This window comes from Camelus ferus, chromosome 5, assembly GCF_009834535.1.
Source record: "Camelus ferus isolate YT-003-E chromosome 5, BCGSAC_Cfer_1.0, whole genome shotgun sequence".
NCBI classification, from domain to species: domain Eukaryota; kingdom Metazoa; phylum Chordata; class Mammalia; order Artiodactyla; family Camelidae; genus Camelus; species Camelus ferus.
In genome coordinates, this window is record NC_045700.1 from 71,933,534 (window position 1) to 72,221,891 (window position 288,358).

The following is a 288,358-nucleotide window of genomic DNA, read 5'->3' on the forward strand; positions in this document are numbered from 1 at the left end:
TCATTGTCAAATAAAGTGTCTCATAAATGCCTAAATTCTCCATCCATTCTGCCAAGCATGTCTGTCCTTTAAACAGCCTGAAACATGCTTCTTGTGTTTTCTGTCAGTATTATTCACAGAGAGATACACAGAGAGCTAAGTTCTGTGTCCCCTGTATGAATGCATGGATCTACCTTGAATGAACGAGGTCTCAGAATACACAGCTGCCCTGAGTAGAGAAGCAAAAATACCTTCTAAGGTGCCTTGTGACATTGTCAACACGCTGGGTTCTTTTAATAAGATAGTGAAGTCTTAGAAAGTTTTATCACCAAATAGGCATTAGATTCACAGTCCTTGATGGACATGTTGCCCGACAGGACATAATGCAAATCAGCGTTCACATTCTTTTTCTAAACTCTTGTGCAGAAAGCAGTTATATGAGGCTCTTCAGAGTCAAAGCCTAGAGCATAATAATAGTAAATGCTCACTCTGTATCAGGCACTGTTCTCTGTAATACGTGTATATCAATTACTGAAAGCTCACAGCCTTATCAGATAGGGGTGCTATTAATATCACGATCCTCGTTAGCAGATTAGAAGGAAGTTGAATAGTTTCCCAAAGTCTCATAGCTGAGAAAGGTGGGGTTTGAATCCATGCAGTTTAGCATTAAAGTCTGGGCTCTAAACAACTGTACTTCCTCCCATGCTGTACAGACGTGCCTACTTAAACATCTGGAGATACTGATGATATACAAATGTGAACCCCACCAGGCTCCCAAATTTCATCATTTTAGTTAATCTGGGGATAATTTCAAGGTCCCTAACATCTGTCGTATAAAGCTAAGATGCAAACCACAGCCAAATTTCTTATAAAAATACAAGAAAATAAATGTTCCTCGAATATATCCAGCATTGCTGCATCTAGTACAATGGGAGATAGACAGCTTTGCCATTAGTTTTATTTAATGTAAAAGATCACTGTGCCGTGGTCAAAATAAGTCCCCACTAAGTATTTGCTGGATTTTGTCCATAGTCAGGAAATGTAAGAAATTATCTCAACCTAGAGCAAAATTTATTGTGTCTCACAGAGTGCTCTGTTACCATACACAGAAACTTAGTGGCATTCTCAGCCTTATCATTTGTTTTCTTTGTTTTTTTATTTTTCCTCAAAGCCAGCATGTATTTTCCTTATCTCATATAGTGTCTTGAAATTTATATATTCAATTTTACAGTTTTATTCAGAGTTAAAATACCTTCTTTTAAACTTAAGGTACTCAAACACAAGACTCTTAAATCAATTAAATGTAAAATTTCAGAAAAACAATCACCTGCCTTTCAGTGAATATCTGCAGTAAGAAGCATTCATTAGTGAAAAGAAAGAAGCTACTTAAAATAAGAACACGTGGTATTTAACTTTTATCTCTGACAAAGGATAGTGCCTTTTAATATATGTCAAAATAAATACATTTTCTTCAAATAGGAGGCTGGAGTGAGACGCTGTAAGTGCCCCGAATATTAACTTTGATGGCATTAAGACTATCAGTGATTCAGATGACTTTGTGGAGGCACTAAAACATACTGAAAAAGCAAGTGTTTAGAAATTTAGATCCCTAATCAATTGCTTGTTTTTTTCCTATGAAAAATGAGAATAACAATGCCTACCTGGTGGAAATGCTGTGGGACTGAGGACACTGCAATGTGCTAGGGAGTCACTGAACAAATATGATGATGATGGCGGTGATGATGGTGATGATGATGATGATGATGATGATGATTTTTTCTTCTAATAGAGAGATATTTCCTTTTATTTATAGTATGAAGTCATTAATTGTATTAAATTGTTCACTAAAAATAAGTGTTTGGCAGCCCATTGGAATCATCTAAGAAACTTTAAAACATACTAATGCCGGTGTCCCACACTCAGAAATTCTGAATTACTTCACCTGGCATTTGGGAGTTCTAAAATCTCCTCAGGCGATTTGAATAGCAATCAAGATCGAGAATCAACACTCTAAAATAATTGAACTCAAAATCAAAATACAGAAATCATTTGCATTTCTCTACACTAATAGCAAAATATCTGAAAAAGAAATGAAGAAAACAATCCCATTTACAATAACATCAAAAACAATACTTAGGAATACTTAATATACTTAGGAATAAACTTAATCAACAAGGTGAAAGATTTGTGCACTAAAAACTATAAAACATTGATGAAAGAAATTGAAGAAAACACAAATAAATGCCAGGATAATCTGTATTTGTGGATTGGAAGAATTAATATTGGTAAGATGTCCATACTACTCAAAGCCATCTGAAGACTCAATGCAATTCCTATCAATATTCCATTGGCATTTTTCATAGAAATAGAAATAAATAATCCTGAAATTAGCATGGAATCACAAAAGACCCCAAATAGCCAAAGAAATTCTAAAAAAGGACACACCTGGAAGTATCACACTTCTTGATTTCAAAGTATATTACAAAGCTATAATAATCAGAACAGTATGATCCTGGCATAAAAAACAGAAACATAGACCAATGGAACAGAATCAAGAGCCTAGAAACAAACCTTTGCATATATGGTAACTAATGTTTGACAAGGGAACCAAGAATACTTAATGGGGAAAAAAGATAACCTCTTCAATAAATAATGTTGAGAAAGCTGGATAACCACATGCAGAAAAATGAAATTGAATCCCTATCTTACACTAGTTACAGAAAAGCTTGAAATGGAGTAAAGACTTAAACATAAGATGTTAAGCTGTAGAATTCCTAGAAGAAAACATAGAAAAATCTCCTTGACATTGACCTTGGTAGTGATTTCCTGCATAAAACACCAAAAGCACCAAACAACAAAAGCAAAAATAAATAACTGGAACTACATCAAACTAAAAAGCTTCTGCACAGAAAAGAAATGGTAAGCAAAACTAAAAAACAGCCTATGGACTGAGAGAAAATATTTGTAATTTTAGATAAGAAATTTGTAATATTAGTTCAGAAAATATCTAATAAGGGGTTAATATCCAAAATATATAAAGAATTCATACAACTCAATAGTGCAAACATTTTTTTAATGGGAAGAGGACCTAAATAGATAGTTTTCCAAGAAAGACCTTCAGATGACCAACAGATACATGAAAATGTGCTCAACATCACTACTCATCAGGAAAATGTAAGACAAAGTCACAGTGAAATATCATACACCTCACACCTGCTAGAATGGCTGTTATCAAAAAGGGGAGAGCTAACAAGTGTTGAGGAGGATGTGGAGAAAATGGAAACTTTATGCATTGTTGGTGGAAATGTAAATTGGTAGAAAAAGTAATGAGGTTCCTGAAAATATTAAAAATCATATTATCCAGCAATCCCACTTTTGAGTATATATCCAAAAGAAATGAAATCAAGATCTCAAAGAGATATTTGTACCCCAATGTTCAGTGCAACATTATTCACAATAGCCAGGGTTTGGAAACAACCTGCATGTCCATCCACAGGTGAATGGATAAAGATGTGAGGTATATATAATATTATTCAGCCGCAAGAAAGAAGGAAACCTTGCCATTTGTGACAACACAGATGGACCTTGAGGGCATTATAAGTGAAATAAGTTATAAAGAACAAGACAGATACTTTGTGATCTCAGTTATATGTGGAATCTAAAAAAGCCAGACTTGTAGAAACAGAAAGTAGAATGGTGCTTGCCAGGGGCTTGCGGGTAGGGGAAATGGAGAGATGTGGGTTAAAGGATACAAAATTTCAGTTATGAGATGAGTAAGTTCTGGAAATCTAATGTACAGCATGGTAACTATGGTTGACAATACCATATTATGTATGTGTCAGTTGCTAAGAGAGTTGATTTTAAATATTTTCACCATACACACAGAAAGATAATTGTGGGACATGGTGGAGTTGTTAGCTAACCCTATTGTGGTAATCATTTTACAATATATACATGTATCGAATCTTCACATCGAATATCTTAATCTTACACAATGTTACGTGTCAATTATAGCTCAATAAAACTGAAAAAATACAATAAAATAATTCACTGAGCAATAGACATTCTTGTACACTATCAAATATTGCAATCAATGTTCTAGTGACAGTGGGACTTGTGGTTTAAGATGCTGCCAACCTAAGCAGCCTCTGGTTCACAGTCTACCAACCGTCCACTTAAAATACTTATTAGGACCTCTAAAATTATGAAAACTCATGTTACAAAGGAAAATGAACTCAAAAGTTTACCACATGCTAGAATCTTCATGGAATTTCCACAAGTAAGAGTGCTATAGGGCTGAATTCACAAACACTGTGGTTTTCCCACTCTGTGCCACTTTCGAGTCAGAATAACACCTTTGGCTGTTGAGTAGGTAGAAGAATGCTATTGTTAATCTCTGTTCAGTGAAGCAGAAGCTAGTTCAATCCGAAAATAAGGCAGAAACTATAGTCCCTACGACCAAAATGTTTCCCTTAAAAGACCAAAGATTAAGTTTTACCTTCCCTCCTGCACCAGCACATCACGTTCTAATCCATCCAGAGACTATTACATGTTTTTTTTTTTGTAAAAAAGGGATGAGATTAGGGTGCATTACTCTCTGAGAAGAATGTCCTTCTAGATTAAGTGTACCGACAGGGTCAAGGAATGATATGTGCTCTACGACTACAATGCCTGATATGATGACCTCTAGTCACATGCGACTGATTAGATTTAAATTAGAGTTATACAAAATTAAAACTTTTAGTTCGTCAGTCATACTAGCCATATTTCCAGTACCTCGTAGTCACATGTGACTAGTAGCTACTATGCTCAACAGTGCAGATTATAAACTGTTCCCATCATCAGAGGAAATTCTTTGGACAGTACCACTCTAAGATAAAATTCTTCAACAAAATTTGAAATATGAAAGAGTAGTAATACTAATTTCATAAGGTTTTAAAAGCCTACAAAGCAAGGACCACCAGGAACACACCTGAAGCCAATGCTGGTTTAGCTTAGTGCACAAGGAAGAAGGTACTGCAGAGGAACCCTTGGTATTTCAAGAGGGAGTAGTGAGAGAAGAGTACTTATAGCATCTGGGGGGTTGGATCAGTCAAAAGATGGCCTTGACCCGGTAAGCTGCTGGAACAGCCCATGGTCTTCAAACACATGAGCGTGCAGAGTTGCTGCTAGATCCTTGTGTCCATGATCTTATCTCAGAACATATGGGGCTGAACGAGCTCACGTTAAAAAAGTTTGAACTTCGATACTCTATGATGCACATGATGCTTTGTTGCTGCTTGTCTGTTTTGCAGTTTTAAAAGTTGTGCCTTCTGTCTCCGTTATCAGTATCTCCTCCCTCTACAGCAGCCTAACTACTAGTAAGGACATTTTTCACTTTCTTGGCGATAGATCATTTTCTTTTGTGAATACGTTCAATTTAGTGCTGCACTTCTGTTGAAAGTGTAATACCTGACAAACCCTTAGGTAAAAGATGAATGAGTTTTGAGGATCTAATGTACTGCATGGTGAATATAGCTAATAACACTGTATTGTGTACTTGAAATTTGCTAAGAAAAACAACTATATTTCAAAAAAGGAAGAAGAGAAATTTGCTGAGAGACTAAGAGAATAGACAGATGTTAAGTGTTCTCACCAAAAAATAAAAACAAAACAAAATGACGTAAAGTGATGGGTGCATTAATTAACTTGATTGTGGTAATCATTTCACCATGTATATGTGTATCAAATCATTATGCTGTATACTTTAAATACACACACTTTGGTCAGTTATACTGATTTTTTTTAAAAGAAAGTGTAACAAAAATAATTTTTTAATAAAATAATAAAAAAGAATATGTAGGGTCTGAATCTATTAAAAAGGATTGAACATCAATAATGGTAGTTGCTTTGATAACTAGAGGCATTATGCCTTCTGGCTATTTTTGCTGGATAATTGTTTGTTGAATCATCTGGATGACAGTGACTATGCAGCAATATTCAAGACTCTGGTGATTATGCGCTTGGCAACCATAACAAAGAGAGACATGGACATAAGGGTCATTATTAATGGTTGACGCATGTCCCAAATGGCCTAAAAACTATTTGGATCTTCCTTAGATGGTCAAGTGTTTTTTCCTCTTTAATTTGGAGAAGGGTTGTTTGGCTTTGCCAGTAACTGAAGTGGTAGTCCAGTATCTGGAAGTTATTGAGGGTAAGGGTGTTGGCATGAAGGAGGGACTAGAACCAGCAAGGAAGAATGAGATGACTTAGAGGATAAAGAAAAAATGTGTAAAGAAGCACAAGACGAGTGGTTTCTGGCCCCTGGTTTGGTGGGGAGGGATGGTGTTGAACCAAACCTGTCTCCTTTATGCAGCTATGTGCTTGTTCCAAGGACTCTGAGCTAGCTAGATGTTCCCATGAACCATCTGATTCTGAGAGCCTTCAGCTTCATGTTTCCATTAAGTACAGGTTTCAGATTTTTTTAATGCTGGAGAATGGATGATGCTGTTTTATCTGGAAAACGTGTCATGGAAATCTTACTGCTATGTTAGATGCTAACAGTACATGATAAGTTCTTTCCTGGTGAGGTTTAAGTGGAGTCTTTATTTGATGGTGTTTCTAAAATATCTAATCACCTGGTCTAATATGTTGAAGTTGATTCGGTAGCTGGCAAGGAAAGCTGTTCTTATCTTTTGGTGATAAGAATGAACAGCTTGTGATAATTAATTACACTACAAGACCACGTTTGAAGAAAGGAGAGTAGAATTCTCTTTTGAGGTATCACACAGAATTAACCTATAGAGATGTAGTCTTCCTCAGAAGAAGAACATGTGAACTGTGAGGACAGTTTTAAATATCCAGTATTCTAATTTATCCCAAAATAGGTATTATGAAAGTCATCAATTGACATTTCATATGTAAATCTGACAAAATCTTTGTGTAGGGTGTATACATACATCTACATTGTATCTGTATGTTTTCTTTAATATGAAGAGTACACAATAATCGATGCATTTTTATAACACACTGTACTTATACGTAATTAACACAGAAATGCTGAACTTCTCTTTGAATCTGTCAGCTTAAAAGAAATTTATCCTAACTTTAATAAAGAAAAACATTCTCACAATAATTTTGAGTTAATTAAAATTAAAATTGGCAAGCAAGTGGAATCATTTCTATTGCCTTTTCTTTCATAAAATAAAGGAGAAAATCTTTGTGTTACCTGTATCTATTTACAAAACACAAAGGTATTTTAGGAGTAAAAGCTCTCATAACATTTTTATTATTCTAAATTTGGTGTCTAAATTTGAGAAAGACAAACTCAAAAAGAATTGTCATAGGAGACAAGATACACTTAAGGCAAGAAATAGTCATAGGCAGTTAGTTTAAAATGGCAATTAGTGAAGGTCATCTTTAAGAACTTTAACTTTTCCAAAAGTAAAAAGCTTTTTAAAGTTATTTAAAATATGTCAAAAGTAAAGAGAATAATTTATTCTATTATTTTTATTAAATAAATTTATTATGTAGGTACAATAATTTAAACATTTTTTAACAGAAAGAAAACCCATTCTAGTTTACTCTTTTAAAAAATCATCATCATGAACAATTTGCAGATAAAGATTTGTAAGTCTTTTTTTTTTTTTTTAATAAACCTATCAATTTAAACAGCTTGGTCAAATCTTTTAGCACTTTTCCCCCCAACTCCTTATTTATGGATATTCTAGTCCCAAACTAATAAAGTTTATTCTTCAGGAGAGATATTCTACATTTTAAAAATACGGTAAAATTTGTCTTTTATTATTTTTTTACCCTGATATACCAGATATTTTTTACTTGAAGAAAAAATTATTCCTTCTTTTAAAAAATAGGAAATTGAAATATATCCATTATTCTGCAGAAACATCTTCCATCATGTACTTTTATTTGAAAATGAATACTTATAGTAAAATAAATTGAATGTATTTGTACATCTGTTTAATCTCTTAATTGACCCTAAAATGTATTAAATAATAACATAGATATATTAAAATCTTGTGCTCAAGTATGCAAAGATTATTTCTCAGTTAACTCAAAATAGTACTTTTCAAGATTTTAAACTGAGGGTCTTGACAAATCTTATGGTTTGTAGCTTAATGTAAATTTATCTTTTTTCATAAAGCCATTACCTATTACAGTATAATACACTCAAACATACAATTTTCAATTTTATAATTGTAAAGGATTAACTAGCAAAATCCATAAAGGAAATTTAGGAAACCCAAATTAGACTTTTTTTATGAAAAGTAAAATCTAGCATAAACAAAAATATTTTGCTAACATTGTTTTTAATATGGTGGTAAAATCAAGGGAAAAATATAAAGTAGTTTTTAACCTTAAATTATTAAATCAGCTATTTGTCCAAGGAATTATTTTGATAGGAATATTACATGAAATTTTAAAAAATATAGTTTATAAATGTGTGTACTTATAAACCAAAAATTTAAATACTATAAACCATATTTAAAAGCTCTTGATGGCAGGGAGGGTATATAGCTCAGTGGTAGAGTGCATGCTTAGCATTTAGCATGCACGATGTCCTGGATTCAATCCCCAGTACTGCCATTAAAAATAAAGTAAATAAGTAAATAAACCTAATTACCTTCCCCTGCTCCCCTCTTGGCATTTCACTTTCCTTCTTATCTTGTATAGTTTAGGGGTTTTTTCAAGAGCTAAATTTATCAATGTTGTTTTTAAAAGTCAATTGGAGCAAGAGCTTGTTCTGTTACACCTAATTTCTATTATCTTTCCCTTTTGGTTAGATCTGTCTATCTGAGCTAGATACTCCTAGAGTAACACATAAAAACAACTTTTAGAAGTAATTAATATTTAAAATTTCCAAGGACATGGGGAAAAAATTAAATGGGAGAAAGCCAGCTACAGACAAATATGGAAGGAATTACAGTTACAGATTGGGTGAAAGGGAGAGTCTGAGGGATTTAAAAACCCCATAAGTAAACAGTCTTACAAGTCCAGGGTACAAGTGTAGACGCTGTGGTAGGGCTTCTGGCTGAAAGGGCAGTGCCTTAATCTACTAAAAGGTTTGTTTCTGTCCTATCATTAGAGATGATTCTCCTTACTGGTTTAGAGGCTCATTGGAAATTAGGTGTTAAACTCTTGCTTGAAGCATTTTCATTTTTCCACAGAGGCTTCAAGTTTCTTTTTCTGTCTGGTGGAGTTCAGAGCAGCCTGAAGAACGTGCCCATGATAAGTCTGAACTACTTAATAAACTTTCCTTTTAAAATTCTGGTTATTGGCAAATCTTTTAGGGAGATAATTACATCAATTAAAAAATTAAGACCAATGGACAGTAAAGATTTTGTTTCTTTTTCTGTTCATGTCCAAAGTTCTCCAAAGTGGCCACTGTAATTACAAATTGTCTTTGATTAAATTATGCCATTTTGAAAGATGCACATGAGTTAAAAGTATAATTCAAAAAATATTAAAAAATCAGATGTTTGACCCATAGCGACCAGCGACTTAGATTGAGACCACCCCATGTGCACTGCAAGAGTCAGTAAAAATGGTGTTTCTACAATCTCAGGTTTCTGGAATGTCAACAAAGGCCAGCCATCACTAGTGCTGAGATTGACAAACCCATAGCTCTGGGCAGATGAAACTGAATAAAATAGTTCTAGGGGCACAAAGAAAAGACTGAAGAAACTCTTATAAAAGTTTTGAAGGATGACTCAAGGCAAAGTTTGTCCAAAGGATGCCAATCTGATGATAGCTTCTGAATGCATCAGCCCTCGGCGCCATCTCAAATAGGAATCCATTGGGCCTGAGTCTGTCTTGGCTGCTGGGCCTTATTTGACTGACCCAATTCTAATAAATCAAAGACCTTTCTTCCTAGATAATTAGAAAAGATCCATTCAGAAAAAAGCAGAGACCAGAGATCAAATTTCTGCTCAGGCATATTGACACTGGAGATTTGCCACATAGATTCATTCTGTAAATGTCCAATATTTGAATCACAGTGTGACAACAGAGGAGAAATCCATTTGATCAAGGAGTGAATTATATCTGTAAGTGGATATAAAAATCAGGGTCCCCACATTTTCCTTTTCAGGCTACCTGAATAGCTGTTACTGTGTCCTCTTGTTTTGAATCTGCCTTTTAGTCCCAGATGGTATGGGATTAATTGTGCTTGACATAAGTAGGTGAATGAGTTGGAGTAAATATGAGTATCTCACATTCAAAATTAATTAATAATTAATTAATTTCTCTGATGAAAATTATGTTTTTAGCACTTACTATGATCCATGCACCCTGATGGGCAGTGGAGGTAAAAAAATTTACTAAGCCAGTACCTCGCTTAATGAACTAGGGAGACACAGATGTTGAGACAAATAATTCCAATACAATCCACCAAAGTCTTCTAGGAGCCCAATGAAAAAAATACTTAATTTTGCTTGGAATTTTAGGGAAAAGCTAAATTATTTCTCTTCAGGAGAATTTTATTTTGATATTATTATCCTAAAAATCAGATCTTTATCCTGAAAAATGACTTAACCTCTGAATTATATTCCTAATGTATAAATGAGGACTGATAGCAATACTCTAGTGATTGATATGGGTAGGCCCAGCTTTTCAAATCTCACTTTATTGCTTCACACATTCAAAACTCTCTAACTAATTAATTCCTGTGTTTTATTTCCCATTATTTTTATCAATTCCTTCAAAGATTTCTGCAGCAGAGTCCTTTGCCTTCACTCCTGGGTTAAGGCTCAGGGACAAAACAGAAAGAAAAAGAATTTGTTACAGATTTAGGAGGAAGTGATCCTCACACAGTACAAATATTTGCTCATTTTTATATATTGACTCTCTGGATCAGGGATCAGCAAACTCTTTCAGTAAAGGGCCACATAGTAAATATTTTAGGCTTTGCAAGCCAGATGGTCTCTGTTGCAACTACTCAGCTTTGCTCCAGCTGCGTGAAAGCAGCCAACTATAATACATAAAGGAGCCAGCACAGCTATGTGCTAAGAAAACTTTATTTACAAAAATGCAGCTGGTCAGATTTGACTGTGGACAGACTCCTAACCTAGGTCATTCATTATCACATGAGTATTGTGGACTTACCTGATGTAGAAATATTGAGGGATAAAGAAGGATTTTCTGATGTAATGCAGAAATAGAAGTAGGCTAGAAATTAGGAGGGTGTGGTTGTCAGCTCTCAGTTTTTTGTGCCAAAATGGCATGGGATTCAGTCTACATGAGTGAAAAGAATGACTAAGACAAATGAGCCAAGGCCATCCTTTTGACCCCCTCCACCAAGCTCTGCCCATGTGTTAACACCATGGGAAGCACATGGGAAGACCCTGAGGCTCTGGCTAGGCCTGCAGGAAAGTGAAGGATCTGAGAGCTAAAGCTTGTTGTTGTCATATGAAATATTTTTGGATCTTCTAACCCAAATATGCCCGTAGGAGGGCACATTTGAGGCTGAATCTATACAACATGGGGTAAACAGGTCATTTATTTGGTCACCATAACAAGCCCCATCAGGTGTTTCAACCACTCCTACTTGTTTACCCAATATTCTTCTTCCTCACTTTCTCCTTACCAATGGAGAGTTGATTTTATTGGGGGAAGCAAAGTACTCAACAAAAAGGAAGTTGATTTTCCAAACTACCCTTTCAACTAGTGGTGGCCCACATGAGAAAGTTCCAGCCATTGAGATACAAGCAGAATTCTACTGGCGGAGCTTCTAGGAATGCTGTGTTTTCCTTGTTAAACAAGGGGCAGACTTAGCTGGCATGCACACTGGTCCTATGTATGTCCTTCCTCCAGGTAAGACCTCAGACGTGAGGCTCCATCTACAGATGGGGCGACCATCTTGTCATCATGGAAATCAAACACCATGGAAGATGGAGCAGAAGACTAGAAGGAACCTCAATCTTTGATGACTTCTTTAATGTCTGTAGTGCTTCCTTATGGATGTCTAATTTATTTGAGAAACAAAACTTTATTGCTTAAGCCACTTTTGGTCGTTTTCTGTTAAATTTAGCCAAACATAACCCTAATTGGATTAATTAGCTTCAAAATTTTCAAAGCCATGAAAATTAGTCCATTGTCAGTGTTGAAATACTATTAAGGACAAAGCGTAAAATCTTGACCTTGTTTTGTGTAGAGTAGACAGTGGAGCAAGACAGCACTGGATAGGTCAGTGCTGTGTTTCAGGTCCATTACTCTTCACGAGCTCATTAGCTTCAGGATTCCTAGTGGTTACTGAGGGAGGCATTTATGGTGGTGACATGTGGCCCATTAAGGAGTCTGGTTGGCGAAACACGATCCAGTCTCTACATGTTTAATATAAGCCGTTTCACAAAAACTTGGGGAAAAAGTAGAAAATCTCAGTGTTTGTGAATTAGTACATAGACCCAAGAGTATTCCCACATTTCTTGCTGTTATCTATGAGTTAACCATTTCATATAAAAGGAAAACTTTTTTTAAAAGTTATAATTATCCATTCCTTGTTCTCTACCAGCTTTATAAACAAATTGTATTGAAACCATGTTTATGATGAGCAATTCTTTAAAATTTGTCTCTTAAAAGCCTTTTGCCATTACTATTTCAGTTAATTAAAAATGCATTATGCCTTAATCCTTTGTTAAATGTACAACAGAATAAAACAGCATATAATATTAAAGTTGGAAGTTTCTTTGGAATTGGGTGGTTGGGCTTACAATTGATGGTTTATTAATGTAAACCTAGAGGGGGGGTAAGCCAATGAACATTTCATGTTCTGATGTTTGCAAAAGAGATCAAATTTACAAGGGCATTATTTTTTTCCTACTGAATTTCTAAATGTTACTATTAAAAGACATGGAATATGTGTAATACAAACATGTGTTTCCCAAGGGACAGTTCAAAAAGATTGCTAAACATGGAAAGTTTAGGGAGGAATCCAAAATCAAATTAATATCCCAGAGCTTGGATACTAACTTGGATTTTGGGAATGTTTTCCCAGATTAAAAAGGAGTTTTGGTGTGGGTCCCCATATAGAAAACATGCATGATTTATTTAAAAGACCAAAGCAAAAGTGAATTCACAGTTTGAAATCTGGTGATTATGCTATAATTAAAGGACTAGTTTGTTTTTTGTTTTAAAATTATTGTCTTTGGAGTTTCCACCCACCTACCCCTCCTTGCTGCTATTCAGGGATTCAAAAGTTTAGAAAGCGTGCTCTTCATAGTACCAAAAGTTTTTATCTTTTCACTACAATTCAACAGTGATAATCTTTCTATCCCTTCCCTCATTTTGACTTTCCACTTTATAGATTATATTTAGTCTTTTATTTATTGCTTTTTTTAGTTGAAGTATAGTCTATTTACAATGTGTCAATTTCTGGCGTACAGCATAATGTTTCAGTCATACATATATATATACATATATTCCTTTTCAAATTCTTTTTCATTATAGGTTACTACAAGATATTGATTATAGCTCCCTGTGTTACACAGTAGAAACTTGTTGTTTGTCTATTTCATATATAGTAGTATCTGCAAATATAAATTATATTTAATTAAGGCAACAAAATCAATGACATTGACTGAGTAAGCTGGTTTGGTTGGCTACATGAGTGAATGAATCACTATATAGAATTTTCATTCAAGAAATATATCCTGAACTACTTTTGTATGTTGGGCCCAGGGGCTATGCACTGAGGGTCCAGTCCTTGGCCCCAGGAACTTTATAGCCATAGTTGTATAAACGTTCCAAAATACTTCACCAAACATACAACACATCTTAAGAAGCACAATAGATCTCCAGCAGAGACTAAGCCCTCAGCCTGGGGGATGGGTATAGCTCAGTGGCAGACCACGTGCTTCACTTGCACGAGGTCCTGGGTCCAATCCCCAGTACCTCTGTTAAAAATAAAAAAATAAATTTAAAAAATAAACCCTCAACTTATCTTGTCCCCACATTTTACTAAGTGACAAGCAAACAAAAATTAAGTTATGTGAAAGAGAAATAGGAAAAATTTTTCACAATATCTAAAAATCCTGTGTAATAGAGTCTAGTGATTAAACATATGTTTTAAAATTCTTCCACAACCATAGAGAAACGGAAGTAGTTACATGTTCAAATGTAAAGACTAGGTTTGAGGATAAATATTCAAGACTCAAGAAAGTTTAGGTCATATACAGTTGTGGTAGCAACTGGGTTTTGGTACATTCCTTTCTCTTTTCTTTATACATATATGTGTATAGTGTATAATTACATATACTCAAATCATTTAGTGATTCTTTATCTATGAGAGCAGGTATTCTATTAAATGCCCACGCAAATAAATTGTACCTAGAAGGAGTAGATTTTCTTTTTAATTTTTTTTCCAGAACATTTCCATTTAGAAGCATAATGAAACTTGTTGACTAAGTTATCCACATTATCCAGGGCATGCATTTGACAATTTGGCAAAGGTGATGAAACTGTAGAAGGAATAGTTTATATATTCATTCTTTTGACATAAATCGTAAAAGAGTCTCTTTTCAGAGAACCAAACCAAGAATATAAAATATACTATTCTGTGGTTACTATTCCTGAAATCTATTTGATCTAATGCACAATAGACTATTGTCTCTTCTAATTGTTCAAATTTGAGTACAAAACACACTACATGAGTAAAAAGTCTAATGATTGAGCGTAGGAGAATATAGCTGAGAGATGAAATAAAATATAACGTATAAACAAGGTTAGTTTGGCACGTATTTAATGGTGTGCATAATCATCTTTGTCCTGCATGCTAGTTTGATATAAATGCATAAGCAGTGCATGTAAAGGACAGCACTGAGTCTTTTAAAAAGCCAAACCTAGCATTTTCAGGATCAACTGAGAATAGGGAGGAAGACAGGGAACTAACTGGTGTTGGAAGGTCTTCTGAAGACCTCAGACTTAGTCCCCACGTGGAGTCCACATGCTCCCTTCTCTTGGCTGAGACATCCAGGGAGAAGGTGTTTTCATCGCTGCAAGTTGGAAGGCATCATTCTCTGCACCAGGCTTATTTCATTGGACTGAGGGAGAGGCAACCCCATTCTCTTTTTCCGTGAAACACAGAGAGCTTTGAGCTGCTCAAAGGACTGCGCGGTTATCCTGTACCACCCCTAACAGCTCAGTTCGCAGTGGGCACTAGATACATTTTTGCTAAAGGCCTGAATGAATGCAGAGCTGCTTCTTTTCATGGAGAAGCAGATTACCCTGAGCAGCCTAGCCACAAGTCCCAGACAGGAAGCTAAGCAGAAGAAGTGAACAATGAACCATCCTGTCTCAGCCACAAGACAGAGTCCTGAGTGCTAAAACCCGTGCTTTCCCATCCCTGTTCACAGTACTCATGTGGAGATTGAAAAGCTTGTCTGCCAAACTGCTTCGTCCTCTAATGCCCCAAATCCCTCTCATTAAGGGAACAAACTGCCTGTCTTTATATCCTAACAAGGGAAGTGGATTGCTGGGTGATGGGGTTCCAGGTTCTGAGATAAGAGCCCAGGGTTAGGCAGAGATTGTATGAGGGATCAGGCAAGGATCTGTCTGCCAAAAAGCACCAAGGTTGGAAGGGAGATGCGGGGAAGAGCACGTGAAGAAAAGAGCCAAGGGTAAGGAAGGAAAATTTAAGAAATCAAGAGAGAAGCCAGAGAAACAAGAAAGAAAGTGCAAGGAGAGGCAAAGCAAGGGGTGAAGGAAGGAGTGCAGGGGAGGCACTGTGACAAAGGAGATGAGAACAGGAAAGGGAGGAAGGTAGATACTGAAACAGGCCAGTCCTGGAGTACGAGTAGCAAGAGAAGTGTCCTCAGGGAGAGTCTACACTGTATGGATCTGCAAGAATGAAATGATTATTGCGTTTGACCTTATCCCTTTTATAGGACTCCTGTTTACTAAAATTTTAGAATTCTTTTAATTTTTCCCCTATTCTGACAAGCAAGAAAACTCTCAATACATCTTAATTTGTAATTAAAAATAACTAAAAAAAATTAAAAATAAAAATAGCTAGCAAAATTAAATATTTTTTCATATGTTTTTGTTCATTTGTATTCTTAGTCAACTGCCATTTCACGCCTTTAATTTATTTTTCTTCTGGGATTTTTTTTCTTATTGACTCTTAAATATTTGTATATTAACAAAATTGACCTGTGTTCTAATATTGCAGATATTTTTCTCATTTTATTATTTGTCTTTTAACTTGGCTTATGATGGTGCTGCTGGTGGTGACAGGGGAATTTGGGTTTGCTATTTGCTGTTTGGTTTGGTTTGGTTTTGGCCTTATAGCTTCCATTTTATGGTTTTGTTTTGGAGGTAATACTTAAGAAGAGCAAAAATTCTTCTAATTCAATGATTTATTAAGAGGTAAGGGAAATAGGATACAGGGAGACTAGGGTTAAAAGAAACATTAATCCTATCAAGGCATATCAGGGAAGAAAGTAACCAACCAAACCAAAGGCAACTGTATTTGTAAAACAAATTTTTGATGTTAGAACCTACTTGGAATGTTTAAGATAAACCAAAATAGTGCTTGCTTCAGCAGCATGTATACTAAAATTGGAACGAGATAGAGAAGATTAGCATGGCCCATGTTCAAAGATGATGTGCAAATTCGTGAAGCGTTCCATATTTTGGGGGAAAAAAGTATTTGGACCACAGTAAGAATTCAATAAATGGCAATAGTTGTTGAGGCAAAAAAAGATAAACCGAAATACATCCAGGATGTTGTTTTGATTGTATCTACCGTTTGCTCACCTATACCATATGATAGTCTTCGTTAGGCACTGAAGCCAGGGTAGGTTCCAGCCATGGTGACTTAAATCCTGGGGTCTGTGTCATGCAGTGTCAAGAAAGCAGATGTAGCAGCCTGTCAGTCTCATTGACTGCCTAGCATTAGTGGGAATTTCAGGACACCACACTGATATCTTCTGCAGGGTGTCACATGGTGAAGAAAGCAGTGAATGGTTGTTCTCTGGTCAGCATAACTGCTGAAGAAATAACAGTCATTTCTTTTTCTAGACACATTATTTAGAAATTCAAGCCATGGATTGGAGATTGCTTGCGTGCAAAAATGTAGTGCAAGATAAAAAGAGTAGATGAAGAAATTATGGAAAAGGAAAAATTAGAGTAGGACGAATAAGATAAAACTAGGGATAATTTTATTACACAAAATTCATACTCAAGAATTCAGTACAAGTTGTGAAATAAGGCCAGGAATTTGAGCTGCCTAGCATCAAAAGCAAAAAGAGTAAAACCAGAGGGGAGGGTATAGCTCAAGTGGTGGAGTGTATGCTTAGCATGCATGAGGTCCTGGATTCAATCCCCAGTACCTCCTCTAAAAATAAATACATAAACCTAATTACCTCCTTCCCCCAACATTTTTTTTTTAAAAAAAGAGTGAAACTTTTTTTCAATCACTCCTGATACTGAGTTCTGAGAGAAATTTCTCCACTGAGTAACCATTAAGACAATAATGCCCTATAACCTAGTTGATAAGACCCTCAGCAACATATAAACAGTGAACAATATGAGCCCTCTTTGTAGGCAGCTAAGGGGAGTTATTGATATTTTTATACCCATTGATTCTTGTACAAAAAGCATTGAAAATGTCTTCCATTTCTTGATTAACAAATCCTATTAGATAAGGGAAAATAGATGTTATAAATGTTCATAACATTTGGTTCAAAGTCCATGAGACAAATTTGTGTTCCTTTGAATTCCTGTAGCAAAATTTTCAATGTTGCAGAGCGAGCTTGGACAAGAATTTTATAGCAAAAAAAAAAAAAAAAAAAAAAAAAAGACTTTCACATTAAACTGTGTAATTCCTTGCTGGTTTTTATTATTGCAGTATTTTATTATTTTTTGTCAGTGAGGGGGATACATATTTATGTTTGTTTTTAACGGAGGTACTGGGGATTGAACCCAGGACCTCGTGCATGCTAAGCATGTGCTCTACCACTTGAGCTATATACTCCCCCTACCTTGCTGGCTTTTATTCCTACCCAATTCAAACTATCCTTTTTATAACTCTGCAGGATACTTAATAAACAATATTTTATTGTAATAATGATTTGAACTGCACAGTTGATTTGCTACCCACATGACTACTTTTCCTTCTATTAAAAGTGGTTTTGCATGTGTTTTTCAAATAAGTCGATTGAGCAATAAGAGTGATGAAGAGGGTAGCTCAGAGGAAGAGAGTTAACAAGAATCGAAGGGAGGAGATGGTACCCGTTTTTGTGGCATCTCATTTTTGTCCCTGTGCTCTTATAGACACAGAAATGGAGCAAATGCACACTTTATGGAATACAATCAGCCTGCGTGAAGACTGTCCTGTATTTGGAATTAGTTTTGGAAGCAGAACAGAGGTGTGTTTTTCATTATGCCACATTGGATTTTCGCATTGGAGAGTATAATTACCAAACCCAGCCCTCAAACCACTGCAAAAACATCACATGCTTCTTACACACATTTTTTCCCTTCAAACTAGCACTCAAGCGCCCACCAAGGGCCCTGCCCACAGTAGGGTTCGTTTAAAATTCTTTGCAAACACAGTTTTAACATGGCTCCCATCCACAAAACAAGTATTATCAGAGTTAAATCATAGGATTATTCTTATATTACAGATAACTAGGTACAGTTAATGTATAATCGTTATTATATTAGGGCCCTGGGCCAGAGTCCCCCTGTGTATAAAATTGCCCTCCAGGAGTCAGGCTCTCAGCAATGCACTAGTATCTCTTTCAAGCTTACAATGAACTTGCGCTATAAACTTGAAAGTTTAGAAGGTCAATTCAGTTTGGAGTTTAACTTCTATTTAATTTAAAGTTTGGAAGCAGTGCTAAGGAAAAATGGAGACAGAAAGAGGTAGACATTTTATGCTGCTTTTCCTCCCAAGAGCTCATGTGGGGGTCGGTGAGAAATTCTAGGCACCAAGCTCTCTTATGGTCCCCCTTCCTCGCTGCCCGTTGTGAACCCATTATTCTCCCCACTCACCCCTGCAGGCTTGGGGGATGGCAGTTACTAAGGCTCTTCCTAGGCAGGGGCAGTTTCTAATTGATTTTTGTTCTAGCAGCTTAAAAGATTTAACACAGCTTTTTGAAGAACCTCAGTCAAGGGAAGTAGCATGGGAAAGGGAGTCATTTATCACCTCGGTTAGTTTGGAATATACACTAATATAATGCAAGATGGTTTAGGTGATCTGTTAACAAAGACTTAACATTTTAATAGTTAATTTTTTATAGTAATAATAACTTACATTCAAATAACATTTACTATGGGTTGGACATTATGCCTTATCTCTATTAACTCATTTGGTTCTCAGAACAACTCTTAAGAAGAGGGTAAATAATGTTACTGTCCCCTGTTACAGATGAGGAAACCAAGGCACAGAAAGAGCAAGTGCTTTGTCCCTGGTTTTTTAGGAAGTACAGGTAAAGCCTGGATTTGAACCTATAAAATCTAGCTCCAGTTTCTGTGCAATTAAGCACTTTCCAGCTCTTCTCACCCAGGGTTCACTGAGAGAATCAAACCCTAGTGCTCTAGGACATCCATTGTGCCTAATGAATCACCTTCTCGCCTATGCACCTGGAATAATAATAGCTATGTATATGGTATACATCCTAGTAGCTTCAGAAAAAGTTACTTAAATCATTTTCTGCTTAACTCTCTCATATTGCCCATTTGCTGAAAAAAGCCATTTGATTATACTGTATAGTATGTCCTAGAGAAATGTGTAACTAGTAGTATTAATTACTGCTATGGACTGAATGGTGCTTCCCCCTTCACATATTGAAGCCTAATCCCTAATGTGAAAGTGTTTGGAGATGGGGCTATGGAAGGTATTTAGGATTGGGTGAGATCATGAGGGTGGAGCCCCATGATGGAATTGGTTCCCTTGTAATAAAAGGAAGAGCCCAGAGCACACACACACACACACACACACACACACACACACACACACACACACACAGTCTCTCTCTCTCTCTGCCATGTGAGGACATAGCAAGAAGATGGCCAACAGGGAGTGGCCCTCACCAGATGCCAAATCTGCTGGCACCTTGATCTCAGGAATTCTCAGCCCCCAAAACTGTGAGAAATAAATTTATTGTTTTAGCCATCTTGTCTACAGTATCTTTGTTATAGCCGCCCAAACTAACAAAGACAATTATCTATTATTGTATAAAAGATTACTCCAAAACTTAGTAGCCAAAACAACAAACATTTATTATCTCATAATTTATATGGGTCAGAAATGAAAGCTTATGTTTATACAAAAACCCATGCCCAAATGTTCCAAAAACTGGAAACAATTCAAATGTTCTTCAGCAAGTGAGTGATTAAACCAATTGCGGTAAATTCATACCATTGAATACTGCTCAGCAACAAAAAGGCAAAAAGGAGCAAACTATTGATACATGCAGCAACTCTGGTGTATATCAAGGGAATTATGCTAAATCAAAAAAAAAAAGCCAGTTTCAAACAGTTACATGACTCCATTTATATGACATTCTCAAAATGAGAAAATTATAGATACAGAACAGATTCGTGGTTGTCAAGCTTTCAGGAGAGTGGAGGAGAATGGTGGCTGTGGCTATCAAGGGGTAGCATGCGGGGTCTGTGTGATGAAAGTAGCTTATATACTGTTAGTAATTAGAGCAAGGATATCAATATAATGCAGAAGTTGTGTTCAGTTAAATGTGATTTTTTTCCTATCATTTTAATATTTTGTGCCAACAAGTAACATCAACTGAAAGTAAAACACTTAATATAGCGGAAGACAGCAAAGCTATGGGTGTGGATACAATCCTCCCAAAGTCTTCTCCTTGGCTCCATTTATCTGATTGGCTGCTTCTCCCCATCACTGTGGATTTTGCATTCTTTGCCATAATTCAACAATCACAACTCTTCCTTTCAGCTATGTTTCATTTATCTATTGCTGCAATAACAAACCACCCCAAAACTCAGTGGTTTAAAACAACATAAATATGTAATTTGCCATTGTTCTGGTGATTTTGGTGGGGCTTAGAAGGAACATCTCCTCTCTGCCTCACAGTATCTGGGACCTCAATTCAGATGACTCCAGTGGACTGGGGGCTGGAAGAGCTGAGGACTGGCGGGGTTTCTCTATTTCTCACTCTTTTTGTTTCTCTCTTTTCTGTCCATGTGAATAGCTCAGGCTTCCTCATAGCATGTTAATCTCAAGGTGGTGGAACTTCATACAGAGCAGTTGACGTCTCTCAACTGCTGCATTCCCAAAGTCTGTGGTGGAAGCCCCAAGTTTTCTTATGATCTAACCTCAGAAGTACTAGAACATCCCTTTTGCTGCATTCTGTTGGTCAAGCAAGTTACTAGGGCCAGCTGAGATTCAAGGACAGGGAGCTAGATTCTACTTCTCAATGGGAGGAATAACAAAAAAAACTGTGACCATATTTTATCCAAAGTCCTTTTCATCAAAATAGTTTGACTTGTTTTAATCCCATATTTACTGTAGTCCTTTTATTAGGAATTTGCCATGTCTTTTTTAATTGGGCTAGTTATTTATTTTGGTGGTGCTCTAATTATCAAGGTCTATAGATTTTGAATGGTTTATGCCAACTGTATTTTGTCCACAAACTTTGTTGTTTTGAGTACGAGATTTCACAGAACTCAGCATTTTCAGGAATACATATATCGCATACACCCCATTACAGCAGAAACACCTGTAAATATGTGTGCTTACCATCCTAGGGTTTTAACTGAGTGTTTCGAGCCTCAGCTTAGACTCAGCATTTCTTAAGAAGCCCCAATTTCTTATTTTAACCTTTGATCCCAATGCAGAAGTGCATTGTTACATCAAACAAGACTCATTCTTCAAGCAGAAACTGCCAAGAAGAGGCAGTAATAAAAACTGATCTTCTGTGAAGAAGATGGAGATTGACTTCAAGGTGCAATTGGGAAAATGATTTTTCAGATTATTGTTGTTTCTGTTTTAGTCATTTAGCACTTTGTTATACGTGTGGCATGATGGAGAATCACATGGAAATTTAGCTGAAGTCATGTAAAGCCTTCAGTTGGCATAATGCCCAGAGGAATTTGTGTGTGTGTGCGCGTGTATGTGTGTGTGTCTGTGAGAGAGAGAGAGAGGCTGGCCAATCTGTCATTCAGAAGCTCTGTTGAATTGTTTCTGTGCCTACTTGCCCCCTCATCACCCTTTTGTTAAGTACTTTTCGAAACACAAGAACACTGCAAAGACACCAAATCCCATTTACAACTGAAGCTAAGATATTGACTTTTCCTCCAACCACATCCTCTGTGGAAATAAAACCACACACATGTGCACACACACATGGGCGCGCGCGCGTGCACACACACACACACACACACACACACACACACACACACACACAACTTACCACTCAGAACTCGAGTGCCACTGATGAAGGCTAAGTCCCAGCACCAGATTTCTGACATAAAACTCCATATCAAGATAAAAGCGTTCACAAAAAATGCTCTATAAGATTGCCTGAATTAGTAGCACTATTGAGATGAAAGTCTTAACGTCTTATGAGTCACAGACCAAATTTCAACAAAAATTTCTTGACAAGCTATATATTAAGCACCATATGAGGACATATAAGGAGGATGTATGAAAAGAAAGAAGATAATTCACTTCTTATTACGCAGTTGCTGGGGCCCAAAACCTAAATTCCCGTTTGGCTTCTTTCTTTTCAAAGCCGCAGGTAAGTGCTGTAAAATCGATCATTCCGAATATGTTTAATCCAGATGCATCCGGATGCACCCCACCAACTCCTGAGCTGCCTTCCTGGTCCAGGCCACCACCATCTCTGCCATGGACTAGAGCAGGAGCCTCCTAGCCGTTCTTCCTTCTTCTACCCCACTCCACCCCACCCCACCCCATACTGTCTATTCTCAGCAGCCAGGGTGTCCTTAAAAATGAAATCAGATAGCTCCTCCAGCACTCAGAATGAAGTCCCAACTCCTAACCATGGTCGAGACCTCTGCCTCTCTCCTACCTCACCTCTCCTGCTTTCTGCTAGTTCACTCCAGATCGCTGTACTTTGAACACTCCTAGTTCATGTTCAGTTTGGGTCTTTTGCACTGCTATTTCTTCTGCCTGGAAACTTCCTCCACTTGTCCCGCCCCCAGACATTCACTGGATTTGGATCTCTACTCAGATGTCACTTCCTCAGAGAGACCTTCCCTGACCTAAAATATCATAGCTAAAACAGGAGCAACTCCCATCTCCTCACCCTGTCCTCTTACCCTGAATTTTTTTTTTGTCTTCCTAGCCCTTCACATTAACTCTTTATCTTTGTCTTTGTTTTCCTTCCTCACTGAAATGAAACTCCAAGAGCTTTGTCAATTTTAACTGTAATCATCCCAATGCCTAGAACACTGCCTGCCCCAGAGTAAATATTCAATAAGTGTTTGTTGAGTGAATGCATGCATGAATGAATGAGCACCTATCCTGGCAGAGCTCGGATCTACACTGGAAGACAAACGTGGATACAGCCATGGGCATGCGATGTGATTACTCTGTGACAGTTGCGTGTGCATGGTATTTGTGGAGCAGGGAGGACTGAGTCACTGACTGCTTAGGGAGGGCAGGGCCAGAGTTTTTTCACCTGGATCTTGAAGGATGAGTAAGGGTTCATCAGATGGAGAAGACTGCGGAGGATATTTCAAGCAGAAGAAATAGTGGATGCAAAGGCTTGGATGTGAAAACGTAACATGGGGGGAAGCTAGTGGTTTCATTGTGCCTGGAAAGCAGAATGTGCAAACATGTGGCAGAGGGAAATGTGAAAGGAGAGTGGCAGAGGTGAATTGATCAGCTCAGAGCCAGAAATGACTTTCCAAGGAACTTGGAGGAGCCACTGGAGTTGAAGAAGATGAAATAATCTTCAGTGGTTCACAGTTTCCTGGCCGCTGTGTGGTGGATAGTGTGAGGCAGGAAAGCTTTGCTGTTCTCCTAGCCAGGAATGATGGTTACGGGGGTGCGTTTGGAGAGAGCATGGAGGGGGTCTTGGTGACCTAGATATGGGGGACAAGGGATAGAGGGGAACAAGCTTTTAAATTTGAGCCACTTGGTGACATTTATCCTGGTAAGGAACTTGGAAGGAAACCCAAGTTTGGGGAGTAAGGAAAAGAAATAGTTGTCACCCACGTCTGCCCAGTGTTCCTCCTCTCCAAGCCCCTCAGCAGTCATTTGTTACTTTCCAGCCATCCAGTTAGTGGGGGTGCCCAGCTGCCCCTGTTTTGCAGCAAACTGCACAGGGCTGGCCCCAGCCCTGCTCCTCCCTTCCACCCACTGAGCCTCAGTTGTTAGGTCATACATGTGTGCCTGCCTCTCTCTTCCCTTGAGACAAAACCTCTCCCAGGTGGCTCTTTCTCTGGAAAATAGATTCCAAGCAATCTGCCCCACAAGACGTGCTCAGACATGCCAAATCCCAACGTGGGTAAGACATAAGCTTGAGCTTAGACCCACTCAAAGTACGTGTTTAATATTATTGAACCTCTGTTATTATTTTATGCAATTTTTAAATCATACAAGTAATACATGAATACTTTCCCATTATTAAAAAATGCAGACAATACAGAAGTACACAAAGACTTGAGAGCTCCTTTTCACTGAAAAATTTTAAAAAGTACACTCCCCCTCTTAGGAGTAAGATGTGTCTCTTTTCAGTCCTTTATTACACATACACACACACACACACACACCCCATATATATACACACACATACATACATACATATATACATATAGAAATAATATATGGCTTTGTATGCTATATTTGGGCTCAGATTATATTGCAAACTTTTTCACTTAAATAATGTGTCTTCAAAGGTTTTCACATCAGTAAATATAAATCTGCTTCTTTCTTTTCAAACTACTGAATAGTGTTCCATGGCAGAGATGTATATATTTGTCATTTAATCATTCCCCTTCTCACGGATTCATGGGTTGCTTCCAAGTTTGCAAGATTATAAACAGCGCTACAATGAATATCTTTGTACACTCTATTTTGTGTACATTTGCAAATGTTTCTCTAATGTGGATACCTGGAAGTAGAATTGGTGGGCAGTCCTAAAGGTATTCCATTTTAATTTTGCTGGAGGCTGCCAGTTTTCCTTTTCCATCTTATTAAGTGCTTCCAGAGAAACCTTCCTGAGACTGTAATGTCAGTTATATCCTAACAGGATTCTTGCTGAGGCCGACATCAGTCCGGGGACAAGCCCAACACTCATGCTGCCAGCTGTGCAGGAGCCCAGAAGGCTAGGAACCCTGGGCCCCAGGCACCATTCTTAGGGCTTGATAGCTTTTCTGGGGCTGCCAAAAGGTTTGAGATCTGAGAAAATTGATTGCTTCAAGATATGAAAAGAAAAACAGAATATTGAGTTAAACACAGATTTACTAAATAATTATAAAATGTAGCATGTGTTGACTTCAGTGATAGCGGACTTAGTATTCATAAATGTTTCCTATCGAGCACCCTGCAATTCTCCTGAGTTCTCTCCCTGACCTAGGGGAGGGACCAGAGCCAGCCCTCTTGGCTTGTCCTTCCCACGTTCAGGGAAGAGATTCATTCAGAAATTTCCTTTTTCCCTTCCCTGGCTTTTTGGGGAGGGGGCTTTCCAAGGGGGTTCCTTTCTGCTCCTCTTCAGGAAGGAGGCAAGTTCAACTTGGACAGCACTTTGGGGAGAGAGCTCCCTTCTCCAGGAGGGGGCAGTATTAGGGAAGGGACAGCGTTTGTCAGGTGGCAAACACGGGGGAAAATTCTTCTGCCATCTGGGGGAGGAGACGAAAGGCAGTGAGGGCCTGGAGGGACCCAAGCACTCAGTGGGGCGGGGCCTCCGGGTCACAGACACCCTGCTGTGGAGATGAGGAGGCAGGCGATAGCTGGGCTTTCTCTCTGACCTCAGTTTTATTCTGAATTTCAAGCTTGTCTTCAATTAATTCATTTTCCTCTAGTGTTTGATTTCTAGTTGTGGCAATGACATTGCACCTTACTATTTTTCATCATTAAAGTATCATATTTCAGCAGCACTGTGGGCTAAACAGTCTTTGCAGGGTAGGCTGGGGGCCTAATCAGTTATACTGTTTCTATGAGAAAACACTTTGGGGTTTCCAGCAGTGGATTCACAGATGAACGTCTGGAGTACGATCCATTCTCGACTAAACGCTGTTCACGTGCACCACGTATGAGACGACCAGACGTTTCTGTTTTCCGAGGAAGTTCCAGTTTGTGATTCCCTGGGAAGTGTCCCAGGTCAGAGAGTGTTTTCTTCCAGGTCACTCTGTAGTAAGCTACATCGTTCTGTGGATGTGGGGTGCCTTCTTGATTGGCCTGGCTAAATTATGTTGTTTTGTAAGCTGGTGACTTTGTAGTTTACAAAATGACCCATGAAATTTGGCAGCTTGCAAGGATTGAAAGCTCAACGTGCATTTCTAAGAGTACAGACATTCCCGTTGGCCACTTGGGCTGTAAACCCCCCAGGTTCTCCTGCTGGGCGTTGTTGGTGGTCTTCATTTTCTCCTTTTCTCTTACTCTCCCCTGCAGCCCAGCCTGGAGCTCTGCTTGGGATCTTTAAAGATGTAGTGAACTAAGCTCTGTTGAAATTCTAGCAATTGCCTCACTACTGCCCCCTCCCACCTTCTCCCCAAGAAAATGACCTGATTGTAGAAATCTCTTTATAGGAACATTCCAGATCTGATGACCTCAGTTTGCTCCTTTGTTAGACAATGGAGGTTGAGTTGTGGTCTTCACCCTGGAATTCCCTTCCCCACACACTCAGAAGAGCTCCATATAGGCATGAAGGGTCCACTAATGGATTTCATGTTTCAGAAAGCGTCCCAAATGTTTAGTTATCTGAAATAAAGCTGCGCAGGAAAATGAAAACATCAAACATCTTTTGCTTTTGGCTGAAATTACACAAACTCACCAGTTGAGACGTTGACCATAAGGATATGAGGAAAAGATGGCCCTATTTTCAGAGATTTCACTGTCTAGCAGGATACTTGGTAAATACTTAACACATGCTTGTTGAATTAAACTGAGAGCCAAGAAACACTGGAGGTGATTATATTCCCCAACTCGGCCGTCCTGAAATGCCCAGAACCCTCAGTCCTTGTCGTGGCCACTGCACTCAAAAGAGGTTGGTGGCTGCCCATACCTTTTGTTCTAAGGAGCCCTACAAGGGCTGCCCATACTCCCAGAACATCTCGCCCCAACTTGACCTGAAAGTCTCAGCTAATACCACTTTGAGGGGTTAAGCCACTGTTCCCATTCAAATACATTACTAGGAGGGGTGGGAGGGACATGTGGTTCAAACATGTGGAGGGATGCACGTGTGTGGTGTGTGGTGGTTATTAAGGGAAAGGAAGAGTGGGGAGGCTGGGTGTCTCTAATTCCTTTTATTACCATTGAGCCACAGACTATTTCTGTCAGGTTATCTCATTAGCACTTTGGAAGCCTTGGAAACTTGGCTGTGTGGACATAAAAAAAGCAAATGGCACTGGTGGTGCACTTGAGTCCTGCACTGCCTAACCCGGTAGCCACCAGCCCTTAGAATTCCGGTAGTCCAACTTGAGATGTGCTGTAAATATAAAAAGGATACCAGTTTTCAAAGACTTAGCATGGGGGGAAAAAACATAAAATATCTCATTAGTCATTTTTTATATTGATTACATGCTGAGATGAAAGTACTTTGGCTAGATGGGCTAAATGAAATCTATTATTAAAAGTAATTCTACCTGTTTCTTTTTATTTTCTTAAAGATGGCTACTGGAAATTTTAAAATGATATACGTGGTATTGTATTGCTATGAACAGCACCACTCTAGTGGCTAGAAGGAAAGACCCACTCTAGAGGGCGCTAAAGTCCGGTGCATGGGCAGAGGAGCCAGTGGAATGAGGCCCTGCAAAGGCAGAAATGTCACTAGGGGGAAAGGGTGGCCTCAACGCAGGGGGAGGAACAAAGACTCGCGTGTATCTGGTTGACAGCCTGGCTAAGCACACAGGGACTCTCGCCATCCCTTCCCATCCCAAAGTCGTTAAATCAGTTGGCTGATTTCTCTCCTAAGTCAGGGAATGGAGTAAGGAGGAGGGGCTGATTGCTATGGTTCTAAACAGATTTGGCTTGGGACTAGCCTCTGGGGTGATTACCTTCTGATTCTGGGTTCTACATGTAGGTTACTGAAATGTTAGTTACGAGCTTGATATTTCCATCAGGCTTGGGAAAACCAATAATTCGACTGATTTAAAAATTTCAAATAATATATTTTAATCATAAGGACTTGTTTTTACTGTTTTCCTAAACTGACTTTGCAGATCAGTGCATAGACATTGATATCCAAGCAGGAGTAACTGGATTTTTCATAGTGGTTTACAGTTTTGAATGTCCTTTTCAGCAAATTATCACTTTTTATTGTCACAACATCTTGTGAAGCAGGCAAGGCATGTATAGATTTTTATCCATATGTTATAGCTAAGAAACCAAAAAAAAAAAAAAAGGTTGCCTTGACCAGCATTTGAAAGCTGTTAAATGACAGAGTTAGGAATGGACTATGGGTGACCTCATTGAAAACCTTGGCTTCTGGACTTAAGTGGCTTCTCCTGGTGTACAGAGGACCACTGAGGTGGGCCAGGGCATGAGTAGTAGACAGCTTCCTGAATTCAAGCAATTCTGCCCCCTTAAAGATCAGGAAAGTAATTTACAGAGCCTGCACGTCAAGATTTGGAAAGATGCCATTTGGAATCCAGGGAAGGAGCCTAATTGGAGCGCAGCCTTCCACTCAGCAGGAATGCCTTTGAAGTCAGTGCCTCTGTTTAATTCCCTCAGGCGACCTCCCTGGTAGCACTCCAGAAGGCCTAGCTGGTTCCTCTGCAGAGAGAGGTTCTGAGCTGCAGGCAGAGCCCAGCAGAGGGTGCTGAGAGCTTACTGCTTCAGGGTGAGACAAGGCGCGAGAACTGCCCGCTTTGCAGAGGTGGATGCTGGAAGAGGAGAGAACTTAAGGAAACAATGGGTATAAGAGCTTTTCTATCCAGTAGAGCGATGGTGATAGTAGTGATGATGATGATGATGTAAGTAGTGGCCAGGATTCACCTGGGTGTGGTGTGATTTGAAAATGTTAGGGGGTCTGGAACAAGTACTCAGTTTCTACCATGTGTTCGAGTTAAAGCACTTGGTCCTAGGATGGCAGCCAACAACACCAGGAAATGTGAGGCAGAGAAGTTATGGAATCAGAAAGCTGAGGGGAATAGTAGAAATGATCCCTGTGTCAATGCCTCAGATTATTTCACTGGTCTTGACTGCACCTTTGTGATATTTTTAGAGATCACGATGAGCACTGACATGCTCCATGGTGGGCAAATAGTTTCAGCCACTTATCCAGATCCTCACAAATCATTGCACAATCAAACTTGGAACCACAGTTATTCAACAGAGTGATGGAATCAAAAGGGACCCAAGTGATGTCCATTGCCTTCATTTTATAATTAAGAAAATGAGATCCAGAGATGGGAAATAACTTGCCGAAAGTCGCATAGCTAGTAGTGACCTTGAATGAGAACTAGACACGGTGAAGTATCAACATTACGGTCAGGAATGCAGGCTGTAGAATCAGATCTGGCTTCAAATCTGGGATCTGACAATTATTTGTTCTGTAATTTGGCAAGTTATATAACTTTTCTGATCTTAGTTTCTTCATCTGAACAATAAGGATTTTAAAAAAAGTATCTACCTCAAAGGTATTAAGTGGTATAATAAACGTGAAGTATTTACATAGTATGTGCTCCTTGCAAACATTCAATAAATGGTTATGGATAATATTAATTTAATAATAATCAGTTTTAATGACTTTCAGGCCAGAATTCACTCTTTATTAGGAAGACTCCCAGAATCTTCCTCAAGTCTTTGGAGTGATTATACATGTCTGCTGTGACATCTTCGTAGAAGATTGTATGAATGATATTAAGGAAGTTATTTGACTTCACAGTTTCCTTATATACAAAATAAGAGAAAACCATATGGGCTCAGGTCAGATGATATAACAAAAAGACCCCCAAACTGAGTAGCTTAAGCAGGATAGGAGCTTGTTTCTCCTTCATGTAACACACCAGAGGTAGGCAATACAGGACTGGTAGGATGGTCTGCCATTCTCAACACTTGAATCTCATCTTTAGGTTTAAAGTGATTTCTCCAGTTCTTACATTTTCTCAGGCAAATGGGACCAGAAGGTATTTGCCTGATCCTTTCAAAATTATGACCAGGAGTAGCACCCACCACTTCTCTCATTTATTTTTTTATTGAAATGTAGTTGATTTACAATATTTTATTAGTTTCAGGTGTGCAACATAGTGATTCAGTGTTTTTAAGTTTTTACTGTGTTAAGAATTATTACAAGATAATGGCTATAATTCCCTGTGCTTATATAATACATCCTTGTTGCTTATCTATTTTATACATAGTAGTTTGTATCTGCTAATCCCCTACCCCTATCTTTCCCCTCCCCTCCCCCCTCTCCCCACTGGTAACCACTAGTTTTTTCTCTGTATCTGTGAGTCTGTTTCTGTTTTGCTATATATATTCATTTGTATTATTTTTTAGATTCCACGTATAAGTGACCTCATACAGCATTTGTATTTCTCTGTCTGATTTCACTAAGCATAATATTCTCCAGGTTCACCCATGTTGCTGCAAATAGCAGAATTTCGTTCTTTTTATGGCTGAGTAATATTCCATTGTATGTATATACCACTGTTTTTTAATCTATTTGTCTGTTGATGGACATTTAGGTTGCTTCCACATCTTGGCTATTGTAAACAGTGCTGCTATGAACAGTAGGGTGTGTGTGTCTTTTTGAATTAGGGTTTTCTTTTCTTTTTTTTTTTTTGATATATACTCAGGGAGTGGAAATGCTAGGTCATATGGTAGGTAGTTCTATTTTTAGTTTTTTGAGGAACTTCCATACTGTTTTCTATAGTGGTTGCCCCAAATTTCATTCCTACCAACAGTGCACAAGGGTTCCCTTTTCTCCACATCCTCCCCAACATCTCACTTCTGTCATTTAAATGCCCAAAACTCAGTCACATGATCACACCTAATGGCAAGGGTAGCTGGGAAATAGAGGCTTCTGCTGGGCAATAATGTAATAGAGAAAAAGAACAATATTAGGCTAAAACCTGAAGTTTGTCCCAAGGTCCTTACTGTTGTAGCCAGGGAAATTGCTGCTGAAATAAGGGCTGATATCTCTGAAGATCTATCCACCCTACTTTTCACAGCAGAGCCTAGGAAAGTCTCTTCTCTCAAAATCGTTTGATTCTTGGTTTGTGATCAAAAGGTAATTTAGAAGCAAGGCACTTGCTGGTGGTTCTAGAAAGAGTGATAAAGGATTACTAATGTAAAGGAGAGCTGGAAAAGGAGTGGAAAAGCCATGAAGCAACCAAGAAATGTGTTTTGCTGTTGGAGCAGGAGAGAACAAACAAGAAAGTGATGTGCTGTGTTATGAAATACGGATGCTGCTTTAACCGTTAGAGGATTACGTTCTATTCTGGGAAGGAGGTGCCCATCCAGTGCATGGCCGACCCAGAGCAATTCCCCTTCTACACCTGCTTAGTCTGGAGAAGGCTTCTGGAGGCCAGTCTAGGAGTCTGGATCCAGGAAAATTTTTCTGAAATGCTAGATAATAGTTTCCAATATCTCTCGCAAGCAGATGATTTCTAGAACGTAAACACCCTTTTGACCTGCTTTGGGGCCACCTAACCAGGAACAGAGCAGTTTGTGAGATGCTTGGTGATTCAGGCTCTGGAAGAAAATGATTGAGATGGGAAAATCCAGGCAAGGATTCCAGAGGCTATGCCCTGGGGCTGGGCCTCTAATAGGCTCGGGGGGACTTGCTGTGCCATTTCAGTTATCAGAAGAATGCCTGATGGTGACCTCCTCTGGAAGGTCTCTCAGATTCAGCCTTTCCTCCCCATTCCCTCTGCTGGTGCTCTAGGCTCGGCCCTCGGGATTCTGTGACAGGCTTGTTATCCTGTCTAACTTGTCTCTTTGCTGCTCAGCCTTCATTCCTCAAAGCCAACCTGCATATTGTTGCCATGATAATTCTGTAAAATCCTTTTCGTTATAAGCCTTCTGTAACTTAGAATTTACCAAGTGGAGGAGTTATTAGGGTTGTTTCATCATTCTCTGTCTCTGTTCTTTTGTTGTTGTTGTTGAGCTGGAGTTTTTTTACATGTACTTTTATAATAAACGTATAATTTTTGTAATAATGAAAAGACAAAGTCAGTTTTAAATGCCTCAAAAGTTGGGAAAAGGGGGTAGTGGGTATAGCCTAGTGGTAGAGTGCATGCTTAGCATGTATGAGGTCCTGGGTTTAATCCCCAGTATCTCCATTAAACAAACAAACAAATAAACCTAATTACTCCCCCCCGAAAAAAGGCCTGGGAAAAAAATTGTTTTTAAAGTTGAGAAGAGGGCAGTTGGAAGCTACTGTGGCATTCGTTTCTTATTTATCAAGTCTATATTCTTTGGGGCACCATTTGGGGCCTCCATAAGTGGTCCTACTCTAGCTACTACACATACTCTCTCCCAGTTCTTCAATATAGGCTGTTATTCTTTCCTCATGTTATACTGTCAAACTCTGTCTTCTCAGCCCACTTAAGCTCAGACCACAGAGCTAGTTAAAATCTCACCTTCCTGGACTATTTTAATTCTAAAACTTATCTATCACTTCTTTGCCATTTTATTTGTTCCTGTCCCACACTCTGTAGAAAATTGGAGATGCCCTTTTAATTGTTGCCAACTATTTTACCTGCATTTGTCTCCCATATGAATTCCAAGTTCTGTGAGGACGAGGGTGAGCTCTTGTAAACTCCTTGCTTTCCTCACACCATCTGGCATAGTTCTAAATACATAATAGGTAATCCATTGATAATTATATTTTGAGAACTTTATTCACATCTTAGCTAAATGATTTAACATGTGTCAGACCACTTCCCACAAAATATTTGAAGGAGGATTTCATAGGGACGGTAACCACAAATACAAAAGAATAAAAAGCTAATGGGGGGATTTGGGGTATCAGTAACAGCGTGACTATGTGGCCTTGGAAAACATCACCTTTGCCCTAACTTGCAATCCAATCACTCTCCACGTGACTCTTGGCTGTTCTGACCACTGCCCTGATGAGACAATCTTATGTCCTCAGCAGATTGTGAACTTCACTGTCTACAACAAGTTCCTGCCCCCACCATATGGACGAGTTGGCTCATTTTTCTCAATTCCATCAGCATCTGAAGTGCCCCTTTCTCCAAGAAGCAGGCTTTAAATGCTATCAGTGATCACACCTCCTGTAAGCCTGAATTTCTAAATAAGGTACTCCTCTGCAGTTGTCACTCAAAAGCAGGAACTTGTGTCACTGTACATTTGGCTGTAAAATCTGTTTGCTTACCCAGTTATTTTGTCCATCATCCTCGGGGTCAAGCAGGATGTGGCTCTATTAATTATTGATCTTAGATTGTCAGTTCTTAGAGAGCTCACGTGATGTATTTTTTAACACGCCTGAGGCATTTCCTGGCCTGAAAATACCCTTCCAAATGATTGTTATGTGGTACCTTTAAACAAGGTCACCTGCGTAAAAACTCATGTCTGAATTCTCACTCCTAGGCTGATGACAGAACCAAATAGAAAGTCTAAGTAGCTCAGAGCTGCAAGGTAAACCCCACTGTTAGCAGCGTGACCTTGTACCATTTATTTCACCCCTTTCTTTTGAAAGTGAAATACGGATGATAATAGTACCCATCTCACGGTATTGTTTTAAGGATTAAATGAGATAATGCACGTAAAGTGCCTAATAACATTCATAGCTACTGTTTTTGTAGTCATTTCCATAATTCCTTGAGAGAGAAGACAGCTGAGCAGTAGAATGTCCAAATCCGTAGCTTCTCAGTATATTTGTTGAATTGAAATGGTTCTGAGTCCTGTGTTTTGAAGTCAGCAGAGGCCTGAGCTTTTCAGCCAATGTAGTTTAGTGACTGTATCAAAAGACTGACAGGATTGACAAGAGAAACAATGAAGAAGCAATAAAAACAAATGGCTGTTATGCAGATGGGGAGGGAAAGAGTGAGAGTTGCTACCTCAGGCTCCATAGTTGGGCTTTGGTTTATCATAACTCAACCACTCCAAATAGCCTGAGGGTTTTCATCTTTGGACGAGGGTTCCCAGTGTGTAAGTGGTGTCTTCCTTTAAGCTGCAGTAGAGAATTGACTGGTAAAAAGCAATCCATTTGTGTTTGGTTTGTGGGAGGGATCAACGTCTGGAAGGTCATTGAAATTTTATTGTATGAATGTTTCAAACTGATGTAAATATCTAGACAGAGCTCACAAAGGACAAAACATTAAATCCAAGAGAGAACCAGCCAGAACAGCGTTATGGGTGTTTCCCTTCTGAAAGCCTCTTCCTGCGCTTCACGGCTCTGTCTCTGCATTTTAACACCTACATGCCAAGTCAGTGGTAGACCAGGTGTCTAACCAACCTGTCCTGCCGAAAGCTGACTTGGCCTAGTGTTTGGACTTCAGGAAATCTTCAAGAAAAGAGACATAAAGCCACAGGAGGAAGGAAGTAGGTCTTTGGCAGTAGCTCCTGCAACCTGCTCGGCTTTTGAGAAAGGCCAGAGAGGCAGCTCCTTTGAGGCTTCAAGCATGGTCCCCACGGTTTTGTGCTTGGTCTTTCAGGTAAGTGAGGAGAATGACTTAGCACTGCTGCTCCTGAGTACTCTGCTTTTTCACTGCCCCCTTCTGTGGCTGTCAGTGGTCTCAGCGTAGCAACCTGGAGAAGAATCTGACCACAGTGAGAACAGTATAGGAATTTATAAACTAGATGGAGAATTCTGCCCAACCCAATATGATATAACCATTTTCTTTTATAAAACAAGATGATTGTAATGGAAAGGAAAATGGCAATATTTTCTTTCTTTCTCAACACCAGACAAAACCGTTTTGGTCCCTGGGCAAATTTAATGCAGAAGGATGAAAGAGATGTTTCTCAAGTCTTCTCACCGTTTTGTATGATACCCTGTGTCCCTGTAGCAAGAATCAAAGACATGGTTTCTTGCGTTTCTTTTTCTGTCCCCTGAACCAATACAAAATGTCACATCTCTGGGGCCGTATGATGAAAAGTCCGACCTGTCAGAGCATAGTCCTCTATGGGACACTTTAAAATGACCTCTCGGCAGATGGTCCTGCTATCTCTGCCCATCTTGCCTAGCTGAGGTGCAGCTGGTGTAGCAGAAGAAAGAGTACAAAAACAGCCGAGGAAAAGGATCTAGACAGATGCTCAATAAAATTCAGAAAAAACTGCATTGGTGATGAAGTGGTATAAGGTCTTCTGCATTAGTCTGTCTTTTAAAACAAATCGATCTAAGAGAACAATCTGATTCAACTTTCAACTCCTTGTTCACTCACTTTCAGTGATTTTTCAGTATGAATTGAGAGAAAAAGAGAGGGGATGAATTGGATTAGCAATTTCCATACCATAATAATATAGTGAATATTTTCAGTGTTTACCATGTTTCCAAAACAGTTTTAAACAACTTACATATAATACTTCATTTAATCCTCTCAACTTTATGAGATAGCTATTGATATCATGTCCATTTGATCGATACGAAAATGAGGCTTGGAGCTGAGGTGCAGTGGTAGACTGCATGCTTAGCATGCACTGGGTCCTGGGTTCAAACCCTAGTACCTCCATTAATAAATAAATAAATACACTTAATTACCTCTCCCCCAACAAACAAACAAAAACAAATAAAAAAAAAAACAAACAGTTTAAAAAGCAAGTTTATACTGTGGAGCACAGGGAACTATATTCAGTATCTTGTAGTAACCCATAATGAAAAGGAATATATGTATTATATGTATGACAGAAACATTAGCTGTACCCCAGAAATTGACACAACATTGTAAACTGACTATACTTCAATTAAAAAAAAAAAAAGAAAAATTTTAAAAAATGAGGCTTGGAGAGGTAAGTTAACTTCCCCAGGTTTACATTGCTAGTTAGGTGGCAAAGACAGAATTGATGAACACTGTAGATTTAAGATTCTGAAGCATAGTGCTTCACTCCCCACTCCCAATATTTACATTAATATTAAGAATTTATAATAGTTATTAAGGTTACCATTGCAGGAAGATGGGTACTATTATTTAAGTACATTTAATCTTTTTAAAAAGAATTGCTTCTTGCACTAGCTCCTGGCACACACTGGCTTAACCTCCCTAAGAATGATCTCAGTTCTCCTTTCTTTTCCATCATACTCCCTACCCAACATCTTATTCATCTCCAGTCTTCCAGGTGAGGAGAGGAGTGCAGGAAGTGTTCCAGATCCTTCTTTATCCCCATCCAATTTCCCTTGGAGAAGGCCTAAAATCCAGCCTCAGGAAGGGAGAGAGGGGCCTGACTGGCGTGAAATGAACCACCTGTTCTGGAAGCACACCCCTCTACTAGGGGGCGGGAGAGAGAAACTCTCTTCACCATAGCTTTCTGCCCACTCCCACAGATACAGGTGGAGAAAATTGGACTCAGTGTGTAGGGATTTCCTAGATCATGGTGCTAAACCCAGAGAACTGAGCTAAATGAACAGAAAGCTCTGGAAGGCAGAGTTTCAATTCTTCTTTGCATAAAGGGAGGGAGCAGGCAAAACAAAGTAATATGCAGTTGTGATGAGAATGCATCATAGTAAATCTTCCCTGTTACTCAATGCAGCTCACCCATACGGAGTGCCAAGGGAGAGGAAGTCTGAGGTTTGTTTTTATTCATATATTTTCAGCTTTGCTGTAGATACTGTTGTGTGTGGTAATTCCTAGGCAGATGTTACAATGTAGAGTTTCTCCAGGCGGTTTAGTTGGCATTTTTAACAGGACTTGGATTAAAAGTCTTTCTCCTCAAAAACCGGTTCAGTGATTGAGGTTGAAAGAAGTCTGGCTTTGAAATCCTCTTCTACAAAACCAAAGACAATCAGAGCAGCCTTATTTTCTTTACTGCCATGAGTCTGCTGTGAACCATCAGAGGTTTAGGCCACAGGAAGCTCTCAGACCCCCCAGGTGGGAAGTTACTCCAGCCCACGGACCACGGAGACCCCTTGTGAGAGTCACAGCGAGTGTCAGTCTTCAGAGATCCGGTGGAGCTCACAGGGCCCTGGAGCAGGACTAACCAGAGCAGGGGTTGTGTGTTTGAAAGCAAACATGTCAATTCTGCTTCTTTCCTAGAGAATCTCCTGTTTTTCTCTTGCTCCCATTGTTGTATGTAGGCTGCTCGAAAACTTGGTGCTTTTGGACTTCTAAACGGTTGCCTTCGGGAGGGCAAATAAAATGGCCGGGGGAGGGGGGCGGTGGGGAGAAGCAGGTTGATGAGCTTGAGTAGCCTCAATGTCATTCCATTATGAATTTCTATAAGCAATACTTCTGAATTGTCAATTTTATCAGCCAAATATAATTTTTGTGTATGTATGTGATAGAATAAGTATTGCACATCTCAGCCAACCTATGCTTTTCCTTCTTCTCCCCAATTCCCAAAGGACATTGAAGAAGGGAAATCAATAAATCAATTAGTACCTTGTCCAATACCCATTTCAATGACATCACAGCGCCATTTGCTAAAGATCCGACATTAGTTACGGAAAGAGACCGAGACATTTCCATTTGATAATGCATCTTTTTGCCTTTGTGAACCAGAGACAAAAAGGAATAGTGGCCTGTCCTTGTAAATAATAATTTTTGTAATGACCTTATCAAAAAATAATAAGAGGGTAATCATGGAAAGTGATAAAAATATCATTTATATCTCAGGGTTTATTATAAAAATAGTTGGGAGTGTTTTCTGTAGGCTTATCTGATAATATTTCATTCAAGAAATTTCCCTACTGTGGCTAAAGCAACTTAGAAATTAGATTTTTATTTTCAAATCTGATTTTAGAAATGTGTATATTCTTTCCTCTTGGTCCTTAAAAATGACACCAGAATGTAACATTTAAAAATCTATAAACAAACACTTAAATGCACTAAATTAGCTCTGATTTTTGGAGAAAAACTATACAACTTGAAAGAATGCCTTTATAATACCAACAATCCCATTTTTTTGTTGTTTTATTCATTTAGACATATATTTGAACATATCAAATATTCTTAAATTGGGATAAAACAATACAACTATTTTTGTTTAGTCTTTCCCCAAACGCTTCAAAGCTATGTGTAACTTCATTTCTAAAATTCAGCCTCCTTTTGAGCCAATTCTCTTTTCACACAGAACTTGTAGATTTTGTTACTATTATAATATTATTAAAGGAGTATGCCTTCCTAAGAACCCTAAAATATGTGGGAACATAATAATTACACGGATAATGACAACAGTAAAATGTGTATCTAGTGACTTGTGGTCAAAAGTGTACTGGACTGAGGGTCAGAAGTCACCACTGGGCATTTGGGCTTCCTCACCTGACTTCTGATCCTTTGCCTGTATTCACCAGTATACTACAGCTGTTAGAATAGACAGTCTTTAAGTTTCCTTATTAGTGTGAAATTCTTTGCTATTGTGATTCTCTGAAGAGACTTTGAGGACCTGACATTAGGAGAGCTCTTATGAGTTGTGGGTTCCTGTGGGAAGGATGGATTTTTGTGAAAGAAGAGCTTGCAGGTTTTTATCTGTGGGAGTATTGACCAGGAAGTCTGGCCCCGTAGCACTGGTGTGCAACCACACTGGGCACAGTAGGGTGGTCTGTGGGTTCACAGTCCAGCTAACTGCTTTCTGCTTGCCCCTAGATTAGGATTGTTCTCTAAATATTGGTCGTGTCTTAAAATGAAAGCTTCCAAACCCTTACTTAAGCATGTGGAGTCAGAATGAAAGAGAATCTCTTGTGATATTACTGCAGCAAAACCAGCTGGTCTCCTCTGAGTTCCTAGTTTGTGCGGGGACAGTCTAAAGCTCCTGGAAAGGACTTGGAAACAATGAGAAGGGATTAGATCACATAAAATTTCTAAAATAAGACTCAAAATTTGTGGAACTAAGGGCAGTTCTTAACCACTGGCAGGGGACAGGGGGGTAGTGGTGGTGGAATAAATATATTGGGTGTATTTCTCACCGGATATGGGCAAAGGAGGTGATCTTCTCGCTTACGAAGTTCCTTAACTCTATTTGGACCTAAAGAATATACTTCCGCCTCGCCTATGTTCTTTGCTGTGCAACAACCGGGGATTAGTGGCTCGGCCCCGTGATCCTTTCTCTGCTGGCAGCGCGCACCTGGAGGGCAGGTGAGAAGGCTGCACGCGCTCCGCGTTAGTTTTGCCACTGGCAGCAGGGCCAAGTTGAGGCCTGGACCCGGGCTGGCCTGGCGCCCGCGGCGGCTCCCTCTACCGGGAATCTGGAGCAGCGCCGGTGGCCGGGCCCAGGGTGGCATAACCGCCTCCCTGAAGCCGGCTCCTTCATGCCTTCGCGGGTGGGATCATCGAGCTGCCGCCAGCTGGGTCCGCCCGCGCAGGGCGGAAGCGTTCGGCCCGGGTAACGAGCATTTTCCTGCATCAGCAATTAGCTGCGAATAAACATCTGAAACGATGGCTCTGTAAACCAAGTGACTGCCCTGCGCCTCTCACTGGTGTGGCCGCGGTGGGCGGACGGAGGCGGGGAGGGCGTAGGCCAGCAGAGTGGAGGGAAAGACGCGAGGCCCGGGAAGGAGGTGCGTGCGTGTGTGGGGTGTGTGTGTGTGTGTGTGTGTGTGTGTGTGTTTGTGTGTGTGTGTGTACGCGTGTGCAGGGAGGTACCCCAACACGCGCTCCCTGAGTTCAGAGGCACTTCTTAAATTACTAAGCCAGGGCCATCCCTGGAGAGGTAACCGACTGTTCTCATTACACGGCGCCCTTTTCTCCGGCCTGGGATCCGCGAGCGCTGCAGTTAGTCAGCACCGCCCATCCCGACTCCAGATCCCCTCGGAGACCCGGACCTCGGGATCGAGGGCCTCCGCCGGGGTGCAGACACTTTGCACTCGTCGGCCCTGATACAACCGGTAGTTAACTGGGGCCTTCGAATGTCTCAAGTTCAGGTGAGCAAAGGAGTCCCCGAGCTCCGGCCCTCGCCTTCAGTACTTCTCTTTTGGGTCTTGGGTTCTAGTAGCGCCCAGAAGGCAAAGCCTTTTGGAGTGAAAGACGAGGGGGCGAACTCGTTTCAAAGAGGGAGAATGCTTGCACGTGCTCGGGAAGGCCAGCTGGTTTAGGAGCCGCGCGGTGCGGGAGCTCCGGCGAAGGTGCATTTCGGATGCACAGATTTGAGCGATGCGCCCTCGGCTGGACCAGAACAGCCATCAACTCTGCCAAAATGGGGGCTGCTCTGGGTACCCAAGGGCGAGGTGGGTGGGTAGAGAACAGAATCTAGAAGACTGGTCACCTGGGAAGCCAGATTTGCAAAGCATAGCCCAATCGTTGGGGCATTTTATGTAGGATAATGTGTAAGCCGCTGGAATATAGCAGTCACACACCTATCTAACAAAGATAGGGACATGAAAAAACAACACGAAATACAGTGGTGAAAGTGTCACTCGGCACGGGTCATTTTGCCCTTGTCCCCTCCGCTGGCCTAGCAAGGGTCTCCCTGGAGGCAGCACGAGGTGCAGTGAATGTCCCCAGGACCGCGCCCTGTGGCGCTGAGATTGCGACCCCCCGCCCACCCCCACCCCCCCATCCAGGCAGGAACCCGCCAGTCTCAGGGCAGCCAAGGGTTCCTGTACCCCATCTAGGCATCCCCCTGCCGAAGCGAGGCCCTGGGTGGGTGTCGGCTGCCCGACTCAAACGACAGGCCAAGCTCCAAGGAGTCTGGGGAAAGGAAGCTCAAACTCCAGGCACTGCGGGCTGCCGCTGGGGGAGTCTCAGACAGGGGCTTCAACGCGTGAGCGGTGAGTGGAGAAGTCGCCTCAACCACCTTATCTGCGTGGGGCTTCCACGGGTCAGAGGCGCCACGGGAGACTGTAAAGACCTTCTCCAGCCCCCCCGCGCTTTCTTGCCCACCTGGGGCCGAGCTGGAGCCGGGAGAGCTGACGGCCTTCCCAGGACACACTCGTTTCTCAGCCCAGGGAACCTAGGCTGAGGGCGCTGGGAGGGAGCCCGCGGGGAGGGGGAAGGGATTCGTTTCCCGCCTGTTTCTCTCTTCTCTCTTCCTTCTCAGAATAAGCCAGCGATTTGGCGGTTGGGCTGTTACTGAAGACAGACTTTCTAAACTCCCCTTCCCCTCCCAGTTTTTCTTGAAGGTGTTGCAATACATCCACCACCTCCCCAGGACACACACACACACACACACACACACACACACACACACACACACACACACACACACACACTTTTCTCTAACCTGCTCCTCCTCCCACTTTCGCAGAAAATGTGAGTAATACGTGTGAAAGGCAGCTCAGCCCAGTGTGTGTAGCACAGCCACAAACTTAGTGAGTGGGGAGGGGGCTTCAACGAAAGGTTAGATGGTTCTTTCTAAAGTTGCTGATACATGGCTTGCAAAGGAGTTCCGCTTGTTGGCGAGTAAAACTCGAGCCCCGGGGTGGGTGGGGTGAGGTGGCTGTGTGCACCTCTCCAGGGCACGGTCTGGCCGTCCAGTCCCCGGGCTCGAGGCCCCTAGGCTCAGCCAGGAGCCAGGATCAGGTTCCTAAGGCAGCAGATGAATCAGACAAGTAATCTCGCTTCTTTATCCTCCCCCGCCTCCCCCCGCCCCACCACTTTTCTTTTTTTCTTTTTGTAGACGGGCTGTGCAATAGGCAGGTAGCCCGAAGCTGCGACGTAGGAGTGGTGAGCGATCCCGGGGTTGGCATTGCCCTCTGGATTTAGGAATCGTCTAGGGGCGGAGGAGGGTCAAAGGAACATCCGCTTCTTTTGAACGAGGACGCGGTTTACTTCCCCCAGACGGCGCAGGGAAGAGCTCAGAGAAGAGGGCTCTCTGGGATGGCTCTTTGAGCAGGTAATTCTGCGGCGGGGTCGAGAGCAGGTGACTGACACTCTGGGTGATGGCAACCAGGCCGGGCAGCGCCCTTTCCGGTTATCAAGATGTTTAACCGCCGGGCCTTGCCTCTGGTGGGATCTCCGCTCCCCTGTCAGCTTCCCCCTCACACGGATTAGGGGGCGCTCCTTTCAAACGAGGACCCAAGGGTCGCGAACGGGCCCTTCCTTACCTCCGAGCGGCCTGTCCTCTGAGCGGGGCTGGGAGAGGAGGGGGTGGTGCGCAGGGCCGTCCCTTCTCGTCGCCCACCTCGCGAAGCAGGGTTCACCGGGCCGGTCCCCCGCGGTCCCCCGGGTCACCTCCCCCGCAACCACTTGTCTGAAACTTACCAGATTCCAAACTTTAGGCAGGAAAAAAAGTGTTTCATATACAAACCGATCAGGGTATTTGCAGATAATTGCGAATGTCAAATACTCGGGCGTGATGACAAAGTGCAGAGATTGCCAGGGCCCGAGCTCCGCCTGAGGGGCGGGGGCTGCTGGCGGGGCTCCCGGGCCACCTCACGCCTGCTCGAAGGAGAGGAGGGGGCAGACGACCACAGCTGCCCACAGCCCGTTTAATCGAGAAGGCTGTTCCTCCGACCCCTCCGCTGTGGAGCTGATTCATGAATTCATTCACTGCATTCATACTGGAGCCCCCGCGGGAAGGCGGTGAGAGGCTGGGTACCGCACCAGCCCAGCTTCTCCCCAACACCCACACCAACGTACAAACACCCCAGGCAAGATGCACATGGGAGCAGGGCTACTGGGCCTCAGTTGGACGCCGAGGCCCAATGCCCTGCCAGGCTGCGTGCTCAGAGCTACTGCCAGACTGTCACTCTTTGCTGCCTGACACGCGGGGGAGGGGCGAGTCACAGGGCGCTTTGGGGCCAAGTACTGCACCCTTATAGTTCAGGGATTAGTCCTCCACAGAAATAAAGACAGATTAAAAAAAAAGAGAGCTCCCCTAACTCTATTCTCCAACCCAACCCTCCTACCGCGGTTGCCGGAGGCCACGGAGGGGCGGGGGTGAGGTGGGGACTGGAGAGGCCCCGGAAGCCACAACGCGCACAGTCCTCCAGACCCGAAGCTGTCAGGCCAAGGTGGCTGTCCCAGCAGCTTTCAGAACAACTCCTCTGAGACCTCCTGCAGGCATGCTCAGAATTGTTCAAGCGCCTGAAATCTTAAAATAAAAGATAAGGTTACCCTTGTTAAATTTCAAATCTACTAAAAACCGAGAGAATCGACTATAGATGGTATGATGAAATTACTGGCAGATCTGCAGCTTCCGGGGGTCAGATGAGCAGGGGCGGTGGGGATATGGGCGCTGGCCTTGGGGGCTGGAAGTGGAAGTCTGAGAGGAACAGTAGAGGTGCACACACTGCAGGAGGCGTCGTAAGGAACACCTCAGGCAGCATAGCCCTGGCCCTTGAGTTCTGGGTTTCAGGACAAAGTTGGGGTAAAGGAACAGGCTGAGACACCTTGAGGCGATCAGTCTCTTTCCTCTCTGAGGGCCGAAGAAGTAGCAGGGATGCCTCTGAAGGCCCGGTAGAAGGGAAGAAAGGGTGGACAAGTGCGTGCACGGGTGCAGCTGGGCTACAGAGGGAGGAAAGTCCAGCTGAGAAGGCTGGGATGTCTGTCGTGGGCTTCCCTGTCCCAGACCCTCACCCCCACCCCCACCCCTTCCACTGAGTGTCTGAAGTCAGCGTATCCCTGGAAGCCCTTGAAGTTTTACACTGCAGTTGTCTGAGGTTTCCCATGATGACAAATTAGAAAAACACTTCGGCTGCAGCTCAGCACTTAAGTCTGAGAGTTGGGGGGAGGGATATTACTAGATGCAGAACTGGGAGAAAAAGGAGATACTTGCCCTCTCTGGCTTCTCTATCCCTAAAACTGCAGGGTTGGGGCAAGGGAGGGCAGAGGACTAAGGCCTGGGGCTGGGGAGGCAATTCTGCAGCTGGAAAGCCAGATCCACAGAAGTCAGGCTCCTGGCTCCTTAGCCAAGGGCCACCAGGAGTGCTCTGGGTATTCAGCTTTTCACATCCTTGCCAGGAAGGCCTCAATCTTGTGGGAAAACCCAACTGGAAGTCACAGGGACAAACAGGGTAACAAGCTGTGGGGGACTCATCCAAGTCCTATGAGGCTAGTGTAGACAGACAACAACGTCTGTCTCCAGCCTGGGTGGGGCCCAACCTGGGCCCCAGGAGTGTAAGATGTGATTCTATTTGACTTTCCAAATCAAAATGCATTGATTGGGGCCCAAAGAGTTCATGGCATATAACTATCTTAATTAAACCTGCTATAAACAGACAAATCACTTCTCCTCTTGGACATAGAGCTCTAGGAGGTGGCACAGGGTCTGGCAGGAGCCAGGATTGGGGGATGCTCTTTTAAAAAAAGAGTGTGAATGAGTCAAAGAGAAAAGAAAAAAGCAGAGTTTCCACGACCTCAGAAAACAGCATAACTGAAACCAAAACACAGGCTTGTAGGGAAGTAATGGGACTATGGTAGTTAAAAGCCTAGGGATAACCTAGGTTCACAGAGCAGCTCTGTAGGGGTACTGCAGCTCAGGGTGGGACCTGAGTGCAAGGAAAGGGAGGGTAGGGAAGGAGAGGCCCCAGGCTTTTTGGGGAGGTTGAGTTGCCCATTGCCAAGGCTCTGAGTTTTAACTACATTATTTAGCCCTGCAGTTTCCTTCCCAATCATTACATCTTTCTCTGATACTGTTTTTGACTCCCTGTCACTCAGAGGCTAGCACCAAGAGAACATGTCCTTCCCTAACATGACCAGCTTGGGGGACAATGGGCCACCTGGGTGAGTGCCTTGAAAACTTGGCCGCTGTGGCAGGAGCATCAGGAGCTTGGAGTTAGCAACTTTGGGAAGGGTGGGTGGGAACAGGAGCCTAGCCTGGAGCAGATGGTACGGAAAGTTGACTATAACCCTCTGGGAAAGCAGGAACGGGGTGTATACACCCACAGCTCAAGGTACGCTCCCTTGGCAGCCAAGCGCACACTGGGGTGTAATTTGGAAAAGGGAAAAGAGGGTCGGACGCTCTGATGCCCTCAACCTATGGGTAGGGAGGAGAAGCTGGGGAAGTGGCAGCACTGAGAAGGGTCGGCAAGACACCATCTCTGCTGGGAACATGCAAAGGGCTCTATCTACAAATAACTCTGGGCCTCCGGAAGTTACCTGGCAGAAGCAATCCTCGGCTGACTTAGAGTCTCACAGACTAAAACAAGCCGAGCTAAGGAAAGTGCATCAATTTTTAAACTAAAAGTGGAAAGGAAAAGTTCTCCTCAATATGTAAACACTGAAGATATGAGTGCACAGGTTTAGGTGTGTTCCTGGGAACTTCAGGAGCTGATCCCCCCTCCCCCACCCTCTTGGTTTGCAAACTTGAATTTTCATCGCTTTTCATTGACCAGCTTCTGACCCCAACAATAATCTGATTCAGAAATACTCTTCATTTCGTTAGGCTGACATTGGCAGACACAAGCTATGTTATATCTGGTAGGGAATATAAGTTCAGGTAAATTTTAGCATAACGCTTTTCTTTAAAGTACTTTAAAATATATATGTTTTTTTACTTCCATACAACTGAGATGAAAAACTATATATCACTGTGATTGTAGAGAAACATGCTTAAATTGCCTTTAAATTTCTGAGATTTTGTATAGGTGCCAACAACTGTGGACACGAACGAATGGGCTATTTGCAATTATTCATGAAGGGTCTTTTATATTTTTTAATTGAGGCATAGTTCCCAGGTGCGAAAATTCTTTATGACTAAGAACATGCTTTCAAAAAGATTAGAAAATCAAAACAAAAAATTAGAAGGCATTATAGTATAGAAGTTTTTTTTACTGAAAACAAAAGCTATCACTACAATCTAGGAGTTGAAGTTAAAATATAGTGAGACTTAATTAAAATGCAAACTATTAAGGAAGCACTGCAAATGTCTTTGTCACATCCAAAGGGAAAAATCTTAAGGACCCCCCTTCCCTTATATTACACTTGTATTATGAGACTTGAATTGTTGTTAACATTTTTCTTCTCTGAAATAACAACAGTTCACCCTTCAAAACTCTTCACCACAGAGCGACAATGATTGTTCTCCAGGCGAAGGACTTTTGAAACAACTTTCACACACACACTCCCGGCACAAACGCACCGTGGCACCCGCAGTTGCTGGTTTTTTAAAACGTAGCTTCTGAATGAGAGAGAAGGGGGGGGGAGAAAGAGAGAGAGAGAGAGAGAGAGAGAGAGAGAGAGAGAGAGAGAGAGAGAGAGAGAGAGAGAGAGAGAGAGAAAAGAGGGAGCGAGAGAGAGACTGCGAAACTCGAGCTTAGGTAACCAACAAACCCAATTACTAGGCTTTATTGATACTAAAAGGAAAAGTTCCCCTCATAAAATTTCTCTGAGCTTATTAGTTATTTAAATCAGCCCCAGGGCTGGACGAGCGACGCCGCAGGCACCCGCTGTCGGCTCCTGGAGGAGAGCAGACGGCATCCGCGCCCTGACCCGCCGCCCCTCGCTCGGTCCTTGGCACCGGGGGCAAAGGCAGGCGACGCGAGCAGAGGTGAGCCACTTGGCAGGGTTGCCGGGCCTGGCCCGCTCGGAGACAGCTCCGCGTGGCCTACGGGGATTAGAATTAAGAAATTAGAATTTAGAGCCAGGTCGCAGCCCGTGATAAGGCGTGGATGAGCAGGCCAGACCGACGCCGAGGGCCAGAACTCGGCTGCCCAGCCGCGCCGTTCCCCTCGGGAGCCGCTGGGCACCGGCCGGGCGGGAGAGCGCGAGCAGGCGCGGCTGGCCGGGCGCCCTGAGAAAGTGCGGCTGCTGGCCGCCCGCTGTGCGGCTGCTTGGGCGTTCAGGGCTCTCTCCAGTTCTGTATGGGGCTGGGAGCTTCGTAATTGGGTGGGCACCAGGTGAATTTCCACCTTTCTGCCTCATTGTCCCTTTCCATAGCTGACAGTTCCAAAATACGTGTATGTGTGTGTGCGTGTGCGCGCGACGGGGGACAGTTGAATTTGTTTAAAATAAGACCCAACCTACCCACTGAAGTCCTCTAAGCCGACATGGGGGCTCTCGAGTCCTGATGTGGAGCGGGGGCAGCGCCAGGTGATGCCCAGCTCAGCGGGGCTTGGCCGCTGGGCTCGGAGGCAAGGTACCGCGGGTGGGGAAGAACTTAGCCCCAGGACACTGTGTCAACGCCACCTGAGCCTTAGCTGGGGGTCAAGCCTGGGAGAACTGAGAGGGTGTTAGTTGGGCTTCGTGAGATCAAGAGAACAGGCGAGTCGCCAGTCCAGAAAGCCCTCCAGGTTCCACGCCACTCCGGACGGCTTTGGACCGCCGAATAGAACGACACTCGCTTGGTCCTCGGTCCCAGTAAGTGCCTGGGACCTTGGGTCCCATAGTAGGCGTTCTCGCTTTCTTGGGCGCGGTTTGAGACGGGCGCGGGCCCAGAACCTCAAAAGGCTCAGGGAGCCACTAGTACTAGGGCCGCCTCGGACCCGGCTTCCTGGGATTTCGCGCCCTTGCTACTGGTGGGCGCGGACTTCATGACGCCGGTCGGCCTGCCTGGAGTTTGGGGTGCAGGTGGGGCGCCGTGACCTGGGCTTTCCAGGTTTACTTCTCATTATAAGGGGTTGGGGCAAACTGAGAGGGCCGATGATTTGTCTGCGAGGCGCGCTTTAGTGTTGGGTGGTCCGGTTGTGCCCCGAGCCGGAGACCTGCGCCTCCCCGAAGCATCCTGAACCCCAGGACTTGGGACAACGCGGAAGACCGGCTCCCGAACGCGGCGGTTTGAAGCAGCGCCGCAGGTTCGAGCCGCAGCCCACGAGGTGGCGCTGTCGGGAGAGGACGCCTCAGCTCCGGTCTGGGACACGGGCTGTGACCCGGGCTTGAGGGTGACGGGGCCGTGATAACAAGTCGAGGCCGCGGGGTTCTTAGCCGCCACCTTGGGCCCGGGGTTTGCAGATGAAATCGCCCCCTCTCTTCCTGGTTCGATGTTTCCCAACAGAAAAAGCAGCAGGTCCGGGAGCGCGACTCTCGGCTCCAATCCCCGCCCCCCAGGGTGGGGGCTGGGAGGTAGTGGCGGCTCCTTTGGCGTTTCGTTTTCTTCCCCCTTTGCCTTGTTACCCGTGGCTGAAAGTCGATTTCTATTAAACCAAACAAACAAATAAAAATAAATAGCTTAGCAGGGCAGTCAACCTCTAGCTGCGTGGCTGTAGAAGGAGATCCAGCTATTAAGCTCTTGACTCTGAAAAAGAATGGTGGGATCTGGGAGCCCTGGGGGCGTTGTCTTGTGTCCCTAGAGTAGTGCTCAGAGCCCGCAGGCCTTCCGCCCTCCCAGGCCTCCCAGCCCGCGGCCGCGGCAAAAGCACGCCCAAACCTTTCCACCCAAAGACTTTTCTTGGCTTGGAAACCTATCTCCTCGCTTTCCTCGCTCGGGGCAGCCAGCCTCACCCCCGATGCCCTCTCCCATCCCCTACATTTGGGACCCTGGTGACTAAAGCTCCCCGTCTTCGCCTGAGGCAACTCCTGGGCCGACCTTCCTGAGTCCCCTCCCGCCCTCTGGGGCTCTGCATTGTCCGTTCCCCTGACCCCCAGCCCTCTGGCCTGCTAGGTGGGCTAGTCGCCCACCACCTTTCCCCAGTCAGCCGTCTCCCGGGGCGCATCTCTCTGTCCAGGCCGCAGGGACTCGTTCATTAGAGGGTGGGAACAGGACCTCCACTGCCCCTACCTTAGGTGGCCCGACGGCTTCCTCACCGTTCCGCCCCCGCCCAGGCCCCTGGAGCCAGGAGGAATTTATCTTTGCCTGGCGCGGGTTGGGATTTGTCCGGCTCTGATGCCAACAAGGCGGCGTGCGGATAACTAAGTAAGTGTCCCCCGCCCCTGCACTCCGGCCAGTCCCCAAACGCCCCGGGGCAGTCTGGGAAAAAGGCAGGAGCCCACCCTAGTTGATCGGTCCTTCTAGGCGCGTTCCTCAAGGGGCGTTCTGGCCCCAGGCCCTTGTCCCCTCTGCGCATCCAATTTCCAATCCAAGCCCCGGGCATTTATGCGGTCCGCGAAAATGTTTGTCGCCCAACTCTCCTCGGACAGTCAGCTGCGGAAATTGGCTTCAGAGTTGGTGTGGGCTTCATGTGAAAGGAACGATTCCCTCCCGCCTCCTCTCACCCCCAGCAGAGCAAGCCCCGGGCGGGGGGTGGGGGAGAGGCAGGCCCGCGTGGGTTCCTAGGAGCCGTCGAAGGCTTTAGACGCTGGCAATTCCCTTTGAATTTTCCCTGTGATTGCGGGAGTGGAAGGAAAACGCGGCACAACTTTCTCATGTTCTCTACGAGACAGCGCACGGCCAGGAGGGCCTCTTTGCTTGGGTGACCCGACGGACGTGAAATCCTGGGAGCCTGGCGATAGTTGCTGGGCCTTCAGAGGCCACTGAGGTCGGGCCCAGAGCCAGAATCCCACGCCCCGCACCCGACACCCCAATCCCGGGCAGTGGGGCCTAGGACATCCCGCACGGGCATTGGGGGAGGAAGGTTGGCCAGAGTAGAGACCCAGCACAGAGCAAAACTTGGTGTGAGACGCAGAAATCAAGAAATGTTGTCCTTAAAAAGTGCAGGCCATAAAGAAAGGAGAAGAAAGGCCTGACAAAAGAGAGAAAAAGGGAGAACGTGGAAATAAGAGAAAAACATGCATGTTTAAGCCCAGCGTATAAAGACTCGTTGATTTTTAAAATAACAAATCTCAGTGTGATTATGAAAGACAGGCGACCTTTGACTAAATAACATGAAAAAAAATTGGTTGTAGGGGAGGAAGGGGGGAAAAGTCTGAGAAGATTCCCGACAAAAACGTCAATGAGAAGCAATCTGAAGGATAAAAATGTCCCCCAGTGTGAACTTTATGCTTTGACCACTGGAGCAAACTGTCACGTAATGTGCAAAAATACGTTTTGGATCAAATTATTTTGGAAAAAAGTAATTAAAACCAATTCTTTTCTTGAGTGTGATTTTGTTTTTAAAATGTTTGGAAATAAACCACTTGAGGAATACAAAATAAAACCAAACAAAACTTTCGAATCATAATTTATTTCTTGTTTTAAAGTCGAATATCCTAGCAAAAGGTAAAAATGTTATTTAAACTTTTATTGTCAAAATTAAACATGCTGGAAATAATTGCTCACTTCAGTTGAAATAAGGTCAATACAAAAACTGCACAGTAAAAAGCTTATGTAATTTGAAACAGAAAAGGCCTTTATTAGGGACAAAACGTAAGGAAAAAAACATAACGGGTATATATCACAAAACTTCCTAGAATTCCCTTTTTTTAAATCAAAATAAATGTGTAAAATCTCTAAACACAAATCCACAAGCATTCAAAATACATTTCCGGTAATAACTCACAGATTTGACATTTTCTTCTATGTTAAATGCAATTTAAAATTTCTGCATTCTTTTGCCCAAAATGATATATTTGTTCACTATCAAATATGAACAAGAGTAAACTCCAGTAAAGAGAAAATCAACGAATTTAAAAGTGTGCAAAATCTGAAAACTAGCCATAATGTACATTTAATTGCACTTAATTCTAAACTTTATTTAAATCGCTCTTCTGAGGGGTTTAATAATTTAGAATCAATAGTTCCCTTCAAAACATAATAAAATATTTACACTTTATAAAATATTAACCGATTAACAATACGGCTGTGTTGTTTATAACAGTGTAACTGAAGTCCCGTAATCATGCTGTTGACATAAGCCTGTGAGGTTAGCGAAGTGATCCTTCGCAAAATGTAAATGAAGATCTTCAGACAGTGGTGTTTATAAAATAGCTCATTAATGACTTAAGATTGAATCGCTCCAACCATTCACATCATCAGATATAATAATAGTGACGAATCAGACAGGAAAGATCCTGGCTAAACCATTTGCATTTTTTTCCAGCAGTACTGAAGTCCTAATATCACCAATTCTTCTAAGTTCCTGGACATTGATCCGTAGGAGGATTCTGCAGTTCAACACCAAGGTAAGGAAAGAAACAGCATTATTATCGTTAAGATATTAATAAGAAATGCGCCTTTCCCCATATTGTAAACGGGCTCAAACTTGGACAGTGGTAGTAGTTGGTTTTTTGCAACACTTCCTTCTCATTCCAACTTGATATTACAGATTAAAAAAAAAGTTTGTCGATCGAACTTACAGTTTGTTTCTTTGCAGCCCCAAACCTTTTAGCTATCACCTCGAGTTGGTTTACTTGAATCACTTTGTTCTCACAGACTTCAAGTTGTGCGTTTTCTCTAACTCTTTCATTTGGGGGAGATGGGAGAGGATGGGGTTTGTAAGGGGAGGGAAAAAAAAAAAAACAGGGAAAAGGAAATGCTACCTAAAACTCCCAGGGTGGCTCCCCGAAGGTTTTCTATCCTTCTCGCTTCCTTTCCCGGCTCCGCTTCGACCGCGTCCCGGGTCGCCTAGGGCTCCTTTGGAACTTGGTGGGCGGCGCCTGGGTGCGGGGTTCTCCGGGATCCGGGTTCTGAGATTTAGGCCGGGGACAGGTTTCGCTTCTGGGACCCTTTCTCTTCCACAGCCTCCGTCGCCTCCCAGTCCCCTGCTTTGAGGGGATGGCCTCGCGCACGCCGCCCATCGGTTAGGTGCGGCGCGTGGATGGCGGCCTAGCCGGGGTACACTACTAGGCTGACGCGGCTTCCCACCTGGGGTGCACCAGACCAAGATTTCCATAATTGCCCCCCGAGTGCGTTTCCCGAAACTGAATTTAGTTTGGCCTTCTGGCGCCGCCGTAGAGTCAACGCTTCTTAAGGGGGACCGGCGGCTTAGGCGGCGAGTTGGTGGGGAGTCTTCAGGGTCCGGAGGCTTAGGGAGGAGAACGAGGTGTGCGAGAGGGACAAGAGGTGCCGCTAGCTGAGGGGGACTTCACTGGACTCAAGAGCGGCGTGGACGCGCCTGCATTTTCCCGCCGCAGGTCAAGACCACGAATGTCAGCCCGCTCCCTAGGCGTCTCGCGGGGGCCGCGGCCCCTGCCCACGTGCTTTCTTTAAGGAGGCCCCGCGTCCCAGAGGGATCTTAGGGACAAAAGCGCGGCTAGAACCTGGCCTGCTCCGCTAGTGCCCGCGCCACCTTAAATGAGCACCGCGGCTGGAGCCGGGCTACGGGCGGCTGCAGCCGCGGCCGCGGGAGTCGGCAAAAGTTTGTGGCTCAGTTACGCCTTCGCGGGATCTGCTGGGGACGCCCCCCGCACGGCCTCCCCCGGGACGGGGAGGCCAGGTCCTCACCGCACATTTCTGCCCACGCTCGCAGTCCAGGGCCAGAGCGGCTTGGGGTCCCAGGAGTCCCAGCCACGCAACCAGAGGACAGACAGCCCTACCGCCCTCGCTGCCACCGCGTCACGGCCTGCCGGCAGCCCGGGCTGCGCTGCTCGAGATGTCGCCGGCGCTGCAAGCGCTCCAGGGACGTCGTCCAGGGATGCCCCCCGCCCCTCGCCCCCCCTGCAGTCCCCTCTCCTGTGCCACCCGCAGCCCGGCGGACAGTGCTGGTGCTCCTGCCATTCGGGACGCCCGGCCTATTGTTCTGGACCCACGGCCGTGCCGGCTCTGAGGGAGAAACGGCCTTCCCCGGACTGCTGCGGCGCGGCGGGCCCGGACGGCAGGCTCCGTGCGGAGGGGGAGCTCGCAGGCACCGGGAAAAGTTGTTCGGAGGGGCGGAGGCGGTGGGTGGTGGGCGGAGGCGGTGGGTGGGGGAGGCGATAGCCCTCCTATCTCCAAAGTCGAAAGTACTCCTCACAGTTAGCAGAACCCGGAGCCGAGGCAACCGTGGTTGCCTCCTGCGTATGGGTCTGCACCTTCGCTGGGAGATCAGGCAACCAGCGCCTGCCGTGTCGCCACCGCCACCGCGCCGAGAAGAGTGCGCCTCGGGGCTGGGCGAGGCGGCCGCGCCCTGGACCCGACACTAGGAGGAGGACGAGACCTCGGGTCCCGGCGCCCGCCTGCTCCCGGGCGCACCCATCTGCCAGCCGCAGCCACCGCCTCGCGCGGCACTCGGTTCTTTGCCATCCGTCCTCCGCCGCCCCGCGCGCGCGGTCCTCGCCACACCGATCTCCCACTGCCGACTGTCCTCTTCCTTTTCCTCCCTCCTCCCTGCTTCCCACCCTCCCCTCGCCAGTCCCTCTGCCTCCTCTGCAGCCCTGCCGCTGTTGGGTCGCCGGGCTCACAGCGATTGATTGATTGATGTTTAATTTCCTGCCAGGCGGGGCCCCCCTCCCCCCGCAACCTCCCCAGTCCTCCTCCCCGCCCCCCACTCTCCCCCTTCAATGCGGTGGACCAGTCTGGCTCGGGTTTAGATCTTTCCCCCCCAACCCCCATCCCGAAATAACCCAGAGACTTCCCCTACCCCCACCCCAAATTATTATTTTGAAGGCGCTAGATCTGGGGACAGAAAGGGGGAGGGGGAGAAATCGGAAACCGAGGACAACCCAAAAGGACTCACTTTGCCTGATGACTCAACGCAACTAATAATCATCTCCCTCTCACTGTGTCTCTCTCTGCGGCTTGTCAGTGAGTCCGGCTCGGCTGCTAGCAGCGGCGGCCGAGAGGGGAGAGGCTGGAGGTGACGGCTTGGGCGGCCGACGCTTTCATCCCGCGTGCGGTCCCAGGTCCCTGCGCCTTCTCGACTCTCGGTGGCACCGGCCCTACGGCTCCGGCCGCGCTTCCTCGCGAGCTAGCAGCCCTGCGAAGCTGCAGCCCCGACCCGCCTCTGCCGCCTCCCAGTTCTCAGCCCTTTCTCTCCAGAACCCGTCTCCTTCCCGAAGGTGTGAAAAGGCTTTTCAGCCTCCTTCTCTCTTCTCCCCTCCTCCGCCGCCTCCTCCCCCGCTCGCTCGGGTGCCCCTTTAGAGGAGCCCTCCTTTTCCTCTCCTCCTCCTCCCCCTACCCCCCCCCATCATCATCATAACAACCATCTCCGCACTAAGAAGACACCCTGACCCAGGACCTTAAACGTTAGGACCTGGGGAAGAGGAAAGGGAAAGGAGTAAAGAGAAAGGAAGACTAGGAGAACACTGCAAGGCAAAGCACCAGAAACTTTCCACCCTGGATTCTCTACTTTTGCTCCATGGACAGAGCCCCAGCCAGCCAAGTTACAGAAAAACCGTGAGCAGTAAGTACGCAGGGCGAAGGCGCCCGCGCCAAGCTCGGGAGTTCGGGGAAGCCCCGGGTCCGGCTAAGTTCCCTCCCTGCAGCTCTCGCCCTCTCGGACAGCGCAGCCGAGGGAGTGCGGGCAGAACCTTCACCCGCAGCCCTCCCGCTCCGTCTTTACATCTCTCTACTCACCTCTTCTCTGCCACCCCCACCTTGTCGCCTTGGGCCGTGGCGACGCGGCTTCTCCCACAGCGAGAGCGCCCACGAGGATTCCCAGCGCACTTTGTTGTGCCGGGTTCCTGCTTCTCAGGGATGTCAGTGACAATGTGAGTGCCGTTTCATCAGGTGTTTCCCCCTCCTCTACCCCCCAAAAATCTGCGGGTTCCGTGAGGTGCGCGCTGTCCGCCAAACGACCCAGAGGAAAACTTTTGGAGAGATTTTAAAATTTGGGGTTGACGAAGGCTTCTCCTGCACCTAATAATTTTAAATGCTTTTGCTTTTGTGTTTTGAGATGATGAGCTTTTAAAAAAAATCACTTAAGATTGGATGAAGATAAGAACGTTCCAAAATAATAACGCTTGTAGCCCCCGCCCTTGTGGAAGGTTATTCTGGAGGTTATTCTGATGAATACTTCCAAGTGTTTCTGGATTCTATTTAATGTGGAATTAGGATTGATTTTGTGCAAAGTGTCTGTGTGTCCCAGTGTGTGCTTGGTAAAGGTAAAAAGCGGGGATTCAAGGGGTCTTCTTGCCAGGCCTTTGCCTCCTGCCCCGCGATTCACAGCGCATTTATCACGTGGTTAATTCGATTTCTTACCGAGTTGTGTACATCCCATCTCGAGTGGATGAGATGTCTTCTTACAAAGTTCTCTCTGCCGCAACCCTGACCCCTAGACAGCAAGGCCGTTGTACCCGAGAATGGTTTATGCCAACCCTGTCCCAATGAATGGACTACTTCTGGGCGCCCCGGGCGAGAGGCCGGACGTCGTCACCGAGGGCTCTCTTGGGGAGCAGCGAATGGGCAGAGTCTCAACACCCCAAGTTCTGGGCTTCCTTTGAGCCGCCCAGTGTAAGATTGGGACCGCTTCGCGGTTCGGGCCCCTCGGGCAGCGTGGGAGGAAGTTTGTGTGGCAGTGGTGTAGCGCTCTGCCACTGGCCTGAACGTCTATCACGTGTGTGAGCGGTTTTCCCTCTTTTTTTCCCTCCCCCTTCCCTCCCCCCCGCCCCCTCCCTAGGTCCCTGCGCGTTTTATTGCGACCTGCCGGTGGGAACTTTGTCTCCGAGTCGGAGCAGCATGGAGCGGCGGAGCGAGAGCCCGTGTCTGCGGGACAGCCCCGACCGGCGGAGTGGCAGCCCCGACGTCAAGGGGCCTCCCCCGGTGAAGGTGGCCCGGCTGGAGCAGAACGGCAGCCCCATGGGAGCCCGCGGGAGGCCCAACGGCGCCGTGGCCAAGGCCGTGGGAGGTAACAGCCCGGAGCAGGGAGGCGCGCGCAGCCCGCGGCCGGGTGATAAAGGCCGGGTGTCAGGGTTCAGGTTGATTAGTCGCTGTCGCGGTGTAGGATTACAGGAAGTGAATTCCAGGTTGCCAAATAATGCCCCCGTCGCCTCTCATCTGCAACTGGTAGCTTCATCCCGAGTTAAAACAAGAAAGCGGTTTACCCGGAGGGTGGCATTTTTTGGGCACTTTGCCACTGTGTGCTGAGGTGTTGGCAGGTTTATGTCACAGCCAGCTAACTGTTTTTAGATTTTCCTAGAGAGCTTTTCAGTGATTTAACTATTTTGCCTTGCCTCAGAGTATCTGTTGTAGGGATGAAGTTTAGGTGCGTTCGCTTTTGTGGACTGATGTTTAATGCTCAGCCTAGTACTGGAGCAAAAGAGTGTTGGTGTTACTTTGTAGTTGGGACAGTGCTTCGAGACAAATGATTAACAACTGAGAATATTTCCAGCCACATTTCAAGTGGGAAATTAAGAATCACCACGAATCTGTCAGGGCCTTAGAGGCTTTAAGGCTACCTTTAAAAAAAAAATAAAGCTTAAAGTCATATGCATTCGTAGCTTTGTTTTGGATTATAGCACTACAGGTAAAAGTAGTGTAGTGGTCTTACTGGCTACATGCTGATTCCCTTTCCAGGAATTTAATATTACTTAAAGAAAATCTCTTGTAGTTTTTACTACTTAAAAAATCACTTTCTTTTAAAGTGGCTAGGAAAAGTAATTTTATAAAATAAAGATATGCAAGAAATGTAAACCTTATTAAAATATTTTTGAGGTTTACATGCAATTTGCTTAGTTGTTTTGACATAAAAAATGCACAGTTCTACATGGCATGTAGTTTTTTTGTGTGCTTGAGATAAATTACTAGTTTAATTTTCTTTGACTTCTAAAGGTTTTTTTCCCTAATATTCTCACTAACAGACTATTTAATTTAATTCTTATATTAGCCTGCCTGAGATGAAACAAAGCCCTGGCAAAAGTTAGTGATCAGCTCCAATTCCAGGTTCTAAATAGCCATAGAATGTATTTTGAAGTAAAGTCTTAACTCGAAATATCCACTCCCTTGTAAAAGCATTTTATAAATAGACAGCGGACACTTTACAAAAGAACAGGTTTTTATTTTTACTTACTTTGCTATTACTATTTCTTCATGATAGACACAGAGGATGGTTTGCCTTAGTCCCTTACATTAATCATCTCCCTTGAGAAGCATTCATTCTCGTAGTATTTTAAAGCTTTAACAAAATTATTTAGCTGTAGACTGTGGCTTATATATCTTCCATTTTAGGGACTTGAAGATATACTTTAATAAAGCAAAAGAACTTGGTAGTTCTGTGACCCACTTTTTAGAAATGATGTTTATTAGTATCTTGTCTCAAGACTAAAGCAGTAACCTTGGACTTTTCATATCATTTTTTGGCATATACATATAAGAAAGAAAAATATGTGGTGAATAAGGTGGAACCAAATGTGAGATGATATGATAAGTGCTGGTAATATTGGATTGAAAAACTTTTGGAAATCCTTGGAGAGGACATGTTCTCAAACTGGCCTTATGCATTAAGAACAAAACTGGACTGAAATTTTGGTTTCTTTCTGAGGACCTCATAAAACTCACTAAATTGAAATAAGTCCCTAAATGTTTTAGGATGTAATAGTTAGCAATTGTACTTTCCTAAAACAAGGTTTTTTTCCCCCTATACCGTATAGAATTATGAAAGAAACTGCCTAATTTTCTTGACAAGGGACACTTTCAGTGTAAAACAGTTGCTTTTCATATTTTCTGAGAATATAATTAACACTTGACCACTTACTGTAAATTTGATATAGACAAATATTATTAAGTCTTGGTGAGGAATAATAAATTTGTTTCAACAAGCTGGTTTAGTCATTTTTTCTAAGCTTTAACTTAATTTAGTAATATCAAAGGTCTTATTAGCTGCTTCCCAAACTGGAAATGAAGGTGACATTATTTTGTCTCAGTAAGTACCCTTTATAATGGTTAGTAATAAAGCGGTTAAAATAGTTTACATATGGTGGACTTTTAAAGATTTTTTTTAAAGAAAGGTTTTACTCTATAGAATGTATTAGATTGTTTGGAAAGATTTTAATTTAGAAAGCTTTAAAATATAACAACTAAGAACATAAAATTTCGCTAGTACAAATTTTCATATTGAATGTTAATGATTATTTTGTGGGTTTAAGTTTATATAGTTTCCAAATGTATGTTGAGATGTTAATTTTTTTTTCTTTTAATCATGTGTATAGATTGGAGAAAGGAAAGCCTTTTAAAAATGCACATTCTAAATTTAAAGTATATTTCTATTTAGTGACCCTTTTATAATTGAAAGAAATTTTTTTGTAACATAGAGTAAATATAAAATAGATTATATTTCTATTACCCTAACTCCTTTTGTTTAAATTTTCTTTATGAAGCAATATGATATGCATAGATAACTACAAAAATATTTATAGCTCTGCATCATTTATTACCATTTTCAGATATATCACAGTATTGTCAATGTTGTAAAGATGGCTATTATAATATATATTTTAAAAACAGAGCTCAAAATTTGGGAGGATGTATTTGTCACTCTGTAGTGATTCTCTTTAAGTGCTTTCCCCCTAAAATAGGGGGAATCATTAAGTTAATTGGTTGCCCAATAAAGTGACAATTTATCTTACTGCTTTTGATAAGTAGGTGAATAAATGTTTCTAAATGCATTGGTTGCAGTAGTAATTCTGTTGCTGCCGTTCTGCTTTTTTGGGGAGAGAAAGGTTTTTTTTTTTTCATTAAAAAATATATTATTTTTAGTGTCTGGATTTAACTAGTTGAGGTTGATAGAAACACTATCACAGTCTTCAGGGTTGTGTTTTTAATAGGGGACTTAAAAGTTAGTGTGTTGTTTACAATGTGGTTAGCTTTAGACGATTATTAGAAAGTAGATCAGTTTTGCTTTGTATTTCTAACACTTTCTAGGATATTTTGCTCTTATCTAAGCAGTGTGTTTTAAAGCATGTATGTAATAAAATGTAAGTGCTCAGATGTGTATGACAGTCAGCTTTTATAGAAGGTCGTCAGGAAAAAAAAAAAGGCTAATATCTCTTTAAAAAACATATGAAGGCTGGGAGAGAGTTTAGAGCAAGCAAGAGCACCATGGTGTTGACAGCTTTATATCCCTGCTGGGTAACATTCACTTACTAGAATTGGCATCCCCTCTCAGCTAGTAATTCACTCCATAAGGATTTTGAAAAAGGATGATTAATGGTGGGGAAATTTATATTTGTGAAATTGTTGATTAAAACTTACAGATCTATTTGAAGATTAGAAGAAAAGATTATTAAGGATGATGAAAATAAGAATCAGATGATCCTTTTATCACCATTAGCATAAGTACCTAAAATGTTCTGCTGTATGTAATGCCTCAGCCACGCAACCTACAGCATAAAATGAAAGTGATGCCAATCAAGTTTCCAGAAGAAGCAAGGCGTCCTGCTTTTCTCCTGGACTGCTGAAAGGCGCTGGCCAGTTGTGCTCTAATAGCAATAAATTACTCTGCTTCATTCATTGTTAACATAAGCATTTTCATTTTTTAATGTTTGGCTTAAAGAAGAACTTTTAGACAGCTTTATTTAAACTGAATGAACAGCGCTTGAGTATACCAGATGGTGTATTTGCTGATAGGAAGCATTAAACATCAGAAATCTTTTTGATATTTTTCATTTTCCTATGAATTTTGATTTTTTTTCTTTTTGGTCTTAAATGTTCAAGAGTTCAGGGGAAAACGTTTAAACACTGGGGATGTCTTACTTTTTTTCTGAAAAAAATTTGCCCTTTTTGGAAGAAGAATTAGCCTTTAAAATAACAATTTAATTTTGTTGAAGAATTGTCTGTTGAAGTTTTCTTATAATGAGTTGACCTAAAGTAGACCTAGTCTTCCGGCCACCAGGCAGCCCTTTCAAGAACGTAACTGTCTTATTGCAAGGGGTAAAAAATCATGCAATACACACTGATGTACTCAAATAGGGAAGCAAATGTGATCATAATTGTTCAGGGCCTCATTTAGAGCAGAACATTGTCTACAACAACAGTTAGTTTAATTGTCTGCAAGTAGAACATTTAGATTAAGAGTAAAAGAAATGCAGTTCAGGTCAGGTATTGTCACCGTATTAGCAGTTGTCGAGAGACGTTTTACTTTGTGAAAGAAGTGCAGATAGGAAGGAGTATAAGTGTTGACCTATTGAAATGTATAAAATGTTTAGAAATTTGAAATATATTGTCAACTTGGGCAAAATGGAGAAAACTCATTTAATTCATTTTAGCCAAGGATGAACACCATTATGCTTGTATGGAAGATTCATTATTTCTTTAAAAGAGAAAAGATTGTATTTCCCTCTTCCACTCCACTTTTTTTTTTTTTTTTTTTTAAGGGTTTAAGATCTTTTAAATAGAATGAACTTAGGCTTTAGGGTCATCCAACAATCTAGCGTGTCCTCTGTAGTTTTGCTGAGGTAGAAAAATAGCCCTCTCTAAAGTGTTTTTAGTCCTTGGCCTGTTATTAAAATAAAGATATACTTGGTTAAAAAAAAATATATGCAATGGAACATACACATTAAACAGAACATAGGGTATCCACCCCTCAAAGTCCTGAGCATAATTTGATGTTTTGAGTAATTTTGGAAGCCTTATATTCCATCAGCAGAAACCCACTGACCATTATATATTCAAGATCATCTGCAGTGAAATGTGTGTATGTGTGTGTATTGGAACTACATGGATGTCCCTTAAGGCATCTGTTTTTTAACCCCTGCAGGAAATATCTTTCCCAGTGGGTTGTGACTAACAGTATCTGCCTGTACATCTTCGATATCCTGTGTTAATTCTTCTCTCCTTTTGTGAATATGTGTATGTATTTTGCCCATCTATCTCTGTTGGGAGGGAAACAGACTAATCATCATTTGTTAGATATGTAAGATTATGAATGAGTTATTTTAAGAATATGGGAATCAATTTTATTCCAGGCAAGACACAGTAATTATTTGGTATATCTAGCAAGGTATATCTGATAAGCAGTCAAGTTTGTTGGTTCTACTTTGATAATTTAAAACTCTTATTTTTTTTTAAAGATTCAAATTAGAGACAGTTTATATGGTATATAAAAAAAGACAAATTGATAGGGTTGGACGAATTTCAAATTGTGTTATTTTCTTTGATCTTTTTAGAATTTTTAGCTTTCTGTTGAAATAAAAATGATCTAATTTCTCACCATTAAAAATTTTTTTTATAATTAATAATTTCCCATTAGGTACATAAAATATGCACAGTTTTATTTTAGAAAGCCGAACTTTATCTTGTGTAGCATGTAAGTAAATAAAAAGTTATTGATACTCTTTTTATCTAATAAGTAGCCTTTTTTTTTAAAACCTATATAACTAATGTGTGGCAACACAGTAGTTTTTACTATCTTCCTTACATGAATGCTGAGATACAATGGCATTTTGGAACATATTTAAGGATGGAGCTTTTGACAAAAGTTGTATGTGTAACAGTTTGTCAGTGAAAAGTGACAAGTGGGAAATGACAAATGAAATGTTGGCATCATCACTCTTTATTTTGATAAAAATGTCTCAATTTGCAGTGATATAATACTGTTTCATATTATTTCATGAGTTGTGTGAGATGCATAAGGGGAATTTAGATTTTGTGAACGGAAAATTAGCAGCCCAAACTCTTAAGAAGCTTTGGCAGCAAGTTCCTCCTCCCCACTAACTCCCCAAGAATAAGAACAGCAGTGAAATGTTGGAACTAACCCATACGTTTTAACTCATTATTTTTTTGGAAAAAAAGAAAGAAGAGAAAGAAGAAAGGAAGAAAGAAAGAAAGGGAAAGAACATAAAATGGTTTCAAGTAGGAGACCTTTATGCTTAGCTCAAAAATTGAGAGAGTTTGCCTTTTTGTTTCTATTCTTTTCTTTGTAGCAATTTTAAAATGAGTGATTTCCTTCTACTGACTTTGTATTGGGCCTCGCTCACTTCCAATCACCACTGCTCTCCAGCATTAATTTAGGGTGCCAGTGTGGAGAGACAGAATTCCTTTTCTTTTAAAGTGCAGTAGTGGTTTGGAAATGTCTGTGTGTTAAAAATGGATTTTTATATACAAAGGATTCATCATCCTATTACTTTTGGGTAACGTAATAGATATTTCAAAGTCAAAGTAGACGGTCCTAAGTGGAATTGAGGAATGAGTTAAAGCAAAAGCCAGTTTCGGACTTACAGATTTGAAAAAAAAAAAGTACAGATGAGGCCCTTACAGTGTGTTATTTTCTATATTTCTGAAGTCAGTGACCAACCAAACATTTATTTTCTTCTTTTACATGAAACAACCCCCACAAGCCCTTCATGCTACATAATGTTTATGTAAAAATGTTCTATGGTGGAGTTTTCAAATTCATGGAACTCTTATCTATACATATAATTTTTTTTGTTTTCAATTAACAGAATTGTTTGCTGTTTAATAGCAAGTGATTTAAAAATTGTGGTAGAACCAGTATAATCAAGAGGCAGTGAAAGACTGCATCAGAAATTGTCTTCTACAACTTGTGTCTTTTGCTTCTCATTTGCAAAGTTTTACTTATTCCAGATTTTTTATTAACTAGGTAAAAATAACCTATTATGGAGTAAATGTGCCTTAGATATATAGTATTACGGCAGTTGGGCTTATGGTGTATATTTTTCCCATTTTTAAGTGCTGTGTATATATACCTTTAACATTTTAAAAAATAAACCAATTAATATTATAGTTACTAGTTTGACAAACACTTGAAGAAAAAAGCATTATAAGAATTTGAAACTTGCAATAAAGTTATGAGCAAATTATTATAGTAAGAATATTCTTTATTTGTGTTTACGATGCATTAGGATAGTAAAACTCTCTGGGGAATGTATATTTCAATTTTAATTGCTCCCAGTATTATTACTATTTGCTAGTGTGCGAAGCAGATTTGGTTCTAACCTTAACTAGTTGCCTTATCTTTGGAATGGAGTTTTATCTTAGCTCAGTGGACAGTTAAACTGCAGCATAATATAACAAAAAAGATCAAAAAGTTGCGGGGAAACACTGCAAGCTACCATTTATGAAAAGGGGTGCATTTCACACCAGAGTAACTATTCAGTGCCTGCTGATGGTGACATAGTTACTGAATGTGTACAGCAGCTCAGTGACTTTCTTTGTTTTGTTAAAGACTTGCACCGATATGAGAAAAATTAATAAGAGACTCTAGTTAGAGCAAATGTTTTCCAAAGAATAAGATCCGACAGGGATGATTTACATTTTTTTCGTAGTAACAATTTAAACTTCATACATTAAACACAGATATCTTTTAATTCTTTTAAAAAATATTTTTACTGTTTTTTTTCAATTTGTCTAGAAAGCAAATGCATCTGTTCTTTTATAACTGAATAAGATCGACTTTTAAATTTCCTGATTGTTCCCTGTATTTAAATTGTGTTTCTATTGCATTTATTGCAATTATTTATAAGAAAAGGAAAAATTGATAGCTTATTAGTAAAATGCACTCTTATCAAAGCTCTTCAAATAGCAGTGTTTTCAAAACATTATTTTTTTGGTTAACAGAACAAGAACTTTCTTTAGTCATAACCCAAAGATGCTAACAGAGCAGCATGATAAATGTCTGTTTAAGTGTCGTAGTAAAAGAAAATGACTTGCCTTCTGAGGCAGTGGAGAGTTTATGTTGTTTTGGACCCATTTCCCAAGCAGTGATCGAAAACAGATTACAATAACAATTATACAGTCAGAAGATGCAATATCCATTTCTGCTTTAATTGAGTGAAAGAATAATAAAAACATCATTAAGAAAAATGAGGTGGACCTGTCACACAATGTACAAATTTTTAGTCTTGGAGAAGATGCAGAATGACTGAAGTGCTTTTCACTTACTTTGTCATGTTTATTAGCTAAAATCTGTTTTGGGGAGAGACCATTTGGTTCTTGCTCCTCCCTGGGAAGTTCAAAGAGGAGCCCCTGGGAAGTGGTTGCTCAGGAGATACTAAAAGTGCTCAGTGATTTGTCTTCGTGTATACGGTTTAAGAAGGGAAATCACATTTTCTTATATTCTACCTTCTCTCTCACTCTGTCTCTTTTTTTCACCTGCGTAAATGGAAGTCAAAAGTAATGAATGTTCCTCTTGTTACAAAACCCTACCCAGCAAGGGTTAGGTCTGGCCCCTGGGCCTGGTGTTCTTTCTCTTCTGGCTGAAGGGGAGGGAGAGAGTTGAGGGTGAATAATGAGCACCCTTATTTTTTCTCAGCACATGTGGGGTATGGGGGACCCTGAGGTTCCACATGGACACATCACCTGACGTTCACTTAGGTGACATAGAATGACAGCTGAGACCATAGGCTCTGGCCTCCATCTGTGATCACTGGAACCAATGAATCGATAATCCTCCACACTGCAGAGACTCCAGCCCTCAGTCCCCAGGGCAGAGCTTTCAGCAACTTGGAGCGAGCCGGTTGGCAGCAGCTGAAATCAGTGGCTAGTGTTCTTTCACTCTAGGCTGTGTTTCTTACTCTATTCACAGCATTGTGTGCCCCTGGAAACTTGGGTGATGACAGTACAGTTAGCCCAGACAGTGGAGTTAACCCCTGTTCATTGTGGGGATAGTCAGACCGCGAGTAATGTTGGCTGTCAGAGCAGCTGGAGTCCAAGGGTGGACTCAGTTGACAGAGTTAGAGAATGTTTCTTTGATCGGTAGCTAAGAGTTTTCTTGGGTTCAGTATTTAAAAACCTTTCTGAGAGTGGCAGAATGAAAAGAACAGGAGAGGCAGTAAACCCTTCCTGGCGGAGGTCTCATAATCCCAGAACTGTCCCATGCAGCATCCCTTTCAGAGTGGAATTTATGTCATACAGCTCAAAAGGCTTTTTTAAAAAGTTCAGTTTAGAGAGTCTAGTTAATGGTGCCTTCATTAAAATACTTTTGTCAGCAAAGGGTTTTTCAGTTTTAATATTTACATAACCTAACATCATTGACGAATGCCACAAGCTTTAAGGGTCTGTTAGTGGTTCCGTTTTTTCTGGGCTTTATAATTTAAATCTAAACATTAATTCTGGGTGGAACTTGGCATAATATCTTTTTGCCTCGGAGGGAATTTTTGTTGTACAATAAAAAAAAAAAACAACTTATTTTTTTCATACAGTCACCTTCTCCATGTCTCCCCTCCCCTAAGTAAATAGCAGTTAAATGGTCAAGGTTTTAAAAGAGGTTATTTAATTCAAAAAAAGAAGTGATTATTTTAGGTGAATTTAGCAATTTTCCATTAGTTCACATTGCGAACTAGTGCTTCTGATATTGATAAAAAAAAGATCCATGAGGCTGATAATGCAATGAAAATATTTTTCTCCTTTCTCTCTCTCATACTAAAGTCATGTGGCAACTTTTTTAAAAATAAAATCATACTTGAGGGCCCTTGAAACATATAAATCAGTTACTTTTCTCCTTTATTAGAAACTGAGAGACAAAAAATTCTTTCGTTTATGTCACCTGAAATTTTAACATTGACTAGAAGGAAAGAAGTACAAATCTCACTATTAAAATTAATAAAGGGACTAAATTTCCTGTGTTAGTTACTTTGGAAAATGCACTTAAACTGGAATTCTTAAAATGATCTTTTCTGTATATTAATGCTATGTTAAAGTTGAGCTATTATTGGAATCTGGTTACAAGGCAGCTGTGAAATTAAGAAACAAGTGAGGAAACCCTGTGACGATCAGTTGTCAAGACCTGAAAACCAGAAGGTATTCAGAACGCTAGGGAGAATGCATGCCCAGAGAGACTGCTCGTGGAGGAGATGGGGCTAAGCCAGGGTCATCCTGAGGCTTTGCCGGCTCTCAGCTTCCCAGGCTCTGTGCAGATAAGATTTTGTCCTGTAGATTTGGGCAATACGGTATTAAAGGACCAAAACCCTTCATTATGGAGAGAGTACGAGAGGAGCAAGTTGTTCACTGAAAGGGAAGTTATTATACATTTAGGACCCAAGTAAGGCATTTTACAAGGGTAAACAAGGCGATCCTGATTTTTCCCCTTCTCAAATGAATCTCCAGGTAATGTTCAGCAAAACTCACTCCGTTTACAGGCCCATTCATATAGTAAGTTTGAGCCTTCAGTACATTTTTACAGCTAACTTATAAACCACCCCCAAACTGGAGCTTACCGTGGAAAGCTAGCCAATGCTGTCACAAATGGTCGTTAGTTCCCAAGAGACTTGGAGGAGAAAAAGAACTGGAGGAAAATGCCGTGACTTTAGTAAGAACTATTTTTTTTGCCACCATGGCAAAGCTGTCTGGGGACTGACCTTCCTGTTTCAGGATTGATACCGCACGGTCTCCCGTGGAAATGTATAGAATTCCAATTAGCAAAGGGCCAGGGTATAAATGCACCTCTTTTCACACTGTTCCAAGTGGTTAGTGGAAAACAAGCTGCAAAGTAATTCCCTCAGCCCCCCAATAAAAAGATTTATAGCAAAATAATTCTCAGCCCCATAATGGGACTGTTGTAGGTTTGCGTTTGATATTTATAAGACTGAAATGAAGTCCATGTACCCAAACTAAGCATTTATTGTAAACAAGTTAACTGCCGAGAGCTTATATTCTGTCAAACATAATTATATTGAAGATTGATGTATAGCTTGAAAGCCAGTTTGAGGGAGACAGTTTTTTAACCAAGGAAAGCTTCTGAGATGCAGCTCTTTTCTTCCTCTGATATGACTCAGTGAAGTTGTCTTTCTCACAGCCAGCCTCTCAGCTATATAATAAACACAGGCTTGCTCTCTGAAAACATATCTGCTTGTCGATCCTACTTCTGTTAGCAAAATAAAGAAGTGAACTTATATTCCTGGAAACTGTTAGGTATAGTTTCTTTTATCATCTTCATCTAGATCTGGGCAGTGATGGCGTTTAGATAAAACAGCCGCTGTCAGCGTGGCAGGCAAGTACGGCCTCCTTGGCCACACTGGAGTTCATCCACAAGCCGAAAACTACACCTCTGGGTTAACCCCAAAAGGAGCCCCTTTCTCCTTTAATTCGGGCTTTGACTTGTCTTTCTGTTATCTTGTGTTGAGCTTGTGAGATTAGAACAATTTTGAAGCTGTGGCCTCTTGGGGGACGGGGAGAAACTACACTAATATGCTTCATTTTGTGGCTCAGAAATTATTCTAGAGTTAAAGAACTTAAGAATCTAGGGAGAATGAAATCTTTCTGAGGTGAGATATTTCATATCTGGGATTATCCCAAATTTAAAACGATGTGGTGCTCTTGCAGGGTTTTTGTGCTGTAAGGAAGGTAGAAACATATTTTCTTTAGGATAAAGATGTATCACTTTTTTTTTTCTCGAGAAACAAATCACTTTGGGCTTTAGTGATACTTCTTAAAGACAGAAGTGGAATAACATTCCTCCTTTGGTTGGATGTATCCTTTGGATAATATTAAGAATGTGAATAAGAGTTTCAGTAGATTTGCAGGTCATGGCTGAAATGATCTCTTAGATTTTTTTAATATCAAATTTAATATTATCTTTTGGAAATAATATAAATTATAAAGAGGGTGTCTTAGAATCATAATGTGAAAAATAATATAGTAGTTTTCTCTGTTCTGTTTTTCTTATTTAAGTAATTGCTATAAATTACACAGGTACATATATGCTTAAAATGTCTTGTCTGGAAAGTATTCTATCAGTGGGGACCCAAGTTTCCCCAGTCTGTGTGCTGGGTTTTATTAACTTCATCTCAGTCACAATAATAATATCCTATGTATTGCAATCCAGAGATCTCAGTGTCCCCTCAGGGAACTGCAGAATGCACGGTATGATTTTGACTTTCTTGCTCTTTCCTCCTGTTCTTTTCTTTTTCTCCTCCCAGTGTTAGCCATTTCAAGGACCTGGTTGCTATTACATCTCCGTGGAGGCATTTGTTGGGTACAAGAATGAGAGTGGCTTTTGGTGGTCGGAAAGGAAATAATGGCTGCATGTCTGTTTAAGCGTGGCTTTGTGGAGTCTGCATTCATTTCACAGTGATAATTTTTACACATCTATTATATATCCATGCGTTTTGCTGTTTGAACCCTAAACATAGACAGTAGGATTTCCTCTTGTGAGGGAGAAGCCTTTTATTTTTCACTATAAAAACTTCACCTTTTCAGGTTTTTATTTGATAAAAATCTCTCCACTCTAGTATGATTTCCTTTGGGGCTTTGCACCAGTGTTTGATCTCAATTTTTAATAATTTTGGTGAGTTAAACTCCCCAAAGAAAACATGCTTGTGCTGTGAAATATTCCCACTAGAAATCTGGGTAGTCTTGTCTTATTGAGAGCCGAGTGCTTGATTCCTTTATTAATTCCTTGCTAGAGAACCTCAGTACAGTTAACCTTTCCTTAACACTACACTGGAGAAATTAATCAAGGGTTTTTATTTTAGTTGTTAAATTAGGTAAAATAACATTTAGGCAGAGCTCAAAACCTGAGATGATGAAGCAAATGTTAGTATAAAGATAATTTTCATTGACTCCTTTTTTGACTCCAGGGGCTCTGAGTTGCAAATCACTTTTCCAGAGAGGATAATGAGAATGAAGGGAATTGCAAATACGTCTGTACTTAAATACTACTTTAAAAAGTATCCTCCCAGAAACCTAGAATAAAGTTTTACCTAATGGAGGACAGAAATCCTGATGTTAACGAATTAGGGTGTAGTCATTTTAGCATGCCATTGATTCTCAAGGCTTACCAGCATGTGCATTTCCAACCTACTGTGAAAAGAACCTCAAGAATTCAGTTCTGAGCTGGGGGTTACTTACACAATGTGACATATGTTTGAACTCTTCTGTGATGCACAAACTTGCACATTCTTTTCTTTTTCCTTTAAAAAAAATTTTTTTTGACTCTGGGATCAGTAAACATTTTGTCTCCCTGCAGTTGCTAAATTTGGAAAAGATGCTGCAGTCCTTTAGTGCAGGACGTGGGTAGGACTGCAGATAAGACGCCCAGGGTTCCAGGGTGTGTATAGTCACAGAGCACATCGACTGTGATGCCTTCGTGGAGATAAACCAACAATTTCTGCCAACAGTGATCGTGCAGGGCCCAGTGGTCTGGTGCACTTCCCTCAGAGAACATGGAGTGTGGGCCTGAATCCACTTCTGTGGATCCTTTCCTCGAAAGCTTTCCTTGTCTGCCGACGCTGAATGCCATGCCGTAGGGCCAAAGTGATGCGGACAAGTTAGGCAGCGGGGGAGTCACAGGACTTCCAGAGCTGACACTGCCAATTAATGGTGGTTATTAATGTTTAGGCGTAAAGAGCATTTTATTAAAATAAACGAACATTAGTTTGGGGCCTGCTCTAGGTTAGCCTGGGGGTAGAAAGGGAGTGGGAGAGTGAAAACTTACCTAAGTCCCGTCCCTGTTGGCGAAGGAAAAGACCAGCCTCTCGTTCACTCTAACTGGACATTCCTGACATCTGGGAATTTAGTTCCTTGGGTCAGGCTTGCTATGGCTAAGTTCCCAGGTGTAGCTCTGGCTTTTTTGTTTAGATAAGTAGCCACACTGTGCCTCCTATGTGCCTGTGAAATCCTGTTTTGCAAGCTGCCGGGCCGCCTGGATCCTGCCACTGCATTTCTGTGATTGAAGACTATTGAGAGACCTGGAGTTTATCCTTCAGCCTTCGGATCCAACTTCAGGTTGAATTGTGACCTCTCAGTTTGGGGACAGGCCTGGAATCAGAGGTCTGGAGGACCAGAACCCATCTCCCTTTCCTACCACTTTTAAACCCAGTTTGAGCCTTTGAGGTGATAAGTGAGAGGGGACCAGAGTTTTCCTCGGCCATCTCTACCCCTGGCCCATATTTGTCTTATCTTCCAAAGTTAAGATCTGCCCCAGGGGCTGCAAAGTAGTGTCTGGTTTTAGAATTCTGAAAATAAAACATTTCTTGATAATCTTACCCCCACACACACACCCCCTACACCTCCCTAGAGAGGAAGAGGCATCAAGGAGCTATATTGTTGAAACTTTACCTGGAGGTCTCCTTCCGAGTTCTCAACAACTGGGTCATGGATGAACATGAAATCCGATGTCTGCATATGTGACTTAGTTTGTCCTTACAGTAATTATGAAGTGCATTTTGCCTTTCCCATAATTGTAGGGTTGACTGTTTCTCCACCTGTGAATGACCCAGGACTTTTCAGCTGTCCCACCTCTGTCTCAGCTCCTGCTGCCACTTCAGGAAGAGTTAAAAACAAAACCAACAACAACAACAAAAAACAAAACAAACAGATTAATCCTTTTGAGAATCTGTAGTTCACAAGCAAAGGACAGAAAAGAACTTAAGAAAGTAGAGCAGTTTAGGGGAGCCTGGAGAACCCCTAAACCACCTGTGGGCAGCTCCCTTGCCCCCCGAATCCCCAAATGTTTTTGCTCTCCCTCTGCCCCAAGACTGGTGAAAACCTTTTTTATTCTATTAATTTTTTTTTTTAATTGCAGTACCTGAAATTCTTTCCATTAGAAGTTAATGTGGGATGCAGTGTACTTCTTTTACAATGAGAATATAGCTAAGGAGATTAAGGGACTACCAAACCATTCCAACAGCAAAGTGTAGCATCTTTTTATCTATGAATCTCTTTGGAATTTTTGAGCTCAGCCCCTGGGGGCCCAGGAGGCTGGAGTGGTATGTGCAGCCTGGGGCTACCAGTGCTCCTGAGGTTGGTGCCTGGGAGTGGCCTGCAGGGGCGGAAGAGAGGAGAGTAGAAAGACACGATTGATACATTTTGAAATTTTGCCTGGGACCCCAAGAAGGAGGTGGGGGGCACCCCATCTTTTCTTTCTGTTTCTGGTTGCAATTCTTGGCACACAAACTTCCTTTTATTGTTTTAGGATGGGAGGAAGCATCAAGAGGTTAGGATCGTCTAGTTCCTTCTATTCTTGTCTCTGACTTAGGGTGTGTGTGTGACTGTGTGCTTGTGCATGTGTGAGAGATGAACACAGATGGAGAAGGAGAGAGTATGAGCTTGTAGAGCAAGCACATGGTTTTGTTTTTCTACTAAATTTTCAGTAAGAGAATTGCCACCCCTGACTTCTTTCTCTCCCAGTCCTCTGGAAGACAGTGTATTCACTCAGTTTCCACGGTAGAGTTAGTTTCAGTGTTTCCGGGGTTCTGTAATTTATTGATTGTGGTGGTTGCTTTATTCCAGGTTCAGTTTTATACAAAGAACAGATATGAGAGGCTCTGCCCTCAAGCCTTTGCAATCTTCAATTAGCCCAGGGACCTTCCCAGATAATAGAACCAGATCTACAGCCGGCCCCAGGGATGGGAGTGGACCCGTAGTTGCTTCTTCTGGAAACAGAGGCTTTGAAAGAGGGGAGGGGAAAGGCTGGCCTCCTATCATCTCAGACTGGCTCCTGTCATTCAGGGGGCAGGACCAGGAATGAGGGTGGATCCTGGAGGCAAAAGGGCTGGAAAGGAGGTTGGAGCCAGGCTCACCCACTCCAGGGAAGGACCCGTTATCGAGCCTTTCTTTGTCTGAGTGACTGGAGGGCACGACCTGTGTGTGATTCCTCCTCTGTGCCCAGCACAGTGCCTGACATGTGGTAGGCCGTCCCAAGGTGAATTCGCTGACATGCAACGCAGGACGCACATTGGGTATAGCAAGTGAAGGGCTCTTTACCAAAAGACCACGTCTTTAAGCGTTCTGTGCATGTGGGTTTTGGAGTGTTGTTTTCCTCCCCTAAGAAAGCTGCATGCTTGGGATTTCAAGTTGGCTACCGTGACCTGCTGTCTGTTGCCTCTCTTGGTTTCCTTGAACATCTTATTTTCCTATAGTTTCAGTTTCCTCATTTACTAAATGAGAATAATAACCCTCCCACAGGGTCATTGTGGGGAGAAAACAAAGGTACCCATGTGTTAGAGCACGTGCTGAGTTAGGAGGGGCTGTGCAAATGAGAGGGTTGTGTTGTGTCCCGGCTTTAACAGCAGGTGGTAGAACCCTGTCATCTAGACCCCTGCCTCTGGACCCTCCTTCATCTTTGACAGTTAGACATCCACTGCATTAAAGAGTCCTTGTTCCTTGGGTCACATTCATGCCACTGCTTTGGCATCTCCTGAACACTGTAGTTGTTCTTTAAAATGAAGGGAAAGGGAAAAAAGCCTTTCTTTTATTAAAGAAGTCAGGTTAATATAGTTAGGAATAAAACAATAGCCTACCATTTGCTCCATGATGCAGAGAAGATACCATGTTAAATATTAGAGTTTAACCAAGAGTACATCTGTCCTCAGTACATCCAGATCTCAAGATCTGGAACACAGAGGAAAGATAAGTGAGGCGCATCTGAGAAATGCTCAGGACAATCACACTATTGTCCTGGTTATCAGTTTGTGGTGTATCTATCCTGGGCCAGAAGAACCTGTGTGTATGTTGGTCTTTGGCAGATTGCTTAGAGCTGCTTTGTCTGATAGAAATGTAGTAAGAGTCACGTGTATAATTTAAAATTTTCTTATAGCTGTGTTTAAAAAAGTGAAGAAATAGATAAAATTAATTTTAATAATACATTTTGTTTAAATCAATGTATCCAAAATATTATGTCTACATGCAGTTAATTTTTTTTTCATGTTGTATTTATTTTTATTTACTATTTTTTGGTATTGTTGAAATTGAATGTGTGTGTCATACTCACAGCACATCTCAGTTCAGGACTAGTCAGCATTCAAGTGCTCGGTCACCACATGTAGCTAGTGGCTACTGTGTTGGACAGGCAATTTTATTTTTATTTATTTTTATTTTTATTTTTTAAAATTAAAAAAAAAAATTTTGTCATTTTCCTTTAACAGAGACACTGGGGATTGAACCCAGGACCTCATACATGCCAAAGCACGTGCTCTACCATTGAGCTAACCTTCCCCTCCTGGACAGGCAATTTTAGAATATAAAATGTGGTGCTTTTAACACTTTCACCCTTTTCCTGTGGGGCACACTGAACATTTTAAACCTTTATTATTTGCATCTTAAGTAATTAGACCATTCAATGATTATTAGTATAATTTTTATTCTGAAGTAATGCTTCCTAGTAAGTATCATGAGCATTGATTATGGACCTGTAAAAAAATTATTGGTCTCTCTTTTTTTTCCCCTGTGTAAAATGGTATTAATACTGATTTTGTAAAGAAAAAAAAAAAGAAAACCGATACAAATGGGTTTCATGTTTGAGGGCTGTCAGACAATTTAACGATTACATTGTTTAATCCTCACGACCACTCTAGGATGCAGATGTTATTATTTACATTTTAGCTAGGAGGAATTTGAGCCTCATAGAGGTCAAATAAATTATCCAAGGTCACTCGCACATGTTAGTAATGACAGTGCCAGGACTCCATCTAAGAGTTGCCTATCTCCTGACGGAGAGCTAGTCACCACCACATTTAACCATCTCCCTACACGTGTCTGTCTGCATGGCTGTGGTGGTGAAGATCAGGTTAACTCTTTATAATTATGCACACTTACTCAGAAATAATGTCATAATGAAAATGACAATTTGAGCATCGCAACTAATGACAAGTGGGAAAATGCACTTTTCTAGTAGAGAGAGTCCTATTGCTTATTTTACCTCTCTGACAATAGAATTTACCATTTATCCCAATTGTCAGAACAGCTCTTAATTTTTAGCAAATGGCTGGAGCTGTGTGCCTGTCCTCTAGATTAAACCACTTGCTTACCTCCCGCAATTGTAAAAGGCTTGGTGAGGCTTATAATCAAAAGGTTCAAAGTTCTCTACTTGATCATCTGGAGATGGGTCTGTGTGACAATAAAAGAAAAATACTACCATGAGATCTAGATATAGGGCTAAAACGAGAGTGTCTTTCTTTTTTCTTCTTTATCATTTCCAGATTTTGTTGTGAATGCATTTTAGTTTTATCTTGCTATTCGTTTATTGGAACTTATCTTTTAATTCTTCCAATTCTTAATTTACTTTTTGAGTGCTTTTCAAACACTTTCCCTATCCTTCCATCCATTTTCACTTTTTTCTTTTTCTTTTTTTTCCTCTTTTGCTTGGAGAGAATGTGGGGACCAAAAGGGTAAATATGTTTGAGGTATACCTCTATTTACCATTTTGTAGTTTTCTTTCCCAGGGTTTTGCTGTGTTTAAAGGCTTTAAACTCTGTGCTTTAATTTTCTTCCCTAGACTTGACCTCAATTTTACTAGTTTTCATTTCTCTTGTCATTGTCATTAGTAACTGCATCTATTTTTCCTGCCTTCCCCTTCTTTTGTAAAAATTGCATTTCATTGTAAAAATTTCATAATTGTTTAGATTGATCAAATTCTATTGAAAAGGTACAGTTTTCTGGTGGGTAAATGTAATCTATTTATGACAGTCTTTGGTATCTCATATATATGTTCTTCAGAACAAATTTTATTATCACACACTTCTGATTTATTACTGTTTTATTTTATAAATGACATTAAAGTCCTTTTTTCCCTCTTTTTTTTGAAAGTAGGCGATGCCTATGAGGGATGGGTGCTTGCTTTTTGATTATGAGGAGTAATTGCTGTTATATCAGATAACAATTGCTTCCTTTAATCACTGAACTAAAATGTTTAGGAAATATTTCAGCCATTGGCATTTTTCAAAACATAAATTCCTACATGATACAGACCCTTGTGCTTTAATAATGTATTTCATCTTTAATTCATTGAATTTTTAATATTGTTTTTTTAAAAAAATTACAGGGGTCTTAAGTTTTCTCAGTTAATCATAGACTTGAGGAAGATTTATGGCTCCTAAGTAATGAATACATGATAGCCTGTGGAGCAACTGGATTCATTTAAAGGTCTTATCTGTGATTCCCAGATGTGTGACACTCAGATGTTGACATTAGGAACTGCACATGGGTTTTCAGCATTGAAACTTATGTACACACAGGTATTAGTGGCGAAGGAGCTTATGGCACCACTGACTACCTGGCCCTGTGCGTGCGTACGCTGAAATCATTAAAAACAGACATCAACCTGCTTCCTCGGACAGAGATCACACACCAGTATGTAAGAGTTTAAAGGTCTAAACGGGGTCTATTCCCCACTGGTCAGGACTCTTGTGAACGAGTCTTATAAATGCCGTTATGCTCGCTGAAGAAGGCTTTACAACACTTGTCAACTGTATTGCGGGCAGGAGCAACTTCAGACTTGTTTTCATCTGTATCACTGGAACCATGGGGAATACCAGGCACACAGTAGGTGTTCAGGGAATAAAAGATGGAGAAATGAATGACTACAGAGATAATTTGGAGGAAATCTAGTTTATATTTTTCATTGCATGTCTCACATGCATTTGGCAGTAAACTGGACATAAATAAATCAGGATTTGATATGCCAGTGCTGGTCATAATTTTTTTTTTTTAAAGTATTTTGTATGGTACCATGTGGCCAGGCTCAATTCTCTTCTTTGTCTAAACCAATCAGTCTGCTCCACCCGCATTTCCTATGTTTCATAAATCTCTACTATGGATAGTGTGTGTGATGGACAGTAATGCTGCTTTGTTGCTCTTAAGCGTGAACCTTGAGTTAATAGTTGTCCCGGGTACGGCACGGTGTGACTTGTTAGTCTGTTGTGCAGACTTAATAATAATTATCATGATCTTTAATGATAACAATTCTTAATGAGTATTATTATTGTTAATAATGATTATATTTAATAATTACACCCAATACTTATTATCTTTAATAATAATAATTAGCACATGGGAACCAGTTGCACCATTGTATTATCTTTAGAACAAAAATCTGAATCTGTGACCTGGTAGTTTGTAGGATGTCTGCTCCCACCCTCTGCTTTCCAGATCAGAGTGAGTCAGGAGGCTTCTAGGGTCTGGGCAACAGGGAGGGGCTTGTAGAAAACCTCTGTGCAGCGTGTGTGTCAGAGGCCATACTCCCATATGTCATGTTAAACTGTGAAGTGTCATCATCGCGACCAGCTCATCTTCCACCTCCTCCATCTCTCCACCGGCCCACTCATCCTTTATAACTTTTGATTTTTCTTGCACAAAGAGAAGACCCAGAGCAGATCCTTATTCCATAACATACTAATTTGTGTGAATTACGTAGGGCAGAGTCCATGTTTATTACTTGTATGTTGGTAAAACTTTGATCTTCTTTTGCTGTGGCTATGTTTAGATTTAAATGTCTGTATGACTTTTTTAAAAAATGAAAAACAGTTAGTTTATAAAAAATCTTTGGTGAATTAAACATTTTTTAGCTTTTCACACTTTGAAACAAAGCAGAGAAATATTTCAGTGACAACAGATTTCATCAGATTCTCAACTCAACTAATTTGCTTTGTTTTTTGGGGCAGTTTACTTCTTTTCTTTGAAAACATAAGTAGAGCTACTCCTTTCCAGTGGTAACTGCTGTTAATGCATAAAGTAATAAATTTTTAAAAGACAAAGTTTTGTATTTGTATGTGTATTTTGACATAAACATAAGTTAAGACTTTCATGAGCGGGGCATTTTCAGGTTAATTGATGACCTATTTACCAGGATTTAGAGCAATGAAAGGTATAAGAGGGGCTCCTTTTAAATTCCTACTGATTTTCTTGTACATAGTCACATAATAATCAAATAGGCCTTCCTACTATGTGTCTTACAACATTTCTAGACAAAAGCAGATCTGATCTGAAAATACTAGTCCTGATTAACAGGTAATGATAAAACCATGGACACAAGGATACAAGGGTCTAGAAGGTCACTTTGATCTCACCTCTGTGCTGGCTTTGAACTTGAGGTCTCTCAGTTAGGGCATCCCTGATTGGTGCCCTAACTTTTTGATGACTGGAATCTGAGAGCTTCTGCCACTGCTTGGGGCGATTCTGCTGCAGTCTGATAGTAATCATGGAGGGGAAAAAAAATCCACAGCTTTCCCATTAGGCCCATCCGACTAAGAGGCTTGTTTTATCTAAACCACTGTCGATCACAGATGAATGACTTTTATAACTGTCTCTTCCCTTCTCATCATGGTGACTGAGATTTGCTTTATAATGTTTGTGTTTCGCTCTTGAATTTTGTCCCTCCAGGTTTGATGATTCCTGTCTTTTGTGTGGTGGAGCAGTTGGACGGTTCTCTTGAATATGACAACAGGGAAGAACATGCTGAGTTTGTCCTGGTTCGAAAAGACGTGCTTTTCAGCCAGCTGGTGGAGACCGCGCTTCTGGCCCTGGGGTACTCCCACAGCTCCGCGGCGCAAGCACAAGGTATTCATGCGTCCCCCCCTCTCCTCCCTGTGCCTCTTGAGTGTGTCATGACTTGAGGAAGAATGTGTTCCCCGAAATACTTCTCCAAACAAGGATTGGAGGAGAATGGTCAGATTTAGCATCTTTTCCAAACAGTGAGCAGCAGAATGTTTCGTGGAGAGTCTTGTTTTCTGGTTGCTTTGGGAAGCATTTGACCAGCACCTCTAGAGCCACCAAAATCAACTTACATTTCAAAGTAATCATCACAGGTTTTTTTGCGTTGATAACTCTGTTATTTAAGTCCCCAAATCAGTGTTCTCAGAGTGCTGAGACATTTGACTCCTAACTTACCCAAACTCGAGTGCATGATTCATAAGCTTTCAGTTTTCTAAATTATTTATTGCTTTGGCCCTGTAGCTTCTGCACTTTATGATCAGCTTTTAGTTAAATAGAAAAAAATGTAGACCTCTTAACATACTGTACTTTTGTATCTTTGAAAACTGCTCTGTAGTTTTGATGTAGTCCATTCATTAAAAAAAATGCTCAGTGTCTTTGTGATCAGTTCATTTTACCTGTTTAACTGAATATTAACGTTGCATCATTATTTCAGTCTGTGTGGTACGGCTCTGGGGAACCCACTGTGAGCTTGTGTTGCTTCGCTCTGAAGCACAGCTCATTGTCCTTTCACGCCAAAGAACTGAAAAACAAATAACAAAAATACCCTCAAACCTCAAAGAATGGAAAAATAGATCTTTGACCCAATGGAATGATTACTTTTGTTTTTTAGCTGAAATGATTGGATTGTATATTTTATGATAATGGTTATAACTAAAGGACAGAAAGACGTGGCTTCCAGGTCTTGTGCCATATGTTAATTTCCTATATTAGTCTCCTTGCTTAACATTTGTGTATGTGCCATGGATTTTTGCTACTTTTTTTTAATGAAGTCCTCTTCATATACTTACTAAGAACTATCAGTCAGAGCCTCTATATATTCAGATAAGGAAACTATGAGAGGTTAAGCAGTTTATACAAAGTTACAAATATGCTGATGAAGAACATGGGTATTAAATTCCCAAGCTCTTAATTCTGATCTTATAAGCGGATTATTACTTTTTAAAAGATGTTTTAATTAAGTATTTAAATTATATCTTAGCTCTACCAAGATAGCAACCCATCTGGAACCAGGGGGTCAAGAATGTTTACCCAGAGCCATGGATTATTATGAGCTGTAGTGCAGTCTGAATCAGAGCGCCCAGCCTGCCGGGTGCAGTAATACATACAGCTAAATCGCGTAGAGTCCGCTGCTTTCAAAGCAGCATGATAAAGGATGATTCATTTCCTTTCTCCTACCACTTCCCTTCTGTGCGAGGGATTCAAGATTTGGTCTCTAGCAAATTGCATACTGGGCACCATTGCTTTTATTTCATGCTATGTGCCTAAATGAAATAAAAGAATTCCTCCCCATTCCCCTCCATAAACTTTTCATGCCATTTTAGGGATATTTTCCTCTGAATGTAAAGGTCATTGTATCCCACTGCTTGCATCCTGGTGTGCCAGCTTCCTGTTTGACAGGGCTATCCATCTCAGTTAGCACTGCTGCTCAACGCGCCGTGAGCTCACATGTGGAGCCCAGAGCACTAAGTGGCCAAGATTTGATTCTTGGCACATGCTCAGAGAAGGGGCTCTCAGGAAATGTGCCCGAGGGAGCCACACTTTTCCATTCAGTTGTGTGGACTGAGAGTTCTCACCAAGGTGAGATCCACTAGCAAGAAATGTAGTCTACAGTGGTGGATTGGACAGGAGAAAAGTTGAAAGCGAATATTTTCTTCCCCTAGGTTTTCGAAGACTGTGGTTAAAAATGACTAAGCATTACACTTTTAAAAAGTTGAATCAACATTCTGAAGGTGCTCTAGATCACAGATATATTTTATTTTGTAGATAAACAAAGGTTTTATCACTAGATCCTGTACTGTAATTTCATAGAGGGAGGAAAAAATCAGTTTGTTTGTTTTGTTTTAAATTAGATTGCAGACCTGTTTTGGGTAAGTGGAAAACTTAGAATTGTTTATTTTGAAATGAATGTATTAGATCTTTGTTGTCATTCGGATCATCACACGTGTGCAATTTGCTGCATGTTTATTATAGACCAAACAGAACGCGTGATAAGACAGGTCATTCACGTGTTGGACAGACAGCAGAGCGGGAGAAAGCTAGGAAAGGAAACAGAACACAGTGTGACTGCATATTCGAGGCCTGAGGTTTTATGTGTTTAGTTTTCTTTTTAGTTTTGGTTTTGTTTGTTTGTTTAGATAATTCCCCCAAATGGGGAAATCATTGGGTGACCTCCTAGCAAATGCATTTGCAACAGAGAAACTGAGTGTTTTGGAATCTCTTCTTCCTGTGTTGGAAAAGTTGGGCCAAACTAAACTGAAAGGATAGCTGGTTTCTTGAGCCTATTTTGAAAATCGAGGCTCTTGAAATGTGATTTTTCATTTTGACATGACCAGAAAAGAGCTTCAATAATTGAATTGGAATAGCGTTCAGATTGCCTTTAAAAGAGAAAATACATGAGCAATGTCGTTATTTTGGAGTGGTACTCACGTTCCAATGACAAGGCAGCATACCCATGCTCTCGTGAGCATAGGATAGTCAATTTCCTTTTCTGAGAGGGCATTCCTTCCAGGTGAGCTGAAGAGATTTCAGTAAGAAAGAGGATAGAAATTCCACTAAATTGGAATTTAGGGATTTCCAATCCCCCTCTACCCCCTCCCCTGACATTTTACAGTAACCTTCTTTATTTGAAGCCAGATATTGGGAACCAAGAGAGGATAAAGTGTATAAGATAATGTCATAAATCACGAGCATTATGCTTTTAACTGACCCAAACCCTCCATTTCCCAGAACACATACCATTAACTCTCTGTGATTCTCTCAGATATGAGATGCAGCATTCATCTGACCTGCTGTTTTGCATATGCAAAAAGCCTAAAGATTACAGGCTCTTTGCTTTTCCCAGAATAGTTAGCCTAAGTCTAATGAACAACAAGCATGTTTTACTTTATGTGTTGAACTATGAGTCAGTCTCTCTGGATCACAAGTCTTCTAGTCTTTTTGGAAGAGGAGTGTTAACCTAGGGAACTGCTGTGCAGTAACAGTCCCCACCCCACCTTTACACTCATTTATTCATCTTTCTTCCTTCCTTTTCATCCTTTCAGTTTTGCCCTAGAAAACTTTTGGTAATAGCCATTGGCCCCTCCACACTGTCGAGAGCTCTTTATCCCACTGATTAGGTAGCTGGTTGTACTGGCCAAGGTTGGGGTGGACTTTGGGAGGTGGCAGTGACGGCAATGTGATTCCTCCCTGTGTACATTGGACTTAATTTGGAGGTGGACATCCTGTCTCTCTTCAGCCTCCTATAAAAAATTTATTCTATGGGGGGAGGGTATAGTTCAAGTGGTAGAGTACATGCTTAGCATGCATGAGGTCTGGGTTCAATCCCCAGTACTTCCTCTAAGAATAAATAAATAAACCTAATTACCTCTCCCACCAAAAAAAAAAATTTTTTTTAATTTATATTAAAATTTATTTTTGACCAGAAAATTTTATTTAAAAACAAACATGCTGAACAATAAATAAGCCAAAAGTCATTTCTGGCTGGTTATTTTGGGGGTCATGAGTATGTAGAAATTATGGGTTCAAAACGAGGTGTATTAGTCACCACTTTTTCTTATTTGTATTAGAATAATTAAATTTATGCAGTCATTTAAGATGATATTTTTAAAAGTGACACAAAATGCATTTAATAATACAGTGTTATGTGAATCAAGCAGAGTGCCAAATACAGTCTCAATTATCTAAGAATCTACACATATGCACTGAAAAAAAGACAAAAGAAATATATTAAAATGCCAACAGCCTGGGTGGTGGGATTATGTGGAATTTTCTTCTTTTTCTAATCGAAAAAAAATGTATAAGCATGAAATTCTGCCTCCCCCATGAATTCTCTGAATGAGTGGGAAGTTGTTATTTCTACCTTATTACCCAATTTTGATAAGCAGTTCACTTTGTCCCTAAGTTTATCCGTAAATATGAAATCTTGTACATGATACAGATGCATTTCTGTTGTTTTTTCAGTTTAAGATTTAAAAAAAGTTATTAGTGAGCCTCTGTGATGTATAAACCAAGGGATTTCTTAGAGTTTTAAAAACTTGAAGTATAGTTGATGTATAAGAGTTTTAATAGTGCTAGGTAGTATTAATTGAACAATTACTATCTGCCAGAAACTATTCTAAGAGATTTACATGTACTGACTCATTTAATTCTCGTAACAGCTCTCGTAACAACATGATGTTACATGTTTCCCCTTTCATAGATGAGGAAACTGAGGCAAAAAAAGAGGAGGAAGGAATCTTCCCAGGTGCACAGGGCTGGTGGGTGGAGGAGCTGGGATCTGAAGCCTTGTTTTCTGCCTCCAGATTCAGGGTCATTAAGCACAGGGCTCTTCTGTGACAGACCTCATCACCGGGAGTTTAGAGTTGGGGTAGGAGTCAATTCTTATTTAATGCTTGCTCTCTTATTTTTTGACTGAAGCTCTAAAAGGCAGGACTTTTTTGGATTTGGTGCTTACTAAATACATAATGATTTTATTTATTTGATAATGATTATATATATTCAATTCAATAATGATAAATTAGACATATTTCATTTCCATGATGAAATATATAGAGATTTTTTTTAAGTACCTGAGACAGAATTCATTAAAAACAAAAGACAAGCCTCACAGAATTGTTAATTGAAGCCAACTCCCAAAACTAAAAAGAGGGCCTATAGTAGGTTGAATAATTCAAATATACAGTTCTTGCTTATGAAGCCAAAATGATTCCTGATATGCAAATAAGGCATATTCCTTAGCAATTCTCATCTTCAAATTAATTAATTCAGTAGTATTAAATGCCTACTGTGTGTCAGTAACCGTTCTAGGTCCTGGGATGAAGAACTGGGAAAAAAAATCTTGCTTTCATGGAGTTTAAACAGAAAAGTTTAGAATGTGGATTATTAGTTGATTTTTGCACTCAGAGCTCAGAAACATCAAATATTGAGTCTCAGAGAGTAGAAATGCATACAAAATTTGTTGACAAGTTTGGTGCTGATTTATGACTAACTGTTCATTTTATTCCTGAAAAGCGCTTGAAAATTTCTCTTCCTCTTATTAGCTTTAAGCAGGAGATGACAAGATGGGAAATATGGGTTTAAATTTCTAGGATATCCTTGCTTTGCCTCATTAAAGGAAAGCTATTTATTTGCCACTTCTGTCCACTGTTGCCTCCATTTTAAAACTGGCCCTGACATTGGCTCTGATTTTTATTAGTGAAACTCCTCTGCTGTCAGAGGCCCATTTCTTCAGAACACAAGGGTGGCACTTGTGGGCGTTTAGTCAATGTTAGCAGGATGAACAAATGAACCTGAAGATATTTATTACCCTGGAGAAATATGGAGAAATATTCCTAAAAATTGCCAGTTTACTGTCTTTAATGATTAGATTTAGAATCATGAGCAGGAAACTATTTGCTCCCTATAACTAAGTGGTACAACAGCGCAATGTGAATTCTACAGGAATTCAATAAATGTTGACTAAATGAAAATAGTTTTTAAGGTACATTTTTGCTAAACTTTATCCATGAAGAATTGTTTTTTCTTTGTGGAGCACTGTGACATTGGCTCCCATTCATTAATTAGCTATTTTTACCAGAAGTGAAATATAATGTGACTCCTTGTTGATCAGATATCACCATTTCCAGATTATCCCATGTCATCATTCCACAGTCAGTGATGTTTTGGCTAAGCCCATGGTGGCAAACCACTCCAATAATAACTTCTAGACTCAAAGAGGTAGTTATTCAAAGGGAACTTAGGGGATTGCTGGGATCCAAATTCTTCTGATCAAACCTTAGAGATATTGTGTCAGTGCTCATCTGTTCGAAGGCATTGTATGTAGGGAGAATAATTTCGGTCTGTGAACTAGCTACAATGATAAGGATAAATAGAGTAAGATTTAAAACTAAAGTAGTGATAATATTTATATACAAAGGAATGCAATGGCTTTATTATTTATTTATCATTGTTTTATATTCTATTCATTTATTTATTATCACATAATTTCCAGTGGACTAGCTCTATACCATACCACATATTGGGACGAATTTTACCTAGGAGCTACTTTTAAGATAAATTTCACCATTAGAAATAAATACACTTTCTTTTTAAGTAATTCAGTGCTTGAAATTCTCTGTTCTTAAATTAGTTCTCTAAAATATTTTATTATGGGAACATGTAATATATACAGAGTAGAGGGATTAGCATATTAAATACTCATGAACTCATCATGTAGGATCAGCAGTGAGCAATTCACAGTCGATCTTGTTTCAACTCTGCCTCTACCCACTTCTCACTTCTCACTCACTGGATCATTTAAAAGCATATCCTAGACCTCATATTTTATTCACAAATATTTTACTAAGTGTCTCTTAAGACTATTTTAGAAACATAACCACAATATCAGCAGGGCTCCTACAAAATATAATTCCTTAATATCATAAAATATCCAGTCAAGTTTCAAATTTTCCTAATTATTTCATATATATATATGTGTGTGTGTTCATTGATTCAGATCAGGAGCCATACAAATCTATATATGGCACTTCAGTTGATATGTCTCTTATCTTTGAATTTATGGGTTTGCCACCCTCTTAAATTTAAAACAATTCTAAAACTTACATTTGTTGCTTTAATTCAGAATTATTTTTGTTTTGCTAAACTTAATGAAAATCCTCATCCTATAAAAGCCTGCAGATACTATGATTTAAAATAAACAATTAACAAGCTCAATCATAACCTTGGAAAGAAATTCAGAAAAATCACACTTTTTTTTCTTTGAGAGAGGATGATTGAACGACATATGTTGTCTGGAGCTGAAAGGTTTTTCATGCTCTGAAAGTTTGGCATTGTCCCTGTTGAAAATGTTTAAAATGATCTCTTGCCTTGTCTTGCTTTCTTAGTTTCTTTCTTTGGTTCTTTCTCTTTTTTTCCCCCACTTTTTATTCTTTAATTAAACTCTCATGTTTGAGAGACTCTCAGAAGTTTTTTCTTTATAAGGGCAATGTAAAAAAAAGGTGCATATTTAGAAATTTTAGGCCTTGGAGCAAACTTTTAACAAACAAGCTACTTTTAACGAAATTCTGTGGCTCTCAAAAGAGAGCTAAAAAAGCTACCCCAAATTGCTGTTAACCATGTTTCAACCCTCATTAGAGCTGGATGGGCCAAAATGTAAAACACTGGCTGGGCTGACACAAATCTCTAACAAGCCCCCCATACTCTTCTCTCCTCTGCTATATAAAATTAAATGTTCATATGTGTATGTGTGCACATATATTTGTTCACTCACACACAGCAAAATCTGAAACACTGCTTTTTAACTGAATGCCAGGGGAAAAATACTGCTCATCTTATTTCTTTGTCTAATATATACTTAAAAATGAATAGCTAATAGAAATGTTTATAGTTCTGTATTCCTTATTTTTGTTTATATTGTCATAAATATGTGTTATTTAAAATATATTGGTATGTAATTATAGCTCACATGAAGGCCAACTGATGGAATTATTGTCTGTATGTAGAGGATGAAGACCCTATCCAGTTTGTTAGCAGGATGCCTAGCAGTTAAGTAGGAAGTACTTGATAAAAAGTGTTCAGGGCAGTGAATTAAAAAAAGAAAAAAATTTGATCTCACTTTGCACTTAACCTTACAATTTCTACCTGAACATCCAGTTGAAAAAAATCCTATCAGTGGAAATAATTCATTATAAAAAAACTAGCTCATTATTTTTTCTATAATGAGGGGAGTCTTTAGCGACATTTACAGTTATCTATTTTGTTTGGGGCAATTGGCTGTGGTGGCCATTAGCTTTGGTGTAGTTTTTAAACTGCTTAAAATCCTTCTTTTTGGAGTTTAGGCATTAATGCCCATGACCTGGAGGGGACTAATGAGCTGAGTTCTGCTTTTTGGCATTCGTGTAAAATGATCCAGGTTAAACAGATTGACCCACAGTGATATACAACTTTTATTTAATAATTAAAGTATGTCCCATTAAAAATATATAGCTTTTGAGGAGTTATGACTAGGAAACCTACCATCTAAAATTGGTGATACTCTGATACAATTTATATTGTGATTAATTTTTTATTCTATTCCCTGCAAAAGTATAACTGTCTTTTACTAATGTATAGATTTTAAATGCAGAATAGAGTCATTTGCTGAAGACCCAGGTCTTTTTGTGCTTTAAGAAGATGCAGTAGAGATTCCATTAAAGGAACACATTGGGTAAAAAGCATCTTCATAAATGCTGCCGTGGACAGTGCTGTTACCTTTTAGGTAGATATTTTTATGCTTAAAGCTCCCCATTGATACAACTCTAAGTCTTGGTGCTGTACCAGTCATATTCCAACTCTGAATAGAGTCTATTTTGACACTCATGATAGACAGTAAATCATTCCTGGCCATAGAGCACGTTGTAATGTTAAAATGCTTTTTAAAAACTCCCTGCTTCTTCTTCTTCTTTTTTTTTTTTTTTTTTTCCTTTTTTTAAATGGATAAGAGCTCTGTCACTTAAATCTTATAATTTCAGTTAATTCTTTGCCAAGTTATAAAATTTCAGAATTGTAGATCTTTAACTTCTGATCTTAGTAGACGTTTTACATTTATACTTTGTCCAAATTTTCTCAGATACAATGTTACTATATTTTAAATATTTTATGAGATATCAACTCCATAATAATTCCTTCACCTGCAGAGTGTCGGTTAGTGGGCAGTTTATTTATGACTTATTGAGGTAGCTTGGCACATGAAGGGGAGCCCTGCAGTGTCAGGGACCTCTCTGTCTGTGGTGTGTCAGGGCTTAGCGTTGGTTGTGGGAGGTGGAGACTGCATGCTTGCACAGTGAGCATTCAGCTGGCTGGTCACTCGCAGGCACCTTGGTTTGGTTTCCGAGATGCCAGATAGATTTCACAGGATTGTGATGAGCAGTGCTTTGAAAAGCCATTTTTTTTTCTTGGACTGTAGCTTTGAGAGCTCCGAAGGGTCTTACGTCAAGGTTCTGCTGCTCAGAAGCAGTAACTGGCAAAATTTTTTTTATGTCAATGAGAGAAAACACAAAGGCTTTTCCCTATCTGTCTGCCCCTTTTTGGTTTGAAGAAATATCACCCAGGACAGAACAGCAAATCTGCGCTCCTGTTTTACAAGCTCATTACTCAGGTTGGAAAAGACCGCTGCAGGCTATATGCAAATAGGCAGTGCCCGAGGTTTCTCTCAGCTTCCAGCGAGCTCGGCAGAGAAATACAGCCAACATATTTTTTCTGTCAGTTTTGTAAATCAAAGAATGAGATGCTGGGAACTCATAGCCCAGTCAAACCTCTGTCCTCTATGATTTGGTTGTATGAGGCCTGATAATCTCCCAGGTCAAAACTGGGCCCACCATCCTGGGAGCCAAGATAAGAGCACAATCCATCTGTTCTTTATCAAAAGCTCTGACCAGGTTTACCAACTTAAGATGGTGGTTCTGGAGTCATAAATAACAATTCTAAGTGTCATGCTTTATTATTGTTATGAATACAGTGGTTCCTCACGGGAGGAGGAGGCTTCTTTGAATGGGGGTCTGCTTTAGATATGCTACAATGAAGAAGTATGAGCATTATTTGGAAAGAAAGTACTCTATTAAGATCTTTAGTCTTTTGGAGCATCAGTGGAGGAAATGTGGTTTAGTTTTACTGTCCCCTTTTTATGGAGAGGAACACTACAGAGACACTTTTAAAGATTATACCGTAATTCTCTAGTTCTCTCCCACACTATGACATCATTCACTCACTTAACAACTATTTTTTGAGTGCCTGTTATGTCCCAGGCTTTGTTCTAGGTGTTGGGGACAAAGCAAAGAACCCAGCATATAATAACCCTGCCCTCCAGATACATTGCTGCAGGGGAGATGGAAAATAAATTATAATTATGTAACAGAATGTCAGGTAGGACCTGGCAATAAACTATGCTTATGTTGACCCTGTTCTCTCCAACTTGTCTAGAAGGAGGTTTTGGCAAATTTAGGGTTCTGGAAAGGAGCCATTTAACCTGAACAAAATGGAAGGTTTTGAATGGGGTTTGAGGATTAAAAATGAAATGATGTAGGTACTTTACAGGGTAAGCCTCAGTTTTCTGAAAAATTTACCTATTTGGACTATTTCATGTTTAGAATAGAATAAATGTAACGTTGTCAGAATTAGCTTAGATTAAACCAAGGTTTGGTTTTAGTGAGGGAAAAAATTTTTCATAATAAACATGTTGTAAATAAATTTAATAAAGATAATATTAATAATTAACAATATTAAGCACTAATATTTATTTTGTGCTTCTTATACACCAGGTACTGTTCTAGGTGCTTCACATGTAGTCACTCATTCACTCCTCATAGTACATGATGTAATTGTCCACATTTTACCAGTGAGGAAACAGATTCAAAGAGATAAATAGCTTGGCCGACACCAAAAACTGGCTCCAAAGAATGCAAATTTAACCAATATCCCATTCAGTCGCTTTATATATGTCTGTCAATTTAGCCTGAAATTCGAATTAATAGTAACTATATTTTACAGGCATAAACCAAAGATTGACATTTTGGAATTGGCAACTGAACATATATATATGTTTAAATTGAGTGGGGAGCTTATTTTGAGTTTAAATAACAAAATTGAACTTGCTGTCTTGGGATGGCATTTTATGAGAACTTATTTTATGAGACCCCACATTTTTGTATATCTAAGTTCCTTGTAAACTTATACATTAAAAAACAACTTTTTCCAGTAATAAGCCAATGTTTGTTAATGATAGAAAACTAAAAAACAGAGAAAAAGTAGAAAGAAGACAACCTCCCCCTCCATGGACCAACCTGCCTGGGAAGACGTGTAGAGGTGGCATTTTAAGGCATTCATTTCTCTTTAGTTACAGTGCTAGGCATTCTGTTACATAATTGAGGTTATGTATACAGTATTTTCATCTGTGGTTTTTTACTTAACATTATAATGTATAATTTACATATTCTTTATTATTATTTCTAATATTACATAATACTCAAGTTTTTGGCTTTCAAATCAAATGTGAAGGATTAGTTTTCTTTTGATGATCTAGAAGGACTTAGGAGTGGTCAGTAAATTAGGACGTGTTAAGTACAGATGCTGTGCTGACAGCCCATGACAGACAATCGGAGTGACTGACTCATGTGAGAATGTAGTTATCCTTAGAAAATAAGTTCCTTCTCATTTAGTTCATTGATGGTGAAAGGCCAGTTATTTAAAAAATAATTTTGGCATTGACCTGCTTTCTTTCTTACCTCTGCTAAAGAGTTAACTTTCTTAATGTGAGAGAAGAGTTAAAAGACATTGTGTCATTCAGGAAACTTTAATTGATTGCATATTTTGTTTTTACAATAGTCTTGTTCTTACTGCATTTTGGTCTTTCTCCTCTTTAAAAAACACACACGTAGCATTGTGTGGGTTAGTTACTGAGTGCTTACTAGTTTCACAATGACAGTTCTATGTTAAAGATGTCCCTTGGCCCAGGGATTAATAACTGATGACAGTTTGTCTGTTTTTTAGCCTCTGGTTTTTGCTGTGTGCAGTCGGATGGAGATTTTCTGAAAGAGCCATTGGAGGAAACTCTTAGGGAAGGTTTTTCCTGTGTTTGAATTGACTGATCACAGCCCACTATTAGAGGTAGGGAATTTGTCAGGCAAATTATGAAAGCTCCCAGGCTTGCAGGCGCAGTGAGTTGTAATCCCTTTTTGGTGGTTTGTTTCTCGGGGACCTCGGATCCTGCTGGGCGTGGGAAAGGGATGAACGTCTCTCCGTCTCCCTTCTGTAGTTTAAAGTAGTAAGATTGACCCAACTTCTTTTCGTAGTCCTCACTGGAGCTTAGCAAGTATGGGACGGTCCTAGTTAGAAGTCGGATGTACTTGGCCACCTACACTGCGCTTTTTCCTAACAGCGCCATTGGTGCCATTCTGATCATCTCCCTTCTGTGTGCTTTTCTGGAGTCATTCAGCGCACACTGAGGTCTGTCCCCAGAGGGATCACGCTCTTTCTGTGTGATTGCGTTGGTGATCCGTGGATAGAAATATTTGCTTTTGATAAATAGTTAGGTGGGTTTTCATAATGGGTGTAGCAAGGATTGGTCAGGATTTATGTAACTCAAATTATCTGTTAAAATGTACTCACGTGACCAAAAATATCAATTCATATGAACAAAGAGTTTTAATGATAAAAACCAGTGTTTTATCATGAGATATCTTATATAACACATTAAGTTGTAATTTGCTACTATGTTCTTTTTTTACTTATAACCTGTAGTGGATATTAAAATGTGCCATTTGCAGTTTAAACTAACACAATTAATACCAATAACGGCTCTTTTGTCTCACCTATTAAAGGGACATTTCCTGTTGTGACTAATACTAACATCACAAATTTGAGTCTCTCAGCAGATACTAATTCATCCAGGTAAATCAAAAAGAATAGCCCAACTCTGTTTTAAATCAGGGGGATTAAAACAGCTGTGGGTGTGGTGCGTTCTCAAGAAATTGAGGTGTCCTTCAGTACTCGATAGGGATCTAGGCTGCATTGTCTAGAAGTTTACTAAAATAACCAATTCATCACCCCAACAAGGACACACCAGTAGGATATTTTTCTCGTGTCTTTCATTGGAATACCTCAGTATTAGTCAATAAGACATAGTCTTGTTATGTTTTCATGTATGTTTAGTCCTTAAAAAAAGTCATGTGCATATTGTTGCTCATTACAGTGCTAGCGAACACAGAGCTTACTCTGTGCCAGGCATATGGTGACTTATTTAATGCTCACAAACCATGTGTGGCCTAGGTATGATTATCTACATTTTACTGCTGAGGAAACTAAGGCACAGAAAGGTTAAGTGAGTTAACCCCAGGACACCCAGCAAGTAACTGATGGAGCCAAGATTTGAATGTTCAAACCCAGGCCTTCTGCTTCTTGAGGCAGTGGCTTCGTCCCTACACCCTGCCTCTCTATGCATGATTAGACACTGTTGTGACAGTGAATGTAAATAAAAGCCTCTCTGAGGCCTGAGCTAAGACAACTAGACTAGCTCACTAAAAATGCTGCCCACCGCCCCCCTCTTTTCCTTTATTTATTTATCTTTTCTTCTTGTAGTAGATGGGGGGAGAAGAACCTCAAAGACATTACGACTGTGTTCTACTTAATCTGAAATATTTTGATGCTTCTGGAAAAGTGAGATGATTTAATTTCATATATAATTGCATGAGGAATTATAAATTATGTTTTCTAAAATACCTATGACACTAAACCACAAAATGAACAGATAAAACTGATTTGTTCTCTGACAAATCAAGATATATAGCAGTGTTTTCATGACAAGTGCCGTTCGCGGGGCTGGAGCAGCCGGGGGTGCTGCGATGAGACAGGAGCCGTTCCCAGGCGCCACTGCTTTCACACGGGCATCCCGGTGTAATTTACAACCCATGCTAAACATTTTTTTAAAAACACATTGCCAGACAAAGCACAGGTGGAACTTCTAAAGTCATGGAATGCGGATATATCTTTCTAATTGACCTTCTTTAACATTAATTTACTCTTCAGAAATAAGTTGTTTTATCCTGTGAAGAGAAGGGACCATTTTCAGGGCACTGGGAGGGGGGTGGCATTTAGAAAATTCTCCCTTAAGTGCATTTAATAGTTTCCTGGAAGGTATGTGTTGACTTCTTCTGGAGGGTAATTTATTCATAGTAAGACTGAGTAAGAATTTTTTTTCTTCCCACTGGACTAAAAACAGAGTGTGTTGTAGGTCTCTGTGGTGGTGAAAGGCTAAAAACTCAAAATATGGATGTTATGAATTTAAGCGCTTCTCAAAGGACCTGTGTCCCCAAGCTGCCACAGTCATTTGTTTGTCCAGAATTTAAAAAAGGCTTTGAAATGTGTGGAGCCAAAATAGTTCTGTCTGTAGTACTAGGGATTCTGGGAAAATAAGAATGTTGTCTTCTGTGTGGGAGGGATCGATACGGGTTGATTGCCAGGAGCATTGGATCCTCGCATTGGTTTTGTGAGGCGGTGTTGGATTTTTCACTGAGTCTGCCAGAATCACTCACCTGGTCCCTTTTGTGATCCATGACAGCTGATTTGTGATGGGTGGGCAGGAACAGGAGGGGAGATCAGATCTTTGGGTCAAAGACAAAAATCAGAACTCTGTAAGGCAGATCTTGGTCTATTTTGTATCAGATTCCAGGTTATGGATGAATTCAGATGGACAGGAGATGTTGTTCTGTATCCCTGGGATTTTATTAGATGCTTTATTTAATGTTTTCTTTTTAGATACATTTTCTATTATGTGTAACAAAAAGTTGGTTGAAAATGGTTATTCAATTTAGATGTTAGAGTTTATTAAACAAACCAAACTGAACAACAAATAGTATTGTAAAACATTGTGAGGATTTACAAGTAAACCAGGCTGTCTTGAAAGTCAAAGTCACTGATGATATTTCGCAGTTGTAATTGAGTTTAAAAAAATATTTAATTTCCAACATAAGGAACGTCAATGGTTAAAAGCATGTGGATTTGCTGGTTTCTTTTCTCTAGGACGTTGTTAGGAATGGCTCGTGGTGAGCAGTTGATCATGCTGGCTTAGCCCATCTCCTGTCAGACCAGCTGAACTCTACTTAACATGGTGGGGCAGGGCCTTGGGTCCCTTGTTCTGTCTTCCACAGCCCTGTTTTTGTTGAGGACGGGGTAATAGAGTGTGGGGGTTAGGTGTGGTGGACTCGGAAATATGACTGCTGGGCTTTTAATCTTGGTGCTACCACATCCCAGCTCTGTGACTCTGCCTCAGTGTCCCCATCTGTGGCAATAATCTCCTCCTTAATGGGGCAGGGTAGGAAGATTAAATGAAACAATCCAGATCAGGTGCTTTATGCAGTGTAAGGGCTGTACATGTTTGTTGTTGTTACAATTACAGTTGCTGCTATTATTACTTTACAAAGCAGAAGCTAGATATAATAGCATTAATTTCTTTTGTTTTCTGTGGTCTCCATTCACAAATAGTCCCTCATGCTGAGATACTGGATGTGAACTACCAATATTATTTCCTTAATCGTTTTGATTTTCTTACAGTATAGGAAGAATAAATCCTCTGATATTCGTTGTATTTTGATCAACAAAATCATATTTCATGGCTCTGCAACAATTTGGAAAGAGTTGATTCCTTTTTTTGTAGACAAAGTGTTCTATACTACATTGACTCTACTTTTTTTCAAAGCATTTAATATATATTTTATATACACTGACAATGTAATAAAATCTGCTTCCCCATATCTGGTTGAAATTGTGTATTAAAAAATGAAATAGTCTTTATTAATAACAGATGAAAATTAAAAATTTCACTAACAGCTTTGTAATCAAATGAGCTAGTTTTTTAGTCAGGTGACAAACACTTTGCATCTGTTCAGTCTTCTCCTTCTATGGAGTTCTAAATAACAAGTTACCTAAATATAAGTGCAACTTGACTACAGTGAAGCCGTTTAGTTTAACACAACTTTTCCACAATTGTTTTGAGAAACAGGCTATTTTCCCTCTCATTCCTCTTCCAAAATGATTGTTCACATCTTTTCTCTTCTCCTGATGTGGTTCCACTTCTGGAACTGCCTCAAAGCAAATCTGGGGCCGTGTGGAGCGGAAGGAACGTAAATGTCTTCCCTGGGGACACATTGTCAATAGGTATTTGTGTCCCAGAAAATTTGAATGTCATGTCACCTTTGAATCACAGCTCCTTCTTCTTTTTATTCTCCTTCCTGGAGCAGCTCACAGGAGAGAGCTTCACTTTGGTACACTTTTACCTGGACTAAATGATCACAGATTAAGGGGGAAAAAAAAGTAAATAGTGATATTATGTGACTAAAGAGGAGAAATCCAACTAGATGAAGACATTAGGTCACGTTGTGTTATATTCAGTTACATTGTAGCATAATGCAGTTAGCTTGTAAACAAGGGCAATGAGAAATGATACAGCAGTGAACTCTAAAGTAGCAGTTTTAATTTATTTTAATTTATTAATTTCTTTCCTCTCACCTTTGTCGTCTTCCATTCTCACTATGTCTCTCCCTTTTCTTAGTATTTAAAATATTCCTGTCTCCCCAGTGCCCTTTTTTGAGCAATATTCTATTATTGAAAGAAAAAAATTAAGCATAAATTACCTGTGGGGAAACACAGCATTTGAAGACCTTTTTCCTGCCAGCTAGTAGATGTGTGGTCCCACTGTGTTTTGGTTTGTGTTTATTTTAATATTAGAATTACCAACTGAAAGCTAATAATACTCTAAGAAAAGTATAATTATGAAGGTAAATCTGTATCAAAAATTGCATGGTGTACCTCAAAGTCAAATATAATTATTAGGGGATAGTCTCCTATTTGATAATTATCCATTCATAGATTTATACATAAGGTAGTGTTTTTAAAATGGCATATTTTAAAAATTCATTCAATTTCCCACAAAGTATAATCCACTAGATTTGAGGCAAAATAACCCATTTTGGTATAATAGAACCACACCTATATCGAAATAACTGAAACACACTAAAATAGAAATATAATGTTTCTTCTGCCAAATATTATGATGTGACTCCTGCCAAGTCCTGGTGCCCACTCCCTTCTGGATCCAGTTGTTCTATTTTAAACTTTCCCGAGGGCTCACCCCTGCTGAGGCCTGTGTATATGACAGCTACCTCTTTACCCCGTGGCCATTTGCAGGGCAGTGGGAGAATGGTGATGCTACCAGGGGGCAGGCAGACAGGCTTGGTGACACTGGGAGCAGCCCTGCAGAGAAGGACAGCTCACAGGGAGTGGTGCTGGGCCTGGAGGCTGCCCTCAGAGGCCGTGGAGAGTAGGATGGAGCATCACGTTGGGAAGGAGACAGGCTAGACCAGGAGGGGCACAGTGCAGGTGCCATGGGACCAGCTTCTAACCATGAAGGTTTACACCTGTGTGGGGAGGCTTTAAAGAAGTAATGGGTCACTGAGCACCTAACAAGCTCAATTTCATTTGGGGAGTGAGGGATGAATTCATTTAATCAAATTTCTCAACAATGCAGGAGTCACCTTCCCCTCAAGTCAAATAACTTATGTACAGCATTTTAATGCAGTTTCAATATCAATGTTTGTTACTAATGTTCACTCAGTTATTTTTTTAACCAGCCTGCATCATTAGTATTAAATGCTTGTTAAAGCACTATCACATTTAATTATAGTGTACAGAGTCTCTATTAAGTTAAAACAATACTGTACAGCACTGTCAGTGATTCATATGGCTAATGATTAGCATCTTTTCTCAGGGATTTACAGTAATATTGACTTCGTCTCCATTCCAATTAACTGTGTATGTAGCAGTCGTTTTGTTTTAGGTTATCTTGAACGCTTCTTTATTTGCGACCTTGGCCATTGGGCGGATGGCAGACGGAAGTAGTCTGTTACTGAAGATGACAGTTTCTTTCGGGACTTGTGGTCCGGGAGCTGGTAGGAGTTATAACCCTGTACTGGGAGGGTGGACCGTGTGTTTCCCACTTCAGGCCCTGTATTTTAATATGTAAATGCTATGGCTCTCATTCTTATTTGAGCTATTTTGTTTTTTAGATTGTATTCAAACTGCACAGACTCTCATCCTGTAGATTTTTCCTCCTTTCATTGTTCCCGACAGTTTGCCACCTGAACTGAGCGCTTCCTCGGCACTGCCGCGCGGTAGCCGTGCCTGAGTCAGGACGCGCTGCTCTGCTGCTGTGGCTGGGTGCCTGCCACCGCGTCCTGCTCTTCGCCCCTCCCTTGCTGCCAGGGCTTGCTTCTGGAGGGACAGGTGTGTGCTGACGGAGCCCACCGAGTCCCGGCTCCTGCAGGAATCATCCTGTTTTATTTGTGATCCACGGGGAAAGGAGTGACCAGCCAGAGGCTTTTCTTCAGCAGAAGCCACATGGTGTTTCGAGTGGAAAGGCTTTTGCAGGCTGCGGTTTGTGACAGGCAGGAGAGGCTGGCGCAGGAGTCTTGAGTGAGCGCTTTGACACACCGAGTAACAGCCCATTATCACTTGCTCTGGTGTCAAAACAATACCGCAGTTTGAAGTGCAGCTCAGGCTCACTCCTGCTGTCACACATGCTCCCTCAGAAGTCATTAGAGTGTTGGCGTGGACCCTTTCCGGGAGCAGTCAGAGCTGCATTAGGAGAGGCAGAAGTGTTTATTAATTCAATTTAAGAGGAGCTATTAATCATCTGCTGTGTGTCAGGCTCTGGGCCGGGGTGGGGAGTCAGGGCTTCCGCACTGGAGTGACAAGGTCCTGCCCTCAAGGTGCCTCTTGCCTCGGAGAGCAAACGAGTGTGGTGGCTGTCGCAGAGTAACCTCAGCGCAGGGAAACAGAAGTACTTCCAGAGTTCAGGAGAGGGAGAATCTCTCCATGTTGGAGGGATGGAGGGATCCCGTTAGACTAATGAGGGGAGTGAAGTGTGAGAGGGGCCTTGACAAGACTGCAGGATTTTGATGGGCAGAGATGAGGTGAGAGAGACAGTTGGCAGGGAGTTCTGTTTAGCTGGTAGGCAGGATGTGTTTAGGGGAGGTATCAGGACTCAAGAATCTATCGTAAAGAGCTTTGGATGCCAGGTTAAAGAGTTAATGTTTTCCTCAGTGGTGTCCTGCTTGAGACCTCCACGGAAAGGTTTTTGAGTATGGGCAGTAATATGTTAGGATTATGTCAGTGCATGGTAAGGTTCAGGTATTAGTCAATTAGGATTGCAAGTGACTGCATGTAGCAGAAACTCTACAGTGATGGTTTAACCAGATAAGGGCTTTATTTGTCTTACACAGTAACTAAGCCAGGATAATGCAGTATTTCCCCATGCTGCCAGGGACACAGGCTCTGGTCTCTTCCTGGTTTCTCTTCTTATGGCTACAAAATGGCTGCTGTACCTCCAGACATCCAGTGCAGATTCCAGGCAGGAAGAGGGGGGAGGAAAGAAGGGCAAAAGGCCAAATGCCTCTCCTCATGAAGGTCTGTCTTTATTATTCTGGAAGGGATTTCATCCCCTAGGACTTTGTCATTTAACTCCATTTCAGGTCTAGAGAGCCTGGGAAATCAAGTTTTTTATTTGCCACAATGCTTCTCAGAAGAAAAAAAAAGGGGGGTTCTTTAGGAAGAAAGAAAGGGAGAGTGGATATTGGGTAGATAAGTAGCAGTGTTGGCCGCAGCTTGTCTGTGAATCTATCGTGGGAAATCAGGGAAGACAGAGAGCAGAGGAGCAGAAAGCTAATCGTGCCAGCAAAGATTTCTGATTAGATTCAGAAAGAATAACTTCAGAGTTCAGTTTCAATTTTAGGTTTGTTTAATGACAGACTATGGGGCAATGCATTAGGAAAACTAGGCTTTAAATCCAGCATCATTATTAATCATGTACGTGTTTAAAGAAGTCACTTTTCTGAACCTCAGTTTTTTTAATCTATAAGATTGAGGACTTCAAAACCTGTGAGCCAAAACCTATGATGCTAAGAAACGATTGCATATGTGCTTTTGAATATTATTTTCTGAGTAAACACTGAGTAAGTTATAAAAATAAACATACAGATTATAAGAAGATATAAATTTTGTTTAGAAATGTTTTCTCCTAATTTGAGGAACCAAAGAGCTAGCAAAAGTATTTCATGTATTAATTTAAAATACATTTTTTAAAACAACACTCTGTAATATTCCTTGGCACTGGTGTTTTCTGTTATCAACTATACTTGCATTTAGTTACTGTAAGGGAAGTAGGAGATAACAGATTCTCTCTCAAGCCCCTGCTCTAACAGGATTATTTATAATGTGACAATTTATTACACGGTCTTTTCCTGATAAATAGCTCAATTACATTCTCCATGTATTTTACAGTTCCATCTGGGGCAGCTCATACCATACAAAGCGGAGATGCACAGTTTCTATTTTTCATCTGTGACTTGTTCCCCTTGTTGTCTTTTTGGCTCCATCCCTGATTTCCTCCTCGACCCACCATGACAAGGCACATATGCCTGGCTCAGATGTGTCCACATTGTTTTAAGGATGGAGGGAGATACAAAGAAATAGAAAGTCTGACCCCTACCCTTGGGGAATTTATTACTTAGTTGGCAAGAGAGGACAAAGACTCACAGAGCAAACAGAACAGCACAAAAGACAAACAGATGAGGTGCTGGGGCAGGTGCTGTGGTCTCTGGAGTGTCAGTGGGGGCTGCAGCTAGAGGAGGGGTCCTCTCCTGGCTCCCTCACTTGCTGACTCTCACCTTTTTGGGGACATTGCTTCATCAATTGTCCTCAGAGTTCTTGAAGCTTCAGTTTCTCCCTTCACATCAGCTCATTCTGTTTGGTCTACAGAAATGCTCAGCCAACACCGCCCCAAACTGAAACGGAGATTCTCAGTGTTTGTTCCCTGACTCAGACCGCTACCATATTTTATCTTTTCCTTGTTAAATATATTCAAAGTGTACATCACTCCATTCTTATGTCTAGCTCCCATCCATCTCAAGTTGCTTTTTCACTCTCAGATCAACAGTGCTTTTCTAATCACCAAACTGAGGGGTCCTACAGTCTGATTTAAGCCTTCTTTTACAGACCCCTCCAATCACAGGACTACTTGCATTTTCTGCCCTCATTTGGAGCTGAATTTCTCATTGTTCCTCAGATGCACCATGTTCTTTCCTAAATCTTTGTCTTTATGCGTTGTCTGAAATGCCTGCCCTCTGTCCAGTTTACCCGCTACACTTAAGACTCATTACAAGTGTAGTTATCATCCTGGGAGGATCATCCAGATGGCACCAGTGGCTTTCTTCTCCATGTTCCTGTAGCACCAACAGCAGTTAATACAATGGATTATAGTTTATCTGTTTACTTATCTTTTCTTCCCTGATCTGTGAGAGATTCTAGTCTAGAGACCATGTCCTGTCCACACCCACTGCTTTCCGTACAGTCCATACTACACGAGAACCACTTTCATTGCTAAAACACTGGCTTTGCAGTCACACTGCCAGATTTCGTGTGTCAACTGCCGTTTGCTTGCTTTGGGACATTGAAAAATGAGAAAACCTTCGTGAACTTCAACTCGTTTATCTGTCAATAAAAATAGTATCTACTCTCGTTGTGAGGATAAGACATCCAAGTAATGTTCTTAGCATGATAGGTATTCATATTTAAAGAATATTTGTTAAAAAATATATCAATAAATAGGACGATACTGATTTGGTGGTAATACGGTCTACCTTCTCTTTCACTTTTTTGTTTGAATGTGAATATAAGCAAGGAAAAGGGGGGTTGTCACACATACATATTCCTTCGTGAGCTTCTGGGTGACCCTCTGCTCAGTAAGGATGAGATCTTTATCATAAGAAGAAAGAAACTGCACATGACTGGTAAATGCCATTTACTATCAATTACCATTTGGGCTTCTTTAATTAGAAAAAGCCTCCAGGCATGTAAGATCACTCAGAGAGCTTTAGAAGTAAGGGGCACAAAGGACTTTTATGACTTTTTAAAAAACTTTTTATTTTTGTATTTACAAAGGTGAATGTAAATGTTTTACCAGGCCCTGAGTGTTTGTTTTGATCTACTTTTACACTTATTAACTGCTTAGTTATAGTAGGAAAATTCATCATAGGTTTTAACACTTGCTTTTATGATAGCCCTATGATGTCATTCTTGTGTAGTACATTGCATTAAAAAAGTAAGTGACCACCCTGAGCAGTCGGTTAAAATAATGGAGCATTCATTCTTCTTGAACTGCAGCCTGAAATACTCCGTAGTTAAAGCCGTAGCAATGTGCGCTAGGAGGTCAGTTTTTCAGAGTTGTAATCTCCCTTCCAGATTGGAAATGGGTAAAGATTATAATTCCCAGCATCTTTTGTACAATTTTGGGGGGAAGATGATAATACTGCAAAATACTGAATTCCAATTGTTGAGGCATGAATATGGTCCTGTTCCAATTGTCAAGTTATTTGCACTGAGGAATGGGTGACCAGTGATAGCAGTTTAACTCAAATACCAAGTGGGATGGGGGTACTCTGCCCGAGGAACAATGGCTCATGTTACAAAGTGGCCACAAAATTCAGCGTGGTTGGTCCTCGCTGTCTCAAACATCATTAAACTAATCTCAGAGCCTGGGATTAGGTCTGGCTGACCAAGTGTCTTTTCAGGTCAGAGTTCAAGGAGTCCTGGTTAAGTTTCAGGGAGCAGGGAAGACAACCTGCTCTTGATACTTTTTCAAACAAAGGTTTTGTTCTACAGGGCTTTTAAAATCCCTCAAATACCCTTAACTGCTAAACTAACACGCACAGAAAGAGGCAGTTCATAATCTCTATAATAGTCTGTTTGCACAGGTTATTAATGACTCTGGCCTATAGAGTGTGTACAAACCAAAAAGAAAAAAGTCAGTGAAGGAGGGTGGCAGTGATGGAGAGGGGGAGCCGTGCTGACAAACTTCCTCTCTCCCTCATTCTTTGCACTCCTGCGCTCCCGTGATTAAATCCAGACTTAGCAGCAGTATCATTACATTGTGAAGATGAGCTGGAGACTCTTTCGAAGCTGAATTTCCTAACATTACCACCTGCAGTAGAAAGAACATTTGCACTGCAGTGGCCAGACTTTTAAAAACAAAACAATGCTGAACAGCATGCATATTCTAAGCAGAGATTCCTCCTTTATAAAACTTGACATTTGTTGCAGGTGGTGTTATGACACCATGGTATAGAAAAATCTAGTCTTGATTTTTAAAGTAAGGTATTGAAAATATAAAGTAGGCAGAGTTGTAGGGCACCGATTAATTTAGCCATAATAAATGTGTTAATTCACCATCTTGTCCATGGAAAAATCTATTCTTCAGGGAAGTGATAATAACTATGCAATGTCTTACAGCCAAATATTGCTCTGTAAAATGTTGAAAGTTTACACATGATATAAATTCCGCCTACTACCTATTATTTTATTCAATTCCTTTTGTACATCAATAAATCTACTATAAATTCTCTCCCTTCCAGTGCAGTGTAGATCCTATTAAATAACGTTGCTGAGTATTGTATAGGGCTGGCTATGGAAAGAAACAAACTGGAACGGACTATTAGGATTGCAGCTGAGTCATAAAGCATGACTAGAGATCATCTCTTCCCACCCCTACCCCCCCGCCACATTCAGGAATCTCCTCCAGGACTTCTCTGGGGCAGCATTATCTAGCCTGTGCTTGGCTGCTTCCAGGGACCGGGAACTCACTTCTTTTCGAGGCTATCGATGTCTGTCACCAGTTCCTCTAGTTTTATCATTCTGAAGATTGTAAAAGAAAGAAGGAAATAGTCTTCAGACAGTGTACACTAATACTACTTCCTTTGTTTGTGGGAGAGCTCAGATACTTGAAAAGTAATGATCGTCCCGTCTCTAAGCCTTCTCTTTTGTAGGTTAAGCAACCACAGAAGTCTGCGCACACGTTTGGTCCCTTTTCTGTCCTTTCTCTGTATTTTCTCGTGTCTGGTTGCTCTCTAGTTGTCCATATCCCTTTGAAATGAACTCACTTCATTACTTCACGTGTGATCTTGACTTTCTATAGATGCCTTATTTTTGGCAGGTGTTCACAGTCGTGGCTCATTAAATCACCTTAACATAATCAAGGGCCAATTATTTTATATATTTTATATATATAAAGACAATAAAGACATTAATGTACTCCTTCTTGGTAAATTTCATTTTGCTTTATCTATTCAAGTGTTAATGGCCCATTGAGATAACTTTTTGTCTAAATTATGTTATCCATTGTATTGGCTTTGTGAAATCTAAACATTTGATAAGCATCTTCATCCACATCATTGGCAAAATGTTGAGTGGGCAGGGCCAGACACATAGTGCTGGGTCATAGCCCTGAAGAACACCTTCAAAGATGGCTATTTACTTGGAGACTAATTACTATTCAGCAAGGCACAGACTACCTAACTGCACTGTCTGTCAGGTCCTCTAAGGTATCATGAAAGATTTTCTCAAATATTTCTGCCATTCCTGTATGCCTGGTCAAAGGACATGATTTTAGTTTGGCTTTATACTTTCTTTGTGGGCTGAATTTTTTTTTTTTTTTTAATTTTTGAACTGAACTTTTTTTTAATGTAATTTTGAATTTTGAGTTAACAATTTGACTTGTTCTGGATTTTTTATTTAATTGATGTATAGTTGATTTACAATGCTGTTAATTTTTGGTGTATAGCATAGTGATTCAGTTATACATATGTGTGTGTGTGTGCATATATATATATATATATACACACACATATTCCTTTTCATAGTCTTTGTAATTCCTCTATTTCTTCATGATTTATGTATGTATGTATTTATTTATTTTTATGATTGGATATCACTTCTACGAATTCCTGCTATACCCTGGGATGTGAATTCTCTGGGCCAGGAAACTTACACTCATTTACAGCTGCCTGGTATTCTTTATGACTTTGTTTCCTGTATTCGCTTTCAGGGCCTTCTCAGCCATTGTTCTAGCATTTCCAGTTTGAAGCTTCCTTTGCTTTAGCAGGTGAAATGGAGTAATTGTAATTACTCCATTGGGTAATTGGGTAGTATTGCCCCCAATCTTTATATGACGTCATCTCCTTTAAACAGTTGTCCTGCCTTTTCTTAGATCATTATTTGGCCCCTGACTTCACTTAACACCTTCGTGAAAGTTAGCAGGTTTCACTTGTGTCAAGTCTTTCTGGACTGTGAGTTCCTGGTTAAGATTCTTCTAGAGATTCCCACTGATTTCTTCACTTTACTTTCCACACTTTTTTGGTAGTCTTAGAATTTTAAGCTCGTTGGAGGAGGGAAGGGTATGGCTTAAGTGGTAGAGTGCATGCTTAGTGCATGAGGTCCTGGGTTCAATCCCCAGTCCCTCCTCTAAAAATAAATAAACCTAATTACCTCCCCTGCCCCTGCCAAAATAAAATAATTAAATGATAAACATTTTAGGCTCATTGGAGAACTTCCTAAGCAGTCACACAGAAGGCTTTTTAGTATAGTGTTCAGATCCTGGTCTCATTTCTTACTAGACCTTAGGAGAGTTCTTTAAATTCTCTACATTTCATCTCTAAAATGGGTTAAAAGCCCTCCTTACTTTAGGACAGTTTTAAGAATTAAGTGAGATACTATTTTAATGACCAGTAAGTAGCATCATACTCAATGTTACTCTTATTTCTCATGCTGATTATCCACTCATATTCTTTACCATTTTTTTACAGCCTCGCATTTTTACAGCCTCACATCTTTTTTAAACCATCTCCCTCAAAACAGTGCTATGTGCAGAATCACACCCATATTTTCTTTCAACTTTTTGATGTCTGCTTTTCTAAGTATCTCTTCTAAGAATGCCATTGCTTTCTTAGTTGTAGGAGATGTGGACTTTTGTACCTGTAGACTTCTATGATGTTATATCTCTCAAGTTCATTCTTTTGATTTCAGCTCAGCATAGTTCAGCTTCATAAAGATGTTCCATATACTTTCTGTGGTGGGTACCATGAGCCACTTACTTACGGGAGCAGCCCACGGCTCTTAAGATAACTAAGCACTATGAAGACTGTGGAAACCTCTGTTCTTCAAGGGGGGCAGGTTGTTAGCCAAAGATGTTATTTCCCTGAGTTTTCTCACAAAGGACTGCACATGCTGAAAACTAAACATACTATTAGCATATAGGGCTTGGAATTTAATGGGCTTAGGGAAAAATAAGTGAGAATTGTGGAGACATAATTACGAAAATACAGGGTTTCACCGTGTTTACGTTTTAGCTTCCTACCTTGTTAGGTGTGTTAATTGTATAGACTTCTGCCTACTTTTTATCTGTAGTATGCAGAGAATAAATAATAATAGTACTTACCACAGACCATGCGATATTCATATAATTAAGCATTCCTAAATTTCTGGAATTCCTAAGTAAGAATGGATTTGAGTGTTTGGCCCTGAGAGCTTTTTTCTTCTTTTTTCCTTTTTAAGAATATATATTTATATATAGAAATAAGCATGTGGAGTTTAATTTCTTTACCATGAATAATTGTACTGAAATATTTCTAGGACATGTTCTAAGTTTGCAGTTATATGTGCGAAGGTTCAGAGAATACTTTTGAGGAAACTCCTTTCATTTTCCCTGAAAAAATGATAGTGATGGAATACTTTAAAAAAATGTGGCCCCCCTCTCCCACCTGCCATTTGCATTTTCCCTCCGCTTTTCCCTGGGGAGACACACTCTCAGCTAGTATTTCCCTGAGAGGCCTGCGTGGCTGCGAGCCACTTCTTCAAGTACAGATTCCTGGGTATCTCCCAACCTGGTGCATCCTATCCTGTGGTGGCAGACCCCAGAATCTTCCTCAATTCTTTGTTTTTGATTGGGGGGGGTCTCATGTCCTTAAGTTTTGAGAACCACCTCTCCAGTCCAATTGTCGCTGGCTTCTATTATGTCGGATGAAACCCACATTATGCAGTGTTCCTTCTGAAGTGCTTTGTTGTTGAAGAACAGGCTGCTGGTGGGCCAGAACAGATTGTCACCATGTAAATGGGGTGTCAAGGGACATAATTTTATGGGCTCACACCTATCTCTCAGCCAAAGACATTTCAGGTTAGTCGTGTGCCTGCACTGGTAAAGGAATATAGTCTCATTTGAACTGGGACAACCCTAGTTCTGGGTACATTCTGTGGTATTATATTTGCCAACTCACATTCAGCCCATGCATTTATAATCACTCAACTGTTTCCATGCATTGAGTCATTGCAGAAAAGCCGCTTCTTTGTAGAACCTCATTAAGATTTCAGCTGCTAACAGATTTTATTTTACAGTTCCAGCTTTCATGATATTAAGATATGGAGATTTGGGCTTCTGGGAGGGGTTATTTACAAGTTTAAAGCTCTGAACTATGCGAGCATCACAGTTATTTTAAGGGCATAACCAAAAAGGTGGGAAAAAAAAAAGGATAGTCCGATATTCTAGTAGATGAAATATAATACTTCAAAGGCAAAAATAAACAATGCCGGATTACTTTTTAAAAAAATACATGTTTGGGATTTGCATGATTTTATTTAAAATGTCTTTTAGCTTAAAGGAGTGTTTTTATAAATGTTATTTATTTTGGGAGGCCTAGAAAGACTCACATAGCATTAAAGCACTATTCACAGTGTTTGTATTTCTTAAATGAATATACTTTCTTTATGCTAAGTATACATGGTAAATTAATAATCTCTGGCTTAAATGACATATTTTTCTTTTGTGGTTTCACCTCAAATTATACTGAGCCACTTTATATCCTGTATTGCTGTTTGCCATGGTATTTTAAAACTTTCTTCTAAATAATGTGCACTATTTTAATTAAGGTAAGTAACCATCAACTGAGAATTATTGGTTATGTCTGTTAGAGCTGCCACTTACATTTTGTCTGCTATCTTTAACATAATAATCATTTTTTAGGCGGCGCACAAAGGGAAGTGAGCTATATCAGAGCGAGCAGGTCCACATCGGGAGTCAGGAGTTCTAGCCTTTAAGATGGTTGTTTTTGTATGAAAGTTCTGATCTCCTTCCTTGTCATGGTCTTACCATGGCCTCCACTGAGTAGGCCTTGGCTGCTTGTCCTGTTTGGCAATCCTGTTTAGTATGTCAGAAGGGAAGGTCTTACTCATCCAGCACAGCTTCTCAGCCCAGCACTCAGGGGCCGGTCTTTCCCTCACTTTGCCGTCCCTCGGCGTCTGCAGAGGGCTCATTTACTTGCTCATTTGTTCCTGGTGTCCTTGCCTTACCTGCTCTTTCTCTAGCCAGGTGATAAGAAGCCCCTTGTTGACAGAGGTGGTCTTCTGACTCCCTGTGCCCCGCTGTGGTTTGGTATCCTGCCATCCTAGAAGGCACTGCGTACATGCTGGCTGGATAGATGATGAAGGATTGGAGAGGACTTAATTCCTGCTAACTGACCAGACTGGTTTAACTTGTTGGTGTTCCTACACAGCCACTTTGACTATCAGGGCTTTCTTGCTTAGTATCTTTTTAGGCAACATCAGAGCTGTTCATGTTTCTTTCTAAAGGTTTCTAAATTGAAGGGTTTCTCATCTGAAAATAGTCAAGAATTTGTAATAGAACAGAGATTTCTGAATGCAAATAGCTTCCTTTTGTGTGTAGGTTGTTTTGCTTAATAATTTGCAAGGAAAGCACAGCATTTTTACAGTAATAAATTCACCCATTGTTAGAAAGTTTGAAAAATGTAAAACAGAATGAAAGATAAAAGTCCAATTCCCCTTTGGTGTCACCTGTGATCCAATATCCTTCTTACCTTAAAAATTTTGCTGATAAAGACTTTTCTACATCCCTCCTAGTTTGTTTTTCTTTCCCTCCTCATAGACCCTGTGCTTTATCTATATAACACTGTTTTCACTTAATATAGCGAACATTTTCCATGGCATTCATTTTTAATGACTTCCTAATGGTTGGTGGTGTTGGGTATTCCATAATTTACTTTACCATCTCATTTGTTTTAGGCATTTAGGTTGTTCAGAGTTTTTATATTTTTACAGATAACTCTTTAATAGATTCTTTTGTATTTGCTGTCATTCTATGTTTATGACTAATTGGGTTCATGGACAACAATTTTTTAAAAACCTCGACTATATTCCCAGGTGACAAATTCATGATTAATTTTCACTGATATTTAAGATGCTAAATTATCAAACTTTAGACTTTAAATTTAACAAGTTTTGTTGTTATTACAGATAACCTGGAGTTAGAAAATACTTTCAGTAGAATTTGAGCTGATGTAGTGCTTTACTGTCCTAATTTAAGGGTCAAACTGAAGAGTTTATAAAGCATGCCTGAAATGACAAGACAGCTATATCTGAGTGTCCTAAGATATGTCATTTAAAATGTGTAGCATTCGTAATCTTTAAATGTTTTCTTATGAAATATTCCATGCTTACACAAGAATATGTCATGTATATGCTCAACACCAAAGAGTAAATGATAAAACAAGCACCCTTGTACTCACCATTCTGCTTTGGAAATAGGACATTCCCGGTATGTCTGAAACTTCTTCATGTCCTCCTCAGTATAACTGGTGTTTGTGTTTATTTGTGGTAGTGGCTTTTCCCCCGTGATACTGGGTTGAGATTTCTAAACGTCTGATTTTTTTTCTATTTCCACTGCTTCCACCTGGTCCAGGCTACCCTCCCTTTTCACCTAACCTGTTGCAACAGCCGCCAAACTGGCTTCTCTGCCTTTCGTTTCTTATGCATTTCAGTTCAAGGCCTCAACACTCCCCCTAGTCGCCACCCCCTCCCCCAAGCCAGAGTGATGGCTTAAATACAAAAACTGAATAATGCCATTCATCTGCCTAAAGCCTTTCCCCTGTTTTCTGTTTAAATTAGAGTAAAATTCAAATACTTACTGTGACCTGCAAAGCTCTTTCTAATCTGTCCTGGCCTCCATCCTTAACCACTTGCTCTCCACATTTCTGCTCTCAGCCACGCGGGCCTTCTTTACGGAAGGCCACGCTAAACCTTTCCTGCTCCATGACCATCAAATATTCTTTCCCTGTCTTTTGCTCAGTACCCAGTTTTCACCACTCTTTGGTGAAAATTTTCCTTTTCATCCCTCAGCCGTTTTCCCTATCTGATAATTCTTTCTCGTAGCATCCTTTTATTTTGTGCTTGGCACTTGTAAAATTTTTGATTATGTCTTTGCTTGTTGGTTAGACCCAGTGAACTTCAAGTTTCCTGAGTATAGGCACCATGCCTATCTTGGTTACCACTCTATACTTCTACTCCATAAATGTTAAATTGAATGAAAAACTTTAATGCATTTGGAAAGAATATTAATATTAAAGAGCTTTTCATGTTCAAAAGTAGTATGTGTTATTTTGGGTTCAACAAAATACAACTAATTCAGTTCATTGAATCAGACCTACATTCCTAGACCTCCTTTTGCTTGCATAAATATATTATTTTTAATTCTGACTCACCCATTTATTAAATGTGACCAATTTAGATTTAAATATCCCATTAGAGATTTATTTTATCTCAAGTGCTTATCACAGTTATTTAAAATAGAAAGATTCAGGCAACATAATATAGCAGAAGTGATCTAGATATAATGGAAAGAATGTGGGCTTTGGAGTCATAAAAACTTGCATTTAAATAGTACTTATGCTGTTTGTTAGCTGTGTAATCTTGGGAAACTACTTAACCTTTTTGTCCCCTGGTGTTCTCATCTACAAAATGTGGTGATAACATCTACCTTATTGGTTTGTTGTGAAGATCAAAGAAGGTAATATATGTTAAATCTCCCCACTGTGCTTCCCACAAAATAGGCACTTAATTTGTGATATTATTATTATCACTATTATTATTAGAAGCCATGTGCCCCTAGCAAGTTCCTTAATCTTTTTCTGCTACTATTTCTTAATCTGTAAAATGGGAATCATTCTTACTTTGTAGGAATAATTCAAGGATTAAATTATATAATGTACGAGTGAATTGATGTAGGACACCTAGAACAATCCCACCTGGCTCATAGTTGACTCTCAATAAATGGATAAGGGTAGTTAGTAAAAATAATAGCATAAAAGAGTTGGGATCAAGTTATTAGTGGCAGTTTAGAGTCTTTAAATTCTGTTGATCCATTCAGTATAAATTTATTGGATGTCTGTTTTATGCCTGGTGCTCACTCAGCTCAGTGCTGGAGCTACAAAGGTGACTAAGATGAAGCTTCATTAAGTAGCCTATAGTCAGATGGGGAAAGGGAATTTCACATAAACTGTTTAGTAATTTACCTCATCAATAAATACAGTGCAGTCAAATTATCTTAGAGGAGGTAGAAGAAGTGCTATTCTCTCTGGAGGTATTTCAGTTGGATCTCAAAGGCTAAGCAAGAGTTCTCCAAAAGGTAAGAGGTGCCACAATTGGGGAAAAATACGGGCTTTTGAGTCAGGTACTTCCTGGCCTCCAGTCTTTGCTATTGAACATCTTTGTGATGTTAGGCAAGTTAAATAGCCTAATCTAAAAATGGAACCACTCAGGAGGAGGGTATAGCTCAAGTGGTAGAGTACATGCTTAGCATGCATGAGGTCCTGGGTTCAATCCCCAGTACTTCCTCTAAAAATACATGAATAAGTAAACCTAATTACCCCCCTCCAAAAAAAATTAATTTAGACAAACAAAAATGGAGCCACTCATATTTATGTCACAGGATTTTCATGAAAATTCATATAATGAGAAAATGTCCAGCTCATAGGGAGGACTTGTAAATATGGATTCTTGCAGTTGCTTGGAATTTTGTCCTCTTTTCTATATACAGGAAGTTGCAAAATGATCTTCACTCCCAAGAGCCCATAGTTATATGTCTTTACCTGATCAAACATGAATTTCTTTCATTTGGTTAAATCTTTTTTATATCTTTGTCTTTAAAAGTTCAAAGATTGGCTGTTCATCACCACTTCCAACTCAGTTTGTTGGCTCTTTAGGGGTTTCACTCTTACCCACTGTCAGAGAAAATACTTCCTCCTTCCTCTAGGAGTCTAAATAAGAATCAGTAATTTTAAACTCTTTGTCATTGTGTTTACTCTTTATAACACCAACAACAATGGCCGCTTACTTTGGTTAGCAGTTTAGACTTTACAGAGAACCTGAATTCATATTACCTGGTTTAGTGCTCTCAACAACCCTTGAGATGGAGGCCATTATAATCTCATTTACAGGGGGGCAGATGGAGAGGCTCCGAGAGGTAAGTGCCTTGGTCTTCTGATTCTAATCCAGTACTTTTAACTTGACACCATATCTGCTTTTCTGTTTTGCCTGTCTACAGATTCCAGTATTCCTTCTAAGGTTGCCAGCATTCATCCTCCTTTTTCCTTAGACTGCAGCCATCTTGTTTAGTTCTGTATGACCTGGGTTTTGCAGCAATTTCCTATGACCTAGATTCTGTAGCTCTAGGAAGACTTTTGCCTGCCTTTTGTTGATATTGATAGATTGGTATTTCTCCATCATTTCTTAATGCTCTACAGTGGCTTCGAATTGCCCTGTGAAGCATCTTCAAGATCCTCTTATCTTCTCCCTTGAAACCACCCATCATTCTCCATTTCTTGACCTTAATTCCACCATCTTGTTGAGATATGGAGTGTACTTAAGATGTGGCTTTTCTGCAGTGGAGCCATTTTTCTTGTAACATCTGTGGGCTCCTCAGCACCCTGCTGAGCACCTTCCATATGTCTTTCTAAAACCACAGAAATCAAATTCTTCTATGATGGCTCTCTTTTGGGGCTTCCATGTCAACATTGACTCTAGTAAAAAAAAAAAAAAATCTGATACACTTACCTTTGTGGGTTTATTCTTCTTTTCTGGATCTTGTTTGGTTTACATTACTCACCATTCATTATTGCTAGAGTCATTTTTCAGATTCACTCAGACTTGAACTGATTGACTTAGATTTTAAGTTCTTAGGCTATAAAGAACACTGTCACTTTAAATTATTCTACAAGCAGCAGAAACCAGTGTTGAGATGATAATGGTGACACTTAATATAATGTTTTTCTCTATTAGGCAGATCATAGGTTTACAAATTATTATTAGTCTTAGAATCTCTGCTAGCTGCAACTTGTTTCCCACATTCAGGGTATATTTCCATTTAGCATGTCTTTACAAAATATAAAAATGCTATATTCAAATTGAAACTGATTTAAAATTATACTATAAGGGTTGTGAAGATCTATTATAAGATATAAGACTTTTTTTTAGTGTTTGTGATCCCTACCCACTCCTTTTCCTAGCACCTTTTATTTTGTTATCTCTGTTTCAGTAAATAACCATTCAGGAAGATGGTTTGTACAAAAAGAATGAAAATACAGGCATGAAGGAAAATGTATGCAGTACCATCTCCTTGTCTCTCCCTCTGAGATTTTATGTATGCTCGGCTTCAAAAACCAGTTTAAAAATAAAAAAGATGAGGGCGGTTGCAATCTGCTCCATTTTATGCAGATTAGGTATGGCCCTCAGGCACCTGCCAAATTGCTAATATGGCCTTCCAGTTGGGTCTGATTAGTGTGAACCCAGATCTTCCTTTCCATTGAAATAGAAATGTATTTGCTGGGAATAAGTTAACAACAGAGGTGATGCTTTTACTGACAACCATGGGTCAGATTACAGTTGGACAGTTTCTCAGTGGAGATGAAGCAAACTAGCCTGGGCGTTTATAATTTCCTCCACTCTCACTTGGCTTCTACTCCTGGAGGACTTGGAGGTTTCCAGAGACTAGTGGGACCGTGACTTCCCTTAGTGCCATAGTGACTTTGTTTTTCTGTTTAATACTGTTTTTTTTTTCCAAATACTTTTGTTTTGGGGGGAGAGGGAGGTAATTAGGTAATTTATTCAACTATTTATTTTTAACAGAGGTAGTGGGGTTTGAGCCCAGGACCTCGTGCATCCTAGACACACACTGTACCATTGAGCTATACCCTCTCACCATGCTATGGTGGCTTTGAAAGGTCATTTTCTTTTGCATTCTAAATGCAAAATGTTTTTTGGTTTTTGTTTTGTTTTGTTTTGTTTTGTTTGGTAAAACACATCTGTAGGCCTTATATTTGCAAAAGCAAAATACCTTAAATTGTCCAGAATGACTGCTGAAGTATACCCACTCTGGGCAATCGAGTTTTTGGATTATTGCAACAGTTATTTCCAGTGCCTCAGGGTGAAGCATTAATTATCTTCCAAAAAGATAAGAGACAGCAAATATGGAAATCTCAAGCATCTTATGATTTTATTAGAGCAGATTTAAAAAAAACATTTTGCTATTAATGATTGCATTTTATGGAGAAAAAAAATAAAAAATTTATATGAGCCAAACAGGGGCTGGAAAGTTCAAGGATAAAAATATTGGAGCCATATCTCCAGGTCTGGGTGCATAAAGAGTCACAGAAAATAGAGTCAGCTTTGTCAGTTGTCTAAATCAAGCTCATATTAAAAATTGCTGGATATTTAATGTGAGCAATATCTCCTGTGAAGTCATTTTGCAACCCAAATTATTTTTTACCAGTGGAGGAGCAAGAAATATATTAAACAGTTGGCATATTCATCACCATGAGTAGAGCAAAGAGAGAAGTAGCTGTGGCCCAAATACCATAATAAGTTCTTTACATGGGGTTGCTTCGCATGGAATGGTTTATGGATGAATAAAAAATGTGTTTTTTAGGGCTCTTACTCTGGTTTATTATAAGCATTATTACATGTACCACCCCAACGCAATATTTTGAGTAATTAAATAATTGCCATCCAGTAATTGAGCAGCAGGGACAAGAATTACGAAGCCCTTGCTTCTGCTTTCTTTATTTTACTTGGCAAAATGCAAATTAAATGCTAAAATTAATAGTCATATAGATGTGATTGGGGAAGAAATTTGCCATCATTTTTGGCTCATAGTTTTTAGAATGTAATCATGTTTGAATATTATTGTGCCAGCATTTTTTTTTTTTTTGAGCTACTATTAAATGTCAGTCATCAGGTGAAGGCACTCAGATGAATGTGGTCATCTCTGATTACGACTGGTTCAGAGATGTTTCCAAGTGTGTAAAAACTATAAGTTAATAATTAAATGTCCATGGGCATTTTAATTTAAGTACATTTAACTAACTGTGAATCATGTGGAAAAGTGCTGTATCATAACTTAAAATATAGTCACTTATTCTTTGTTTCTGGTACTAATTAATTGTAATGTGATACTGGATAACTTGGTTAACTGCTTTCTTCTAGTATAACAACACAGCAGTACCAGGATAAACATAAAATAGACGCATTTTTTCTTGATGGGTCATTATAAACTGAATGTGATAACACACTGTTGAACAACTAAAAATGAGTATCAGGAAAATTTGGGCCCATGAAGGTACATGCTGCTCATCAGTACATAAAAGATTAGACGTGAAGAAAATCTTCATGTAATGAATACTTTCTATGCCCCACTCATATTGTAGAATATATATGTTAAAACAGCAAAATAAAATAACAAAAAGTGAAATAAACTGATTTTTTTTTAAATGTTTGACTTAGTGACCTGAGTGACTGAGTATGTTTTTAAGATTTGTGATTCTTCTTCCTTTTAGAGGTGGGAAGCTGATGGTAGCTTGATATTCAAATCAAAACCACTTAAGTTGTTTCAAGAATGATTGAATTTGAAAAAAATCCGCCTGATCTAGCCCCTGGAGGCTTCTTTCCAGACTTTTTTCTAATGGAACACAACAGAAATGTATAGTATTAGCTCTCCTCTAGTCCCAGTCTTCTTGTCTTTCTGACCAGTTTTTAATTCTTTAATACCCTGAATAAAAATAAGTCTTGTCTGCATTTTGAGGGTCTTGTATATCAATAATTCCTAGGGAATTTTTCATATTTATAATTAGATAATTTTGAGGCTTCAGTACATTACTCTTCTTAATTTTCAGAATCATACTTCCTGAATGAATTAGACTTATTTACTGATGTGGGTTATGCTAGGGGCTTAGTTCAATACAAATACATCTTTAAGGAGAGGAAATTACTTATTTGTGGGGGCATATGAACACTTTGTTTCTTCTATTTTGTGCTATGGAAATGCAAAATTGATCTGAGAGTATCTTACTTTTCTAATAATTGTGTTATTGTCTTTCATTCACATAAAAGGATCCCTGGGGAAAGCCATTCTTAGCTAATAATTTTAATGTAAAGCGGTAATGAGCACAGTTATATTTATGCAGGTAGTAAGCCATTAGTAGTCTGTAGGCAGCAGCTTTTGTTATTTTAGTAAGAAGTACCGTTGGCAGAATGATACTCAGTTAAAAAAAAAATCCTGATTGAGCCACGTTCACTTTTTTGGTTGATATGAAAGCCATTGTTGTTTTGCTCACCAACTGGCAGACCTTCAATTATCCTGAATTTAGAAGTTGTTTACTATACTTTGAAAGTTTAAAAATGAGCCCTCCTTGAGAAACAAAAAGCTGGGTGCTTGCCATTTTTTTAAATAGAAAAGTCGAATTTTAATGAAAGAAAAATCAATCCACCAATTCAATGTTGAGTTTATTTTCACAGTTTTGAAGGCTTAATGTGTTTTCTAAATGACAGGAATCAAAGCCGCCATTACTGGGCCCAGAAGTATTCGGGCAGTGTTTTGATTCAGAATATCAGAGCTGCAAGTCTCTGGAGGTGGCCAGATTCCTTGAGCAGATTTGATCTGAGGGTTTCAGCCTCTCAGGCCTTTCTCTGTGCCTTCACAGCTGTCTAGACTCTTTCTTGTGCTGGTCTTCCTGGATGTCCAGAGTGTGGGAGCTCAATTTGCTGCTTGTTGGGGGCTAACAGGATGCTGGGGATGGAGTCTGGGTAGAAAACATCAGCTGAACCTGCCAAGTGAGCTAGTGTTGCCCTCAGGCCCTGGCAGAGTGGCAGGTCCCCTCCTTCCTCCCTTCCCTTCTCTCCTTCCTCCTTTCCCCTCCTCCATTCAGCTTCCTCCCTGCCTGCTTCCTCCCCTCCTTCCTTCTTCCCTCCTGCCTCACCCATCTTCCTACCTTCCTCCGCTCTCCTTTCTTCCTTCATTCCTTCCATTCTTTCTTCCTCCTTCCTTCCTCCCTCCTTCTTTATTCCCTTCTTCCCTCCCTTTCTCCATCTCACAGCTATGTGCCTCTGCCATCTGCCAGGAACTATGCTATTGTGGGGCATTTACAGTCTAGTGAGGAATAGAGACAGTAGTAAGTATTTACAAGTGCAGAGACTCTCTGGGATGCTTTGCAGCAGAGGGTGATTGTTGAGGTGCTGTTCCTGACATTTCCTCTCAGACGTCTAAAAATGGTAAAACGGAGTCTCAAAGAAATTCAGTGACTTGCCCCAGTCACTGAGAGAACAGTTTCCAAGCCCAGGTGCTTTAAAGACTACATCAGGTGACTTGCCATGTTGGTCAGTGACATTTCAGAAGATTCAGGTTTTTGTTTAAGTAAAAACATTTCTAAAAATGTAATGCTTACCTCTTTTATGTTAACTTGCAATTCATGAATGCCAGTATATGTTTATACAGCATTTATAATTTTCAGTGCTGTTTAGCTCATATTATTTTATTATAATTACCGTTTTGTGAGTCAGGCAGGGGAGTTTTTGTTATTAGTGGTTGTATTCTGGTTTTGCTTTTAAATCCCCATTTTATGGAAGAGAAAATAGGGGCCCAGAGAGGTTAAGTGAGTTGCCCATAGGTGCAGAGCTTCAGCCAACAGGGGACAGCTCCAAGCCCAGACCTGGATATCCTGATTCCCAGTCTGCTGCACTTTCAGACAAAGTGGCTTTCTTGTTTCCTGACTGTCAGACACACACTGTATTGTAGGTGTCCTCATGTGTGTGGAGCTGTAGCTAGGGTTGCATGAAACAGTTAAACTGACATGGCCTATAATCTAAGTAACGTAAAGTTCGTGCCTATGCAGGAAACCATTTTCTTCTGCTCTATTGCCTGTTCAGCCCATGCCAAATCCCACAAACCTAAGAAGGACTGAAACTGTTACAGTGACTCCTAACCCTGTTTTCTTTCTCTCGTGCTGTAACCTTTTCCTTTCTCTTTGCTTATCTTCCTTGGCCATAGTAAGCATATCTGCTGGTGGGTTGGAAAAAAGAAATCTGAGAATCTCTTGGTTTCCTGTACCTCTTTTGAGGAGAGCCAGTGAGTTGATCTTGTCTATGCTCCACGTTCTTTTTCACTGGACACCCGGGCAGTGCGTCCCAAACCTGGCTCAGCCTCAGCGTCTCCGAGGATCCACCCCTGGAGCTTTTGTTCCACAAGCCCCGGTGGGGCTCACAGCTGCTCTAGGGATGAATTTGGTTTTGATGGATGCTCTGCCCACTGACTTAGTATGACCACTCTCAACAGCACAGTCTCTATAAACTGCAAATTCCTGGGAATGGGGAGAAAGAGAATCCATTTCTGACCATCTCCTACCCTCCAGATCATCTCTAACTGTTCATCCCAGTGACCATGGGAAAACTAGACATCCTGTAAGGAATAATTGCTAAGTCTCTACCACAGTTCAGTTGCCCTTTGATTTATATGGCATTTTTCTGACATGGCTGAATATTTTAAGGTACTCAAAGAAACCATTGTCATTATTCATCACCATGTATGTTGTAACTATAGATCTAGCTTCTATTCAATTCAAGAAACATTTATGTAATGAGAGTGCATCTCCTGTGTATTGGGCCTTTGGCTTCTTTATTATAATCATTAATATGGTAGTGCCAAATTTTAAAGTTTGGTTTGCTGACTTTAAATAAGACATTTCCAAAAAAAAAGAAATCAAGAAACCGTCAGAACTTCTTTGAATATAAAACATCTGAAACCTGCAAGCCATGTACATAATTAGGTTTAGTAGTAGAGTATATATGAAGATGTACCGAAAGTAAAAATTACTGAAACGTTCTTAAAGGAATCAAAAAAAAAAAAAAAAATTAAACAAAACAAAAAACTTCAAACTAACAGCAGTTGCCATTTTGTAATAGTCACAGTTGCTTCCATGTCTTCTAGTTTCTTAACAAATTACTGCAAAATCAGGTTAGTTGAGACATGAATAAATGTACAACATAAATAACTATACTTTGGCCTTTGTATTATATGGCAACATTTTCTTTGATAATCAACATGCCCTCATAATATTGCCCTTATGATCAGATATTATGTAACCTTAAATTATAGGAAACAGAATACGCCTGAAGGACAATTCTGTTATATGTAATTGGGGACATGCAGCTGATAAGAGTTTCCAAGGATGCTGAGCCCAGTGATGGGGTACCTGGAAAACTAGGTCCTGGGGAAACTTGTTGCAACATTTGAACTTCCATCTGAAAGGAATACATGTAATTAATTAGGATGGGAAATATGTAACTGTATTTTTAGATCTTCAGTGGATACTTCTTACCCCAGAAGATGCAGAAACACTGGCTAAACATGTTATGAAGAGCATCTGCTAGAACACAGCAAAGTGTGCTTAAAAAAGTACTTTTATCTTTAATAGTATGTTTACAAAATACTGTTTCCCTTGTGTCTTTGATTGTTGAAGATACTTTGAGGGTGGTGGTGGCAAATGTTAGCGGGAAATCTCTTCGTGCAAATGTATTTTTGAATAGAAAGAAGTTTGTTTGTGTTACCTGCCAAAAATTAATCATTTAATTTGAAACGCTTTTCAGATAATGATTAAACTGAGAACAATAATAAGAAAATATATACCAGATGAAATAGCTTTTAACCAGTGGCAGAAGCTTAGAACTGATCCCAAATAATTTCTCATAACGCTTTTCTTTCTCATTTGTCTTATTCCCGCATGTAATAGTTTTAAATGGCACTCTTATGAAATGAATAACTAAACGCCAACCATGTTTTTTTCATATCCTGACCAATATTTTGGCTGTTTTTCAGAAGAATTGGAATTTTGAAAATTAAATAAAGGTTTCTAAAATACCAGCTTCAGAAAGTTTTATTTAATTTGTGGAATAATTTTGTTCTCTCTGTCTGTTTTTTTTTTTTTTTTTTCAATAGGGTCTTTATTAATTTAGTCTAGTTACTTAGTACTTATATTAAATAATCTAATAAAAGTCAGAGTTATAACATAACGTTTCCCAAATGTGAAGCAGCATCTATTACATGAGACAAAATCTTTATGCTGCAAAATGTAAAAACCATGTATAGAATTACAAGGCACCAAATGGTACTGTATGTGTGTGTGTGTGTATATATATATATATATATATATATATATTTAAGTAGAAAATTTTTGTAGTGTAAGGGGGGTAGTCAGCTCAAGAAAAGATTGGGAGACAGCTGTATATCACTGTAGTTTATTCAGAGAGGGCTCTAAAATTCATAGTTCAGTTTTTCAGTACTGGTAGTGTTCTTGATGACAATATCTCCTGATACAGATATGATTTAAGACAGTTAGTATTCGAAAAACCTACCTCGTTTGTGTTTGTTGATAACACTTGAATTATGAAAGCAAGTGGAGCTTTCCTTCTTTCTCTCTCTCTCTCTGTGCATGCCCGTGTGTGTGTGTGTGTGTGTGTGTATTTTTAGATAAATTCATTTAACAGTATAGCCTCAACACTTATTCCCAATTGTTGAGTTATTTATTTTTGTCTGATATTTTCTTTTGTATTGTTATAAATACAGGATGAAGTGTCTTATAAGGTTCCCAGACAAGTATGTTTTGAGGTTTCATTCATTTGTGTAAGTTACAATGGCGTTTGAATAATGTAAAATGCTGTAAGAATGCTACTGCGTTTACCATTTACTTTTACTTCAACGTAAGACAGTTGAAATACAGGCAGTGTGTAAAATCAAAGCAGAAGGTGTAGGAGAGTTTCAGTGAGCTGCACTGGGGTGCTGCTAAGTGCTGCATTGAAAAGGAAAATATGTACACTTCCAAAATTGTCTTTGTTTTGTCTTTTTTCTCTTTCCTCATTGAAAAGTCGTTCCTACCACTGGTTTAACAATAATAACTACGATTTATGCCTTTATGCTGCTACAATTTGATGATATACCACAGTCAGGCCACAGGTTAGAAACACAGGCTGAGTTATTACAGACTGCTGGGTAGTGATTTCCTGTGAACTGATTTATGGATAAATAATTCTATGTGCTTATTATATAGGACAGACAGTTTTTAATTTCTTTAACAAAGCATAAGCTGAACAACAGAAAATTATATGCTATACGGTAGGGACACGGCCACTCTGAGGAGGATAAACAGATGCGATCAGTGTCATGAGTTCTATTTTTGAAAGGGGCCTCATGGGCGGTTGGTGCATTGGAGGAATAATACCGCTAACCAGAAGCCCCAAGGCTTACTTACTCTGAGGCTGGAGTTTCCTACTGATACTCTTTTGCTGAGATCTTTTCCAGGGAGTTATGAAGTGTACAAATCCTAGCCTTTTGAAATTGAAGCTAATGTCTCATTTTTTCCCAGGCTGAGTTTTCATTTTGCTTTGAAAATTGATTGTTAAAATGTAGTTGGAATAAAAGAAAATTATTCGTTGAGCTGTGCTGCAGGAATACTGCTGATATCTGGCTGGGTTCCTCTCTGCCTCACAGCATGATTTGTGGGCTTTAGTGGACAATGCACCCAGTAGGTGCCTATTGTATCAGCATCTGTCTCTATGCCGTCACAAACGGGGAGAACTGTTCCCTTGTACTTCACAGGTGATCAGTTGCAGGCCTTTACGAAGTAATTAGTTCTCATCTGTGTGGTACAGGGGGCATTTTAAGGATGGTTTCACTTAGCTATGTGTTTAGCAGTAATAAGCTTCTCTACTCCGTTGTGAGCTCCATAATTGCAGGGATAGTGTGTACTGGATTATCTTTGCATCTTAGTGACTTATGCTGGAGATGCAAAAGTAACATTTGTTGAATGAATGAATGATTGATGCTTAATACAGACCCTTTTGATATTTTATTGATTTTATTGTATGATCAGCACATTTTATTTTATTCTCAGAAGTGATCAACCATCTAAACTTGGCTCAAATATTGATGAACTATAATGTGTATTATCACCACTCTTGTTTTCACATAGTTAGAGGGTAAATAATACTAATGATATGAACTATGCAGAGTATAGTTCATATGAAGAGTTCTGTGAAGAGTAGTTGGTTTCTTTGAGATAGGTCATAAACTGATAAAAATAACAAATACATATGAACACAAACAGCTGTTGCTGTTTCTTTTTGTGATATGTCCACTCTTTGACTCTGGCAGAATCCTGCATGGAGAGAGTAAAAAATTGGTTTCCATTATTGCATCTTTTTAATTTTAGACAAAAATTGCCTCTCTTCCCAACCTAATTTTATGTCACTAATGGGAAATTTACCTACAATTGCATTTTGTTATTTGGTCTAAAGGCATTACACAGTGTAACAGAGAGTGGATTGACTTTCTGTATTTTAGTGAACAGAGTTGTCTGGATATGAACAATTTTATTTATATTATGCTCAATTCAATCATGTTACATTTGTATGAATTTCAGCCTCCAAATAAAGGCCCATAATTTGCGACTCAGAGAGCTTGAAACTGCATCTCTAACAGTCCTCAGCACCAGGCATTTTGTAAATGTTTGCAGGTGATAAATTCTTTGGAAATAGGAAAGATGATTTGGGAAACAATGTGTATGTCCGAAGGGCCCTGTTGTAGGAGACGGTTCTTTCCAGAGAAGTCTCAAGTGCAGCGGGCTCTTCAGGACCCTCTGTTTGCTCGTTGGCCTCAGAAACTCCTTTGTTTGGTGTTCGATATCAAGCCTCTGTGCGACATGTGCCCGTGTGTTTGGGCGTTGGTACGTGGGCAGAGCTGGGTGGGAAGGGTGTGGGTCCAGTACTTAGAAAACTTGTCAGATGAAGCCCAGGGCCTCGTCCTGGCTGTCACCCACTGGTATCCTTGAAAACTCACTCTTCTCTGACCTTCAGCCTGCTTCCGGCTATAAAACTCTTTCCCTGCTTCCCTCATGAGGATGAACTGATCGGTGGGAAAAAACACTTCGTAAACTGTAAAGGAACATAAAGGGATATCGTGACAAAGTAAGTTTCTTATAAGAAATCAACCAAGAGTATTTATTGTGCAGCTGTATAAAGAAAGAAATTACTTCAGGCTGGGTTGATCAGAGTTGGAATTATTCTTGGGGCAGAATTTGAAGAATGTGTATGATTTCTCGAAGTGAATGCATGGAATCAACACTTCAGACAGAGAGAGAGTGTGATATGTATTCAGAGAGGAATTGGGAATTGCCGTTTATTGAGCATGTACTATGTGCCTGGTGGGTCTTGGGGTGTCTGTGTGGGGGTTCTATCTACTTTAATGACCATTAGTTTTTCTCATTTTTCAGATTGGGGCTATAAAACCTACTCAAAGAATGTAAGCATTAGAAATAACCTGTGTACTTATAGTTATGCTGTTTTTATTGAGATTTCTCCAACACTGAGAGACAGATGTCCCCAGTGGGCACATGGCCTGTTCTTTCTTCTTTGTCCTTCACTGCACTGCAGTGTGTGTGTGTCCCGCCATAGAGGGAACCAGAAAGAGACTCCGATGCTTGTAATTATACTCCTATATGGATTATTTCAGCTCTTTTTTTCTCCCCTCAAAATGCTTCCCTGTTTTAATCCATCTGAATTCCAGTGTAGGTTAATCATCCTGAAACCTTGCTTTGATGGTGTTACATCTGCATTCAAGAACTTTCAAGGACCTATTTTCCCCTAACATTTACTGAACACTTACATCTTGTGCCTATCCCAGTGCTGTATTCTCATTCTTATTTTAAGCTTCATGGCAACCTTGAAGGATAGGCATTGTTATGATCCCCATTTTACAAATAATGAAAACCAAGACTTGGAGAGACTAGGAAATCACCCCACGTCTCACAGCTGACAAGCAGAGGAGGCTGGATATACACTCCCTTTCGATCTGGGCCTCGTGTCTGACCTCTGACCCAACAGTGTGCTACTGAGTTGGGCATTCAAGGCTTTCCAAATGTGGAGCCAAGCTTTTTCCAGTCTTCTCTTCTGATGTGCTTCACACTTGAACCAGTGTGACTTAAGGCTATTCCAAAGGGCGAAAGCAAGGCATTTGCAGTGAATCTGGGCTCTGTTATTTCTTTTTTTTTTTTTTTTTGCAATTTTTTTAACATTTTTTAAATTGAGTTATAGTCATTTTATGGGCTTTCTTATTTCTTAGTGGAATTATGATAGCCAAAGTCTTCTGAACCCTATTTCCTCATGAAAAGAGTTGAAAATAGATATCTAGGGGTGAAGTTCTGATGGAGAAATTAGAAGTGCACTTCCAGTACATTTTGTGGTACAAAAAAATGAGACATGGAGGTGAAAAGGATTGTTGTAATGTTTTTGTTAGTTTTAAAGTAGGGAAGCTCTGAACCTGCTTACAGGTAAGAGGACAGGAGGTACTGAGGAGCAAGGATGTAAGAAATGAATGGAACAGGGGAAGAGAGTGGGGAGGGGGTGGAACAGAAGGAGGGACGTAATTAATGCCTGGTTCTCCTTTGTGATTTAATTAATGAGAGCCTTTTACAGGCACTTGCCTGAATTAAAGATCGAATGATAACGAAGTCATCCTTCAGTGAATATTTTTTGAAAAAAATTGACTTGTCTTCCTTTTTTTTTTTAACTTTTTTTATTGAGTTGTAGTCATTTTACAATGTTGTGTCAAATTCCAGCGTAGAGCACAATTTTTCAGTTATACATGAACATACATATATTCATTGTCACATTTTTTTCTCTGTGAGCTACTGACTTATTTTCCTTTTAAGAAGCATTGCAAATGTCTAAATAATTACTGTAAATGATTAATCTTTGAGATTAATTATATCCAGACTCTGTCCTAAGAGCTTTACATTTAATCTACACAATATTCCTAAGCAGTCAGTACCTTTATCGTTCCATTTTACAGGTGAGAGGATTGAGGTATGGAGAAATGAAGTCACTTGCTAGGGTTACATGCTTAGTAAGTGGAGGAGCCAGGATATGAACAGAGGCAATTTGACTTGGAAGCTGGCATTTTTAATCACTATGATAAACTGCGTCCCAATCTGATTTCCTCAAGTAACACTTGATACTAGCCCAAGGCATATTTTTGTCTGTTTTATGTCAGGGGAGGAAGACCGTATCTCAGGAAGGTATTTCCAAAGAGACAGAGACCATGTTTGGAGGAAGGCCTTGTTGAGGAGAGTTACTCTCCTCCTCCCGGCAAGAGGAGAGCAGCTTTCTGGACAGCGCTGCCCCAGCAGACCTTGCACCTGCAGACCCTGCTAGATAGCTGAGCAAAGAACATGACTTCTAGGACCATGCAGGTTAATCAATATGGTGTGGAAAAGAAAAGCACACGTGGCTTCCCATTGCCTGAAAATAGCACGTGTCAACAGCTCTCTTCCAAGATGCAGAAACCAACCTAGAGCAGCTGCTCTCTGTGGCGGCATTAAGTGTTGTGAAGACACCTGTGTGTGTCTAATTCCAGCCCAAACAAGTCTCCTTCCGGCTCATCAAAATGGGGACAGAATTTACCTAAATGGAGATAATCATTTCCAGTAGAGTGATTTGTCTATCATTCCCTGTAGAGATTCCTCCCCCACCACCCTTTTTTTAAAAATGGAGGCATAATTTACATACAGTAAAATGTATGCACATTAAGTGTTCAGTTTCACGAATTTTGACAATTTTTATACCCATGCAACCACCAGCCAAAACTAGAAAATCCCCTGTATGTCCCTTTCCAGTCATGACCCTGCCGTCTGGAGGGGACCACATTCTGACCTCTATTCCGATGCATTAGCCTTGCCTGTTCTTGTGTTTTATATCAGTGAAAGCACTCAGAGATACTCTGCTGTGTCTGCATCGTGATATATTCTTACACTCCTCGACAATAAACAAGAACGAGCAATGACACGCAACGGCACCAATGAGTCGTCTTTAGAGTTGCGCGTTGGAAGTTTGCAGGGCTCGTGTGCTTCGTGCTACCTTCGTATTCCTGGTAACCAAAGTGACCCACACAATGGGCTTCTGGCCTATCTCAGTGTGCGCTTGCTGCCTTCCTGTTTTCTCCCTCTAATCTCTTATAATAAAATCTCATCTTGAGAAGATTGTCAATTTATATTCAACTTATAGGCTATCACAATAATGATTTCTTTAAAGGAATTTAAAATTGTGGAATTAAAAAAAATTTTTTTAAGGAATTAAAAAAATTTTAATGGAATTTATAATCTCTTTTTAAAAAAAGAAATATGTTAGACATGTTACATGGTGTCTTTTTAGTACTTTCAAATGTCAGAGGAGTAAAGGGGTAATAGAAGGAAGGAAGCCGACCCAGTCTCTCCTGGTTGGCCGTCCAGTGGGCCCGGGATGTTCATTTCGTGACTATGACATGCTGTGTGCTGTGCACTTTTCATTGTCATGAGAGAACGTTAGGAAAACTATCCCCACAAGAAAACAGCTTTTCTTGGCAAGTGAAATATGACTTAAGGAGCCAGAACTGGAGACATACGGTACTATGAATGAGAGCTGTGTTACTTTATTGGATCCGAGTCCAGGCACTATTTATACTGCAGCATATTCAGCACCAGATTGTTAAATCTTAATACTGAAACAGTGCATCATTTTAATATTTTTGTTCTGTTTATTCCCTGTTTTCAAGCATTATGTCAAGCATTGCGCATTCATTTATTTCATCTTGGACAGGACGTGCCCTGACCAGAAAGTTCATTTCCTATTATTGGAATTTCGCCCCATAACTATCAAGGCAGCGTTCTGTGAAGCTTTTAAAAGTTCACTTGGGTATACAGGTGATCTCTCTCTTTGATGATAAAATATATTTTTTGAAAGAATGGCATGATTGGACTCACCTGTTATTGTCAAAAATTAAAATAAAAATACTGTTTCTCTTCTATCAGTAAAACATAGCTGTTTTTGATGTGTGACAATTTCTGACATCCTAGGGACCACTGGATTTTTCATAGCATACAAATATAATTTTTGTTAGTCTGTGTTGTTTGTAAAATTGGTTTCTCTTTGTTTTTCTTCATCAATGTTATGTGTGCCCTATGCACCAAGTAAGATGGGTCCATCTTACGAATAGCTTAGCATTTTCACCATGTGTTCCTGACGCTGTCCCACAAATCTGCCCAGGTTTGACTGGGATTTTTAATTCTCTCTTCATTGTCATCCGTGTTTACCATATGTAGCAGGAAACCCACAGGGAAAGGGGTAGCTGCTACCGTAAACTGTAAAAAGAGCTGAGGAATTAAAAAAGAAAAATAAAAGGAAGTCGAAGGCATCTCTGCTATTCTGATCTGTGGTCAATGATTGTGCCGTTGGAAAACAAACCCCTCTGCAGGCTGAAACGTGAATCTGGAAGTGAATTCTAACTGCATCATCAGCTCCAAATGCTATTCTCACTGGGGATCGCACCACAGTCAGGATGAGTCCACACACAGGAATTTTCTTGTACAATTCGAACTCCAATCTTGTATTTACTTAAGGCTTGCTTCTTCTTCTTCTTCTTCTTCTTTTTCTTTCTTTCTTTCTTTTTTTTTTTTTTTTTTTTTGTCTATGAAATCAGCAGTTTGGTATACTTAGCATCAGTCTTAAGTTAGAATGTGAAACAAGACTTTGGGGGAAGGAAGTATCCGTATGGTTTTCTAGGTAATTTAAGAAACAGGAAAACATAAAAAACTCTGATTGTCTGTGATTAAACCTCATCCTTTCATTCTCATCTTCCTGTATAGTTAACTCAGTTGTCAGCCAGAAAGAAATAGGTTATTGCACTGGGTTGTAAAATATCTCTGAGTGGGCCTTGAGTGTCGACTATTGGATGACCTTCTTAACATTGAACAAACATGGGAAGGTTTAATAAATAGCAGATATGTGTTTATTATGTTTTTCTTCCCTGTGCAGGAATAATCAAGCTGGGGCGGTGGAACCCTCTCCCCCTCAGTTATGTGACAGATGCACCCGACGCGACAGTGGCCGACATGCTGCAAGATGTCTATCACGTTGTGACGTTGAAAATCCAATTACAAAGGTGGGTGTCTCTGAACATCTGCCCTTCCTCACTCTCGGAGCTGCAGAGATCAGCTCATCCTGTCTTTGTTAATTTCTAGACATTGGATGAAATGAGGGGAAAAAAGAAGAAAAAGAGGGAAGGAGGGGCACCAGGCATCTTTATAGTCCACATTCCAACTGTTTTATGTTTTGTTTTCAGAAGCAGTGAAGTGGTAACCTAGAGGAAGCTTGATAAATCATTAAAAATCTGCAGCCCTTAAAGGGGAACTTTCCACAGCCCCTGATTTAATGAGTCCCCTGGTTGAAAGCTTAGCACATAGTATTTGAAGAATAAACACCCCTGCTGTTTCAGGCTTGTGTTGTGAGGGGCGAGTTTGGTGCCCCTGGAGCAGGCTTACCAAGAAGGCGCTGGTGCTGGACGTCTTCCGCTTTCCTCTCTGGTGGCCTGCAGAAGTTCTGGGAATGATTTCTTTTTTTCAGATACAGCATCCAGAACAAGTTGTGCCTCTAAAGAATCTAAAGTTTCTCTGCAGAGTCTTGTATTGCAAAGTGCCTGCAAGTCATGTGTTTTAAGGAAAATTGTCCTTTACTGTAAAGGTTTTGAAATTGCCCCTTTTGGAGAATTTACACTTTAAATAGGAACCCAACATTCTCGTCTTTGTCTGGGATGCTTTAATGTCTCCTCTTTAGTTATGTTTTGGTTAAGAAAGTCACATCTTTGGATTGTTCTATGAGGGTGAAAGCTAGTATGCCTTCAAATCTGATGAAGCATTTGTTTACATTTAACCGTAGGAATATTCAGTGATTTAATTTGTATTGTGGAAGTTTATAATCATACTGCCATACCATTTCCATCAGTGGATTAGAGAAATCGTATTTTTAAAAATCAGCTCTTCTTCATACCTGAAGTGACTGTTTCTCTTAGTCTAGCGTGATAACTACCTTAAAGAGACTGGAAGGGGCTCTGTCAAGGACCTAGAGAAGCAGTGTTGCTCTCCTTCCCTCATTTTGGGCCCACGTGTGACCCATTCCTTGGCAGTTCTCCTGATGCTGGCACAGGACTGGGGGAGACTGCTGCACGTGGCATTATTAAAGTTTGCACGTCGTTCATTCTTGCTTTGTTTTCCAGTTGTTCGAAGTTGGAAGACTTGCCTGCGGAGCAGTGGAACCATGCCACGGTCCGCAATGCCTTAAAGGAACTGCTCAAAGAGATGAACCAGAGCACATTAGCCAAAGAATGCCCTCTCTCCCAGGTCAGTGTCTTCCGGAGAAACGGAGAAGCCACGGGTGTGCTGTCTGGCAGGAGGGGCAGTCCTGCTCAGACAACTCTCTTATTTACAGTCACACTACATTTTAGGTGGAAAAAAATATGGAGATTGTGGTGCTTTTTGTTGTAGAGTAGAACTCATCACTTAGTGAGAGGTTGGATGTAGTAGGAGTCATATTAAAATGTTTTACACTCACAGTCTTCAGCTTCTCACATACGTCATAGGAAGTCGGTATCCGTGTCTCCATTTTATGGATCAGGAAAACAAGGTTGAGAGAAACACTCTACCTGCCTAAGCTTACTCAGCTGGTCACGTGATGGGTTGAGACCCTAATCCAGACTTCCTCTGCTAAAGCTCAGGCTCCAGTTATTACATGACTTGGCCGATGAAACGAGTCAGCCATGCCAAACCCATCTTAATTTATTTTATTTATTTACTGAGCCTTTTCTGGGTCTAGTAGAGAGGTGATCTTTGCATCATACACATTCGGAGAGATTGTGTAGTGTATTTACCATGTGAAAATGCATCATGAGAAAAGTGGTTGTCCGTTTTTACTGAGCTGATCATCAACTAAACAAGCCACAACAAGAGACTGACAGGATCAAAGGGAGGAGCGGCAGAAGAAGAAAGAGCTTCCGCTTCCGTTTGTGTTCCCGAGTGAGGGCCCCACTTTTTCAAATGGTAAGACAATATTTTGGTGGCTATAGGCAGTGGCTTAGAAGTGCAGTGAAATGAACTCAGGTTGACATTATTTAAAGCCATGGGTGAAAATTCATTTTCTGGTGTGAGTTGCTACACTTGATTTAAGATAATAGACTAATTACATGTCTATCAAGTTCAAAGGAAGGTGACAAGAACCATAGAAACTTGATGTGTTCTGAGCTATGTTCTTTGGGGGAAGCAGGGAGCTTTGTGATTGTGGAATCAGCTAGATCTGGGTTCACGTCCTGGCTCCTAAGCCTCTAGGACCTCATCTTTATATGTAAAACCAGGAGAATGATAGTTCTAAGTAATCTAATGAGGAGTAATGAGATAAATCACATAGACCCTTGGTCTGGCACCTGGCATACAGTGTTGCTCCATATGGTACCAGCCGTTGTTATCAAGACATGGTATTGTTGGTGTGAATTGGATGTTTCTTATGTGTGTCTTCGAGAGTGTTTGGAATGTAGATCCTCTGAGGGGAGGCAGAGCCTACTGTTAATATTTTTGCTTCCAAGAAATCAAGAAGTCATGCACCTGAGTGGTAGGGAGTAGACAGCAAGACACACTAGTATTTCTTGCCTATCAGTTATAACTCTGCTCTTGTGCTTACCACTTTCACACAGGCCATTTCAGTGCCTACCTGTAGGTGTGTACCTGGGGGCTAAAACTTGTTGCTAGAATTTTGATTTGCTTATGAAGTTCTAAAAATAAGTATTTTGAGTTATTTTGATGATATATGGGGACTGGATAAAGAACAATTTAGGAAAAATTCAATTTGTCTTAAATGTTACAATTAGTCACAATTAATTTTCTCTTGGATTCACATGAAAGTCAAAATGAGCTTTGCCTGGAAGTGGACGAGTCCTAACTTCACGTCACCAAATCAGAATTTTGTCCAGGGCTTTTGAGGTCTGTGGGAACTTGGTCAGAATTGATCTATCACGATTACTAGGGTTGGTTATGACTATCAGACGTGACCTAGAGAGACATCCTAGCAGAAAGAACCCACATTAGGAGCTGAGAGCCCTGAGCTCTGCTCTCAGTCCCTTCATGTGGGATGTGTGGCCCTGGGCAAGCCCATCCCCTCTCAGAGCCTCTTTAAACTTGTCTGTCAGCCCAGCGCCATTGTATCTACATATTTCACAGAATTTGCAAAGTTGCCTTGAGGTTCAAATGAGAGCATCTTTACCCTTCTGTAAAAGTCCTCTTTGCTTCCCCATTTTCTGTTCTCGTTGCTTGTCCACCTAGTTGCCCGATCTAAAAAGTTTCTTCTCTGTCACTCTCATATTTGGTCCTGTGGACTCTACCACCTCCGTATCTAAAATCTTCCTCTTTTGTGCTGTTGCCTTGTTTAGACTTTCATCACCTCTCTCATGAAATATTTTAAGTCACCCTGCATCATAATCTTTCCCCTGCCACCTGCTTCTCCATCGCTAACATCGTGCCATTTCCTCGTCTCCAAGCCTCCAGTGACTCCTTCTGCTCAGCCTGTAGGAAGTACAGACTGCCTATGGGAACCAGCAAGATGACCCTGTCCATCCTGACTTTCTATCAGTCACCTTCCTCCCTCAAGCTACAACCACTGTGTACTCCAGACACATGGAATTAATTATTTTGAAACATTTGCTGTTGCTTAAACTTCACCACAATATTCCTAATTACAACCTAACTAGTACCCTTTGCATTGCAAGCCTAACAAAGCAACTTCTTGTGTAATTTTTAAAAATCATGTGAAGTACGTATTCTATTCCATATACTTGTGTTTTGGGTACTTTTAAAAATCTGTACAAATCACTGTACCTGTTCAATTATTAACCTTCCCTGTCCATGTGAGACTGGCCCTCAAGGGAGGTGTACCATGTTAATCTCTGGCTTTGGTGGCCCCTGCACACAATGCTGCCGACCTCGGAGCCCTCCAGTTGGACACTAGTCTGCTTTTGCTGTGTGGTTTCTCCTGGCCAGCATGCATTGCTCTCTTCTACTGGATGAAATCTTCCTGCAAATTTCAGCTGGAAAGTTACTGCTGGTGACGAACCCTGACATTCTGGCAAAAGTAGTTGCTTCCCCTGCTCTTAGTAGCCTTTGTTACACATCCCTGTCACAGCACTTATCACAGCCTGTTGTGAGTGTTATCTGCCCGTTCTCATCACTTAAGGGACTGCTCACAATAGCAGAGGCCATCTCTTATCTCTTATCCTCTTGTCCTCAGCATTCAGCACGATGCATATCCTGCATGTAGTTGTTACTCTAATGCAACAGTTCTAAACTTTGGCCCTATTGCCCTTTTGGGCAAGATGTTCTTTGTGGATGGGGGTCTGTCCTCTGTGGGGTGTTTAGCAGCATCCCTGGCCTCTACCCTCTAGATGCTGGTAGCATGCCATCTCCCCATCCTCCCCATGACAACCAGAATGTCTCCAGACATTGCCAAGTGTCCTGTGAGGGGAAGAAAATCATTATTGGTTGACAAACACTGCTTTAATGTATTTAGTCAATTAAATGTAAAAAAATTTTAGAAAGTGCTATAAAATGTAAAGTTTTATTATTTTTACAGTATTCTTGGCAGCTCTAAAATGTTTTAAACTAGAAACAGTGAGTACAGTTTTGATGGTTGATGCCCAATACATTTTCAGTCAAACCGGGGTTCAGTTCTATTGCTTAGATTTGAGGAGGATTTGATTCAGGCTTTTGGTATGCTGGGTGATTATGGAAAAATCTCACTGGGTTAGTCTTTCTCAGCCAGCATGGACATGTAGTGGGGCAGCGGCCTTAATCATGTGGCTACTACCTTAAACATTCCAGATTATTCATTTACACTGCACGGCTGGATTGCATTTCAGTGTGGAGATCAGCTCACTCATCTTGGTGGTGCTTGTCATAGAACAGGTGCATACATTTTTTTTGAAGATCAACCTATGTAGTGTCAAAAAGAATGAATTTTTGTTCTAACAAGGAGAAGCTGTAACTAAAAAATGTATTTCACCAGCATTACAGAGTCCCAGTTAAGAGGCAGGTACCTTACAATGGGCTGGGGCACAGTGGTGAGGATGAGAGAGAGAGTTAAGCTTTTGGTCCAGGAAGTAGAGAATGGAGCACCCAATGCTACTCACCTCAAAGGAGAATGGTAGATTGTTGAGCTATTTAAAATAGGTTCAGTTCATGAGTAAAAGATGCCTGTTTTTAAAATAATTCTCCCTTATTACCCTGAAGCCAAACCATATTAGCTATTTCCTCACTCAAGTTTGGCAGTTGCATAAAGGAATGATTCAGTGGCTAGTGTATATTTTCTTGACCAGCCCAGTGGTCTACATTTCAAAAGAGCAGCCTTGAAGGCAGAAGAAAAGAGTGGAAAAGTCCATAAAAGGGCAACAATTGTAGGCTGAGGCGTATGTATTTAAAAGGAGGGAAGTCATGATTTAGCTGTTCTCTGTCTGGCCAGATGCTTGGAAAGTGTAGGTTGTGTTTGTGTGTCTGTGTATTTATTTTTGATTTCACCTTTCAAAATGTGTTTAAGTGCTGACAGCCTCTTCCTTTTCCTCCGATGTCCCCCTGAGTCACCACTCCCTCCTCTTCCCTTAGCCGCATAGTCTGTCCCAAGTGTCCTAATTTACCATACCTTAGGCACAGGTCTCTCTTAGTAAATGGTCTTCTCTAACTGTTCTAATTTGAAAACGTTATGAATACATCTTTCTGTGGCTTCCTTACTTTTTACTTTTTACTCGAGGAAGAGTTAAAAGACAAAACCCCAGGTCCTCATGGTTTCACTCTATTAACATAAGAGGAGCTAACAATACCAACCTTGACCACCTCCTTGGTTATTATGATGATCAAATGGAGTGATCATTTGCAAATGCAGGAATTTTCCAATGATCCCGTTTCCCCCTTCCAACATTATCTCTGTGAATGGAGACATGCTAAAAAATTTTTTTGTGTGGTAAAAATACATAACATGAAATTTATCATTTTAACAATTTTTAAGTTTACAGTTTCTGAGTTTACAATTTAGTGGCACTAATTACATTCACAATGTTGTGCAGCCATCACCTCTATCTATTTCCAAAAGTTTTTATCACCCCAAACAGAAAATCTCTAACCATTAAGCAATAATTACCCATTATTCTCTCCCCTAACAGTCCCTGGTAACCTCTATTCTGTTCCCCGTCTCTATGAATTTGCTTATTCTAGATGTCTCATAAGAGAAGAATCAGAATATTTGTCCTTTTGTGCTGGCTTAATTCACTTAGCATTTAGATATGTTTTCAAAGCAGCTCAGTCCCATACCTCTAGTCTAATATTTGAGGGATAACATGACTGATGGAAGTTATTGAACTGTGAAAATGTTACTAGATTTCCAGTATGATGGTGATGTAGAGTTCATACAGTATTTTAAAGACATTACTGTAGGATAGTGATAACTGTCACTCTAAGCAAGTCTTGCCCATTGGGGGATCATTAAAGGACCAACTTAAATGTACAGTATACTAAAATAATCAGACAGTGAAATGAAGCAGCCAGTTGGGTCAATAGGAAAAAAACAAATCAATCATGTGCTCATCTGTAGACAAGTGGCCGATCAGCTACATGGACCAGTTTTGTCTTAACCAGTTGCCAACCATCCATTTCATTTAATCTTAAATTCACATACGTATTGGGGATGTATCGTGTCTTGTGTTAACCAGGTGCCAGCTGTCTGTTTCAGTTGTTTTCATGCAAGGGTATTTTAGTTCATGGCCCAGCCTCAGGGACTCTTGTTGAAGGGGGCTCACAAGCGACAACTTCAAAATAATTCCCGACACAATGACTGTGACAACCATATGAACTGACTGCACGGAGGGGAGAGAGCTGGCATTCGCTGACTCTGCATCTTGTGTCCCAGGCGTTTTACACAGATCATCTCTCTGAATCCTGACAGCCTCTGAGGTGATGTCAATATTCCCCTTTCACAGATGAGGGTGCCCCTGTCTGACCAGCAAGTCGTGTGGCAGCCCCCTAGGGAAGGAGCTCTTGAATTGAGTCTCCCCAGACTCCACAGCCCAGAGGAAATGTTTCTTTCAACCAGAATGGCAAAAGCTTTCAATCCTGGTAGTGTAACTCTGAAATGGGGATGGAAAGGGATAGTAGAAGGCTACCAAGTAAGATTAAATAAATTTTTCATGATAAAGTAATTCCTCCAAATCATTTGTTTTTTCTTTACTGTATTCTTAATTGGAGTATCATAATCTCATGTTCAATATGTTATTTAGCATATCACAGAGCAGAATGAAAAGGCTGAAAACAAGCGAAGAATGCACATATCCTTCATTGCCTGCATCATGCTCTGGCCTCTGTGTTACAGTGGAAGGGGCAGCCGTGAGATGTCGGCTTCCTTCCCTACTTCTTGCTCAGACAGAGCCTGCTCACTGACAGGCCGGGTAACTGTTCACTTTGGTTTTAAAATGTTCTTTCTACAGCGAGTGTATTGTGTATCTGCAACTTAGCCACTCAGTATAATGTTCCTATTCAAACAAATAAATCTCACTAAGCCAAAGAGAATGTGGTAAAAGATATTCAGTTATTTTATCACTCTTTTTTGGGAGAGGAAAGGGGATGCTCAGATCACTGTCTTTCTAAATATTTTGTACAAATCATCTTAGCCTGTGTGTTTTGCTCTTCCTAAAAAGTTTTAAATAGCTTTTGGGTTCCTTAGCCTTTTCAGACTCTAAACTCCGTAATTAACTCATATAAGATGCCACAACTTTTTGTTTTATATTTTTGTCACCTTGTTTCTTGCTCTTTCTAAAGAATTGGTTGCAGCACCCACTTTGAACTTGTACTAGCTGATGGCGGTAGTGGTGAATATTTCCTTACTTTCGTTAATTAGTTTCCCTTCTTAACAGACCCATAAATAGTGTGGCCCCATGGTAGTGTCTCTTTGTGGTGCTTCCTGCTGCAGTTAGACAAGATGCTTCTTTGTTCTGAGCTTCTGGGCCCTCAGTTTGAAAAACTGTACCACACTTATAATCACAGGTGATATCTCTCCTTTGAGCTAGTAAAAAACAAACATGTGAGTTTAACATTTGTCTCAGGAAGCTAAAAGAAAACTTACTTTTCTTAGCTGTAATTTCTATTTAGCTAAAATAAGTGTTAATAACAATACCATGATACTCTCTTACAGTTGGCTTAGAGCAAATTCAAATCAGCTAGTAAACCTCGGAGTAACTAATTCTGATATATTTTGAGTCCTCAAATACCTTATTTTAATAAAAAAAATACATTCCAATATAAATGGCAAATGTGTCAGAGTGACTGCAGATGAGGAAACTTAGATTTTTATCCCCCACCTGCAATCTTCATATTTAAAATTTCATGATTAATTACAAAGGAGTCTGAAACTGGCAAAAAGTTTTTGGTAGTTAGGAAGACATGTTAAACCTTCCTGTTTATCTTAGTACATAATATTTTTCATAAAATCGCTTTGTCTACAGTCACTGTCCAGGTGGTGTTTACGGCTGTGACTTAGCGTCTGAGGGGGCTGCCTTGGTTGCCCATCGCACACATGTCTTCCCCCTTTCATTCTCACAACCCACCACCATGTGAAATGGAGCATGCTCGGTAAATGCAGTCACTTAAATTATATTAGTCTGTTTAATTATAATATTAGTATATTAGTGTTTAATAAAACATACTTTAAGTGTTAAAAATAACAATACACATCTCTTTTGGGTTATTTGTATCAGTATTGCTTTATATTAACATGGCTACATGGAAGTTGGTTGTATTCTGAATAGAAAAAGTGACTCAGATCTCGTTCATTTATCAAAAAGATGTGGGCATTCTAAAAAGTCCAGTTGTACAGCTGCTCTAGAATGACTGGAAAACATGAAAGAGCAATGAGACTACAAAATTATACACATAGTTTTAAAAGCAGCAAATGGAAATTAGGTATTTTTTTGGCAAGGTCATAGGTGGGAGAGATTTTTAATCATTACTCATCCCATTTTGTAGCAACTGTGTCTCATCGGATCTAAGGTTCTCTTGATTGTAAGGTGCATCTCAATTTCAGTGACATTAAAATATGGTCATCCCTTGGTATCCAAAGGAGACTGATTCCAGGACCCCCGTAGATACCAAAATCGTCAGATGCTCAAGTCCTTTGTATAAAATGATGGAGTATTTGCATATAACCTATACATATGCTTTAAGTTCTCTCTAGATAAGAACTATGTAAATAGATGCTGGAGTCTCTGCAGCAAATTCAAGTTTTCCTTTGGAGCGCTCCAGAATTTTTTTTTTTCTGAGTATTTTCAATTCACAGTTTGAATCTATGGATGTGGAACAAGTGGATACAGGGGGTAGGGGGTAGGGTTTGGGTGGGGGAGGTGGTGGGAACAATTGTATTTAAAAAATGTGGCCTCAAATGGGTGAAATGTAAATATAAATTCTCTGTGCCCCAGGGCCTCTGGAGAACATTATTCCTTGTAGAGTAAAAGTCAGCATCTGCTGGCACTGTGTTAGCCCCTTTCAGTTTTGTTTGGCATGAATTAAGCTTTGATATTTTAAAAATAAATTGATACTAACATTAAGATGATCTTGTAGAATGTGTCCAGAGTAGTCCAGTGAGGTCTAGTGATTTAGACTCAGTCTGTGGGAATAAAGCAGTCTAATTTAGAGATAGAGAGAATTCGTATTTGAAACTGGAATAATAAGACATAACATGACCTTTCATCTAAAGTATTCCCAAGATGTACCTCTTCTGTTTTTAAAGCTCTCAAGTTAAATTATAAAAATTTGTATCAGTAAAGCTATTTTGAGGGTCAACTAAGTATAAAGACTTGCAGGGAATTAACATGAATAAAAGGTGTCACAGATTCAAAGAGACCTTTCTGGTGACTAAAGATGCTCATTTTTAAAGAAACTATCTTATTCGCTACCCAGTTTCTTTGCTCAGTTTATAGCTTAAACCTGTTTAGTTTTTGTTCTGTGGTTAGTGAGGTAAAAAGTCATTTATAATAATATGCGGAAGAGAACAAATCTGATTGAGTCTCTGCGTAGCCAACTCCTCCTTTTTCCCCCTATCTTTTTTATTATTTTTATTTTATGTAAGTTTCAGATGAACAACATTACTATTCAACATCTGTGTACCCTACAAAGTGACCACCATGACGAGTATAGTTACCATCCAACACCATACAGTTGACTCCCTTCACTCATTTCATCTGACCCACAACCCTCTTCCCCTCTGGCAACCACTAATCTGATCTCTGTATCTGTGAGTTTGTTTTCATTTTCTTTTGTTTGTTTTGGGTATTTTTTTTTAGATTCCACATATGAGTGAAATCATATAGCATTTGTCCTTCTGTGATTCATTTCACTTAGCATAATAGCCTCAAAATCCATCCCAGTTGTGGCAAATGGCTGCATTTAATTATTTTTATGGCTGAGTAGTATTCCACTGTGTATATTTACCACATCTACCAACTCCTATTTTTCAAATCAGTATGAACCTGACTCTAGTATAAGATCATCTGGTGATGGAGCCAATAGAAGCCCAGATATTCATTTCCTTGCCACATAGATGGACACTGGCCACTAACACAATGTTAGTGTTAATGAAGATGTATCTGGAACAAAGACAGAATAGGGAGTCCACCGAGTGAGGGAAATGTGGATTATCTGGGGCTAGAGTGATATGGGTTTGTTCCTTGTCTTATGGATCAGGAAGAGTTGAGGGACAGCTCCAGGCAGTACTTGAAACACTTCCCATTTTAATCTGCTTTCTAGACCACTTTGCAATAGAAGGTGTAGCTCTGACTCCTGCCATGGCTATATATTCTGTGTCTTTCCAGAGGCTAACATTCATACAAACAGCAGAGAGAGATGACAAGTACATTTGTAATTATTCACGTACACCAGAGTGGCGGATGCATCTGTTATTAGGCTGCTTTCATGTTAAATTTTTCATTATTATGACATTTCAGTTTGGCATTTTAAATTTTCATCTTTGTCCCTTTTCATCTGTTACATTTTAGTGACTCAGATATCCCACATCAGAACTGTGTTAGATATGAGGGAGATAAAAAAAAAAAAACCAAACAGACATAATCACTGTCCTCAAGGGTCTCACAGACTGGGACAGAGAGAAAAGCTCAGCCCTGAGACAGAAGGAACTAGCCCAGCGAGCCAAGAGCCTTCTTTACTCCTCTGTTAAGAGATAAAGCAGAACCTGCCTCAGGAAGCTTAGGGTTCCATGGATCCTCCCAGGCAGCAGGCAAGACTCTGAAAGTTCTGTGATACACTCAGGTGATACAGGTTCTTTGTGTTTCCGGGCTATGTTCAGATCCTCAGATTAAAATAGCTCTCCTTACTGTCTCCCCTTAGAGAACAGAATTGTCATTTAGAGAGCAGCAACTGGAGGGAGGAGAGCCACCTGCTATGCAGAAAGGGCCAAAGAGGTTTCTGTGAATTGAATTAGTACCCCCTCCCCCAACAGTACTGCGTAGTGACTTAAAAAGAGAGTCTGTGGGCTCACAGAGGGACCTGTCTTAAATGCGAGTCTACGCAGGACTGTCTGACTGCGTTTGAACCTCCTGGTAAATAACTTGCCAATACCTTTGATTTATTGTTATCCTTTTTATCTTGACTACTTTGTCGAAATGCCATTAGAAGTTCTAAGATTTCGCTCAACTGTTCCATATCTGGGGATTCCTTTTTTAAGAAAGATGAGATTTCCAGGCAGGATAAAAAAACCTTATGTTGGTCATCTGGAGCCTTTGACTTGTTTATGTCCATTTGTTTTTAGACAGAATTTGCAGAAAGACAACCTATGTATAAAACATACACATGTCCTAGCCCAGTCATTCAGGTGTAAGTCAACATCTGCCACGAATGTTGGTCCACACGTGCCGTATTGACTGAAAACATATCTCTGTATGAAATTTAATTTAAGTTGTGCAGTTATAATTGTTAATCTTTCTGTGTTAAGTCAGGCTATGCTCCCCTTCTCTTTCCTTTTAACTGCAATTATAAACAAATCAGCTAAGGGAGTTGAGCTCAGGCAAGAGAGGAGGATGGAGAGCAGGAAGTAGTCAGGTACATAAGCACTCATGAAGTTTTAGCATTGATTCATTTTTGGTTGAAACCCAGTACAAGTGTTATGTTTAGTTTCCCCTGCTCTAAAATAGCACTGTTAATTTTTTTTTCATTTGGTGAATTTTCACACAAGTGCTAATCACACGTTTCTATAAATTATATTAATTTAACTTATTTCCCTAAATGTTGTTCTGCAGTGTGTAGCACGGATGTTCTCAGATTCTTGGCTGTGTAAGCTTGTTGCAGTTGGAAGCGGAACAGAAACATCTGAAAGGCATTATTTGGATAACAGATGCATGAGCATCTGATCTCACCTTTTGCTCTGGTTCCTAAATCACAATTGTTCTTTCCCTTTGCATTCAGTCTGTATGCCCGGCTCCCTCCATTCTTTTTTTTTTTTTTTAATCTTTTTTTTTTTAATTTTTTTTTTATTTATGAGGAGAGGTAATTAGGTTTATTTATTTATTTATTTAATGGAGGTACTTACTGGGAATTGAACCCAGGACCTCATGCATGCTAGGCATGCACGCTACCACCGAGCTATACCCTCCCCACCCGGCTCCCTCCATTCTTGACATTGCCCGAGGGTTGTTTTTTTTTGGAGAAAGCATTGTCATCACACAAGTATCAGTTAAAAGACTAGTAAACTTCGGTAATTGTTATTTAATAGTTTACAGGAGGGTGACTACTTCAAATTTAAAAGACAAAGGAGATTGGTGTGGATTATAATGTGCCTTTTCTTGCCCCTAAAAAGGAATACTCATATTTATGAAAAATAACTTTTTTTTTCTTTTACAGAGTATGATTTCATCCATTGTAAATAGCACATATTATGCCAACGTGTCAGCAACCAAGTGCCAGGAGTTTGGGAGATGGTATAAGAAGTACAAGAAGATTAAAGGTAAAGCGACTTTTAATTTTGAAGCCTATTTTCAGTTCCTTAGGCCAATGAGTTGTTGATTCTTGGAAATGTATACTAATTTAGATATAATTTTTCATAAAGTTTTTGTATAATTTTTTATAAAGATAGGATTCTTTTTTAATTGGAGTTTAGCTGATTTATGTATTAGTTTCAGGTGTACATCAAAGTGACTCAGTTATACACATATACTTTTTTTAGATTATTTACCATTGCAGGCTGTTATAAGATATTGAATATAGTTCCCTGTGCTATAGAGTAAATTCTTGTTGCTTATCTATTTTATATATAGTGGTGTGTGTCTGTTAATTCCAGACTCCTAATTTATCTCCTCCCCTCTTTCTCCTTTGGTAACCATGTTTGTTTTCTGTCTGTGAGTTCTGTTTTGCAAAGAAATTCATTTATTTTATTTTTTTAGATTCCACATATAAATGATATCATATAGTATTTGTCTTTCTTTGTTCAACTTATTTCACTCAGTATGATAATCTCTAGGTTTATTCATGTTGCTGCAAATGGCAGTATTTCATTCGTTTTATGGCTGAGTAATATTCATATATATATATATATATATATACAGGCCCCCTTAAAACTAAGACATTAGAACCAAAGTAAAATTCTTAGCATAATGTGTGAAGTTTATAGTTTTCACAAGAGTTGTTTGTGAAGGCTAGGATCTTTAAAGATATTTTAAAGTGGTATATTTCAGAGAGGCATATCTATTTAAAAAGCTCAATCAATAAATCATTGTCCTTAATTTATTAATGAATATTTAAAGGCAGTCATTCTAGGTTAAATCAGCACTTTACGTGCCAATTAACAAATTGAAATGACTATGTGGTATCAGGACATCTCTGGTCAGAAATGGATTCTTGTGTTTATTTGGAGACAGTTCCAGAGCAGTGGTTAAAGCAGAGGGACTCTGCAGTCAGGCCGCCTTGCATTCAAATCTTGGTCTTCCATTTGCTAGCTGTGTGAGCTTGAACAAATTATTTAACTTCATTAAGACTCAGTCTTCTCATCTGAAAATTGGAAGCAATAAGAGTAAGTCACTGGTAGCTGTGAGGACTAAATGCATTAATACTGGCACGAAGTAGTCTCTTAGTTAACAATGGCTATACTACTGTAGCAATAATTAACAGTAGTAGTTCTGCTAGCAGTGCTACATTATATACGAAATTATATTGGTCCTAAATGTATAATTCTCTTCCGTAATAAATGGCATACTATGTAGGCCATCCAGCCCTTTAAATATATCAGTGATATTTTGCCTTTGCAAATTTGCCAGTGTTGGAGAAATTCTGCTGTTGCCACCCCAATTCAAATGCTATTCAATTCAGATGCTACCAGCCCCTGAGGGGATTTGGGGAATTTTTTGTAACGTAACAGGATGTTTGAGGATCCTCCGAAGTCCATATTTTGCATGATTATGACATCATCCATCATGTTTTATTATAGGTATTTAGAGCCTTGCCAATAGTTCACTGCCCCGTCTGAGAGGGTTAAATGAGAATTTATGGTGGGCAGGTAAAAGTAAAGGATGAATTTATTTGTTTTGCTGCCTGCCGGTTTCCTCTAGGGAGACAGAGTGTCTAAGTAATGCCTCTTGGCTGTTGAATATTTGAGAGTTGGTTTACGAGGTTACCTATTGAGGAAATGAGCTTTATATGCATTGGTGGCACATTTCTGGTTACAAAGGAATGAAGACATTTTATGCTAAATAGATAATTTATAAGGAAAGTCAAGGTGTTGAACTACCCAAAAGAAATTAAGTTTACTGAAAACTGAATTAAGATCCATTTCTTTTCAGCATATTCTAAAATTCTTAGGACCTCCAGTTTCTGGTTTGGATATTTGCTTTAGGATGTTACTAATATTAACTCTTGTACAGGATAAGATGGATAACTCCTTCTCACTATAAGATATGATCGTGTGATTCAGAAGTGTTTCTTTTCTGTGAGTGTTGTCTCCAAGTTTTTCTTTTAAGATTAGATTGTTAAAGTGCTTGACTAGTATCCTCTTCGGCTAAAATCAAAAGAATTTCACAGCTTCAAGGTCATCTGTTAGATCCTATTTACTTGGTGTTGTAAGAGTAAGGAAGAGAGAGTCCTTTTATAATAGGCTGGAGTATAATTCCAGATTCAGAAAAACTGGAAACCCTTCACTATTGTGTTTTCAGAATTGCCACTACAGGATGTGTGTGTGTGTGTGTGTGTGTGTGTGTGTGTGTGTGTGTATCTGTTCACACACACATTAGCACTTATGTCTTCTACTTTTCTCCTTTCTTTCTTAGAGATTCAGTTCTCCAAGCTCTATTTTTTTCTTCAAGATAGTAAATGCACAGTTAAATCTTTAAGTGCCGTAAAAGCAGACTGAGACCTTGATTTCAATCAAGGAGGTCAAGGATCCCCACCTGAAGAGGCTGCCAGACACTGTGCACACATACTGTTCAAAGAGATGGAGCTAGTCATTGCTGCTGGAAAGTGTGTGTGTGCATGTGTGTGTGTGTGTCAGTAGGAGGAGAAAAGGGAAGGTTAAGGTATGTGTGAAGTAAACACAAGCTGCCGTAAAACAGTTCAAATGGTGTTGATTCATCAGCCAAGGGAGTGGGAGGAAAAACAAAGAATTCTTGACAGGTATAGTGGTGTACAGAAAATAAACACCCCAGAGAAGTGCGTTTTATTAACTTTCGACCTCAGAGAAAAGGAAATGTTGGACCGATACAGGCACGTTTCATATGATAGAAACTTTATGCTATGAATAGATGTCGCTGTGGGAGTGCGTATCTAGTAGAATCCATTTCTCATGAGAAAGCAGTGATTTTTGTTTGCAGAATTTCTATTTGTGTCCATCCATTTTCAAAATGAAAAAAAGAAGTAATGGATTTCAAATCTGGAAATGAGGAGTAGCAAAGCAGGAATCCTACCTAAGGGCTCTTCCTGAGAGCTGGGGAGCCAGTTCTGTGTCCTTTCCTGCCTCCTCACTCCCCACCTTGTTTCCATTCTGAAGTTACCAATTTATACGTATCATTGCTGATACTCAGTGTAGAAGAAATCTCAAGCTGACTTAGTGATGTTCCAAACTAAATTCGGGCTACATTGTTAAATATGTTTCTTATTATCTCCTAATGTCTGTTTTAATAAAACAGTGGGAACTAAATGGTTGCTTCTTAATCAAAACCATGATTTCCTAAACATAAGCTATGTGATTCTGTTACAAATTGCCACATATAGATCTCCTAGGTCAATTTTTTTTCTCTTTTCATAGAAATAAATAAACAGTAAAATAATTATATACTCTGAAAGATCAAAGTAAATATGACTAAAACCTGGCAAAAATAAAAGTCTACTGGAAGGATTAAAAAAAAAAAGATCAGATTGCAAATTCTATAGTTAATGCTTAAACAAATATGAGAAAAATGAATAATCAATAATTTGATATCATTAGAAACAGATGGAAAAACTATATACAAATGGAATTGTCTAAGTTTTGAAGTAAACATTTTAATGTGCATTTTTTGAATTTGTTGCTATTATAGCTAAACTATTTATACTTTATTCTTTAAAAGTCCTACGTTGGTTTGGCTTAGCATGTTAACTTTATTTTCCCCAATGATCACAGCAAAGCACATTCTGTTTACCTTTTTTCTTTAATTTCAAAGACAATCATAGTTGACATAGACATATTTAAGTTAACATTAGTGTTAATTCAGGATAGATGGGGAGACAGCTTGTATACTCTGGTTTTAAAGTCCAGAACCATGAACCTGCTTCCCAGCAGTTTTTGATATTGAAGAAAATGAAGTGGTTGGATGGGGTAGTTGGCTGGTTTAGATGGCATTTTTTTAATCGCTGTTTCTCTCATACTATAATTGTGTCTGGCCTAAATTTTACAATGTAGAGCTCATAAACTCCCAGATTTAAGAAGAAAATGTACATTTTGTGGAAAAGCAAAAAACCCAAAAAAGACCAATACTAATAGTTGTTTAATATGTAGGAGTTTTTGTGTTAGACAAAAGGATAATCCACAGGAACCTAGAAATGTACAAGTTATTACAGAATTACTTGCAAGAATTTGGAGGATTATGTGGGATATTTACCCATCAATTTTTCTTTCATAAGTTCTACACATTTTAATGAAACACTTATTTTTTTAACCTAACTCTTCTTTTGTGTTAAGTCTATTTAGACATAAACTTGCCCCATTATTTTTATGAAACTAAGTGCAATTATGTGCAACACTATTAGAAATTGTACTATTACACAATCTACTTTTGTAGGAGATCTTATAAGAATAAGAAAGTACCATAACAAAGAAGGGCTTGTATATTTTAAATGTTTCTTAATTAAAAACTAATAAGTTAAAAGCAAATAATTTTACATTTAAACTGTTTTTCATTTGGCACCAAAAGCAAAATGAACTGTCGCCTTTGGTCAGGTCAGTCTCAAGCATTTAATATGTCACAAGAATTAAGGGGTCAGTGAAAGTTCACAAAAATCTAGTGGATGTCACAAAATTATTTGTGTCGTAAAATAATACCACTAGGGTGAATCGACCTAACCAAACCCCATATTTTGGCCAGAAAGCAAAATTATCTTCATCACTTTCCTTTTCTCAATCATTGCTCGAGCCCCCTGATTGCTAGTTGTCTTAATTTTATTTGTTTATTTGAGCTTATTTTGCAAAATATTAAAAAGCTGGGAGAAATGAGGATTTTAAAAACCAGTGTTACTTCCCCAAGCCTGGTTTGTTCTAGTAATCAGTACTTTATCTGACCCTGTCTGATCTAGTCTTGCAAGATCAAACGTCCAGGCCAGCAAGCAGACAGTAAACAAAGCCTGTGAAAGGGTTTCAGTAAACACAAAGATTAGATGTTGAATGAAAATTAAACTCCTTGAACTAGTCCTCTGTACTAAAGTGGTTAAGTGGGTTGTGATTAAAAGAAATAAGTAATTATGATCATTATAGCTGAAATGATATAATGTTACCACATTTAAAGCACCTCTTGTACCCAAAAATGATTGTGTCATTTACAAAGTGGTGCCTCGAAGTTGAATAGAGAAATCAGTGTCCCCTGACCTGGTTCCATAAGGCGGCCCTTGCTTAGCCTTGGTGGTCAGGACAATGCCTTTAATCAACTGCCCTTACTCTGCCCCTGCTGTTGTTTAGCTCTGATGAGGTAAAAGTAACTTAACTTATGTCTCCTGAATTCTTCCAAGTCACGAAAGAAATTTGCTTTCAGCTTTGGATCAAAATGAAGGTGTTTGGCAAGGAAGTTTGTCTGCCCTCTGCCTGTATTGTACCTTGCTTTGACAACATCAAATCCTTGAATTTTATGTAAATATTAGATTCATGGAAATAGAAACATCATTTCCACAACCAAGCACTTTCCATCTTACTGGTTTTCCAACATTTGAAAGAGCCTTGTACATTTACAGTGATGTACATTTATCAATCGATCCCCTTACGCTACCTGGCCTTCTGATCAGAAGCTTATTGGCAGTGTCAGCAAGTGAAGACTGGTGAGTGAGGAATGCCTTGGACCCTAAGCTCAGGTGTGGACTCAGTCCTTACTCGGATCTTGAGAAGCTCATTCTAGCTGTTCTGGTAGCTGCTTCATTAGCTTGAATGTGTTTATTCCTAAATGTTTACAGAATTAAAAACAATCATTTGTCAACAATGTGGTTTGTAGATTAAAAGAAACAAACTTGCAGTCTTCTCATTTATACTCTTTATAAGCCGTTTTAAATATATGTTTTTTAAAAAAGGATGGAAAAGAAAAAAGGATCTGCTCTTCGGACTCCTTCCTTTCTTTCCCCACCCATCCATCCATCCATCCATCCGTCCACCCGTCCACCCATCCGTCCATCCGTCCACCCACCCACCCACCCATCCATCCATCCATCCATCCATCCATCCATCTATCCATCCATTATATGTAATTACTATTTGAAAGAAGTATAAGACACAGCTTCTGGTTTCAAAAAGCCTATATTCTCTATGAAATAACTAATAATATAACATAATTTTATTATCATTCAAAAATTAAGTTGAACATCTACTGTGTATATCTGGCAAGATTTTAAGTAGGGATCATTACACAGTCCCTCCTTGTAAGAAGGTTACAGGCACAATTAAGTGAATAATTTTAATTAAATGAATGTTTAGTGAGTGTCTCTACTACAGGATAGTCAGTGCTAGAAGCAGTGAGAGACATTCAGAAACATGTAAGATCTGGTTCCCACCTCTGGTTGTGTGGCCCTCGACCTGGTAGGGAGGTGGCCCTATGAGTATATCTGGCAAATACATAGCAGTGGTATAAACTGTTGCAGTGGAAAGGTCCATAAATTCTACCTGCTGGGTGTCAGGTTTGGTGTAGATGGGGGTTAATTTGAATAGAAGTAGCACATGAGTTATATCTTAAGGACAAATAGAGTTTTCTAAATAGCAAAAGGAAAAGAAAGAATGTTTCAAGCAACTTGCAAGTTCATGAGTATAGATGCAGAGGTTCAGAAGCAGGATGTGTTTAGGAAATTTTGGGTGGTTGTTCAGTATGTCTAGAATGACTGTGTGTTTACTACGATACTATAATATAACATGCCCAGAAGGGCCAAGATTTTTCATTGGTAAAAAGGAAAAGATAGAGCATGGCTGGGTGTGGGGTTGATGGTTACATCAAATATTGGTGAATGAGCAGGAACGTTTGGGACCCGACCGTGGAGATCATTTGTGTTATAATGACAAAAAATAAGGTTGGGAAGGTAGGGATCACACCTTAGGGAACTCTGAAAGCCAGTTGAGACATTTTGAAAATCATTGAAGGCTTTTCAGCAAGGGAGTGAAATAATGAAAATGGTGTTTGGTTTTTTTTAAACATCCCCTAGAAGCCATGTAAAACTACAGATGGATGTGAGTGTGTTTATGACAGGAGAGGAGACAAGTGGGAGGGAGAAGGGGGATGTGTGTACACCCTGGAGGATGCAGGTAAGATCGAGTCTATTGCAGTGATATGTGGAAGTGAAGATGGTGAGGGAGGTGAGGCCTCGGCTTTGGTGGCAGGAATGAGAAAGAGAGAAATGATTAATGCGATATGTGTGTGGGAGGAGAAAGGAAAATCAAAGCAGAATCCAAGATTCTGAGCTTAAGTGACTCTTGATGGTTTTGACAGAAATAGGACAATATAAACTGAGAGGAATTTGCAGATGCTTCAGTGAGAGTTGGTGAACTGGGTAGAGATATCCACCAGGCCATTCAAGATGCGGAGCCAGCTGACCAAAAGACGGGACTGAAGAATAGATTGTGGAGCCAATTTTTTGGACGAAATAGTTAAAATGCTACTAAAGGAGGAGTCTCTGAAGGAGAGAGTGAGAACAGGAGGGGGCTGAAAGCTTTGAGAGGTAAGAGGGATATAGGTAAGACGACATGATTAGGTAGAAAGTGAGGTTTCATGGAAGCCAAAGGAACATGGGTTATCAGTGGAGAAATGTTATCAGGGGTGACAGGAGGAGAAGAGGTGACTGGAGGCTCTTAGCTTTGGCTAAAAGGGACCATAATGACTTGGAGGAATGAATGGAGGAATGATTGGAGGAAGCTATTTCCCTGTAGCGTGACAACTATGTCCATCTGAGATGGAAAGTGGCAAGGAAATGGGGGTAGCAGATACTGACTTAGGAGGAAAGGCTAGAAAAACCGCTGGCTGCAGCATTAAGTTAAAGTCTAACACATACATCCATCCCACCTGAAGTCTCTGCAGAGGAAGAGGGGTGATGAACAAGAGTTCACAAACTAGGAAGGGGTGGAACCTGAGGCACAGATGATGCTTTGCCCGTGAAAGAAAGAGAAATAGCTGTGTCTTCTTCAGAACCTGGAGGAAAGGAAGGGAGATGGAAAAGGAGATGGGTTTTGGAGGTGGAGTGAGTGGCAAAGAACGAGGCAACTCATGCCCCGTGGTAGGGGTGGGCTGGGATGTCGTGATTATCTAGCAGTGAAGGAGAGAGTGGTTGGGATGGGGCTTGGTGAGGAAACCCCCTAAAGTGGGTTCTGGACCAACTATGTTTGGGAACCAGTGAGAGAAGCGGGGAGTTGAGCTCAGGTGACATAGTTAAGGGTTGTGGTTCAGGTCCGTAGTTCTTAGCTGTTTCTAACCATGTGCTTTAGATTTCTCTTAGTTTCAGATTTCCCTTTGTCTTGCCGAAAAACAAAATTAAGAACTCAAAACCAAAGATAGACCCCCGTGGTGCCTGATGAAGAATCTAGAGTTTCAAAATGAGAGCTTTTGTCGGTGGACCAGGGAATTTATTTAAAATCTGGTATGACTGTGGTGACACCCTCTTATTTGAGGGAAATCAGTAGGTTAAAATCAGAGAATTCTCTCGTTCCTTAATCAATTAAATAAAAGCTATTACTGGTTTTTCCTCAGAGGATTTACAAAGTTAAAAGCTGAACAGCCCTTATGTTTGTAAGGTGCTTGAAGCTCTTAAATACCAGTACTATGTAAGTTGCTAGGACTAACATGGTAATTGTCTCTGGTAGACAGTGTTTAACTAGCTGTTTGCCTGACTGGTGTGAGGCTTTCATTTCACCCTTTGCAAGAATTTGAGATTATCTGACCTTGGACTCCTAAACTCCCAAGGAAATAAACATAAATCTAGAATCAGCCGGAGCACAAGTCAAACTAGTTCCACCTTTCAGGCTGTCACCTTTTAAATTGCATATTCCATAGTAATTTTGACTCTTGAATAATCTCCCTACTAGATCAACAATTCCTTGAAAGAGCTTCTGTGGGACTCGTCTATTTTGTGCCCTCCTTCATCCACTTTAGGGCCCTATGAACAAAGGACTTCAAATATTGTAGATACTTAGTAAATGTTAATAAAATTGAATTTAATATACATGAACTTATTTGAACATATGTACTTAGAACAGTTTTATTTTTGCTCATATTATATTGTGACTAATCTTATCTTCTTATCTGCTATTGGATGTCTCAACTGAGAGAAAAAAGAAAATCTTTGCTTGTTTAATTCATATTACAAATGTCCTTAGCAAATTTAGTAATCGGTTAAAATTATTCTGTTAATTAGTTATTGAACTAAAGATTTAGCAATTGTTAGTCAATTCCACTAAAAGAGACAGTAACAGCTTCCTTAAGTAAAAATTAGAGACCATTTATGCAGCCTAAGAAAAACATCTCTTTGAAGTTTTTCCAGCTAGTTTATTGAGTATTTTCCTTGAAATAATGACCCCAAATATTTAAGTCCTATGAAATCAGAAAGAATGGCCAACGAAAAAGAATGATTTATGAGTGGTTTCCTTGATTCACTTTTCTTTAATAGGTTGAATTAAAGAACTAATACACATAGCATGCTCTTGAACAATAATATTAAGTTTCTGAAATGTGATTTTTTTAATCATGTCTGAATTCACCCCTGAAATTATAGTTTTAGATTAAAACACAGAATAAAAAGTAAGATATTATTAGATATAAGTAGTTTTAACCTATATAGAAAATTATAGGAATATTTGAAATGATCAGTGTTATCAAAATTATGATAAGGCATTGTTTGAAACCAAAAGAGACAATAATGTTCAGATGCAGTAAAGGTGGATAACGCTCACGTTTTCTGTGGAAAATAATGGGTCCTATGAGCTTTCATTGTCAAAAAACAAAGGTGTCCAGATTCAAGTTGCTTTATGATAGATATATATGCTTTTGTGGATCTTGATATGATGGAAAAAGGAAGTTGATAATAAGGGAAAATATACCTAAAAAAAAAAAACAAACATCGTATGGTATTATCACAGTGCCTGCTGCTATACTTCGCTTATGGGGCTGGAAGCATTTTCCTTCCAAGCCTTGTTTTATTAGGAGTTAACAAGTTGGCTCTGAATATCTTGCTCTAGGCAGAGGCTTTGCAAGCAAGTTCTCAACCCAGAGACAGATTCTCTTTAACAAATTTAGAGGAAAAAAAAAATCTTTAGGTTTCATAGTCCTAAAAGACTTCGCTTAGCTTTTTTTCCCCCTTTTGCCCTTCAGCCCTTTCAGACTCCTAATATTTTCTTTAATTATACTTAGTGAACTCTTCTGGTTATAGTTTTGTTTTTAATTTCCAATGGTGTGGGATTTATATCTGGTATATATGGAATATTGGCTTTAGCTCTTAAAATCATGTCTGTCTATATTTGTGTTAACAGAAAAATGATTTTTATATAACAAACTGACTTTGGAAAACTACAGTTATTGACCAGGAGAGAATAAATCAGAAGTATTTTCAGTGATTGGGCATGCTCAGTATTGGCAGACAGGATGCTGTTCTGGTTTGTCAGGAAAATTAGTGTTATGTTTACATTGTAAAAAGAAGTTAGCTCAGTGAAAGACTTTGGGTGAACAGTAGGGTGTTTAGTGTTAATATGTAGCCCAGTTCAGAGAGAGGAGTCAAAATAAATATCAGGTTGAATCATATGAAATTGCCACTTTGGTGGGTCAAAATTGTGTGTTGCCAATATCATATGGTAGTTCAGTCTTATATGATTTACCGTGATTGCCTGAGAGTTTCAGGTTATTAGTGTTATGTGAGTGTGCACACACCATTTTATTTTTTGTTGGTTACCTGTTTCAAAGAAACACTTCATATTTTAAAGCGTTTATAAAGGGTACTTACAAAAGCTCTCAGTTGTGTGATTCGTGTCTTCCATCAGTTGGGTGGGAATCCACGCTGATGACACTCATTTGGGGACAAAGCTTTTTGGCTGCAAGAAAAATAAAAGAATGGGAGGATTCATAAAAATATAGTGAGTGTGAATTTGTGTTCCAGATGACTGGAATGAACTGCTAATACACAACAAAATAGGGATTAAAGGGAGCTACGTTTTATCATCAAGTAGAAATGCATTGAAAATCATAGGTGGATGTTACAGGCCCATCTGTGTATATCAAACAGTTAAATTGTCTGAAGCAAAACTATAGGTGGAGTTCTTTCAAGCTAGTATTATTCAGTACAGTCTCTGTAGGGCTGGCCTCATTCCTGGTACGTGATAGGTGATTAATAAATATTTAGCATACAAATTAAAACAATAAAAACAGCCAAAGTGAATAATCTGTTTCAGAGATTAACTCGTTCAATTGTTGAGGAATCAGTCATTTCTTCACTTTTAAGAACTGACCAGCTTCTGCAGTCTGTCACATCAGGAAGGTTGACAGGGCCTTGACTGGAGGAACCAGGTTGAGCTGTCACTGCTCAGATAACTCCTCCACACAGCACATCACCTGTGCACGTCCGTACCACATGTGCACACATGTGCACACAGCACATCACCTGTGCACATCCGTACCACATGTGCACACACACATAAAATAGAAACCAGGACTCACCTGTGGGAAAGCTGATTCGTTCTGGCTCTAAACACTAAAATCATTAACAACCACATTCCCCAAGCTGCGCAGTTCAGCATAAGCAGTGGAACAAAGGTTTTAAGGCCCTAAAGACAGGTTTGAATTCTGTTACTTCCTTTAATAGGTTTGTGACATTGATTTTTTGGGTTTTTTTCCTGAGCTTCAGCTTCTTCAATAAAGTGAGCATGCTAATATCTATGCCACACAATCGTTGTGTGAGAATTGAATGGCAGTGATATATACACGGTTTGGCCCAGTGCCTCAGCTACTACATAAATGGTAGAAGGCTTGTTGTTACCTGCAACGCTAACACATTTTAAGAGATGTATTAGCAAGAAAAGTATGAAAATTTCTACGCTTAAAATAAAAACACTTTTCTCTAAAGTAAATATAGTAGAAGTTCTTGTGAAACATTTAAGTCCTGAGAACTTAGCTTTGAGTTACACAGAAGAGAAAAAAATGCTCATTTTCACTGGCCCTGTGATTTGTTTATTATGCTTATGAGGCTAGAGCCAGTAGCCCTAATCAGTTCGAATTTTCCTAAATATTTGTCTACCTTTGGACTGCTATTCCACCTCGATCAAGTCATCTGACTTCTCTGGTATTAGAAAGGGTCATTATCCTTAAAATTGGGACCCAAGATTTTGGGGTTAGGGTTGGAGGAGCAAGGACCTTGGGGTGGAGCTTTGGAAGTTCAAAGCAATTAAATGCTCAAGAATATCTTCTTCCTATGCTCAAAGGTTTGGGTACCCATTCAAAATGATCTGTTTCATTGGGAACTTTTCTACCAAGAGTGCCAAATGGACAGCCTACGTCTTACCTTTGTAGAATGAATCACTTCCAGAGTATTTTCTGAGGCTGAAGGAGTCACAGAGAAATACACTATCTTTTTATTTTATTTTATTTTTTATTTGGCTTATATTCTACTATCCAGGGTTTCCGGGATTAGTTCTGGGGAATACTAGAGTGGTATCTTATTAAAGAATCCATTAACACTCATTCATGCTAATCTGTTTACATTTGCATAAGCATCTTAATGGTTTAAGGAAAAAATCCATAGGCCAAAAATTCCAGAAATTTTTAAGCACAATGCCTTTTACCTAGTTCATTGCTTTCCACTCATTATAACTATGGGTAAACCTCAGGGCTTATTTCACAAGGGCAGTTGTGTTAAGGTTTACATTGAAACGCTAAGTTCATAATTCTGGAAAAAATGATCAGTCTTTTAAGCAGTATTGACAGACCAACGTGCAAGAACCACACTACAACTGCTGCCATTGCCACTGTATAAACTACCATTATTCTTGTTGCAATAGGGGTTCCACAAGGAGAGATGTCTTAGGAAAGTCTTAAATTTTTGCCAAAGAGTCAAAAAGCAGAAGCAGGTATTCTGAGAAAGGGAATTGTTTTTAAAATCCTAGCAACACAACTCTTTAAAATGCGATTAGGTAAGTAACTTGGAAGGTTGCTTTAAAACCAGTTGACAGGTGATTGTCCTCATTTTACAGATAATCTCAAGATCTCCCAGGTAGTTAGTTGGCACTCAGGCTTTAAAAGTCCCAGTTTGCTCTTCTTTCCACCTATCCTTTACCATCTTGCTTTGATTGGCAGACATCTCTACCAATCAGATGCTTCACCTCTTGCTCATAAATTCTCTTTAGAAAGTATACTTTGGGGCACTTAGTCACTGGAGTATATTAGTTGGAATATTGAAATTTTACTGGGTTTAATTTACGCAGCATATATAGCAAATAGATGTAATAAAAATAATGAAATCTAACAGAGAAGCACTAAGCTAAAGAAGAAAAACATGTGTGTTTCTTTTAGTTAGAACGTTTTTGATGCCTACTCACTCCCTGGGAAATAAAAACAGCCATTAAACATTTGCTTTTTAAAAATACTGTGGGATAAACAACAAGGATTTACTATATAGCTCAGGGAACTATATCAATATCTTATAAAAACTATAATGAAAAAGAATCAGAAAAAAAAAGAATGTAGATATATACATATATATGTGTAACTGAATCAATTTGCTGTACACCTGAAACTAACACAATATTGTAAATCAACTATTTTAATTAAAAAAATACTATAGGAGGACACTTTTCTTCTTTCTTTTGGTTAATGTAAATGTAACATGTATACATTTAAAGCATATTTTATTCCTTAAGTTTTCTTTCTATATTTTAAATTCATAATAATTTTTGAAACTTAAAGCTATATTTGTGTAGCATTCCTATAAATTTAAAGAGTTGTGAGATTATGTCATTTTATTTCTCATCTGTTCTCTGTCTCCTGATTCGAGGGTCAAAATATTGAGAAGCTGAATACAACATATGCCTGCGTATACCATGAAGCATGTGATTTTAAATTAACAATGAATTCTTTTAAACTGTAGGGATTTATTTTAAGAAGTAATATGTTGCAATATGGCATAGTTACTTGAACCAAAGGAAGGGTTGCAATTCTTTAGATGACCTTTGGAAAATAGCAGACACTGGTCAGAATGTCCCAATCAGGAAATTTTGAAATGGCAAGCTTAATCTGTTAATCATAATTACACAGTCATTTTCTGAAATTTCCAGTAGCACTTTAACAAAGATCTTTCACATAACTACTGATCATTTTATTTACTCTTGCAATTCTAAGATAATAATATTTTCCCTATGGCAAGACTGAGACCCAGAGAATTTACAGCTTGCTCAAGGAGGCCCTGCAGCTAGTTGGAGTTAGAATATGGATTTAAATACAGTTTTCTAATACCAAGTCCAATCGATGCTTCTTCAATATAACATAATCAACAACAGAAACTAAAGATATATCATAGAGAAAAAAATTTATAAATGCTTAGATATATTTATAACATAGTGAACATTCAGTAAGATTGATTCCTTAATGTCATTAGGGATTAGAAAAAAAAAGGAATAAGACAGTTATAAATGTCTGGTATAATCTCAAAAGACAAGAATATAAAAGTGAAGACAATATAGAACAGTGATTCTCCAACTTTAACATGCATAAAAAATCACCTGGCAGCCGTAAGTATCTGGTATAGTCTCAAAAGACAATAAATAAAAGCAAAAAGGATACAGGCATTCATTCTCAAACTTATGTACATGAGAATCTTTGAAACTTCAGTATACATTAGAACTTGAAGAGATCCCAAATTTGTATTTCTAACAGCCTTCTAGGCAATACGGATATTGATGGTTCAAGGGACCATACTTTGAGTATCTCTGACACAGCACAGACCTGTGTACATCCATCCCTCCATGTCAGCACACACACACACACACACGAGGTGCATATACTAGTAATGTTAAACGTTGCATAGTGCCAAGTACTGTTTTAAGTGTTAACATAGATTAACTCATTTAATCCGCACAATAATCCTTCAGAGTAGGCATAATTATTAACCCACATTAAATATACGAGGAAAGTTAAGGAACCTTAAAGGTCACACATCTACCAAGTGGTGGAGCTGGGATTTAAACTCTGGCAGTCTGGCTTAGAAGTCTCTGCTTTTTAACTATTACACCATACATCTTTCCCAACAGCTGAAAAGATACTTACCCAAAATTGCAATAAAGAAATTACAATAAAAAATTACGTGCCAGATAGGAACATAAGACAAGATTTTTATGTATATATACACACATATATATTTTATACATATATATTACATACATATAATATTTTGAGTATTGAAAATGTTCTTGCAACCACCTTAAATAATATATGTCTATATCAGGGATTTGTGATTATTAAAATAAATACTTACTGGATGTACTATACAGTTGCATGAAATAAAATGAGATTTTTGAACCAAATATCTTTTCACTGTAATGCAGATAAATCCCTGGAGAGGAGTGTAACTCTCTTGTCTGTGAACACCCTGCCAGCAGTTTGGGGCATTGAATAACTGAAGTCACAGGGTGCTGTTGGTTAGAACATCAACTCTGGGAACTTGGGAAGGCTTCAGGAGCCCCTAGGATTTAATACAGGGCTCCAAAGTCCTCTTCTACTTTGGAGTTACTTAGAACCCCAGAAGCTCAGTGGTGGGGGGGTGTAGTTAGAGAATGGTTTTCCATTCTTTGCAATTTTCACTCAATCTCAGAAAGCTCAGAAGAATTGGCAAGATCCTTCTGAATCTGTGAGTTTCTCAGAAACCTGAGCAGACTCCAGATGTGAACTGTTCACCCACAAGGCCCCAGGACTGGGACCCTTCTCCAGAGGCTGAAATAGCAAAGAAAGCTGCTCAGCTACTAGACGTAGAAATGCTTCAGTCTCGTTTGCCTCAGCCACCTTCTGTTAGGGGCCTTGTACTTGAAGCTGGGGACAGCATTCTTTCTCAGGCACTTCCCACTCCCCAGATTACCGGTAGGACTTTGGCAGCAGTAGAATCAAATCCATTGTGAGTTAAATTGCAGCTTTGATATAAAGCCCTGGAAGCTGTTTTGTTGTTGTTGTTGTTGTTGTTGTTGTTGTTGAGGTTAATTTTTGCTTTTATTTGCCAGTGTAACTTAACTACAGTGGCTAACAAATTTTTTTTACCTAAAAAAGTACATTTTACATCATCACAATCCAACAAACACACACATATATGTATATAACCGAAACCAAAGTTTTGCCAAAAATGTCTACCCTGAGTTTTCCTGTTTTTAAGACTTTTTTTTTTTGAGCAGTTTCAGATTTACAAAATAAAAATGACAGGAAGGTACAGAATTTTCCCATATACCCCCTCTCCACACATATGCATAGTCATTATTTTTATTTACCAGAGTGGTACTTTTTTTTTTTAGCTGAGGATGAACATACACAAGCAGATGTATTTTTAATGTCTCTTTACTAAGTAAGCACTTTGGCTTTATTGAGCATATTTTCTGTTGTGAATGTGAACCTTGCTTTCATCAGAGGCCTACTGCCTTTTATCCTTCAGGTTTCTTAGGATTTCTGATCTGTGGCTGAGTATTGCAGAGATAAGATGGGCCCTCAGAGCCAGGGTGTTACCTTTGGTTTTGGTTTAGTTTAGGATAGACTTAACGTGATATTTTCTATTAGAGTGAAGAAGCAAAACACAAAATCACACACTACTGTTAGCTCTGCATTTCAGTCCCTGTGATTGTTTTCAAGTAATTTAAAAAGAAAGAAAAAGGGAGGAAGGGGGAGGGGAGGAAGAAGGAAGGCAAGCCGGAAAGAAAAGGAAAAAGAAAGAATGAACGCCCAAGCTCAGTTTTCATATTGAGTCTGGTACATTGTGGTGCCCCTCTGAGTTTTGTTTTTGTTTGTTTGTTTGTTTTGAGCATGTGTATTTCACCTGCTGTGACAAAAGAGGCTAAAATATTATTCTGATATTTTTTGTATATGAATGGCAGCAGAAAAAAATTGAAGAAGTTTTTCACATTTGGCAAAATCTGTGCAAACCATTCCTGAAACCATGCATTGCCTTGGTCAGTAGAGATTCATTCTGTTGATAAGCATTTGATTTTTAGGCACTCTTGAAGTTGGGATGATGATTTTTTTTTTCTATATTACTGGAAGTAAAAAACTTGGCTTCTATTGATGGAGCTGTCCAGGACTGGAAAACATTGACAAAGATTCTTTGCTTGACCAAACTTTAGGCAGGCTCCTGAACCTTCTCCTAAGCCCATCTGTGCACGTCTTTGTAAAGTCCAGTTTTACAAGGGCCCTGCTAAGTCAGTTTAACCAGAACCCCTCAGCCTTGATATCTGATCACCCTCGCTATCTCATTCTCATCAATTCCTCATTCTCCACCGTCCCCCAGGTGATGTCTGATCACCCTGGCCTGTATTCAGCAAAGAATCCTGCTGGGTCGGTTTCGCTAGAATCCCCCTTACTGCTGAAGTTTCCTCTTAGTAATTTTCCACCCCCTGACCTCCACCCTGCTCCTTGACTATAAATTCCCGCTTGCCCATGCTGTCTTTGGAGTTGGGTCCATTTTCTCTCCCTCACTGTGAAATCCTTGTATCTATTGCAATGGTCCTGAATAAGATCTGCCTTACCATCTTTAACAAAGATCATTGATTTTTTTTTTTCTTTAACAACATAGGAGGTGTCTTTAGTCTTATAGGCAAAATTTTAACATCGGTAGCCCATGAATGGGCAGGATCTAGTTTTCATAAATGTTTCGTTTGGCTTTAGTTGTGTTTTGAAAATGGAATTAGGTTAAAAATTAGGGGCTATATTGTAAAAATCCAGATTTTTCATTTTTTTGGAAAAAAAATCTAAAGAAATGACAATGTGAGAAAGACAGCTGGCAGAGTCATGGGAGTGGCTGCTTTCTTTGGACTGGGCAGGCCTTCTCTGCCTTCCCCTGGTATCTCTGTGGCTGGCCTCTCTGGCTGTTGTTCTCTGCCTGGGTGTGTAGACATTTGTGTTTGCAATTCCCTCATCACGGCTGACTGATGAGTGAGCACTGTGGTGTTACTATACGTCTCTAAGGATGCTTCCTCACTCACTGTTCTGTATGGAATTATAAGGATATGGAAACTCATAAGAAAAGGGAGAATTATTATGTATAATCTTAAAGGAATATAGATTGACTTTATTCCAGTTCTTATTGCAACAATTTCATGTAGGTTTCATGGAGCTCTGACATTTGTTTGCTTGTGTTTTTTTTTTTAATTAATGATGTGATTTAGATATATCTTAAGAAAGTAACTCACTCAAATGTAATTAAATCACTGAAAAATGAAAATAATGACCTTTGGGAAAATTAACTTTTGGTCAAAGAATGCAAGCTTTCAGAGGATGTTTCTCTGTTTTTTGAGTAGAAGAAGAAATGAATAAAACATCTGCTTCTTAAGTACCTGAAAACATAATTTGATATTTGAATGTGCCTTTATTTTGGCTGGAAAAAAGCAAACAAACAAACAAACAAAAGTGAGTCAAATGTATACCTGAGTGCAAATATTTCTTCCTATAAAGTACACCTTTACTCTGGAAGGAGTCTGTGGTCTCTACCTCTTTTTTCAGTAAGGAAATTATCATAGTAACATCTGTTCTGTGGAAACTGTGTTAGATTGCCTTGTTCGAAGACTCTTAACCATTTACTTGGTTTGGTTTTAAGATTGTGTACTGTGAAGTTTAATTATTACAATGACTGAAAAATGTTTGCCTTTAGAGGATAAGGTGAAAATAATTTGTTCACCTTGACCCTTATGAAGGAAAGGTGAATATAAACTGTATGAATTACACTGAAAGGATTAAGTTAGAAACTGAGCTCTTAAAAAGTTTGAGGTAAACTTTTGACTTAGTTAAGGGTTCATAGGAAAGTTAAGCAATCATTTAGTTTTTTTAAAAATCAATAAAAAAATACTGTCTATGTCTGAATATATGGTGATTCCAAGATATGGATGTTGATCTATTTTTACAATGAGAAGTTTTAAATATATAAAACCTTCAGACATACAGATAAAACAATTAGATATCTATTTACATTGTTAATATATTCATTTCCTTCACATGTGTATTAATCACATATTACATAAACTATTTAGAAATATCACTTCCCCATCTTTACAGTTCATTGACTGATTTTATTAAAATTCTTCATGTGTGATTTGGTACTAAGGACTTTGTCATCACTAAATCCCCTGTTTTGAATTATCTTACCCAGTTTTTCAGAACACATCATTTCTGCCTAAATTTTTTTGAGACTCAGTACTTTTTTGATCAAATATGATTCTGTTACTGTAAACCATATGCCAATTTACAAGCATTATTAGTGTATGGTGGGGGAGGGGAGCGGTTATTTTACAAAATTGTCTTATAGGTGGATACTTTTTTGTTCCCCATCATGTAATCACCCAGAGAAGTGTTCTTTAAAGTTATATTAATAGGCTTTTGCATAATCATATTCAACATTTGCAACTGTTAGAAAAAAATGACTAAATCTGTCTGAAGTTTTTGCTTTAAAAAATGATTTTTATATCTACAAGCATTTAAAGCTAGTAAGAGTCGAGGTTGTTTCAGCCTAATGTGTTTTCCCCAGACAAACTTGTTTTACATAATAAAGTAATACAGGAATTAGGTAAGGATTTGACTGTGACGTGACTCATTCCTGAGAAATAATCTTGAAGAAAGAAAAAAATCTGCTTCATATTTGAACATAAATGATACTTTTTTCCCCCTCCCTTTCAATTATTTCTTAAATTTTTACTAAAGTGCAGCAAAGCATAATAAGGTAGACACTGGAGAAGGGGAGAATCTTATTTAATGGCAAATCAAGGTGAGGTTGTTCATTTTGTGAGACTTTTTTCTTACCCTAATCCGTGTCACAATCATTAAAATATCCATTTCTTAAAGAAATATTTCTATAAAAAAGATAGCGAATGAGAAGATAAAAGAATATACTCTGTGGTAGTCGTTTTCCATAAATGTTTCCATAGTCGAGTAATAGTATTTATGTGGAATTTTTATTAGGAGGTAGCTGGTACTTTGGCAGGAGATATTGTCCTTGTCATTTCCTGATAACCATGAACTACACCATTAACCACAAACTGTAGAAGATGAAAACAGCTGGTGTTTTTATCACAGAGGGTGATGAGGGAGATGATTGAGCTTGGGAATATGAGAAGATTTGGAATTTGTAATGGTTAGTGGTTTCTGTCTTGGCTATTCAATAAAATGCCTAATCTTAGAAATTTAAGAAGATTGAAGTGGTAAATATTTTTACATTTGTATTACCTATGGAAAAATCTATTATTGTAACATTTTACAGAGTAAAGTAACTCACGCTTGCTCTGGGACTTCCAGCTTTGTATGAAAATAGTCTATGTCGTTAAAATACCAAAAATATAATTTGGTGCTACATATATCGGCAATAAATTATACAGGTGATAATAATGATGAATTCTTGTTTTCATCTCTTAACAGTGGAAAGAGTGGAACGAGAAAACCTTTCAGACTATTGTGTTCTGGGCCAGCGTCCAATGCATTTACCAAATATGAACCAGCTGGCATCCCTGGGGAAATCCAACGAACAATCTCCTCATAGCCAAATCCACCACAGTACTCCAATCCGAAACCAAGTGCCCGCGTTACAGCCCATCATGAGCCCTGGTCTTCTTTCTCCCCAACTCAGTCCGCAGCTTGTCAGGCAACAAATAGCCATGGCCCATCTGATAAACCAACAGATTGCCGTTAGCCGGCTCCTGGCCCACCAGCATCCTCAAGCCATCAACCAGCAGTTCCTGAACCATCCACCCATTCCCAGAGCAGTCAAGCCGGAGCCCACCAACTCCTCTGTGGAAGTGTCTCCAGATATCTACCAGCAAGTCAGAGATGAGCTGAAGAGGGCTAGTGTGTCCCAAGCTGTCTTTGCAAGAGTGGCTTTCAACCGCACACAGGTACAGTTAACGTTGAACATCCTAACTAGTGGTTAAGAATAATACTAGGGACAGATTTGTGACAGATCTTAGTTCTTTTTTATCTCTTTAAACACATTTTATGGATCTCAGGACACATTTTATTAGATTAATTAATAACCCTTAGTTCATGAAATACTGTCACCATTGATCATGCTTGGCTGTAATTAATCAGTTTCAGTACTGTAATGAACGTCTGTGAACCCACCACCCAACACAGGACCCAAAATGTTACCAATAACTTGGGTCTGTTTATATGTTCTTCCTCTCAGCATCTTCTCCATCTGCTTTCCCCCAGATGTAACCCTGATCTTGAATTTTGTGGTTATCATTCTTGTTTTCCTTTTTAAGTAGCACTAAAACTATTCATGCCCAATTTATCATTTACCTTGTTTTTTAACTTTATGAAAAGAGTAGCACTATACATCATTTCTGTAATTTTTAATAAACCCTTCAAAATATACAAGTTAGATTTAAGATATTGATAGTGGTAATACATAGTTTACTCATTGTTACACTCAAGAGAATTATATGTCAGTATAATATTAAATGATAAAAAGGTAAACAGTTTATTTATGTATGTCTTAATCTATTGAAGGCTGCTTATAAATAAGAAGTTCTTTGCTACCAGTGCTTAAACATCAGTGTGCATCAGAATTACCTGGAAGGCTGTTAAAACACAGATTGCTGGGCCTAGTCCCAGAGCTTCTGATTCACTAGGTCTAGGATGGGACACAGAAACTTGCATGTCTGACCAGATCCCAGGTGATTTGGTGCTGCTGGTCTAGGGCCAGACTCTGAGAACCACTAATCTAGCTCTTACACAGTCATCCCTTGGTATCCACGAGAGATTGGTTCCAGGACCCCGCTAATACCAAAATCCACAGGTGCAAATACCAAAATCCACGTGCAGGTGTCCAAATCCCTTACACAAAATGGCACAGTACAGTGAATCCTCTCTATCTGTGGATGCAGAATCCACAGATACAGAGGGCCGACTGTATGAGTGATAAACAAGTAAAAGTACCTAAACTTAAGGAGCTAACAATGTAGTAGTGAGAAAAAATGTGTACCCAGATAACTAAGTAAAATGTGAAGTAAGGTGAATAACGTAGGATGAAGTAAGCAATGATTGTAGTGGGCATTCATGAGGATTTGGGGGTCAGGAATACCTACAGAAGAATGAGTATGGTAAGTCTTCAGAGGACAGTGGGTTTAAGTTTAGCCATCCTACTAAATGTAAGGCAAGAAGCCAAGCTCTGTGCAGATGCAAAGATGAGAAGGATCATGGGTGAGTCCATATGTAAACCACTGACTTGAATATGAGGTTACTGGGCAGTTATACTTTGAAGGATAAATAAAACTAAACAGGCAGAGATGGAGAAGAAGGGAATTTTAGGTTGAAAAAATCATAAGAAAAGTTGAGTCAGAAAAATACAGAAATAGTTGGTAGTTGAGAGCAAAGCTAGTGATAAAACTTGAAGGTGGAGTGGGAACAGATCAGAATAGGTCTTAGGGCCATGCCAAGAACTTAAGAACTCTATTTAATAGGCACTGGAATCCACTGAAGTTTTTTTGCAGGGATATGCTATGATCCAATAATCAGAATTGGATCTTAGGAAGATTTTCCTCCCCTTGATGATAGCAAGAGGGTAGGAATAACATTTAGGAGGCTGCCTTAAGTGTCCAGCTGAAATGTGTAGAGGTTTTGAACAAGACTGGTGGCAATGGAGTGGAGATTACAGTCAAAAAGCCTCATGAGAGTACAGTCGACAGAAAGTGCAACCACCTCTAGTAAAGATAACTCGATGGTTGGAGGAAGCTTAAAGTGATTATTTTGGATCGGGCTATTTTGACTTTGAAGAACTAGCAGACTTCTTAAGTGAAGATGTGCAGCAGTCATTGAAAGTAAGAGTTAATGCTAAGAAGAGTTGTCACGGTTGGGGAAGAGATCAGGCATTTATTCACAGAGCCTGGGATTTAAAGAGACAGGGGAATGAGGGGCGAAACCACCACGACTACTCTCACCGGGAAAAGAGACAGAGGAGTCCCAGGAGAGATGGGGGCAGGTGGAGGTAGAAGAAGAGGGCGATGCTGGCCAGAGGATAGAGGACAGGGTGGAGAGTTTCCGGAGGAGACTTGTCCATGTGTGGGAGGCTAAGACGTCTGGGAAGGGGAAGCATAGAACCATGTTATGAAATTTGGCGATTGTTGGGAGAGACCTTTGGCAAACTTCAGGGTATAATTTCATTAGAGTGGTGAAGGCAGGAGCCCGAATTTAGGAGTTAAGGAGTGATTAACTGATGAGAATACAGGAACAGTGGCTGCAAATTACTCTTTCTAAAACTTGGTGTTGAAAGGAGGGTCAGAAGTGGGTTGACAGTTTGAAAGTGATAGGGAGTCAGTTTGAGACAGAAGAATTTGTGAGGCAGTTTGGGGCCTCAGCTAAAGTCAAATAGCATGAACTAGTGATGGAACCAACCACTGTGGTTTGGTAACTGTCTTCGGCCACACTGGAGCTGCCGGAGTAGGAGCAGGGAAGAAACACAGCGGGGTTGTCTGAGGTTTGGTGCTGACAGATCAGGTATGGCAGGAGACCAAGAGGGATGGAATCTCTTGCTCCCTTGACTCTTAACTAATTTATGCATTCTATTATTGACAGGGTCTATTTACATCATTTGGAAATGAGTTTGGAGGTTCGCAGAGGTCTGCACATGTTCCAAACATCACTCCACCACTTTTTCTTGTGACTCAGAGTCCTCAGGCAGCCTTTTTGTGTCCACAGTTATCTGGACTAGGGTTATGAAAAGCTCCGGTCCTTTGGAGCAAGTCTGTTACATACTATCGTAAAACAAAGTGGAAGGATGCATCTTTTAGTCTGTTTTGCAGTTGTGTGTGTGTGTGTGTGTGTGTGTGTGTGTGTGTGTGTATGTGTTCTTTCATCTCTCATTCATGTGCATGAACAGGCATTTCAAGGCTGGCCAACATTTTATTGCTGGTTATTTATACAGCTCCTTTGGATAAGGATAAAATTGAAAGTATGGTTGTATTACTTCGGATTTTAGACTCAAGTAAAGCATACATTTTATCCAAGTAGCATGAAGCATGAGATAAGACTCACAATGAGGCTGGACAAGAGGCAGGCCGTGTTGGTGTGAGGAAATGCTCTGCCAGGGCCTTAGACTCCTGGAGGTCTGTCTTCTTCTGCACAATCCTTTTTGTCTATTTTTTTGGATTAATGATTTTTCTTTGGCATTGCCATCTTTCAAGTGCCAAGTTATAAAAGGTCTAATTGAAACATGGAACACATTTTACTATTTTCCTCTTGCCATTAAATTTGTAAGATGGCTACACCCAGAAAGAAACATTCACTTTCAATCAACATGAACTTGAGTTCATGGGCCAGCCTTGAGGATATCAAATGGAAACTGCGTAGGAATGTATGAGTATTTCCTTTTAAATTTCTGCTTTTAATTTGGGAAAGCTTTTCATCCCTCTGGGATCATAACCTGTTGTGTATAAAGCCCAACCTAATCAAGGTAGATGGTATTGACGGAATGACATAGTTTGAACTTAAGCTGGAGGTCAACAGTCAGATTGTTTCTGCTGTGTATACTGTAGTCACTGATGGTAAGGTTGGACAGCTTGGTTTCACCAGCAGCATTAAGTGGAAAATATGGAGTACTCTGCCCCATGAAACCAACCATGTCTATTCCAAATGTTAGGCTTTTTTTGAGTGGAATCAGAAATGTATGGGTGATACAATAATTTGCCAGCCATAGCAAACAAATAAAAATTAACCTTACAGATAATATGTAAATGAGTTGTTAATCTTTAGATAGAAAAGAATCTCAACATTTGTCTTTCCTTAAAGCAAACAGAATCAGAACCATTTATTTAGATGGACACCTAAGTCTTGTTCCCAGTTGCTTTACAGATACATAGCATATCCTCAGTCCACTGAATATTTTCCAGAAATAGTTCATGATCTGTGTTATTCACTTACTGTCAAATTCAATACTAAGCAGTTTGATTTGTCACGCTGTAGTATGTATTCCTGGATTTGTGCTTGATGATTGGACAAGGAACAAACCTAACAGTTAGTTACTGTGTGTGTCTGTGTGTGCTGCAGAACCAAAATCGCATGTACAACAGTCATAAACAAATCTAGAACTGTAAAAAAAAAAAAGCCTCATTTTTCATGTTTAAGACTTCCAGATGAAAAACTCAAATTCATAATAAATAGCATTTGAAAATAACAGTTCTTCAAAAAGAAAATTACTTTCTATGTCTTATCCATTGCCACTGTAAGTATATAGGAGTTCAGGATTTGCAGGTACAAACTACTGTACATAAAATAGAGAAACAACAAGATCCTACTGTACAGCACAGGGAATTATACTTAATATCTTGTAATACCTATTTTACGAAAAGAATATAAAAAATAATATATATCTATATGTATAATTGAATCACTATGCTGTACACCAGAAACTAACACAACATCGTAAATCAACTATACTTCGATTAAAAAAAAAAGTTACACTTGGGGAAAAAAGTGTATAAGTTGGTGATGTAAAATAACATAATTGAGGGAATAGAGCTGTATTTCCAAGAACTTACTTTTTAATGAATTTTTATTTTGATTAATATGTCTTTTAAAGACATAAAATACATTTGTTTGATACAGTGATCACCCACCCACACTTCACGACAAAGTCATAACTTCCACCGGAGTCAGAGATAGACAGCCTTTGGCCTATCTGATTTATTAATTTTTCCTTTTACATTTTTCTGTTGGTTTGCCAATACAAACACATACTGTCCAAGCTAAGAACAGAAGTGAAGTCATTTGTTGGACAAGGGAAACAGCGCATCTGAGATCATGCCATGTCGGAATACTGAATCTTCAGCAGGGGCCTGAGGCCGATGTAGTTCCAGATGCAGGGAGGGCTGCAGAGCGTCACATCCTGCCGGCGCCCTCAGCAGGGGAGGAGCCTATTATTGTCATTATGACCTTATATAAAATATTCTCTGAGCACCATCACTTTCTTCCTTGCTATTCTTCGGAAAGAAATGGTTAGCCCTACTTTTCATGTCTCTGAAGACTTTTATGACAAAGGGGACCTTATCAGAATAAAAAGATAAAAGTGGTATTTTCTGACTTGGTCATTAGTATTCAGGCAATCCTATGATACATTTCTAAGCATTGCCATTACCTAGGGTCACAAAGAGTTTTGGAATGGTCAATACACCAGAGGGGGCTGAGGCAGTTAGGAAGTATGCTCTGTTTTCCAAGCCCCGCTCCTCCCCCAGGACCCTCCCCTCCCCTCCCCACCCACTGCCTCATGACTTCTAAAAGCCGGCGGGTCTGCTGGTTGGCTCTCCGTTCGCCTCAGGCTACTGGGTTTTGCTTGGCTCGCACTGGCAGAGAGCTGGAAATGCTCAGTTGATGTCCGATAGGTGCAGGCGGGTGGAAGCCCAGCCTCCTGCCTTCTGTAGCAGGGCCAGCGCTGAAGTGTGACTTCCACTCCAGAGCTCCCTGCAGGATCATGCTGAGGCTGGGACTTTGCTTGGATTTCTTCCCTCCTCTGGCCTGCTTCTCCCACTCCCTCATGGTTCCCTCAGAAGCACTTCCTGGATAAATCACTTGCACGGGAATCTTTATCTCAGGATGTGCTTTTTATGACAGATCACAGACCAAGGTCATTGCTAGTCTAACTGGCATTTGATTATGTCACAGGACAGTAGCTTGGATAAAACGTGTCTTCAGTTTTTGCCTACTACCTTCACAAATCTAAAGCAAGATGTTATTATGGGAATAGTGTAGAAGTTTTTATTGTACTACTTTGTTTTGAAAATATTATCAGTATTGTTCATAAATCATTAGCAAGATATTATTAGGGAAACAGTATAGAATTTTTTACTGTAGTACTTTCTCTTGAAAATATTGTCACTACTGTTACTTTAAACTGAGTCCCCTGAGTTCAACGGGCTGAGACTGGTATTAGCCAGATTTAGTTATGGACATTGAATATGGGGTCAGAGGGTTTAAAGGGATGAGGGAGAGAGACAGAGAGACAGAGAGATGGAAACAGACATCGGATATGAGGCCCTATGAGATCTTTCAGACTTGATTCAAGTGAAAGCCATCCTTACTGAGTCCCAAAGGTGAATTATGTGATTTATGTGAATTTCAGGGTAGCTCTGCTTCTAGGCTCTGCCCCATCTCCAGTGCTCTGTCAGTGCTGCACGTGGGTCTGTTAGACTGATAATTTCTGGAAGTAATAGGACCAGTGCTCTGTCAGGATTTTTTTTTTTTTTTGCATAGTTATTTTCCCTTGCTTCTGTCGTGAATTTATTTTCGTGTTAGCACACTTTCACTTATCAGTCCTATAGACATGAAATAAGTTGCTTGGCTGTTTACTGTGTTTACATCTTTGCATTTTGACAGCTTGGTTATAAATCCTGACCCTAAGCATTCTTTTACCCCTTGTCACTTTATGGACTTAAAAAATTAATCGGAGGCTTATGACAGTATGAAAAGGTTTATGACAGTATTTTACAAGACTTAATATTACCAAGGGAGGGTTGTGGGATGTCCACTGACCTATAATAAGAATGGTTTCATGAAATATGTACAGTGAATCTTCCTTAATAGATAAACTATTCTCTAATTTATTTAAAAATCCAATGACCTACATATTCATATGTTCAGAAATCCCCCACTTACTAACATTGTTTCTCCTTTGAGACCTTCCATCTGAGCAAATCTGTTAAATGAAGTAGAGGAAGCTTTGATCCAAACTAGGCTAAATCCCTGCCGCATGTGAACGGGAGCATTAGAATGCCAGAAAAGGGAATTCAGGTGTGATTCTTGCCCCGTCTCTGCACCGCTAGCCCCCTTACCTTGAAGGTGGGGTTCAGGAAGCATCCTTACACAAGGAATTGGCAATAAGAAGTGTGTATCATTTGAAAACGAGACCTTTGCCACATTCATTATTTACATAGTATAGTTGTTTTTCTTTTCCCTCTGGCAGGTTATGCCATAACTCAGGAAGTTCAGCCTCATTTTGTCTCTCAGGTAGCTCTCCTGAGCCAATTCTTCAAATCGTGTTTTCAGCAGAAGCCGTATGTATTTTTCAAAATGTGCTTTTCTTCTGTAACAGTAAGATCTCTAATTTGGTATCTTGCTCCTTCTTCAGTTCGGTGAAAAAATCAGAGGTACACAATTTGCAACCTTTTGTCAAAGACCTTTTTTGAGCAAGCTGTTTATCCTGGTCGTATCTGATAGAGGAGAGGGTTTTTTTTAATCCTTGGGAAACTCATTTGGGTGACCTGTCCTTATTTGACTACTTTTTATTTCTTAAGCGACTTTGCTGTTTACTTATCAAAGTTACATCATTTGAAGAAACTTTAAAGCCAGGGTCATAAATACAATTTATGAAGCCACTCAGCAACTGGAGAATGTTTTCAACAGATTGGAAAATTAAATTGAATGATGTATCAGAAAAATTGGCAGTAAGGTCAACAGCTAGTAATGTAAATGTCTTTGTGTGAAATGAACATGGATTTTGCTTTTATGCTTTATTGGCATTGTGTTTATAGTATATGCCCACCCATGTTATTAAGGTTAAAAATGTCTAAGGACTTGCTAAACATTGTATTTCGAAGTGGCACAGTTAGGAAGAGATGTGTAACGATAAAATGAAAATTTTAGCAACCAAAATATTTGGAAGTCTGGCTTTAGTGTGTTACCAGTTATTTGGGGGGGGGGGGGCTGGGGAGGAGAAACTTTTAACTTAGTGTTTGATTTATACATATTGTTAGCCAAAGGTAGGCATGATTTAATTACATGTACAGTTTACATTTGTAGAAATCTTGACCTCCAAGATACTCAGAATTCTTTCTCAGCTGACCTCTGGTCTCAGTCATTATTTCTAGGCACTCAGCAGTTCTTGCAGGAATAGGAGACAATGTAAATCCAGGGGGCTTGACTCCATGGTCCAGTGAACTGGTTATAAAATGACAAGGAAACCTGTGAGAAAAAGGAAGTCCACCCACCGAAAGATGGGCTGTAAATATGAAATGCTGCAGATCAGGCATGAACATGTTATTGGGTTTTGAAGCAAATAATATACCCTCTTTTGATTTCAACATTAAATTAATAAAGTAGGAAAAGATGGCCCAGCTTGCTTCATAAAATAGGCACTCTTTCATTTCAGAATCACTGGCTTGAATTCATAGATTTAAAGATTATAATAATATTAATATGTCCCAGGATGGCAGTATCTCAAAGTTACTCAGTGACTTCAGGAGGGCCCTCTAGATAGTGGTCTCAATTTAGTCCCTCCTGTGCGTGTAAAGACTATTGTTAATTAGCACCTTTTAGGCAATTTCAGCCAAAAGGTGTGGGGGAGATGCTGGCTCTGTTTGTGTTCTGGGTAAAGAGTAGGTTGACTCGGTAGCTGTCGAGCGTGTATAACCCTATTCCCTTTCCTAAATCTAACAGAAACAGAAAATTTTATGTAAAAAATACAAAGACTCCCTTTGTCCCCTTCACGGTACTTGTACCAAAGAATCAGAGGAAGCAAACATCATTCTGTCTGTTCCTTTCATCCCTGGCCCGTGTGCAAAAGTCCTTAAATATTAGTTATTGGACTATCATAGAAAATTCAAGTTTTTCCATTTTTACTGAAAAAGACTGCCTTTTGATGATGGTTTTTCCAAGCTTTTGTCACTGCTCTAACAACAGTGGTTGACTCATTTCACACAGACAAGAAGTCTCTGTCTTAAATAAGGTATTTCACCTCCAGTGAGCGTCTCAGCAGAGACCTCCACTTTTAGTGGGGAAACCTACTGTTTCACGACTTAACTAGTTTCTCCAAGTCCTGAGTGTTATTTATACTTAAGGTAGAATTTTTATGGAAGAAATATAAGGAAACACTAGCTTTAGATCCCGTTATTTACATACATTTCACCGTTGCTTATGCAAAATAATAATAAAAAAATACATAGAGGAGTCCCTTCACGGCCATTGATTGAAGTGATGACCATTTGGCGTGGGATTAAGTGCATGTTTGTTCCAATAAAGTGAATTAAGTTTAAAGGCCATATATTCTGTGAGAAAAATAAAACTGAATCAGTTTGAAGCCAAATGGAAATGACAAGGTTGTTTAAATTCTACCTGCAAGTTTTGTGCCTAAAATTATTCCTGTAGACATCAGTAGTGACTTTTAAACTTCTCTAACTGCAACACTCAGTAAGAAATAATTTTTACATCATGACTGGTACACACTCACACATTTGTGCATATATGTATGTATTTTGTCTTGAGCTCTATCTCATTTCCAACTATAGCTTTATCTATCTGTGTATTTCTTTCTTTTTTTTTTTTTTAATTGAAGTACCGTCAGTTACAGTGTATCGATTTCTGGTGTACAGCACAATGTCCCAGTCATGCGTTATCTGTATATTCTTCATGAAAGAAAAAAAAACCTTCATGAAGCAATACAAGTATGAAGCACTGTGGTAATTTCTAATCTATTTAATTGCATTGTGTTATAAAAAACTAGTTATAATGTGCTAAATTGATTTTATCATCCAGTAATAATTATGACCCATGTTTAAACAATGATACAGATTAAGGCTGATTCTTAAAGTTATTTATGGAAGGAAAATGGTTTTACTTTCATGAAGTGTAAATGAATATCTTAGTTTACTGCTATCCTGAATATCCATATGGTCATTTCACTTTATATAAGTTATTAAATTTTTCTTTGCCGTCTCCGCTATCTCAAATAACTTTAATTATTCTACTTCCTACAATTTATTTATTCGTTTTTTTTTTTTTTTGCCTTCTGTAGGGGAAGACATTTAGCAAAATACAAGCAGAAGACCTTGAGTATTTGAAGTTGCAAATTTAAAATAAGAATTATACTTTGATGTTAGTTCTGTATTTATCTGTTCACTTAACAAATATTTATTAAGAATTCAGAGACTATGCTAGGCTTATAATGAGGGCTAACATTTATTGAACAATTAACATATATCAGGTACAGTGACGAGCTCTCTAGGGAACCCTCTGCGGGAAGTGCAATTAATTATCTTAATTTTACAGGTGAGGAAACTGTGCCATAGGGAGATTAATTAATCCTTGTCCTACTGAAGCCCAAGTTTGAACCCAGCAATTCTGACTTCAGAACTCTTACTCATAAACACTTGATTCTCAATCATTTCTGCCATCACTGAGCAGAAGATGAAAGACATAACCCCTCCTTCAAGGAGGTACAAGGAGTGAACAGACTTTTAAACTGGTAATCCCACTGTGGTATAATAAGTACTGTGATGTATCACATGTGCTGTGTGAGAACAGATGCTTTTGACCTTGGACGTGATTGACGTTAATGCAGAAAATGTTCAGCAAGAAAAAATAATGTTTTATAATTGTTTTAAGACAGAGTCAACTCATATGTTAATAGATTACTTTTCTTATATCTGAATACATTTGATACATTTGTAATATAAATAGGCAATAAATGTATGTTTTTGTTTTGTTTTGTTTTTTGAAAGCACTATTTTTGCCAATGTTTTGACAAAGTAGCCAAAGCTAGTAAATTTTTGGGGAAGTTTGCCAACAGTTGTTTCACAGAATACTCATGGAAACTAGGAGTAGCCAGGGCCCAGCACTTTGCGAATGCACCAATCATGGTGCCAGGTTCCTGAGGTGTTAGTAGAAACCATCTATGTGCCCAGAGCTGAGAACACCACTGGTAAATGCTTCCAAAAGGAACCTGTTCGATTATGTATTTGCTTTTGCTTTTCGTTGCTAGTGTGTTTAGAAAACTTTGACTTAAATTGTGCACAGCATCCCCATTCCAGTACCTGAGACTTCCTAAAGACAAGGAAGGAGGGATAAGAAGGAAAATGAGATGGGACTGTTCATCTCATTGCATCTCTCATTGCATAGATTAGGTAGGTGAAAAAAGTAACGTTGCCAGGAATCTGGTTTGGGCTGAGTGCCCCCACTGTGCATGCTCACATGTGGTTTGGACAGGGGGACTGCAGTTACGAAAGCACAGACTGCTTTGGTTTCAGGAATGTTCTGTTGCACCTACTCACTTTGTGCTGCATGCTTGCTGTGTTCTGATGTGTCAGGTGGCACACGGGAAGTTTTATTATATATACTAGAAAGAAAGTAGTCTGTGAGGGAAGTGTTTCATTTAATAAATTGCAAATTTGGGGTATGTAGAATATTTGTTCTAAAGTAGAGTTTACATGGCCCCAGATTTCAGTATTGTAACCTATTGTTTTCAATAGGTTGAATGAGAAGATGTTGAGTATAATGTGAGTCAGGCTTTTAATATGTGGTCTGTCAGGGCCTGCTCATGGCTGTTGAGCAAAGATAGGGCTCCCACTTCCCAGAAAAATGAAACATATGCCTTTGGTGCTTTTTTAGAGTCCTGTGTTCCTGTATATCCACAACTAACCACTTAGCACCAAATGTGCAGATTCTGCTCCCAAGGAGTTTGCTACATGATGGGAGGAAGGGGTTTTATAGTCACACAAAGTAAAAGATGGTAAGCGTCATAGATATGAGCTAGAACTAGTGTCATCTCTGTTCAAAGGAGGGAGAAACTATTGCCGGCTGCAGTGTGTATATATGTACACATATATACACAGTCTCATAGTGCATTGCAGAATACATCTCTACAGCAACAGCATTTGTCTGCAAATGTTACTTTTGTATATGCGTTTATATTTGCAGAGGACATTAATTCCCTTAAGATGCTCAGTTCCATCCACCCCCATTCTACAAAGGTGCTATATAGATAGGCTGTCTTTCCTAATAAAGAAATATTGTAATAAAAGAGAGGTTTTTATTAAACTAATGCAATAACGACATTTTCTTTGAGGATTTAACACATCATTTTTAATAATAAAAATCAAATTGTCATTGTTGTGCCCTGTATACCTTTTATTCAAATCAGACTAAGTACTCTGGCTTCGTGGCTAAGCAGTGCTGTGGGGGGTGACGGGGGGAAAGGGTATTTTTAGCATAGCACAAATGAATTTCAGCAGTCAGCTTCATAGTGGGGTTGTACATTATGAATAGGGGACCCAGGGAAACCTGTTTATATTCGTGAGCAGGGGGGAAAATGCCTCTCAGGAGTGCCTAGAAGGAAATGAGATTGGAGATTAGAAGAGAACCGATTCTGTTAGGACAGCTTTCAGTGGTAGGATGTCAATAGTCTGTTCAGCCAAGCAGCTGAATTCACAGCTTCAACTTACTGTGCATTCACCACTGAAATCAGAGAGTTCACTTTGTATGATTAGTTTAAGAATTTGGCATCACCTGGTTTTCTTAAGAGGATACCAATTTTTGGCTCTCAGGTCAGCAGGAACCAGACATTTCAGAATTGTGTAGAAGTTTAGGTTGACCGATAAGCCTGCAAAAGGGATGCTGAAACGTGGAGAGTGCTTTTAGAGGGAACTGTGTGATAGACAGGTCATGCTCTGTGGCCCATATGGATGCCAAAGTCCCTTCCACCTCTGACCCCCTGTGATTTTAATCTGTAAAATGAGGGTATATGTGCCTTTTAACCTTGCTGATTGATTATGACATCACTTGCTTAAAGCAGTATATAATTATGAACTAAAGTATATTTTCAGACTACTACAAAGTAAGTATGTTTCAACTCACACATCCTTAAAGAGATGTAACTTTATTTCTAATATCCACTTTTGTTCAGATTGGAACCTAACACTTTCAAACTATAATATGCTATGAGATATATATCTATATCTATATATATATATATATATATATACATATAAATGATAAATGAGTATTTTAGGGGTAAGTTACTTCAGAGATATATGTTACAATAAATATGTGAACAGACATTACAAAATGAAAACAGTCTCTGGCTAGTTTGAGGCTTTTTCCAAAAAGAAACACTGGGTTTGCTGGGCCATTTTTTTCCATACACACCTGGTGTATATCACTTTAAAAAATAAATTATGCCTCATTAAATTACAATTAAATGGAATCATGATCATTTGTTTTTCTGGAAGGAAGATGTTTTGCATATTGAAAGCCTAATTTGTTGCAGGTGACAAAAAGGCTGAACAGATTATCTAGTATCACTTCATTTGGGAGGTAATGTTTGTTGGTTAGTTTGTGTATACTCCAGTAGTTCAGAATTATATTAATGTGGACTGTATTATTTTCACTTCAAAAAGTCTTCTACCACTTTATCGGTTTTTACACTCTTTTTCTTTTTTTTTTTTTAAGCTCTTAAGGAAGCAGAAGCTTCTCTTGGTATTCTGGATTAGTCATGCTCTTTCTTTTTGTTCCAGTGTTCCAGTACTGTCCGATCACTCGTTCGCCCTTCCCCTTTGCCTGGTCGCACCACTATCCCTATATCCATGTACTATGTATATTTTGAATCTCAGCCAGGTTAAGTCCCACTTCTTCCAAAACGTTTTCCCTGAGTCCTATAGTTAGCAATAATTTCACCCTCTCTTAAACTGAGATGGCACTGGTTTTATCTGAAATTTATGACACTTGTCATCTTTTACATTGTGCTTCTATGAACCATCATATAGTAAACTCCTTGGCAGCAGAATCTATGTCTTAGTAATCTTCCTATTCCTTTCTGAGCTTTGTACCAAGTTGTAAATAAGAAATGAATTAATAGACTGATCTGTCATTCTTTGGTAATAGGTATATTGCATTTGGGGGCCCTCTAGATAATCAGTGGGAGATATAGCCTAATCTTAGAGAATTACAAATATCTGAGAGCTGTGAAGAGCAGATACCTGTTAAATCTAGACAGTAATCACTTTATGAGTTGTTCTCAGCCCCAAAGAGGCCTGGGAGGTCTGATGGGCTCAGGCTCAGTGTTCCTAAAACCTGGCCAAGGCTTTGGTTCTCTTCTTGCTCTCTTAAAGGATTAAGAGCCCATCAAAAGCAGTTTCTCACCCATCTCAGATGAGGCCTCAAGGGCTAGTGCAGAAACTTGGAAGTCAGTTTTATAGAGCCAGTCACATTGTTTCCCAAACTTGTCTGAGAGTATCAGTGTGTATTTTGCACATTAACAATTTGGAACAAACGATATGAATTGTTGTCTACAGCCATACCACCCTGAACGCGCCCGATCTTATCTGATCTTGGAAGCTAAGCAAGGTCAGGCCTGGTTAGTACTTAGATGGGAGAATGATGTGAATTATTAAAAAAAATGTGGGAATGATAATAACGTAAATAAGAAAGCTCATCAACAGAAATTGCAGGTTCAGAAACTCTAAGGTCATTTAAGTTGTTGCAAATAAATATTATGAAAGTATTAGAAATAATAAGCATGTGAATTTTTTATTTAAAAAATTAGCCCAAATTCTTAATTTTGTCTATAGAGGTAGCCTGTATTAGCAACCAAGCTAGATGGCTTTATATTCTCTCTTGTGCTTTGAATTATTTTGCTTTTATTGAATTTTCAGCCAACCTTGTATGTCCTTTGCTGATGTTGGAAATAACATGGAGCTTACAAAATCTTCCATTAAGAGGCTAGGGAGAAGGCCAGTTCGAGGCTCATTTTGCCCGAGCCTCTTCTCTTTTCAGTAACCTGTAAGCCAAGAGCTATTGCGGAAGGTGTCTTTCTGTCCTGTGCAGAGGTTCCGTCTACTCCTTTCCAGTCAACACGTTTCCTGGTCGTATATAACCCCAGCTAACGCCACGAGGGAAACTGGTGTGAGCTCTCCCTTGGGAAGGCTCTGTTGCCTATGATGAGGAAAATGCTTAATGACCACTTTACTCTATACTTGCAATATGTTTTAATAAGATTACTGATATGAAATTTTAATAAGCCGTCTCCTAGTTAATTTATTAATTTCCCTCAGTTTTCACACTCTCAATATTCATGACCTTTCTATTCATAAAAGTACATCTTTTCTCGGTGCCCAGGTGCCATGCCACGTTCTCTCTATCTCAGGCTGCATAATGGGAGTGTCCAAGTGACACCTCCTGCCTGGCTGGTTGATATTTAAAATGCCAGACAAGAGTGGCAAGGGCTTTAGAAATATTTATGTAAGATAAATGATTAATTTATGTTCTATTCAAGACAGCTTCAATATGATAAACATTTCCTTATCTTGATAATTAGATGGGGTGATTTGTGGCATATTAAAGTTATACCATACATTTTCGTCTGTTTTTCTGTTCCCCTAGAGTGATTTTAAACTAACTAAATAAACTTGCTTTACATTTATGAGCCTGCAGAATTTTGACTATATTTTTCAAAATCCCAGTTTAAACAGTTAAAAGGACATAAATAACCGAAATGAAAAAAAGACTCAACAAAACAACTAAAACTCTTCTTGGGCCCACCAGTTAGCCACTTGTTATTGAAAATGTCTGAGGTAGAAAGAATCTGCTTTGGGACCATGGCTACACAGATGAGACTTTAAGTAAATAATTTAGAACAGTGTTCTCATTCTCTGGGGCAATACATGGAGGCGGCACTGGCCACCTTGTTGGTTTGAGACTTTATCTTCAATTAGGCGAATGAAACAGAGGCAACAGTATGTTCCACCGGCCCCTTAAAATACAAATATTGTGTGTCATTCACTTCAGAAATGATGCTGATGAGCAGCCGTTTACAAGGATGTTTTGTCTTGATTTTTCTTAGCAATGGATTCATTTCCCTGTAAGGTTGTCCAACACGTAAAAAATGCAGGAGAAGGAACTCCACAATTTCAATGTAGGGGAAAAAAAGGTAAACCAAGCCAAACAAAAAACAGAAATACTCTATCCTTCGAAGTGATTTTTAAAAATTGATTAGAAATAAACAGACTTACAATTTTGAGCCTGGTCCATTAGAACAATACTTTTTGTGGTTTCACTATTTTGTATGCAAGAGCTTTGCTATGATGTACTCCACAATTAGTGAAAATAATTTCAGGGAAGGGGAAGTTTACAGACTTTACCTTTGAGGGATCTTATGTATAATTGTAATGACCAGGATAAGAATATATCCATGTAGACTCTAAAACTTCTCCAAACTTGGTAATTTGAGATTTATTAAAATGCTAAAGTTACTTATGAAAGAGAGAGAGAGAGAGGAGGGCAGGTACCAACTCATCCTTTCTGTGCAGAGTTCATCATCAAAGAAGGCTCAGAAAATATCAATCTTAGATGTGCCTTATGAGAATTGGAAATTGGTATTGATTTTAAATCCACATCCCTCTTCCTTCTCCACATATTATTTTTGGAGATTTTTATCTTAGAAACAAATTCACAATTAATCTGTCAGTTTGCTTAATGCAAGTGGAAAGTAGGGTAACTTAAGGCAGAAATGACTTTTAATTTCAGAAAAAGAATCAGTACCTAGATTGTATAACATTTTCTGGAAGACAAGTATCTCATTTGTTGCTTATAAAGCGTGACAGGAAAGCAGGATTTTCTTAGAATCATTTTACAAGTAGGATATTTTTACATACACGTCCTACCTTGGCCGTTCTTTGGGCACGCACGCACGCACACACAGACACGCTTGTGAACAGTTTTTCGTAGCTTCATTTCCTGGCCTATTTTATTCTCATTTGTAAAGACGTCTCTAATCAAAGTAACGACACCCAAACTGGCTGAACTATCAGATGGCTTACCTCTTGCAGGTTACTTGTAAGATTGTCTTACATGATGTTTCGAGTTGTGATTACTCCTGGAGTGCTGACAACTGTGTGATGCACAGTCCTGGGGGTGACATATGCTTCACTGTATTATAATGCGTTGCTTTATTTTTAAAAATTGCCTACCTTACCTGGAAGATGTTTGGCCAACTAGAGATGGTGTATTTCTCTTGTATCCAACACCCTTTTGGCCTATTTATGCCATATATTACAAATCTGATAGTGTTTCTTTGCATTAATATTCCCCTAAGTGGAAATGTCTTTGGCATCTACTTTTCACGATTCAGGGTTACCCTCATCTGTTCTAAAATACACGGTTAACAGCTTTTTCTGGGGGATAACCCTAGGCCCTGATCTCATACCGCCGTGGGGAGGGGTGTTCGCTGGGAGTGTAAGGTGATGCCTCTGTGTGATGCTCTAACAAGCCTGCAGCATGGAAGTGCACCTGCTTTTGCCTCAAGTTCTGCAGTGTCCCAGCTCAGGTCTCCAGCCTTTTTCTTGAGTCCATACTACTTTTCTCTAGACTCGTCAGCATTTTTCTTACCTTTGTGAATTCTCTGTCTGCAGAGCAAATGAAAACACTAATGTCCTATTTAAAGCATTCTATTTGGATGAATCACACATTTAAGGAAATATCTGAGCCTACTGTGACATTCTCTGAGGTGTGCTGTGATCCCTCACCAGATGTGACTATACTTCCATTCCTTGACTGGGGGGATTGGAGCAGCCCCAGTGAAGGCATCTCATAAAAAGATTTGGGTGCCCCCTGGTACATAGGCAAGGAAATCTATTATGTGTATGGTTGGGAAGCTATCAGAGGGTTAACACAAGTTACAGCCACTCACTTTGTGTGTCCCCCCACTTTTTTTTTTTTGCCATAAGAAACATCTATATTGAAAACAGTGGCCGGTCACACAGAAATGCAGCCAAACTTTTTTTTTTTAAGTCGATGTAAATCTCCCATGCTGTTTAAATGTCGGAACTAAATTTACCAAACTTGGCAGATTTGTAAGGCTGAGCAGGACTGCCAAGTGTTCCCAGTTTCAAGCAGAGAGAGTTCTAACAGTTCCTGAAATACTTGTAGGAGGCACCTGGTGGTAATTGCAGCTTCACAATTCTTCTCGAGCGCCTACCTTGCTAGTTGGCATCTCTGTACACTGATGATTATTGCAGTGATGATAAAGTGTCAGAATAGAATGGTCCAAAATAAGGCACAGCCCTCCCTGTCTCCCCACCCCTCTTCGAAGGCAAGCACATTCCCACAAAATCTTCCTGCTGGAGAACCCTCAGGAATTTGACTGAGGCTTTTGACATCGCAGCCAGCTGGTTACACCAAACAAATAAAGGGGGAGAGGGGTGCAAGACGGAAACCACACACCCATACCTGGAGATATAACTTGACCTAGTTTTTTTTTCCATTTAATCAGGGATTGTTGTCTGAGATTCTGCGTAAGGAAGAAGACCCTCGGACAGCGTCTCAGTCTCTTTTAGTAAACCTGCGGGCCATGCAGAATTTCCTCAATCTGCCCGAAGTGGAGCGGGATCGCATATACCAGGACGAGCGAGAGCGGAGCATGAACCCCAATGTGAGCATGGTCTCGTCGGCCTCCAGCAGCCCCAGCTCCTCCCGAACCCCTCAGGTGAGGTGTTCGCTCCACTGACTGCACTCTGCCTTGGAGATATCTTGCCTCACTGATACTGGGTTTTCCCTCAAAAATTAAGAGAAAACACAATGCAAGAATTTCTTAATCCACTGAACATGTCGGTCAGAGGACAGGAGCCTCTGGAGCGGGCTCATATGCCATTCCTGTCCCTTTGGGAAAGAACTGTTCTTCCACTTGGGGCAGGAGGGCAGGAGAGGGTGGACAGTGAGCTCTGAAGGTCTCCATACAGCTAGGGGCCTTGTGTTGAAGCTGAATTTCCATGGCAAGCACACTGCTTTCCTTCAAGTGTGTATTTATTTAGATAGGGGTAAGGTGGTTGGGGGCAGGGGACAGATAGAGTAGTCCAAGTCCTGCTTGATGCAGTATGAATAAGACATAACCCGGGAGAAACCTGTGTGTGACGGAAGTGTGCATCTGCAGCGGCTAGGTCAGAACAACTGGGAGAGCATTCCCTGACCCCTTAGAACATGGTAGTAGGAAGGGCGGCCTCAATTACTTTCCTTCCCAGGGTGGTGTCCCCACAGCACGCGGTGACTCAGCTTTCAATCCCTCCTTTCTCCACACTTTAAAAGCACTCTGTTCTCAGATCCTCCTGCAGATGCACACATCTATTAATGTCGTGTGCTTCAGAGATCCTAACCGAAGGGAATTTCCAATTCAGATCTGAGCCCATTCATTTTCATCCTACTCCCTACTTCCCCTAAACTTTTACTGATCAGCAGATTTATGATAAAGCCATCTCATTCACTGTTGCTAGCGTGTCTGCAAGTTCCATCTTGAGTGATAGTTTTCAAAACAAATATTTAATGGGTGCACATCCATACAAATCAGAAAAATGGGTGCTTTGAAACCAGAGAGGTGTTTTGTTTTTTGTTTGTTTGTTTTGTTTTGTTTTGTTTTTGCTTAGATATTATAGTTTTGGGTTTAGGAATTTGTTTTCTGGTAAGTTCTAAGGAACTGATTAAGCATAGAAGCAGAATTTTATTCTAGTAGAAATATTTGAGCTTTTTCAAATACATCCATTTTTTCCACATATCTTAACTCTTTATATTTTTGCACTCTGCAATAGACTTTTAATTGAAGACCATTTTCTGTCGTGCACGTCCAAATTCTGATACTTAGACTTTAGACTTCAGTGAATTATGAGTTTTAGTACTGTTAAGCCAAAAATAAGTCTCTTGACTGCTTACTTTGGACAAGTGTAACCAAGCTTTTTTATTTTTATTTTTAATTTTGGGGAATACCCATTGAGCTATTGAGTTGTGCGAGTTGTTAATTTGCACTAATATTTACTTCTTTTAAAATCACCAACATTTTTCCCACTTTTGAAGCCCATTAAACTATTACAGGAGAGTCCAACCACACTGCATCGCTGTTTAACCAGGTGACTCTTCTCCAAAAGTCACTCCTACTTGTTAGAAAAATCACACAGGTGTGTTTTATTTTCTGCTCCTTCTTCCTATTTTTCTAACAAGATTGTATCTGAGGCATCTTTTCCAAGACTTGGTAGCTTTCAGAGCCTGACCAGCTTACAAGGCCACATAAGTTAAGGTCAATATTTTGCTGTTTGAACAGCAGAAAATCCCATCTAGAGAATTCCTAGATAAACGTGTCATGTAAGGACAAGTATGACAGGGAGATTGGTCATTTAATTTCACACTTTTGAGATTTCTGATAATAAAATATTTTTCTCTTTTGAGAATACAATCATAGCACTGATACTTGTAAATGTCTGGAACATTTTCCTTTTTCTGTTGGTTACACACTGAGAAAGTTATTGAAGTCTTTTAAAATTTTCATGATTACCTACTTACTCAGAATTCCTTGCAGAACTGTCTCAATAGTGAAGATCTACAGGCAGTAAGGCTTTCAGTGTGAGAACAAATGTCAGAGGGTCCACACTCACTCAGCCTTCAAGCTGGAGCCAGCACTGCAGGGCGTGCACGCAGCCTTGCGTAGGTGCATGGAGATGATTTGCCAGACCCCATCAGAACTTTATTATTGGTTTGAAACAAATTGAAGACATTTAAAATTTCAAATTAAACCCCCAGAGTCTCATCCCAGTCCTTCACTTGTCCAGTATTCCTGGATATACTTAATAATAACAGGATGATACAAGGATAAGAAGGATCATTTATTGAGCACTTACTGTATCAGGTACTGTGGGCATTTTGCATTTTTTGCATTGTTGTTCCCATTTTGTAGATGAGGAAACTGAGGTTTAGTTGGGTTAAATACCTTGTGTAAGGTTACATGGCTGACTGGTAGCTAGAATTTGAACTCTGGCCATTCTGATTCCAAAGCGTGGGCTCCCAACCATATATCTCAGTGCCTTGAGAATTTTCACTTTAGCCATCAGGGTTCTGGAGAAGATTTGGCCAGCCAAGTAAGATGGGTAGTCAGTGAGGTTAGGAAGAAACCTGAGTTGAGAAAGGCAGAAATGGTATGCTAAAACATACTTAAAAGGAAAAGCACTGTGGCTTAACTAAAATTTTTGAGAAGAGAAAGAGGTTTCTAGAAAAAGGTGACAGAGGATTGGATTATTATGGGAAGACCCCAGACTGGAGGGCAAGAAGAAGCATGTGAAACAGCGCCGGTATCGGCTGGAGGTTTTGGAGGCAGAATCACACAGTGGTTCCTGAGTCTGTGCTTTGGAGTCTCAGAGACTTGAGTTTAAATCATGGTTGTTTCACTTGCTGCTGCGTGTCCTCCCCACAACTTAAGTATCCTCTTTTATTTTCAGTTGTCCTCATCTGTAAAGTGAAAAGAATAATGTCTGACTCGTGTTCTTAGAAGAATTAAATGAGATAAAGGAAGTAAAACATTTCTGGAGTGCCTGGCACATCAAAAGTACAGCATCAATTCTCCTTTTTGTTACTTGGTAGTAGTTAGAAAATAGTATGGGACAAGGAGGTCAGAGGAGAGTGGCAGAAGTCACTGAGTGCTCGCAGAACTCAAAGTCCTCTTGGAAACTTAGGACATTAGCTCTGGCTTCAAGAATGATCCCACGATGTCCACACTGCGTGCCCTTCTTTCTCCAAACCTGCATACGGCTCAGTCCAGTGGGAGAACAGCTCAGGGCATCCATAGAGGGAAAGTAGTGATTTAGGATTCTAGGGGGGGTGGGGACAAAAAGAAAAAAAAAAAAACCAAGTCAGCTGGCCGTGCTCGGGAATCCAAGGGTTGGAGCAGAGTTTTCGCGGAGTCCTGTGGCCCCGGGTTCCTAGAAGCCTGCCCAGCGCCTTAATTCCACAGCAGAGCAAATACGTTGACAGTCTTTCGATCAAGTAGATTCAAATGTTTTAGGGTTATCTTAACCCCAAGATGTACAGACACCTTCCATGTTGTCCTTCATTTGTCTCTGAAGCTGAAGGGAAATCATTCAATTAAAACGAGCACGGCAGAATACATAAAACCACAATATGAGTTTAAGAAAATGAAAACGGTGCATCAAAGGCATTCTGAAGCCTAGTTTTATGAAATGAAATTTTGTTTCATTTCCACTGATTTCCTAGGTGAAATTAGGTGACTGTCTGGGTAGCATAATGATGATAATGATGGGAAACCATACATACTCGAATGACACACATAAAGCTTTAATAAAGAATGAGAGCGACTCAGGGGAGCGCATTAAATTGAGTAATAATTTATTATTTAGAGACCTCTACCCATTTACTCATTTTTTCTGGAAGAATTGGCTCTTCCTCCAAGGTGTGCCATTTTCAGAAAGAAAAAGGTAACTGTGTGTGTGTTCTGCATGTTCGTTTTGCAGCTAGGTGATGGCTTACAGTTTGGTGCCCAGAGAAGCTATCCTACCTGTGAACTGTCTCGGCTACTGTGAGGGAAAGAACAGGGCTGACAGGACTCTGCATGTCCTATAGGAATGCACTGCAATTATTTCCAATCACAATTAACCTGATTAGAATAATGGACAGGAAGTGTCCCTCTGTAGCTAATGCAGTTTGGCATCAGCTGACTGAAATCCTTTGATAATTTCTGCACAGATGGCTGGGCTGAATGCAGCACTTTTTAAATTATTATTTTCATGGTCTCTTGGTAGGCCAAAACCTCGACACCGACAACAGACCTCCCCATTAAGGTGGACGGCGCCAACGTCAACATCACAGCTGCCATTTATGACGAGATCCAACAGGAGATGAAAAGGGCCAAGGTGTCTCAAGCCCTGTTTGCCAAAGTGGCTGCAAATAAAAGTCAGGTGAGTGGTTTTTAAAAGAGCAAGAACGAGGGCTGGAATTAGACCCTTCTCCTCCTCCCACCAATAAAAATACATCTGTTCCTATAACAATAATAACAATAGTCCCTAGGGAACCTGTCACGTTCTGCCATTGGCTCTGCGGTGTGCTTTTACTCCCCTCAGAGTTCAAAATAGAGACTAAGTCAAAACCCAGATTTTTTTCTTGTAAAGAAAAATTTTTTTTTCAGAAAGAATCAGCCTTGAATGCTTTCTCTCCTAATTCTGAATCCTGCTATGTACCTTTTTTTTTTTTTTTTTTTTTTTTTGATATTTGGGCACAACTTAGCGTGTACAAAACAGCATCTTCCTGAGACCAGGTTTTCACCAGGTCTCATCGCCTCTCCTTCCCACCAGGGGAGCGGGTGACTTTGTTATGATAACTGCTTTTCCCCGGCCCCAGAGACACCTTGCCATGTCAGGTGTTTCTTTCACATACAGAATACAGTTGTTTTTCCAGGAGAAAACACACATCGGGGAGGGCAGAATGAGTGCTAAAATCTTTCACAGGAAAACATAGACGCTTACCCAGTGCAGTTTTTCAGAGTGCTGGGATTGTGGGGAATGGAATGCTCCGGGGAAAAGGGTAGACAGATGCTGGGGTTTTTTATTTCTGAAAGCAGCAACAGTTGATGGGATCTACTATCTGTTTCAGTTCATTTAAAGGGACAACTACCTCCCTGGCCTAGAATGAGTTAGGATGAGGTGCTCACTTACTCATCCCTGGGTTGAACAATTACCCAATGCAGAGTAGAGGAAACAAAAGTTAGTTGAAGCTTAATTCTGAGAGTCCTTTGATTCTGAGCTTGATTTCCTCTGTGGCCTGGCATGACAAATGTTTTCATCCCTACATATGTAAATGGTAAAATGGTCCATCATCTCCCTGACAGATCTTCTGTTGTGTGCGATAGAGGAAGTTCCTGAATACTGTATTAAGCAAGATGGTTTTTAAGAAAAATTAAGGTTTTTAAATAGTATAGTTAAATGCTGTATTTAAACTGATCATATGGTTTGGGGAATAGCCTTTCTTACCTGTAGTTTTGCAGTAACCTGCCTTAAGTTATTTTTCAGATGTTAATAAAGGGAGAGGAGTAGAATATCAAGCAGCTTCGAAGAGGATTGAAATATTTCTCTTTTCAATTTCAGTGTAGTTGTTTTTCCAGATTATTCTCTCTCTCATCAATGAAATCATTGAAGTACAGTTTGCTAAGATATGATGTCCAACCATAGTATGAAATACATGAAAAGAAAATGCCATAGAGCCTTCTTAAACTGTTAAATGCATAAAATCCCATGTACCACATGGCAAAATATAATGAGAGTTGGAACTGTTAAACGAATAAAGCTGTTAAATGCATAATGCCACTTGGCAAAACTACTGTGCATTTAATGGTTTTCCACTGTGTAATAAAGGACATATGTGGTAAATGTGCAGTAAGTATAAAGCTACACAATTGATTTTGCAAACCTGCCCCTGAGTCGTGACTTGATGTAAATATCAAAGTTTCACTCAGTCCCCCTTTTATAAGCAGCTTTCAAGAAAAACTAAAGACCACAGTCTGAGAACTTGATTCAAAACGCTTGTAATCTTCCTGTTGACTTGGCACTATGGCTGCTGGAAATAGTGATGCCTCTAGCCTCCCCAAATAATTCAGGTGGCTGATTGAAAACTGTGTTTGCCAGTCGGCCCAAACTTAGCTCTCTGAATTTGTGTTGCCTCCTGAAGAACTCAGTAGCCCTGTCTTTGTAGAATCCGGAGGAAAACCTAGTTCTGGGAATCAATGTGCTAAAGGGTAAGACTGAGCCTAAATGAGGATCAGATACTTTGCACTTTTTCTTTTTTCCTTTGGGACAATGATTTCATCCTCGTTTATGAATAGGGGACCTTATTTGTAAATAGCTGACTAGATTCGCAAATCGGGTGTTAAGTTTTTTTAAAAATGGTGCCGCCAAACAAAATGAACTTAGCTGATAGTTTCAAGGGCAATTTAACATAAGATATTCACTGTATTTTGTAAGTACTACCAGAGTTTGCTTGATAAAAAGCATATTTAGTGAAATCAATTGCATGAAGTGGTACCTCGCACATGCATTTGGTGCGTATCTGTAAGGGGTGTGTGTGTATAGAATGGGACATTGGCCGAAGTACCTCTCCAAGCTGCAGTGGGATGTGGCCACACCCTCTCCGCTGGATTGGGAGGCTAGAAGAACAAAAGTTTTCTTCTCTCCTGCATTCCCTTTCCTCTTCCCTCTGTTATGTTCCTTTGGAGAGATCAGAAGTTCTTGGAGTGACTGAGGAGGCCAATAAATAGCAAGAGTGCTTCATTGTCTTGGAGGTGAAATTAGGAGAACCTTGAGTAGAAACTCTTGTGAACCGGAGTGGGTTTGGAGTCTGGAAGGCCCAGTTCAGCCATGCAGGGTAACCTCTCCCCTTCCATTTTAAATATCTTTTAAAATGGAAAGGAACCCTCCATTAAGTCTCATTCACTCCTTCGTGTGAGTTGCTGTCACCGTATTGAGAATAATGTTTAACACTGCCTGAGTATTAAGCAAGCTTTGAATGAGGAGTAGGAGAACTTTGGAGATTAAGGGCAGTGGGCCGGAGTGGTCCTTGCGGGCTGTTTAAGTGTTTAGGGAACAGGCACAATTGGAGGAGGGTTCAGAAAAGGAACTGAAAGAGTGACAGACCTTTGCAGTTGTACCTATGGTCCTATTGGTGAAAATACGTGGCTGAAAAGTGTGTGTTTCCTTGGTGTGTGGGTTACATCAGGGTGCATTTGTCGGGTGCTGGAACATCTGTTTCTTTAGTTCGGCTCCAGCTCCTTTGTCATGGCCAGGCCAGTCCATCACCTGATTTCACTGAGTGCCTCCTATCTGACTTTTGCCCCTTTCTTCATGGGAGAGGAGTCAAAGATGGAAAAGTAGGCAGGTGGTGGGGTAGGGGTAGAGGAAAAGGTATGCTTCTATACATTTCATCTTTTACTTTCCATTCATTTTGAGTTTGGGATATGATGTACTATGGTCAGTGATTGTTCTCTGTGAAATAGGAGTGTGGGGTGCTTAGTAGGAGCCATAGTGCAAAGGTATGTGGGACATTTTCTGCACACCTTCAGGGTGGTCCTTACATACAAAGGACCACCAGGGAATGAGTGCCCCAGCATGCCATCTGAATGGCCACAGGAACTCCTTGTTCCTTGATAGCTTCTTGTAATCTCCCTTACCCCTCTTACTCAAATTCTGTAGGGTTACTGTCCCCTTTCCTCCTCAACTGCAGCTTATGATGTGTGACCTGGGAAATGGAAATCTAGGGGGGAAAGGAGCAAACACAGTGACCTGTGGGCACCCCTCTGCAGTCCTCCAGGGCTGGCCACGTGCTTTGTCACAGCATCATCAGCCACGTTTCTTTCCCTTGACATCAGTTGCCCCTTTCCCCAAGCGTTAATGCGCCATTTCTCTCGTATCCTGCCCTCTTCTCTTTTTTTGTTGCTTATTCAGCTCATGGAATACTGAGAATGATCTGAGGTTGGTTTTCCTTTGCAAGGAGAGTGAATCTTTATTATTTGTATGCCCAAAGACCCAACTCTACACGTGACTGTCTTTTCCTACTAGGTTTGGGTGAAAATAGAGTAGGTGGAGGGATGGGAAGGGGCTGTTCTATCTTGCCCCTATTAAAAAAAAGTAAAAACAGATGAATGAACAAAAATGTTAGAAGGTCACTGGGTTTGCTTTCTTTTTTCTTTTCGTTTTTTGGGTGGGTGAGGGGGGTGGAGGGGAATCTTGCTTTCTATATTAGGAAGGTAGAGAAAAGCTGAGACACTGCCAAAAGGAGAAACAGACAACGTGGTTGTAAGCCTCAGATGCTGGTAATGAAAGGGCCAACCCCAGAGCCTGCTGGGGTAAAAGAGAAGGAGTGATCTGGGAATGATTGGACCCAGAAGGGTCTCTGATGAGACCCTCATCTCACCAAGATTTAAAGACCCCTGCCAACCCTTGAGTGCCCCTCCCCAACACACACACCTTCCCAGGCCCACAAGCCGCAGGAGCTCCCACTTGGATCAGGAGTGGGAGAGCCCTTACTGCCACTGCACAAGAAAGGGGGAGGTATATTCGTGATCCCACTGCACCTGCGGAAGATGAGTTTTTGGTCTCCAGCACACACTTCTGAAATCGTTTCCTCCATAGGAGCTGGCTTCTTCGTGGGATTGGGTTTCAGTATGTTCTGTGCTTTATGCACATTAGGATGAAGCAGAGCTTGCATACTGACTGGCCCTTATTCCTTATCACTGTTTCACCAAAAAAATGTATTCCATGTCCGCACCTACTGACTTAAATTGTATTGCTAAATAGAAGGTGACTTAAGCTTTAGATGTAGGTTACAAGCTCAGATTATATGGACATTCTCCTTTATTGTCAAATATCCCCTTATAGATGATCTAATTTGCTTAACAGGCTAAATGATTTAAGACATCCACAGCAGATTCTTTTAAAAGCAAAAATAAAGACAGTCAACTTTATGTAAAATAATCGGTATATTGTTTGGTTTGCTTCCTTCCTTTTATTGCTTTTTGCTGTCGAAGTTTATATCATATTCAGTATATATGCTAACATATTTTCTTCATTCCGTCATGAGTTACCATATTGCTTTTGTGTCTCCTCTGAAAAATGTCCCAGGTACAAGTTAATTGTACATATTTCTTTTTTAAAGAAATAACTTCTATTTTTGATGACTTTAAGTAATAGCATCCTCATTTTAGAAAATTCAGAAAATGAAGAAAAGTATAAAGGCAAAACCATGAATCACACATAACTCCACAATCCAAAGACAGTTACTAATAACATTTTAGAGTTTGTCCTTCTAATGTGTATGTGTGTATATGAGTTTCACATGTGTGTTTGCATCCTAATTGGGATCATACTGTATAACACAGAACTATAAGACAAGTTAAAACTACAGTTATTTCAAGGCCAACTTTGCATGTAGGAGAGTACATTTAAAAATCATGAAGTGTCTTTAGTCTTCTTATCTAGTTTCTTAGCCTTTGGAAAATATTGTGCAAGGATCAAAGTTTTGCCACTTTGCCCAAAAAGTGGTTTGACACTTGCCTTATTTATTAAGTTCCCTTTATGAGGATGGCCTTATTGGGACTGGGATAGCTCAGGCTACTGGAAGTAAATGTTTGGCTACCCTGATCTCTCTGGTAACAAGTGTGATGGGAAAAACTGGTCATGTGATGGATGCCCCATGTAAAATGAGTTGGTGGTCTCAGTCTCACTCCAAATGCTTTTGCTTTTACCATCTTGAATCCAGTGTGGAAGCCAGGCTGAAATGAGGCATGTGGCCTCGCCCGAGAGGCTGCTGCTTCGTGATGGGCAGGTTTCTTTGGAACACAATCATTTTGACAGCCTATCAAAAAGCAGTTTCTATTCATGTCAACTGTCCACCCAATTCAAATGAAAAAAAAAAATCAATGCATTTCTACTACAATTACCATTTGAAAAAAAAAGTTACTGTGCTAAGTAGTGAGAAAATTAGATTTCTCAATATTCGCACATGCCAAACTAAGAGGGCGGTCAACACAAGGATGCCAAAGGGTCAAGTTAAGCCCTTCATCTTCTCTTTTCTCTCAGCATAACTCAAGGGATTGAATTCTGTTGAGGGATTATCAACAGAAATTCCCTCAAGATCTCGGTTTTTACATCAATCTTATAGTGAGGAATTGGGTTCTTTTTACCACTCCCATAATTAATTATGTTAAACTTTTGTGCCCTCAAACTAGCCTTTATGGAAACCCTTAATTAGATACCAGTGAAATTCAGAGTCCATTTGCACTTCTTAAATGTTAGATACCTTCATCCATCGCTGAGGTTTCTGTACTGGTTGTGAGCACACCTTTATCTACTGCAGAAACCTTTGAGTTGCATTATTTTGCCTGTTTGTGACCTGGCACCTGTAGACACTTGCTTATGACTTTGAAGCAAATCAGGTTGACATATTAAAGCCATCTGTCTGAACTCTCCCAGACCTCTTGCGAAGAGGATACGGAGTTAAACCATGGTTCTTACTGATGGAGAATGTTGGTGCCTATGAATGCTTCCTACCTCTTTGCTTTAAAGGCTGTTGAATCTCTTCCTTTCATAAGCCAAGACAAAGGTGAGGCAAGCTAGGACTTAGGGTACAAAATTTAAGGAGGCACACACTTTCAGAGCTGCACTCCTTAAATTGTGCACATTGGTTGCCTGCTTGCCTCACTCTGGCCCCAGCCCTGGTCTTCCAAACAAGTCTCATTTCTGGTTTTCTGCTGTACTTTTAAGTTCTTGAGGCAGTGTGCATATTATAATCTCTTATGTCATAGGTGTACTGGAGCTTGGACCTGAAGTCAGGGACTAGAAATATTTTGGTTGTTTTCTCTTTGATATTTTAGCCTAGTACATTTTGTTGTCAATATCTTTCTGGTGTTTAAGTGGAGAAGATTGCAGATTCATTCTTCTTTTTGACAAACATGGATAGCTTTTTCAGGTGCATGTTTCCATATATGACTATATGTATATGTGTGCATATTTATATAAAGTCACACCAAATCTCTGTACTATCATATAGCTCTGGTGTAGCCCTTATTTCTGTGTAAGGAAGGCAAAAAGATTTTATGAAATCCCCTCTTGACTTGAGCCTTTTATGACAGAGCTTAAGGAGTTGTTCTGAAATAAAATTTTCATTACTCTCAATTACAGATTCAATCTTTACAAACACATCCATAGAAATGTGAGACACAAGCCCAGAGACAGCTGAAAATTGGTCCCCATGAAAATACAGTTTGGAATTTAGAGTAAAATTTTGAAAAATAAAAAAAGAAGCAGATCATTTTTACTTACCACATTCAAGGTATAAAATAATTAACCTTGAACTGTAACCAAATGCTCAGCACAGATCTTTTTTCAGGTTTAGATGACCTCCTCATCAGGGGCTCATTGAAGCCCTTGACAAGTCTCCCTTGCAGTTTAGCCTTTTATCCATTTCAGCTTTCTTGATTAGGTTATCTTGAATCATTAGGGGGTTTATTTATTTTAATAGACACTTATTGGATTCATGAAAAGAGAATTCGGTGACTAAGAAACAAGAGCTGAATATTATCTGGCTCATTTCACACTTCAGAAGAGTCTCAACCAGCTGAAGAGAAATTCTTTCACAGTTACAAAAGTTTGTTTGGGGACTTCATGTGCTTCCATTTAGAAAGTGAACTGTCTGTGGTTAATAATATGAATTTTCTTTGGAGACACTCAGAAAACATTTCCTTTTGGTTACATATGCTGACATTTCTGTATTGAAGATGTGGGTGAGTAAATGGCCTTTTACATTTCTGTTGCAAGAAGCCTTGAGTCATTCTCCTGAAGAACTGTTCATTTGCTGATTTATTCATTCACTGGAGTTCCTAGATGGGCAAAGAGGGTGGGGCTTCTCACTATTTGTAGATTGAATTCACTCTTCAGCTCTGTGTTAGGCACATCGAGGGAACAGTAAAGACTGTGTCAAGGCCTTGCCTTCAAGGCGAGTACAACCTTACTTAACAGAAACAAAGTTTTTACTCTTTTGCTCTTGTTGATCAGACCAGGCTGTGAACTTGCATTTGTTTCTTAGAGAGTGCTGGTTTGTATTTGTTCTAAAATATTATAAAAATGAGGAAATTTGTCACCAACAAAGAACATTTTATTTTGTTTAATTTAATTTTATTTAATTTTATTTAATTTAATTTAATTTTATTTTTATTTTATTTTATTTTATTTTATTTTTTTTTATTTTATTTTATTTTATTTTATTTTATTTTATTTTATTTTATTTTATTTTATTTTTAGGGAAAAAATATGGGAGCTGAGAGAAGTTGGAGTATATTACCAGTGTCCCTCGGCAGGAAAAGAAGTAACTTAATACACAATGATGTTTCAGTACCACGGACAGGAACCCCACTCTTCCCATCTCCTTCCCCTCCCCCATCACTTAAACAGGATTCAAACTCATAGCCAATGGGCTGCAAACTCAAACACTGGGCTGTATTGTTGGTTTCTGAAAGCCCTCCCTGGTCATTTGAATAGTCTCAAGAGCTTTTAGTGTGTAGTTTGGAGAATATGACACTCATCTATTGTCTACTTGAAATTTTTAAACCTTTAAAATTTTTTATAAGTGAAATAGATACGGCCCTTCCTCATTCGTTTTCAACCTGGGAAAGCTTTAAATCTCCTCGTCTGAGCAACAACAATGACACATGTGCACACAAACACATGCAAGAAAAGAAAATGGTTAAAATGACAAGAAAGGATTTTTTGAATGATTGATACAGTTTGGTGCTTATGACAAAAGTCATTGTTTTAAGAATTAAAACTCTTGGATGATGAAGGTTATGACGTATGGATTTTACCACTGCAGGCCATTGTGGGCCCTGATTAATACCCAGCAACATGATTTTATTATGGAAAAAAAAAAGATGTCAAGGCTAGGTTAAGTGGTGTTCTTGACTTTATCATAGTCTTTTCTTCAAGAATTGCTCATTAAAAAGGAGGAAAGAAAGGAAGGGAAAGGAGAGAAGAAAGAAAAGAATTCTTTGTCATAGCAATTAGGAAGCCTTCAATGACTCCTGTGGACCATAGGATCAGGATGAAAATCCTTTATAACATGATTCCCACCTCCATTTCTAGCCTGTGCTTTGCCTCCATAAAGTTGCTTCTGATTCCTTGAATATGATAATTTTATAAATCCATGCATTTGCTGATAATGTTACCTATGCTTGGAATGTGAATCTAATCACTTCCTCTTCCCATCTGGTGCAATCCATCTTTATCTTTCAAGGTCCACCTTATAAGTCCTGTTCTCTGTGAGGACACTTCCCCTGAGCTTCATGATCAGAATTGCTTACTTCCTTGTTCTCAATCAATCAGCCTTTTAAGTAATAAGTAATAATGAAAATTAATACCTTGTAATGGCCTACAATGAAAAAGACTATGAAAAGAAATATATACATAATATGTTTTCTCTTATTTCATTTATTTTTAAGGAAAAATATAAATGAATCACTATGCTGTGCACCAGAAATTAACACAATATTGTAAATCAATTATCCTCCAACTTTTAAAAATTGGGGGAAAAAAAAGAAAGCTAAATGATATATGCAATGTGCCAGCACATTGCATGGCACATAGTAGGTGAATGTTCAGTACAAGATTAGAAACTAAATTAATGTTCTGAGAGACCTCTGTCACTATTTGTACTTATATAATGGGGTACCTTGGATCACTCCATGTTCTTTATCATATTCATGTGTTGGAGATGGGGGAAAAAACCCTCAGAACATTGACAGTGTTGTTTCTAAAAATTTGTGCTCCTCTCCAACTGTGACTCTGAATTTGAGGTGGTAAAACATTCTTCTGGGCTCATTTCTGTGCACTCTAATAATTCCAATTCAATTGAGCATTTATTGATCATCTGTTATGTGCAAGGAACTATACCTTGCTCTGAAAAGGCTAACATGAGTAAGAAATCCACCTTTTCCCTCCACCCCAATCAAGAAGCCGACTGTTCTGACAGGGGTGCAGGCATGCCCACCAGTAGCAGTAATAATCATCAAATTGTGAAAGGGTTATAAGCACAGTGCTGTGGAATCATGCAGAAGTGAGCAACTAGTTCTTACAAGAGATCAGGTGAGACCATGTCAGCTGAGCCTTGAAGTAACAGCTTGCATGGAGGGGGCAGAGGGTTGAGTATGAGATTTTCCAGCAAAGAGAGTAACATGAGCAAAAGCATGAAGATACACCAAACCTATTCGGGACTGAGTAATTCACAGTGGCCGGAGCACAAGGTCTTTGGGGGAACTGATGGGAGATGAAACCATGAAGGAAAAACGGGGGCAAATTGTGGTTCTTACTGTTGCCTTTTCTAATGCTCTTGAATTTTGAACTTAAAGGTGTCTCATTTAAGTAAATTCTCAACAAAACCATCAATTTACTGAGAGATAAACTATGGGGTTATTATTCATCTTTCAAAAAGAAATAAAAGTACATTTTTTCAAGTAGTAAGGATTCCTAATACATTTAAAACATTATTTGCTTTGTAAATTTAGATTGACGTGCAACTTTTCAGGAACCCGTGGATTGTAAACAAACTATATATTTACTGGTGTGAGTGTCACCTCACCTGCATAGTTGGGAAAGGGAGGCCAGAGGTGTTTTTTCTACTGAGGGAAATATATTTGTTTAAGAGGCTGATGAGATGGCTAAAATGAGATGTTAATAGATCTTATTTGCTTATGTGCTGAGTGCTTGGGAACTCTTTAACTACTGATTGCAAGGATGCAGGCTTTGAACTTATATTCCTTCTCTGGGTTCAGAATTTGAAGGTAAAAGAGTTTTAATTACAAATTCCTTGGCATCATTACACTTTGGCTCCATGTACATTTTCCTATGTAAGTTCCAGGTATTCTCTGTATTTTTTTAACTTTTAATTTTGAACACATTTTAGACTCGCAGATATGTTGCGAAACAGTACAGTTTCCATGTATTTCTCACCTCGCTTCCCCTAATACTAACGCCTGCATCAGCATAGTGTGGTCAAAGCCAGGAAATTAGCATTGTTTTCATACTATTAACTAAACTAAAAACTTTATTCTAATTTTACTAATATTTATTTATTAATATATACTAAATATTAGTAGTATTTCCACTAATGTCCATTTTTTGTGCCAGAATCCCAGCCAGGAACCACACTGCATTTAGTTATTGATCATTAGTTTCTGGCACTCTTTGACCATTCCTCTGTCTTTTCTCTTTCTTGTCTGCTTTTTTTTTTTTTTTTTTTTTTTGTCTTTGTAATGACCTTACCACTTTTGAAGAGGACTGATTGGTTATGTTGTTGAACATCTCTCATTTAGAGTTCGTCATGATTGGACCTGAGGTTATGCATTTTTGGCAAGACTACCTCACATACTATCTCGTGTCCTTTGCTGGAAATCATATCACACGGTTTATGGTTGTGAACATGTCATCGCTGGTGATGTTGACCTTGATCACTTGGCCAAGGTGGTTTTTCCTTTGTACTTTGACCCCAATAGCTAATCATTATCTCTCGTTTCTGACAAATAACAAGGTAACAGAGCATGAAATGGGGAGCTGGAAGGTAACTTAGAGACCATCTTTTGTGAACCCCTCCTTTTATAGTTAAGCTTCCAGAAGATCCAAGAGGGTAACCACTTATCCACAGGTCACCAGATTACTTAATATCAGAGCAGTAGCATAGCAGTTCAGTTTCAGGCCCCCAAAATGACTATTCTGTGCTCCCTAACTGTGCACAGCACATGAAATTCACTTAGCCTCAGTTTTACTGTATAAAAAAGCTAAACTGACTATATGAATATTCAGCGAACTTTTGGTCAAAACTTAGAACCAGACTAAAAGCAACCACAGCTAGGTACGTACTCCACAGTTCCTGGTGCCCGCTCACAAGGCTGGCCGCAGCTGGAAATCAGATGTACCTCTGTATCAACACCTCTGAAATGAAAATAATTCTCCTGGAATGCTCCACATAACACATAGGGAGCAACAACAAAAAACCTACTTGAGATTTTTAACAGAAAAAGGAGATTTGTTTATTAATAATTCATGAGTTCCCATTGAACATGCACGACAGAAACAGTGCTATTCAATAGAGAATACTGTCATCTGTCACTGTTTTATTTGACATTTACACTTTTTTTTTTTGCCTGATACTGCAAAACTTTCTTGGATGGCATGCAAAAATTATATAAATGAAAAAAATCCCAGTGTGGGGACTCTATCTCTTCTGTGATGGGTTCACTCCCAATTCCTTGCATGTGTGTTCATGCAACAGCGTGGCACTTTTTCACACAATCATTAGCCACCAAACAAGCTAGTAAGAGACCCTATTGAGAAAACAGAGATAAGCATCCCAAATGGGCTGGGGGAAGGATCATGTGAAGAAAAAGATGGAGGGCGAGATGGCAAGTGAGGTGGAAGAATAGATTTCCGCAAGATAAGCACACAAATGTGCGGAGTGAGCAAGTGAGTCTGAGAGAATGGAAAGCAAATCATGGCTGCCGTGAAGCAAACTGACAAAAATACATTGCCGTTTCAGATGCAAAATAAATATTTATAAATGACATCATGGGAGCTCCACTAGTAGGGAATATCGGCATTTAGTAGAAGAGCAAGTCAGAGTCAGGAGCACCTCGCAGCTTTGTGCTACTGTAAGGCTCTCGACAATATTTCTGCTCTGTAGGTTAGTTATTATTTATAAAAATCACAGAACCAGCTGATACATTCATAAGCTAATTATTGAAGCAGCTGGGTACACATGGTGCAATATGTCCAAGGCTGTGAAGTATCACAGATTTCTTGGGGCCTGCTGTGGTGGGGGTGCACTGTTGAAGGCTCCATCCCTTAATCTGATCAGCCAAGCAAACACTTTGTGGGGAAACTAGATTAATAACCCTCTAAATACCATGAATGTGCTTCAGCTTCAAAACTGGGTTCCCTTAAACATGCTATTAGCTCAGCTCCATCAGGGATTTGAGGAAGTTCTCTGGTGCCCTAAGAACAGGGTCTTGTTGGCTACCTCCCTGTGCCAGAAATTAATTTGGTTTGCTTATGTCTGCACACATGATCACACTTGTGTCTAATCCGCTCCCTAATAGCTTCAAGGTCAGGACCCTGCATGTCAGTGGGCAAATTGAGCACTAGACTGCTTAAAGACTGATGGCAGACAGCACACAGTCCATAACGAGGCCTGTAGTTTGTTCTAAGTGATTGTAATGAGTGCAGATTATAACAGCGCATATAAATCAAATGCGGCAATGCATGTTGTGCGAGACATTCCGAGTTTCATACGTGGAGATCCTACTCAGCTGTCACCTGTCTCCTTTCAAGCTGCGGCTTCCCACAATGCAGTTCACTCCTCATGCGGAACAGCAGGTGCTGTCCTCCTTAAGGTCTGAGTAGCTCAGAACGTCATCTTTTAACAGATGTAGGTTTTTGTTTTTATTTTCTGTTAAATGATTGGCCGCCGTGCTGTAGCCTCCCCTGGGAGATGTTAAACATACCTGTTTGAAACATCTGAAAGAGTTCAGTTGGAGACTTATTCAGATCTGCGAAAAGACAGAGAAATAGGAGCTTATTTTTTCCACAGATGGTTTATTTTCCATTTCAAGAATTCTTTGCTCTGTACAAAGAAACCCTTGAGGGAACACTTGGGGACTAGGAGTTTTTTGTTTTGTTTTGTTTTTAATATTATTTGCTATCTGATAGGGATAAAAAAAATCAATCATCTTCAGTTTTCATATAGCTTGCACCTTGAAAAATCAACCATTACCTGTCTCTCAGTTGAACTGGAAAAAAAAAGCTATGAAAATACTTAGAAAAACATTTCCAAGCAAATGATGAGATATCTTGTTTTCATTCTTCCTAACCCTCTAACTCTCCCCAGCTCCCAGTTTATTGCAAGAAAAGATCAGGTCTGCGCAAATGTGGCCTCTCACTTGTAAAAACAAGGCAGTGTTGTGTTACAGATTAGTTTATAAATCCCCAGTGGCTTCACAGTTCAGTGCCTACAGCTGCTGCAGATGGGCCTGGGTTTTTGTCTCTTCGCGGTGCTGCAGCCGGCAGTTGAAGGAGAAAATGGAATGATCAGGTTATTAACATGGAGGCCGCGAGGAAGAGGCTGCACAATGAGAACAGCTGGTGTTGCTGTCTTGGCTGATGCAGCGGAGATAATCAAATCTTGCCTTTTTTGGGGGAAAGGCAGAAGACACAGTGGAGAGTTAGACAAACAACAGCTTCTGATATTATAAGGGGATTTTATAATGCATGTCAGGAACTTCCGTTGGCTTACAAGTTATGATACGGAATTTGTTGAGGTTCGGGATTTATTTTTTACAAAGTCATTTGTGTTTACTTATGCACCTTTTCTAGAAAAATTCTTACTCGTTTTTGCAGGAGGCGTGATGTGGGACAGTTCTTGTTTTTAAAATTAACGTAGCTTGGAAATGATGGGTTAGAAAGCTACTGGGTAAAATATTTTGACATGAGTCAGTGAGCGATGTTGACAGCATCCTCTGTATTATTTTCATATAATCCATCATTATTTGCATTACATTTTCTTTCTCGTGCAGTCGCGAGCGAGAGAACATCCGGATGCCAGAGTTGGGAGGCACACATTTGCAGGTGTGACCCGTCCAAGTGCCTACCTTCCTGCAGGTGTGGCTGTGGCGGGAAGGTGATGGTTTAGGAGGGCCCAGAGCCCGAGGCATTCAGAGATTGAGCAGATCGACACTTATCCTCATTCTAGCTAAGGTTGTTCTGGAGGGGTTATTGATAACTGTGAGGCTGTTTCCTCCCTGGAGAATTCAGTGCTGTTTATACATAGGCATTTTTCTTCTTCTTTAGAATTGACCACTTTGTAATACCTGTTTGTCCATCTTCACCTCTGTCTTGGAATAGACTGCTATCCAATTGGGTAATTTTTAAAAATTGTAGCTGACCAACATGAATTAATTTTTCTGAGGATTGGACAGCTACCATCTTCCTTGAGTATCTTTTACAAAGGAACTGTAAATTAATTGAGAGTATGTTCAATAGGAAGGGTGACAAGATAACCACTAGACTGACGACTCTCAGGCGTTGGTGTACCTACCTGCATGGCCATTGGTTTGTTTTCACAGTTGTCAGGCTGCCTCAGTATCTCCCCAGTTTGGTGGGAATAATTTTGACATAAAAATATGATAAACTGGGATGGTACCTGACTGCACTGAAGCCCCTGCTGCTGCTCTGCACTCAGCAGTTTGACTCAAGTGACCGTGTCTGTTTCCAGGGCTGGTTGTGTGAACTGCTCCGCTGGAAGGAGAACCCCAGCCCAGAAAACCGCACCCTCTGGGAGAACCTCTGTACCATCCGTCGCTTCCTGAACCTTCCCCAGCACGAGAGGGATGTGATTTACGAGGAGGAATCAAGGCATCATCACAGCGAGCGCATGCAACATGTGGTCCAGCTTCCCCCTGAGCCGGTGCAGGTAAGCATCCCCTTGTCCTCCGAAACTGAGCAGGGCTGTTGGTGCCAGCAACTGTTGAGGGTCAGAGGGGCACACCACACCGTCTCCCCTCAGAAGATATCTCATGCCATGTCCCCAGGGACAGAGGGCCCCGTTTTCACAGTGGGCATATTGTGTGTGTGTGTGTGTGTTTATGTGTGTATATGTATGCATGTGTGCACGTGCACACACACACACATACACACACAAATGACTGAGGCATCGATTCTGAAGGCAGCTGCTTTCCTGAGAGCATTTTACTTGTGGGGCTGTGAAGCCAGAGACTTCATGGAGAATTAAATCTACCAATTAGAAAATCTAGTTCATAGTTCCCATCAGTTCATTTTCTGAAGGAAAAACTCTGAAGTAGCCAATGAATTGATACAATATTCCTCAAGGAATATTTCACTAGGCTGAGGAAAAAGAAATATCCACATGAACTAGGGAATACCATTGAATCTCAGTAGAACCTTTGAGAGAAAGTGTGATGGAGTCTTAGAATTTTAAGATGAGCTCTTGCTGTTTTGGATTCTCTCTCTTTTAGAAATCTGTCTTCATTTGGGTTGTGTAGATTCTGCTTAGATTTGATATCATTGAGAGAAATAATATTTCTTTCTAAGAGTGACTGAGCCTAACTACTGACTCTTGCTGTAAAATCAGTTACTTTAGGGAAGAAGTATTAAGGAGGGTTTCTAAGGTTATGCCCCTTTGAGCTGTGCCGCAAATTGTTTCGGTAGGCCACAAAATTTGTCCTACTGCCCAACATCACCAATCCCAACTGCCACCGAGGGCGATCCTTTAGGGCCCTGTCTGAATCTCCTTTTGTGTAGCAAGAAGAGGAAAGGTGAGGCAGGAGTGCAGGTCTGTGTGCGTGTGAGGGTGAAGAAGGGAGATGAGAATGAGGGAAGGATGGGGCCGTGGTTTCTTGATCAGATATCAGGAGAGGTGGTGAAGGACGGGTGAAATCCTCTCTTTGAGCTGTCCTGTCTCCTGGCCCCTTGCTCTACCCTCACATGCCTTGGTGGAAAAGTCAGAAGTCAGTGGGTCCATTATATCACTTTTTATCCAGATATTGACATCTCAGTCAATGCTCTCGTTGGGTACTTTCCAAAGTCACAGAGTGAATCACCCAGATCAGACTTATGAGTTGGTAGAGCTATAAGCACCTCCAGGAGTCTCTTATAATATACACAGTGAACTCAGAGTGTGGGGGTGACAAAGAGTACTTGGTTAATAAGTGGCAGAGCCCGCTCTCCTGGCTCTGGGCTAGTGCTTGGGTGACTCATTTCCCAGAGGTGAGCCCAAGTCTTACGCTTTAGGATCAGCCTCTCTCTTCCGTCTCTTGTCCTTTCCTGGCTAGGGCCACATCCAAACACCAGGGCACCTCTCTACAGACAATTAGGTCAGCATATGCTGAGTCATATGGATTTTGAGATTTAGTAAAAATTAAAATTACAAAGGGGGCCCATTATAGGTTCACCAACCTTTTATTTTAGAAAATAAATTTATTCAAAAAATTCAAGGGAGGCTCCCATTTATTATTCATGTTTCATATGATAAAATATTCTTTAATAACAAACAGATTAATGAAAAGGAAAACCTAGACAAAAAAACGTCTTGCAAACATATACATTCAGTCCTATGAAAAAACTCACTATCACCCCTGTTTTTCTCATTTTGATGTGAATTGGTCAGAACTTCTGTGTTGAACCAACACAGGGCCAACAACTAGCTTCAGGGAACCACTGACTCTGTGTGGACTTTTCATTCAGGGTCCATCTTAGTCAATCCAGGCAAGGTAGAAACAGAGCAGAAGTGAAACGCTGATTTATTATAGACATTAATAGCATTTCTTTTTCATTATAGGATGATGACAGAGTTGACAATTTAGAGAAGTTTGAGATAAGAATACTAATACCTAATTCTTCATTAAAATGAGGACCTCCCTTCATCTGGATGATGACTCCTGTATATTTGTGTCTCCACTCTTTGTCCAGAAATTCTCATCTCTGTGAGGTCCCTGCGTTTAGGGAGCTAGAAGGATGTTCAACATAGTATTTTGAGTATTTTGCCTTTCAACTGACCAGTCTGAGTAAAGTAAATCTTAGAAGCAGACAGCCAGTTTATTTATGATTTTTATTATCTTTTATGTTAGTATGTCAGAACTAGAGTGTGCTAACAATATTTAATGGCTAAGAAAGAGTCAGTCTGTAATTTTCCTTTTCAGTTTTAAGCACTTTGTGGCTATTAACATTAACTTCTGACATCACTAAGAGAATTCACTTGTTTTATAAAAGGTTACTTCTATCACTCAGCTCTTAGCTAAAGAGTTTACAAATAAGGTAATTTTCTCTTCATTGACTTTGTCTTAGCCATTGACCTTGATCCCACAACTACTGTGAAACTCTTCAGTACATTCCCTTTTTTTTTTCTTTTTATAAACATTGTGCCTATCTCTCAGTGATACCCCTTTGAATGCTGCATTTATGTTTCTTGGTAAAATACAAAGCTTTGGGTTAATTCTTTATTACAATTGTGATACGAAAAATGAAGAGAACTTGAACTAGCCATCAGACTGGAGTAGAGCTGTCACGGCCTCTGTGACTTGGGAAGGACTGTATTTAGAAAAATCCCAGACTACTAAAATACGTCTGCAGCTGTCCAAAAGTTAAGGCTCTGGACTCAGGGTTGGGATTCACTGTGCACTCACATCCACTAAAATTTTAGGAAGATGTAATTGCTTATGTGTTTTAAGAATTTAAAAATTTGCATGTTGGTAATGTTAGTTTGGTGATGTTACATTTTGTCTAATTAGGCAGAAAATGCGGCATTATTAAACTGTTAAGTATAGGTGAAATCAGTGGTTATTAAGAATCTCTGGTATATGCACAGAAGTCCATCCCATTTGTGGTCATAGAAGAGTGCCACTTAAATTTCTTTAAGTAGTTAGGGTACACTATTCCCCAATGTTTCTTAAAGTATAAAGATATGAAGCAGTGACCTTTGCACATAATTACCCACCACGTCGGTCTGTCAAATTACAGCTCCACTGGACAAAAGGAGCTTGGAATCACCCCCTCACCATTTGGTGCTTTCTGTGATGTCAAGATGCCGCTTAGAGTCAGAACCTCTTTCCTCACCCAAGGAAGGAAATTATTCTTGCCTTCTCTTTGCAAATAGTTTATTAATTGGTAGTCTTATATTGCATGCAGATGTTTCTTTTTTTAAGTCCATGAAAGTTTTGAAAAATTTAAGCCCACATTTAGAAATTAGAAGATTTTGCTTAAAATCCAGATTTCAGGTAACAATCCAGAAAATCAGAAGATGTGACCCGCTGGGCCACACGGCGGGGCTGACACTCTCTGTGCAAGGCACACACTCGCCATCCTCTGCAAGAGCCCCACGTGCTGTTTCTGCACCCATCCACTTAGTTCACTTAGGCCACTCCTGTCACATCATTCTGTCCTGGTGAGGCCAGCTGGCCCCGAGACTCCTGCATCCGAAGCTCTATACACCAAAAGCCATACATGCCTTTGCCCTGTGGTTCTGATTTCTTCCATGGTAGCCACTGTGTGCCATCTATTTTTATAATTCTAACACCTGACAGAATCCTTCCCATGCTTACCAAGAAGTGCACACGTGAAGGCATTTCCCTTCAGAGGTGAAGCTAGGTTATAGTTGGGTTTGGGGCCCCTAAGAGGTATTGTCAGCCGCAGAGACTTGGGGGTCCTGGAAGAAAGACACATTTTTTTCCTTATGAATTCAAATCTCTCCAGCTGATATAGATTTGATGCCATATTGAATTATCCGGTTTCTCCAGTTTTCTTTCTGGTATTCTCAGCTTCTTCAGAAACCCCCATTTAAGTCCCTGCTGTCTGGGAGGTGACTTTGCAGGCTCTGAACGCACCTTGTAAACTAGATCCGCCTACACTGTGGATTCTCAGTGGGGCCATACTGCCCCAGGGAGTAAAAACTGATTCTTGGGGAGCATAATAATCATCAGTTTCCAGTTGTTTATGGGCCTCCAAAGGGACATAGTACATAAAGGGATATTCTGTATATCCGATATTAAAATTGCATGACGTGGGGGAAATGAATAAGAAAAAATGCCTAAAAAGGCTCCTTTGGGGAATAATAATGAAAAAAATGTTGCAAAATGCTAATATACATAGTTTCCAGTGCATGTCTACATAATACAAAGAAGACCATCATAAGTGAGATGAGATGGTATGATAGACTAAAACATTCCATGAAAAAGATGAAATGAATTCCAGTTTTCACACCAAAAGGTTGGAGACAAAATTGTTTCTTGTGGTTGCAGCGATTTTCCCCCTAGTGGTTATTACGACCCGAGGCCCTGAAGTGAGTGGATAGCCTCAACTTAGAATCAAAAACTAGTTAGGTTAGGGTATTCATTATTACCAGCTCCATTTTACAATTGGAAAAACTGGAGCAGAAGTGTAGAGCTTTGCCTGAAGCCAGGATTGCCAGCTGAATGAAAACACAGGCGTTTTTGGCATCCAGTCTTTCCTCTGACCACACTTCTCTCTTAATGCAGCAAAGGAGAAAGGACATTGCTCATGCTATGACTAGGTCACTGAGAGGGGCTGATTGGGGAGCATTTGCCAAATTGTTCATGTCTGTGTAGTTTGTGCTTTATTGCTTTATTATATTTCCACCACAGTGTTTCCATGGGTTATTTTGTAAGTTCAGGAATTCTGAGCTTGCTGCTATGTGGTTTCCTGACAAGTACTTGTTTTAAAATTCCATGCCGTATGCTGAGTAAGAATGTGAGACCCGGTGGATGACAGCCGACACCAGCATTAGACCTTGGCTCGTTTGGGTTGATGCCCACTCAGGGGATTCTCAGCATTTTCTAAGCTACTGAATCCTTGTCATTGATATCAACCAGTGGTCCTCAACCAAGGGTGACTTTGCCCCCCCATGGGATCTTTGGCTGTGTCTGGAGACGTTTTTGCTTGTAACTTGAAGGTGCTGCTGGTATCTGCTCGGTGGAGGCCAGGGATGCTGTCAAATATCCCATAACATGTGTACATGGCAGGATCCCAACAAACACTTACCTGTTCTACAATGTCAGTAGTGCTGGGGCTGAAAAAGCTGCCACAGACACACTACTGGTTGCCTAACAGTATAAGATACAGAATCTTCAGTATCTCTGAGACTGACTCGGAGTTTTTCCTGTTCAAAATCCAGTGATGATAACAGCAGTAACAATGGTGATGGTTCTTCTTCTTCCCTGGAAGCAGCTGGCCTTTTGGGGAGCCAGGGTTTCAAACTGTGAGATTTTTCCATCTCTTGTCTTCCTCAAACCTTATGAAAAACCAAGGTGGGGCGGTGATTTTTATCCACTTTCACATATGAGAAACTGAAGCTTAGACAAGTTAAGTAACCTGTTCAGAATGAGCCTATAACTCCATGTTTGTCTACCTTCAGTGTCTGACTTTTTTCTCTGTGCTAGAAAGAACCACTAAACATGCAGAGCCAGCCTTCCCTGGATACTTGCTGTTAGCTGTCTGATACTATGTGAAGCTGTTTATGTATGTTATTTAATTTTTACTCATTCTACTGAATAGATCTAGTTTTGTGAGTTCTGGGCTTTTTTTTACAAGATTTTCAGTACAGTGAACCTGTAACTCACTGGTGTGATGTCAAAGAACTGATATGACTGAATTTTTCACTTTTTGTTGAGCTGCTTTGGCATTTTGAGATAGCCTTGGACTGTGACTCTCACTGCTGATGTTTAAGGGTATTTGAAATCTATGAGTAAGCACTGAGAATTCAAGCATGGCTTTCTGCTCCGGCTGTGGGTATATTTTGATTTGTGAATTTGCTTCCATAAGGACAACGTCTAGGATAAATAAGCTAATTAATTAATCAATTAAGGATGTTTGCAAATTCTCTTACCAGGTGACTAGAATTTCTTCCACTTTGGATTCATTCCAAGTTCCCATTCAAAGATGGCTGTCTGAATGTGGCTCCAGAGTTCTGAAAGCCTACCCTAGTCGTGAGGGCGTGTGCAGATGGACATTTGCCATCTTGAATGAAATACTATAGCAGTTGCGTATAAAGAGGTCCTCACTCGGGAAACCTTTGGGAGTCCCTGCCCGTCAATGAGGAGCCACACTAGCTTTTTTTCATATTAATATTATGTTATCCCACATGTATTTATTCAATTTGAAGAGCATTCCTCATTTCTTTGTTAGCAGTTAGCTTTTCAGCACGTCCAAACTTTTTAATTTATCATTGGGAATATAGAAAGATGTGGAGGTCATTTACAATTAATTCCTTTTACTCTAAGAAATGGACATTTCCACTTTGGGTTCCCCTTTTTCCAAAGTGCAGTGAACAGATTTCTCTTGGTGGTGATGTCAGAAAGCTGAAGAAATTCCTTAGAATTGGTAGTGATAGATTAACTATGGCTTTGTTTTCTCCGGAGATTTAGGCAAGTTGCTTGCCTACTTTTTAAATTTAAAGTTTCTTAAGGTTTTTTTTTTTTTCTTTTGCAAGGCATGGAAACTCTGGCTTAATTATTGGAGATATGTTAAAAGAAGTTGAGGGTGATAGAACTTCATGAAAATCCAAGTGTAGGCCTGTGAATATAGTTCGGTTTCTCTGAACCTGGAACTGGGAATTCAGCAGGTGCAGTTCATGGATTCACCCGCTCATAACTTTTCTGTATGCCTGTATCAAATCCAGCTTCTGCTTCCCACCCCTTACTCACTGCTTTAAATTTGTAGAAGAGAGAGATTGGTCCACCTTATCCCCAAGAAGGCAAACTTTCTTGACACAATTTCCAACCAATAATGTGAATGCTTAATTTGGAAGGCACTGCATTTTAGAGGAAGAGCTTTCTTGGGCACCAGGTTAGAATAATCTCAAGGAGAATGGGAAATAGAAATCTAACTGACTGCAGACATGTATGAAGGTAACCTGTGAATAGCCTGTCCTTGGGCTGGAAAGTTAGGGCCATTTAGTAGAACATGGCTCCTAGGACCCTGCATTTATCAGGGCAGATGGTAGCAGGTGTGATTAACAAGTCTGATATAAAGTTTTCATATCAAGGGAGATTTACATGGCTTTTCAATATAAAGTGCTGTGGACAGGTAAGCAATAGGAAATGAATGCCTAAGAGTGATTTTAAGTTTGTGTGTATCCAAAGTATTATGCCTTTTTATTTTATTGTAACTTTTCTAACATTTATCTTGAATGTCCATGTGTTCTGGCACTGTGCTCTAGATCCTGACAGAAATTAAACTCAAAATTTTACAGGAATCTGTTCTAGGTCTGCCTATTTATTGCTTTAAAGTGGGTTCGACATTTTACTAGGCTTATCATTTTAATAATTGGAGTTAGCTTTCTATGTCTCGTCCTTCATGGGGTTGTTCCAGTGTTTTTGCCAAGCAGAGCTTGCCTGTGAGTAACTAAACCTGCACAACACACCATCTTCCAAATTAAACATCCAGGATTAGCTATTGGTTGGAAGTGAAATGTCAAGCAGCTGGGTCCCACCTCTCCCAGTCTTTCCTGTCCTGGGCAACAGAGAGAGCTTTGGTTTCTTGAGTAGCTTGCTCTTCCATAATTGCTATGCTCTTTAAGTAATGGTCTGATTTTGATATTTTGCATTTTTTGAGAAGCAGCACGATCCCTTCAGCTCATGCTGTGGGTTACTGATAACACTCTATGTTTTTTAGATCCTGAAACTTCATGGAAGGCACTTTGCCCAACACCACTTTATAGGTAAAGGGAAGACACAGAGTTAGCTATCATTTACATCGGTACAAATACTCCTCACTGGTACAAGTTTCTGTACTGCTTAGTGCTCGGGAACCACTAAAGTCATTAACGTAAATTATGTTCCTTTATGTCTACTTTTACAAGTTTTGGGACAGCAGGGTACTCCTCATTGTCATATTCTTTTCCTTCTGGTGATATTAAATGAAAGTAGGTATGTTATAAAACCTTTAGTACCTTGGACTTTTCTTGCTGTTATGATAGGAAAATGAGATTAAACATAATACTTCTGAACATAAAGCTGGGTTGTCTTTAAAATATATATATATATATATATATATATATGGCTATGGAATTGTTAGGGAATATTCTTGCTTCTTGTTCTATTGGCCAACTCAGTGTGGCTGTTTTCTATGTACCTGCTTCCTTCCTTCCACTCTCCTTTCTTTCTTTTCAATAATTTGAAACACTCTTTTAAGCTGAAAGAACAGAGGGCAGTGGCTAATAAGTTTTGTGGAGAGGCAAACTGATTAAATCTGAGCATTATGGAGCAAACAGAGAGAGGCAAAATAGACTAAGAATGCGTCCAATGCACCTGCCTTCTCCTCCACCCACAAAAACAACAACAATACATTTAAACTTAAATTAAGGCCCTTGTAGACACTGATGTATGATTGTTCTAAAGAAGGGTCTCATCACACTTCATCTGTGAGAAGGAAAATACATTCCTTTATAGTTTCATAGATACCTAGCAAAGTCTGGCTTTTGGGAAAGATGATTAAAATTGATTGATAAAAATGTTTTCAAGCCCCAAGTTACAAACAAGATTGAGAGAGTTGACCGTTTTTATTCTCACATTTTTGCTTGCTTGTTCAACAAATGTTGGTTGAGCTCCTTTAGTGGGCTAGGTACTACTCTAGGCACCACGTATATATAGTAAATAAAACAGAACTTCACACATATATTGAGCAGTTTTCCCCTTTACTCACGTAGAATGGCAATTTTAAGCAGACTTCATTCTCCCTCTGGCTGCCTTGCCTTCACCTAGAATTCAGGCTAAGATTTAGTGGGATCCATAGGTGGCATTTGGTTCTCCGATCCTGGCCTTGGGTGCCATCTCTTTGCTTCAGTCTTTCTAGCTATTTCCAGAATGTACTGGATAGTATCTTTAAAACATGTTGAGCCTCTCAGAGATGATATTACCTTACCAAAATGGCTATTTGAAGGTTCCAAAGTGATTTACATAGTTCTACAAAGAGTTGCATATGTAGATTAGTGACCTGAGTGACATTTTTAAAGACAGTTTTGATGGAAAACAGATGGATAATAAGGATGCCCACTCCACACCTAATTTCACCCTCACCACACAGACAGACACTTCTTTTTCTGTCCTGGTCGTGTTCTTTCTCTCCACCCAAGGTGATTTCTCTAAGCACCAGCCTTATTACCTGGCACTGGGGTTTGGGCTAATTCATTGTTAGTACTTGAATGGACCACCTGGCTCATTGGGCATGTGTTGATAAGCTGGGGCCTTTGGAGGGTCAGTTGTGTGAACTAGTCCTTCTTAATAATGAGCTGTTGTGGCAGAAAAACACGTGTTGTTCTAGGACCATGGGAGACTGCTTCTCATTTTCTCCTTACATTTCCTACTGGAATGCTTCTCATTCGTAGGTAATTGTTGATTTGAAAGGTATTCATTGTCTTTGCAGAAAAAACAGAAATGCACCTCTGCAGAGAAGGGCTCCCCCACATAGGTGACATTCTCATTGTTCAACTGGTCGATCAGAGCAGGGATACTGATTTCACATACTTTGATATAGGCCTTATCACTCAACCAAGTTCATAAATCTGGGAGATGATTGCAGCTGAAAAAGAGTATGAGGGTAGCTTGGGAAGCCAGGTCCTGGCTGCCTTTCTGAGACTTAATGAGATTACATGTTGGGAACCTGATTGAACTGACAATCCACAAATACTTATTAATACAGCTATTTTTATAAAATTTTGGACTGCCTGATTGAAAAATATTTCAATAGAAAGTAAAATATTTAAATGAAAATTAGATTTCTTTTAACCTTGCATCTTTCCTTTTTAAATGTAAGTGATATAAATTGTCAAAGAGCTATTCTAGGAGATGGAGACAGTAGCTCTGCCAGAAGCAGGAGGAAGAGCAGGACTAGAGAAGAACAAGAACTGGACCTTCAGGAGACTTGGGTTGGAATTCCAGGGCCACCCCTGCAATCAAAGCTCTCTGGTCTTGCAGAGGCCACTTAAATTTTCTGGAAATAATGATAATCTCAAATCTATACAGAAGCTTACATAAGAAGGTGATTGCATGGAAGGCACCTGAAAAATTATAAGTAGTATCTGAATATTTTTAGTATTAATGTTAGAGATAAAGTGAATAATTCTCAGAGTCAAACCAAGGGTGGTATCAGCGTATAATTGTATAACTGGCAAGTTATGAGCATGTGTCTTGCCTCTTTGTGTATGTGTTGTACAATTTTTTTGAGATTGAGAAACTCAGAGCTATCTGGTTTCATCTGATCTTTCTACATTTCCAAGCTCTCTGAAAAGTCATTACAAGTTACTGTAAGTTATTTAAAAGTCAGTGAGAACTTCTCAGCTCTGAATAAAATCCCTGTGGGGCATAATAAAATGCCATTGGATATGACAAAAGTGGGTTACTATTTTTTTTTTTTTGATGGTTTTAGCTTCAAAAAGGCAAAAAGACCACTCAGCTTCTGGATAATCTCTGGGACTTCTGCTGTCTTCACAACTCATTAGAGTCCAAAGTTGTCAAGATGCCATGCAGTGATGATGTTTGAGTCTCTCTGGTCCAGAGTTAGATAAGCATCTACAGTATCAGCAGTACTGACCTCTTGATGGACTCAAACAAGAGGAATGAAATTTTCTCTGGTCTTAAGTTGCTTGGAGGCTATCAGGGAAATAAATTCAGATTTTTGCAGAATAGGCAATGTATTTGTAGGTTGAGCAAAGATGCAGAATTTGCTAAGATTTTAGTCTTTAATGGGTCCTGAAAACGATGATGGGTGAGTTTCATGTAAGCGACTCAATTCTGGGTGTCACCACCTGGAATTCTACCTCTTTCCCTCCTAGCTATGCAGGTAAGGGGAGTGAAATAGTGTCATCGTGGAAGGAATAGAATCAGTTCTAATTTAGCAAAAACAGGAGGAAAAAAGTAAAACATTTGCAAATTTTGCTATTGATGGTACCAAATTATTTAAAATGCAGTTCACAATAAATGTTTAAGTCGTGGCTCCATGATTGAATGACACAAAGCTAAGAACTTGGTAAATGTAACTATTTGATTTTAATTTTGAAAAATTGTGATGTCTCATTTACATGATAGTAGAAGCAAACATAAATGCTTCTTTAGAAGGCAAGGCCATCAGATTATGTTTTTTTAAATCACATTTAAAGTAGATGGCTAGAATTTGCCTAAATCTGAGTATAGTTAAAAAGTTGAAAAGTTCTCAAATATTAACAATTTTTCTGTATGTGTTTGTTAACCCCTATGCCTTTCTAGTCAGTGTTTCAGGAACTAGCGCATCTTGTAAAGAAAGAAAGAAACTACTTTCTGTTTCTATTTTCAATGAACCTTTGACCAAATGGGAGAAAAGATGATGGGGTTAAGAAAAGGGACCTGTTGGTGACACTGACTCTGGTCACCGGGCGTGTGACCGTGGACAAGGGGTTTTATCCCTTAGAGTTTCCCTCTGCTGTTTTGTAACTGTTATAACATGGGTTAGGTGATCTCAGAGACTCTTTTTATCTGAAACACTCATTCTATGAGTTGATTTATCTATTTCTGATCCCCATTTGAGATTTTAATGAAAATGTAAAAAACAAAAAAATAAATAAATAAATAAATAAAACACATTGCCCCTGGGAGGTTTAAGTGCATTTTGGAAAAACAAATTGGCAATAGAATATCAGATTATGAACACCTTAGATGGGCTCAGAGAGATCCAGTTGATTTTCTTATGATTGATAGTTATGACAATTACAAGAGAAAGCCAGCCACTGAGTTTTAGACTATTGCAGCCAAACCTACCTACTGTGGCTTCTCAGCTGTTTCTGTTTAGTGTGGAAATCTAATGTAGCTGAAAACTACTGCTGATTTTTATTAAGTTGAAGTCTGGAACTTCCCCTTGTAATGATAGAAAAGCACACTTTCAATTAAAGGAAAACTGCCAAAGTTCTGAAATTCATTTATTTTATTATTACTCGGTTTAACCCTAGAAATGGGAGATCAAGCAAACTAGATAGATTTGACAGTTCTAAGGTCACAAGTTCAATTTCCTCACAAGTTGTTTCTAGATCTAATTCACTGCGAATCATATAACCCTTCACCTTTAGATATGGAATCTCTTATGGAATTGTATATCACATCAGGGTCATCCTTCATCCCTTTGGGGCTAGGAAAATGACAGGTAAGTTGCGCCAGGCAAAGGAATTCCAGTGGCCAAGTCTGGAAAGCTTAGGAGGGATGTATCACTTTCTGTAGCAGATCAGGGTATGCTGGAGTAAGCTTACGCCAGCTAGCAGGAACTGATGGTTAAGGTTTCAGGAATTTTGGAAGCCAGTTAACACCGTTAGTAGAATGGAACTGGCCATGGTGGAATTACCCACACTACAAGAATTGGCAAATGATTCAATTGGGGCTTTTTTCTCTAGAGAGCCGGTTGTTAAACATTTACCAGCACAACACTGAATAGACTCCAATTAGCTTTTTTTTTTAAAGCTCTGTGGATATCCATGAATTTATTTTTCATAATCAAGACGTGCCAAAAACCAATGTATGAAAGAAAGGTTAGTTGCTTCCAGAACTGAATGGCTAATAGGTATTGCTTGATCACCCCAGTATCAAAATTAGTTATATGTTTAAACAGTAGTTGTTTCCACTCTTTCCCCTTCATACTTTACTTTAGTTTAAATTTATTTCTTCATGTTCGTGACATTTGTTTTTGTATTTCGTTCTGTATGTAATATACAAGGCTAACTTAAATGTATCTGGTTAAATTTATTTTGCAGAATCAGAACCGTGTAGCATAATGAGTCCATAGTCTGTGATTTCCCAGTGCCAATGACCCAACAGATTCGTGTAGAAAACAGGGGAAGTTATTTTAACAGAGTTTTTTCTTAGATAAGATAAAATGAACCCAGACAGTGCACTTCAAAATGAGGAGTCTATTGTTTTTTAAGAAGTACTCTAAACTTAGGGAGCTAAAATCTATGATGATGTGAATGCTTAAAGATAAGTATATGTGGATATGGAAAGGTCTTCCTATTTCTATTATGATCTGAATGAACAGAATGTGCTAAAGTGAACATATACTGTTTAAGTGCAGTATATGCATGCAAATGATTTCTTAAATATAGTTTTTCTCATTTCAGTTTTTTGACAATCCATGTCAACAGTGAACTCAAAAGTGTGGTACTCAAAGAGCAAAAAGGGAATTGTGGTCGACAAATGTCAAATATTTCCACGTAGATGTAATTTAGGAGTATACTTTTGAGAGAAATCCTTATTTGAGTCTGTGCTTCATGTGAAATGAAAGCCTCCCAGAGAGACAGAGCTAAAATAGTCAAAAGGTGTGTGTAGTGAGTTAATACAGTCATGTCCTTAGTAATGAAAGGAGAGAAGCAAATGGACGGATTCTTTCCTTGTAAAACATAATCTGGATCAAGTACATCAGTATGTTCTATCAGTTGATGATTCTTTGATATATCTTCATTTTAGAACTACTGTTGTACCAGGGGAGTTTTCTTGTCACATTATTTATAAGAAATCAACCGATTTATTTTGAGCTCCTAGAACAGATATGCTAGAGATGGCATGCTGTCCTTCGATGATTGCTTCATATTTGCATAGGTGAAGCAGAGTTGTACAGTACACTCTGTGAACGTCATGTCGTCTGTGTTCTGTGTTGCCATTACTCACATATAGAATGTGTACGTAATCAGTTCCTATTTTATGTCACAGTCATCTGCATTTACAGTATTTCAAAGACTAGTCTGAAACATCTTGGCACAGATGGCGAGAGCAGAGTTGCTTGTAAGTTCCAGAACTACAAAGACACAGATCAAACATATGATATTAATAAATAGCTCGGATGGGAAGAGGGGGAGAATTAAAAATTAGGTTATTTATTTGGAAGGTTGAATGTCTCCATTTGTGATTGCTGTCTCTGTTCTTGCTAGGAAATAGGTGCTGGATTTTCTGTTTTGTTTTTTTTTTTTTCCTCCCATCCTCACATTTCTCTCCTCCCCCTTCCTCATGTTTTGAATTAAAATCTAAAGACAGACGCAAAGAGTGTATATATAACTGCAAAAAGCATGTGGTAAATCATGGTGGAGGTTTGTGATCTCACAGGCATGGTGGTGTCAGGGACTGAAGACCAAAGGCGAATCCTTAGCTTCCAGTGGATTTACTTGAAATCCCTCACCCTTGTAGCGTATCATGGATAATAGCATATCATGGATAATTACATTTTTACAAACGGTAGAGAAAATCATTTTGACACACACATAGTAGTTTCCAGCCAGACCAGCTTTTCAATCTTTTACAGCTTTCATGCATTAAGGCTCATATTTTCTTTGTTTATTTTTAAAATATTATCACTAATAATAGGTTTGTTCTGTGGCCAGCCTCTGAGTAGAAGATAGTGAGGAAGACCCCCTTTTCCCCTATTTGCCCCAAGTCAGACATTTGATACCTTTTCCTTTGTAGAAGTCAGTGCTACTCATGTTTTTCATTAAAAAAGTTATGGCAAGCAAATTTTCATGGAGATTTTTAGAAGCTTTGGTCATTTTTCAGCTTATTGCTATGTGTAATAGAATGAATTATGTCTAGTGGCAAATCACTGGGGGAAAAAAAAAGAGAAGAAAAAGTCATAGAAGAAATACTGTTATCGATCTCTTTGCCACTGCTATGTGATGATGTGAATTCTGACTGGGTGGACCTAGGAAAGGTCGTCCCCGTTAACCACTCAGCTGCATCAGAATTCCAGGGCCCAGAAAGCATTGGGGGACAATATTCTCTGTCCTTAACCCTTTCTGATCAGATGTGGTATTTCATTTTGAAAATGAAATTAACTCCCCTGAGGCCTTTGAAACTTGAATAATACACAATAAATAAAATCATATCTAATAACTCAGCTGTTCCATTTGGCACCATCATCGTCTTCTGGATGGACTGCGGCTGCGGAAACATAAATACTCACAGGCTTCGAAAGCCCCGTTTCTATTTGCTAAATAAACTTGGCTGGCTTTAAATTCCTCTGTGTACAGTCATTAATACAATCCACTTTGACAGCATTTAATTAAAGTGCTTTTCTCTATTAAATTCATTAAAAGTACCCCCCACTCCACCCCACAACTTGTATAACTGCTTTCCAGATACTGAGTGGCAGCGACCTATGAGGCTCACTTTAAGTAACTTCTCATTTTTCTTTGTAAAATGTTTATTACATTCAATTTAGAAACTGTTAAATATGACTTAGAAAGAAAGTCAAATTCTAGGACATGTTCCCCATCCCTTTAGAAATTTCTTAAAAAAACACAAATGTTAGTTTAATTCATCTGAATAAGCATTTATTATCTGCATGTTTTTCTTATACTATGTCAACACTCCTAGGCACTTAAGCCGGGAGTTGATAAAGATGTGATTTCCATATCAGGGTTGGGGAATTTGCATTAGTTCCAAGCAGGTACTTGGCTTGAATACCTTTGCCTGCAGATTCAAGGAGAGTGAGTGGACCCATCCAGTATTAATAGATTATTGACAGTTTAATGTCTTGGCACCTACTTAGCCCGTGAAGTATAATAACCAGGAAGCTGTCTGATATGAAAGCAGTCAATAACATTTTCAATCAAAACCTTTCAGTTAATTACTGGTTGACCTTAGAGATTTCCTTTAGGAAATGCCATCTTTCGTTTAGACCAAAAGGATCATATTGATTTGTAGAGTTTATTCAGAGATGATTATTTAATACCCATTGCTCCAGTATATATGGTAAAATTTCCCTTTTCTGTGTCTACTAAATGCATTGTCTTTTTGGCAGTGCTTTTCACAAATATTCCCTTTACTAGCTCTACTCTGAAAATATCTCATTAAATCTGTTCTCTTCTCAGAAACAGAAAGTTAGGAATCTTGAGGGAACACACGATCAAGTGTTTTAATATGATAGTAGAGTTTGGAAAGAATTCTTTGCTCAGTCTGGAATGATATATCCAACAGAGAACCTGACAAAGCTAAAAACTATACTCTCAGTAAGGGTAACTATGTAATACCTTAAAAGTACTGCACCTTCGAACAAAAATGTTCTTTAGTGCCGAAATGCTTTTTGGTCTCCATAAGGATAAATGAGATGGCTTATATTTGGTTTCTAGATTTTTTTCATGGATTTTTTCCCCCATGATTTATTTAATTTTAGTTAAATATTTTTTTAAAAGATTAATAAAATCTAAATAAGCTACCAAGGCATGCAGGAAGCAGCAAAGGCAGTTTCTGGCTTGAACTTTAAACCATTAGCTTTACCCTCTTTGGACTGGGTGGTGTTGGAACTACAGTGATTGAATCAAAGTGGGGGCAAAAATACATATTCTGAATTAATTTTGTAACTTTCTTTCTTTGTTGATTCCTCACACGTGAGTTAATGTCATTCATTCTACTCGAAGGATGATCACTTAGCATTTAATATTTGTTTTGGAAAAGACCTCCAGTGCTTTCCATATTCGTTCACATTTTACTCCGATGAGAGACATACCTGTCTCAGGCTTTTACTGTGTTACCTGTGATCCATTTTTAAGCAAGTACGTCTAGTGTTTATAATTTTTTAAAGATTCCCTTCCTTTGTGTTACATGGATTCTCTCACTGTTATTTGTTTTGCTTTTTTGCCTCCAGCAGCTTTTCGTGTCATAGACACTGTCTGCTGCAGACCTTTTGACTTCTGTTGATAGGAGAAATACTTCTGCAGATCGGGGAGGGGGAGAGTGAAACAAACTGATGAACATGTCGGTTTCTATCCCTGAGAACAGGGACACCCTAAACCTATGTCTCTGGATGTCAGTAACTTTTGGTCAGATAATTTAGGGGAGAATTAAAGAACTGCATGAGGTGCTGTGTGGTGTTGTTAGCCTATGTAGAGTGTGTGTGTGTGTGTGTGTGTGTGTGTGAATCTAATAAGTCAGTGTAATTTAGCTCTTTTCGGTACGAGGTGTCCTTTTTAAAGAGTGCCTAAGTGAACTTGCTTTTTCCCTCTTACAGCTATTATTAGACATGTTTTAATTTTTAAGAAGACTGTTGGTCTATATAATATGGTTATTACCAATACAGAAGTACTCTGGAAATTTTTGGATAAATTTAAATTTCAACTACTCACTCGAAATGCAGTGCTGGACCCTGTGCTAAGTGCTGAGTGTATGGAGAAGAAGGTAGCAAAGAATCTATCCCTGAGGAGCTCACAGATTCATGGAGAGACAGGTGTGCAGACAGATGACTATAATACGGCATGTAAGTTAAGTACAGAGAAAGAAAAGCACAAAAGAAGGGCGCATGTGCCCAAAAGCTAGTGGGATGGAGGGCCCAGAAGCCTTCCAGGAAATTGTGCTGCTCAGGGTCCCTCACAGAATTCCTTAGGAGGGGAGCTTTCTGGGTAGAGGGGACAGAGTGGGCAGAGGCACTGAGATCAGGGGACAAAATGGCATGAGGGTAGGGACCACAACTTTAGAGTGCTGGAGCACAGTCTGAAAGGCAGAGTTGAGGAGCAGCAACCAGGACATGGGCACACGCTGCAGTCAGGTCGCAGAGCTCCCTCGGACATGCGAGAGGCCTTGACCCATCTCAAGACCGCTGAAGGCCTTTGCAAAATGCTCTGCTGGCCGTGGAAGAGAGGCCTGCTGGGAAGTATACTAATTCAGGCAAGAGATTATACAGGTCTGAGTATCAGCAGTGGAAGTACAGTGGAGAGGGGAAAATTAATCCAAGAACTATTTAAGAGGAATAATCAGCAGCACATGGGACTGGCTAGCTGGTGAGGTTCAGATGAGGGGAGGGAGTCAGTGAGAGCTCTCAGATCCTAGCAGGGGCGATCTGGGGGTCCTGGAACAGCAATTGAGAGCATTAATGATTAATCCCATGCTAATGTCATTTGTAAGTATATTTGTTTTGTACTGAGTTTTCAGCTATTAAATTAAATCCACCCCTAAGCAAATGCACATTTGGAAGGATAATGACTTGACAGTTCTAGTTTCTGAAGACGACCTACACAGGATAAGCAAATGTGCTTAGAAAAGCCAAGGCAGCGTGGCGCAGAGACAAAATTGGACTTGCTCTGTGAATCTGAGTAGATAAGGATGCTGCCTGACTGGCCTCATGGGAATATAATGGTTCATCTGCAGCTGGGAGACTGAAATCTTTCTTGTGGGAAAAGGAATCGTCAGTACAGTTACTTCGCCTCGGGGAATAAGGAACTGAGATTTCTCTTCCCAGTGACCACCGTTGGTACCCTGGGAGAAAAAGATTTCTTTTCTTAAGGAAACCACTGTCTGAATAAGAGTGCCTGGCCCTGTCTGCTTTCCGTCCCTCACCTGGTGTACTTACTACAAAGTTTAGAAGCAAAAGTTTCTCCATGCCTGGTTTCAGTTAGTAACATCATTAATGTGGAGAATGTAAAAACCAGTACCCTCCTAATGAATTAAAAGTAGTTTTAAATGGAAAAGAATACTCTAGAATTAACCTTTGAGAAGTTTTACTTCATAAGATTAATTTCTTTTCTCTTGAAAGAAAATAATACCAAGGAAGCCAGTCTCTGATAAAATTAAATGAAGTTGAAAACTAACGTCTATGTTTGATAAGCTGTCATGTGACACCTTTTCATTGCTAGACCACAAGGAACCTTTGCTGGCACTTCCTAGAGATGGAGGACTTCTGCCTCACAGTCTGGGGGAAGACCCTTCTTTGATCATTTGACTTTGTTTACCCAGTTTGGACTCTCGGGTATAATAAACCATCATATGTCCGTGATGTGGTAATGCTAGATATTTTGTCATTTACCAGAATGGTTGATTATAATGTCCTGCCTACAACTTGCTTTCTATAAAAGGAATATTTCTACTTTTATGTGTTTGATTCACACAGTGCCGTTTTCTCAAGTCCTGTTATTAAGTGGTTACATCCAGAAAGCGAAAAATATGCTGAAGTAGTATTTTATTGGTGAACATCTAATATTTTCACTAACCATAACTGTCAGATTGTTCTGACTTCTGAGGGCCCCAGCTGTAAAAATTATACAGAAAATGTGGCCTATCATGGGATTCTAAACAGCCCCATGTGAGACCTCAAACACATGGGCTACCTTCTTTCTTCTTTCTCCCCCCTAGCAAAGACTCAAATCCAAACGCCCTTTCTCCTCAAATAATTTAAACCCTCTTCCTGAAGACGCTGGACTGCAGCATAACTACCGTGTCACTAGTGCCATCACAACGAGGGGGTGTTTCCTCTTAAACTGAGTCCTGGCTGAGTCTTTGTCAGAAAGCATCTCTTTTTTGTGTGGGCAAATTTTTGATTAAATTGGACATATTATCTTTTTAATGGTATCCAAAGATAGAAAAAGTTAAAATCCCTTTATAACCCACTCCAAATTAACATTTGAGAGAGGAACTTGCTCCATAATGTATTATAATTTTTCCTAACATGTTTGTCTTCACTTTTAACCATAAATTTGAAACACTGAATAGTATCCTCTGTCATTTTTAGTGTTATTTTTATGTTTTAATTGGAAGATGTTTATTCCCACTAAAGTGGATTTTTTTTTTGCCCAAGACTTTTAAACAGAACAATTTTTGTATTTTTCTCAATAAACAGCAGTAAGGGGATGTTTGTTACATGTTAGACTCAGCGGTTTGTGATTTGGGGATCAGAGCTTGATGTCATGTATTCATTTCCCCATCTGCAGAATAAATACACAGGACCCATGGCCATTATGAGGTTAGTTTGTTATTATTTTTAAGAAAGAAATCCAAAGGATGAATGACAAAGCTCTTCAAATATATGCTAGTTAATAAGATTTGAATAATTAAATTTCACATATGACCCCCAAGTCACATCCTATAATCGTTGTGTAAATCACGAAGAATGGTGCTTTAGTTCAATGAAACTTGCATAATTTATTGAGAACCTATGACTTAAATTGTACATATTCTTTTTCTGCATATCACCTTTGTTTCTAAGTCATTTTTTTTTTTCACTTAAGAGGTCTTTTCAAAATACTATTTTTGTCACTGGATTTCTAAATAGTAAGAGACTTGGAAGTGGTTTGAATTTTGACTCTAGTGCTTTACCTTAGGGATTATCATTTAAGTCTTCACTGACACAGTTCTTGGCTGGCTACGTCTATTCTTGTAAAATGTATCTATATTCCCTACCTCTATTTAACTTAACATGTTTTCACTTAAAAGGAATTGAAACTCTGCTCCGGTTAAACTTGTTGGATGAAATTTATCTGAAGCAGTCTCTGTACAAGCATAACTTGGGGACGTTGCAGGTTCAGTTGCAAACCACCACAATAAAGCGAATATAGCAATAAAGCAAGTCACACAACTTTTTCTGGTTTTTCAGTGCATAGGAAAGTTATGTTTTTACACTATACTGTAGTCTATTTAAAGTGTGCAATAGCATTATGTCTAAAAATACAGTGTACATACCTTAATTAAAAAATACTTCTAAAAATGCTGCCATAATCTGGCAATGCAGTTGCCACAAAACTTCAATTTGTTAAAAAAAAAAAAAAAAGGTAATATCTGAGAAGCGCAGTAAAGTGAAGCTCAATAAAGCAAGGTGTGCCCATATTCTGTTCTTTTAAATTTACCTTGGATCTGTTTTGAAAAATCAAATTTCAGAACTTACTGGGTCATGTATCACTGGCATTTGAAGTTGTTTTCGCTTGGTTCACAGTTTACTTGAGAGTTAGTCAACTGGATTAACTGTTTAAGAATTCTAATGGAGCATTCTTATCCTGAATCCTTTGCACATCTTTCTTACCCTTTTGCCATTGATGGCATAATTTACTGATTGGTTCTTTTAATACCATCATGAATTCCTGGTACTCAAATCATCCTACCCTTTTGTGCTCTTCTTTATCTTTAACTTTACTTGACTTAAAAGCTCTTCTTTCACCCATGCTTGTGCAAAAGCCACGCTTTTCTCAACTACATCAGTGAAACAAGTCATGCAGTCACTTAGAAATCAGAATCCCAGAGGTAACTGTCAGCTCCAGTCATGTCCATGTTACTCTTTACTCATTTTAACTCAAATATAAGGTCTTTAAAGACTTTAATATTATCTGTACCTTGAATCTGATCTTCAAAAGATAGGCCTTCTCTGTGAATTTTTAGGCAGTTTTGTGTTTTGAGATGACACCTTGTCGAGAGGTGGAGGTTTATGGGAACAGGGAGGCAGTGAACGCTCATGGGTGTCAGGCAAGTGGGATTGGGGCGGATGGGCTGGGAGATGGTTTCTTCTAGGCAGAAGGACGCACAGGCATGGCCTGGACCATCCTGAAGGGTCTCCTCTTCCTGAATCTTCTCCTGGATTCTGTCTGTTCTGTTTGTGGAATGATTTTGGTCATGTTAGGTCCTAAATGATCAAATAAACCTGATAAAGAGAAAGATATAATTGCCACTAGATTCACTATATGACCATGTTTTACCCCCTGACATTCTAACAGGAGAGACGATTTTTTCTTAAGTGTCATGGAGTCTGTTTGGTTGAAATACAGTTACTCGTCTTGACACAGCTTAATTTACGATTGGCTCCTCTCCTTACATTGGAAAAGCAGCTCACCCAGCTTATGTCTTCAGAGTTTGCAGATTCTGGCCCCTCCTCATCGTCAAATTAATGACTACAACATTTTTTTTTTTTTTACCCAAACCATACCAAAGTTGTTGGTATAGTTGTTCTCAATTTGTTACCAAAGAGGAAATGATATAAGCCAAAGGCTGTTTTAAGAACTATGCTTCCTCCAAACCCCCAAGTTTATTTTAACAGATTATTGTGTCACAGTGTTTTTATGCTTTTATCTTTGACCAAAGTGTTTATTTTGAGAAACAATTATTAAACTGCATTAAAAACATACACGATGTTCCAATACCATCTTGGTCACAGTATTAGAGGAAACTCAGACTAAGGCTGGATGAAATTGAACACATATTTCCATGTCAGACTTCCTACCATTTTGCTTGTTTGTATTGATTTCTTCTGACATGGTCTTCTTTTATTGAACACTACTCTTTTTTGTTCTTATTCTCTCTCTCTTTTCCCCTTTTAAATCCCCTTCCCATAGCTGTATGTGCTAAGAGCAATTGTAAAAGGAAACCAACTTATATTAAACCTGCCTGGAGTCAAAATGTAATCTAACACCTGTAGTCTGCAATTTGTCATCACTTCATGGATACTTTTTTTTATTTTTAATAACAGATTTCCTGAGTTTTGACCTTAGGATACTGTGTAATCCAAAAAAAGCTACAAAACTAAACCATGGTTTTTAATAAGTCTTATAATGTTAGGATGTGAAATTACAACCATAAGAGCCAACTCAAGTAACATCATTTGAAGTTAGAAATAGTGCTGAGTTGTCTGTCTAGGCGAATATGTTGTGCCTGTGAAAATGTCTACAAGAGATAAAGTCAAGAGGTGAATCATGACACATGTGAGGTTTCTCCTGCCCTTCTTTGAGACCTTCCTAGGTGACGTGATCAAGTGAAGATGTCTCTAATTGTAAGGTCCATTTTGAATTTTATAGTAAAGCTCTTGGTTTTCATCAGGGGAAAGGCAGGGCTGTATACTGAATGTGACTCAGGTGGTATAGACTTTTCAAACTTTTTTGTGTCGGGATCCCCCTTCACTTTTACTATTAAAGACTCCAAGGAAGTGTATATCTGTCAGTATCTACCTTATTGGGAACTAATCCTGAGAAATTTTTAAAACGTTTATTAGTTGGAAAATAATTATGAATAATATATGTACATATGTGTAAATGACATACTTTGGTGAAAATAACTATGTCTTCAAAATAAAAAAATGAGGAGAGTACCCTTTTTTTCATGTATTTTTGCAAATATTTTAAATGGCTTACTGGAAGACAACTGGATTCTCATAATTGCTTCTGCATTCATTCTGATACTCTATGTGGTTTTGGTTGAAATAAAGGAAGAAAATCAAATTAGAAAAGGAAGAATATTTTAATTGTCTTTACAGGTAATTGTGATACTCTTCTTTGATACTAGAGCAAAGCTCTCCAAGTGGTAGTTTCTTAAAGGTTAGTTGCAAAGTGGAATCTAAAATCATATCAATGAACTTTTCGTACTTTCATACATTATAATTCATTGGTCTGCCTGGCACTTTGAATGGATCTTTTACCTACTCATAATTTTTTAATACTGTACATTGGTCATTTGGAAAATATTGCTATATTAAGTTATACAGATCTTCCAAATCTTGACACATTTCATTGTATGTCATATTTTTTTAAAATTTCTTAAATCACCACCAATATCATCAGGAAAGTCTTTGAGTACTGGGGAGCTATTAAGCATTTAGTGGAAACTACAAGTTTTCCAAAATTCCAGTTTTCCCTGAAAGGTAAAATTTAATCATTTGCAACAAATACTATCAGATTTTTTTTTTTTTCAGTGACAGGTTTACTTCATTTTTAAGAAAATGCCTGCCACATACCCAAGTCTGAATAACCATAGTTTGCCTATTGGTTGTTCTTAGAAGTAAAAATGATATTTATCCCATGACAAAGGTGCTAGCTCCCCCCGGCTCTCAACTCAAACAGTGGCACAAGGGCTCTTTCCCACGACACCCATCTTACGTGTATGCCGCAGGAGTGCAATGTGTGTATTTCCTCACACAGAATGTTAGAAGGAGGTATACCCCGTGGGCTGAGATTTCATGTCATTAACACTGCGTGACTGCTTCTGCAAGGACATTCTTAAGTGAAAGTGGCGTTTTTACTGTGTGTATGTGGCAGTGAAGAACACAACAGCTAGTGAACTTTGGTGCCCCTGACTTAATTTATATTAACAGGCCAGCAGGTCCCCCCCACCACTGCTTCTGTACCATCAGTACAAATTTTAGCACAGTTGAAAAGGCAGCTCATGCCTTAGTTTTGCTGTGAAAATAGTTTTGATTCATGGACCTCTTTACAGGGCAACAGGATTCCCCCGAGGGTCCCTGATCCACATTTCTAGAACTATTGATAAAGGGTGTCCCCATAAGAGGCTCCCAGGCTGTGCATTTAGAAGGTGTCACCTGGAACGGGGTTATGAATGACTATAAGGCATCATTCCACGTGACAGATGCTTTAGAGGCGACTTCCATGTGCTCGGTGCCATGTGAAAGAACAAAGATGTGTGCAGTATACGAGTCAAAGAAACAGGACACCTTACTGGTGGGCGTGCTCTTTGTAGACCTGCAGATCTTTAGAGTGAAAAGGACAGACAGATCTCTGAATTTGTTGCTGATTTTTATAGTAAGTATAGTTGATAGAAAACTACATGAGGCATTATACTACTGATTTTTAAATCCTCTCATTTTTTAATGATAGAAACTACTTATGGAAACTTTACTTATGACAAGAACTCTGCTGAGTACTTAGCATGCATTATCTCACTTAATCCTCATAAAACTGCAAGGAAGATTTTACAGATTAACAAACACTTTGGCTCTGAGAAAGTAACTTGCCCAGAGTTGCAAGGCTAGGAAGCAGAGTTGCTTTGGCGGATAAGGACTAGATTCAAAATCAGAACTTTGTGACCCCAAAACTCCTGCTAACAACTTCTATGTAAAATCAAACTTAAGGATTAGGCAATGCCCCGGAATTGTTTTTAACACAAGAAACAGTCATAAAAAAATTCTGTTTACTCTCAGATATCTACTAGATGTAAGTTCCTATAACGAGTGACAGCTTTTTTACTTTTAAAACCTAGTTTTGCTAAAAATGAGTAGCAGCAAGAATAAACAAGTTGCACAGAACAAGAATAGTTACTGGTCTGAAATTAAAGGCAGAGAGAATATGAAATTAATCCAGTGCAGCAGAACAAAGATGTACTGAGTACTTGCTGTGTGCCAATATGTAGCTCACAGTCCAATAGGTGAGATAGAGATATAATAGTTACATTGGTATTTACATTACTTATTAACCACTAATGCCAAGTTCTCCCCCGCTGAGGTTTTGAGCTGAAATTAGTAGTCTTAAATGCTGATTTTGAAAAAAACAGGTGGGATTTACCATTAGAGGGGAGAGCTAGGTTTATTGAAACTTAAGACAAATATCTCAGTTACATGATATTTTATACATAGTATATGTTTAAAATAGTGGCACTTATGCATTCTTGTAACAAATTCTAATTGAGTTATGCACAGGGGCTTTCCCATTGTTCTAACCAATTGTGCTTATTGACGGTTACGTATATTTGGTCAGAATTCTTAGTGGAAGAATGCTTTCCTTCTTCGGATCAACTATTTTACATTCTGTTGTCATAGATGAGGCAAAATTAAATAAGTCAAAATAATTCTGACATTAACTCAAAATAAATGCAGACAAACGTCATCTCCTATCGCTGTGCAGCACCACGTAGGACCTGAAGCTCTGGTGGGGCTTGCTCCTCGGGTGAGGCTCGTCAGAGAGAGGGGGTGCGGCCACCGGGGAGATGCTTTTAACCTATTACCTATGCCCACGCTGGATCAGCCACCGTCTACAGTCACCTCCTTAATAATTTCTCATTTTCTCTATATAAAAAAGACCACAAAGTCTTGGCATATTATAAGTAATCCAGTTCACCCCATAATGATACAGTGAATTATATACTTTCCTAAACGTAATCATTCAAGATCTCACTTCCTTCCCTGCAGGCAAAAGCCATTATATTTTACACATGGCTCCCAGCTGGTTTTCATTGAAGCCTTCAAAATCTATCTGAACACTGAGCAGTTTAAGAAGAGTTGCTTTATCTTTCTGGCTCAACTTTTGTCATGGTACCATTTTGTCCTTGTGTTTTCAAAATGTTCAGTTTTGAAGGCAGAGAAAGAACATGTATCCATATTATGACTGTGCTTTGTCACTGAGCACAGAGGTGTTGGGTTTTATTTGGAAGTTGATGTCTCTTTTGAATATATTTACTTTTGTTTTCTGTATCTCCATCTTCGTGTTCATTTATACACATGTATGTCATAGTTCAGCCCAAAGAGATTTCAGCAAATAAAGAAGACACTTAACAAACTTCTAAGTTTCTATTTAATTATGTCCTACGCATAACTTATTCATCAACACCTAACTGTTGGAAACAGGACTCCTTTTTAGAAAGCTTTGTAAATTAATGGGTCCGATTACTATAAACACTCTATAAATCTTTGATAAATGGAATTTGTCTTCTCTTTACTCTTTTAACCCAAGGTCAACTGTTTTAAACATAATTTCTTTTAGACATGATAAGCACTTCTGAGAAAGAGGGCAGACATCAGTTAAATGTACATTAACCATTCTCTTGAGGACGGGAGTGTGGATGCATCCTTCTGGATGCTTTTATGATAGTGTTGCTGTTTGTGATGCTACCTTGAAAGTCCAGTAATACATTACAAGCTGAGTTTTCCTTACTTGGTATGTGGATACATGAATGTTTCTCTTCTCTCTAGTGATTGTAGCGGTTTCAAGCCCTGCAGGGTTTGGGCTAGATCAGATTATATGGTTGCAGGTCCTTGTGCAGGTTGCCCCCACCCTGAGAGTAGAATGCCAAGGCCCTGCTGCTCTGGCCTGGTCACCCCTCAGTTGTCATCTCTGTCTGGCGGAGGGCTGTCCCACACTACTTGCTGTGATGATGATGGTGGTGGAAACGTGCTGTATCTGTGCCGTCTGACATGGTCTTGCACAGTGAGGTTATCCCACGTTGCAGATGTGGCTCATGTGATGGAGGGAACTGAGTTTTTTCTTTTTTCAGCTTTAATTAATTTAAATGTGAATAGCCATATGTGGCTAGTAGCTGCAATATTGGGTGGCTTGGCCCTTACCGTGCTGCCTTCCTTGATGGTCTTCAGAAACACGGCGTGTTCTCCTGCTTCCTGGCCTTTGTGCTCGCTCTTTTCCCTTTTCTGGAATGCTCTCCCCCATGGCTTGGTCCTCCCTTCCTTCAGGCCTCTGCTTGAGTGCTGCCTCCTTAGGGTCATCAAGTCTGAAACAACTTCCTCTGCCCCCACTTCTCCTCCTTGCGCTTTGCTCCATTTTTCCTTATAGGATTTATTACTACCTGATACTTATGGTCCGTTTCCTCTGCTCTAGCTAGAGCCTTTGCCCCATTTTCCTATGTGGTCTTCTCCTAGAAGATGGGAGAACATAATGTTTAAGGGCATGGGATTTAAAATCAGACAGATATGTTTTAGATTCCCAGTCTTGCTATTTAGAAGCTATGTGGCTTCAAACAAATTACCTACACTCTCTGAACCCCAGTTTTCTCATAAAAAATTGGATAAAAATGCCTACTCTAGGATTACTGTGAAAATAAAATAAAATAAAATATATAGCATTTAGGTCAATGTTAGGCTTATAATAAACTTTACACAAATACCACCACCTATTATTAATATTAATACCATTATTATTATTATTATTGAAGCTACTTAGATATTTCGCAGCTGTGAACCCTAATTGTCATACTGAAAAATCAACAATAGAAGCTACAAAAAGAAAGAGGCTCTTAAATAAACCTTTTAAAACTCTCTTTGTAGAAATTATCAGAAATGAATTGCTGACCAGATTAATTTCAGCTCAGTTGTGATGGAGGAAAATCCAAACCAAGACAGAGCTAGGATGAATTGTCAGGCTTCAGTTTACAAAGGTCAAGAGGAAATGGATGGATGGCTGTCTTTGCAGAATGATACATCCTGTTATTTGGGAAAATCATGTGAAGAGAGATGATGGACCTTCTGAACAGAAAGGTCAACTGCTGGGCCTGTTTAGAAAAAGAGGGGAAAGGATGAGGCTGAAAATCTGAGGACCTGGGCAGATTTACATAAATATCTGGGTAGTTGCTCCATTACACTTTTAAAAAATATCAGAAAACAGTCATCTGGGTGTGGGAAGAACTTGGTAGGAAAGCACGTATCTCTGTTCAGTTGGCAGGACGTTCTCTGTGTTGGTTGAAGTCATTGTAAATTTCGCGGTTTAAAAAAAATCAATCAGCCAGAAATCTATGCCGGAACTGTCAGATGGTCTGAGGAACAGGAGGGCGTGTTGTCCATCCAGCAGAAATCAGTGACTTGGCCTCATACTGGAGTTACTAGGGGCACTTGCTTGGAATAGGGACCATACTTGAGTCATTCTAGTTAAGTAACAAGGAACTTCAAGAAAAACTAAAATTCAGTTCAGTGGGACTTCAGAAACCTATGCTGTGAAGAAGAGGCTAAGAGAGTTGACATTATGCAGTCAAGATGTGCGGAAGTGAGAAAAGACGGCTTGATCCTACCGTTAGGCGGAGGATTTTAGGAGAGGGTTTGGATGGGTCTCTCTGCCTCCGAAATAGTGTCTTAGAAGCAGCAGAATCTGCTCTGCCTCTGTTCAGAGTACTCACACTGCCAGGAGAAGCGCTGCACTGCAGAGGAGTTCCTTGATTGTCATAATAGTAGGCTAGTACAGTAGGCTAGTGAGGAAATGTATGCAGTTCTTTTTGCTAAAAATTACCTAGAAACAATAAACTCTCTGCTGGGAGTAATCAGAACATTTCAGGGGATTGAAGATAGTTGGGACAGATAACCTGGGGACTCTTTTCATCTCAGATATTATGCATATTGTGATTGAAAGGTTGTGATTGAAAGGGCATTATAGCCAAAGAAAAGCGGTAGGGTAGCCGAAAAACCTCGAGCAGACCTTGTAGGTAACTTGTGAGACAGTTTTACTTACGAGCTGTTGGTTTTTAATGGAGGTACTGGGGATTAAACCCAGGACCTCGTGCATGCTAAGCATGCGCTCTACCCTCCCCCTGGAGCGGCCCCTTTTGTTATTCTCTGTTTGCACTGCTCTTTCTTCACCTGCTCAAGATGCAAGCAATAGTGTTTAACCTTCCTCATGCAAATATCGTCATGCCTCCCAACTCACTATAGAACTTTGACCTGAAACAAGATGTTTCACTTTGTTGATCATTTCTATTGCTGTTACTTCTCTGAGAAACATTTTCCTCTCCTATGATGGCAGCGACATTGTTGTTGATCCTTGGAAACTACTCTCTCAGACTGACAGCTCCCTCTGTTTATGATTTCTGATTTTGAGAGTTCTCCTGAGATGCTCTATGTTTCCAGGCTGTTCTTAGCCCAGATAGCACCTTCCCGAGGAACTGTGAGAATTAAATGAGTTAATGTATGTAAAGGTCCTAGGCCGGCCTGGCACAGAGTGAGTGTTCTGTTGTCTCTTTTCCACGTGTGGCTCCTCTGTATGCATGAGTTGCTAGTGCTGCGTTCTAAGTAAGAAGGGGAGGTGAAGTAGGCCCATTGGTGGGACCTCAGGAAAAGAACAGACCTGATCAAGCAGAAAGATTGTAGTAACTTCAAAGTATAGTTTTGGAAAATCTCTTTAAATCTAACCAACGCACAATGGAAAACCCCTTAAGAACCAATCTAATTATTTAATTAAATGGAACCGTTCTGCTGACTTTTACTACAGAAGGCAAGCATAATTTAGAAAATGGGGCATTTTAATTCTCTTTTGTTTTCCAATTAACACAATTGCTCTAAAAGGGGGTCCTGGAGCTTAAAGATACATGTTCTGTGAGTACATATTCCATACATAATTTCTCTCTCTCTCATCAAAAAAAAAAAAAAAAAAAAAAAACCACCTCACCTGTTGACGTAGAGTTTCATTTATTACAGTGCTCAGGCTGCCCAGATTACAAACTCAGAGCAAATGTCCTCCTGCCATCAAAGCTGCCCTGGGCAGGGCAGACCCATGTGCAGCCTCCTTTCCCCGCCGGCTATAATTAGGACGTTGAAGTAATGGAGCTCTCACTGTTTTGCTGATGCCAGCTTACCGTGGCAGACCACATGAGTTTACTCGTAGTCGAAAGTGGTAAAGAAAATGCCAGGAACATTCATTTTAATTGGTCAACATGATATGGACCTCAGTGCCACTGTTTTACCATCCTCTGTTTCAGATTTCTTTCTGCCACCAGCCGTCAGCGTATTATGGTGGATTTTCTTATCAGCATTTGATTATCCTTTTATTGTTATTTTGATTGTTATTCCATTATGAATTATTATTTAGAAAGTTTCATCCTCTTCTGTTTCCTTACCTAAGTAACAGTTTCATCTGCCCTAATGTTTATTAAATTCTACAGGAAAGACTGACACTTCCACATCGATGAGAAATTAGTTTTTCATTAGAGAGTCCCTGAGACTAAGATAGATGGCAAAGAGATTTTTTCCTTAAATGCCTGCTTTGATGCTGATGTTTTGTAGTTAAAAAGAAAAAAAAAGGGGTCATATGGGTAGTGTGTGGGGGTAGTAGTGGTGGTACCAGTGATTCTTTAGTGTAACTGGACATGTTTTCTTCTGCATTGATGGACTGATTGCCCCCTGAACTCTGGAAAACGTTTAATTTGTTACTCTAACATGGAAAAAGCCACATAAAATAGGAGAGAATGGTTAAAGAGAAATGTGTGATCTTTAAAAAGTGAACTCACTATTCTTAAACGTCTTGGTAGGATCCAGGAAGTTAGACACTGGTCTGAATGTAGGAAATGTGGGCTTTGCCTTCAGAGTTGACGTAACACTTGTAAATGGGACCCTTCAGAGTAGTCTTTTAGTTACACAGAACTGCCGCCGAGGGTGTAAGGCATGAGCAGTGGCTGAGTTCCTCTCTGGGGTCCCTGCTCCCTCTCCCTCTCCCCCTCCAGAAGCCCTTCGCACAGAGGCCTCAGAGGAGGACAGGGGCAAGTTGTTCTGACAATCTCCTCTGCATTGCTTTCTTCCTTTAGTCAGATTGAGGATGTTCATAAATAAATATTAAAATGGGAAACTATTTCATGCAGAGATGATGTGGAAGAGACAGTTAGGAAGATCAAGAATAAGCATGCCTAACTCGTGTCAGATGACAAAACTGAAAGAGGGCAGCAATGAGTCTAATGTCCTTTATTCAAAGGAAACAATCCATGGATTGAGAGGGTGCTCGCCACTAGGGTTTTGGGCAGGTTTTCTAGAGCATTAGAAGTGGCAGCATGGAAACAGCATGATTGGTTGTGACTGCATATCTGCCCTTATTTAGAAAAATCAAAGAACGAGGAAATGAGTATAGAGCCCAGAGCTGGCTTTGCATTTGGGGACTGGCTGACTGGATGCTGTGTTTCTGGTCAAGCTAGAGCATTTACAGCAACACGAAAGTTCAGTCTGCTGATGGGGCTCTCCAGGCAGGGGTGGCTCCATCGTGGGTCCAGAAATTTATTTAAATACTGGAGGGTTTTTTTTTTAATGAGTGAGAAATAGATAAAATGAGAGAGAAATTTAAATTAATTGCAACAACCAGAAGACTTTGACATGAAGGATAACAAAAAAAAAATAGGAAGTGTTTTACAAAACAAAGGATTTATAGTTTGTAGTGATATTGAGGAACTCCATTTATTTACATATAAACTGGTCATTTAAAGTTCATAATTTAAGAAGAAGTTGTATCTTTAAATTAACTTGAAGTTTTTGTATTTTTTTAAAAAATAGTTTTTAAGGATCAAGAACGAGGCTTGAAAGAAAATAAAAGTTGCTCCGATTTTTATGGAGAATTGATTTTCTGACCAAATATACTCTGAGTAATTATGAGGCTGACATAATAATGACTCTCATTTATTGGATGTTCACCCTAAGCCAGAGGTGAATCAACTATAAACCATGGGCCAAAGCCAGTTGGTCACAGTTTTTGTAAATAAAGTTTATTGGAACATGGCCGTGCCTTTTTGTTTATATTCACACTACAAAGGCAGAGTTGAGGCATTGTAACAGAGATGGTATGGCCCTGCTAAGGCTGAAATATTTCCTATCTGGACCTTTGCTGAAAAGTTTTGTCAACCTCTGATTTAAGGTAAGCACTGTTTTCTACATGCATTATGTCATTTCATCCTTAGAGCATCTCTGAGAAATCAGTGTCCTACCCTTCTTTCACAGGTGATGACACTGAGGCTTAAAGACGTTTCGTGTCCTGCCCAAGGACACCCAGCTAAGTGGAAGAGTCTGGACTTGAATCCATGAGATCTCTTTTGTAGGGCCTGCACACTCCCTCTGGGTCCAGTTTCTTTGTCACTGGGCTTCAGAGACGTGGCGCATCATGCTGGTTAACTGCAAGGGAGACTCTGGAGCCAGATCCTTTGAATTCGAATGACTTTGGGCAACAAATGACTTAATTTCTTCACCTTTCAGAATGGAAACATTAGCAAACATTACTATTATTAACCTCTTGTTTTGTAGATGGGATTCTGAGCCTCCAGAAATTCTTTTAAGTTTTCTGAAGACCTGAGTTTGCAATGAGTACAGCGTTACTCCAGTGCTAGACAGATACCACGTGTTTCAGGGGGATGATGGCTTTTGAAAGGTGAACTAATGAATCAACTGTTAATGTGTGTGTGTGTTGTTTTTTTTAATTTTAATTCTCAGGTCCTTCATCGGCAGCAGTCTCAGCCAGCCAAGGAGAGCTCCCCTCCCAGAGAAGAAGCGCCTCCCCCGCCTCCGCCGACTGAAGACAGCTGTGCCAAAAAGCCCCGGTCTCGCACAAAGATCTCTTTGGAAGCTCTCGGGATCCTCCAAAGCTTCATTCATGATGTGGGCCTGTACCCCGACCAGGAAGCGATCCACACGCTTTCTGCTCAGCTGGATCTCCCCAAACACACCATCATCAAGTTCTTCCAGAACCAGCGGTACCACGTGAAGCACCATGGGAAGCTCAAGGAGCACCTGGGCTCGGCGGTGGACGTGGCCGAGTATAAGGACGAGGAGCTGCTGACGGAGTCTGAGGAGAATGACAGTGAGGAAGGCTCGGAGGAGATGTACAAAGTGGAGGCTGAGGAGGAAAATGCTGAGAAGAGCAAGGCCGCGCCTGCCGAGATCGACCAGAGATAATGTGAACTCCTACCAGGCAAAGCAATACATCGGTCCAAGGATTTTCTGTTTTAGTTTCTTTAAAAACTTTTTTTTTTGCTTTATTTTATTTTTGTCTTTTTTTTTTTTTTGGTCTGTTTTGTTTTTCTTACCTTTTTTGATATTTCTTTGTTGCACAGGATACACCTGTAGACTGAATGAGTTCAGTATTTCCGAATCAGACATCGCCTTGGCAAAGACACTAAAGTGTTACGCTTTTACAACTGACTGGATCATAGTAATTAAAATCACGGGAGACTCTGCCTTCATTTTCCTCGCACTCATGGAAGAGACACCGGGCAAGTTCCAGGATGAGAAGACCTACAAAGTAAATGAAGGAAGCTACAAGTGTGTGTGTATATGTATATGTATATATCTATATATTTACATATATATATTAAATTGCATGGGACAGAGAACTTTACAATCCGAAAGAATAGACTGTGAAATGAGTTCTTAAAGAAGAGACTTGTTTATGTATTAAAAAAAAAAACCACTTCACAGTGAGTCGCTTTGGCTTTTTGATAAACTGCGGCCTGCTCTCAGGGTGGGGTGACTATTTTTGAATTCCTATTTATTTTCTGTATTTGTCCCTGATTTTTTTTTAATTCTATGGCTTCCTATCTGGCAGCTTGATGGGTAATTTTTGAGGTATGTATTTAACAAAATAAATCAACACTGCCAAAAAAAAATGAATGAAAGAAAGAAGAAAGTAAAGTGAAAAAAAAATCAGGGCACCTTAAAATGATACAAGTCAAATTAATCTTAAAGACACAATGCACACTTAAAATGATTCAATGTGTCCGTTATTCAACTTGTCATTACTGTAGTGAACAGATGAATTTCTGTGGAATTCCAAATGAGTCAAACTGAAATTCAGTACAGAGAAAACTTGTCCATTAGTGCAGTCTCGCTAAAATGACATTTTGACATTGGACGTATGGAATTCATAGTGTGAGCCACATTTTATTGTGAAATTTATTTACCTGCTCGTGGCTTCAAATCTTGAAATTAATAAGCCTGCTCATTTTAAAGTTGTTTATTGTTGCTGTTTTCTTTTTCTTTTTTTTTTTAATAGAAAATAGTTCAATGTAATGTTAAGTTAGAGAAGAAGTTGCTGCCCAGTTAATGGGGCTCCCTCTCAAATCAATCTCATTCCCTCCGTCTCCCGAAAGACGTTTCTCATGTCTGTTTCACTCTGGGCTTCCTCTTCTCCGCACACCTCCCATCCACCTAACCAGACATTTTTGGTCCCTGCTCTCATGAGCCTCACCCCTTCCCTGGTCTAGGGGCAGCCCTAACAGGAACCTGGTTTTGAATCATTGTGCAGCTCTGGGCAATAGAGTAAGCGAAGCAGTTTCAGTGGAATCACCTACTCATCATAAACGGAAACATTTTCCCAGTTACCTACATAGCAATTACCTTACGTAAAGCAGAACTAATGCCGTCTGGCTGTTGAGTGGAATGAGCATTAAAGCTGCACATCTACTATAGTCCTCCCAGCCACCCCTGGCTTCCCAGCAGGAGCACCAGTAGCCTCCCTTCCCACGTCCACTCCTAGTCATTGCAAGAGGAGACCTCACCTCCAGGACTGGCCGAGAGAACCGAATCCATGCTTCAAGGTGGCTGCCAAACACTCCACGCAGTTGGATCTTTGTTTTGTTTTGTTTTGTTTTGAGTTGTGCTCTCATGCAACCTTGTCAAAGACCTCATGCAATATCACTTTGAAAGTTATTTTCTGTTTACTACACAAACATTGTAATATAACTGTTAATACTATTTATATATTTGAAAGGTATAAAAGGTCGGAGTTAAAAAAAAAACCTCTATGTGTAGATAATAACTCAGAACTTACCATTTACAGGGAGAAGACATGTTGCAATACAAGCTAATTCTAGCTGCTCAGTAACCTCTGGAGTTTTTAAAGGGACATTTTCCTGTACTTTTTCAAATAACGATGTTTAAAAAATTATCTTGACATGAGCGTCATATACCTTTGCAAAAGGATGGTGGTTTGCAGTGAAGCCCTGGGCCCATCCTTCCTATTTCTGTAGTATGCTGCAGCTTTAATCAGAAAGTCCATGGTTGCTGCTTCCTGATCTCCGAGTTACTCTTTCCAAATTGTCTTCTTACACTGTTGCTGAAGGTCACTCTGTACACGTAATGGAAACTGATTTTGCCAAGCTCTTACAAGGTGGTTCATCGATCGATGGCATCCGCATTTGGTATCTTTTACACTTCAACCAAAAATTTATTAGGTATTTTTCAATGCTAAGTCTTGCCTTTTATTTTTTAATTTCACTGCCGAGTTTGCAGTGGTTCTAAGTGAATCTGTGGGCATTTTAGCCTGTGGTCTTGCCAGATCTTTGCGAATTACAATGCATATATGTCTATTTATTCAATATCTGTCATATAATATCTATTTGGAAGAAGAAACTTTCTCTTGTAGTGCCTCTTGACAAAGCACAATTTCCCGCCTTTTTTTTTTTTTTGTGTGTGTGAAATGAAAAAACAAATTGTGTTTTATTGCGGTATCAACAATGTGAATAAGGATTAACATATTGTAAATGTTCTTTTTTCCATGTAAATCAACTATCTTTGTTATCACTAAGTGATAATTAATTTTTAACTTATGTGCATTGTTAGGCTGTTAGAATTTTTTGGTTGTTAAAATAAAAAGCATTCAAAAAAAGTGACTGTGTTTGTCAGGTGTTTTACTGGGCATTGCCATCTTTCCCATTTAATTTTTCACGTGGAGTGAGACCTGGTGAGTGTAAGGAAAGTCCATTCCCTGATTTACAAAGTAAGACAGCAGTAGCTGCAGTTACAGACGTTTGAGTCCTGTCCAGTGCAAGAATTTCACTGGACATGTGAATGCATGTGCATCTCTGTGTGTCTGTAAACATATGCAAGCTCACATCCTGGAGCTTGGAACTGGGGGAGTCATTTATCTAAATGTTTTGTTGTATACAAACAAAACTCAATGTATTAAGATATGTTTATGGGCTTGCTTATTTTTCTAGTGAGTATTTTCTGTTTATAATTAAAAAACCACAAATGACTGCGTGTCAGGAAACTTTTGGAGCACATATGTCCATGGTTAATGGACATAATAAAAGTCTTTTATATTTAGAGCTGGGTACCATAATGTGTGCATAGAGGAATGCCGGAAGGATTGATGTATCTGAGAAATGTGTGAAAATGAGTTTTTAGAAAATGCTTACAATGGAAAAAATTGCTCAAAAGACTGAAGTTAATAAGGAAAATACAAGTGCTTAGTTTCAGAACCAGCAAAGAGAAAGTCAATTAAAAAGTGATTTAATTTTCTTTTGATATTATAAATTGTCTTTCCTGGTTTTGTTTTTTGTTTTTTGGTTTTTTTGCATTTGGTAGACATATAAATGTAACTTTTCTTTTCTTTCTTCCTCAGTTTCACTTGCTTTTTTTTTCCCCTCATGATAGTTAACAGCCCACGGACTGTATAGATATGTTTTAAGGGCAGTCTGTGGAAACTGGGTGTTTGCAGAAAGACAGTCCCAAAACACAGAGTGCTGAAGGTTTTTAAAGAAAAATTAGAGATTCAATAGAGGGTTATGCAAATGTAAAGGAATTCTGCATTGGGATAAAGACATGGAAGTAAAGTGTGTGTGAGGTAATCTGACTTTTAGCACAAGTGCTTTCCACCTGCATGAGGTTGTGTTTTGGGGAGGTCATATGTTACCGGAGGTGACAAACTCACGGAGGCTCTGCCCACGGATGGATTGGAGGCCTAGAAGGTGGTCTCTGTGCTAGCAACTTTTATTTCTAAGAAAGCAAAGCCAGAGATGTCTTGACCATACATTAAGTCATGACATCTCAGAACCATCATTGTCTTTTTCTTCCTTAGAGGAGATATTTTTCTTTGTACTGTTATTTCCCTTTCTGAAAGCTTTTTGAAAAAGATTTGAAAGTCCCCACATTTTTTTCTAAAGGGCAATCATTGCATAATCAGACAGTAAACATTTAGTAAACATGTACTATATGCCAGATAATTTGCTAAGAACTGAGGTGACAAGGAAAAAGCGTGACCTGATACTCTGCCCTCAAGAGCTAATAACTTGTTGAAAAGTTATAATGTAAATCTAGAAAAAGTGAAATTGTCACACAATGGTTGTTTCCAGGCAGATATTTATTTGTTTAGTGAGTGGTAAAAATACGTGCTATAATTTAGAGAAGGAAATTATCATTATTTGTGAGCTAGAATGGTCTTTAAAAGTGTATCACTTAGGACTGGCTGCATATAATTTAAAAAAATAATACAAAGTAGTAATGACCCAGACAAGGGAAGAGTTTACCTTTTTCTTACATAGTAGAAATTGTAGAGATAATCTGACTTCACATGGTTGTCAGGGACTCAAACTCCTTCTATTTCCCAGCTCCAATTCTTCCTGTGTGCCTGTGTTCTCTCTTCCTCGTGGTCTAAAATGATTGCCAGATTTCTCATCATCACACCCACCTTTCAGACACCAGGATGGAAAAAGAGTAAAGAATGGCATACTCCATCTCTTTTATGGAAATGTACTCAAGTCCTACACCTGAATGCAAGTGGATATTTGGTAGGCAACTCACAGCCTCTGCAAGAGAAGGTATCAAGAAGGATGTTGAGGATAGTAGACAGAAGATAAGTGAAACGGCACATTTGCCCTGCTGTTACTCCCTGTGTCTTGCAACTCTTCCTCCTCCACCCTGAGTCCTTTTTCTGGCTAACTTTAAGAATCAGGCCAAACATCATTTCTTCTGGGAAACCCCACTGATCTGCCCCGCCAGTGTGGGTACAAATCCTTCTCTGCTCACATAGCAACCAGAGTATTCTACCATCACAGGGCTGTCCCAATGTTCAAGGCAGGCATATTGTGGTTGCTGTGTTTGCTCAGTGGGAAAGTGTGAAATCTATCTTTGCATCTATCCATGCAGAGAATAACAGGGTAGGCAGGTGGGAGTGGCACAGGCCTGGTAGAGGTAGGTGTGACGATGTTTCCCCTGAAGGAGCATGTCCAGGACTGGCATATTGAGTCAGAGACAGAAATGAAGAACGAGAAATGCCACAAGGTCCAGGTGACTTAGAATCCTGCCAACTCTATTGCAGGGAGATAGTAGAGCCAGCCTCTAAAGCCAAGTCTGCATGACTCCAAAGCTTACATTTTCCCCCAGTATCACACCACCTCTTTTTTTTATGTCCTAGAATGTCCTAGAAAGACTGTATGAACTGAACATCAATTTATTGGCCAATATATTTTATATGAAACGACCTTTTGACTTCTCTTAATCTTTTCCATAATCTTGTCTGAGTATGACATTTCTAGTGGAGTTTTGTTCTGAAGGAAAAACCTATTTTAAAAAACACCATGGTCTGCTAGCAAAACCATCCCAGAAGAATGAATCTAGAAGTAGCTTCTTTGGTGACATTTTAAGAGGTTTAAAGTGTTACCTTCACATATGGAGAAATAATTACAAAAATATTCCATTAGCACTGGATAGTGCAGAGAAATGATTAATTAAAGAGAGATCTATAATTTATTCACTACCCATTAGCAGGCATAATCCCATTTTAACACAAAACAGCACACACTAAGGGGGTCCTGGGAGGCTCAGTAGCAATTTTGCACCGTACAGTCCTAGGAACCCTTGCCCACCTTAATTAAAAGCTAAGGAGAAAGTTCTTTCTAGCTTGAATCTCTCTCAAGTTGACTGTGAGAAGGCAGTGAGCTATCCTACTATCTATTTTGTATCAGTTTTGCAGCTTAAGTTATTTTCAGATCCTCAGTTTCTTTATTCATAAAATGGGGTGAATAATTCATATATCTCAGAACTGTTGTTATGATTAAATCAACTAGGTAGAAGCGCCTAGAACAAATCCTTTCTTCCTTCCTTTCAAGAGAGAAAGAGAAGCAGGATATAATAAAATGTTATAAAGGACTTCAAATGCTTCAATAAATTTTAGAGCAGGATTATGTCTGATGTTTTTGAAAGTTGTTTTACATGATTGAAAGCACTTGAGTCTGAAGGGCTGCTGTGCTGTTGTTTCCTGCCTTTGTCCCTCTTTGTCCCTCTTTGTCCCTCTCTTTCTTCCACTCTTCTTACAATCTCTTTCTGTCCCTCCCTCCCTTCCTCTCTTTCCTTCTTCCTGTCTAGAGGTATAATATGGTTTTCCTTCTAAATTAGAAAGAAAGGAAAAAAAGAGATGATTTACTAAAACAGCCTTCTGAAGTCTGCAATATTAGACATTTCAACACGAATGCCCTCCACTCTCTGCTTTTCCTCCTTTTTCATTCCTGCTCGTTTCTGGTGTGTTTTGGATCCCCTCTTTTCTCTCCTGCAGGCTGAATGCTCAGCGCTGCGGGGACTTCTCTGGTCCTCCTCTTGCCCGACCAACACTCCTTCCTCATCCACTATCGTGATACTAAGTGGACCTGTGTGCTAACGACAACACTCCAGTTTCTACCTGCAGCCCAGACCTTTTCCAGATCTCCAAACCTTTTCCAGATCTCCAAACCGTTCAGCTCTACTGCCTACTCACCACCTCCACTGAACGTGTCGCTAGATGATCTTTTTTTTCTTCCCCAGATTTGGTCCACCCAGCTGATGGCAACTCTAAACTTCCAGGGGCTTGGACCTAAAACCTTGAATTTATCCTTTATTCTTTTTCTGTCAGCAAAGTTCTTTTGTCTCAACCTTCAAAATACATTCTAAGGAAAAAAAAATACATTCGCTATCTTACAGCCTCTCCCCTTCAATCCTGCTGCCAGCTTGGTCAGAGCCGCCCGTGTCTCTTACTTGACCTGACCCCTCTGACCTCCTTCCCTTCCGCTGTCGCCCGCCTGCTGGGCTCCGCCACACCGGCCTCCTTGCTGTCCCCGGAAGTGCACAGGCTCCCTCTTGCCCGAGGGCCTTCCCTCGCCTCCCGCCTCACCCCGCCGGGAGGGCGCTGCCCGCGGGGAGCCGCACGCTCACCCCCGTTCCCTCCTGTCTGCTCGGACGGTGCCTCCTCAGGGACAACTACTCTGACCTTCGGATTCCTTTTCTCCTCCCCTACTTCAATATAATTTTTTCCCGTAGCTTCTAACATCTGTAATTTACTTATTTTTCATGTTTTTATTTGTCAGCTCTCTCACACCAGGAGGTCACAAAGGCTAATTTTTTTTAATCAATAAATATTTAAGAGGCCTTCATTTCATAGCAGTTTTCATCTCATTGGATTTTCCAGTTTTCCCACCTTCAGCCAGGATTAGGGATTTACCTTACTTTATAGAGATGAACTTCATCTGAATATTTCTTTAGTGCAGGACCAAGGTACCTGAGGCCTCACCAAGGCACCTGAGGCCTCACCAAGGCTGGCATCTGTAAGCCCACACTGGGGTAATTTGTAGTCTGGGATTCTGTGCCGTCTTGGGAGACAGAAGCCCTGAACCACGGATTTGGTTGTCTAGCACATCCTCTTATTCAATGCAGAAATCCCTTTTCAGGTCGGAGGCCTCCTTGGCTGGAGGCCATGCAGCTTTTGTCATGCAGCTTATGACTTTGGAACTCTGCCCGATCCACCTTGGGTCGGCTCTGCTGTCCCTAAGCTGGCACTGATGCCATCCAGGACTGCGCTGGCTCGTCTGGTAACTCACACATTTGAATTGGTATTGGATTTTGACCACTAAACCCCTGAAGTTCTTAGGTTGCTTTTATTAATTACAGGATGTAGTTACAAAGAGGGCTTATGCCGTTCAGGCTGCGTGCAGAGAGACAGCCTAGGTCAAGGGAAGCCATCATCCTACCCGCTTCAAACTAATCAGGCTGCATTGCGGCATTGTTGTCAGTTCCGATGACGCGTTGTGAAAATGCACTGAGGTATATTCAGAAGACGGAGGGTGATCAGGATGGTGAAAGGCCTTGAAACTTTATTTTCTATTAACTAATTCTTTTCAATCGTTTTCTTACTCATCAGCCAACAAACCAAATTCATGAAATGTCTATTGTATAGACGTCACTGTGAGGGAAACAAAGTGAAGATCTTTAGTTGACAACAACAGAACTAACTCTGGCCAGTTAAGCAGAAAAAGGGATTTTCTGGGAGGGTCAGAAAATCACGTTTACGGTTTGGATCAAGGCCAAAGACTCCTCTAGTGGAGGCCACACTGTGCCCACGAGCCACAGGCATCAGGACTCGGCCCCCTGACCCCGCCACGGATAACACAGGAGAACCTCCACCCACGCTGCCCCTGAAGGCCGGTGGCTCTGCTGCTGCCCTTGACAGGCTGGGATCCATCCACACGGCACATTTCCCTACATCCCACCTCCTTCCCAGTCAACGTCCCGTGTAGCTGCGACTGATAGAAGTAGCCTAAGTCATACACAAGGAGGGCTGGGAAAGGGAACTTCTGTCTCTGGCTTGGGGGAATACGGATTCATAGGGAGGAAATTCTCTAAACATAGGAGAAATAGTCAGAGGTACTCAGGGCCCAAAAACATGCCAGATGCCAACAGCAACGGGATTGCTAGACTGTGAGCCCTTTGAGGAAAGACACTGTCTTATTCAGACAACACGGTGTTTGGTTTGAAATCAGAAAGATCTAGTGCGAAGCTTGACTCTTCCACTGTTTAGCTTTCTGTGACTTTGGGCTATTGTTTAACCTGGATCTCAGTTTTCACTTTTATAAAAAGAGGAAAATAATACCTACCTCTCACTGTTTTCATGTTTAAGGATCAGGGTTAAAACACCTAAAGCACAGAGCCTGTCTATAAATGATAGTTTTCCCTCAGTATCTTTATATCCCCATTACCAAGGATGGAGCCTGGTACACAGTGGTCAATTTTTTAAAATGTGGGAATGTTTGTGGAAGGCATGGTATTTGGCTTCACGAAAAATATGTCAGTGGGTAGGTAACATGTAAACCCCAAAAATACTAAAACCCAAGGTGGAACAACTTAGATCTACTGTGGATGGAAAGGTCAGTGTCCTCCAGGGTACTGATGCCTGCTTTAATTAGCAGAATCTCGGAGTGGCCTGAAATCATGCTCAGTCCTGCTATCTTACTCCTATAAGTGTGACTCCGTGTGAACTTGGTCAGAGGTGCAATTACCTCCATTAATCATTCTTCACTTTTCTGTATTTAGTAGGATCTAGTAAATATTTCCTGATGGCAGGCCAACTCATTAGATTATCTGGGAACACATTTTGTAACTAATTCCAAGGTGGGCAAACATCACGTTGGGGTGCTTGTCATCAGAAGGAGGGTCAAAACATAAGAGAAGCTTCTCTACATCCAAGACAGGCCACAGATAACGCAGCACTGAAAGCCTCCAGACTCCGATTGGAACAACGCGGTTTCAATCATTTTGTGCCAATATGCTTGCACACAGCTAACGTAGCTTCCTGCAGGTAGTCTTGAGGCCCTGATGGCAGGGAGGAGGCCTAGCACTGGGAACAGCAGGGAGACTTTGCAAGGGGAGCAGTGAAAACTGTCACAGCCCAGAAGTTAACTGCTGGTGGACATTTGAGAACCACTGGTCTGAGAATCAGGCTGGGTATTTACTTCCTCAGATATCATAAGCCCTATCTTTTGATTAAGTCATACATCAAAAAGCACCACACTTAAGCCAAATTTAGCTCAGCCTTCTCAGAACTGACTCCACCACACTCCGTTGGTGTCAAGGTTTGTTACAGGAACACTCATATGGACCTTGCTATTGTATTTGCTCCTAAGTTTTTGATGTAGCTGTTGCCTTTCATGTCTCTCAGGGGCTCCCAAGCAAAACTCCACTTGAGAAAGTTCTTTTCGAGTTGCAAGTAAAAAAGATCGTTGTCTCTCCAGGACAACGGGTATGCTATTTACTTTTTCTGATGAGAACAATTGGCCTTCTTGAGTTGCCTTTTTTTTTTTTTTTGCCCTGGCCACTAGGAAGCTCAGTTGACTCTAATGTGTATTCATAGCTGCTGAATTAACCCTGTACTCCTAAACAGGAAAAAGGTGGCACTTCAAATTACCCATAAAGCTGAGTTTAGAAAGTACAGGGTGTTTAGTAGCAAGTCATTAAAAATTAAACGTAATAAAATGTCTTCACACAGACAAATCCATCCTTCTGAAGAAACTAAAGGCCTATCCCAAGTTCATCTTTGAGGCCACCTCATATGACTGTGCCATTCTTCACAGCACAGGTGTGCAGGGAATGGGTCAAGTGGAGGCTACCAAATCATGTGCTCTGGTGTGAGGTCTGCTTCTGACCTGAACAGGGTCCTTCTTTCTAATTAACACCAAGGTGCAGAATGGGCCAGGAGTGTCTCTGCCCACACTCATGCACAATTCATCTGCATACATGTAGTCCATGTCAGTATTTGCTCCTCTGATGTCAGAACGCCTCACGTAAAGATCTCACGATCTGTGAACACGGAGCTCTCCTAGGCTGCCTTGGGCTTTGCGCAGTGTGAGGCCAAGCTACATCTCTGTTTCAGTGGACTCTGGGCAAACAACAGTTTTGCCTAAGTGAAATCTCCAACTTTTTTCCCCCCATCTAGGCCTTAGTAAAGAGGCCAAGACAAGAAACAAGAGAGCTACCGAAAGCAATGAAAAATTGTTAGTCAGAACTTTTGACTGATTGGTGCCTCCAATTTCCCCCAGCATGCCAGCTGTACAGCTTCTTACTGTATGCAGTTACATATGTGTCCTTTGCATAAAGCCTCGCTGGCTAAACCTCAATCCCTGACTGTTATATATTCTGAATAAAAGCGAAACATCTCAGCATTTGCAAAAACTCAAGATTTATCAACATATTGAGCTTTTACTAAGTCATGAATTCTTGATTTGTATTCACAGTGCTTTTGCATATTCATAGCCCTCTTTAGCCAAAGATCTTCAATATTCATTTACTATGGAGTGGTAAGTATATATTATTCAACTCCACTTACCAGTGGGTAAACTGATGCCCAATGAAAGGCCTGATCAGAGACGCTGCATAAAGAGCAAGATGCTCTTAGCCCCTCAGAGAGAGCTTGCTCCAGCTGTCTCCCTCCAGAAATAAAGGCCCACGGCCTGCTTGAGATTCTCACTTCTGAAGCATCAGGGCAATCGGGACTTTTCCTTCTGGATCTGTTGGAATGTCTTGGATAGAGTTTTCTCTTAAAGTGTGTGGGACAAAAGGAGAGCCCAGGCAAATGAAAAATAGCTTTCCTCCAAATTGCTTCAAATCCGTGATGCCAAAGGGTAATTGCCCAGATTATTTCCCCCTAAACCGGCAGGAGGACAGGTAAAGAGACTCATTCATTTGCTCCAATAACCAATTAATGGCATTGATTGGGCTGTAAGGATCCTGTCTCTCCCACTTTTATTAGAGAAACAGAGGTCAATTTTCTTAATACCTTCCTTTAATGTCATCTAGTCCTTTATTTTCTAAGTATTTATTGAGGATTATAACTACAAATTTACCAGGTGCTGATTGAAGAGGCATTTACAACATTAAAAAAAAATATTTCTGGCCAAATTCAGAAGATTAGAAGGGAAGAAACTGAAATGATCTCGTGAAAGTTACCCACTTCTAACATACAACAAAGGGATGTCAAGACTTACGGTTGTTTTTGAAACAGTACACATGTGTATTAAACATTTCTGTATGGAGATCGCATTTGGCATTAAATTTTTTTTTAAAACAATGCTTTGTACGATATTGAAAAGGAGTTCAATCTCAAAGGGTTCATTATCTGGAAAAATGACCATCCAGCTCCCTGAAATGTTAACTTGAGAGCTCATGTCAGGAGGCTCAGTCTGTCACCTCGGAAACAAATAAATGTAACGGTTCAGGATTTCAACTACACAAACGTCTGTTTTTATCAAAATGTGTTGCCCTTCAGGTAGCAAGAGCATGCTGAGTTGCGTTATTGTTGGTTTTCATTACTAATCAGCACATACTGTAAACTGAGCTCGTAATAACCTAAAAAAAACGCCATTAGAATTTTCTGCAGTGATCGAAATGTTCTACATCTGTGTCCTCTAATCGCCCCTCACACGTGTAGCTGCCAGATTTAGCAGAAACAAACCCCCCCAAAATTTAAAAATCAAGATACAGTTAAATTGGAATTTCAGATAAACAGCTGACAATTTTAGTATACATATGCCCCGTGCAACCTTTGGCTCAATTACATGTTAGCTAGTACTATTGTTATTAAAATTGTTATTAATTCATTTCATTTGTGTTTGACTGGAAAAGACTCTATAGTATGAATTACAGAAGGTAACAAAATTAAGATTTTGGAGGTGATAAAAGAAACTGAAATCAAAGCCCAGCAACTTGGAATAGAACGGATCTTATTTTCTTCTGGACTTTGTTGGATTTCACTATTTAGTAGCCAAAAATCACGGCTAGACACGCAAGGGTATCCTCAAACGTTTCTTTCCTTCTGCATCAAACGACAATTGCCAGGATACCTCGATTTCTACAACAGATGTATCTCCTGAAAAGTTGCTTTAAGTCACTTTTACCTGAATCAAATAGTTCAGGACTTACTCTGTTTGAAAGAACATTGAGGGGGGAAATATATACATATGTATGTATGTCAAGTTATCATATGTAACAAACAGTCAGCCTCATCATCTAAAACATATCCATATTTAATTTCTTTTAAGTGTGGTGTTTCCATGAATGTCTGAGCAGGAAACAGGTGGCAGGTGGAAAGTGTTTACCAAAACGAGGCTGATGAAGGGCCTGTCTGTGGAGGCGTGGCTAGTGGTAAAGGACCCAAGAAGAGATGCCGGGCACCGAAAGATTTAGCAACGGTGGAAGCTGTTACCACACGTAGGATGGAAGGCACCAGGAGGCGGAAAGGTAAGGGGGGCTGCTTGACACGATCTGTGGCCTCAGAATACCAAAGTCCTTCAGAACCACAGCGGGATAGGGGCATAAAACCATCTCTTCTCTCCACATTGTAATCTCCTGCCAGCTCTGTTCCTCCCATTAGCCCTAAACAACCTGAAGCCAGAGGGCAAAGGGGGATGGGTGATGAAAACAAAAGAGATCAGCCTCCTGGACACAGAGCAGAGAATGGAGGGAGAGATTCCAGGGCCACCCAGACAATAACCAGCACACTCAGTACACGTTATCTTCTTGAAAACTCAGATCACATGTTCGTGGGAAAAGACAAACTAACTCCCTATTCTTTTTGTGTATGACTTTTTGTCACTGAGTTAGTTTGGAAAATTTTATGCAAAATTCAATCAGTCTTAGAATGTCTGGTCAGTTTTGCACATATAAGGAGAGTTGAATGTGGGAGTCAAATTATTTATATGGAACACAGACAAGAATTTTGCCCTAATGTTGTACTGTACGTTGTGTGTGATATGAGTATTAACCACACTGAAAGCAATTATTTTCACATGTTGCAATACACCAAGATAACAGCAGTTCTCTATCTTGATCTCAGGCTCATGTGCATACACTCTCTCTATTCAGAAGAACCAGATGGTTAAAATGAAGATAATTCTCACAGTAATTGGTGGTTTCTTATAAGATTTTATTGGGGGGTAAGGGAGTATCTAATTTGTTTATGGAAGTTTGTGTTACTGAATGCTGCCATCTTTCTCATTACACGGGGAGCGACTATTTTTAAAAGTTAATGAAGAACTCTTTCCTTTGTCAGGAACTATTATCACTATTAGATTTAAAAAGGAAGGGGCCATGCATCATTGTAATAAACTTTTCAAAATTTGAGCCATTAAAAAATTTTACCCTGGAAAAATTTCTTTTGCATATCTGCTTCCAAAGACACACTTCTCATTTTATCAGGTTTTCCTTCAGAAACCATAATTCCAAATAGTCCTAAAAATGGCCCCTCTATAATGGAAATGTATGGTTTCTATACTCAGAGTGCAATGATTAAATGCAAAGGGGCCAAAGTGTGAGACTGTCAGCAACTATTTAACCTTTCTGTGCACTCACTCACACACCTTTGAAATGGCAATGATCAGAGTATCAATTTCATTGAGTTGTGAGAATTTAATAAGTTAATATATTCCAGGCAGGTGGTATGTGCTCAATAAGTGTTAGCTGTTATTATTGGAAAATTATCCACTTATTTCACTTGTGTTTGGGTAGAAAGGAATCTACAAGTGTAAATTGCAAGGGGCAACAGAGTAGAATTCTTGGAGGTGGCAATGGAAATAATAATAAATCAGAGCCCTGCAGCTCGAATAGGGTGTATCTTAAGGATGACCTACTCTAGCGTCTGAAGCCGGAAAAGTGCAATAGGTCACCTACAGTCTCAACGAAAATCCCTCTATCTTGGGTGCAGTGCTCGTTCCATTTCCCCACCAGGCTGCCTTTCCACAGCCTACTGGAGCCCGCCCCAGCCAGCTTGCTGATTGTTACATTTCCGGGAATGTTGTGAGCTAATTTTTAAACATTAAATCATATAAACTTAGAATTAAGTGAATTATATTAAAATAAAGATTGTAAATACTCAAAACTTATCACTACGTAATTATTTTCCAACAACTTACTATCGTTTATGCTCTTGAAGCAATTCGCACCCGTGTGTGATGCAAATACTGCATAATGACGTGCTACCCTGCATCTCTGCCCAGCTCTGCGTTTGGTGATGCCAAGCCGGTGGCTCAAAACTGGCCATGGTGGCAGTACACGTAGCCTACGAACTGGCAAATGCTATAAATCAGCACCCTCGCCTTTATGTATGTATGTATGTATGTATGTATGTATGTATGTATTTAAGAGCTGGTTGTCAAACACTTACCAGTACACCACTGATTGGATGCTGATCCTTTTTGTTAGTGCAAAAGTGGGATAGTAGCTATTAAATTGAACCAAACATGTTAAAAATCTATGCTGGACAGATGATTTCGGGGCAGTAAAATGCACAGAATGGGAAATTGATTTTAGCTGTTAATGAATTCTAATGAACAGCAATGGTAGAATACTGATCTTCTGATGTAAATTGATCCCTCAACAGGGCTGTTTAGATCAATGGGTGAGGTACTAAGGGGAAATCAAGATTTGTGTTTGTTTTTGTGTTTGTGTTTCCCAGGGTTCTTCCTAAAAACAGCATGTACCAGGGAGAGGTGACAGGGAAGGTTTGGAGTGACCACAAACAGAGTTCCTCCACACCATTCACTGCCTTAGTTCCCAGGAAAGAAACATTCAGAGAAATCACGTGCTTTCCACCCAGACAGAAGCAAGAAAATGGCTGAAACCATTAGATCTGTGCAGCTGGTCTCAGGGGGCAGCTTGTGGTCTCTCACCCTCACCTGGGGCCTCTCCCTGAACCAGAGTGTCTTCCCTCTCACTGCGGAAAGGAGAGCTGGCTTTTACTAGCCAGGAACACTAAGACTCTTAATTTAACGCTCTGTCAAATTAATTACCTTTTTGTCTTTATTCCCATTCTATCATTTCTGGTCCCAGGAAAGCTGTGATTGAACAGTGTTTTCAAATCTCTGATCATCTCCCTTCATTAGGATGGGATCTCTGAGAACCATTCACAGACTTTGTTAAGTGAGTGTGCGTGGGCGTGTATCCTTTTGTTAAACAATTTGTTGTTGTTGTTAATCCACAACTCATCGTTTTTTTAATTCTTTTTTTCATTGAAGTATAGTTGATTTACAATGTTAATCATGAAGCGATTCCACAATTCATCTTTTCAATATCTTTCTTCAAATTTTCTGTCTGTAACTTGAGTGAGGTCGGGATGGGAACTCTAAAACATCACTCAGGGGTGTGAGACAGACTAGGCGGCGACAGATGTGCCTGATGGGCAGATCCAGAAAGACTAGTGAATTAAAATAGCTGAATGGCTCCAAATCCATCAGCTGAGAAGCTGCACAGAGTTGAGGAGATCTGGCTTCAGTGGCAGGACTTCAGCCATGAGAGGGTGCAGAGGCCTGAGTCCAGTCCCTGGGACAGCAGGTCAGGACAAGGCGGGGTCTGGTGAAGGTGGGACGGGATTGGGGGCTTGATAGGCACAAGCCAGCCTGTGTCCTGGAGCTTGACTTTTCAGGTTCAAATCCTCAGTGGGGTATAAAAGCTCTATGTACCTCAGTTTCCACAAGTGTAAAATGGGAATAATAATTTTGCTTACATTATAGGATTGTTGTGAGAATTAATACATGTAAAGTACTTCTGCAAATGATTAGCTACTATCATAATTATTATTATTTGCTACTTGATAGGCATCATGGTAGGCATTTTATATACACATGCCATCTAGTTTTCTCAATAAACTTATGAATTAAATGTCAAGTTCAGCTCCAATATGTAAAGAACTTGGAAGTCATCAGGCTAATCTTCACAATAATAAAAAAAAAGCCAAACAAACTAAAAATCAATGACTTTTCTGATTCCTCAGGAAATTGAGGTCACAGGAGAAACTGCCACACTAAAAAACTAGAAAGAGAGGAAAAACCAGAAAATCACAGATCAGAAGAGCTTACTAGGAACAGAAGCAACTAGAGCCAGTAACTGATGGGAACACTTTAATGGTTCTTGATGAACTGCTGGACACTGAGTGTGGACCAGCTTATTATTTCAAAACTCCTGGAGACCCAGACTTGGGAGAGAGAGCACACACTTTTATGAATTTTACATCCAAGAGCTCCACCAGGTTCTCATGGTAAAGATAGTGGAAAAATCCCCTTAAACACTCATCAGAAGGGGGGGACAAGTAGTCATTTCGAAATATGCCCAGAGCAGTCTCCGTAACAGAGACTGGCCCCTCAAGAGAAACTACATTTCTAGAGTCTTACCTGACCGGGAGGAAGAGTAATTAGACAACATAAGGTCCTCTCTCACATGATGGGAGAAAAATAAGCCAAGAAATGCTTCTGAATGTTACAGCCTCAGGGACTTGCAGATTTAATCATAAAATCATAGAATGTATTCCCTCTCTCACACCTGACCACCATATCTTTATCTCAAAAATACATCTTTTCTATGCTCATTGTGGCATTATTTACAACAGCCAAGATGTGGAAGCAGCCTAAATGTCCATCAGTGAATGAGTGAATGAAGGAAATATAAACATACAATGGAATATTATTCAGCCTTAAAAATGAAAGAAATCCTGCCATTTGCAGCAACATGAATGAACCCAGAGGGCATAATGCTGAGCGAAATAAACCAGACACAGAAGGACAAATACTATAAATATTTATATGATGAACCTAAAATAGTCAAAGAATGGAATGATTGTTGCCAGGAGGTGGGAAAGGGGAAAGCAGGAGGTAATAGCCAAAGGGCACAAAAATCTCAATTACACAACATGAATAAGCCCTAGACGTCTACCGTACAGCACAGTGCCTATGGTTAACAATACTGTATTGTATACCTAAAATTTTGTTGAGGGTTCATCTTATGCTAGGTGTTCTTATCATAAATAATATGAAAAACTTTTGGAGAAAACTTTTGGAAGTGATGGATAGATTTTTGCCATAGATTGTGGTGATGGTTTCACAGGTGTATACACATCTCTAAACTCACCCTGTTGTACACATTAAATAGGTACAGTTTCCCGGATGTCAGTCATATCTCAATAAAGCATTTTTAATAAAGACAAAAGATCTCAATAAATGGAAAAATGGTCCATGTTCATGGCAAGGAAGGTTCAATATTGTCAAGACGTCAGTTCTTCTCAACCTGATCTATAGATTCAATGCAGTCCCAGTCAAAATTCTAGAAAGTTATTTTGTAGATGTTGACAAACTGATTCTGAAGTCTTTATGGAAAGGAGAAAGACCCAGAATAGCAAAAACAATGCTGAAGGAGGAGAACAAAGCGGGAGCAACTGCAGTGGAAGTAGGCTATCCTGACAAGAACTCAGGACCACAGGCTCAAAACCAGGACCCAGTTTTCCTAATGCAAGTGCAAATTCAGGGCTTAGTTAAAGAAACTAAGCAGAGGCACTTTCATTACACAGGTATATTCTGTTGTGGATGTGGAGTCCCAGAAACTGTAATTTAACAAGACTTCCAGGTGATCTCGATTTGCACTAATGCTCAAGCGACTGTCTGGGGCTACTGATGGGGAGTGAAGGAATAGAGCCAGAGTTGGAGCCAGGCTCGCCCTGACAGTGTGAGTGAGGAACAAGCCGGAGCTCTTCATGGGTGCCTGTCTGCTCCGAGACCCCTCTGAGACGTTAGAGTGGTTGAGCTTGCCTGGCCTGGGGAGGATGCCTGCAGAAGGTATTCAGAGGATAGAATGTGTGCCCTTACAGATGCAAAAACTTGTCTATGGAGTTTAAAAGTAAAACACTCATTTTAATCCCATTTCTTTGCATTGAGACTAAGAAGGAAATACATTATACTTTTCTTCACCTTCATGATTTGGTGTTTGAAGGAAGAATCTTTCATTCATTTAACAGGTGTTTATTGAGTGTCTACTATACACCAGGCATTATTTAGGCTCAGGAATACAATGTGAATGGGCTATACTGTCTCATGGAGACTTCATTCTCAAGGGGGCAGACAAGCAAATAATAAACAGATTTTCTTTTTTCATAAATAAGGTATTTCTAGGTTCCTTGCCTCTCATAAAGCTTATATTTTTGCATCTCTCTTGAGGTGTACGTGAAGAGCCTCAAAGGAGACTTCCTCCCTCAGTGACTCCATGTGAATGCACCACATTGTTCTGTAGGTCTGGGGTGAGCAGATGTCCGGCATCTTCCATGCAGAGAAGAATTATGTGCTTGAGTTGTTGCTGAATTCATTCTCTATGTGATGAAGAATGTACATTTCACATCATTTTGAATATTACATGACAAAAAGGGAAAGAAAATGGACTCTACAAAAATAAACTGCATGATATTAGGCTAAGGATTTAAATTCACTAAAACAAGGAAATTCCAAATTAAGGCCAAATATTTAGGACCACACTGCCTTTTTAGCCACACTGACGTGTTACCAACCAGGATTCTTTCTTCACCTGGTGTTTTCTTGGCTTGTCACTTTGACACTCAGCAACTTAGTCTCTGCTCAGGGAGAAATGATCTCCACTCCCTCAGGTTGTCCTCTCTATTTACTTTGCTGGGATTGGTATTTAGAATTTTGACTAAGCAACTTCAAACAGAAAGGTTTGTTTGTTTCAACTCTGTCTGAAAGTTGATCTCCTTTATTAAAAGTTGTGGCATTGCAAAAGAAAGATCATAATCGATTTCAGTCATGTTTTAAAAAATACCTCTACTCTAAATAAAAATCAAAGAAAGCTAAGGAGTAAACTCCAAAAGAAAGAGGTTACTAGGGAAATTCTAGAGGGAGTGTAAACCCTTGAGCTTTGTACTAGTGTGTACTGGAGTGTATCAGGGATCGCCAGTTGCAAGTCTGCTTCACCAAAGAGAAATCAAGATATCTTTATCCCTATTATTATAATTTTCTCCCCCTGACTGGCTAAATCTATTCAAACTAGCCTTCCCAAAGCTCTAAATCAGTAGCTTTCAAACTTGACTGCATTTAGAACCCCACGGGGAGCTTTAAAAAATCCCAGCGTTCAGGCCACACTCCAGATGAATTATATCAGAATTTCTGAGGATGGGATCTGGGCATTAGCATTTTTAAAGCTCTCCAAGTGATGCCAATGGGCAGCCAAGCTTGAGAACTGGTGTTCTAAGGAACTGGTTAATAAGCCTCATATTCGGCAGCCAGTTGCCAATACCAAAATAATTGCTTGGGGTAAAGAAGGATGAGTGAAAGGGTGAAACTGATCTAGCTTTTCTTACTTTTCCATCTGAGAGACAGGGGAAAAAAGTAAAAGTAGGCTCAAAAGGGATTTGACCCTATCAGTGAAAAAAACCCTGTAATGCACTTAATACATGTTGAGCAGAAAGTGAGCCAACTGGTTTTCCTTCTCACTAATAATGTCCATCAGTCGTGTTAAATGGAAGAAATAGGGAGGCTGTGAAGAGCAATTAAAATTCAGCCATATAACATTGTTTAGCAAGCCCCAAATGGCCCTGTGTGAACACATCCTGTGTCCATGGCAGGTAGGACGTATTATCAGGTAGACCAGCTAGAGAGAGGAGTAAGGCTAGAACATTGCTAATGGATGATGCTGTGCTGGCTGCTAACAAGTTCAGGGTGAGGGTCCAGGACAATAAATCGATCCCTGAGTTTTTCTAATTGAGGTACTACTCATGGAAGTAAATGAGAGAATATCCGGGTAGATGGTAACTGTCCTAGTCTTTGGTGGTGGACGACCGGGGACATGTTGCTATTGACTCTAATAAAAGGAGAAGGAAGTGCTGGTGGTCTTAGCGCGTCATCGTGTGCACTGCTTGGTGCTCCTGACAGGCAGATACTCTTCTCACTGTATCACCCTTTGGTAGACTGGGTACGGAGACACTCAGGCCTTTTCCAGAGTAACAGCTGACAGGAGAATAACTGAGTCTGACTCTGAGTTCAGTGGTGCGCACAACATGACTGGTGAGCACGCAGTATGTGATTACAGCACCAAAGACCACCTTGGAGCAAGTATGTTTGCTTTTGACTCATCAAAGTACTACTTCTGTTACCCCCTTCTAAGGGATGGGCTCCCGGACTCCCTCAAAGTCCATCTCCACTATGTGTTTACAGCAGATGATGAAGGAGAAGTAAGTGACATTCTGGTCTTTTGGGTAATCTGGATTTAAAACTCACAAGTTCTCTGGAGGCAGGGTTACTTAATCAGAATAGCTAAATTTGATAGTAACTCTTCTCTTCATTTTGTCTCTAGAAAAAAAAAAATGTCTCCAGGCAAAAAAAGCGATTTAAATGGAATCAGAGGCAGGACTCCAGACTCTGCCCAAGTCACTAGACTGTTCTTCTTTTGTGCCTTCCAGGTCAACACCCTGACAAAGTGCCTAGAGAATCAGGGTAGTGAAACAGTTAAGAGTTAGACTGTTCTCTGCTGGAATCCTGGTGCTTCTTTTTCCTGGCTGTGGGGCCACCAGCAAGTACTGACATCACCTCAGGATCGAGTTCTTCATCCATTCAATGAGGAACTCGTGATCAGCTTTGTATACAGAGCGCCCAGTACTGGGTCTGGCACACTGGCCGAGTGTCTGTTCAACCAATGCCAGGTGTCCCTGCTGTTTTGTTGAATTGTTTCTTCCTATTTAAAGAATCTTTTATCAAGCTGTACTGCCAACAGACGTAGTATTTGTGTGACAGAGTTAAACAGACCCAGATTTGACCTGATGTCTTGAATCACCAGGGACCTGGAACCGTAAGATATTTGTTGTGCAAATGTGCTTTTGTTCTAAGTTTCATTTTGAGCCCTTTATCGTAAGGAGAATAGTAGTCTGACTAGTAACTATAGCTGGCCTGAAGTCAAAATCTGGGTCCTTTTAAGAATATATAAATTATCAAATGATGTTGAAAATAACTTCTGACTGGCTCACTAAGAGTTTAAAAATGAAGTACTTCAAATCAAGGCAGAGAATATGAACACCACCAAATGACGACCAAGATTTTTATTGGTATTTGTGTGTGTGGACTGACTAGTCACCCCACAGAGCTCAAGGCTGACTTGAGAACGAGAGCTGTCAGTCTAATCAGGAGGTATCCAGGCATCTTTGTCACAGCATTCAGCCTTATCCAAAATTAAACCAGAGGTGGAAACATCTAGCAGAGAGGGAATGGTGCAGTGCTGAAGAACATGGGGCCTTGGGGTCTGCAAACCAGGGCCCAAGCTCTGTTCCTCTTTCTCACCCTCTTATCTTGAGCAACTTATTTATATCTTTTGATTTTGTTTATTCCTCTCCCAAAATAAGAGTACCTGCTTTAACAGACCCGGATGAGGCTTAAATGAAGTGAAGTACATTAAAGGTCTGGCACGATGGGTGGCAGAGGATACATGTTAGCTATTATCATTGTTGTTACAATCATTATTATGATTAGATCCAGGGACTCTTTCTAGAGCAGAGGACGTTCAGGGAAAAGGAAACGTAAACATTATTCAAAAAGAAGAAAACTGAGCTGAACATATACTAAAATATACTCCAACCCGCTTAGCATATTAGTTTGGTACAGGTTGTGACGTGGATGTGTGCCTTTGTACTTTTGACCACACTCTCCATTTGCCATTTTTTTCCCCAGCAACTACTGTCACCTTAGAAAACTATGTTAAGTTTCATCATCACAGAAAGCTGGACGACTTATAACCCTGTAACTAAAATGACCATGCAACAGATTGTTGCCTTTCCTTGCTTTCCTTTTGGAACTTTACCTTGTGACGTGCAAAAATGCGCTCATGAGAGTCTTTCTACTTAGGTGCACAGCACATCTGAAGAAACCATTATAACACTGCAGACAAATTCCAGTCTAGTTGCTGAAGTCAGGCTGGCTATTGCCTGGAATTCTTACATGCTACTTCACGTGTCTAAGGGGCGGAATCCTGAGGTCAGTAATGAAGCAGGGGCGGGAGACCATGCCAGCCGCCAGGAACACCTCCTACTCCTTATTGTATTCGTTTTCAAGGGCTGCGTAACAAGTACCACAAACTGAGTGGCTTAAGACAGCAGAGTGTGTTGTCTTACAGTTCTGGAGGTCAGGGCTCTGAACCCAAGGGGTCAGCAGGGCCATTCTCCCTCTGAAACTTGCCTCCGCCTAGGCTTTGGTGGTTTGCCAGCAATCTTTGGTGTCCCTTGTCTTGTAGATATATCGTCTAACTCTCTGTCTTCACAGAACGTTCTCCCTGTGTCTTTTCATATTGTCTCCCTTCTGTGTGTATCTAGGTCCAAATTTGCCCCTTTTACAAGGACACCGTCATACTGGGTTGGGGCCCACAAATGAGACTTCGTTTTAACCTGATTATCTCTGGAAAGGCCCTGTTTCTAAATAAGGCCACATTCTGAGGGCTTCAACATCTCTCACTGTCTCTCTCTCTCTTTTTTTTTTAAGTTCATGAATCTTTTTAATTTCTTTTTTTTAAGTGCAGTATAGTCAGTTTACAATGTTATGCCAGTTTCTGGTGTGCATGTTGGAGAGGGTGTGGAGAAAAGGAAACTTGCCTACACTGTTGATGGGAATGTAGTTTGGTGCAGCCATTATTGAAAGCAGTAGGAGATTCCTTAAAAAAGTAAAAATAGACTTTGCATATGATCCAGCAATCCCACTCCTGGGCATATAAGCAGAGGGAACTCTAGTCCAAAAAGATACATGCCCCCAGTGTTCATAGCAGCATTATTTACAATAGACAAGACATGGAAACATCTCTTTGGTAAAATAATTTTTATGAGGGGACATCATTTACCCCATAACACCAGGGATCCTCTTTATTTAGACTAGATGGGTCTCTGAGGAACACATCAAATTATGGCAAGTGAGGGAGGACAACAGTTATCAGGCAAATTTAAATCTCTCTCCAACCATAGGGCCATACATTTCAATTTTTTAAAAGTAAATCTTGTCATTATGTTCTGAATGGCACACTGCATTGTTTGTGTGTGTGTGTGTGTGTGTGTGTGTGTATTAAAAATGTAAATTTGCAGAAGGTAAATACTTAGAATTCACTGTAAGTTTTGTAATCTGGTTGTAGCATTTCTATTTCATTGGTAACCTCAACAAATAAAAGTAGAGAAGGCCTTTGAGCATGAGTCAACTGTATCTTGATGATGTCACATGATTTGAATCTCTTTTTCTAGGATTTAGCCCAAGGAGGCAACTATCTTCCTTTAATATTTGCTTTCCACTGAAGAGACATTCAGAACAGGAAGATCTGGGACCTACTCTATTGTTAAGATCAATTTCAGGAAAAGGGAAGAATAGTTAATAATAATTACAAGTTCTTACGTGTGCCAGGCACTGTGCTAAGTGTTCTTAAAAAGCTCTCTACTGAGAGTTGTTAAATTTAATGGAATCTAATAACATTTAGTGGTGGAAAACGTGTAACTCATAACTTTATTGACTGTGTAACTCTGAGAATAAATATGGAGAGATCTCCCTTTTTAAATTCTTGTTTACTTAAAAACTTATTTTGATTCCCCCCCCCTTTGCTGCTTTCTTCAAAATTCCTTTGTCTGATGTATTTTTTGTATAGTTTCTTTACTTCTTGTTTTAAGAATCCAAAAACAGCATTGAAAAGGAAGTCAGTTTCTGCCCTCATGACACCTGACATGCATTGAATAATGGCCAATTGGCTGTCTTTAAACAATGAACACATTATTTGTGCACTTGATTGAAACATATACATATTTAAACACTGTGTGAAAATGTCCTCGTGTATCTTATTTTTACATTTACTTTGAAACTTCCTAGTCCTTGAGGTATTTTTATGGTCAGGCACATATGCATGCAATGATTGTATGACCACCCTTAGATTATGTATTGCGTCTAATGAAATTAGCTTTTTTGCTCACCCCTGGGCAACCTTTGGAAATAAGACAATAGTCTCAGTTGTTTGTTTCCTGGAGAAATGTTAATGATTAACTTGAAAAAGGAAGAATTTCTTTTCCTCCACTGCCTAATTTTTCATAATTCCATACAATTGCTATATACCTTATCTTTGTTTAATATAACCCATGCAAGATATTAACTTCTACAACACTGGTGACATGTATTTTTGGCTAAGAAGGAAGCACTGCCATACCTAAAGACTTCAGTTCTTGCCAGTTGGGGTAATTATTTTTTTATATTAAGCCTTGTCCTCAGCCAGAACATGTTGCACTCAGGCTTTGCTTTAATGGTGGTTAGATAAAACATCAATCTGATTTATTTGGATACTAACTACCTTTTGCCTGAATCCACATAATAACTAATGTTTTCCACATGTGCCCAGAAAATCTTTATTGGTGTACTCTAACACAATGTGAAATATAAAGAAATAATGTGAATTACTGCAACTGGGCTAAGAGTTTGCAGCATCTGAGGACTGTTCTTCGGGCTATGCTGAGGTGGACAACCCAACGTAAATTGTGGGAGGTGACTTATTACCCTATGGTGGATGAAGCATCAGCAGGGTGTTTAGTGGGTGGGGGGGGTCCTCTGTTAGGCTCAGGAGAGTGGTGTCTGGGCTAACTCAGAAGTCCCGCCTAACAGGCTGGGCTGAAGACAGAAGCCAGTTTGCTTGCCTGCTGGCTCGATGTTTGAGAGTCTGGATTGGGCATGATGGTCAAGGCACAGTCCTGAGCCTTCTATGGTGCCACCTCTTTTCATTTGCCTCATAGCGCTACTAGGTGGATACTAGTATTTGCTCCCATTTTATTCTGAGGAAAGTGAGGTTAAATGCCTTCTCCTTCTTGGTCACAGAGATAGCAAGTGATGGAGCAGAGATCTGAACCCTGGCAGTTTGATTCCAGGTACCCCTTTGTTTGGAGTTAGCTCTTTATGATTCACTAAGCAGGCTGTAAGATAGAACGCAAAGGCATGGGCCTTGTGTGTTCTGGGTTCAAATCCCAATTCTGCTCTTAATAGGCAGGTGTCTTTGGGACCATCATTTAACCTTTCTGGGATTTAGTTTCATCATCTGTAAAATGGGGTTGCTGTGATGACTGAATGAGATCATCTGTATTAATACCCAGCCTGACAGTTATTAAGTGTTCAGAAATGCCAGCTCATTTCCTTTCAAGCTACTGGCTCTACTGGCTCCAGCACCTTAAATGGGTCTCACAATGTGGTCCTTACTTGTTGTGCTGGGAATGACACCATAGTCACGCTGCTAACCGGCCATCACTCCAATAGATGTTTCTCAGATTTAGGGCCTTGGCCAAAGTTCCAGGAGTTTTGTTTCCCTTCAAGCAGAGGTAAATCCATCCAGACATCCTCCTTTTAAGTACCAAGGGCTGCATCTATTTTAGACCAAAAATAATACCTTGTGATTGGAAACGTTTCAGTAACATTATTTGTGTGTTTTATTGAAGCAGAGGTTACAATTATTAGCGACACCAGGAATTTCAGACATTTAAACACAGTCTTGACTTCTCCAGAGCAAACCACATCCCTGTGCAATTATTAGTTTATCTAAATACCTTCCATTCAAACTCTAAACTGGAGCCGGCCTCTGTGGGAGGTGGTCCCTCTGAGGGCAGACTCTCCACCATGCATCCATGGCAGGCAGACAAACTTGGAGCTCAGCTGGGGGTCGCAATAAAGGTGACTTGGTTCTATTAGCCAGTAATTTGCTACCTGGCTTGGGTCACTTCCTAGTCACTGCCAATTTGGCTAGGTTATCCCGAATCCCTATTTGAAGCTGACCTTAAGGATTTAAAAGAATTGAAAACAGGGTTTCCTTCCCTTGGAGTCCACTCCTTCTGTCACGTGATCTCTTTCTAGCATCCATTTCAGCCAATCTCTCACAACCCAACATCTGTACAAGAGAGGGAAACACAAACAAATTAAAAAAAAAAAAAAAAAAACTCAGCCTATCCTTCAAAGACTCAGAATCTTCCCTCCAGTTGTGGGCTGAACATTTTTGTTGTTATTTTTGCTTATTTGTTTCATTTTAACAATAGTTTTTAATAGAAAGAAACTAGAATTCCTTTTAAATTTGCAGTAAGCAAGCAGAACATGTGGGCATATTGAATTACTAAATAAGATGAGGTAGGTCTCTTTTGAAAAGGGAATACCTAACACTCATCCTCACAATTACCATGATACGGGAATTATGATCTCCACCTACAGACGAGCAGCCACGACTCACAAAGAGGAAGGCACTTGTACATGATCTCACGTAGGTGGGGCCAGGATTTGAACCAAGGTCCATACCATTGAAAGCCTATAGTTTTCTAGCTGTCTCCTGCTGTTCACAGTTGGGAGAGGCAAAGAAGCAAGGCTTGCGACCTTAACCACAGGTTCCAAACACCCAGCAGCAGAGTGATGGCCTCTGACAGGCTGATGTTTGCTGATGTTCACTGTTTGTTTCAAGCCTGTCTGTTCTTCCTTGAACATTAAACATTTGGTTGGACCAGTCTGAAAATGGCTGGTATACTTACTTACATTCAACAGGAGGTTGTAGAGTGTGCCATGTATCACCCTGGGAAAGGATGTGGAAGACATTCTCAGGAACCAGCTAGAAGCTTAGGAGCTGCTAATATCCCATTAAGCAGGGGTGTGATGTGAACTTATCTGAGGTTTGGGAAGATGGTTGACAGCAGTATGGAGAGTGGATTAGGAGAAGGAGTGAAGGGAAGACATTTCAAAGGCATTTTGCTGGTCCAAACAAGAAGTCATGAGGGTCTGACAGATACTTTCTCACAGAAAAATTTTAGGAGAATAACTTAGACCTTCTGTGAATTAGTGTACCAGACGGGGTTTCTTAGTAAGTGGTCCCAATTCTGGCCAAGTTTCTCTTTTAGGACCTCTCCTATCCCAACACCTTAGGGGAGGAGATGATTTAGTTCTGGGGTGCCACCTTCCCTTTACAAAGCCTAACTCGTTTGGTGTTGGGGGCAGAGGTGGAATTTTGGATTACAGTGAGATGCATCCGGGAGCACCGAGGCCCCATGGATGAAACAGCTCCACCCACTGAGAAACTCTGTCGCTCAAATGGCTGAAGGGGAGGGAGCAATGTTCTCGCTGAGAAGTAGGACCACGTCTAGATCATGAAAGCTCCATACTACAGAGGCTCAGTCATATCTCCTGAGACAATGGGGAGGTTAGAAGCCAAGCTGTGTGGAGAGGCGGAGTAATGTGCATATTGTCATTTTTTAAAGCGCACCCAGGCAAAACGGGAGGCAGGGAAACGAGTGAGAGAGTATTGCAGTAATCCTAGTGAAGATAATGAAAGCATGAAGTGAGTGAGTGGTTGTAGCAAAGGAGAGGAGAGAATGGAAGTGGGAGAGGTTAAGGGTTTAGAATCTACTGGGCTTGGTGGCTGACTGGATATGGTGTGGGAGGTGGAGTCTGAGAGCGATCCTGGATACCTCTGGATTTCTGGAGTGGCTGATGTTGGTGCTTCTTCATTGAGACAGAAGACAGGGGAGGAAGAGCTTGTGTGGGAGGGCGGTCAGGATTTCAGTTTGGGATAGTTGCATCTGAGGGTCTGTGGGACCCCCATATGGAGCTAGTGGTCCAGGAAGCAGTTAGCTAGAAGAGCCCTCTCTCACAAGACAGCCCCAGGATGGAGATCCTCTGAGCACAGGTGTCAGGTGAAGAAAGAGGAATAGATGGTGAGACTGGCAGGAAGAGAGTGAGGAAAAAGAACCTGGTGATTAATGGCTGGTTTTAGAAAAAAGGGTATAAATTCTTACCTACCTGCCTTCTTCAAACTGCTCCTTTGTTGGATGGGGCATGCACAACCAGACTTATGTTCAACAGCAGAGAATTTCACCTAACCCTCAGGTGATTGGTTCATTTATTCCTTATTACTGCAATTTTTATAAAAAATTGGGGGGGGTAGTTAGGTTTTATTTATTTATTTATTTTAATAGAGGTACTAGGTGTTGAACTCAAGACCTTGTACACACTAAGCATGGACTCTACCGCTGAACTATACCCTCCCCCAGCAATTTTTTAAAAAAAATTTAAATCTTCAACCAAAATGTACCAAACTAATTAAAAATTTTCAAAAAATCTTAATTACTCTCATCACTCAACTCGATCTCTTCTATCACAACCCCTCACAACCCCTGCAAAACATTTGGGAAGCCATGTCATAAGACATTTGGTGCTTTCTCCAGATGCCATTCATTCATTCACTCATTCATTCTGTTTTGCATTTATTTGTCCATTTTTCCAGTAAATATAATTGAGCATCTCCCGTGTGTGAAGTGCTGTTCAGGCCCTGGAGTTTTAGTGGTATATAAGACTGGCAAGGTCCTCTAATCTCGTGGAGTGTACATGTTAGTGAAGGGAGATCATCAGAAAACACAGAAACAAATAAGGAAGAAAATTTTAGCATGCCCATTGAAACATTGCCATTATTATCTCATGAATCTAATTTAAAAGAGAAAAAATATTGGTAGAATTTTGACATGTAAGTAGTAATGGATTTCTGAGTCCCTTAATGGTGTATTTCTATGGTTAAATTTTCTAGAATCTGTTGATTCCCTAAGATGAACACTCAGGTACATTTCATTTTCTGTTATTGTTTCTGAACAGATTCCCCCCACCCCCCAATCTCTCCTCCACTATGAACTGTCTGCCTCTGGATCTGGAGAGTGAGGAAACCAGGTATGACATTATAAGACTTCTCAGACCCTCCTTCTGTGAGCGGGGAGGGGGGCTCCTGGGCTGTCTTTGGAATCCCAGGGTGTGAAAGCACTCTTGCTCTCCAGGAATGCCCTCCTCGGAGCACTGGGAATAGACTTGACTTGCTCACCCAGGTGTATTTAAACAATCCCTTCCTTAGAGGATTTAAATAATTCTCTTCCTTCACCCAAATGAAGTTCCATGAAAATAAAGTTTTTCAAGTCACACAATTAGGTGATCACACAGTGAAGCAGTTGGGCCAGTCAAAACTGTACTTGATGAAAAAAAAGAAAACAAAAAAAAACTGTACTTGATGAATGAATAATTCGAGAGCTTCTTTATAAAAGTGACGGGTTTTTAAATGGCCACCATATGGGGGCAGGCAGGTGGCTGGCAAAAGTTTCTGTCCTGCTTTTGCTAGACAGGCTGCCCTCCAGCGTGCTGTCAATGAAGGGCACTGATACAAAATGATTCCTGAAGCCTCTTGCCAGGCAGTGTCTTGACAGAGGACACTCCTGCCTGAGCAGGCGGCAGGTGCTGGACCGGGCTGAGCCCCGAGCTCGCCCGCAGTTATGCTGTCATCCTCTTTCAGCTCTAATGCTTCATGACAACTGCCTACCTGGACTATGATAATGGCAGAAAACCTCTGCAAAATTGATGGGGGATTTCACACAGAAGAGTGGCTTCTCATGTTACATGAGGCAGAACACTCTGGGTTTTGCCAGTGGGAGACAGAAGGTTAGGGTCAAGACCTGGGCAATGGTGTAGATTTGAAAATCCAAATTTGCGGTTGACTCGACCTCCTCCCTGGCTCTGCGTGTCACATACATTTGTTTTCTCTCGAATGCATAAGCCTCAGCTGTTCTTAGAAAAATGTTACCAAAAGACTATCTTTGAACTGGGTTCCATATGACATTAAGTAACATAGAAGGCTGACAATAAATGTCGTGAGTCAGTGCTTCCACCCTGGCTCAAGGAGAATAAATCCCACATTGTCCTTGGTTGTCTGGAGCAAGCTGAATATTTTGCGTGAATTACACAGCTGATTGAAGCTTATTCAGTGGTTCATAGTCGATCATTTATGCCGTGCCATTTAACATCCCATCTCTGCACAGATCAAAATCACATTTTTATCCCAAAACTTTGTTGTTATTTAGGTCATCAAAATTATTAAAACTAAATTAATTTGATTTAGTTGTTTTGTTTCCTGGCTTTTAGGAATGGAAAAGATACAGATACCCTGAGACAATAAAGAGCCGAGCAATAATCAGAGAAGTAAAATGTTAAACCCCAACTAATAGAAAATCAAGGGAAATAACACATGTAACATGCTTAATCAAGATGCCTTGACAAATCTAAGCTTTTATTATTTATTATTAGATGAAGACTTAATCACCAGGACCTTTGGTGTTTTGGTCAGTGTTCTGACATTTTCCTCTAATCCTGGTGGCTATATAAGCAGGAAGGGGACAGCGGATGGTTCATTTGCATACACATTTCTGTTAGAATTTAACAGGCAACTGAATGGATGTGTGGAGCGTGCTTAAAAATGGGTACCCTGAGAGATACACCGCGTCTCAAGAGTGATCTTTAAAACTGTGAAACTTAAGGCCATTTCTAATGTTACCTAAATAATAGAGATACTGTTATTCTACCATAAAGCTGAAAATGGACAGTAATCAGAACATACGCCTTGAGGAAACACTGTAAAATAAAAATTTCCACTTCTTTCCTCTCACTGGAGACTCGGCATTTCAGGACTGTCTGTGCCATAGTCCTTACTGTATCTATCAGAGGATCATTTTTGAATAGGCAGCAGCGAACCCAGTTTGGTGGCAAAGATATTTTTAAAAGACCAAAAAAAATTAATGACATCCTGGGTACCAAACATTTCCTACAGTGTTCACAGCTTTAAATACTAATCTTGTACTTATTATATTTTATCTTATTTTGCTTTATTTTATGTAACAGACACTTTGGGAGCATTTATTATATGCCAGTACTATTCTAAGCACTTTTCAAATAGTGACCTCACATTACTATATGGGGCAATTACTATCTTAAGCCCCTTACAGATCATGAAACTGAGGCGATGAGGATAAGGAACATACCCTGAGTTTATGTTCTTAATCACCACGCTGCCACTCTATCAGTGCTTCGGGGACAGCGATGCTGTATTTCAAAGGGTACATCAAGCTTTGAGGTTAATTTTTCCCATATGAACAGGGGTGTCCTACAGGATATCTTACTAAACTTCAGAGAAGTTTTAATTTTGTAGTTTTCTCTCAAAAATTGGAAATTGCTACTAATTGGTTGTTTTATCTTTGAGCATTTCAACTTTTTTGAGTGTAAATTTTTTTCTTTACTATAAAATGCTTTGTCATAGCCTTCCACTACCCTCATCCCCTGAGATAATTTTAAAATGAAAACTGGGAAATGGTTGCCTGATCACATGCCCATGACTGCCTTCTACCTCTGGGGACCCTGCAGGATATACTCAAGTTGAAAGAAACTCCATCTCCCCAGATTTGGGATCTCTAAGGTCAGGACCTCAGGGAGGGCAGAGAGAGGCTGCAGGTGCAGAGCGCTGATGTCTCCCGTGCCACTGGCGCGTAGGGGGTGAGGGGCACGTTGCTGCTGGAGGCTGGGGAGAGGAGAAAGGGTCCTGCAGCTGCTGGGCTGGGTCCCTGCTCTGGGTGCAGAGGCCCTAGCTGGCTGCTGGCACTTCATGACCAATCCCTGAACCCCTACCTTTTCACTCACAGCCGGCCAGTCAAGCACTGCCCCAGACTCGAGAAGTCTGAGCTGCGCGGTACTCATGGACCCACTCCATAACATTAGCATGACAGGAGAAAGCAAAGGGATCTCAATTACTTGAAGAAGAGATTTCTCTATGGAGGAAGAGATAAAGAAAGAAGTGGAAGAGAACTTGAAAAACAAACAAAGAATTGAGAATGCTTTAGCAATGCTTTAGGAAATGATGAGAACAGTAAAATCATACTTTAAAAAAAAATAATTCATTAGTGGAAGAAAAAAGAGAATCCATACCACTGAAAATAAAATTAGTGACCGATAAGATCAAATGGAAGAACGATTTCAAACACATAGCAAAGAAATGAAGTGAAAGAAATGAAAATCTCAAGTGAAAAGATGGGATAAGAAACAAGGAAGACAATTCCAGGAGATCTAATAAACAAATAATAACCATTCACTAAGGAGAGAAAGGAAGAAACAGAAGTGAAGCAGAAACGGTAGTGTGTGCATGTACATGACCATACATGTGTGTATGTGTATGAATGAATCCCTGAGCCGAAGAACACTTGAATTTTCAGATTGAAAGGGCTCAGCAAATCTCAAGATAGGTTAAAATTTAAAAATGCTGTCAAGTAAGCATATCATTCTCCCCTACCTGCTCTGCATTATTATCTATTTTACACGAGAACACTGAAGGAAGATTTTTTTGTTTGTTTTGCGAAGAAAAAAATCCAGTTAATTCCAGGGCAAAGTATTTTTTTCACAAGGTGAGATTGCAACAATGAACAAGACAGATTCAGTCCCTGCCTCAGACCTTAGAGTCCAGTCGGGGTAGACCAGTGAATATGAAAATGGTATGTTATTCACCCTGTAACAGGAAACCCAGGGAGCTGTGGGCAAACAGGTGAGGACCCTGTGACTCAGACTGGAGGGAGTGCTGTCTGCACTAGACCTGGAGGAAGAGCATTAGTGAGCTAGAAGAGGAGGAAATGTTCCCAGAGTGGTAAAGGAGCTCATGTTGGAAGAATTGGAAGAAATCTTGCTGGCAAGATTCAGGGAAAAGAGTTGGGGCTGGGAAGGCAGAGAGGGAGATGAAGCAGAGAGTTAAGCTGGGGCCAGATCAATTATCAAGCACTTTCTATGTTTTGGGTACCATTCTGGATGTTTTTATTTTCATGATGGCCATATGATGTAGGCACATCCCCACTTCTCAGATGAGGAAACTGAGGCAAGGAGAGGTTAACTAACTTGCCCAATATCATCTAGCTAGTTAAATGGTGGAGCCAGGCAGTCTGGCTCCAGAGCCCACATCCTAAGAATGCTGACAAAGAAAGGATTTTATTTTTTAGCACTGGTTGACCTTAGGAACCATATCTAGTGGTTTCAGACATAAGAGGATAGTCTTGGGTAAGCCACCCTCATGTAGCCCCACTGCAGTAGCTGACATACATGCCCGCCTGTCGCATCTGTGGACTTATCTGAGTGCTCTTAAACCGTGGGTAAATGATCCCTAGGCTGTCTTTAAGATAATTAGAAACAAATGGAAAATAGTTCTCCTATATTATCAACAGCATATCAGCAAAACTTGTGTCTTAAAATGTGCATTCAATTTCTAATATTAAAAAAAACGTAGTTAAAGCCATATGTTGGATATTATCACGCATCTTTGTGAAATTAGTCGGAGACCCATTTGAATAACCATTTTGTTTAGATCAAACTTACTGGCAGTTTTCTTTTTTTTTTTCCAAGGCTTTCCTCCCCTTTGCCTTGGACCCTTCTGCAAATCCAAATATGAAAGAAAAAGTCTGTGTGTGTGTGTGTGTGTGTGTGTGTGTGTGTGTGTGTGTGTGTGTGTGTGTGTGTGAGAGAGAGAGAGAGAGAGAGAGAGAGAGAGAGAGAACGTGTGTCCATATGTGAGTGCCTACAATGGAGATGAATTATCAAACCCCAGAGTCTTAGGTTTGGAAGACTGTTATTTGGAGAGATGGATGAAAGGTGGGGAAGTCAGCAATTGTTCAAGAAGAACATAGTTGCTGATAATTAATATAGAATGGGTCCAAAAGGGCTCTTTCTTTTTCTCCCTTTTTTTCGCCGAGGACTTTGGCGGGGGTGGGGAGTGGTGGGGTAGTGCTGGTCTGCTTTGTCTAATCTTCTAGTTATTCCCCCAAATGCCTAATGACCATATCATGTAGCTCTAGGAGAAAGCCTTTTGAAACCTCTGCCCAATCAATGCTTGGGAAACTTTAATCATTGTTGTTTTGCTAATTTCCCCATTTAAGGTCATCATAAGTAAGTAAACACTGGGTTGTCTGGATTTTCTGAAATAAGCAGTCCCTTGAAAGATATGCTTTCAATGTTATCTTCTATTTCTAGAGAACGAGAATCACAAAAGGAGTTACACTGGTATATTTGGGAATGCAAAATGTTAAACAACCATTTTGTACCCAATAGTGAATCACCTTGATCTACATGTTGTGCAGACATGAATTCACAATGGGCCCTAATGAATGCTGGAAGAAAGTCCATCAGTATCCTCAACCAGGACATTGGAAGTCAAGGGTCCTGTAGATTTCTACAAATTAAAAAAAAAACTCACATTTTGTAGCAAGTTAGTTGGCTTTCCCTAGAAGACACAAGCAAAGAAGTAAATGGTTTAAAAAAAATAAAAAGGATAAAAGGATATTTCTGATCACTGAAACTGAAAGGGCCTTGTAAAACACAGAGTTTAGCCAAGGTAAGAAAAACAAAAAATCAGGAATAAACATGAAATCAGTTGATTTAGTCTGCCTTAAGTAAAACTGAACAACAACAAAATCTCTTGATTGTAGGAGCTGAATCAGCAAATAGAAGAAAAGTCTCCCCAAGAATCAACCCTATATTTACAACCCACTTGAGGTTTTTCACTCTGACAGACTAGTCACTAAGTATAGATGGTCCTCCCACTGTTGGTTTGTACAACTTTAAATTTGTCTCTTTCTTTGGTCTGGGCCTCAGGATATATTCTAGGTTCAGACTGTGTCACTTTGTGCTTTTTAACTGATGCTTCATCTATAACAAAGAGGCTAAGATTTTCCATGAGAAGTTTTCTCATGCAAAAACCTTGTGGACAACTCATCTCAATGCCTACTAGGGGCAAAAATAAGGAAGGCCATTGGGAATAAATGCCATTTGCTTTGGTAAATATGTATGGAGTATCTACCTTGTGTGAGATAATTGGTTAGATGTATCAAGAAAGCAAACCTAGGTCCTTATCTTCAGGGCTGTGTGCATTCTAGTAAGAAGGTAAGACAGATGAATATTCCAGTTTGAGACAAGGAGGATTAGAAAAGAAACAGGGTTAAAAAGATATTTTTTTAAAAGAATTGTTTGTGTTCAAAGGAAGGAACAAGAGCACTTCCAGATGAGGGAATCAGAAAGTGGCACTTTCCGTTAGACTCTGAGGAACAGAGAGGATTCTGAGAGGCGGGAGGTAGGCAGCTTCAGAGGGAGAAGAGCATGGTTGAACACATGTGGAGAAAGAAGCTATTGGAGGTGCCCATTGAGGGGGCCTGGGAGGCAGAGGGCAGCCACGAATGATGGGCTGGAGCCACTGTTTCAGAGCCGCTGTCAGACAGAAGTAGGGTTAATAGCCATTTGAGAACTAAATTGTACAGAAGATAGTGCTGGAAAAGATATCCACCTGGGTTCAGAGAAGACAGCTATGCCAGTGAAGCAGTGATAACAGTCAAAGTGTAATTTAAAAAGAATGCCAAACTCTGGGAGAGGAATTTTTGAGGCAAGATGATGATTCCAGTCTCAGTAGTTGACATACCAAGTCTGGGGTCAGTTTAGATGAACATCACAGACAGAATTTTAAGGAGGGAAAACATTTTTCTAAATGAAAGGCTCAGATAAAAGGTTAACAGATACATTTTTCACAAAGAGATGGGGCATTTAGGATGGGTGAGATTTTAACACGTAGCATGAGTCAAGATACTGTGAAATGCCAATTTATGATAGTTTGTCTTTATCCTACAGGCAATGAGAAATCGCAGAAAAGTTTTTGAGCTGAGGAGTGACTTTTAGACAATTTTTATGTTTTTAGATGAGATGAAAAAGGTTGGAAGGGGAGAGAGGAGTTGGGGAGAAATGCCAGGAGATTTTTGCAATAATAAAAGAGCAAGGGATTAGGAAATCTAGGTTGGTAACAGTGGGAATGGAAAGGAGGAAACAAAACTGGGATGTTTTGAAGGAAGGAGCGTGTCAGGGAAGACTGTGGTTTAGAGCTCAGGAAGATCTGGTTCTACTCCCTTCTCTGACACTTCATCACTATTTGTCCTCGAGCAAATATAGTCATTCGGTACCTCTCTGAGCCTCAATTTCCTGACCTGTAAAATGAATATGAATAGCATGCCATCCCATTGCACTGTTATAAATATTAAAAAGCAAAACCATGTAAAGTTCTTAGTATAACATCATAAAACTAGTGAAGAATGCTTTTTGTTACTAAAAGTACAAAAACGTACCTTAGCCACAGCAATGATTGTGAAGAGTGGGAGAATCAACAGAACCAGGTCTTAATTAAATATGAGTAAAAGGAAAGGAGTCACTGATGACACATTTTGAACTTGGGTTACTGGAAGTGAGACCATAGAAACAGAGAAACCAGGAGTGGGGAGCTGAGAATGACAGTGAGGCCGTGCTGAATGGAAGAGGTGGCCCTGCCCTCCAGAACTGAGGACGAGACAGCCCTCCCCCCGAGCCTGTCCTCTGGGCCTATGGTGGCAATGGCCACTAGCATCTGAACAGTCTTTGCAGTCATTCTTCTTTTTCTTGAACATTAACCCACATTTGCAGCCACATAACCCTATCAGCCCGATTCCTGCCTGTAGAGTCCCAGAAGTTTGATAGCCTTCCTTTATTTTGTCATGGCTCTGTCCCCTTCAGCCCAGATTGGCAGTTTCTGCTGAGATGTTGACTAGATCCACAAGTCACATGCCTAATTGCTTTAGCAAATGGTTGTCCAGCTACACCTTTGGAGTTTTCTCTAGAGTGTGCTCTCATTTTTTGCAACATGGATGGACTGAGTGTTTTCCAAATCTTCAAGTCGTGGTTTCTTCTGCCTCTTTAATTTCTCTCTCTCCTCTCGCATTTTACTAAGAGCAGTAAGGAGAAACCAGGCTGGGCTGGAAACCTCTGACTAAATATCCAAGTGCATCGCTTCTAAGTTCTACTTTCCATTACACAGAATACAATTCAGCCAAGTCTGCTACTGCTTTATAACAAGGGCCATCTTTCCTCCAGTTTCCAATAACATGTTCTTCATTTCCACCTGAGATTTCACCAAAGGCACTCTTAAAAATCACATTTCTAGCAACATTCTCTTCAAGGCATTTTTGGCTTTTTCTATCATGTACCTCAGAAGTCTTCTAGCTTCCATCCACACCCAATTCCAAAGCACTTCCACATTTTAAGGTATTTGTTATAGCAGCACCCCATTTCCCAATACCAACATCTGTATTAATTTGTTAGGGTTGTCATATCAAAGTACCACAAACTAGGCGGCTTACACAATAGAAATTTATTTTCTTACTGTTCTGAAGGTCAGAAACCTGAAACTGAGGTGTCTGGCAGTATTGACTCTTCAGGGCTGTGAGGGAAAGAGGTCTCCTAAGCCTGTCTCCTTGGTGTACTCTCTGTCTCTATACGGCATCTTCTCTATGTGACTCCTCTCTCTGTGCCCCAGTTTCTCCTTTTTATAAGGATGCCAGTCATGCCAGATTAGGACCCACCCTGAGGACCTCGTTTTGATTACTTTTGTGAAAACCCTATCTCCAAATAAGGTTACATTCTAAGGTACTGGGGGTTGAGATGCCAACTTCTTCTTCTTTTTTTTTTTTTTTTTTAGGAACACAACTCAACCCATAAAAGTTGAATTCTGAGGGTTGAATCAAGAGGGTTTTACAACCAAATTTTTCACATGTGGATTTTCTAACTCAGTCTTGTGTTTTCAGAAGATTATAGTTTTTGACATTTCTCAACTGCTGTTTTTTGGGTTTTTTTTAATTGTAGTCAGTTTACAATGTGTCAGTTTCTGAGGTTTTGGTGAGAACTTCAGGTCCAGGAGAAAGAAGCAGATGAAGACATAAATATTTGCTTTTTGCTGAATGATAGGAGCTTCATGGCAGGGGGTGGGGAGAGCAATGAAATGGTAAAATTGATTCATTTTCCAGCCTTGCCATATATGGGTCTCTTGGCTCCCAACAAAATGAGCTTCCTTTGATGAACTGCTTTTCCATCTTAGTCTTTCTCTGCCAGAGTAGAAACCTCTCCTGCAAAAACCTCTTAATAAGGACAATGGGATTCATCTCTCTTAACAGAATTTAATCACAAGACTGTCTAGTGACCTGCTTCAGATTCTTCCACGTACAAAAATTATCATTTTTATGGCTATTTTGGAGTTTACTTATGTTGGAGACAACCTTAAAGAAACTGCAAAATAGGCCTCTTTGCCGCGGAACAGCAACTGAATGCTGTGTGATTTAACGAAGGTTCTAACCTATAGAAAATCCTAGAATTCCAGTGTATTTGCACTCTAGTAATGATATTAGAAACATTAACTTGTGAAGCGTTTTCCCCTCGCAGCATTATATTATACTCCATGGACTCAGAATTCTCAGGGTTTCTGCACTACTGACTCGGTTGTTCGCGTTTCCTTTATTTTTGATCCCCCTTCTTGCCTTCTTTCATTTTATTTTTCACTGTGATGTACTTCCTGTTCTATGCAAAAATGAAACGCTTGACCAGAAATATTCAAATCTATGCGCATGAACACGGGAAAGAGCCTGCTTATTATCTATGAAATCTGGATCAGACACTTTCTGATTGTCTGCAACATTTTGTCAGACTCTCCGTGAGTCCTGTCATCTGGCACAGACTCCTTCCCTCGTGGAAGGCCTTCCCAAGCCTGGGTCTGGTTTGTCAGTTCCCATCTTCTGACTGACAGAGCCAGCTTACTCTGCGTTGATCGTCACCCCCGTCACCATGCCAAGGAGACAGATGGAATGAAAGAAATAGGAATCAATAAGATGAAAAAAGTTTAATTTCCTTGGTCTTCCCACAGTATGCCACCTTCATTCCAAAGCTAGAGTTTTCAGAGAAATGAATATAGCTCCTTTAAAGAAAACGAGGGGTTTAGAAGCCCCTCGATTGCCTCGGAGTTTGCTTTGCCACGGCCTGACTGTCTTCTTCTTTTTCTTTCTCCTTTCTTTATAAATACAATATTTATTCTGGGTATAATTTTCCCACATGTTTATTTTTGTTTTGACTACATGTCGTTATTAAAAATGAGAAATATGAAAGAAATCCATATAGGACTATATATGCTTAAGTTGTAAAGTGTGTTAGAAAGAAGACTTTGAAGTCAAACAGTCTATGGTTCAAATCATGGCTCCACTATTTACAGGCTCTGTGATCTTTGGTACTTTGTTGGACCTCTTTGAGTCTCGGTTTCCTCACCTGTAAGAATGTCAGCCTTGTGCTGTGGGTAGGTCTTGAGGGGAAGCCCGCAGGGTATCTGGAGCAGGGCCTCATGCTCCATCAGCACCCACTGATGGTGGCCATTATTACACTTTACTCGTGGACTGCTGAAACACAGAGGCAGATGTAGAAAACAATAAACATTTATAATACGGAAAACCTTAAAAAAATGTGGTCATGAGATTTGGTACTTTTTCAGTTGGAACAGACAATACATTTTGGGGCACAAACCAAAAGACTGATAGTAAAGTTTTAAGCACATGCTAAAAGATTTTTGTAGCTTTTAATGGCCTATGGAATTTTGTGCTTGGAAATAGTTGTCTAACATTTTATTCAGATTATAATCATATATAAGCCCAATGCTTCTGGTAGGATGGAAGCAAAAAAAAAAAGTGTCTAACCACACAGAAAATGCCAGTTGATTAGTACCACTGTCATAAAACTCCCTGCAGAAACATGTTGCAACTAATTTTCTTAGAATATTTGGTTCACTAATATTAGCTCAAATGGTAGAGAAGACAAAGATAAGCTTCCTTCAAAGATAAGTGAAGCTGGACACTAGTTAAATTGGTAAGAACAGATTTTAATCAGTTATATACTATCACAACAGGCAGGAGGGTCCAGATGGAACTGAACTCGATCTGTACAGAGGTGACTGGGTATTTTAGAGAGAGAATGATGGAGCAGGGAGAGGGGTGAGTGGGAGCCCTGCAGAGCAGGGGAAGTGAAAAGTTACAGAGGGTTGGCCAATGTCAATGCTGACTGGGCCAGTTGTGTATTAGCTGGCAACTACTAAAGCTAGGAGTCCATCCTGTCACAGAGGCTGCGACACACAGGCCCTGTCCTTCCTGATGATCACATTTTACAGGAATGGCTTTCAGATCCTTGAGAAAGACACTCCTGAGTTACAGGAGAAACGTACACATCTGAAAGTGACAGAGGAAGAATTAAGAATTATAAGCCCCTTTTTGGAAAATGTTCTAAGAAAAAGTGGCTAGAGGCCCACCATAAGGTGTTGGCTGGAACAAACTAAATTCTGTTGGCAGCCTTGCACTTTCTGAGGCAGGTACTTTGTGGGGTCGGGGGTGGGATCGTTCTAGGGACGCAGCCTTGAACTGTTAGAAACTATTTTAGTGTTTGTTTAAGTCACTTGATGTCAGTGGAGAGGGATGGATGAAATAATTTGTGTTGAGAGTCCCAATTCTCAAAGTTGAGGCCTAGTCAAGAAGAGGGCTCAGAGGAGCCCGACTGGAGTCCGGTCAAGGAGTGAAGCTTCATCATTTCAAGTCAAGCAAAAATGCTGATGTACAAAAGTGGCTGTAAATAAAAATATAATCATTCACGCATCTAAAGGACCATTTTGACCACCAATTATGTACCAGGCCCTGTGCTAAGCTCCAACAGGCTTGATGGCCTGCCCATATAGAATTGAGAGTCTACAGGAGAAAACAGACCACAAAACCAAAATGAAACAAAACAAAATGAAAAACCTCATCATAAATTAATTACAAATATCATTTACTTTTCACATCTGTTAAATTTTTAACTGATAAGCCAAAGAGAACAACAAGCTATTTTGTTGTTGTTGTTGTTGTTGTGTTTTGTTTTGGCTCCTTGTCTCGGCAGAAATTTTAAAAACTGGTAAGACTGAGGAAGCTATGAAGTTGAATATGCTCATAATCTACTGATGAAAGCATACGTTGATACCATTATTTCTTGGCAACTGTTTCAGCAATATATTGGGAGAGACTTAAACATATTCATAGCTTTCAGTCTCCCATTTCCACTTCTAGAAATTACTCCTAAAGAAATAATCAGAGACAGGTATATAGTTAGATGTATAGTATGTGTTTATCCCAGTATTATCTAAGTAGCAAATAATTGAGTCTAAATTCTCACTATTATGGATTACTAGGTAATCGAAGTATATACTGTATGTTTTATAATACATATATCTTATTTATATTATAAGAACATCTGAAAAGAAATTTAGCAAGCGGCTTTGTCAGTCTGCATGTGTGGTATTAAAGCGCTTTTAATTATCTTATTTAAATTTATCCATGTTCTTTTTTTTTTTTACAAAGTGTTTTTATCGTCAGAGGTAATCATTGTAAGATTTTGTGAAATTTCTTCAAATATTGTGGCTTAAATGAAACTCAAAGTGCTTTTTAAATTGTAAAATATAACAAAAATTAAAGAGATTCCTATTATTGTCACTGGGACTATTAGTTGTGTGTTCAGTGGACTGCATGCCAAGTCGTAAACATTTAGGTCTGTGCTTGACTTAGACTCAGGTTTTGTGTAACATGCACATTTTTTGAAGGATGAGTGTAATTCTAATACAATTATCATTAAACTACTTTGTATCCCTCCAAAACAAAATATTACCTGGTATTCAATATAGGAACAGACTAGATGTGGTAAAATACGACCTAAATACACTTCAGCTGCCTCTGAGTGAATGCAAACAGCCAGAAAGTCAGTCTCTGACGAACTGTCAGGGTTTTCTTTCTTTTTTTCTTTTTTTTTTTTTAAAGTTGCTTCTCTAGTTGGATACTCCAAGGTTTTCAGGATGCTTAAGAGATGTATCTGAATATTACCTGCCCTTTGTGATGTCCTCAATCATAAATTCTTCCTGCCAAGACACTAATTAAAGGACGCTGCGCTCTGGGTAGGTAAGCAGGGTCACTTGTCTCAACCCCTTGTGAAAGTGCCGTCTCCAAGTTTCCTTCTCTCTCAAGAGCCTCTCTGCCTCACTCCAACATTCTGTTCTTTGAGTCTTCATTCTTTTGATGCCCTTTGGTTTTCACGTTGTATCTTGAGCTGTACCGTGAATAGCTATTCTCTGAACCTTTCCCTTAGCTGCTGATGGCTCAGCTGTGCATAATTTAGGGTTGTGCAGGATATTAAAGGGTGGACAGCATCTTCAGAATGGTTCATGGACCTTGTCGTAAGTAACAACAGGCATGTGAGGAGGAAGCTGGGAGCAGGGTTCCACAGGAATCTTCACTGGGTGGCAGGTGTTAAGAGGCCTGTAGAGGTGGATGAGGATTTTTATTCTTATCTTTCTAGGCTTTATGTTGGGTAGTTGAGCTTCCATAGAAATGCTCACAATGCTCTTATTGCTTGAATCAAGGTTAAATAGACAAATGCATAGTAATGTCCCTGGCCCCTTAGTTAAAGCTCTCTTTCTAACAACCTGCACATAGAACAATATGATTGTCCTGGATTTATAATGGTCAATGGCTATTGAATTCATGTAAGAATTCTGATTGGGATATTGTCTGCCAAATATTTACAATATATGCTGAAAAGAAAGATTTGCATACTGCTTCCAATCTTTAAATATTCATATATATACCTAGACATACATCTGTATCTTTGGTAAATATATGTATATATTTGGTAAAAATGAAAACATAGAGTCCTCACTAAAATAGAACAACATAAAAGCACCAGTAAAAAAACCCAAAGATTTGACTTGTGTGTAAAAAAAAAGAAAAAAGTTTTAAAATTTCGTCAGACTTTGCAAAATATGGATACTACTTTGTCAATACAGGATATAAAAGAAGGAGCTCAAATTAACAATTACAATGTGGTAAAACTGAAGATTTTTTTAAATTAAAAGACAAAACATCTGGAAGAGGAAGATACAATAATTATTAGGTTTTACTGAGCCTGTCAAATTAAAAGCATCCAAGACAAGTGTAAATCTATTTATTTAACATAAATTTGTTTGCCACAGCTGTATGCTGGGCACCATGTGAGGTATATGGGGAATGCAAAGTTGACTCACACACCTAACCTGTCTTAAAGATGCACAGAGGAAAGATCACATGAAGACACAAGACGGCGACCATCGACAAGCAACTAGACCTTTGGACCTTCTAGACAGCCAGTTATGTAAGATCACTGAGGTCATTTTATTTATCTGATAATAGTTACATTTTATATGACTGTTATGTCATTGTGGAGTTTTGCTGGAAAACTTGAATTAAAAGAATTAATGAATCAGGATGCAGAAGATCAAAATATTTGAAGTTCACCATCTTCTCTAGTTGAGATGGTCACAAGAGAGAATATGATGCTTAAGAATTCTCAGGCAGGCAATCTTAAGACACACAAAAGAAGAAAAAAATGAATTAAAAAATCTAAACAAAATTAAGTAGAAGATGAAAAGTTAAAAAGAATAATAAGAAAAAAGAAAAGTAGGCATTATATGACTAGAGATGGGAAAGGCAATTTAAGCTTATACTACCTCAAATAGCACTGGGTTTTGTGGTCAGATTATTTCAAGACTAAAGAAGTCGTAGTTTCAGTAAGGTTTCCTTTTTTCTACATTTCTCAGATCTTTCAAAACATCCCTCTATAAGTCACCGCAGCACATTAACCATAGAATGCATTGTTCCATGGTTGTTGCAGTATTTGGCTTTCAATCACCTTTAAGTGTAGAAGACATTTAAAATTAAATAATCCATGAAGTCACCTAGAAAATAAGAAAACATGCGATTACCATGCGTTTATTAGTGAGCCACAGATTCCTTGCTGTCTCAAGCCAGTATGACTACATGAAAAGAAGCCTTTCGTAATAATTCAGCTGTAATAACATGCCTCATTTAGAATGTATTAGAAATTGACTTCTCTTACTGCTGATTTAGAAAGAAAGAATATATCAGGAAATTACCTCTTCAGTTGAGTTTATTAGGAAATTGTGTATCAGTTATGTTCAATTGCAATTCAGTTCCTCGAATTTATTGTAGTATACCTTGCATGAGTTGTCAAAGAGGACATGGTGTAAAATTTATATATAGGATATATAAGGATAGTTTGAGTGATATGGTGGTATACCTATATCACAAGATCTGGAAGACCTTGGAATTATAGTCAAATTTTAATGATTTGCGCAGTTAGGAGACCTTGTGGTGTAACGCACAGTATAATCTCTTCTCCTGCATTGTGTGTTAGAAATTGTGAGAGAATTCTTTAATTTTGTAGCTTCCTTTATCTAGGCTCCACGCAGAGCTTCTATACAGTATGATCTTTCACTTTGTTTATCTTGTGCAGCTGTTTGCTATAGAAACATAAGGAGGGGTTTTGAAAACAATTGATTTTTAAAAGAGATTGGGGGTTAGAAATGCTTTGGAGATGTTCGGTAGTCTTCCCATTTGAATTTAAAGCAGCTCTGAACAGCCAGTTCATTGTTAGGTGTTGTGATTATGAATGGGGCACCTCTGTGTGAAACTATCAAGTTCTTCTTACAAGACCTTCCAAGCAGAAAATAACCTTTCATTTCCTGGCCTTTACCTCCCAGAAGGAGGGGAGGAGGGTTGCAAATAAACCCAGCTTTATGCAAACCCAAGAAAATATGGTGTAATTGGTTCTTTGGATTGTCCAGATATGACTACAGGCAGAGTGATCTCTTGGCCAAATCATCTAGAGTTCATTAGCAAACTGCTCTTCTAGAAATTTAAATGATCTAGTCATATCATTTTAATCTTCTTACAGTATTAATACAGAAAGCATGATATACTATAAATAAATGATAACAGAATTGATGGACAGATTAGAAATGCCATTGTTTAACTGATGCACTCATCTCAGTCTTTTTTTTTCTGAATATACATTTAGTTCTATTGAAGTTATTTATTGGAAGTACTTTCTCATAATGATCTTGAAGTCCTGCTGCTTCTGTTTAGTTAAAGTTTATATTCTACCATCTATTAATTTTCTCTGTTGAAACTGTAGAGAAAAGTCTGAATAGGTTCAGTAAATTCTAGACTTTTTTTTTGTAAATCTGATAGATTTAGCAAAAGTTACCAGAACTTATTATAAACATGGCTAAAATGGCCCAGTTTAGTGGTGACTTAAAGAGATGTTAGTTGTTTATGATTTTTATAACTTACCGTACAGTAAAATGTACAGATACTAATTACAGAGTTTGAAGACTTTGACAAATGTATACTCATAAAAAAAACCCCTATTATGATTTAGAACATTTCCATCACCACGACCTTTTCCCATCATTCTCCATTCTCCTTTCCAACCACCCCATGCAACCGTTATTCTGAATTCTATCACCAGACTTTTGTACTACCTCTTCTAGAACTTTAGATAAATGGAATTACTTTGTGTTTGACTTTTTTCTTTCAACATAATTTTGAGAGTCATCTATGTTGCACACATCAGTGACTTGTTTCTTTTTATTGCTGAGTGGTATTCTATTGCATGAATTTTATTAATTTGTTTAACCATTTACTTGCTGATGGACATTTGGGTTGTTTCTAGTTTGGGTTATTATAAATAAAGTTGCTGTAAACATTCTATTACAATCTTTGTAGAAATAAGTTTTTATTTCCTTTGGGTAAATACCTAGAAGTGATATTGCTGGGTCATAGAGTTGTAGATGTTTGACATTATAAGAAAATACTAAAGAGTTTTGCAAAGTGGCTGTACCATTTCACACTCCTACCTACAATACATGAGTATCGAGTGTCCCACATCATCACCAACACTTGATGGATGAACTCTTTTTTAATTTTAGACATTGTAGCATGTGAGTAGTAGTATCTTTTTATAGTTTTAATTTGCATTTCCCTGAAAACTAATAATATTGAGCATTCTTTATGTATATTGGTCATTTTTATATTTTTTACATGAAGTGTCTTTTTCCTACTATTTTTATTTGGTTGTCCATTTTATCACTGAGTTATAGAAGTTCTTTAAATATTCTGGATATGGTCTTTTATACACATATATGTTGTGAATGTCTTCTGTGGTTGGCCTCTTTATATTATGAGTGGTGTTTTTTGATGAGCAGGTTTGAGTTTTGATGATGTCTTATTTATCAGTTTTCTGTTTTATGATTCATAGTTTCTGAATCCTGGGCAAAATTTGTCTGCCTTAAGTTTGTGAAGATATACTGCAATTTCCTTTCTAGAAGTACTATGGTTTTACCTTTTATGTTAGGTCAGTGATTCATCTCAACTTAATTTGTGTGTATAATTTGGGGTAAGAGTTAAGGTTCAATTATTTTTCCCATCTGATATCCAGTTGTTTCAGCACTATTTATAGGGAAGACTTTCCTGTGTTTGACCAATAGATTGCTTTGGTACATTTGTAAAAAGCAATTTACTGTATAATTGTGAGACTATTTTTGGACTTCGTTTTCTGTTCCATTATGTATTCTTATGTATTTGTCTACTATCTATTATGTTTCATTATGTATTCTTATTTTTATGCCACACTTACTTGATATTATAGTTTTATAGTCAGTCTTGAAATCAGGAAGTATAAGCTCTCCAATTTTATTCTACTTTTTCAAGACTGTTTTGCCTATTCTAGTCATTTTCATATAAATTTAAAAAATCAGCTTGTCAATTTCTATAAAAACCTCATAAGATTTTTTAAAAAGCAAGAAGAGTGGTTTAAAATTCACAGCAAAAATTGAGGGATTTCCCAATAACTCCTGTCTTCACGCATGCAGGCTCCTCCATTATCAACATCCCCTAACAGAATGGTCACACATGCACAGACTGCCCCATTATCAATACCCCCTATCAGAGTGGTACATTTATTACAGTTGATGAACCTACATTGACACATTATATTCACCCCAAATCATAATTTACGTTGGAGTTCACTCTTGGTGTACATTACATGGTTTGGACAAATGTATGGCTGTATCCATCACTATGGAATCACAGAGAGTATTTCCTCTGCCTTTAAAATCCTGTGCTGTGCATATTCATCTCTTCCTCCTCTCCAATCCCTGGCAACCATATTTTACTGTCTCTATAGTTCTGTCTTTTCCAGAATGTCATATAGTTGGAATCATACAGTGTGCGGCCTTTTCAGACTAGCTTCTTCTATTTAGCAACATGCATTTAAGGTTCCTCCATGTCTTTTCATGGCTTGATAGCCACCTACCCCAACTTTTTTCTGTGCCAAATATTCAAAGATGTCCTTCAGCAAATTTTGGCAATTATAATTAAAGCTGCTATAAACATCTGTGTGCACATTTTTGTGTAGATATACGTTTTCAGGTCCTTAAATACCAAGGAGCACAATTGCTGGATTATATTTTAAGTGTATATTTAGTTTTGTAAGAAACCGCCAAACCGTCTTCCAAAGTGGCTATTTGTATTCCCACCAGCAATGAACGAGGCTTTCTGTAATCCACATCCGCCAGAATTTGATGTTGTTGGTGTTCTGAATTTTGGCCATTCTAATAGGTATGTAGCGGTACCTCGTTTAAATATACATTTCTCTGATGACATGATGTGGAGCATCTTTTAATATGTTGATTTGCCATCTGTCTGTCTTCTTTGGTGAGGTGTCTGTTAAGGCTCTTCCTCCATTTTTTAATCAGGTAGTTTATTTTCTTATTGTTGAGTTTCAAGTGTTCTTTGTATGTTTTGGATAGCAGCCCTTAATTGATGTGTCTTTTGTAGGTATTTTCTCCCAATCTGTGGCTTGTGTTCTCATTCTCTTGACATTGTTTCTCAAAGAGCAGAAGTTTTTAAACTTTAAGTCCAGATTATTGATTATTTCTTTCATTGGATTCTTTCATTGGATCATAAAATAAATATCCACAGTCACATAAATTTTTCTCTATGTTTTCTTCTAGGAGTTTTATAGCTATGTGTTTTGCATTTAGATCTTTGATTCATTTTGAGTTAATTTTTTTGTCAGGTATAAGGTCTGTGTTTAGATTTTTTTTTTTTTTTTTGCATATAGATGGTCAGTTGTCCTAGCATCATTTGTTCAAAAGACTGTCTTTGCTCCTTCATCAAAACTCAGTTGACTATATTTATATGAGTCTATTTCTGGGCTCTCTATTCTATTTCATTGATCTATTTGTCTGTTGCTTCACTAATACTGCACTGTCTTGATTACTGTAACTTTATAGTAAATCTTGAAGTCAGGTACTGTTGGTCCTCCAACTTGGTTCTTGTCAATATTGCATTGGCAGTTCTGGGTCTTTGCCTTCCATATAAACTTTAGAATCAGTTTGTTAATATCCACAAAATAACCTTCTGGAATTCTGAATGGGATTGCATTGGATCTATAGATCATCTTGAGAAGAACTGACATCTTGTCAATACTGAGTATTCTTCTTCTCCATGAACGAGGAATGTCTCTCCATTTATTTAGTTCTTATTTGATTTCATTTGTCAGTTTTGCAGTTTTCCTCAAATAGATCTTGAACCTGTTTTGTTAGATTTATACCTAAATATTTCAATTATTGGGGTGCGTTTAATGAATGGTATTGTGTTTTTAATTTCAAATTCCACTTGTTTATTGCTGGTATGTAGGAAAGCAATGGACTTTTGTATATTGATTTTGTATCCTGAAAACTTGCTATAATTGCTTATTAGTTCCAGGAATTTTTGTTGTTGGTTCTTTCAGATTTTTTATATAGATGATCATGCCATCTGCAAATAAGACAGTTTTATTTTTCCCTTAAATTAGGTAACTTTTATTTCCTTTTCTTATCTTACTGTATTAGCTAGAGCTTCCAGTGTGATGTTGAAAAAGGAATGATGAGGTCTGTTAGGATTTTGATTGGAACTGTATGAATCTAAAGATCAATTTGGTGAGAAATTACATCTTAATAATACTGTTTATACCTACTGAAATGGCTCCTCTCTCCACTTATTTATTTTCTCTCATAATTGTTTGGTAGTTTTCAATGTAAATGTCATAGACAGCTGTCATTCAATTTATCTCTAAGTGTTTTACATTTTGTGTTTTATGTTATTTTGGTTTTTTGATGCTATCGTAGCATCAAGTAAATATTTTTTATTAATTTGTGGTTAGTATATAGAAATACAATAGATTTTTATATATTGCTTTTATATCCTGAAAATAAACGTTTTCTTAGTATATTTCTAGCTTTCTTTAGATTATTATTAGAAACTCTTATATGCACAATTATGTTGCCTACAAAATAAGGATAATTTTACCTTTTCCATTCCAGTGTTTATGCATTTTATTTGTTTCTCTTGCCCTATTGTATTATCAATGACCTCCAGTGCAATGTTGAATAGAAATAGTGAAAGCGAACATTCTTACTTTGTTTCTGATCTTAGAAGGGGAAAAGTATTCAGTCTTTAATCATCAAGTATAGGGTTAGCTGTACGTTTTTCACAGACACCCATTATCAGATTAAGGAAATTCCTTTTATAACTAGTTAGCTGAGAGTTTTAATAACAAAAGGGCATTAACATTGGGGTTAGTTTTCTTTTATCTATTGAGATGATTAATTATTTTGAATTTTGCATCAACCTTGCACTCAGATTAAATTACTCAGTTATTATGTATTATCATATATCTACTTAATAAATATTATCTAGTACATTATATATAAATATAACATACATGCATATAAGTGTTTTAAAATATTCTACCAATACACATGTATATTTTATGTATTTAATTTTATAATATTTAAAATAATTTTTGCATCAATTTTCATGAGATATATTGGTCTGTAATTTCTTTTCTAGTAATGTCCTTGTCCAGTTTTGATACAAGGATTATGGCAGCTTTATAAAATGAGTTTAGAACTAGTCGCTTATTCTCTCATTTTTGAAAGAGTTTGTGTGACGTTGGTATTATTTCTTCCTTAATCATTAGAATTCATGAGTGAGGCCATATGAGCCTTTAGTTTTCTCTGTTAAAAACTTTTTAGTTATATATTTGATATCTTTATTCATTATAAAATGAATAAATATTTTGAATTTTCTTGTATCAGTTTTGATAATTTTTGTCTTTTTGGGAAATATTCCATTCATCTAGATTACTGAGTTTATTGGCAAAAATTGTTTATAGTATTTATTCAGTATCTTTTTACTACCTGGTGGATCTTTATTATTGCTGATATTGATATGTCTTTTTTTTTTTTTTTTTTGAGCACTCAAGCTAGAGGTTTACCACTTAGAATTTCTTGAGCTTTTTGAATCTGTATGTTGATATTTTGCATGAATCAAATGTGGACAAATTTTTTGCCATTATTTCCTTTTTTTTTTTTTCTTCCCCAGACTCTCTCTCACCTCTCCTTTTCTGGCTCCAATAACATGTATAAGACTCCCTGAAACTTTCTCATTGGCTTTCGATACAATATTTTTTTTTCTAATTTGTTTTTCTCTGTGCTTTGTCTTCAAGTTCATTAATGCATTCTTTTATCCTGTTCAGCTGTTAATGCCACTTAAAATTATTTTATTTCAGATACTGTACTTTTGGGTTAGAATCCTATGTTTTACTTTCAAATCACTCCTGAAAATGTCCACAGTTTCACCCATTATATAATACTCTGTGCATTCTTTAACATATTAATCATAATTATTTTAACTTCCTTGTGCATTTATTGGTAAATTTCTTTTGACTGACTTTTCCCTGGACTACATTCACATCATCCTGCTTAACAATTTTTCTTTTGGTTATTCGAGGTGATGGGTTATTCAGATTTTGTTTGCTGCTATCGTTCTCTGAAGAGTGTTAAGGTGTAGTATGCAGTAAAATTATTGGCAGCTTACCTTGGAGGTTAGGTTTTTCTTTTTTTAAAGTGGGTCTGTTTTTGGTATTTTTTAGTCTTACAATGAATCTTAGTTTGGGAAGTAGTTTTTATTCCAAGACATGGTCCTTCTGGGGTTTCCATAGAAAGACTGAAATGTTTACCAAGCCCCTCTCACTTAGAATGATGTGAATCTAAGCCTTGTCTCCCCTGTGTTGGGCAGCACGTGAAAATCCTGCTCGTATCTTTCAGTCTTCCAGATATTGTTTCCCTCTTGGACTCCTCAGAGTTTTAACTGAGCATGCATAGATTAGGGGTCAGCCAAGATTGGAGGAAAATTTATAGGCAGATTTTTATATTTCCCCTTTCTGTTTATCTCTTATTTATATGATTTCCTGTATCTTTTACAGCTGCTCTTAAAGCACCAACCATTCACCTTTTCTTGACTTCTTCATATTTAAAAAACTGAATATCTCTGCTTTATTTCTAGCCCTCATGTAGCATAAACTGAGGAGTGCCCTGAGATGATAAATCTAATAAGTATATATTCCCCTCAGTGTGGTTCCACTTTTTTCAAGGGTCAAGCTCTTTCCAATTTATGTTTTCTTTTGGCCACTCTCCACTACCTTCAAAAAAGTTTTAAGATCTTGTTCAGAGGTCATTGTTATCTGCAGAGGGTTAGTTCTATACAAGCTACCAGAACTGGAACGTAAAAGAAGTATTTTGTTTGTGTCTTCAGTTTACCCTTGGAAATTAAAATATATATATATATTCATAACTAAATGTGTTTTAAATTTGGAGGGGCCCTTTACCATTATACCATAACAGGACTTCCTTAATTTATTCCTGCAGTTAGATTTCTTTCTAAGATTGTGATAAATATGTTTCTCTTTGTTTTGTCTACAGCTGAATTCACTATTTTTCTCCAAAACGCTTCCTCTAATGTTTTTATTTCAGTAAATAGTACCCAGTTGTTTAACCCAGAAATCGAGAATTTATCCTTGTGTCCTCTCTTTTCTTTAATCTTATCATCCAAGATGCAGCAACAACAAAGACATAGAAAACAGCCCCTGTCTGGCTTTTAAACCCTGTTCTTTCTCTTAGTAGTTGCATGATCCTGTGTTAAGTCTCTTAAAATGCTTAGACTAGTTCCTGGCAGGCACATAGTAAGCGCTAAATAATTGTGTTATTTACTACCAGCAAGAAAAAAAATTCATCAATCAATAGATCGGTTCTAAATCGTTCATTACTTATCATTTAGTCTTTCCACTTCTCTGCCATCTTCCAGTCTAAGCCCTCACTGCCACCTGAACTGCTGTAATAACCACCTAGTTGTTCTCTTGATTCGACTCCCTGACCCAGTTTATTCTCCATACTACAGCCAGATGGAGTTTTTCAGAACAAATTGACCACGTCACTCTGTGATGAAACAGCCTCCAGCGGCTTCCATTTGCTTTTAGCTTAAGTCCTCGTATAAATTCTTCCTATGACTATTTGGCTTTGTGTTGTTCAGCCTGTTTTTCTCTCAGACTTCATATTGCAGCAGGCTCCTCCTCTCTGTTTTCCACACTCCAACCACACTGTTTTGTTTTTTTTAATTGTTATTCCTAGAACTCACCTATGTCCTGTTTACATTCGGACACTTGTACTCACTGTCTCTTTCAAGTCTCACCTTCATTGTTATTTCTTCAGGGTCGACTTTCTTTTCCACCCTCCCTTCTAACACATCCTGGTTCAGTAAATCTAAAACCTGGGTTTTGAGAAGATTAATAAAAGCAGTAAGACAGACCATGAATAAAGAGAAACGAATCAAATTATCAATACCAGAAATGAAAGAACACTACAGCTCTTGAAGATGTTAAAGAAGAAAAAGAAATTTTATGAGGAACTTTATGGACATAAATTGGACAAAATAGATGCAATGCACAAATTTGTTGATAGATAAACATTACCAAAGCTCACTCAAGAAGAAATAGGTAACGTGAATAGTCCTATGTATTTTTAAAAAATAGAGTTCATAGTTAAAAACCTTAAAAAAAAATCTTAATTTGATGGGAGGCTTGTTTTTGTTTGTTTATTTGTTTGTTTTTAATGGAGGTCCTGAGGATTGAACCCAGGACTTCGCATGTGCTCCACCACTGAGTTGTAACCACTCACTGAAAGCCTTTTATCTAAAGATCCTCCTGGCCCAGATGGCTTCACTGGTGAATTCTGTCAAACATTTAAAACAGTAATACCAATCCTACACGAACCTTTCCACAACATACAAGAGGTGGGAATGCTTTCCAACTCATTCTATGAAGCTTGCATAGTTTCTGCCAGGAAATATTTTGTAATTATTATCTTTATTTTGTATGTAGTGTATCTTTTTTTTTTTCTGACTGATTTCAAGATTTTCTCTTTGTCTTTTTTTTTTGAGCTGTCTGAATATGATTTATCCAGGTGTGTGCCGTTGTTTTAGGATTGCAGGTGGTGTATATCATACTTAGTGTATTCTCTGAGCTTGGCTCTGTGATTTGATGTTTTTCATTATTCTGGGAAAATTCTTGGCCATTATTTATTAAATGTTTCTCATACCCCATTCTTTTTGCTTACACTGGGATTCCAATTGCATATGCGTTAGACCTCTCAACATTGTCCTGCAGGTCTTAGGTTCTTTGCTCTGTGTTTTCATTATTTTTTTGCTTGAATGTTTCAGGTTGGGTAATTTCTATTAATCTAAGGGCAGTCACTTTTTTCCTGTGCTCAGCGGTTGGGAATCTGCCTCTGAAGAGCTGACGGAAGGTATTCTTTTTCTCTTACCGTGACTTTTATTTGTAGCACTTTCATTTACGTTTTTCTTTCAGTTTCCATCTCTCTGCTAAAATTTCCCATCTGTTTATGCATGTTGTCAACATTTTCTACTAAAGCCTTTAACGTAATAATAGTTATTTAAAATTCCTTGTCTGATTGTTCCAACAAGTGAGTCATATCTGAGTCTTGTTCTGTTGTTTCTTTGTCCCTTAACAGTGATTTTTTAAAAATGTATCTTATAATGTTTGGTGGATTGAAAAAAGACATTATATATAGAACAGTAGAGAGTCTGGTGAATCATATTTATGCCTGAGAAATGGTCATACTTCCTCTTTTATTAGGTTTTTATTGCTGGAGTGCGGTGGGTTAAGTCAGCCTGGTCAGAAATTGAGCGGAGTTTGGCTTTTGCTTTTTGTTGGGGTGTTCTCACTGCACTACAGTCTTCAGATTCCTCCAGGGCTATCTTGTAGGAGCTCAAAGGCTTTACTCAATGATCATGTTCTACCTCGATTTTTGGCTTTCCCTAGGAGCGCACATCTTAAATAGATTTCTATGTTCTTGCCCTCTCCTCCAGTGACACAATGCTTTTCTTTGATCCCTGATGTTTGCTAGCCTGGTATTGGGGGCTGAGGTAAGAAGAGAATTTGCTGTTGTCCTTTTTCAGTCCCACTCTCGGACAGGCCCTGTGTCCCTGTGTCTCAGGAGCGGTGCTTTCCCAGTGGCCCTATCGCTCCTTCATGTGGCGTTCTCGCTCTGCCTGCCTTTGGCAGGGCTTGTGGGAAAGTGTCCTGCCGCTCCCTTGGTTGCAGGGCCTTCTAGTGCTCTGGGCCCAGGACGTTCTCTTCTTCCCTCCCCAGGGCTTAGGAGGATTTTCCCCCGTTTCCTTCTCCTGGCTGTAATGGGCCTTACCTAAGTTCTGATGGTGCCAGGGATTTCTGTTTCTCCCCCAGGGTCTTAGGCTTTTATTTCATACGTGAGGAAGGGAAGAGGATCTGGACTCAGCTCTTTGCCTTTTCTGCATTAGAGGCTACTCCTCCCTCCCCGGCATACACCCTGAGGGAAGTTCTCTGGTCCTGCCCCTTTCTCTCTCATTGGCACATAGTGATGTTTGTGGAGACGACCCTATGAAACTCCCCTTGTGTACGTGGCTCCCAGGGGTTCTGTACCTATACCTCCCTGTTAGTTTACACTGGACCTTTAGTGATTCATCAAAAACTTTAAGCTGGTATCTTCTTATCCCCTTCTATGGCACCCTGTTTTCCTCCCACACTCAACTCCAGGCAGCCAGTGCTATGTCTTGGCTCTACTCAGGGGCACCTGTCTTTCCTGAATTTTCAGCCTGATTTGTCACCTTGAGACCACAGCTCTCTTACAGTTCAAGACAAGTTATGGTTTGTTTAGATTACGCAACTTTTTCTTGTTGTTAAAATGGGAGTGACACTCTTTCTAGCTTTCTATATCCTAAGCGGCAGCTAGAAGCCTTCCTCATCAGTCTATTTTTGTAGGTATTATATAATGAAAAGAACATGTTTTTAGGTTCATAGAACTTCCAAGTTTTTACATTTTCCCAAATTATTTCCATGTTCTCTTATTAGTCCTTTTAATTTTTTTAATTGCTTTTCACATTTTTCCTGCATGAAATGCCTCTTTTGACTTGTGCTTTTAGTTCCTAGCCCTTTCATTCTTGTAGTTTTCTTAATACCAACGGCTCTTTCCTTTGAGTCAATGCCTTTGTCATTATTCTTTTCCAATTTTCTTTACATACTCCTTGTGTTTTTTATTTTTCTCCACATTTTGTGGCCCTCTTATAAAGAGGAAGTCACTTATATTAGTGGGTTAGCAAGAGAACTTAATATGATTACTTTAGTAGACATTTATGGGCCCATTTCTTATGTTTAATTTAAAATATCTAATTATTGAGTGTCTACTATATCTCTAGTATAATAATTTATAATTATTTGTAATAATTTCATGAACTTGGATGTTTCCAAATACCAAACATCTATTTTCAGCCTTGCATGTTTCCTGAATTCTGGGCCTGTATTTCCAGAAGGCTGCTAAATCTCTCCACTTGGAATTTCAATTGACCTCAAGTCTACTATGTCCAAAACAACATTGATCGGTTTTTCTCTAAGTCTCTGCCTGTACCCTCACTCCAGTCACACATTAGAATGTTTATTATCATTATTATCTCTTCACTCACAGCCCTTATCATATCAGTTCTATCTTGTAAGTTTCCCTTGAGTCTTCTGACACCACCACTGCCTCAGTTCCCAAACCAATCATCACCTTTTGTTAATATTTTTATTCCTACCATGCTGCTAAGGCTGCCACATTAGAGAAAACGTCACCAGAGCTTCTGCAGTGCCAGATCTTCTGGTCCTCTATCTTCATCCTGATTAAGCATTTTTGAGCCTCTGGCATTATTCTTAATAGGGACTTTCAACAGTTGAATAATATTACATGGAAATGATTTACCATGAGTTCAATTTTCTTCTGATTTTAATAATTATAGAGATTACAAAAAATTATTATTGCCTTTTGTACATTTTGGATTATATTTTAAGCATAAATCCTCAGGAAACTCATTAATAGGTTAAAAAGTATTAAGGCTTTTGATATAAATTACAGTGTTCTCCAAAAGGGTGTTGCAATTTATGCTGCCATCAACAATGGTTGAGTCTCCTAGATCCCTGCTTTCTCATCAGAATTTTGTTATTATCATTAAAAGGAAACTTAAAACAGCATTTCTTTTTTATTAGCAATGGCTTCTTAACTGATGCCTCTGGCTCCAATATGTACAATATATTCTCCATACTGCTGCTAGAGTTGTTTTTAAAAACTAAAACCCATGTTTGATTGTGTTCAAAATCGTATTCCAAAACCCATATTGCTTCCTGTTGCCTATTGAGTTAATCATGGCATTTAAGACCTTTTATTATCTGGGGCATCTATCTTTCCAATCTTAACTCACACTCAATAATCCTACTCAAAGACCTTAGGTGGTTCCTCTTATCTACAGAAAAATAAATAAATTCCTTATTATGGTATTTAATACACTTCATCACACACTGAGCATCAGTTTGTGTGTTACAGTAAATGATTGTTTTCAACTGAACATGGAATTACCATGTTCTTATTGTTAATACTATTGATTTGTTATTTGCTTCTTTACTGTCTCATATTATTATTTAGCCTTTCATGTGTGGCTGTCTTCACATTCCTTGAACACAGTCTCCCCTCCTGCCACAGGATCTTACCACTTACCGTCCCCTAAGCCTACAATGTTCCTTCCTCGCCCTTCCCCTCCACAATCCCCAACTATCCTCCTTTTCTGAATCCTCAGGAATTAGCAGAGCTCTCTGCACAGAGTAAATGTTTCATACATTTTTATTAAATGAATAAATAAATAATTCTCCGGTCAAACGGGAGCAGTTTAAAAATTTTCTATTTAGAAGCAAAAATATCCTTATGAAGGAAATCTTACTTGGAACCCCAATGCATAAACAAGGGAAAACAGGGCTCTAGCTGCAGCTTGGAGGGAAGGTGCTGGCAGGGAAGGGTAGGTACACAGAAAGCTTGGAGCTCAGTATGCCTGCTGAATCCTTAGTTTAACTCTCCTGGGCCCTCAGGCAGCTTAGAAGAATCAGCAGGCTCCAGGAAATGCAGCTGGAACACCTCTGCTGCAGGCAGTCGTTCTGGGGGGAAAAAAAAGGGAGGAGGTTGTGTGATACTTCCCTGATGACCTAATAGTGAATTCAGGAAGCTTTCTCTACATTAATCAAAGCAAGGGTAGTTACCATTTTTAGGCATATTTCTACCCTGGCTTTTTAATCATAAAATGGTTATATAAAAGTCAAGACAGAAGACCCTTTCCCTCTTGCCAACTCTTGTTTTATCTCTCCTTGGTCAGAAGCACTTAAGGGGCAAATTCATAAAGTGATTATTGAGAGTAATTTCCTATTCTGCATTCAAAACAAGGCAAATACCTTGTGAAATGATGTTGTTCGGGGGCAGTAATATACATACTGTAGCATTTCATTAAATCCTTCTCATTTATGCTCTTCACTCTGTGAAGGTTACTGACAGTTGATTTAAAATATGTATTACTTTAGTGGGTGAGAGTACATAAAATCACTAAATCAAATTTGCCATGAACATCAGCTCAGAAAAGTTACACATGTGGACAGTCACCAAGGACAAAAGGCCAGCACACATCCCATATATTTTCTCTTCTTGAGTTTGTGTTAAGTGACTAATTCTTCTTGCTTTAAGCATGACTATGAAGTTTCCATTGGAATCATCCCTCAGTTTTAGTGGCTGCCACTTTGTGCATCAGAAGGATCAGAGTGAATGTTTTGGGGAAAAAAAGGTGTTTAAAACCTCTTTTTAAAAAGTACAGGGAGATCAAAAGTGTATTTTACAACAAAAATAATCAACGGACTTCTTGTGTCTTTTGTGTATCTTGCCTGAGCCAGCACATTCTACTTCTGACAAGAGTTTCTGGCAGTGCTTTGTTCTGCCAAAAAGGGGGATGCCAATATTCGCGAATTGACAAATTGTGAAATATCCTTTTCAGCCCCACTTTCTTCCTATGCCACTTCCTCTCTTTTAACCTTTATAATGTCTGACCTTTCAGTGCACAGAATGCCAGGTGTAGGTGGTTGAATTTGCTTGTGAAAATCAACAACAACAAAGCTTATTTCTCCTCCATGCTTCTTCACTTTGTAGTGGCCCAGGTATGAAAAGGGTTCAAAGTATACAAGGGCTTGTAGACTTTCCCTTAACAAATGAACCAGCTGAGATGACAATGTTAACTAAATTTGAATGGTTATGGATCAACATCACTCTGTTAAAAAGGTACGGGCACACTTTTTTGTAGTACAGTGCAAGCTTAATTTTGAGAACTTCCCATGCTCTAGACACCATGCTAGGGACAGGGGTTACAGATGAGCCTCTGCCTCCAGGGTCCTCATAATCAGCTGCGGGGGGAGGGTGGGGGAGGGGGAGGCGCGGGCCGATGAACCATTGAAGTGACTGAGGTGTGTGCTATGACAGTGACTCTGCACAGGGCACACCTGGTTAGGATCACTCCAGGATGTCCAGGGCCCCACGGACATATTTGTTCAGGGAACCCAGTCCACAGAAACAATTCGACTAAAAAATGTAGTACAGTGTGATCATTTTGTAATGTATAGAAACATCAACTCGCTATGTTGTACACCTGGAACTAACATGATTTTGCAGATCAATTATAATTTAATTAAAATTATATTACAAAATCATGGGCCCATATGAGGTATATAACTTACGGTGAAGATCTAGAATAACAGAAAGAGAAGTACTTAGGTGTTTGTTTTGTGTCCAGTCGGCGCACTTGAGGATTCCTGTAGTGTCCAGGCACCATTTCTTGATGTTTTTTTAATCGTCAAAGGTGCCATTTCTGACTAATTTGATAGTCCCACAATGAGGAAAGATAGATAGCTACATTGTTATTACTCACAATGCCATGGCTGTTAGGGGCTGTTTGTATTAAAACAATATAGATTTTTTTTGGCTTCTCCTCTTTTGTAAAATTATTTAACGCTGGTTACAACAGTAACCATGATGCTCTGTCAACTACCATGTCATCCATGAAGACTTACTTCCCAAAAGCTGTTACTGTGACTCACTGCTGATAACAGCAAGTTCAAGTATTACCAAGAGTTTGCAGAAAAATGT

At 39.6% G+C, this 288,358-nt stretch overlaps 1 protein-coding gene and 1 non-coding gene across 5 annotated transcripts; both read left to right on the top strand.

Moving 5' to 3' along the window:
• The first annotated feature begins 16,500 nt into the window (after nt 1-16,500).
• LOC116663938 lies at nt 16,501-16,607 on the top strand. The gene has a single exon (XR_004320294.1). It is a non-coding gene; the product is annotated as a U6 spliceosomal RNA (small nuclear RNA).
• Nucleotides 16,608-51,857: 35,250 nt separating this feature from the next.
• Nucleotides 51,858-231,621, top strand: SATB2 (SATB homeobox 2). 4 transcript variants are annotated; one of them, XM_032480114.1, is made up of 13 exons: nt 51,858-54,155; nt 55,030-55,204; nt 55,371-55,598; nt 76,739-76,915; nt 124,484-124,610; nt 125,721-125,844; nt 137,428-137,530; nt 157,842-158,314; nt 176,446-176,658; nt 180,743-180,898; nt 195,795-195,992; nt 228,467-228,960; nt 229,087-231,621. In XM_032480114.1, exons 3-12 carry the CDS (start codon nt 55,430-55,432, stop codon nt 228,926-228,928), a joined length of 2,202 nt encoding a protein of 733 aa, XP_032336005.1. In that variant the 5' UTR covers nt 51,858-54,155; nt 55,030-55,204; nt 55,371-55,429; the 3' UTR covers nt 228,929-228,960; nt 229,087-231,621. The 4 variants fall into 4 exon arrangements, with proteins under 4 accessions (XP_032336005.1, XP_032336004.1, XP_032336007.1 ...); XM_032480113.1 differs by having other exon boundaries at nt 228,467-229,664; XM_032480116.1 differs by lacking the exon at nt 55,030-55,204 and having other exon boundaries at nt 53,580-53,811; nt 54,003-54,155; nt 228,467-229,664.
• The last annotated feature ends 56,737 nt before the right edge of the window (nt 231,622-288,358 follow it).

Excerpts from the sequence above, each read along its gene's own strand:
- SATB2 (XM_032480114.1), top strand. The coding sequence starts at position 55,430 with ATGGAGCGGCGGAGCGAGAGCCCGTGTCTGCGGGACAGCCCCGACCGG. Across the intron at positions 124,611-125,720 it reads TTGAAAATCCAATTACAAAG|TTGTTCGAAGTTGGAAGACT; the intron begins GTGGGTGTCTCT and ends TTTGTTTTCCAG. Across the intron at positions 158,315-176,445 it reads TGGCTTTCAACCGCACACAG|GGATTGTTGTCTGAGATTCT; the intron begins GTACAGTTAACG and ends CCATTTAATCAG.